The 256030-nt window shown below is 43.5% G+C and overlaps 2 protein-coding genes across 3 annotated transcripts; one reads left to right on the forward strand and one right to left on the reverse strand.

Annotated features, from left to right (window-relative positions):
* Positions 1-42090: 42090 nt before the first annotated feature.
* Positions 42091-44829, reverse strand: C2cd4a (C2 calcium-dependent domain containing 4A). 2 transcript variants are annotated; one of them, NM_001399017.1, is given in 2 exon segments: positions 42091-44219; positions 44744-44829. In NM_001399017.1, a coding segment is annotated over 1 exon segment (1023 nt). In that variant the 5' UTR covers positions 44175-44219; positions 44744-44829; the 3' UTR covers positions 42091-43151.
* An 8847-nt stretch (positions 44830-53676) lies between these two features.
* Vps13c (vacuolar protein sorting 13 homolog C) lies at positions 53677-218912 on the forward strand. Its single transcript, XM_087564087.1, is given in 86 exon segments — positions 53677-53849; positions 68067-68110; positions 70135-70177; positions 75063-75158; positions 76244-76345; positions 81418-81477; positions 86378-86443; positions 86704-86813; positions 89068-89127; positions 91427-91486; positions 93362-93442; positions 94222-94279; positions 96327-96454; positions 98243-98349; positions 99458-99629; positions 108036-108098; positions 111791-111917; positions 112517-112611; positions 115916-116058; positions 116767-116959; positions 118068-118182; positions 118760-118896; positions 120001-120124; positions 121562-121679; positions 124758-124887; positions 126172-126250; positions 126880-127019; positions 129158-129311; positions 131863-131942; positions 133417-133476; positions 133957-134116; positions 135403-135519; positions 136825-136928; positions 137113-137280; positions 137741-138045; positions 139945-140092; positions 140632-140740; positions 144856-144989; positions 146180-146336; positions 147034-147113; positions 148012-148071; positions 148835-148997; positions 150372-150485; positions 152212-152315; positions 152639-152806; positions 154614-154918; positions 155906-156053; positions 157643-157793; positions 159730-159839; positions 162230-162399; positions 163598-163845; positions 164854-165083; positions 166401-166493; positions 169313-169678; positions 169963-170049; positions 170605-170754; positions 170948-171212; positions 173185-173345; positions 174409-174530; positions 175223-175517; positions 176605-176994; positions 178361-178465; positions 179121-179285; positions 180022-180150; positions 186604-186737; positions 187361-187487; positions 189030-189265; positions 192640-192781; positions 194066-194206; positions 195063-195144; positions 195271-195340; positions 196020-196131; positions 196232-196345; positions 197579-197718; positions 199814-199895; positions 201609-201722; positions 202454-202529; positions 202865-203028; positions 203304-203349; positions 205415-205538; positions 205915-206029; positions 211510-211598; positions 216232-216355; positions 218217-218300; positions 218544-218612; positions 218615-218912. Coding segments are annotated over 86 exon segments (11250 nt in total). The 5' UTR covers positions 53677-53749; the 3' UTR covers positions 218654-218912.
* Positions 218913-256030: the final 37118 nt, after the last annotated feature.

Here is a 256030-nt window from a genome sequence, read left to right on the forward strand (position 1 = left end):
GGAGCAGGGGGTGGAGCCCAGGGGGCGGAGCAGAGGGCGGAGCACAGGAGGCCCCAATCAGACAAGAAGAACCCCAGCAGCAAGCACTTTCCCCTCACTGAGCTGGGACTTATATCTACTCTCTTTACTGAAAGAACCCCAGGCCCTGAGTCTAAGGCTCAGGGTGGACTGTGTGTAGTATTTACAGGTGAGGACAGGAAAGCACAGCCTTTGAAATTCTGCCGTTCCTTCAAGGTTAATAATCTGCAGAATGAGAAACAAGGATGAGGGAATTGGAGCCTAAGCCAGAGGAAGAGAATGGGAGGGAAACACCTGTGTGCCTCAGGTTCCTTTCCAGTTCTTATGATGAAATATCCAGACAAAAGCTACTTCCGGAGGACGGGACCTAGTTAACCTATTTTCCAAGCAACAGCCCATGCCACAAGGGAGCCGCTGCAACCGCAGGAGCTCACAGTGCCTTCACAGACAGACAGACAGACAGACACAGAGGCAGGTGAATGCACATATGCTAGTGTTTGGCATGGCGTGACCTCTCAACTGACACAGCCCAGGTCCTGCCCAAAATTAAGATGGGCTTTCCCACATCAATTAATGTAATGCAGATACGTCCTCTCCAGGCATGCTCAGAGGCCTATCTCCCAGGAAATTCAAGATTTTGTCAAGTTGACATCACTAACCACCACACTTTCCCTGACTGTCAAAAAAGAAAAAAGGTAGAGTCTGGAGGCTCTGTGTTTGTTAAATGAAGGTCCTGTGAAGCTGCCACTGACACATTCAATCATGCCCAACTTCCTTTTATCTACTTTTAAAAATGAGTGTGGGGGCTAGAGAGCCGGCTCAGGGGTTAAGAGCACTGACTGCTCTTCCAGAGGTCCTGAGTTCAATTCCCAGCAACCACATGGTGGCTCACAATCACCTGTAATGGGACCCAATTCCCTCTTCTGGTGTGTGTGAAGACACAGTGGCAGTGTACTCATATGTAATAAATAAATAAATCTTTTAAAAATGAGTGTGGGTGTTTGCCTGCATGTGTGTCTATGCACTATGCCTGTGCCTGGTACCTACAGAAGCTAGAAGATGGCGTCTGAACCCCCAAACTGAAGTTACACATGATTGCAAGCCACCATGTGAATGCTGGGAATCGAATTCAGATCCTCTGAGAACCATCGCTCTTAGTTGCTGAACTGTCTCTCCAGCCCCTGTTCAATATCTGTAGCATCATTAGGGGGCGATTAAGAGTGCTTGCTGCTGGGGTTGGGGATTTAGCTCAGTGGTAGAGCACTTACCTAGCAAGCACAAGGTCCTGGGTTTGGTCCCCAGCTCCGAAAAAAAGAATATATATATATATATACATACATATATATATATACATATATACATATATATATATACATATATATACATATATATATATATATATATATATATATATATATAAAGAGTGCTTGCTGCTCATGCAAAGTACTCAAGTTCAATTCCCTGGGTTGTGTTGAGCTGTCCACAACCTCCTGCAACTCCAGCTCCAGGGGATCTCTGACCTCCTTTTGCATCTGCACATAGATGGTGTACATTCATATAGACACCAAATATTAATAAACGGTGCTATTGGAAGCTAAAGTCAGGAGAAGTCTTCTATATGACTCATGGATCTGGGGCTTCTACTTAAGGCTTCCAATAGTCTTTCCTGGTAATCTGGGGAAAAGCTGGGGGCATGGGACATTTGGTTTAATATGGAACTTTTGGAAAGACAGAAGAACCTAACCATAAATGGGGGGAAAAACTAGAAGATCCCTAAAGACACATTGTAGAGCTTTGATCTTGAATGGTCATGTTCAGTGTTTGTATCAATGACTCAGAAACACACTACGGGTATTTGTGTGTGTGTGTGTGTGTGTGTGTGTGTGTGTACTCTTGCACATTTGTGTGAAAAAACCAAAGTTGATGTCAAAAGTCTTTCTTAATCTCTCAATTTATTTCCTGGGGCATAGTCTCTCACTGAACCCTGAACTCACCAGAATCTGGCAAAGCCATCTTATCCCCAGACTCCCCTGTCTCTGCTCCCCAAGTGTGGAGATTACAGATGGGTTGCCACAGCACCCTAACTCTTATGTGGGTTCTGGGGGGTTGCCATAGCACCCTAACTTTTACTCAGGTTCTGGGGATCTGAACTTGCCTCCTCAACACTTTATGGCAAGCTCTCTCTCCACTGAGCCATCTCCTCAGCCCCTTCTAGGTGTACAAAAGTTGATACTTATGTGAAGATGTGCAATAGCGAGTTTGATGGTAGAATTTCAGCACAGATAGATTGTGCTGGTGTGTTTGAGGGTAGACTTTGTGCATGAAATAATTTCAACATGGTGGGATGGGCCTCTCGTAGTGGTTAATATCAACTAGGAGATAACCCTCTGAGCAGACCTGTGAGAGCTAGTCTACACTGGATTAATTGAAGCGGGAAGCCCCTCCATAAATGTGGACACAGCCATTCCATGGGCTGAGACCCTGACCTGAATATAAAGGGGAAAGTGAACTGAGAACCAGCATTCACCACTCTGCTTCCTGACTGCAGATGAGAGGTGACAGCTGCCTAAGGCTCCCATGGCCACCACTCTGCCACCACACTCAGCAGTGACCTCCAACGGTGAGCCAAAACAAACCCTTCCTTCCTCATTTCATCATAGCAATGGGAAGGGTAACAAACAGGGCCCTGATCCCAGCCAGGTCACGGATAAGCGAAGTGTAAAGGTCTGTTTAGGCTTTAAACACAAACTGTGTAGTGGAGAAGAGAGAGATGAGCCCTGCAAGTGATTCGGGTTCCTGAGACCTAGAGTCTGACTGACAAGCAGCTCTGTGAGAGCCAACAGTGTGTGCTGACCACCGGAAACCTGAGTCCTTTCTCAGAAATGATTCGTATTCATATTCGTATTCGTATCCACCAATCTGTAAAGAGGTAATGGCATGAACCAATAGGAGTGCAGTGTCTTGGGAAGTAGGACTCTCCCCTTAGCTTTTGAGAAAGAAAGTGCTAGGGCATGGGGCCCTGTTTGGAACGATGTAAGTTATAAGAAACTGACATATGGGAGGGATTTATAACGCAGGCATTAGGATGAGTCAGGGTCTGGGCATCTTGAGAGGACTAATTGAAGGTCTTGGGAGAATTCGGCCCTCTAGTCAAATGAGAGACATTCTCACAGGCCTAAGGAAGGGTAGAGAAAGGTACTCTTTCAGTTGTGGGGCAGTGGACCATGCCAGGCAACTTGGTAAGGTGGAGTAGGTTCAGATACCCTGGCACCCACCTGAGGACAGTAGGAGATAACCATGACCTGATTCCTGGCCTGGAACATGTGACCACAGCTTCCCACACAAAGAATGTGACTAGTGGTCATATAGCACAGACCAGAGTTCTCCATGCCAATGAGGTATCTAGATGGGCCCTGAGGGTTTAGCTAATAGCTTCCCTTCCCAGACATTCCTTCCTGCAAAAGGAATTTAATCTCTGGTCCACCTTGAAGAAGAGGACCCTAAATGGACCCATTATCCACGATGAGCAATCAATAAACAGTATGGAGAAGCATGGACTGCCTCTCTCATCGAGAACCACCATGGGGAGCCCCGAGGAAGCCCTTGTCTCCAGAGCACAGTCACCTAAGTCTCCTGCAAAACATTTACCCACTGAGCTAAGCCAGAGTTCCCCCTCCCCCAGCTCCTGACCTCATCACAGGGCTGCAGGCCCCCTCCACTCCAGAATCCTTGAGATTTCTAGCAGCGTCTGGATGTCCGGTAGTTTGGGAACCCCTGACTTTCGGCCTCAGCCTACCTCATTTTCATCCAGGTTGAGGTTCACATCCTAGGCTGAATTCTTGAACAGTGCACCGGCACTTCCTGCCAGCCCATCACCTGACAGTGGCAGTGGCATAGGGCAAAACGTAGTCTAACATCTCACATTTTGTCTGCCCAGAGTCCTTTTACCCCGGCGGCGAAGTGGAACGAAGTACACACACTCAGTTATACAAAGAAGGTCTTTGTAGACTTCGTAGATGCCCAGAGCTCTCTGAGATGGGCAGAGTCTGCACGCAGTAGTACCGGAAGTGTCTGGTGAACAGACGGTGTATGGGTTTTCGCCCACATCTTCCACTTGATTTTCATGGATTGCTGGACACTGTTCCCTCGTTTTTCTCTTCCTTGGTAGAGCCCTCTAGTCTCTGACACCCCCCTGCTTTAGTTTCTGTCCTCTAGTCTCTAGCCCAACCGCCCCCACCCCAGCTTTTGTTCTGATTTTAGTCTATTCTGTTACCCCTGAGCCCAAGAAACAACAGGGGGAGCAGGGAGACAAAGCAAGAGTTCCGACTCAAGTATTGGCAGTCCTTATCTGAGCATCTTCATTTCCTATGGGTGGTGTAGGCCAGGCATCCAGCACATGGTCTGATTCTATGGCACTCGGACTGGAGGTTCAAGCACAGGCGCCCACCCCCAAGTTCCGAGAAGGGACAAAACCCACACTCCAGAGAGATTACTATAAACACCAACCCTGCAGGGGTCAGAAGAGGTCACGTGTGGTATGAACCATGGAGCCAACAGTGGGGGATACAGTAGGTATAGGAACGGAGTTAAGGTGGGTGGGAATGGAAGGTCATGGGAGCAGACTGGGTCAGCTTCATGGCCCAAATGCATGGAAGGCAGGGTGCAATGGGACTACAGGGCCAGAATTGGGTAGCCATCTGCAGCCATGGTCCCTGTTGACCAAACGACGGCAGGGCCTTGATCTGTCTGGGGGCGTAGGGATGACAGTGATGGAAAAGGTGAGGTGTGAGGGAGTCGGCTGTTAATTACTGTTTGCTGCTCAGGTAATCTCTGGCAATGGAAACAGTGACAAGTCACGGGAGCCCTGTCTCCTGGCCCTGACATTGGCACACTCTGTCCTGAGGCAGGCCATTTAGTGGGTGAGCAGTGAGCTCGTGTCTTCTCTATTCTGAACCAGACCATAATAGTGATTCATGCTGTAGGAAGGGTCTGTGGGAAGCTGCTGACCACCATGGTGTGTGTCCTCAGAGAATTATGGAATTATGGGGTTTCTCCCTTGCTTTCCTGTTTTCTTCTCTCTCTGTCTTCTTCTTTTTTTCTTCTTTCCTTTACTGTTATTGGCTAGCAAGGGCAGATAAAGTATCTTCTTTCCTCTCCTTTTTGATACAGGTCCTGATATGCATCCTTGGCTGTCATGGAATCACTGTATGGTCTAGGCTTGATTCAAACCCCAAGAGATCCATCTGCCTCTGCCTCTGCCCCTCTGCCCCTCTGCCCCTCTGCCCCTCTGCCCCTCTGCCCCTCTGCCCCTCTGCCCCTCTGCCCCTCTGCCCCTCTGCCCCTCTGCCCCTCTGCCCCTCTGCCCCTCTGCCCCTCTGCCCCTCTGCCCCTCTGCCCCTCTGCCCCTCTCTGCCCCTCTGCCCCTCTGCCCCTCTGTCTCTGCCTCCAGGGTGCTGGGCTAGTTTTAAGGGTGTCCCACAACATCTGGCCAATAGTATCCCGTTTTTAAACAGAACCAGAGACAAGCAGTCCTGTAGCAAGACTTGACAGGACAGAGGTTGACATGGTCACCAGTTCTACCCCTGGCAGTCAGGTTGTGCTCACTAGAGCTGTCTTGCCAGGGTCACTATTTCAAATGCCTCCTAGTTCAAGAGACAGAATAATCACTAGGAATGTGGTCACTCAATCTAATACTTCCCGTCCCTGAAGAAAGTAACCTGAGTTCTGGAGAATTCAAGTTTAAGTGTGATTCTTTTGTCTTTGCTGTTCACATACAAACATCTCTTCAAACTCTAGCCAAAATTCCTGTCACCCCCATGCATCTTCCTCGCACCCATCGCTCTGCAGGCCATCTGTAACCTGCCATGACTTCGTCCACTCACAAGCATCTTACTTGTGTGTTTAGGAATGCTTGGTAAACACCCACATCCCTTTCCAAAGAAACAGTCCTTTCAAAAGATAAACAAAGATCTGAGGTTGAGATGTACCCTTAGGGGTCTCCCACCCCAGGGGTGCTGCCAGGACCACAGAGGCTCCCTTCCAATCTTTTGCAAGCTTTAAGTTATTCTTTCATGGGGTAGCATAGAGTGAAGACTCAGCTCATTCAGACATAAAATTACCCTTCTGGATATACAGAACTCAGAGAGTTGATCACAACGAAACTGGAAGATCAGGAGAGAAGCTGATGGCTTGGCGGCAGCTTCCGGGGACCTGGAGTGCGGAGCACAGTTATAGGCTCCCTTGAGGAGCACCAACAACGCTTAGTATCACATGGAAAACTGAGGGTTGCATTGAAGCAAGGACATAAATTATTAGTTAGTGCTATTGCTAGACTGCCTTTGCCCACAATTGTGACCATTAATGTCAATCATTGTTACATAGTAGGCTTCCAGATGACACTTGTCCCTCTCACTCACTGTGTGACTCAGGTTAAATGCTCTCACCCCCCCCCCCTTCACTTGCTGACAACTCTCTAGAGAGGGAGCCTGAGGGAGCAAAGAGGTTGGAGGTGGGGGACACAGCTGCTTCCTGGGGCAGGGAGGAAGCCTTTTGAGTGACAGGGATGGAATTTGTCCATTAAAAATTTGATAGTCTCCCTTCTGGACCATAGACCACTGGGCTCCTCTGGGGTTTGCCTTCCCTATGCTATCCGCAACCAGCATCCCCTGCTGCTCCCCACCCTGTAGGTCTCCCGACTCTACATCTGGTTTCCCCGAGTTCTCGTGCCCCAACTCATGGTTGTTCAGAGCTGACTCAAGGCAGCACATACAGATAGAGAGCCACATTGGAAGGGAGCATCGGAGAGGACGTCAGGGCGAGCTATCACTTAGCTGGCTAAGCCTTACCTGCGTACTGCTTAGCTGCCCACCGCTTAGCTGCCCTACCGGCAGGTTGACTAGGGATAGAACCTCCAGCTTTCAGTACCAGTCCCACAGAGGAGAAGAGCTTCTCAGCCCTCTTACAGCTCAGGCTTCTCCCAAACAACGGTACCTACCTCCACTGACATGGGAAAGAAGGTGATTTTCACAAAGTAACGTGAACAAGGACAGCACACTCTCCTATTATTAGTCCTATAATAATAAGCCCTGAAGGCAATGACCGGGGAGAACTTCCAGACAAAGAATTTTGGAAAATGATTATAATGACAGTAAAACAACTCAGTCTCAATGATTCTTCTTTTGTTTCCTGGTTAGAAACTGTAGGCTCACCCTTTAAAGGGGCTTTGCCCAACACTGAAGACGTCTTCCATTTTATTCTTCTGTTTACCTCGTCTCTGGGCAGTAGGGTACAAGCACAGCCCAACGGTGACATTCATATGAACGTGGGCAGAGGGAAGTGTGAATGGCGCCTGGCGCTCACAGGCACAAACACACGACATTGATGAGAGAAATGTGAGCAAATCATTCTGCCCGTGACTCAGAAATTCTGCTGCCCCAAATGAATCATCTGCCAGGGCCAAACAAGCCTTAATGCAGAAGACATCATTCCAAACAGGGACACGTCTAATATTCTGTGATAGCTCTTTCTTTTCTGTCATTTATAACCCCAAACAGATGAGCTTTGGAACATGTAATTGTATTGCTGAAATCAATAGACGCTGGCTTCAGGCCAGTGCTTAGAATAGCTATGGCAACTGTCTGGCAGGTGGAGAGGTTCCTTCTGTTGGCTCAGATTCAGATCAGCCCCAGAGTCCACCGCCTTTCACTTTGGTTTGTGCAGGTGTCTTTTCTCCCCATGGTTTGTTGATAGGTTTCACTAATACCTCTGTCTCTACATCATCCATTACCTCAGCTCCAGGTTTTCTTAAACAACCAAATCCAACAAACCACTGTTTGTTTGTTTTTTTTTTCCCCAAGCTCTCTAGCACCGGTTGGCTCAAAGGTCACTGCTCACACTGCTCTATGTGTAAAGCCTGAACATGTGTGTCTGCTGCTCTCCTGCCTGTGAGGCTCCTGGCCTCCGGCTGCTTAGGGAAGCAACATCTGAGCCCTGAGCAGGGGCCTGAGGAGTGAAGTTCCCATTGTGATTGTGTTACTAATGGATCAAGAGCCTGTGTTAGGAGCTGGAGGGATCACTCAGTGAATGAATGCTTGCCGTGCAAGCATGCGGACCCAAGTTCAGATGCCCAGAATACATGTAAAATCGAGATGTGGTAAGAAATGTCTGTGATCCCAGTGCTGAGGGGATGGAGACAGGAGCTCTGGGTTCAGTAAGAGACCTTGTCTCAGTAATCCATGTGGAGAGCAGTAGAGGAAGGATACCTGATAATAGTCTCTGGTGGTCTCCACACATACACATACACGTACATACATAGCAGTTAAAACACTCACATACAAGTGCATGACATGTATACAACCCATACATGTATATCTACACACACACACACACACACACACACACACACACACATCCCTTGTATTTGTGTGTCCTGCTTCCCCTGTATGCTAGGCTAGGATTCCAGAGGACCAGAGGCTATCAAAAACTTCTACAAAGATGTTTCAAAGCATATACAAAATCTTAAGTCAAATTTCATAAAAATACATTTTAATTAAAAATTAAAAGTATCTGGGTCGAGGGCATGGCTTTCAGTAAACTGCTCACCTTGGGAGCCCTAGGACGTACAATAGATCCCGGAACTCACATGGGAAGGTTAGGTATGGTGGCTCATACTTGTAATCCCAACTCTGGGGAAGCTGGCCCGATCCCTGGGTTGGCTAGGCAGCCAGCCTAGCCTACTTGGCCAGCTCCAGCTCAGTGTTTTGGAGAGTAGTACCTGGAGTTGTCCTCCTGTCTTCACACATATGCATAGGCCTAATAAGGCAAGAGTAGCTAGTTTGTGTTCTAATTTTAACTCTTAAGATGTTGGACCACCCCCAGCTCCGAAAAAAAAAGAAAAAAGAAAAAAAAAAGATGTTGGACCACATCCCCTTGACTTCCTTGTGAATACCTTCTGTGGTCTTGTGATAGTCTTGATGGACAGATCCAGGAATGCATTTCTTAGAAGGAAACAGAAATGAGTTCCTAGTTGAATGATATGTTTGGATAACCTATGCCTGACACATCGGTGATTCTGGTTATCTCTAGCCTCTTTGTGAGACATCTGGCCACGAGCTAGGAAAGATGTCTTCTCTTTACTACTGCCTGGGACTAATGCTATATCCAAGCTCCTGACATGAGTGGGTTGCTTTTTATGAGCTGCCAGAGAGCTCTTAGCTTAATAGCAGAAGTCGTAGCACATCTGCCCAGGACAGCAAGTCCCCCACAGGCTGGCACCACCTGAGCAGGGAAGCTGGCTGCCTCTTCATCCACTTGGCTTACACAGAATTCACAGCCCTCCCTGGCAGCTGGCTGAATTCTGCTTCCGTTTGCACTGGAGCTTGAGTGTGGGGCTAGAGACATCAGGCTTAGCCTGAGTGCAAGCATTCACTCCATCTCTGCCTCTTCTAGATCCTTTGTCTGTCGAGAGCTGTGTTGTTAATATGGTGCAAACTTTTGGTTGTTGGTGAGGGAGAAGTAGGCATCCTTTACCCTCCATACCTCAGAGGATTAGGAAGTCAGCTGGATCTGACTCATAAGATAAGAATATTTTTTTAAAAGATAAGAATATTTCATAATCTGAGGCTTCAAAGAGGTCTTGGGACTCAGGAGTTTTCTTATGAGACAGCAAAAATTTGTAGGGGTTGGGGATTTAGCTCAGTGGTAGAGCGTTTGCCTAGCAAGCACAAGGCCCTGGGTTCGGTCCTCAGCTCCGAAAAAAAAAAAAAAAAGAAAGAATTTAAAAATTTGTAGGCAGTGATGGGGCAATGTGTGCTTCCCAACAGAAGAATAGCAGCCATTGTAACAAAAGTTATTAGAAATGGGGCTGGAGATGCTGGCGAGGATATGGAGAAAGAGGAACACTCCTCCATTGTTGGTGGGATTGCAGACTGGTACAACCATTCTGGAAATCAGTCTGGAGGTTCCGTAGAAAATTGGACATTGAACTACCTGAGGTCCCAGCTATACCTCTCTTGGGCATATACCCAAAAGATGCCCCAACGTATAAAAAAGACACGTGCTCCACTATGTTCATCACAGCCTTATTTATAATAGCCAGAAGCTGGAAAGAACCCAGATGCCCTTCAACAGAGGAATGGATACAGAAAAATGTGGTACATCTACACAATGGAATATTACTCAGCTATCAAAAACAATGACTTTATGAAATCCATAGGCAAATGGATGGAACTGGAAAATATCATTCTGAGTGAGGTAACCCAATCACAGAAAAACACACATGGTATGCACTCATTGATAAGTGGATAATAGCCCAAATGCTCGAATTACCCTAGATGCACAGAACACATGAAACTCAAGACAGATGACCAAAATGCGAAGGCTTCACTTCTTCTTTAAAAGGGGAACAAGAATACCCTTGGCAGGGAATAGGGAGGCAAAGTTTAGAACAGAGACAGAAGGAACACCCATTCAGAGCCTGCCCCACATGTGGCCCATACATATACAGCCATCCAATTAGACAAGATGGATGAAGCAAAGAAGTGCAGACTGACAGGAGCCGGATGTAGATCTCTCCTGAGAGACACAGCCAGAATACAGCAAACACAGAGGCGAATGCCAGCAGCAAACCACTGAACTGAGAATAGAACCCCCGTTGAAGGAATCAGAGAAAGAACTGGAAGAGCTTGAAGGGACTCGAGACCCCAAAAGTACAACAATGCCAAGCAACCAGAGCTTCCAGGGACTAAGCCACTACCTAAGGACTATACATGGACTGACCCTGGACTCTGACCTCATAGGTAGCAATGAATATCCTAGTAAGAGCACCAGTGGAAGGGGAAGCCCTGGGTCCTGCTAAGACTGAACCCCCAGTGAACTAGACTGTTGGGGGGAGGGCGGCAATGGGGGGAGGATGGGGAGGGGAACAACAATAGTGAAGGGGAGGGGGAGGGGTTAGGAGGATGTTGACCTGGAAACCAGGAAAGGGAATAACAATTGAAATAAGAAATACCCAAGTTAATAAAGATGGAATTAAAAAAAAAAAGAAAGAAAGAAAGAAAGAAATGGGGCTGGGAGCTGGAATTGTTGCTCACACCTTTAATCCTAGCACTTGAAGGCTGTGGAAGAGGTGGGTAGATGGAATCTCTGTGAGCCTGTTGTATGTAGAAATTTCCAGACCAGCCAGGGCTACACAATGAGACCCCGTCTCAAACAAAAGCAAACCAAAACCAAAACCAAACAAAACAACAAACAAGAAGGAGGGGGGGCTATGTAGTTCATGTGATGATGTCCTCCTCTATTGTACGAGGTTCTAGGTTCAAAGTCTGCATCTCACTTACCGTGCATGCTAATGCACGCGTGTAATTCCTGCATTGCAGAAGTAGAGGCAGAAGTACTGTAAGTCCAAGATCATTCTCAATCATGTAGTGAGTTCAAGGCCTGCCTAGGCTGCATAAAATCCCATATCAAAAAAAGAAACAAAACAAAACAAAACTGTGAAGCAGACAGTGAGCCTGCAGGCTGACATTGGCCAATTCCATTTCCACATACAGGCACATATTACTTCTAAACATTAATTTACTACTTCTCTTGCTGCTTGGTTTTTGTGCCCTCTGAAACTCTGCATCTAAAACAAGTGCCTTTCTTGATCCCCATTTGGTCTCAGCTCCGAGATGCTTCTTTTTTTTTTTTTTTAACATTTATTTATTATGTATACATCATACAGCTTTCTGCCTGCATGTATGCCTGCAGGCCAGAAGAGGGCACCAGACCTGATTATAGATGGTTGTGAGCCACAATGTGGTTGCTGGGAATTGAACTCAGGACCTCTGGAAGAGCAGACAGTGCTCTTAACCTCTGAGTCATCTCTCCAGCCCGAGATGCTTCTTTTAAAATATGTTTTAAATCTATTCTTTGAGAATTTCTTTCCCTCCCTTCCACTCCTCCCATATTTTACCCATAAAGAAGTGGCGCTCCACCCTTATGACTCCCTTCCCCCTCCTTTTTCTCCTTTTCTCCTTTTGCTGACCTATGGAGTCCGTGTAGTGTAGTCCATGTGTACCTGGGGAGTGGCCTACTCACTAAATCATGAGCAACCAATCAGGGGCCGCAGCCCAGAAGAAAACTGATTCTCCCTTACCCCAGCTCCCCTCGACTGCCAGTAACTCTCCACTGAGGGTGTGTGGATGGTTCTATGTATGGAAACCAGAGGACGACTTTGCACGTTGGTCCTCTCCTTCCACTGTGGATTCCCAGGATGCAACTCAGGTCATCAGGCTTGAATGTCAGCCAGAGAGTTGTTTTAATCTTTATGAAAGCTTTTAACACAGTTTGGTGTAGAGTGCCTGCTCTTGCCTCATTGTCAATGAAAGTGAGGAAGAGTCAGTCCCTGAATCCCAGCAAGCTGTTAGGGACAGGCATGACAAGGGTCCTCAGGGCTGATCCTTCTACCCTGAGGGACCTGTTTCTGGAAATGTCTCCCAAATCCAGCCTTCTTAATTCAGCGGGAGCTCTGTAATCCGTAGCCTCTCCCAGCCGTGTGGCTAGGAGAAGGAACTGTGCAGCTGGATTCACCACACAGCTGATCAAATATTTGACCGACTCATTTTGTAATGTGACTTCACTAAGTGCCTGCCTACGGATCGCACCAAAGCCGCTGGTGATTAGATGGCTCAGAAATGGCCCCAGAAGGCAAAGACACATCCTTCTTAGCTCAATAGAAAACTCAGCCACACTCCCCTGAGGGCTGGAAATAGAGCTGTCAGATGCGTAATGACTCAGCCAGAAGCAAGGCCATGTTAGAGGGACTCCTCCGCGGCTGCTCAAATGTTCCCATTGACACTCGGCCATAAAGACTCAGTTCAAAGGTGTGTCTTGGTGGTAAACTAAAAGGTTGGGCTTCACATACGTTGAGCTCTTAGAGAGCCATCACTTCCTTTTGAGTTCCATGTGGCTGCCAAACTTCCTCTGACGACAGTGACTGAGGCTGACTTCCATCTAAATACATAAAAAAAAAAAAACCCACCAAAAACTATACAAAAAACCCTAATGGGTTGGAATTTTCCACTCATATAGGATTTATTCAGTTACAATTACTTAAAAAATAATACCTAGCTGGGAACATGCTTGGCACTTAAGATCACCTCGAAGGTCTGATTTTTCCACCTTCACCTCCCCAGCGCTGACGTCACAGGTGTACGCTGCTCCCCTCAGTTGTATGTGATTCTGGGGGGGTCAGACCCAGGTTTTCACGTATGTTGGGTGAGCGCTCTGGCAAATGAATACTGGAGTGGAGCCATGTAACATAGGAAATACCAGGGTTCTTTGTATGTTAAGGATCAAGAATAGTGTTGGCAACTTTTGGCTTAGCTTCTGTTTCTTTTGTGTGCGTGCACGTCCTGGCATAACTATGTGGGTGCTCATGCTTGTATGTGTGGGGGCATATGTGTGTAGAGGTCAGAGGTCAACATCAGGTGTCTTCCTCAATTCTGTAATTTTTCAGTGTCTCTCACTAATTGGCTGGCCTGACTGGTTAGGAAGCCCCTAGGATCTATCTCGTTCCGTCTGTGTTGTGTCCCTTACCCCCACCGCCCTGCTGCCCAGGAAGCACTTTACCAACTGTGCCTGTCCTCACCCCTGCTTTACTTGCATGCATGAAATGAATTATGGTACAAATGCATCCTTTATTGTGGGACACTGTAAAGCCCCCAGGCTTGAGGACACTTGTGTTTTAGGGCAGCTTTACTGTTTCTAGCGAAGATTAAATGTTGCCATGGCTCATTTTGGAAAACGGTCTTGATGTTTTGGACACCAGCTCATTCTGACAGTGTAGACATGTTTGTACTCCATATAACCTGTCTCAAGGTGAGCTGTACTTTCCCTGCATTAGCATCTAAAATTGTCAGTTGGTCTATCTGTTCACTCCACTGGAATTTACTTCACTCTATAGACCCATTTCCTTTTCCACCATTATTGGAAAAGTGACAGAGGCAAGGGAGTAGATGCATAGTTCCCTGGGCTTCCCAGCTGTGGAAGGCAGATAACAAGAGAAGGCCCGCCTGGCTCTGAAATGAGAACCAACCATGTCCTCCAGGGCAGGGCTTCCTCAGCATTTTCATCCGCCCTTCCTTCTCTCTGAGAAGTTTTGATAAGACCCTGGCAGTAGGACTCTACAAAGTAAGTAAGCTATTTGTTTACTGATAAGAAATAATAATGAGTTTATTTCAAACATTCCCTTGGCATAGATGCAATTTCAGTGTTTATTAATGATGAAGGAAAGTTGCATATTAATGAGTTGATGTGTTTATTTATGTTTATATGAAGAACTAAATCCTGACTTTGGTGCTGCGGGACATAGAACATCTTCAATGTTTTTTAAGAGTTGGCTATTTTGGGGCTGGAGAGATGGCTCAGCGGTTAAGAGCACCCGACTGCTCTTCCAGAGGTCATGAGTTCAATTCCCAGCAACCACATGGTGGCTCATAACCATCTGTAAAGAGATCTGATGCCCTCTTCTGGTGTATCTGAAGACAGCTACAGTGTACTTATATATAATAAATAAATAAATCTTTAAAAAAAAAAGAGTTGACTATTTTGATTATATTTTTTCTTTCTGCTTTTCTCACATGCATGTATGGCATATGCATGTGCATCTCTGCATATGTTGTATGTGTGTGGGTACAGGTGTCTGGATGTGTATGCTCATGCATGTGGAGACCCAAGGTTGATGCTAGCAATCATCCTCCATCACTCTTCTGCCTATCCATTGAAGCAGTGTGGGTCCCAATCGAATGTGGGTCCTCTGTGAGGCAGTGCACGCTCTGAACAGCTGAGCTATCTCTCATCACCGTAACCGTGTTTTATGAAACTCAAATCAACCCAAGCCATATTTTCAATAATACAATATCCTAACACATTACAACATAGAATAATTTGATGCTTGCCTTCAAGAAATGAAGGTATTTTGTTATTGAGTGTCTTTTTTTTTCCTATAATTAAGCTGTCGTGTGTCCGTGAGAGCAGAAAACTTTGTGTTTGCAGTAAAAACACTGTAATGGTCTCCAATCAGAACCAAGGGGATGTAGACAGTGTTTGCTGACACTATGTCTAGGGACAGACTGTATAGTGCAAGGGCCCTCGTGGTGTGTTCCAAACGAGGGCTGCAACGAAGTGAGTGGGCAGGGCAGCTTGGGATAGAGCTAATGTCTTGGCTTTGTTAGTCATTTAACTTTGAATGTTTGCCCATTGAGCGTTTGGAAATCTTCTACTATTGTTAATCTTTTATGACCCCCACATTTACTTATATGTGACAACCCATCATTTAAGAAGCTGGGGACATGGCTCCATAGTTAGGAGCACCTATTGCTGTCTTCCAGAGGACTCGAATTCAGATCTCTTGATGGGCAGATCACACGATGGGCAGGCAGCCCACAACCACCTGTAACTCCAGCTTAAGGGGATCTGGCGCCATCTTCTGGACTCTATGAGTACTGCATGAATGTGTACATACAGTCGAGAGACATATTTTTAAGGAAGCTGTACTCTATATTGTAGAGCTGGTTCTATTACACATACTCCTCAGAAACCAAAATCCAATTCTATTCTCTTAGAAAGTAGCTCTACTTCTTGGGAAATCCTAGCCGGACCCTTCCACGTCTCACGCCTTTCTCAGTTTATAGGGCTAATAAACTTCCAGCTTCTGTCTTCTGCTTTGTCCCAAAACTCCCTCCTCAGGGCTCCACAGCACATGCAGGGAGGTTCCCTGTGTGGACTGGCTTGCTCTCAGATCTCTTGCTTTTCTTCCTTTTGTACTCTTGGGGAAGAGTGTTACAGAAGGCAGACGAGAGGCCAAGTGAAACTGACCCCAACATGTCTCTCCAGCTTGTGTCCACTGGCTGCTTCCAGTGAGAGGAGTTGGTGGAAAGGGGCTGGCGAGTGGGAGGACCCATGCTCCTGTCCCCAAGCCATGTCTCACTTTGGATTGGCAGCATGGTTTTACCTATGTGTGATAGATGAACCGGCCTTTAAGCAAGCACAGCAGATAAGAATTTGCTCGATACACAAGATGTGTGGGACAGTGAGGGGTCCCCATTGCCCAGGAGGACTCGGAGCCTGAGGATGTGGGCTGTCTGGCTGCAGGCCAGGCTTATTTGTCTGTGATAAGATAAAGTGGGAAGCCATCTTAATTAAAGGAGGCTAACAGACCAAGGTAAACAACAGAGGGACACAGTGGAGAGGGTGAGGGGCTGGGATCTATTTATAGGCGCGGTATCCATGGCCACCTCTATGACATCAACTGAGGAATGATGCTGTTTCGTGGAAAGCATGACTGCTATTTGCAAAGCTGTCCCTCATCAATCACTGCTTTGTCTAGCTTTGCTGTCTAATTGCTAATCCTGAAAAAAGGCTTGGGGGACCAGAAACGTGCTATACTTCAGGAGGGAGAATTAAAATCTTTGTTCTAGAAAGCATCAATGGTTCAGGAGGCCATGGGAGCACACACCCCACATCATTAAGAGAACAAGGCGGGAAGATGATAGGCAGCCCCACAATAAGGGAGCAGCTTCATTGTTAGATCCCTTACTGTTCTATCAGGGGTTTGTTTGTGTATACAGATGTCGTTTGTGGGTTCGTGTGGGCACAGATTCCTGAACGTGGAGACGAGAGTCAAACTCAGATGCTAGGTATCATCCTTTGAGGCTATCTACCTTGCTTTTTGAGGCAGAATCTTGAAGGGGAGATTTCTGGTTTCTTTAGAGACTCAGTTGTGTCAGGTGATGTTTTCCTGGAAGCTGTCTTATGGGGATGTTTTGCTGAGCAGACAAATGAGAGGTTGCGTGATATTTGGAAAGTGTGCAAGTAGAACCCAACAGACGGTGAATGACGTTTTGCACTGGTTCACCTTACAATGCTTTTCTGGTCCTCACTGATCTTCAGCTGTCGTCGTAGAGAGAAAAGCTTCAAAGAACGCACCTCACAGTATTCTGGCTGCTTCCTGCCGCTTTCTGCAGTCTTGTGTTGACTCGGCAGAGCCTCATGGTTTCTTCTGGATCGAGCTGCTGTTACTGCCGTGTTTGGCATTGCCCCCTAAGAACTACTTCCGAGCAGGTTCATAACCCCACTGGGATAGAAGGGAGGGTGAAGCATTTAAGAACCCTCATTAAAGTAGGTTTTGGAAAATTTAAGCTTACAGGATGTTTTGTTAGTCTGGATCGTGCCGAGTAGGCTAGCCTGGCTGGTGAGCAAGGCCCGGGGATCTGCCTGCCTCCTGCTGCCAGGATTGCTAACACATTGCCACATGCAGCTTTCTGTTTGCACGGGTTCTGGGGGGCGGGCTCAGGTCCCTGTGCTTGAATGGCAGCCACCTCACTTCGTTACTACCCCATCTCCTCATTGGCTTAAAATTCAGAAATCAGTGATGACAGAACTTTAAATATTAGAAAAATACAGTGAAATGCAGCACCGTTCTTATATTTAATGCACATCCTCATTTTAATAGTGTTTAGATTTACATGTGCCCAAAGTGTCTGATTTGCTCAGCAGAGTCTCAAGTCTTTGTTGTATTTTTATGTGGGCCAATTCCAAATGTCAGCTAACATGGTTGTGTGTCGCCCAGGGTCCATGGCCTGACTTTTCACCATATTAAACACTTGGCATAAACAAGGAAAAATGCTTTTTCCCCAATTCATAGATGCTATTGTTGCAGGAAAAGAAAGTTGAGATGAAACTACCATTCAGATGAACTTTATTAGCAAACAAAAAGAAAAAAAAACCCATCATGGTTGTACATTGGACCACAGACAGCTGTGATATGGCTTTCAATTCCAGAGGACAACGTAGGTTTCCGACTCTTATAAGGCTTTTGCAGGGGAGTTAGGCAAGCTCTGTAGCACATAGCCCAGCCTGGCCTGGCGTATGTGTCATGAGTCACAAGATAAAAGTCACAAGATGAAAGCAGAGGAGTATTAGATAAAAGTCATGTTCTAATTCAGTGTTGTCTTGAGGTTGCCTGCAGCTGTGGCTGGTGCTGGTGCTGGTGCTGGTGGTTTTGGTGTTGGTGTTGGTGGTGCTGGTGTTGGTGCTGGTGCTGGTGCTGGTGGTTCTGGTGCTGGTGGTTCTGGTGTTGGTGGTTCTGGTGTTGGTGCTGGTGCTGGTGCTGGTGGTGCTGGTTCTGGTGTTGGTGCTGGTGCTGGTGCTGGTGGTGCTGGTTCTGGTGTTGGTGCTGGTGCTGGTGCTGGTGCTTTTGCTGGTGGTTCTGGTGTTGGTGGTTCTGGTGTTGATGCTGGTGCTTGTGCTAGTGGTTCTGGTATTGGTGGTTCTGGTGTTGGTGCTGGTGCTGGTGCTGGTGCTAGTGGTTCTGGTATTGGTGGTGCTGGTGCTGGTGCTGGTGCTGGTGCTTGTGCTGGTGCTTGTGCTAGTGGTTCTGGTGTTGGTGGTTCTGGTGTTAGTGCTGGTGCTGGTGCTGGTGCTGGTATTGGTGCTGGTGCTGGTATTGCAAGGTGTAGTCAGCAAGCTTTAATTTCCCTCAGTCTTTATTTACTCTCAGAACCACAGGGAGAAGCCTGGTTTCTGGGAGGTGGGGGAGGAGGGAAACAGGGCAAGAGAGCAGCTTGAGTTTTGCCACGAACAGTCATAATCTTGGAAAATTGGCATGTATGAAAACATATTCTAGGTTCACAAAATCATAAAGAGGGCTTCTTTTTGATATCCCAATTCTAATCAAGATTTGAGCAAATGGCTGGTTGGATGAAAATATCTTGCCTATGGCAGACTGTTCAGCACCCCTAGTCTACCCAGCAGACGTGCATCATGTTCCCAACCTCACTGTGCTTGCTAGAACGCCCCTCCCAAGTTACGGATGTGCCCCTCGAGTTGTGCTCTTGGCTCATTGAGGGCCATTACTGTAAGCCATGGGCTTATCTAATCTGCCCGTTGCCCAGTTGCTGCAGGGCAAGCCCCCTCCCGCTACTGTTCCATGATTGCAGAAACTCTAGTGACCAAGCTGGTGTCTGTTGCCTTGCACCTGGCACATGTGGCTTGCCTGGGATGTGACTTAGCTACTGTGATTCTGCACATCATTGACAGCTCACTCTTTCCCCCGCTCAGCAAGTGGCCTGAAGTCTCATGGGGATAGGGAGAACGAGGGGCAGAGACTGTGAGTGTTGTTGTAGTTGTTGTTGTTGTTAATTATTCCTCTTGAAATGATGCAACACATTGGCTCCTGTAACTTTTCCTACAAGTACAGAGTAAAAAAAAAGCAACCGTTCACACTGCAGAACCCCTCTGGCTGTCCTGTCCCTCCTCCAGTGACAGCAGGGCTCTTAGGTTGAGTGCCTATCCAGCAGTTTCTCTGTCCAGGTATTACCCTCATTGCTGCTAGCCCATATGGCGGGGACAGTACTGTCATTAGATTCATCCAAAGCAACCATCCTAAACGTTTTTGTAGAAAAATCCCCAAATGTACTGTCACTGTCATGGTCAATCCACATGTGTGTGAACGTCCCTCCCCAAACTCTGGTCCCGGTGCAGCATCTGCTGATACACATGCAGCCTGGGCCGTGTCTGTGTGCGTGATACACTTCAGACCACTGCCGTCTCTAGGCTCTGCTGCCTCTAATCGTTTTAACTCTGGATTAAATTAACAAGCACTCATTAATCAACCTGTAGATGCCACGCTCTGCACTCAGCCCTGAGAGGGTAATGTAAAAGGAATCAAGAATGGCCCCTGACAAGTTTATCACGTAGGTGTGTGATAAGCATATGGCCCTGGCTATTTTGGGGTTGGGAGAAATTAAGGTGGGATGGGCTGTTTAACCTTGCTGTGGCTTGCAGGAGGGATTCGATGTTTTACCATCACAGCAAGTATGTGAGATAGAAAGATCTGAAGACAGAGATACGGAAGCTAGATGGTGTGTGTGTGTGTGTGTGTGTGTGTGTGTGTGTGTGAGAGAGAGAGAGAGACAGACAGACAGACAGACAGAGAGAAAAAGAGAGTATGTATGTGTGTATGTGTGTGAGAGTGTGTGTGTGAGTGTGTGTGAGAGTGTGTATGTGTGAGTGTGTGTGAGTGTGTGTGAGTGTGTGTGTGTGAGAGAGTGTGTATAAGTGAGAGTGTGTGTGAGAGAGTATGTGTGCTTGTGAGTGTGTGTGAGAGTGTGTGTGAGAGAGAGTGTGTGTGTGTGAGAGAGAGAGTGTGTGTGTGTGAGAGAGAGAGTGTGTGTGTGTGTGAGAGAGAGTGTGTGGGTGTGTGAGAGAATGTGTGTGTGAGAGAGTGTGTGTGTGTATGTGTGAGAGTGTGTGTGTAAGTGTGTGTGTATGAGAGAGTGTGTGTGAGAGAGAGTTTGTGTGTGTGTGAGTGTGTGTGTGTGAGAGTGTGTGTGTGTGAGAGAGTGTGTGTGTGTGTGTGAGAGAGAGAGTGTGTGTGTGTGTGTTAGAAGTGTGTTGTATGTAATGTGTGTGCACCTTGTAACGTGATAATGTATAATATGCACACATGGAAGTCAGAGTTCAGTGTTAGGTTGCCTCTCTTCATTATTCTTGGCCCTATTGTCTGTCTGTCTGTCTGTCTGTCTGTCTGTCTGTCTGTCTATCTATCTATCTATCTATCTATCTATCTATCCATCCATCTATCTAGTCATTCATTCATCCATTTAATTTGGGTTTTTTTTTTTTTTTTTGAGATAGGGTTTTTCTGTGTAGCCCTGGCCATTCTGGACTTCTTCAGTAGACCAGGCTGGCCTCAAACTCGGAGATCTGCCTGCTTCTGCCTCCCGAGGGTTGAGATTAAAGGTGTGCACCACCACTGTATGGCCTTCTGCCTTATTTTTTGAGACAGGGTCTTCCATTGAACCTGGAGCTTGACAATTGGTTAAAATGACTGACCCATGAGCCACAGGGACCCTGCATCTCCAGCTCCCCAGAGCTGAGCTGAGTATGTGTGGCCAATCCTGTGTTTTATGTGGATGCTAGGGATCTGAACTTAGATCCTCACACGTTTGCAGCAAGCACTTTACCTCCTGAGCCATCTCCTCAGCCCCATCAACTTAGACATTTCAAAAAGATAGGCTTACATGGGATAAGCGGCTTGCCTTCTATGCAAACTAACCGTTTTAGAGTCTGAATGTTGTTGGGTTTTACTGTAACTTCTTGCCTTCAAGTTTTATCCCAAGACCAGGTAGGAAACATACCATGTTTGAGAACATCTACTGAGCATGTTTTTTTTTCCCCCACTGACTTCCTGGATAGTGGTTCTCATTTTCCAACTGACAATGCATACAAGATTCATCCTTTTCGGGGAAGGCTGCAAACTCATAATAAGATATAATTAATGACTTTAATTAGTCCTTTGATATAAATGCAACCATCTGACTTCCCCTGAAGAGCTCTTCCACACTTCCCTCATGATTACACTGAGCTAATAAAGTTGTCCCCGCCAGAAAGGGACGCACGTGACACAGACAGCCCTAGGAAGATTGATGGGCTAAGTCACTGTGTTAGTCAAGAGTCTTGAGTGCAAGAAATAGAAATGGATTCTAGTCATTTAAGAAGAAGATGGATTTATTGTCTCATGGGATCTCAAGAAAGCTGAAGGATTGAGCTTCAAAAATAGAAGAGACAAAGTGACTCTATATAGCCAGAACAAGTGACAACAAAGTGCCACCAATAAGGGTACTGCCCAGTCTATAAAGATCCAGCAACCATAAGTGCTGACATGATGCTGTATGAACCTGGCCTGCTCTTGGAGGCCATATCTGAGGGTATTTGACTGGCCATGCCCAAGCGCCTGTCATAGTGACAGAGAAAGACAGAGAAACGACTGTGGTCTTTGCTATTTCTCCAATAACTTACACTTGGACATAATGAAAACATCTTTTTTATTTGCTCCAGAAGCTGACGGTGCACACAGCACAGGATTTCTTATGGTTATCCTGCGTTTCTATTACTTGATTGTCCTGACCCAGAATTTAAATGGGTCCTCGCTCCTTCCTCGGCTCAATCATCCCTCACAGGTCACGCTACCCCGTGATTAATGGACACTTCCCTGTGTGCCTGCCTTACCTAAGGAAGAGCCGACTCTTTCACATAATTCCCGGCAGCTTTCCTCTGCAAAGCTCCAACAGGAAGCCCTCCGCAGAAGGGGCGGGCAGTGTGGGCATCAGCAGGTGGACTGAGGAAGGTTAATGTGATCTGTGTGTGTGTGTGTGTGTGTGTGTGTGTGTGTGTGTGTGTGAATCATAAGCATTTAAACTAGCATTTAAAAATGGTTGACTATGGTGTTAATGTTAGTCTTGAAGTGAGCTTGTACTAAAGTCTACGCCAACTTTAGCTATACTCTCTCTCCTTTTAGAGATTTATTTTTATTTTTTTAAAGATTTATTCATTTATTATATATAAGTACACTGTAGCTGTCTTCACACACACACACACACAGATCTCTTTACAGATGGTTGTGAGCCACCATGTGGTTGCTGGGAATTGAACTCAGGACCTCTGGAAGAGCAGTTGGGGCTCTTAACCACTGAGCCATCTCTCCAGCCCGATTTATTTTTATTTCATGTGTGTGTGCATTTGTTCACCTATATGCATTGCCTTATTACATGCCTGGTACCCACAGAGGTCAGAGGAGGGCATCAGATCTACGGGGACTGGAGTTAAGGATGGTTGTGAGTCACCACGTGAGTGCTGGGAATCAAACCTGGGTCCTCTGGGGGAGCAGTGCTCTCAATGGCTAAGCTGTCTCTCCAGCCCCCAGGGAGCCTTGTCTCCACCTCCTATCTTATAAGAGTGCTGACACCATCCTACAACACATGTGTTCGTGTGTGTTACCATGCCTGGCTTTACATGAGTTCCAGAGATCTGAACTCCGGTCTTAAATTTTTTTTTAGCAAGTTCTTTCCCACTGAGCCATCTCCTTAGTTCTAGATTTAAACAAAGCAAAGCAAAGCAAAACAAAACAAAACAAAACAAAACAAAACAAAACAAAACATCTGCCTGTGGCATTATGGTCCTGTGCTGCAAAAATGGATGGGCTTTATCCTTTCATTACGAATAAAGGGAAAAATATCAGACAGACACCAAAGCATGTCAGTGGTCTGTTCAATCTGTGCCTGTGGGGCCACATACAGCTGTGTAATCCTAACATACATAAAATCATAACAAATTGCATAATTATGAGATTTGCGGGAGCATTTGGGGGATGGTAATTAGATTGTGCACTTCCTGAGTGTAAACTTTTTATTGGCTCTGCCTACGTCTATTTTAAAGGGTAGAAGCAATAAAATACCCTGTTAGACACCTGGCATTCTAAGGTGTTCCTTCCTAATTCCTCATTGGCGAAGTGTTTTTGGATTAAATAGACAGCACGAATTAAAAATGAATGTGGACACAGATCCCTGGGTTAGCTATACAGTTCAGAGTCCCTCTACTCTGACAGATGCTGCTGCTGGCAACCAGCTGTGCTCTGAGACCTGGGGGCAGTGCAGAGCTCCCATGGGCTATTGGAACACTCGGAGGCCTACATCAGTTTCCCCAGCAGTCTCGAGACTTTCTAGGAGCAACTTTGATCTCGGCCAGTCTCTTAGGCAGAGGCATTAGGATTTTTTTTGTCATAGTCAACAAAGACAAAGACTCGTGACAGTGAATTATAGTCAAAAGGATGTGGAGATTTCCCCAGACTGGACATTGCATCCCCACATACAATCTGTGCATAATCCCCACATACGTCTGTGCACCTAATTCATGTAGTGCCCACAGAGGCCAGAAGAGGGCGTGGGTTTCCTCTTCTGGAGTTACAGACGGTTGTGAGCTGCCTGGTGGCCACTGGGAATGGAAACTGATCCCCTGCAAGAGCAGCCCAGACTCTTCATCACGGAGCCATGTCTCTAACGATTTTCTTCACAAGCTTTATTTCTGATAAGTTCTGTTACTGCATTCACCCCAGAACATTGCTCTCGTGCCCAAACTACACAACAAGTGCTGTTGAAGGACCCCTTTCCGAGGTGATTTGTTTTGTTTTTCCAGACAAAGTTTCTCTGTGTAACCCTGACAAAATGTATTCATTTAGTAACTTAAGCAGATGAAAGGGGCAAATTTCAACGCCAACAATGAGATTTATTTTGACAGGTTGTTTTGTTCCTTTGTTTTTAAATTTCTGCCGTGGTTCACATACTAATTTTTTTTAATCACGAAGACTACGGTTTGGTTATGAATACAGTCATGTTCTCATGTGTGGCAAAGTCAGCTTGGTTTTATGAAACATAAGTGGGTGTTGCAGGAACATCTGTTGTTTTTTTGCCTTGCTACTGTCCCTGGCCTGACTTCTAGGACAGTGTTCTCCTCTGCCTGAGGTTTAATTGGACATCCAGCAAAATTTTTCCTTTTTCTTCACCACTCTGGGCTTGGCCTGGGAAGGTCACACAGTTAAGCTAGGCCAGTCAGAGGTTCTGTTGGGGACTTATGCTTTCCTCCGAGGGCGTTAGTTTGATTTAAAAAAAAGCTATAAATGAGGGACTAGAGAGATGACTTAAGTTCAGAATACTGGCACCCACATTTTAAAAAGCTGGATGTAGGGATGTGCATCACAGCACTGGGGTGGTAGTGACAGATAGGCCCCTGAAGCTGGCAGGCCAACCATTCTAACACCAATAAAAGCTACAGGTCCATGAGACACCCAGTAGCAAAATAATAATAAAAGTAATAATAATAATAATAATAATAGCCACTATGGAAGACAACTGATGCTGGCCTCTAGTCTCATGCACAAGTACATACATATGCATATATGCCTATACACACACACATAAGAATATAGAAAACAGACAAACACAAGCCTGTAAATGTTGTCAGCTTGGCCCCACTCCTGATTTCCTCCACTCCACAGGAGAAGCTTAATGATAGCAGATCCAGGGGCTGATCCAGGACCTTGTCCATACTGGGCAAAAGTCTACCACTGAGAGATATCCCTGTTCTGTGCTTTAACCTTTTACTTTGAGATAGGGTCTTGCTAGTCTGTCCAAGCTGACCTGGAACTTGCAATTCTCTTGCTTCAGCCTCTCTTGTAGGCACAGCCAAACATCTTTTAAAGATCCACATACCACCCTGAGGGACAATTTCCTTCTCGGTACACCCTGATGCCACCTAGTCACCCCTGTGCCTGTTTGTAACCAATATCTGTGCTAGCAAGGGACACTCATAGAGCTTGCACATGTGTTCAGCTATTCTGAGACTTAAGTTAGCTGTAAGGTCATACTTTATTCTCATGACCACTCTAGATGTTTTCTGTAGGCCCAATTTAAATCGCCAGCATGCAGTGTAGGAAACTGAGAAACAGCAGGGCCAAGAAATGTGTTCAAAGTCACCGTCAGTGAGAGGCAGAGAATTGCCCAGAACTTTAGTCAGGTTTTTCTTTAAAAAAAAAATATATATATATATATATATATATATACATATATATATGGTGTTTTAAATTTCATGTATGTGTATGTCTGTGGAAGTAACTGGTATGTGCATGTGTGTGCATGTGTGTGCATGTGTGTGCAGATGCCAGAAGAGGGCGTCAGATCCCCAGGAGCTGGAGTTATAGGTTCTTATGAACCCCTTGATACGGATGCTGGAAACAGAGCTAAAGACTCAACGATCAGTGTGAGCTCCTAGCTGTGGCATCATCCCTATCTGGAGGCTCCTGACACATACATGCAGCATGTATGTCCCCAGGAAAAGTTTTGCACAGGACACTCAGGGATCCATGCATCCTTTGTGCAGTCCTTGTAGCAGAGACTTCTACAGGGGCATCCGCTGCCATTACCCTGATGTCTGCCTGCTGCTTTGGTAACTTCCTTTTTGAATGCAGAAGGCAAAGAGCCCTGACTGGAAACGTTGCTTCTTAGCACCCTCAATGCAAAACCACAAGTGTCAGTAGAAGCCTGCAGTTCAAAGCTTCTGGTCTCTATGGAGCAGTTACTTTCACTTCTGGGGGAAGTTCCCTCCCTCAGGCATTTGGAAACTTGACACTCAGCTGGCCTTTCCCAGCAACAGCTTTGGCAGAAGGCTGCTGCGGGAGGAGCAGCAGGATGTAGGAGGCCAAGGGAAATGTGAGCTCTGAGAAAACACTCGCCTCTTTCAAAATATCACTGGCAGAGAGGCAACGTCACATCCAGATGACATTTCCATTTTATGGAGGAGATGCAAACAAACGTCTGCGTGAGGGCTCTAGGCCGTATTGAATCATGTTAATAACCTTTGGGATTTTACTTGGTGAAGTCACAAACCTCACCACACTGGCCAGTCCCTTGGTGACTTCATGGCTAAATCCTCTCTGCAAGAGGTGATGGCAGGAGCACACATGGCTGGCTCCAAATTCTGTGTGCTCATATGTGCCTGTTCATGTGTGCGCGTGTGTGTGCAGATGTGTGTGCAGATGTGTATGCATGTGCCTGTATCTGCTTCTTCCTCAGGTGCTCTTCACTTTGCTATTGTTTTGAGATAGGGTCTCCCTGGTCTGGAACTCCACCATTAGACTGGGCTGGCTGACCAGCAAGCCCCAGAGATCTACCTTCCTCCACCTCCCAGTGTGAGGATGGTAAAAAAACAAAACAAAACATGAGTTTGGGGGTTTCAATCCAGCTTTTTATACTTTTACAGCAAGCATTTTACCAACGGAGCTCTTTCCAGTTCCCAACTTTTTAAAAATTTGACTTCTGCTTATTCAGTGTGTTTGCATGTTTGTCTGGATGTATATCTGTGCACCGCCTGCATAACTGGTGCGAGTGGAGGCCAGGAGGGGGCATCAGATTGTTTGGAATTGGAGTTACAGACAACTGTAAGCTGCCATGCGAGTCCCTGTCCTCTGGAGGAGCAAGAAACCTACCTGCTGAGCCAACTCTTCAGTCCACTCTCCCAATTATTTTAAAAGCAAAAGAGAACAGGGATTTGAGGGCAGAAACAGACACAGATTCTTTGCCTATGACCTTAATCGAACACCTAGAGCCACCTCTGGAAATGGAGAGGAATCCCACCTACTCTCTTGAATTGATAGGAGAGGGTGAGGTGATACACAGAGACCACTTGGCAAAAAGCATAATCTCAAAAGTAACTTCTCTCAGACTAAGGAGCCAAAGACAGTGGACAGGCAACTTGAGTCTAACACTTTAAAGAGACAATGTTTCAACTTTACTGTGATCACATGATCGGCCATCTAGAAACAGTAACAGGGGCTGTACTCTGAATCTCGGGCCCCACTACAGCCAGTTAAGGGCTCAGAGTCACGCTTCATTAATGGAAAATGTCCCTCAACGCACACATGCATTGGGATGGATAGGCATAGCCTCAGTATTGGTGCCTGTGTTTTAACTGGTGCCCTCTGAATAGAGGAGAAAATGAGAAGTGAAAGATGTAGTACAAATAAATAAAACAAGGCTCCAGTAAGGACGGGAGGTGGGACAGTGATTTCTCGTGTGGTGCCTGGGGTAGACATTACTAACTGATCACAGTTCTTCTGTAGTTGACGTCGATCCTGGGTGTGGCTCCTCCACCCTCCAGCACGGCTGAGCGGCCGTCGCTAATTGACCATTTCAGCGATGGAAGATCAATTTTGCTTGTCATACTGGATTAAGCTGTGATAATTCCAGAAATAGAGACTATGGAGATGGGTAAGTCAGGTAGATGGACACTCTGTACCTGTCTGTGCCAGAAACATCCATTTCTCTTGCAACAGTATCAAGGTGAATGCAAAATCAATCCAACCTATTTTCTTGGTCCTGAATCAGATAGTGCATACAGCACAGGGGCCATGTGTAGAGGGATCTGTGTGTGTGTGTGTGTGTGTGTGTGTGTGTGTGTGTGTGTGTGTGTGAACACATGCATTTGAGTGCAGTGGCCAGAGATGGATGTTCTGTATCTTGTGCAATCATTTTCCATTTTATTTTTGGAGACAGTGTTTTCTCCGCTTCCTCCCCCCCCCCCCCCGTGCTTTTGGGAACTCCTCTTCTCCAGACTCTCTTTTTTTCTCTGGTACAGTTATTATACCAGAGAAACTGTATAACTGTTAACTGTAGTGGCATTGTTTATTATTATTATTATTGTTGTTGTTGTTGTTGTTGTTACTGTTATTATTATTATTATTACGGAGGTTTGGTATATCCCCATGTTTCATTTAAATATCTAAAAGGGGTTTCTACCCCACTTCCCACCATTTAGGTTCCAAATAAAAGACACAGAGACCTTTAGATTTATAACAAGCTTTAAAGCACCATAGCTGGGCAGACACCAACCCTCTAAGCTGTCTCGTCTGCTTCCCCTGCCAAAACCCCCATAAATACTTGCACCTGTTCCATTTGTGTTTCTCCTGCTTCATTGGGCCAGTCCGCATGGTCACATACTCACAATCCCCACTAGCCCATGGTGACTTCCTTCTTCTCTTTCCTGCCTTGCCCCCCCCCACCTTTCTGCTTTGTGGTTCCTGCCTATGACCCCAGGTCTGGGAAATGAAGCTCCATCCACTTCTCTTCTGCCCAGCCACAGGCTGTCCAGACTTTTAGTTGACCAATCGGAGGTTATAGGGGAGCCAGCTGCATACAACATCATTTGGTGTGTGAGACTGTGCTACTTGAGGGGCAACCAGATCTTGAGGTTCGGAAGTTAGCATTTGTATACATAGCAGCACCAGACCAGCCCCCAGCTGTTAGCACATCGTCCACTTTGTTGACTGACTATGTTTGCTTACCCTTCCTCCCCTTGTCAGATGATAAACCCTATGAGAGTTGAGACATGTGTCTGTTTGGCTCACTTCCTTAGGGTCACTGAGAACACAGCCTGGCACAAAACAGAAACAAGACCAGGTAGGGCTCAGAGATCAAGCTCAGCCCATAGAGGGATTGCTGTCACTCATGAGGACCCAGGTTTGAACTCCAGTACCAATGTAAAAAAATGGCACCAGGACTCATACCTGGGACCCCAGTGCTGAGAGTCGGAGACAATCATCCCTGTTGGCCGGCTCCTGATCAAAAGGAGAGACTCTTGTCTTAAAAGAAAGCAAAGGCTTTTTACACATATATACTATGTATACATGTATGCAAATGCTTGAGAATGGCACAGCAGTTAAAAATATTGGCTGCTCTTCCAGAGGACCTGGGTTTGGCTCCAGGCCACCATATGGTGGTTTACAACCAATTGTAACTCCATTGCTAGAGGATCCAATGCCCTCTTCTGGCTCCAGAGGCACCAAGCACACATGTGGTACACATGCATGCATGTAGACAAACACTGTATGCACATGAAAATTAAAAAAAAACTTGAAAGAAGCAAAATAAAGTAGATGGATAACTCTTGAGGAGTGGCAGTTAAGACTGACCTCTGGCTAATACACACATGGACGTATACCTCATATGTAATTGCACCCGCAAGTATGCATGCAAAAAGGAAATGAACAAAATACATATTTCAAAAACAAATCCTGGAATTGAGAAATGAGTGAACGGAGGGGCATCCAGGCCCACTGCCCCTTTCTTCACCAGGGACAGTTACCTTTGACACTGAGCTCTGTATAAGACTCCATTTGCAGAGAGGACTCCATTCTGAGAAAGTGCGTTGGGAAACTACGGCTGTGGGCAGATCCTTCATTTCCACAGAGAGGGAGCCCACACCTAGAGGAGACCCTAGGCAGAGTAGAACCTCAGGACAGCCCATCTCTCCTGACTCAAGCTGCCAGACTCCTTCAGAATGCTTCATACTTACCATTATTCCCCAGAAGGCCCTGCCTCCATCTTCACACCCGCCTTAGAGAGTCTCAGTTTTACAGTTACTCATTTCCATGCAGAGAAGTGCTGACAGGAACTGGACTCTCCAAAGAGAGCCCTCCCTATCTCTTCTAGGCTCAGATTACCGTCTATGACAGGCTTTGAAGGGTGTGATAAGCTTACTTTTCTATTTCTAGCTCAGGTATGATTAGGCACATTGATGCTGTTGGTACTAGTAATTAACTTTCATACAGTCTTTTTTTTTTTTTTAATCTGCTGCTTGGTTCCTAGAAATTTCGCAAGCATTCCTCACATATGCAAAGGTGAAGGGGGTGATAAACACTGCCATCTGGTCCCTGTTTTCCTCCCTGGCAGGTGCTTTACCCCTCTTCTCTTCCCTTTATTGTGTCTTAGGTGAAGAAACATCTGGACAGCCATAGACCCGCTGACAGATCTGTGTCCTGTTCCACCATACCCACTTTAAATAAAAAGACAACAAGTGTCCACACGGTGCAGCTGTTACCGATCTCATGAAGGTTTTGGAGTTTAGGGATGAGTAATTTTACACATAGGTGGAGCACAAACCCTCCTTCCAGGGTGAGTAGTTAGAGCAGAGAGGATCACTGTCAGACGCTGTGGTCCCTATCCAGGGTACTATATCCCCAGGCCTGGCAGGGTTGGCCTGACCTGCCTCAGATGATCTGTCTGCCAAGACAGGCCTCCCTTGGCTGTTAGCTTCTGTCCTTTCACTCTGCTGAATTATCTGTCCGTTGCTGATTGTATCTGGGTTTACCTTGTGATCTGTCTTTAAGTTCATTACTGTTTGTATCCAATTGCATCTTGCTCCCCAGGCTGCTTTCCAGTGCCTGGGAGAAGGCTGCTCATGAGTTAGGCACACCCTTCATTCAAGCACTGGTTTATAAACTGGGCCCATCTGGATGAATTCATCTCTGAGTTCCTTCATCCCCACTCACCTTCATAGCTCTTCCAAACCTGGGTGCATTGTAATAGCATATCCTCTGCCTTCGTGGATGGATCTTGCTAAACAGGGATGAGAACAGGACCTAGCATTAGATTTCAAAACAGAGAAAACCAAAGCTGAGGTCACCATTACAGTAGGAAGGAAAGGTGCTGACAGGGCATATGGTCCCTGGGCAGAAGAGACGTGATGGTGTTAGAAAAGGCTGCTAGGAAACGTGGAGCTCAGAGACTGGAGAGAAGTTTGAGACACAGATAAACAGGCAGAAACAAGGCTATTCTCTGAGCCAGCCATTGATTGGTTGATACTCGGAAGTATGTGTTTGAGGAAAGCCCGTCTTGATTTGCAGAGTTTTAGACGTGAGGGTCCATACTGGTTGAATGGTTTACGTGCCCCTGCAGGAAGGGGTTGATTCAGTGGAACGATTTAAGAGCAGGTGCTTCTTATCCAGACCACGGGAACATCATTTCTTGTGGAAATGTGTTTGACTCTGAGCTCTTTCTCCAAGTACTCACCCAGACGGAGGCACAAGAGAGACCATTAATGGATGTTTTAGATCTTCACCATGGTAGGTAACCCAGACGAAAAAGGGCACGCGTGACAGGAACCTAGCATAGCTGTCTTCTGAGAGTCTGGTTTATTTCGCTTAACCTCTCCCATTTCTATTCATTTTGTTGCAAATGATGATTCCCTTCTTCTCATGACTAAATCATGTTCTGTGGGGCATGTACACTACACTTTAAAACTCTGTTTATCAGTCTGTGGTTCCATTTCCTGGTAGTCATGAATAGTGTTCGCATGAATGTGGGGGTGCAAGAACTCTTTGAAATACTGATGTCCCTTAAATGCCTGGTAGTGGGATTTCCGCATTATAGACTGGGCCTGTTGTTAATTTCTCGAGGTGCCTTCCTCCCACTTTCCTTCCTAACTTGTATTCCCAGTGTCAGGGTTAAATCTCCCTGTCTTCACCAGCAGTGTTACCTGTCCTCACTTTAGTAGCAATCATTCCTTTTGATTAACATGTTTTATTTATTTAATTTGTTTCTTTTTAATTTTATGTGTGTTGTCTGTATGTACGTCAAGTATGCCTGGTGCCTGCAGAGGCCAGAAGGGGGAGTGGATCTTCTGGAACTGGAGTTATGAAATGGTGGGCACTGGGAACCGAACCCGGCTCTTCTGGTGCTCTTGGTCCCTGAGCATCTCTCCAGTCCCAAATTCTTATTTGTATATAATGAAATTCATACACGATATCTGAAATCTTCCCATTACAGACCCGCACTCCTCCCTTCATGTTTGCCGTAGTCTAAGTCAATTGTACACATGGAGTTCTAAGTGCACAACGCTTGCCTTGTATGTTAATTAACGTACATCGCTCATGTTCATGATGAAGCTTTAATTTTGAAAGCACAAGTCTGCAGAAGTATATGCACGATAATCAGTTTATTCTCTCAGGAAATCAAGACTGACTTTGATGCAATGAGCTCATTACTCCTAGCTTCTTTCCCAGGCACTTCATGTAGGCAGTTAACATAACAGGAAATACAGTGGTTCCTTCCTTTCTCTCTTTCTTTCTTTCTTTCTTTCTTTCTTTCTTTCTTTCTTTCTTTCTTCCTTTCCTTCTTTCTTTTTTTCTTATTTTTAATAGTTCCAATGGAAATAACATTTTTGCTGTTGAAACTTGTTGTGATCTAGGTGTGGAAATGAGACTGGAGATGAAAGGGCTTCCTTCTCTCTGGGTCCCAGACCATTAGATCCTCTCAGAAGGAGACCCTCGTAGCCATCAGTAGATGGCAATGGTGGACGTCAGCCTGTCAACCACACCATCCTCATTCCTTTCTTCTGTGTCTTAACTGCAGCAACACAATAAGTACAGTGCTTTCCACAAAGAGGCTCAATTCCTTAGTGACATGTTTATTAAATTTAGGATTTCCCTCCTCCTTGGCAAGGCTGTCTTTCTATATTCACTATGTCAAAGAAAATACAGCCAACCTGGAAGAGTGTTTATGAATGCTTGCTATTGGGCCAACACAAGGCTTTGTTGATAGACTCTAAGAATTTTTTTAGAGAAAATAATAAAGAAGGAAGAGTGAAAAAGTTCAACAATAGAGAAATATTAAATTAATTATTATATATCAACTTCAAAGACTATGCTAATGAGGACCTAATGACAACAGGATCGATTCTTAAATTACAATCATTGTCCCCGCCAGCGGGGACCCAGTTATTCAGGGTCCCGAAGAGGCTTTCTACCTGTGGGCCAAATGGGGGTGAAGAGAAGAAGGAGACCAAGCAAAAGTTCTGTTGTCAAGGTCTTGTTTATTGGGATGAACGTTACAGCTTTTAAGGCTTTCAGGTAGGGGGAGTGACCTTTGTGAAACACGAAGGAGGGGAAGATGGATGAGGTTATAGGCAGTGATAGCTGGAGGCAAAGAGGTCAGGCGATGAGGTCAGGCAGTGGAGACACCGGGTGTTGACTGAGGAGATAACTGATTTTTGTTTAGGCTGAAGCATCCCGGGAATGTTATCTTCCTGTGCCCTAAATTCATGGGAGAGGCTCTTAGAGGAGTATGTGTGGCCAAGAGTCACGTAGCCACTTTGAGCTATACAGTCACAAAACGGCCAGGCCCAAATCCAATACGGCTCCCTACAAATCATAACAGTGTGCATTCTTACCAGACCCATATAAACACACACTTGTATTCTCACTTAGGGCAAAGGCTGGGACGTGGTGGCAAAGAAGTACTTTCGGTCCTAATTGAAAGCAGAGTGATTATATTTGGGCGATGGTCAGTTTTCAAATATCCTGTAATGTACACATCTCTATTTATTTATTTATATTACTTTAAAATGTGTGTGACATAAACATACGTGATGTGTGCAGTTGTATGCACGTGTGGCAGCCATGGATCGCCTTCTTCTGTGGCTTCTTTACCTTATTAGACAAAGTCAGCTGCTGACGCTGCAGCTCACAGACTGGCTAGACTAGAGGGCCGGTCGGCCTCCAGATCCTCCTGTCTCTGCCTCCCATCGATCATGCAGTCAGTTATTTTCCGAAGATGGAGGAACGGGGGTGTCCAACAGTGATAACTATGAGTGAGACCTGGGAGTTCGACTGCTGTCTTCTAATTGTTAAAAGACAACCGATATTCTAATTATGTGCGTTGAGAAGGCAGGAGATTAAATTCCCAGCAACAGTGTGATTACTGAGGGAATCTTCTGCAGAAGAGCTCCCCTGGACTTTTGGGATGTTTCTGCAACACAGTTTATTTGGGCTCTCAAACTGAGTTCCTCTTGTAAGGCGCCTTTTAATCCCCTTCCTCCGTGGACAAGTGTGCACCCCACCCTGGCTTCCTGAGGTCTAGAGGAGGACGTGTGGTCACATGGGCATAGGTCACTGCCTTCACTGGGCATCAGGGTCTCCCCATGACTTCCTTCCTCCTGTGACTGTGGTGTAAAGGAATCCAAATCTCTGTAATTATTTAGTGACTGGGATCTATGTGGTCAAACCTTGTTCAGTTTCCAGACTTTAACAATTGTTGGAGACCGGCAATGACAGCAGCCCATAATCACTTGTGATGGAGTAAGAAGATCAGAAGTTCAAGGCACACCTCAACTAGGTATCAAGTAGGGACAGGATCATCCTCCCACTTCTGGGCTTCATGAGACCTCGTCTCAAACAGGAAAAAAATCTTTACCTTCATCTCCTCTCCCAAACAACTTTCCTAAGTCCAACTTTCCTACCAGCTCTTTCAGCCCTAGGAGATAACATCGGCCTAAAGTCTTATCAAACACTCTAAAAGTTTGATAAGAAAGTCTAGGTTCTCTCGAAAAAGGAAACAAATGCAGAATATTTTTCAAGTGGCTCTGGGAGCCAGCTACTAACTCAGAACTTGAAATAAGGTCATTTCTTTTCAACCTTTATCACATGTGGGGCCGGGCATAGTGGTGCACACCTTTCATTTCAGCACTCAGGAGGCAGAAGCAGGCAGATCTCTTGAGAGTTTCAAGACTAGCCTGGTCCATGTAGCAAGTTCCAGGCCAGCTGTGGCTTTCTTGTGAGAAAGGAAAAAAACGGAAGGAAGGAAAGGAAGGAAGGAAGGAAGGAAGGAAGGAAGGAAGAGAAAGGAAGGAAGGGAAGAAAGGAAGGGAAAGGAAGGGAAGGAAAGGAAGGGAAGGAAGGAAGGAAGAAAGAGAAAGGAAGGAAGGGAAGAAAGGAAGGAAGGAAGGAAGAAAGAAAGAAAGAAAGAAAGAAAGAAAGAAAGAAAGAAAGAAAGGAAGAATCTCATGTGGCTGGTAATATTTCTCTTGATTCATGAAGAAATGGCATTTAGAAAGGCTAGCTGGTCAAAAGACACAGACACCAAATGATAGCTGAGAGCTGGACTTTATGGACTTCAAATTTAAGTTCTTCTTGGGAAAATGTTTTGCTGTCACCTTGGATTCCAGAGATTAAGAAACAAAGTGTTATTAACAGCCAACACTTCACAGAGTGGCTTCAGAGAGGTCAGGCCCAACCTCCAGTGTGGGTTTGTGGATGGAGCGGTGCCTCTGACCGGTGGCTGTTGGAAGCTGGCTCCTCCCGGGTGCTGCGGCTCTGATGTCAATAGACTGCTCATATTTCTGCTCCTCCAGCTGCTGGTGATACAGGAAGAGAGGGCAGGATTGTCGGCTTCCTGACAGAGTGATCTCCATAAACCCACCTGGGTGCTGCTGCCTTTTGCGTGAATCCAGGGGTTGGACTCATGATGCCAGGCCTGTTTTCCCCACTGAGCCATCCTGCTGTCCCTAAAAGACCGAGAGCTGACTGTAGACTGTGTGCAGCTTCCCCTTTGGACCATTGCATCAGCAGGCTCCAGCGTAGCAGTGGAAAGCTGAAAGAGCTGCAAGGTAGCAGCTCTCAGAAGATGCTCTCAGGGCAAACCAAAGACAGCAAAGGATTATAAACAAGGGCACGAGGTGAATGGAAGCCCCCAGCCCTACAGCCACCACAAACAGTAAGCACACTGTCACTCCTCGTATACACACAAAAGGCCTAGTGGCCCAGTTCCTATGTCTCCAGTACACTATGTTCATCTCTCAATAAAAATTACAAGGTACAGTAAAGATGGGGGAAATAGTCTAAAGAGACAAAGAAAACAGAAGACCCAGATTGGGAGATGTAAGATTTTCATGACTGGATCCGGAGTTTTAAATAACTCTGTTTTAGGTGTTCAGGTTTGTAATGGGAAAAGGGAACAACACTCGAGGAGGAGAAAGGCAATAGAAACGTGTAAACTGCTACAACATCTAAAGGAAACGTTAGGAATTTAAAACACTGCGACAGAAGTGGCTTCCCTGGCAAACAGCACGGCTGAGGAATGATCAGAAGTCTTATGCTGAGATGCGAAAGAAAGAAAGAAAATGATGAAGGAGAAACCCATGGCAGAAGACCCCAGATCTGCAGCTCTGGAAGGTGTTGTGTGAGTGAGTGACACGCTAGGAGGTGGTGTGAGTGAGATATCCAGGGGGAAATAGGTAAATGTTTGATAAAAGGAATGGCAGAAACCAAAGGTCAGACATGTGGAAGGGCTGAAGACAAGGGTCTAAAGGCTAAGAGAGAAACATCAGGGCTTCACTTTTCCTCCTGCAATGGTCCATTGCCAAGGTCATCAGAAGTGATACAGACAGATTTGTGAAGTTCTAAATGTGATGGTATAAAGGAAAGAAAGGAGAAAGGAAGCAGGAAGGCTGTGAAGGAGGAAACGTGTGCAGATCTCACTGATAATAACAATAATAAACTCACAGAAGACTGACAGGGCCATGCATGACCTTATAGGAGGGTCACCAGACCTTCTGTGAAGACACAACAATAATGAATTCACAGAAGACTAAGGACCGCGATCTTACATGTGGGTCACCAGACTTTCTGGGAAGACATTTCCCAGAAACTATCTGTTTCAGCTTGGACGACGGCCACACTTGCTATTGATCCTTGTAGCCAAGGGTTATTGTTTTGAAACACCTCATGTGATATTTCCCACTTCACCTTTAAAAACTTCCTCTTGCTTCAGCCTCTTTGGATTTGCCCAGGGTTTACTATGGCACGTGTGTTGCTCTGCTATCCCCAAGTAAATGTTATCCTTTTGTGACCATGTCCTCTGTTGTTCTAGGTTGACAGAATGGAGCAGTGTAAGGTTACTAGAAAGTGGATTGAGTCAGCTGTCGTGACACATGACAGTATCCTAGCACATGGGAGACAGAGGTGGGAGAATTAAGGAGTTCAAGGTCATCTTTGTCTGTCTAGTAAGTTAGAAGCCAGCCTGGGCTACATGATAATGAGTTAGAAGCCAGCCTGGGCTACATGAGATCATGAGACTCTGTTTCAGGAAAGAAGAGGGCTTATATTTAATTACAATCCATACTACATACACACAAAGGCTAGGTTGACTCCTAGAGAAATTATAAGAAGAAATATAGTTGCTGTGCTAAGAGAGAAGAGAAAAAAATAGTCATATGAAGTTCTCAACTAAAACTGGAGACTGGAGGAAGAGAGAGGGGGGAGGGAGGGGGAGGAGGAGGAGGAAGAGGAGGAGGAGAAGAGGAGGAGGAGGAGGAATGGGGAGGAGGAGAAGAGGAGGAGGAGGAGGAGGAGGAGGAGGAGGAGGAGGAGGAGGAGGGGAAAGAAAGGGCAAACATAAGGAACAGAAAACACTTCAAGAGGTGCGGGCATGAAGAATCTCACGCTTCCTCTCAGTGGTCATCTTCAGCGATATAAAGGAATAGACCATTGATGTGGGAAATGGTGTGGCTACATCTCATAGAGTAAACCATGAAAGTGGAGCCACACCCACCAAAAAAACCACTCTGCTTTTCTATTCACATAAAGGCCCACACATGCTGTCATTTACAGCAGCAGGAAGATAACAACGAGCGGTTTCTTGCGGTGGGGGATAGGCAGTAAGCAGAGGAGGAAGTCAAGGATCATTACGCAGCATCAAGAAGTTGTTAGGAGCAACGGGTTCATCATCCTGCAGAGGACCCAGGTTCGGTTCCCAGCACTCAAGTCCAGCAGCTCACAACCACCTGTAACTCCAGCTTCAGGGGCTCTGGCGCCCTCTTCTGCCCTCTGTGGGCAACTGCAAACATGAGGTGCACATACAGACATGCGTGAACACTTATCTACAAGTAGATTGGTGGAAAATTAGAGAATGGGATGGAAAAAGAGTTCTCATTTCTCGCTGGGCTCTAGGGGCCTCTCATTGTGTATGAGAGATGCAATCTTGCCTCTGTGGTTTAAATGCCTTCACATACTCAATGAAAACCTTCCAGGCAATAAAGTCACATGTCACTTTGAGTGGGCTTTATTTTTTTTTTCTGAGTTAAAAATTTAACTTTGTTATTTTATTTTACAAAGATGGTGTGTTCTACTCCCCAGACACAAGCTTCAGTGTGACTTGAACCTGCCTAATGATGATGCGTATCCGGGTTTCCTTTTACGGGCGCCCCAGCAACTCCCAGTGATCCCTGGGGCTTAGATGAGAACACTAGATTTGGGGAACAGCCACTTGAAAAACAAGAAAGGAACTGGTCTCTAGGGGGTCTCTATGCTATTAAAGCAAGTAAAAGGGATCCAAAGCCTGTTCAGGCGTATGTGACTCGGAGTCCGGGGATCTACGCAGCCACAATCTACCAAGGATGGCAACGAACAGAGCCAAAAGCGAGAGAGTAAACTTACTAAAAACTTGATTGTTTTGGAGAACCTGATTACGCACCTCTTGAGTATGAATGATGTCGAAGATAATGCCATTTGGCAATGTCTGCACATCTGCTAGGCCATCCATTTCAGGGAACCACTCTCCCAAGGAGTCTGCTAATGCCTTGTCACTATTGGAAGTATTCCCAGGTGAATCCTGGTCTAGAAAGGAGATCTTCTGCCCCCCAGACTTGTAAAGTCAACATTAAATAAACAAAATTAATCTGAGGTATCGTACTGTGCTTATAAACCCATCTTTTATTATTTTTTGGCATGGATATAGCAAATCTCATTAGCTATAAATTTTATTATGAGCCTCTAACAGCTATGACATCAGTTTGAAAGAAGGCCACACACTGCTCAAACTGGCTTTTGGGGACATTAGTGGGTGTGTTAGTTATTTCCCTCATTGTTGGTACTGAATGCCTCACCAAAATAACCAAAGGAAAGGAGGACCGGTTTGGGCTTCATTTGTCACGTACCTTCCATCATGGTGGGGAGTCACGCTCACGGAGGCAGGGGGTTGAAGCAGGTGGCTCACCGTGTCTTTAGTCAGGAAGTAAAGGGAGATGAAGCTGTGTTAAGCTCGTTTGCTTCTTTTCATTCTGACCTCAGGCACAGTTCAGGTGGGCCTCACCACCTTGACGAGCCTAATCTAGACACCCCCTCAGAGACACGGCTGCAGCGCAGTGCTGTAGGTGAGACTTGCTCGTGTCACCTTGACAATCAATATGAATTATCAAGGTGGGTAAATGACATGAAGATTTTTCTTTCCTTTCCTGTTTTCATTTTACGTTTTTTTTTCTCTAATGGCAAATAAATTCTTTATGAGCTTCACAGTCACTGGGTGAGTCATTCTTGTAGCTTGTCTGTGTTTGTGTCTGCATGTCTGTATGGGCACCACATGTATGATGATGCCCAGAGAGCTCAGAAGAGGGCATTGGACCCACAAGAGTTGGAGTTACAGGAGGTTATGAGCCACTTGGTGTGGGTGCTGGGAACTGAACCTGGGTCCTCTGAAAGAGCGGCAACTCTCCATCCTCAGAGCATGGTTACCGAAGGTTTCCAAAACCAACAAGCCATTGTCAACACACACCACACACACACACACACACACACACACACACACACACCACACACACACACACACACACACACACACACCTTTATTCTAATACTTGGCTAATACACGTCACCAACTATTGATTGAAACATTGTTTTAATTGCTTCTGTAGTAGTACATGCAGATCTTTTTCTTCTCACAATTCCATATACAACAGATATAAAAGCTACTTAACATGGCATTCATACTGTTGTTAGGTGTAATTGTCAACCTACAAATTATTTAGAGGATGAGCATAGGCTGTATGTAAATAAATGAAATAATACATTTCATATAAGGAACTTTGAGCATCTGAAGATTTCATCATCTGTTTGTATCCAGAAACTAATCTCTCAAGTTCCATTTTCCAATGCAAACACCTATAGTACTAGAAAAAAAAATCCGTTGTGATCTCTGTCTCTGTCTCTCTCTGTCTCTCTCTGTCTCTCTCTGTCGCTCTGTCTCTGTCTCTGTCTCTCTCTGTCTGTATCTCTCTCTCTGTCTCTGTCTCTCTGTCTCTGTCTCTCTCTCTGTCTCTCTCTGTCTGTCTCTGTCTCTCTCTCTGTCTCTCTCTGTGTCTCTCTGTCTCTCTCTCTCTGTCGCTCTCTGTCTCTCTCTGTCGCTCTCTCTGTCTCTCTCTCTGTCTGTCTCTCTCTCTCCCGCCATCCCTCTCCTTTGATGCAGGACCTTGCAGGACAGCTCAGCCCTCACTTGCCCTTGCGTGGATCTTCCAAATCTCCCATCTGAGGGATGAGATTGCAAAGGCGCCCACCGAGCCCCCCCTTCTTATTATAAAGATGTTTTCACACCTTCTTTATCATTTATATTTGGTTATTTTATCTGGGATTTCCACTGCAATCTAATATTAACAAAAAACTCTAACAATGTCTGTTTTTGAGCCAGATGTGGTGACAAGCGCCCATAATTCCAGCAGTTGGGAGGTGGAGCGAGGAGAATCCGGAGTTCGAAGTCATCTTTGGCTATATAGCTAGTTTGAGAGGGCTAGACTGGGCTATAAGAGAAACCTTTTCTTTCTTTTTAATTTTGAAAAAGAAAGAAAGAAAGAAAAAGAAAACAGAACTTTGATTACCTGAGATGGCCTACCAAGGTGAAATCCATGAACAAACCCTGGATCAATCCACTAGAGGGCAGCAAGCACTACCAAATTCTACTTTGCTCCCAGAAAAGACGGCTGGTATGGCAAATATCTATTACGAATATGATTTGTATGGCAAATATCTATTACAAATATGATTTATTAAATGTAATTCAAATTAGTTCAGTGATGTGAAATAAATCTATGCAAGTGTTTCTCTTTTTGTAACCAGTGGTGGTGTTCACTAGGCTAAAAGACAAAAGAATTAGTTCTGGTTTCAGCTCTTGCAAATTATATGTGTGATTTGAAGCAATCTAAAGTATTTACCATTCTGGACCACTCTTTTTTTTATCTTGATTTTCTGGACCACTCTTAAGACATTACATAGTTGCACAAAATGATAAAGTTCTTTATAAGATGGATAATTCCATGGTTCAGTTGTTTACTTTTTCATTGTATTTTGGTCTTTTAGGAATGAATCCCCACTACAGTCTTAGGCTTCCGGTCAACTGTAACTTTTACTGATGGGGATTCTGGTTAGAAGTACCCACCATGATTTCATGGAGAATCTAGGACTTTAAAATATATTAATTTACCATCTTGGGGAAGTGTACCTAATAACTGACATGCTTATAATCTAGTGGGGATAGATGACAGCTTTCCAGAATAAGAACTTCCAGTGCAAAGGAAACAGAAAGCCAACAGTAACATGTCACACAGCTAAGTTGCTTCCACTCCCTCTTTTCACTTTAGGAGACCTGTGGAACCATGAAAGGTTTATACACAGAAAAAACAATTGGCTTGAAGGGCAAGGAGAGAGTGAATATGGAAAAGGGCAGGAGTCAGACGATCTATTGTTAAGCCATCACCCAGGTGGCCAGCAACAGTAAGCCTCTGGAAGGGGGGATTTAGACAGTGGTGATATTTTCCAATGGTCGCCGTTGTAAATCCTCACCACAATCTTCAGTTTGAGATGTATGAGAAACGGAAACTCTTTTCTTAACAGCATTCTTCAGGAGCGCCTGTGGTTGGCACTGCCAAATAAGAGTGGCAACAGAAACCATTTCTGAGTCCAGTCTGGTGTCTTGAACAATATAATGTCGTTTGCCCTTGCTTAAAATATGTTTTCTACTTGCTTGCCAAAGAAAGGAAGGTGTAAGCCAGTTTGGTACTGAAAACGAGGGATGAAGGAAAATCATCCTCAAGACACAGGAAAGCCAGAGGTAGAACACCATTCAGTGTGCTTTCCAGATGAATGCCAGGGCAGATGAGCTCAGCATGAGTCAGACCCCCTATGGGTCTGAGGTGGGCCAGCATTTTCCTCAGTCTTAGATTGATGGCCTTAGTGTTTGTCCACATGTCACTATTTCCACCAGTCTGCTTTCCCTGATGAAAATGAGGAATATGATTTCAAACTCATTTTTTCAGACACTTTCAGAGGGTGTATATTTATTATTTATTTATTTATTTATTTATTTATTTATTTATTTATTTATTTATTTATTTCAGGCGTGGGCTCTCATATAGCATATGCTGCCTTTTAACTCCCTGTATAGCTGACAATGGCCTTGAACTTCTGACACATCTGCTGCCGCCTCCCAGTGTTGTGACTACAGGTACATGTTAAAAGGACCTAAGATTCATACAGTTCTGGGGATGGAACTCAGGACTTCGTATGTGCTAGGCAAGCACTGTACCAACTGAGCTATACCCCAATCCGCAGGCAAGCATTTTAATACTGATGTCCTACATTCAAACCCCAAATTTTCTTTATTTTTGTGCCTCAGTATTCTCATCTGCAAGATGGGAATAGCCGTGCCTACTACTGGGGTTGGGGTGAGTCACACCAGAGGAAAGCTTGCAGGAACTTTTCCTCTTCTTCCATCACGAAGGTCCCACAATCCTCACTCGATCCCAGTTATGGCGATGAGACTTGGTGGCAAGCACCTTTACCCATTCATCCTAAGACCCTTGGCCTTTCTTATGTAACATCTTAACGCAATCTAAGTAACTGACACTATCAGTCTCAAAGGATGCCATGGAATGAACTAACTTTTAAAACGAGGCTGGTCTAACACTGGACGACATTAACTATATTTTCCAGTTGGAATGTGTGAACACATTAAGTTCAATTGCTGTCTATAGTGGGGAACACTGCTCAACCACACTACCCCATTGCTCAACAAAAATTTTTAAGGTGCCCACACAAAAAGAAGCTACATATGTTACTGTGATAGTCCAGGATCATCTCTGCCAGAATTGGCCCGAAACAAAGCCCTGATTAGAAAAATGAACACATGTTTATTTTGTACAAATGGCTGTCAGTCACTGTCCAAGAGCCAAGAGGCTGAAAGTGTGCCAGGACCTAAGAGTGTCTCAGGGCCAAGAAGCTGCAAGTGTTCCAGGACCAAAAGGCTGCAAGTGTCCCTGGGCCAAGAGTCTCTGTGCATCTCATGACTAAGCGACCTTAGGTGTCCAGGACGCCAGGGAAGCCGCGCTCAGAGCAGTAGCAGAGAGCCCAGCAGCAGCTCGCCCTGGCCCAGTGGTCGTCTGCGCTCCAGCCCGCGGCCCTTGCTCTCGGCCTTGATGCGCACCGCCAGGCGGCGCAGTTGCTCCTCCGGGAGCCCGTCGAAGCAGCAGTCCTGGTCCAGGGCGGCCTTGCGGCTGCGGCGGACCACACTGGCGCGCTGCTGGCCGGACGGCCGCAGCACCAGGCTGAGGCGACAGCCCAGGGCGCGGGGCTCGAGCACCGCGGCCGGGCCCTCAGCGCGCAGCAGGCGGAGGCGGAGGCAGGCGCTGCGCGGACAGTACTCGGCCGCCAGGCGCAGCGTGCAACCCCCGCGGCCCAGAGCCACGTTGGCCTCGGCCTGCAGGCGCTGGGGATCCGGGCGGGTGGGGGCCGGGGGCGCGCAGGAGGCGGCGCGCTCGTGCTCGTCGCCGCGGGACCCCGGGCGCGCTCTGGCCGGACCGCGGGGGACCCGCAGCGCGCGGCTCAGCAGCCTACCGGGGGAGTGTAGGAGGCGGCGTCTGCTAGGAGCGGGAGTGGGCGTCGGAACCCGGGCGGCGTCTGGGTCACCCGGCGCAGGGCGCGGAGCGTCCGAGACTCGGTGCGGGCTCGCATAGGTGTGTGTGCGGTGGCGAAGCCCGGGCCGGCGGACCGGGGCACCTAGGTGGCCGAGGAAGAGCGACTCCTTCCGGCGCGTGTGCGGGCTCTCGAGCAGCGCACAGAAGCCGTAAACGGTACGCGCGCGGGGCAGGTGCGGCAGCGAGAGCGCAGCCTGAGAGCGCGGGTCCCAGTCCGTGAGGCCCGCGCCATCGTCGGACTCCACGTCCGCAGCCCAGGCATCGCGCAGCGCAGCCGAAGCCGTGCTAGGCTCCAACCTCGGCGGGATGCAAAACTCTGGGATGCGGTCTGGAGTGAGCACGTTTGCGCACGCCGCGGACGAACGAGCCTTGGAGCGGCGGGCACGCCCCGGGAGAAACCCATCTCGGTCCCGCAAGAGCCGCTCCAGACACCACATCTGGCCGCTAGTGTCAGAACCGGGTGATCCTCTGTTCGAAGCTGCCTGCAACACATAAACGCGTAATTATAACTGTCAGAGGCAGTCTGGAGGAAAGCAGGAATGTCTGTCTCCTTTTCTTCGACTTCGTCCAGTCCTGAATCTTACAAGACAAAATGCACCCCTCTCCCCAATTACAAACTGTTTTTACAGATTGACAAACAATCGTATATCACCCACTCTGACTGTAGTCAGATGTCAGGTAGATTTGCAGCTTGCTGCAGTCTTTCCCGTCTTACCTCTTTACCTTTGTCTTTTAACCTTTCGCCTCTGTCCCTAGTGCCAAGAGGCGCGTTGCTTTGAACATTTGTGCATCCATTTCCTGAAACCTTAAATGTCTAGTACACTCCAGTTATCCGCGAGAACACACACACACACACACACACACACACAGAGAGAGAGAGAGAGAGAGAGAGAGAGAGAGAGAGAGAGAGAGAGAGAGAGAGAGAGACTGAGACTCCTTCCAGAGAGCTTCAGGCCACCCTGGTCTTTTCACATCCAGGAGGGAACTGGGTTCCCCATTCATTTACCTGGTGTTCAGAGTCAGATGGTTTTCCAACTGGAGAGACACAGAGAAATTCAAAGAGCGCGCGGCAGAGTTGATCCCTGGTGTTCCAGGATAGCTGGTCGGAGCTTTTATACTGGCTGTCACGATGCTGCTTAGTAACCTGACGCCAGGCCCTCCCAGGTCCCTCTGCCACGTGGATGGATTTGCTGAGCTGATCCTGCAGCCAGTCCTGCAGCAGTTGGAGCTGTTCTCCAAAACTCTGAGTTTGTTTCCTCACATGGAAAACAGGATTAAGTGTGGACCACGTCACAGTCCTTATGAGGACGGATGGACAAAATGACCGTGGGTGCACAGAAACACTCTGCACGCACCATTGGAAAGAAGCCAGACGTCAGCTTTGTCTTACCTAAATGACCTTTCCCATCTCCCACCTTCTTGCTGCCAGCATTGAAAGTTCTTTTACTTTCTGCATTCTGTTCTGATTTTAGCGGTCATTTCTCTGTTGATTTAAAATCACTCTGGAGTGATGGTGGGGGTTATGGGGTTCCGGAAACGGTACATATTTGTCTTGGGTGGGGTTCCAGGGGTGTATTCCTATGCAAAGAAATCATTTAGTGTACACTTAAGATATATATATTTAAGAACCAGAGCCTTCTTAAGCAGGATGCTAATTTTTAATTAGGGATTACATACATCCAGCCGTTGGCACCATCCTTTTGGAGACACACACTAACCATATCTGACCTTTGCAAACTGTGCCTGGCTCAGACCTCCATCCTTTTTTTTTTTTTTTTTTTTGGAAAACTGGTGTTTATCCTTTAAGAGCTGCTTGCAGCTTGAGTTGAAAGAGATGCCGAGATGTTTGAATTAGAGTATGAACAATGGGTATTTTTCAGTTGCTGCCTTGAAAAGGAACGGCCTCTCCAATCAGTGTTGAGTGAGTTAAGTCACTTTTAGGCAAAGGGGACTTCTGTTTGGGGCATGTCCTGTGCGTGTTTTGCATACAGGACGTACAGACAACGTGCTAGAAGGCTTAATCTCTAAAGTTGTCACAGGAACCTGAGGAAATTTGGATTATCCATGTCTTATAAAACAAACACCCCCAGCACTTCAGATGTTAAATAACTTACCCATTGTTATTAAGGAAAGGAAAGGAAAGGAATGCCCATTAATGAATAGTAAATGAGCTATTAGGGGATTAATATGTATCACTATGCAATGTGTATGGAGCATAGCAAATGCTAAAGACACAGTGAGTATCGGTATTGTTGCAATGACAGGGAACGGTGACAGAAGTTAAGAAAAGTGGCTTTGAATTCATGACCGGGTAGTAGTATTTTACTATGAGCAGGTTACTGAGTGTTTCTGAGTCTTGGTATCCAGTGTAAAGACCACAATAATACACTGTGTAGGTTTGCCCTCAGGTAAAATAGGTGGTGCAAATGAACAGTGTGGCACAGGACCAGATGTGCATAATATTAGCTGTTATATCCATTGTCACTACACTAAAACCTCCTTGGATCATTCATGTGTTTAAAGCAGAATTTACAGAAAGCTTCCTGGGTTTTAACTGTCATGATAGATATATGAATTCAGGCTGTCCCAGACTCGATCATCTTAAGTTCAACTCTTAGAAGAAGACGGAAATGGTAAAGTTGAAATATTGAATTTCATCTAGCCATGTAGGTAGTGAAAAAAATGTAAAACTATTTTATTTTTAATATGCGTATGCACACAAGAGCATACACACACGTTCATGAACCTGCATGCAGATGCACCCAATGACCAGAAGAGGGCGACGAATTCCGTGGAGCTGAGTCACAGTTGTGAGCTGCCCCACGTGGGTGCTGGGAACCAAACTTTGGTCCTTCACAAGAGCCATCAAGTGCCATGAAACCATCTCTCCAGCTTCCAGGGGCTTTGGACTCTTTCAATATTTAGTCTGATAGCAAGGATCGGAAAAGGGTCCCTGGGTCTATGACTAGCTTCTCCTTCATCTTGTAACTTCTCTGTTCCTGCTGCAAATTCTTGGACCAAGGTTCAGTCTGTGATAGAGTAATTGTTAAGCGATACCTAAAGGGCATCGACATATGTTCAAATTCATTTTCTTTCCTGAAGAAAAGTGCTGCTGATTCCACGTGATCCTGGATGTTGGTTAAAGGGACAAGGACTGTGAGAACTCAGTCTGAGAAATTGTGACTCAATGTCACTCTTCCGCTGAACCCAGCTTGTAGACGGAAGTGGTCATATATATCACATAGGCTCTTGTCAGAGTAATGACCTTCTTGTGAGTTCTCTGGGCAGACAGCAAGTGCTGGCTAACAGCCGTTGTTATTGTTACAATGTGTGTTTGTTTAGCCAGGAATTAGCTGATTCACACTGAAAGTCTTGAAAAACACCTCTCTGCTCAGCCAAGCAAAGTGGGCTTGTTTTATTTTTATTAACAGTGCACCGTCTTTAGTAATACCTTGGAGACATTTCCTGTATAAGGTTTCTTGAAAACAACAGAGCAGCGCCCTCGTGGCCCAAGTCTCTGTGACCATGGAAGTCTCATGTTTTTCAGAACACGGAAGCATGAGCCATCCAGTACTTGGGACATCGCTGTGATCTGGTCCGGCCAGGTGTCTAGGACATACAAATCTACTCAGAAGAAGGCGGTGATCATTTTGAGCTCGTGCCTGTAGCCATGGGGATATCTTGAGGTGGATCTGTGAAAACAACATCCACTCTGACTGGATGTGTCCTCAGAGTAAATGGGAGAGGAACATTTAAAAACAGATTTAGTGAGGATGGTATGGGAGAGGTTGAGGTTAAGGAGGAGACATATGTTCTAGTGTTCTGTGGCATAGCTGGGTGGAGATAGTTAACAATACTGCATTATCTATAACTGAAAATAGCTAGGGAAGATTTTGAATGCATTCACCATCCAGGCAGATGCAGGTTTAAAGGGACGGCTACGTTAATTATCCTCATCAGAAAATTCCTTGATATTTAGATAAACCCTGAATCACATTGTGTTATAGCTTGTAAAATGAACACATTTTTTGGTGTGTGTCAATAAAATGAAAGTAATAAAGAAAAACAGATTCACGGCACACAGGAGGTTGAGCATCTAGGAAGCAAGAGAGGTTACCTGCTGATGCTCACACATCTCCTTAGCCCCAGAGAGTGTGGAGTGCAGGATTTTGCTCTCTGGTTATTATTATTTTTTTTATTGGATACATTTCTTTATTTACCTTTCAAATGTTACTCCCTTTCCTAGTTTCCTGTCCATAAGCCTGCTATCCCCTCCCCCTTCCTCTATAAGAGTGTTCCCCTCCCCACCTCCCCACCCCTTACCACGTCCCCCCTGACATTCCCTTGCACTGGGGGGGGGTATCCAACCTTGGCAGGACCAAGGGCTTCTCCTTCCGCTGGTGCCCACCAAGGCCATCCTCTGCTGCATATTTGGCTATTAGCGTGTGGAACACTGGTGAACCCCTCATTTCTCTTACTGTGCTCAGGTCAGCAGTTCTCAACATGGGGGCCACAACGCCTTGGGCCTCGAATGTCAGGATAGCCTGCCTATCAGGTATTCACATTACAGTTTGAAAGCAGTAGCAAAACTACAGTTAGGAAGTAGCAATGAAATGATGTTATGGCTGGCGGTCACCACAACACGAGGAACTGTATTAAAGGCTGGAAGCACTGGCAAGCGTGAGACCTGCTGCCTTTTGGGTGAGCCGGGTGTTGTGTCAAACTTCCTTGCTGTGCTGTCTCCTGCCTTTGATCTGCTTAGACCTCCCCCTGATCTGTGAACTCTGTGTGTGTGTGTGTGTGTGTGTGTGTGTGTGTGTGTCCCGCACACACATTCTTTGGTGCATGAGTGAAAGGCAGAGACAAACTAAGGTGTTCTTACCCTCATTAATTCTGGCTTACAAAGCCATAATAACTGTGACCACTGTGGTGTTCACTTTCTCTAGCTAGTCCACGCTTTCAATTTATTTCCCCCACAGGGCTGCACTTTGGGTGCTGATAGCGTTTTAATTTTTTAAATTATTATTTTATGCACAGGCGTCTGCATGCATGTATGCCAGTGCATCATGTGTGTGCAGTGCCCACAGAGGTCAGAAGAGATCATTGGATCCCCGGAACTGGAATTACAGGCAGCCGTGAGCAGCTGTGTGGGCACTGGACATTGAATTTTGGGCCTGTGGAAGAGCAGCCATTTCTCTTAGTCACCGAGTCTAGGCCCTGAAGGTGTTTTGACATTAGTTATGGGATGGGGAGGGGAGGGAGGGATACAAATGGTGTCGATGCGGTACTCATGCATGAGGTTCTCAAACTTCTCCTTTTACTTATTTATTTTTGGGATTATAATATAATGGCGACATTTCCCCCTCCCCTTCCTCTTTCCAGACCCTCCTATGTACTCTCCATTCTCCTTCAAACTCATGGCCGCTTTTTCATCAATTGTTGCATGCACTTAGGTATTTTTATGTGATTTTTGTCTGTCTACCTGTCTGTCTGCCCGTCTGTTCCTAACTATAACCTGTTCACTCTTTATAACATTATGCGTATGTATGTTTTCAGGACTGGTTGGCACTGGATAATCAATGGTGTGCTCTTCCTAAGGAAGGGTCAGTTCTCCTACTGTCAGCTTTTTCCAGTTGCCTGTAGTTCTTTGTGTAGTGTTGAAGCCTTATGGAATTTCCCCTGTCTGGTTTGGTATCAGAAATCCACCCTCACCCCCCAGGGTTTCTCTGTGTAGCCCTGGCTGTCCCCGCAACTCATTCTGTAGACCCAGCTAGCTTCGAATTCACAGAGGTCCGCCCGCCTCTGCCTCCTCAGTGCTGGGACTAAAGCTGTGCACCACCACTGCCTGGCTCAGGAATTCTTTAAAACATACAATGGAATGTACATTTTTGATTTTTTAAAGAAATGTGGACAGGTTGGCATATTACTGTAGGTTCACAGCCAGTCATCAGCACCTCCGAACAGGCTCGGGGTGGAAAATGGTAACATTTCAAGGCTCTCACTAGTAGAGAATACTATTATCTGCCCTAAAATGTTTGGATTTTCCACTTTCAGGTTCTTATTCTGTTAGTAGCCTTTGAAGGAAACCTAAGAACGGCTGAGAGTCCAGTGGTGATTACCTTGTATAATGATTGACAGAGGAAAGGGTGTCAGCATTTAAAGAAGGAAATTAGCCACTGTGATTTGGAGGGAGTCATTTAGCCTTCCTGAGGTTAAAGTTTCACTACATTTTCCTCATACATTTCTATTAAAGTTAACTACCTTGCAAATTGTTAGTGAGGTGTACAGCGAGATGACAACTAGTGCTAGAATTCCTGATATACCGGTTAAAGTAAGAAAACCAACCCATAGAACAGAACTAATCACAGGAGAGCATGCTTGTCCACTATTCTTTCAAAACTGTAAAGTGCTGGTGAAATCTAGGGCATGGCTACTGGAGGGTCAGTGGGGCTCACAACCCACTAGGCTGTACTTCCTCCTTTACTGGCTTGACCTTCTGTGTCCAAGTCTCACTGTCCTCCAAATGCCATCCATCCTTTCATTGTGTTTTTATTGCTTACCTTAAATCAACAGCAGCATACATGATTTCCTTTTTTGGGGAGGGTTTATTATTGTGCATTATATGGATTGGGGGAGGGACTACTACCTTCCTGTGGATTCTGGAGATAAAACTGAGGTCATCGGGCTTAAGACCTTACCCACTGAGCTATCTCGCTAGCCAAGAAGAATGTAGCTTTTTAAATGCCAGTGAACCACATTTTCCACAAGCATTAAGACTTTAATGTCTCAGAATAACAGCTTTTTAAAATTTATTTATTATTTATTTACTTTTGGTTTTTCAAGGCAGGGTTTGTGTAGCCCTGGCTGTACTGGAACTCACTCTGTAGATCAGGCTGGCCTTGAACTCAGATATCCACCTGCCTCTGCCTCCCGAGGGCTGGGATTAGAGGTGTGCACTGCCACTGCCTCTAATTTAAGAATTTGTTTTTTAGTTGTCAGTGAACAAAGAACATATATCTACTGATTCACCAGGAACCCAGGAAGGAAGGCCTTCTTTAAAGCAAACTAGAAAGCTGCCATTGTTGGTGGGACAAACATGTATGAGCAGAGCTGTGGCCTGCCCACGTCTGAACCAGGGGTTACAGATTTCTCAGGGACTTGCTGGAAGAACAGGCTCCCTGGCTCCATCTGAAAGGCACTTGTGTACGTTTTCAATTCTTTAAACTCCCTCGGGAATAGTCAGTAGGAGCATAGGCAGGGAGAGGGAGAGGGAGGTGTTTTAGTTAACTTTCTCTATTGCTGTGGTAAAATACCCGAAAAAGGCAACTTTCGGAGGGAAGGCTTATTTTGCCTCAGGGTTCTAGATCCAGTAATTTACCAGCTGTGGAACTCAAGGCTTTAGGAGCTTGAAGCAGCTAGTCACATGGCACCTGTGATAAAGAAGCGGGTGTGGTAGGGGTGTGTGTGTGTGTGTGTGTGTGTGTGTGTGTGTGTGTGTGTGTGAGAGAGAGAGAGAGAGAGAGAGAGAGAGAGAGAGAGAGAGAGAGAAAGAGAGAGGAGGGACAGAGGGGAGAGGGAGAGGGAGAGGGAGAAGGAGAGGGAGAGAGAGAGAGAGAGAGAGAGAGAGAGAGAGAGAGAGAAAGAGAGAGGAGGGACAGAGGGGAGAGGGAGAGGGAGAGGGAGAAGGAGAGGAGAGAGAGAGAGAGAGAGAGAGAGAGAGAGAGAGAGAGAAAGAGAGAGGAGGGACAGAGGGGAGAGGGAGAGGGAGAGGGAGAAGGAGAGGGAGAGAGAGAGAGAGAGAGAGAGAGAGAGAGAAAGAGAGAGAGAGGAGGGACAGAGGGGAGAGGGAGAGGGAGAGGGCGAGGGCGAGGGAGAGGGAGAGAGAGAGAGAGAGAGAGAGAGAGAGAGAGAGAGAGAGAAAGAGAGAGGAGGGACAGAGGGGAGAGGGAGAGGGAGAGGGCGAGGGCGAGGGCGAGGGAGAGAGAGAGAGAGAGAGAGAGAGAGAGAGAGAGAGAGAGAGAGAAAGAGAGAGGAGGGACAGAGGGGAGAGGGAGAGGGAGAGGGAGAGGGAGTTAGTTCAGGATCCCACTCTCAGGAACCGTTCTACTCATAGTGGGCAGGCCTTCCTACCTCATTTAGCCAAACTAAGCTAATCCTCTGCTGGCCTGCCCAGGGGCCTATCTCCCAGGCGGTTCCATATCTTATCAAACTGACAATTGAGATTAAGCATCCTAAGGGGTATGATTGGAAAGAACTGGGGACAGATTGAGGAGAATGTTTTACATGATGGAAGTTGTTGGTTAAGATTGAAGAGTAAATATTAGGTTACTACTTTTTAGTATGTTGGGAGCAAACAAAAGAAATTTATTCTAAGTCCTTCCATTTCATTTTCAGACACCATTTAATCATAGAGAGAAACTAAATTCAAGGTCCCAGGCTCTAGGGGAGCTTAGGACTCCCCAATAGCTGAACAGCTTCTGTTGTGAGGAAACAGTTTTCTGAGGCCAGACATCTCAGGGACAACTCCATCTTTCTGGCAGGATCAAACTAAATTCATGTTCCCAGGCCCAAGAACCAACTCCTATCCTAATTTGTGGAAATTCCCTTGCTCAACCCCTTATGTCAAAATGTAATAGGACAATGCTACAGCCCACCCCGCTCCCCGCCTCTTATGGTTTCATCATTTAAACAGGCTGTACAACATCTCTTCAGGGTTGCAATTCAACTCCTGAGTCTGTTCCACAGCCCTGATGGATTAGTAGTGGTTTGATTTCAGTAAATTTTTGACATCCGCATTGACCTGGTATTTGAGTTATGTTGGGTTTATGTTAGATTTAAGTGGACCTCACAATGGTAGGTGGCCAACAAATTTATCTGTGCTCGGAAAAGTGAGCTCTGGTGTCAGTCTGAAGGATAGATCAAAGGGAAAAAAAGGCTGGGGCTAGTAGGGCAATTAGTAAGTACCGGCGAGCTGGTGCAAGGGAGACAGAAGAATTAAGGAAACACAATCAATATAGAACGCGCAGATTTGCTGTTCATTGGTTATACACAGGGAAGGGGAGAGGCTCTAGGTTAAGTCCAAAAGAACAAGGAAAAACAAATGGTTAAGGGTTTATGTGGCAAGAATGGAAGACTGTCAGTTACTGGTTAGCACTGTTCTATCTATCTATCTATCTATCTATCTATCTATCTATCTATCTATCTATCTATCTATCTATCTATCTATCTATCTGAGACAGCCTTACACCATGTAGCTCTGGCTGGTCTGGAATTCGTTATGTAGACTAGGCTGGCCTTGAACTCACAGAGATCTGCGTGGGACTAATGACCTGTGTCACCAGGCCCAGCCTTTATTTTCAAGTTGCATTTGTTTGTTTGTTTATTTATTTTTGAGACAGGGTCTTACTATGTATGTATCCTTGGCTTTTACTGTGTGTTTGTATGATGGAAGGTATAATGAGTGTGGCGGGCAGAACTTGAAGGTGTCTGTTCTCTCCTTCACCATTGAGTTTCAGTAATTAACTCAAATCATCAGACCTGATGCTTTACGGACAGAGCCATCTCACCTGGGTCTGAGTCATCTCACCTTGTATTACTTAACAAAAATTCTAAAATTTTTAGAATTTCTAGCCTAGTCTGGCCTTGAATTGACTATGTAGTGTGGCCTTGAACTGGCTGTGTAGCCAAGGATGACCTTAAAATTCTGACTTTCCGTCCTCTGCCTTCCTAGTGCTGGGGTTAAGAGAAGTGCATTACTATGCTGGGATTATGAGATGCTCAGGACTTGAACACTGCTTTGTGCAGGAGAGCCACAGCGCTTTGCCCCAAGCCTCACTCTCTTTCGTCGGTCCCCTGTAATCCTGTAAGTGGGGGCGATGAGGTCACGCCTGCGCACTGGCGGCGTCGCGCAAGCGCGGCGCGGGGCGGGCCTCAGCTGTCAGTCTGCGCCGGCCACGGCCCTCCCCTGCGCGCTGCGTTCCGGCTCCTCCCTCTCCCGCCTCCCGGTCCCGCCATGGTGTTGGAGTCGGTGGTCGCTGACTTGCTGAATCGCTTCCTAGGGGACTACGTGGAGAACCTGAACAAGTCCCAGCTAAAGCTGGGGATCTGGGGTGGTAAGCGCGATGTCATGGCCTACCGGCATGGGAGAGGGGGCTGTGCGTGTGTGAGCCTGGGGACCCTGGGGACCCCGCCGGGCATACCCCTGCTGGCGACGCAGCCACACAGGGGCAACACGCTGCTCAGCTGTCCCCTCTAACGCCTCAGAATAAAACAAGGGAAAAAATGTAATTATTTACCTCAGCAGCGGACGTCAGAGCGCGGCTCATGCTCCCTACAGTGCCAGCTTGTCTCCCCTTGCATCTCAGGGCCCCAGGACCAGGCTTCCCAGCCCAGGAAGGTGGGATGGGCAGGGGTGACAGTGAGAAGAAAGGCGTGCCTTATCCCCAAGGACTCCTAACTCAGGGATTCCTACCATTGGCCACTTCCTAGTTAGGTAGAGGGCTCTGCAGTTTTTGTTTTTGTTTTGAAATAGACATTCGAGCCGTTGGCTAGAGGCATCATTAATTAGTGTTGTCTGCTAGGGTGCAAGTGCGGGAAGACCTGCCAGGGTTATTATTCTGGAGATTAGGAGTCGAAAAGTCTTGTGATAAGTAGCCTACTTCTGCATTCTTCAATAAACTTGGATTTGGGCGTGTAGCTCAGTGGCAGAACGCCTGCTTCAAGCTTCCTCAGCATGGTAGAATACCAGCACAGATCGGGTGTTTAGGGATACGAGAGTACTTCTTTTAATTACTAAGTTACTATAAGGCTTGTGAATTTTGTCAGTTTTGGGTAGAAATTAAAAAACAGCATCCAACTTAAATGGACGGAGCTATTTTTAATTGTCAGCGATTCAAGTGTAGGCTTGCTCAGTCTGGTTGGCATTTGCCAATGGGGAAGCTAGCTGTTTGGTGCTTGAGATGTGGTTACACGCTCCAAGTATAAAACACACTGGGTTTTGAAGATGAGCATTTCTCCCAATGGAGGACAAGAAGACAAAACCAAAACCAAAACCAAAACCAAATCAACCAAAAGCAGCATCTCAATAAATTTTATGTTGGCTACGTGTTGAAATGGTTATTTGACTAGATTGAGTTAAATACATTATTGAAATGCAGAACCGTCATCAGCTACAAGGTCAATTTGTGACGAGGTTACAAGCCACATAATCTCGAAGCTAAAATGCATAGGCTGTATCCGCTCTGCTGGGCTTGTTTATCACTATAACCTACCATTAGCAATTGCAAAGGAGTTCCACCTTATGTCTGTCACAAACCTGGGCTCCTAAAATTAATGATTAGGGAGAGGCACCCTATTTTTATTGGACAATGCTGTGTCTCCTGAATTATGTTGGAACAATGTGTTTTATTTGTTGCCCCCCCTTTTGTGTTTTTTTTTCCCATAAATACACACTTCTCATACCCATCCCTGCTACATAATGCAAAAGGAAAAGTTTCTACAAGGAGTTCAGTGTCTGGATCCTTTCTGCAGAAAGAGAGAGGGCGAGTGTTTCTTTAGAATTCTTGCAGTAACGTCCGTTTGTAAAATGTCTGAAGTGTGAACTCTGAGCTAGAAGGCCTATAGTTCTGGGCCTGCTAGTGTGTCGGGATGGCCATTTACCGTAAGGACCTTTGTGTTTTCATCTCAGCTTCCACAGAGAAAGTGTTTGTGTGGTCTGAGGAGTTTGAATCAGACCTGACAAGACGATAGTCCCATTAACCGCTCCTTGGGTCTTACTGGTTCCCTTGTCCTGAGTTTAAGTTGTTTTAAAAAAAAAAAACGTGTAGGTGCGGTTGAAGATTCCTTCACTACCAAATCTCACTATTCACTTTTAACGTGGGAGTAACATATAGACACTTAGGCCCCTTCCAGTGTCAGTATTGTGTGGTTCAGTTTGTAAACCGTTTGGCAGTGCATATAGTCTGAAGACTTCCAGCTTATTCACACTGAATTTAAGTGCTACAGTGTGTCACACCTCCCTCCTTGCTGTCTCTAGTGAAATTTAGGAATGAGATTTTTCCTTTACCCCGTTTTCTGCTTTAATTTACTTTGTGGTGCTGGGGCTCCAACCCCAGGCCTTGATGGTGCCCAGTGACGACATTCTGCCATGAGCTAGATATGCCCTCAAGCTCCATTTTATTTTGTTGTTTTCTTTTTTTACAATGACATATTCTGCCAGTAGTATGCCTTAACTGGGCTGTGTGCCTGAGTGGCAGATACATCATCGGTTTCTTTCACCAGCTGTCCCGGGAACAGTCAGCCACTGTGCTTTGTCAGCCCAGAGCTCAGCCCTTTAAAGTTTAACTAATGGTTTCTGGATGTCACGTGCTTTGTACTTATTGCACAACCTGCTGTCTTCCATCCGATTCTCCTTAAAATAGAAAGACGGTCTGAGTTGACTGTTACTCAAGACAATAGTGCTGGAGAAACTGGTCTTAACCTTTACGGAGTTGGAAAACAAATGGGGTATTAATGAAATGCTTGGATAAGACCTCTATGGTGCTGACAAAATTTTTCAAGAAAATTTGAAAGTGATATGTGATCCTATTTGTGTCCTTCATGTGTGTTAGCAGGCAAAATTTATGCCAGTGCTTTTTTGTTTAAACCTTTGCATGTTCAAAACTTTAGAATAGGGGGATTCTTCCTGTAGAAGTTTTACATACGTAGGTCCCTCCCCCCCACCCCCCGTTCTTTGGAGAGTAAGTTAACTTACTCTTAACTAGGGTATTAGATTAGCCCAAAGCAGCTGATTTCGGTGTCAGGAGACTGTTCGCCAGTGCTTAAAATGCTGTTGACTGAGGAGGTGTGCTGCTGGCATGTGTTAGCCTTGGGATACTGCTGAAAACACTGGCAGTGGAGAGATGGACAGTCAGAAATGAAGTGCTTTCCGGCCTTGCACAGTAGTGGAAGAACTGGCCTAGGAAGAAAATGGAGATTGTCTCCTGCATACAATGAGACCCAGTGGGCTAACAGATTTTACTAAGGAGTAGAAGGATTTAGAGAGAGTACATTACTCTTAAGAGATGTCTAACAAGATGAATAGGCATCTCAAATCACCTACATGTAGCATGACCACAAAGGTGCATGAATCTTTGATGTTCCCCAGACAATTTTGAGCGTCAAAATATAATGTTGCTATACTCTGAAAAACATTGTGTTGGGCCTGTGAGACATCCACACAAGGAAACAATGAAAGCCACAATAAATAAGAAAATTGTAGTATGAAAAAGGAGTTATAAGAAAGTCTAGAATCAGGTTTTATATTCTGGAAGTTGTTTTTAAGTTGAGGAAAAGCGAGGCCAGCAAGATGGCTTGCTCAGTGGGTAAGCTTGCTTACTGCCGAGCCTGATTGTCAGAGTTCAGTCCCTGGGATGCACATAGTACGAGAGAAATGACTCCTACAACTCGTCCTCTGACCTCCACATGCAGGCAGAATGCCACGGCCTCCTCCCCCCACATAAAAATGTAATAATTTTTCAAACTTTTTAAACTGAAGAAGCAAAGGCAATAATAATAATAATAATAATGATAATAATAATAATAATAATAATAATAATAATAATAATAATGTTCAGAGAGGACATAAAGGACTCTTAAACTTTGTGACTATCTTTGGGAATTTATTCTTTTTTTTTGGTTATTGAGACAGGATAGCCCTGTGTAGCCCTGGCTGTCTATCCTGGAGCTCTAGACCAGGCTGGCCTCACACTCATGGAGATCCTCCTGCCTTTGCCTCTGCCATCTGAGTGCTGGGATAAAAAGGCACCTGGGAGAAAATTAGCACCTCCTGGTTTGGAATTTCTTCTTAAAAGGTTATTTAATGACAAACAGTTTGTAGGTACTTTTGAAAATGGTTTAGGCAAAATACATTTTAAAAACTTGCTGCTGTAGAAACAGGTCCCAGTTGACTACTTACAGGATCCTGGGGAAAGACATTTTAATTCTCTGAGCCTCAGTTTCCTAATCTGTAAAGAGAACGTACAACACGAAGTGTTGGAAGTCCAAGGAAAGTCCTTTGTGATTGTTAGTGATGGATGGTAATGATGGGCGGGACAGCCTGCTGTGGCATTTTCTGAAGCATGTTTCCTCTAACATCATGTATCTGTTTGCATCATTCATGCATGTGAAGATATTTTACCCCTCCCTCTAACTTCTTAAAAGCAAGGAAACCTTTTGCAATTAATTTATACTTGACAGCGCTCACGTTTTCTGTAACAGTGTGCAGTGCGCCAGCCTTCAAAGGCTCAGACATGTGCCTGGTGGGCGGGTCCTGCCGGATGAAATGTTTATTTAGGCTTTTGATCCAAACTGGTACCAGCAGATGAATTACACAGCCCTTAGCTGTTTGAGAGGTATCCAGGATTTAATTGTTTTAAGGATACCATGTCTCGAAAACAATGTGTCGAAATGTCAGATCTTTTGCAATTTGGGTTGAGTGGTGTTGCAATGTAGAAGCTGCCAATTTGATTTTTCAAAGCTTTTTACTGTGGAGGAACAGGAGCAGCTTCCACTCAGGACTCTGTGGCTCTCACTTCCCTTAATCCAGTGCACTGAACCTTAGACATGGTGTGCAGGACGACAGGGGTGGCTGTCATACCAGGAATAGGAACATGGGTGTGGTGCACACAGAGTTCATAACCCCTTAGGCTAGCCTCTGGGGTGCAGTTTCAGGTCCTGTCCTTCACCCTAGATGCCCTTCTGTGTCAGCCCGCAGTTATGGGTGGAGTTCCTATTCCAAATGCTGAGGACTAGAACTGCTATAGATTCTGGACTTTGATTTTCAGAATTTAGAATATTTATGAGTGTGTGACATGATTTCTTGGGGATGACAACCAAGTTATCACAAAATTCAGTTTTAGTTCATATACCTATAGTGCGCCTAGCCTTGCAGTTATTTTCAGCATGCCGCATTTCAGAGCAGTGGTCCGTGCAGGATTGGGTGTGTAGAGATTTTCTGTCTGGCATCATGTCAGCACCCAAAAGTTTCGGATTTTGAAGAATTTTAGGTTTTAGAGTTATGATGCTCAGCTTGTCTTGCTGGCAGAAAGCAGCCCGAGGAAGGAGAGAGGATGAGGAAACTGGACAGGAGGTCTTCCCCCAGGTGCGGGGCTTTTGGCAGGTCACTGATGGGAAGCCATCTGTTTCTTCTCTGAAGTGAATGAGGTGACTGTGTCTTCTTGGGCTTTAAGCACCTGTGGTTTGAACGAGGCTGGAGCAGCTTGAGCCCTTCCTTAGGGAGGCTGTGCTGCACCGCCTGCAGCCAGAGTGAGGCATGCTGGCCCAGGCACAGCTCTGTCCTTCCTCCTTCCTTCTGTACTGGTGGCGAAGAGCCAGTCACAGAATGCAAGGTAAAGAAGCCACATCTGTGTGATGCCCAGCAGGCGGGGCAGACTGGGATGACAGAAAAAAACACTTGTGTGATTGTTAGCTTCCTTAGCCACATTACATCAAACCCTGTAGGTCTAAGTAGTACTTCTAAACTCATCGAGGGAGTGCTTTTTTAAAAAGAATTTTATTTCATGTGTAAGTGTTTTACCTGCAGGGTATGTGTGTGTGCACCATGTTCTTGCAGTGCCTGTGGAGGCCAGAAGAGGGTATCTGAGTTTTTTGGAGATAGGAATGGTTATGAGCCACCATGTGGGTGCTGGGAACTGAACTTGGGTCCTCCGTGAGAACACAAGTGCTCTTAACTACTGAGCCATCAAGTCCCCTTCCCCAAGGTTTTTTTTTTTTTTTTTTTTTTAAAGCTCCCTCCTGGCAGGTGATTAAGCCCCTAGCCACCCGCTCTCGGGATTCCAGAATAAAAGACCTATACACTCCAGCTTATTTCGATATACCTAATTTGCTCAATGGCTGGGCACTTCTAAATCTCTCCACAGCTAGGGCACACTCCCCTGTGGTATTCCTGAGTTAACATCTTTTTCATCTCTGCTACCCCAAGTGGGGCTTTTGGGCCACTTTCCTGGAATCGTACATGTGGACAGGCCTTTAAGTCTGCTCTCTTTGTTTCCCCATCATGACAAGTTTCCTCTTCTCCCCCTCAGTGGGTCCCTTTCCCTCTGCGATCTCCCCCCTTTCCCACCCCCCAGCTGAGGACAGAACCCAGGGCCTTGCTCTACCACTGAGCTAAATCCCCAACCCCTACCCCTGCAATCTAAAAGTCCTAAAAGTCCTTCCTCCTATCTCCTTGCCCAGCCATTGGCTGTTCAGCAATTCTTTAATACAAATCAAAGCCAGCTGGGGGCAGGGACCCTCAGGGTCTGGAAGCACGGCTTTTGGGGAGCTGAAGTAAGGCAAAGCACTAGAACTATTTCCCCACAGGGTGGAACAATGGGTCAAAGCAGAGCTTGAAAAGCTAAAGTGGATACACCTTTCCATGCATGTACATAGCATCATCATTAATTAAAAATCTACCCCTTTTCTGGAAATAGAGCCCCAAGTTGGTGCCTTGAAACCGTTTGTGAGCGTCTTGGATTTTAGGCCCTGCGTGGCATTTGAAAGGAGAAAGTCTTGGTGATTTCCGAGCAGCTTTCTGCTTTTCTCTGCCAAGACTTCTTGTTTCAACAGGACACTGGAAAGTAAGAGTCAGTTACTTCCTTTCTGCTTCGCAGCAAACTTCCAACTGAAGCAATCTGGATTGGTTTGGTTTGGAGTCAGATAGTTCAGTTCATTTGGAAGGAATCGGTACAATATTTTCTTTGGTGTCTGTGAAAACATGAGTCATTAAAATAAATCGATTCATGCTTTTGCTAATGGCTTAGTGGCTGAGCTCATTTCCTTGGGAGATGAGCTTAGAAACATTTGATACAAGTGAAGCAGATGCTGGACTCTTTTGCTATGGCTAGATTGAGAAACCTTGAGTCACAGCACTACATAGGCGTTTGTCATCGTTTTAGGCTATGCGGCTTGATAAGGGTCTGGTGTTTTTATTTGTTGGCCATTTGTTGTTGTCGTTGTATCATAGTTTGGATTAATCTTTATGTTTCGTATTAAGAACTGACCGGGGAGTCAGGAGGTGCAGTGGCACAGTAATTGTATAACCTTGGAGGAACCACCCATTCTGCTTAACTGCCAGCTTTTTCATGTGATGACGACACAGAGAGGGGTAGGAGTAAGCTCTGTGTGCTCCTGGAGTAGTTCTGAGATGCAGCTTAGGAGCTGTTTTTGAAGAAAAGGTCCAGCATGGCATGGTCATCTGCAGTGCCACCTACTGTGTCACCGAGGAACTGTCCCTTCTGTTGCTCCTGATGTAATCCTCTGACACTACCCTTTCCACTCATTTTTGGATTTTTATATAACCTTAAAAACAAGGCCTCTTGGTGCAGAGTCTGGCTATTGCGTGGCAGAGGAAGGAGATTGATTTGGTAGGATTGAACCTTCTACCTGTTCTGCTCCACTAGAAGAGAGCATGGTGGGCAGAACATGGCATTGAGTGTCAGAAGACTGAGTGGCAGCTCCTCCATCTGTAGGTTGCCATGGTCTTCACAGGCCATTTATTTAACCTCCAGCTACCTTCAGTTTCTCTTTCTTGATAGGTATATGCTACCTGCCTCTTGCTGTGAGGCTGTGAGGATCCAATAATGTAACACATTTGAACATAGTTTTTGAAATATTAATTGATGGCCTCATAGTAGTTGTTTCTGCCCCGTAGTTATGTGCATCCTAAGGCAATTAAGAAAGTGTTTAGTGAGTACAGTGATGAGAGACATTGGTAAGGCGATCATATGTGTGCTGAGGATTTATGTAAACTTAAAATACTGTAGGGGAGATACAGGTTAAGCCCCTTAATCATGGAAAGATTATTTCCAGTTGAAATTATTTAATATCAACACTTTCTCCTCCCTTTCTTCCTCCCTTTCTTCCTTCCTTCCTTCCTTCCTTCCTCCCTCTCTTTCTTTCTTTCTTTCTTTCTTTCTTTCTTTCTTTCTTTCTTTCTTTTTTTCTTTCTTTCTCTCTCTCTCTCTCTCTCTCCCTTCTTTCTTCCTTCCTTCCTTCCTTCCTTCCTTCCTTCCTTCCTTCCTTCCTTCCTTTCTCTTTTTGAGACAGTATTTAAACTCTCTGTGTAGCTGAGGATGCCCCTGCCTTTGTTCAGTCTTGGGATTATAGCTGTGCCACTGCACTAGATCTGTGCTTGCTAGAGGTGGCAGCAGAACTTCATGCATGCTGGGCAAGCACTCTGTTTATTAATTGTGCTACATTCTTAGCCCTTTCTATTTCATAGTCATATAGTCCAGCTGCCCTTGGGCTCCCGGTGTAGCACAGGCTAGCTTAGGTATTCTGATCCTCCAGGCTCCACTTCCTGAGTGAGTGCTGGGAGAACAGGCCTGCACCACCAAACCCAGAGCAACGGAGTTTCTTGAGTTTATTCTGTAGATGAATACATGTATACAAGCTATTCTTGGATTTAGAACTTAGGCAAGCCTGTTCTGTGTGATGACAGTTCCAATTGATTAAAAAACAAACAAAACCAAATTGAGCGTTTGCATGTGTATATGCACACTGTGTACCTGATACCTGCAGAGGCCAGGAGGCCAGAAGAATGCATTGTATCCCATTGGGGCTGGAATTATAGGTGCCTGTGAGCTGCTCCGAGTGGGTTCTGGGAACTGAACTTGGGTCTTCTGCAAGAGTAGCAAGTGTTCTTAACCACTGAGCCATCTCTCCAGCCTCTCTACTTTTTATTCATTACATTAATTTGGTTGTTTCTTCTAATTTAACAACTGTTTCCTTTTTTAAAGATGGTGTTACTTGTTAATTTAATGGGCTTGATTTCATTTCTATCTTTAATTCATTAGCAAAGATTATTTCATGCATTCTGATTCAGGTTTAACATGTTGAGATACCCTTTGGCGTTGGTTCCGGAGCTCCCTGTGTAACTCTTCCCACCATGAGCTCAGAGTAAAATGCCTGTAGCTTCCTCATGAACAGCAAGTGAGGTCTCCTTCAAAGCTGGATTCTTATACCCCACTTCTCACCCAGATCCTTCAGTCCTGCTAGTGTGCACCAGAGGTCATTTCACAGAGCTCCTTACCTGCCTCTCTCCTACATTGCGTGTCTGTGGACTTGAGGTGAAGTGCCACCTGATGGCATGTCTGGCCTTCCTGTTTTCCTTGCTGGCACAGTGTAGCGTGTCTACCTCCCATCATTCACCCTCCTGACCTGGTTTCTTTTCTTTATTTTTATGATAAGACATGAATATTGATTCTTCATTTTTCCCCCCTGTGGCCTCTGAGTGTTCTTATCTCTGGTAAGCTGGCTAAATAGGAAGGTTACTTCTGTGTGTTCGGAGTGACTTTATTTTTCCAGTACTCAGTTCAGTATGAAATAGTTGATTTTTAGGTCGATATGTCTCAATCTTACAAATGATTTAAATGGAAGTTTCTACATTCTTGGCCATGGAATGGGACGGACGCCCCTGTGCCTGGCAGAGCAGTGCGCCTTGCTGTTACTGAGTTGGCTGGTGCCTCACCTCGCAAGGGCACTGGTGACTGAGGGACAAATGCACTTTCCCCCATTCCCCGGGCCTCTGCTAATCTGCAAGCTGCTGATTTCCCTCCCTTTCTTTTTACTGGACTAGTGGCTCCTCCCTTAGTGCAAACAGCCACAGAGCTATGGCTACCTTTTATGTCATTTATCCAGGAAGTATGAGCAGGCCTAGCTATTCTTTGTTAGTTTTATGTGTCTGACAGTGAAGTGAGTATTAGATATGGGAAGAAGTCATATCCAAATGCTGAGCCAAACCGACTTCAGAACTTACCATTGTTTTATTTTTTATTTCTTCATTTCCCCTTCTTTTGTGTCATGATTTTAATTAGAAGTAATACATGAAAATTATAAAAACTAGAAAATACTAAAATGGTTAATTGAAAGCCATGTTTGTCCCACCAACAGTAATCATCAATATTCTGTCAGGTTGTAAAATACTTTTTAAAACTTCGTTCTTAGACTGAGAAAGAAATCTATCTGGCTGGTACAGAGACAGGCAGATAGACCCATATCTAATACCCACTTCACTGTCAGACACATAAAACTAACAAAGAATAGCTAGGCCTGCTCATACTTCATAATAGTCCCAAATAATATAAAATACCTTGGTGTGACTCTAACCAAACAAGTGAAAGATCTGTATGATAAGAACTTCAAGTCTCTGAAGAAAGAAATTGAGGAAGATCCCAGAAGATGGAAAGATCTCCCATGCTCATGGATTGGCAGGATTAGTATAGTAAAGATGACCACTTTGCCAAAAGCAATCTACAGATTCAATGCAGTCCCCATCAAAATTCCAATCCAATTCTTAAGAGAGTTAGAAAGAACAATTTGCAAATTCATTTGGAGTAGCAAAAAACCCAGGATAGCTAAAACTATCCCCAACAATAAAAGGACTTCTGGGGAAGTCACCATCCCTGACCTCAAGCAGTATTACAGAGCAATAGTGATAAAAACTGTATGGTATTGGTACAGAGACAGGCAGATAGACCCATGGAGTAGGGTTGAAGACCCAGAAATGAACCCACACACCCATGGTCACTTGAGTTTTGACAAAGGAGCCAAAACCATCCAATGGAAAAAAGATAGCATTTTCAACAAATGGTGCTGGTTCAACTGGAGGTCAGCATGTAGAAGAATGAAAATCGATCCATTCTTATCACCATGTACAAAGCTTAAGTCCAAGTGGATCAAGGACCTCCACATCAAACCGGATACACTCAAACTAATAGAAGAAAAAGTGGGGAAGAGTCTCGAACATATGTGCACTAGAGAAAATTTCCTGAACAGAACACCAATGCCTAATGCTCTAAGATCAAGAATCGACAAATGGGATCTCATAAAGTTGCAAAGCTTCTGTAAGGCAAAGGACACTGTGGTTAGGACAAAACGGCAACCAACAGATTGGGAAAAGATCTTTACCAATCTTACAACTGATAGAGGGCTCATATCCAAAATATACAAAGAACTCATGAAGTTTGACTCCAGAGAGCCAAATAACCTTATTAAAAAATGGGGTACAGAGCTAAACAAAGAATTCACAGCTGAGGAATATTGAATGGCTGAGAAGCACCTAAAATGATCAACATCCTTAGTCATCAGGGAAATGCAAATTAAAACAACCCTGAGATTCCACTTCACACCAGTCAGAATGAGTAAGATCAAAAACTCAGGTGACAGCAGATGCTGGCGAGGATGTGGAGAAAGAGGAACAGTCCTCCATTGCTGGTGGGATTGCAAACTGGTACAACCTCTCTCGAATTCAGTCTGGAGGGTCCTCAGAAAATTGGACATTGCACTACCTGAGGACCCAATTATACCTCTCTTGGGCATATACCCAAAAGATGCTCCAATATAAAACAAAGACACATACTCCACTATGTTCATAGCAACCTTATTTATAATAGCCAGAAGCTGGAAAGATCCCAGATGCCCTTCAACAGAGGAATGGATACAGAAAATGTGGTACATCTACACAATGGAGTACTATGCAGCTATCAAAAACAATGACTTTATGAAATTCATAGGCAAATGGATGGAACTAGAAAATATCATCCAGAGTGAGGTAACCCAATCACAGAAAAACACACATGGTATGCACTCATTGATAAGAGGATATTAGCCCAAACGCTCAAATTACCCAAGATGCATAGACCACATGAAACTCAAGAAGGAGGACCGAAATGTGGATGCTTCACTCCTTTGAAAGGGAAAAAAAAATATCCATAGGAGGAAATAGGGAGGCAAAGTTTAGAGCAGAGACTGAAGGAACACCCATTCAGAGCCTGCCTCACATGTGGCCCATACATATACAGCCACCAAAACTAGATAAGATGGATGAAGCTAAGAAGTGCAGGCTGACAGGGACCGGATGTAGATCTCTCCTGAGAGACACAGCCAGAATATGTCAAATACAGAGATGAATGCCAGCAGCAAACCACTGAACTGAGAATGGGACCCCCGTTGAAGGAATCAGAGAAAGGACTGAAAGAGCTGAAGGGGCTTGGGACCCCATAAGAAAAACAGTGTCAACCAACTAGAGCTTCCAGGGACTAAGCTCTATACATGGACTGACCCTGGACTCCAACCTCATAGGTAGCAGTGAATAGCCTAGTAAGAGCACCAGTGGAAGGGGATGCCCTTGGTCCTGCCAAGGTTTGATTCCCAGTGTAGGGGATTGTTGGGGGGGGTGTAAATGGGGGTTGGATAGGGAGGGGAACACCGATATAGAAGGGGAGGGGGAGGACTGATGACAGGAAACTGGGAAAGGGAATAACATTTGAAATGTAAATAAGAAATACCCAGTTTAATAAAAATGGAAGAAAAAAGAAAAGAACAAGTAAGAGTCAACTGCCTAAGCAGTGAAACTTTGGAATGTCTTTGTTGTTCTGTGACTAAGCTAGCACAATGTTGGGGCCTTTTAAACTTTTTGATTGAGTTCTGCATTGGACACGGGAATAAAGTGGTAGAGCTTAAAAGACTCTAATCACATTAATTAAAGTAATGAATTTAGGTTCAGGGACTTAAACATGTGAAATTTCTTTTTCTCCTAAAGTTTTAGCCTCAATTAACTGGAAGTATAGCCACTGTGAAGTTAATTATACTCTTCCCTTCTATTTTTTTATAACATTGCTTTATCTTATGAAAATAAAGATCTGATTCCAAGGTGGGGGGGGGGGGACTTTGTTCTCCACGCTGGCAGGTTATTGATCAATCAATCCCTGTTCCTTCCTTGTAGACCACAGCTTACTTCAGTAGAAGCAGCCCTGTGTCTATCAACATGTACAAGTTCATATCTGATCACATCTGTGTGCTACACACAGTACTGTCACTCTCAGTGTGGATGATCTGAGTACTTCTGGTGACAGTGAGAGTCTCTGGGTGGAACAGTCAGAGCTCATGAGCAGGTTTGGGCTCTGTGTTGACCGTGGAGCTTGTTATAAAGTGCTCTGAAGGACTAAAAAGGGGTGTTCTGTGCAGATTCCTTCTGATGACTCCAGTAAGGCCTCGGTTGTAGTGTGTGTAAGACATCAGCATATGGTTAAACGCAGAGCTGTCTCCACTTCTGTAACTTTAGAGATTGTGCGTCATAAGAATGATTCAGTGGGCTAGAGGTCAATAGCACTGTGGCTGCTCTTAGAAAAGTTCAATACCCGGCATCCACATGACAGCTGTCTGTAACTCCAGATTTAGGGAATTTGGTGCCCTCTTATGGCCGCCATAGACACTGTGTGTGGTGCATAGACATGCATGCAGACACCTCTACACACACACACACACACACACACACACACACACACACACACACACACACACACACACACTGTTCTTCCACATACTGAATACATGTCCATCTTGTAGGATTACCTGATGATTTTTGTGTTTGGTAGTGGTACCATTCTTTCTATTCTGGCTCCAAAATTTGCCTTTACTGTGATGGCCTCTGCCTTTACTGTGATGGCCCCTGTGCCTTTACTGTGATGGCCTCTGCCTTCACTGTGATGGCCTCTGCCTTTACTGTGATGGCCCCTGTGCCTTTACTGTGATGGCCTCTGTGCCTTTACTGTGTTTGGCATGGAAGTTACTACTTATTTTAGGTAGATATGTATGTATGTTTGTATGATTTTTGGGAGAGGGTATTTCTGTATAGACCAGGCTGGCTTGGAATTCACTGTTTAGCTCATCCTGGCCTCAAATTAATGTCTCAGACGTAACCTCCTGTTAAGTGTAAATCACAGACATGTACTGCCATATCTGGTATTTCAGAGTTTAGGTCCTTTCCAGCTGCCCCGCGGAGGCTGCCTAACAGTCTCGTTCTTTCCTCTTTCTAAGTACAAAGCTGGGGTACTTTCTGTCCATTCCCGGGGCGTTCTTATCGCTTCTCTGTTTTTCAACAATGTGCTTTAGAAAAAAAATGCTTATACACACGAAACACGTACTGTTTGTACGAGAGACATTGTGCTGTCATTTGTGTTTAGTGTTTATTTGGTTTCTGTTTGTCGGTGTTAGGCATATACACGTGCGTAGATAGTTTTTAAAGTTATTTTAAAAGTCGGGACGGTGTGCAGCGTTTTAGAAAACACTCCACCACAGACATTCTCCCATGTCCCTCGTTGTTTTGTTCTGTAATGCAGGTGTGCTCTGGCCTGTGCTCCCTGCTGGACCTTGAGTCCCCACAGTCTTCTATCTGTGTTCTTAGCTCTAGCACTGCGGTCTTGGTTTTGGATCGATGTAACACGTTATACTAATGGTTGTATTAATGTCATGTTTCTTGTCACCCCCCCCCCCCCCTTTTTTTCTTTCAGGTAATGTGGCTTTAGATAATCTGCAGATAAAAGAAAATGCTCTGGTAAGGGTTATTATTTTTTAAATTATGCTTAATAACTCGGCGAATTTGGCAAGCTCTTAGAAACGTTTGGTTACTAGGTATCTGTACCAGGTACCAGATAAAGTGACTGAGTCACTCCAAGCAGGGTTCTTTATTTAACTATTTGTCATTGGAAATCATGAGATTAAAGATTTACAGTTTCCCCTGCAATGATCAATTTTTTTTCCCCAAAATGGAATTCATTTGATTGTATAGCTTTGCTGTCTCTGTTTCTCTTACGGAAATATTTTTCTTCAGAATTATCTGTATGTATTTTCCAGGCACTTGGTGCTAAGCAGTGATCGAGGGGTGTGGAGCAGTGTAGGGACACGCTAGCCATAGAGTATTGAGGGAACGGTAAGGTGTAAGGAGGGACTTACACTTAGCTTTAGTGTGGAATTTGCATCATTTGCTGTTGAGCTAAAAGCAAAGCAGCACTCACCCTCCCGACCAATGAGGTTACGTTTAACCTGGAATGCAAACTGCCATCTACAATGTCACTTAAGGTTTATTCACCACACTTTAGATTTCCCACATGTGCTTGTGTGTGTGCGTGTGCGTATATGGATATATGCTTCTTTTTCCCCCCATTTAGACAGTCTCATGTAGACAACTTTAGCTCAGATTCACTACATAGCTGAGGCTCACCTTGAATTCCCGATCCTCCTCCTTCCATTTCCCGAATGCTGAGATTACCAGCTCGTGCTAGACTTTCTTATTTCTCTGTTTCAGTTTCTTACTATGCACAGTGGCTCAGTAGCAGAGCCCACCTTGGCCTGGCCAAGATGGGAAAAAGATCCTGGTACATTAGAAATACTCACATCCTAACCATCCTTCCCTGTGTTTATGTGGCATGCTAGAGGTTAGAGTCAGTATGAGAAGATTTTATAAGAAAATAAGTATAAATACAACAATGAGAACGGTTTTCATGACCATCCCCAAGAGACAGGATGAACTATCAGCATAATCTGAGTTCTATTAAAATTAAGTGTAATCAGTTACTTCATAATTTATAGACTTCATTAGTGAGAACTAGCCCTCTCTCACAGTTTAACCAAATTAGTGAGGTTTTATTGATTGGTTGATTGGTAGTTCTGTAGATGAAACCTTGTGTCTCTGTGTGTTGGGCTGATGCTATTACACTGTACTGTGTCCCTAGCCTGAAGTTTTACTTGGAAATGGGAACTATAGTCCTCATTAAATTATTCCAAGAGAACAGAAAGTGAGCCTGGGACAGCACTTACTAAGTGGCTTATGTTGAATATACTTTTCCTGACCCCTGGGGAACAGAGTCCTTACTTCTGCCAATTCTTTTGTCAAAGGTATTGTGTCCTGTTCCTCTGCACCTAGAGTGTTTGTAGAGTTGTATGATCATGAGAATGGATTCTTAGCCAATCATAACCTACAGTATTGTAGTTCAGTGTTGAAATATTCCCAGTATTCCTGTATGTTATACAATATTAGGCAGAAAGTGTATGTGTTAAATAACACCTAATAGAAAGTCCCTGCTGACCATTAAAGTGTAGCAATCATTATGAAGGAGAGTTATGGTTTAGTACCCAGGAGTCCAGATAAGGCAAAATTTATTATTATTTTGTTGGTGTGTATAATTTGTTAAGAAAAATGCTAGTTTGGTAAATAGTATGTTAGAGCCTTCCTTTTCAGGGGTTTTGTTTGCTCATTTGCTAAAAATTATCTGAGAGAATTATTCAGTGATTGTTTTTAGCCGACTTACGTGCATGGACTCTGTTCTTCTTGTATTTCAGGTAAACAGTGTCCATCTGTTTCATTTATTAAAATAAAATACCCAGTTTATGTAATTACTTTCCTTATAAACCATCTTCTGTTTTTCCTGTTTATAATGTTGCTTCTCTGAAACTTCTTTATGCAAAACTACCATTTAGTGAAGCAGTCATAGCCATGAGTTAATCAGTTCTATCATTGATGTGCATGGGGATTTGGGGGCTGCATAAAGATGTCCTTTAATTTTTGTCTTCCTTCCGAAGAGTGAATTGGATGTTCCTTTCAAAGTCAAGGCTGGCCAGATTGGTGAGTACGTCACTCTCCATTGAGTTGCTTAGTTCTCTGTAGAGTTCATTTTGCCTGTACTGTTTAACCCGAGAAGTCTTCTAGGCTTCACCAGAAATGTGGGAAGTTTTTGGTTTATCTTAGTTTCCGAGCTCTAAGCCTGAACATCAAATACATATCTACTTTATAAAAACCAAGGAGATAGAGAATAGTCGTTACCTCCAGGCTTTGGGTTTACTACGTAAAACACCTCCATTTCCAAAGTTTCCTTACAGTCTCTATATCTGTGAAAGCCATACGGTTTTAAAACACTGTGATGTAGACTTAAATGAAGTCCTCCTGTTCGCTCACTCATCTTCACTTGATGTATTATGCAGCAGTGTGGTATGGATCGTGTGCGTGGGTAAGTACGAAGTCTCCTTCTTTGCAGCCAAACTTACCCATTTTCCATAACTCAGCATACACGTTTGCTGGAGAAATTATCAATAGGAAATTTTACCTGCAGAACTCTCCTAAATAGTTCATGGGACCTGATCTATCAGTTATCTGCCATTTATTATCTGTCTGTCTGTCTGTCTATCTATCTATCTATCTATCTATCTATCTATCTATCTATCTATCTATCTATCATCTATCTATCTATCTATCTATCATCTATCTATCATCTATCATCTATCTATCCATCCATCACCCATCCACCCACTCAGTCATCTGTCTAAAGTGCAGCTCCAGATGGGTTACTGTTACTCTAGAATTTGACTTAATGATGTATGCACTCCTCTTCTACAGTTTACTGCTAGATTTTTCAGTCACTCCTCTGCCAATTTTAGGGCTTTATCTTTTAGCACTTTAGCATCTCCCCACCACCTCCTTTTATTGAAAATAGTTTTTTCTCACATAGTAGATCCTTATTACCATTTCCTCTTCCTCTAAACCACCAGTTCCCATCTCCCCTTCCGTGCCAATCTGCTCTCTCTGTCTCTCGTTAGAAAGTGAACAAGCTTCTGAAGAGTAATAATATATTACTATACTGATCTAATATAACACATAAATAACGTAACATGTCTGAATTGGACAAAACAAGGAAAAGAACCCAAGAGAAAGCACCACAAGAATCAGAGACCCACTCATTTGCATGTTCAGGAATCCCATGAAAACACTAAAGTGCAATCTATAATATGTATGCAGAGGACCTGGTGCAGACCCTTGCAGGCCCTGCGTGTGCCTCCTCAGTCTCTGTGAGTCCACATGAACCTTTTTGATTGGAAGGCTTTGCTTCCTTGATGCCTTCCCTCCTTTCTGGCTCTTACACTGGCCACCTCTTCCTCAGGGTCACTTGAGTCCTGAGGGAAGGGATGTGATGGCGGCATCCCATTTAGGGCTGAGCATTCCAGGGTCTCTTGCTCTCTGCATGATGTCTGGCTGCGGGTCTCTGTGTTTGCTCCCATCTGCTGCAGGAGGAAGCTTTCCTGAGGGCTGGGCAAGGCACTGGTCTACGAGTGTAGCAGACTGTCACGAAGACTTACTTTATTGCTACATTTATCGTCATCATTACCATCTAGAGCAGTAGTATTTGGTTTTCCCCTAGGACCCTGGGCTATCTAGTCTCAGGTGCTTGCTCCTCCAAACGTTGGGTATGGTTTCCATCTTGTGGAGTGTGCCCTAAGTCAAATAAAATGTTGGCTGCTCACTCCCACAGCGCTGTGCCACTATCGCCCTAGCTTATCTTGCAGACAGGATAGCATTATGGATAAAAGGGTTTGTGGGTGGGTTTGTATTCATGTTTCTCCTTTGGGAGAATGCAGAGTATTCCTTTACCAAAGACTTAAATATAGGGGTGAGGGCTCTAATAGGGATCAACTCGACTTCTCTATACTTAGCGAGTTGTGTAGGTGTTATCTTTAGTAATGGGGACTTGCCATCAGTTTGTGGAGAATAACTGGTAGTTTTGGTAATAGCCTGGGTTGTTTGGGGATTCCCCTGGGACCTCTTTGGCCAACAACTCAATTAGATGTAACCCAATCTCGGTACTGGAAGCTTCATTTGGTAACAAGTGATGACCAGTTGAGGTTTGTCTCCTCCATTATTTGACCATTTCATTTTGAGATCTCTCTCTCTCTCTCTCTCTCTCTCTCTCTCTCTCTCTATCTATATATGTATATGTATATGTATATGTATATGTATATGTATATGTATATGTATATGTATATGTATATGTATATGTGTGTGTGTGTGTAAGCTGCTACTGTGTTAGTTCCCATAATGCCTATTTAGTGGCCCTTTATTTTGGCTGTCTCTCCTTGTATTCCCTCCCTCAACTCCCCCTCCCCTACCCCTCCTTACTTGATCTTCTCAGACCAGTCTTCTGCATCCATCCATAACTATCTATTCTATTTCCCTCTCCTAATGAGATCTATTTGTTCCCTCTAGTCTCTTAGTACCTAACCTATCCCTAACCTATGTGGTTCTACAGATTGAAGCTTGGTTATCAATGACTTAACAGCTAATGTCTGCATATAAATCTATGCATGTCATATTTGTCTTTCTGTGTTTGAGATACCTTACCCAGCATGATTTTTTTCCAGTTTCATTGAATTACCTGGGATTTTCTTTCTTTCTTTCCTTTTTTTAGTGGCTCAGTAACACTCTTATTTTGCAGTGTACCACTTTTCCTTATTCATTCTTCTGTTGAAGGATATTTAGGTTGTTTCCAGGTTCTGACTACTGTGAGTAGATCAGAAATGAACATGGTTGAGCAAGTGTCCTTGTGGTAGGATGAAGAATTATATGCCCAAGAGTGGTATAGCTGGATTTTGAGGTAAATCAGTTCCCATTTTCCTGTGGAACAGCCACACTAACTTCCATAGTGACTATATGAGTTTGCAGTGCTACCAGCAATGGCTGAGTGCTCTCCCAGTGCTGCTCAGTGCTCCTGTTAAAGGGGAATTGCCTGTGGTTTTGACCTTATACTCACTAAGAAGGGAATTGCCTTGTTAGGAGGTCATCAAGTTCCATGTATGCATTATCCGTTGTAAATATAGGCAGTACTCACTATAAAACCACAAGAATTAGAAGTGATCCAAAAGTATACTGATGATATTAATAGGCAACTCTGACATGGAAGCCATATAAGAAACCCAACAGCTTTGAAAACTGAAGAGAAATTGAAATTTAAAAAGTGTTATTAGTTTAAATTGTATTGGTGTGCATCAGGCCAGGGGTGCCTGGGAGCTCAGATGGCCTTGGGGTTGGAGTTACAGGCATTCGCCATCCACCTGACGTGGGTGCTGGGAACTGAGCTCGGACCCCATGAAAGAGCATTAAGTGTGCTTAGCCTAACCACTGACCATCTCTCTCGCCCCTGAGAAATGAAAATTTTATTGCAGAAATAATTTGATATTTTATACCTGGACTATATATCCACACAAAACTGACATAGTTATATAGCTATTCAGTTCTCCAGAATATTCTCTCTTGTAGAACATTATTTTATTTCCTTTCAGTTTGTTGTATCAAATTGTTTGAATGTTGAGCACCGTTCTTTAAATACACCCATGATGCTGGTCACATGACTTAGTTGTTCATATCCATGAGTGAGTCACAGATTCTTTTCTAATAAGTCTTGCTAGCAGCACTGACCTAATGTCATTATTTATCAAAATTATGGTGAAGGGGACTAGAGAGAAGGTTCCTCAGTGAAGGGCACTGACTGCTCTTGCAGAAGACTGACACTCACATGGCAGCTCGTATCTCAACTCCAGTTACAGGGGATCCAGCACCCTCCGGCTTCCGCAGACATACATGCTACCCAAACAACCACACACACAAACAATATATATAGTAAAAATTCTAGTGGAGGAAGATATTTTATTTTTGGAACATGGGAAACTTCAGGTGTAGGAAGGCTAGGACAGATGTGTAGCAGTCCTGACAGCTGACTGGCACATTAGCTCTTGTAGCCTTGGAAGGAGGGGCTCTGGAGACTGGAAAAAGATAAGAAATGGCCCTGAAATGGTTTTGTCTGTTTCAGAATTCATATCTCCCTTCTCTTCTGCCATTGTAGCCTCTCCTGTGTAACACCAAGTGAGTTAGGAATATTAGGCCCACAGTTCTTGAAGGTGGGTATTTTTATGGGCTTGTTTCTGGCTGTCATTAGGCCGACCTGGAACTTGCTGTGTAGTGAGTCTGGCTTTGAACTCTGGATCCTCCTGCCTCCTACTCCCAACTGCTGGGATGACAGGTGTGCACCACCATGCTCAGCCTAATACCATTGTTTCTAAGAGAGAAAGTCTGTCCTGCTTCTAAGGGACTTTTAAGTACACATTTGGAAGTTAGATTTGAGTTTTATAGCATCAGCAACATGAAAGGCGATGATAGTGATTGTAAAACAGCACACCTTGCCTTCAGGTCCTGCCTCTTCCACTGATGGCTGTTTGACCTGCTGCCCCATTCATAAAGAAGAGAAGGGACCTCTCTGCTGCTTTGGTTCCTATTTGCACAGACAGTATTTACAGTGCCTGTGCTGATTCAGTTGTTGGTGCGGCTGGAAAGCGTGTGCAGTCTTCGGGCGTGTGCAGCGCTGAGCTCTGGCTCCAGCATCCTCACTGATGACCTCGCTGGGCCTCGGTGACTAATGACACCGAGCTGCCTTTTCCTCTTCCAAATCGCGGTGTGTGACTTACCTTAGGGTCTTGAGATATCAAATCAGGTAACTATCATTAAGTTTGGAAAGTATAAAATATACATTTTGAATATTGAATTCCCCCCTCCGCTTTTTTCCTGAGTGGCAAACATACTAAATGCCTGGTGAGTTTTGTACTTTTCATGGGAAAAAAAATTGAGAAATTTATTTGTATCTTCTTTAGCAGTCAAGTAAGGATTTAAGATGGAAATTATGTTTCTTTAGATAAATTAACTTTGAAGATTCCTTGGAAAAACCTTTATGGAGAAGCAGTGGTTGCTACCCTAGAAGGATTGTACCTGCTTGTGGTCCCTGGAGCAAGTATGTTGTTTTACATTCTAATCATAGAGTGACATTGCAGTGACGTGAAACTGTTCCCCATGAAGTAGTCTAAAATTAACTGTTTTTTTTTTTTTGCTATTGTAAGATATTGTGATTATTTCCCTTTTTGTCTCTTAAAATTAGTTTTTTAGTTCATCATAAAAATATTGCCTTTCATCATGGCAGCTTCATATATCTACTACTATATTTCCTTCAAAATCTCCCTATTTAACTTTTTCTATTTTCCTAGTATATATTATCGGATATAGGATTACAGATAACAATGATGTTATGATTATTAATTATTCCCAGAACACTTTGTGAAGACATTTTTATCAATCTACATCGACTCCAGATGATGTCAATATAGAGGCCCAGATGAGGCCTGCTTGCCTGCCCTTTCTTCTTTTCTTCTTTTCTTTCTTGTTTTTTGAGGCAGGGTTTCTCTGTATAGCCCTGGCTGCCCTGGAACTCACTTTGTAGACTAGGCTGGCCTTGAATTTGGAGATCCACCTGCCCCTCAAAGGCATGCACCACCACACCCAGCTTTTAGTTATTTTAAAGATTTATTTATGTGTATTTGTGTGTGCCTGTGTGAGTTTATGCTCACCACATGTGTACAGGTTCCCTTCAAGGCAGGAAGGGTTGTTAGATCTGGAGCTGGATCTGAGTTGCCTGATGTGGGCGCTGGGAACCGAACTTGGGTCCTGTGCAAGAGCAGCAAATGCTCTAAAGCACTGTGCCATATCTTCAGCTCCCTTAAGTCTTCTTTATAGATACTAAAACTTTTACCACTCAGGCAGTATTCTGACATATTTTCTGTCGTCTGATTTCTCTTTTAGCCACCTTTTCCATCTGTCCTGTGTTTAGCTACCTTCCTTCTTCTGATTTCTTTCTTTTTTCCTTTGTGAGGTTTGTAAACGAATAGGAATAATTTATGTGTAAAGTTTTTGTAGGTTTATTTTTACAGAAGTGTTTTTTCGTCTTATAAAAATAATGTTAACATATGACTGTAATAAGGTTAAAGCTTTCCATTTGTTTGATGATTTCATTTCTTTCTGTGAGAATTAACTATATGCCTTTAGGTATTAAGTATGATGCTGAGAAAGAAGAAAAGTCCTTGCAGGATATTAAACAGAAAGAACTTTGCCGAATTGAAGAAGCCCTTCAAAAGGCAGCAGAAAAAGGTAAGTTTATTTTATTAATTAAGCTTGTTATAATACCTAGGCATACCTATATTTTAGGCATATCTAATGTCATTTCATAGGTTGATTATGTATTTGTTTGTTTGTTAGTTTATTGAGTCAGAGTTTCTGTATGTAGCCCTGGCTGGCCTGGAATTCACTCTGTAGACAAGGCTGGCTAGGAATTCAAAGAAACCTACCTGCCTCTGCCTCCTGAGTGCTGGAATTAAAGTCATGTGTCACCACCACTCAGCTTTCATAGGCTTCCTGAAGCCCAGTTCCAAAGAATGAACCTTCTTTTCAGACCATAAAACACTGTTCATGAGTATTTCAGTGGCCAACATTGAGGACTGATTGGTTTTGTCTGGTGACCATTTTATTCTAAGTTCCCAAGGGCAGCTGTATTTTGAATGACATTGAGGTATATGTATTTTGTGTGTGTTCATTTACACATTTTGTATGTGTTCAGTACAAACGCCTGTGTGTTTGTCAAATGACAGGGTTAAGGTGTCACAGTAGGAGGTGTACTGCTATGTGCAAGGCTCGGCTGCTGTGACTGTTTCCCCATCTTTTCATGAGAAAAAGGATTTTCAGAATGAGATTTTTCTTTAGCTTTCAACATTTCAACACCCTCACTAATTTCTATCTTTTTGTCAGATAAATTTGATAATTACGTTACATTTTGATTTTGACTTTGATTTCTAGAGTCAGGACGGAATGAAATGAAAAGCGTTATTGGTCTGATTGAAGGACTCGTCGGATTGCAGTTAGTTTGTCTCTCTCTTTTTTTTTTTTTTTTTTTTGGTTCTTTTTTTCCGAGCTGGGGACCGAACCCAGGGCCTTATGCTTTCTAGGCAAGCGCTCTACCACTGAGCTAAGTCCCCGACCCCCCAGTTTGTCTCTTTAGAATCAAGCCATATCCTGCTCTGACCGAGATACCGTTTATCAGTATTTTGCATCATTTTTGAGTCTTTGGTGGTGTATATGAATTTCAGTGGTGATGAAGGCAGATAGCTCCTTATTACATAAGGTGAATATTTTTGAGTTTTTATTCTTTCGTGCTGTGTACAAAACGTCTTTTTCCTACAAGGAAAATAGAACAGGACAAAGCAGATATTAACTTAGAAATGAGTTGAAGTACAGTTACACAGGAGGCAGGGAGGCTCTCTCTGTGGCCCTGGAAGCATGAACCAGTGAGAAGTCTATTTTAGAATGACTTCTTGAGCTCTGTGTGGTTGTTTAGGTCTGGCCACTCTGGAGGTTGATGTGGGAGACCCTGTGACCCAGTAGTGTGGGCCGCATCGGAGACCCTTCTCAAATGCCAGTCACAGAAGCAGTATCAGCTCTTGGGGTTTCCAGGTCACTGACCGCAATTCCTCTTTGTCCCAAGTTATGTTTTTCTTATGTAGAAATGTTTTTTTTTTTTTACTAGAAGTTACTAATGCCAGTCATAATACAGAGGCTATCATAATAGAAGAAAACATGTGAAAGCCTTAATAGTTTTTCCCTTTTCTCTTTTACTTTCATAAAGCATGGTGAAGTTTTCTGGCAGTTCACTAGTGTTTCTGGTTTTTAAAAACATCCATTTTGCTTCATTAGTATGTAGAAATAGTTCAATAAAAATGAGGCATGTCACTTGGACACTAGTGGAACTTCATTTCTTTCTATATAATTCTAAGTAAGTTTATTTTTTGAATTTACACACCCATATATGCACACATGTGCACACAGGTATACACACATGCACATGTGCATATACACATAAACACATATATATTCATCCAGGCACAATGGCATATTTAGGTATAGAGCTACACAATTGCACATTTATAGTACATATATAATTAATATTTTATCTTTGAGAGATCTTCAACTCCCCCTTTTCTAGGACTATTGTAATAGCTTAAAAAATAATTTAGTATTTTCAGTGCTCTGTAAGAAAGGCGTGATCTGGCCCGGTTTAGTGGTTGGTGGTTTAATAGCCATAGTGATAATAGTTTAGCTCCATGCTGACGTGCTTGGGTCTGGTGGAGATTCGTGTTTTCTCTATGGAGGGTGTACACTTGTGGGTCTAGTCCTGTGTTAGGTCTGTGCATTATGTAAGGCAAACATGGCAGCCTCTTGGGTGATAAATTTTAGGGTTTGTCAACCTGTACTTAAAATTCAGAAGGCAAAATTCAGTTTCACATACTGGGTTCTGAATGTAACGCAGATTAATTTAGGAATTGTGGTGTATGCTGAGAGATCATGTTCCTGTACTGAAGAGATCTGTTGTTAGCATTTTGACCACATTATAAATATTCTTTCCTAGTTTCTGTGGCTATGCATCATCTTCTTGTGAGCTTTTGCTGTGATCTTATGTTGTAGCGACCTCTAACAATAGAATTATTTCATTGCTACTTCATAACTGTAATTTTGCTACGGTTATGAACTGCGATGTAAGTATCTGATATATTGGATATTTGTTATATGATATCTGAGGGGGTCACAGCCCACAGGTTGAGAACCATTGTTTAACTGCTTCTCATCTTACCATATTAATCAGTAGTTATTACATAATTATCACGCTTTTTCAGACTTGCTTTCCCAGTCTTTCTTGATTTTAAAGTCTGGGGTACCATTGCCTGTGTGGAGACTCAGGGAGATAAGGAGAGGGGATGTTCCGGCCTGCACAGGCAGATAAGTACGAGTGAGGATGGAACCTCTTGTTGATTTACTCTAAAACACGTAGCTTCCTTAAAATGCTGTTACTGTTGTTTGGAACAAAGCCTGAAGTCTTTTATTTCAATTTTATAGAATTTGCTTAGCTATAATAAACTTTTCCTTTCTATTTCTTTGGAGTGGCTTTCTGTACTTGGGAAGGCCATCATATACAGTTTCTCCACGTTTAAAATGTTAATTTTGCAAGGTAATATATACATACACTTAACAATAAAATGGTTCCCCACAGCAGTTAGGGTGATAGATGGCAGTCCCCTGTGCACATTTTGTTGTCCTTCATACTCTGTTCTTATAAGCCAGTTTATGTTTTAGGAGTCTCAATGCTGTTGTTTTCTGGTTCACTAATGTCCACCATTGTGGTTTTTTTTTTTTTTTTTTTTTTTATGTCTGCCATTGCTGTTTTTTTTTTTTTTTTCTTCACCCTAATCCCCTGTCTTTTGTTGACACGAGCCCAAAGACCACAGAGAGATGCCCTTTGCACTTTCAAAAAGTCTGTGTGGGTGGTAATTTTAGGCCAGTTATGTACTATGACAAGGTGATTGCTCAGTATAAAGGCCTAATGATAGCCTATGGTTATATTTCTTTCTAGAGGTCCTGATTTTCTTGACTTGCAAATACTCCCCTCATTCTTTGTTTAATCTGCTATGAAATGCACTAAGTTTTCCACAGACGAATTGGTGGTTTTTCAGGTATTTTCCAACTCTTTTAATTCCTGCTCCAGTCTTCCCTACATATGTCTTATTATTATTTTTTTTTCTTGGAGTTTTCCTTCTGAATTGCTTTTTTCCCTCCTGGTTTATTTAGTGCTGCATAAATGAGCTCCCTTCCTCACTAGGCAGGAGCTCTACTGCTGAGCTTCACCTTCAGTGCCTGCGTAGTTTAAAATTTACTTAGGTTTTGGGTCTGCAAACATAGTCTTGTCGGGCCTGTCCTATTATTCCTCTGTTGAATTAGCTCCTCCATGGCTTCCTTACCTGTTCTTTTGTTTCCGCCTGTGTTTGCTGGACACATCTAATAGCTACCAGTGTGACTGAAAGTTCTCCTAAGACCGAATGCTAGATTTTTTTTTCCCCTGGGTTTAGAATATCACATTCAAGATTCTGTAAGTAGTAGTTCATACCCGTAATTCTCGTACACAGGAGGATGGCACAGGTGAGGTCACTATAGAACTGTTTGAAAAAACTAAACATACACACACACACACACACACACACACACACACACACACACACACACACACCACAAACTTTCCTCAGGAAATTCCCATCCTCACAGACCTGCCAACAAATAGCAATAAAAACTCCAAACTCAGTATTAAGGAGGTTCAAAAGTAGGATGTCGCATGCTGTGTGTGCTAGCTTCTGGGGAATTTTGAGGCACTATGGTCTTATATGTTGTTGAAAATGGAACTCTCATGTCAAGCAATTTGAATTGGGCAAGTAAGGCATTTTTTTTAGTGACAAACAGGAGAAAGTGTTATGTCCCATCAAAAAGGTCCAGGTAGAGTGTCAGGAGATCAGAATGGGGTGACACGGTTAAGTTGTGCAGCTCAGTGGGTTCTGTGAACATGGAAGAGAGAAAGAGGTCTTCAGGTCAGGGAGGCAGGGTAGGCAGGGTAGAAAAGGCCAGGCACATGTGGGGAGAGCTGGACGTTAAGGGTTTGAGACAGAGTATTTGCATGTACGGTTGGGAAACTAGCTGAGATCACTTTAAAGAGACCTGAATGACAGGGCAATGAGGTCAGTAATCACATTACCTGGTGCAAAGGTGAACTTTAGCCTCCAGCTGGCCGAGGAGTGGGAGTTCACAAGCCTTTCTTTAAAAGTCTGAAGTTGCTGTGCTCCCTTTGGGAGGGAAGTGGGAGAGGGAGCTGTCTAGCCAGTATTAACTCCAGTGAGCAAAGCCTGCAGGCTCCTTGTCTGCAAGGAACAAGTCACACAGTGAAGTAAGCGGAGACTTTCTCATCTGATTTTAAAGCTAGTGGCAGATATCATAGGAACTTAACGAAAACGGGCCACATGACAGGCAGGAGGAGAACCCAGATGACACATTTGTGTTGTGTTTGAAAATGCGAGATGACAATGAGACCCAAGCCGTCAGTGCTGTTTATCTGCCTTGCCCAATGTGATTCAACTTTCATGGTGGAGAATTTTTGTTTGATGTGGAAGGAAGGTTTTATGTTGAGAGAATGGACGTGCCGTCGCTGGGAATGTTTCCGTAGGGGTGGATGGTTTTATGTCCCTGGCTCTTCACATGTCCTGCAGTGTGGTTTCTGTGGTTCTGAAGCTAAGTCTGCAAAACTAAAGGTGTCTTATAACGCTTTGCATTTCGCTTCCTGCTGCCCTGGGATGCAGGTGCACATGGGGAGTTCATGTATGGCTTGGAAAGCTTGCTTTACAAGGACGTCAAGCCTGGTGGGTATGCATGGTTAATTACACTTAACTTCACGATACTGATGTTCTTATTTATGCTTGAGCTTTTAGTGGAGTCCACTGGACAGTGCGTGTCCTTTGGGAAATATGGAAATGTAATTCATGTTCATACCCTTGCCATCTCTTCCTCTTCCCTCCCTCCACAGCCATTCACTCATTCACCGAGTCTTTGAGCGTCTTCTGGAAAACTCTGTGCTGGAAGCTTGTTGTTTGTGAGTGAGCAAGCACAGCTCACTGCCCCTGTAGAATTCTCAGATCTGCAAACGACCGTGAAATTTGTGCTGCCCTCCCTTTGGCTTAGTTTTTAGTACAGTCATAGTGTTTCCCAACAGAGTGCTTTCTTTTGCTTACAGCAGATACTTTCAGATTTGCAAGAAGCAGTAAGATGGAATATATGTGTTATATATATATTTATTTTAATGCTTCATCCAGAGCCTCAAGGAGGACCCCTGCATTTTTTTCCCGTCCTCCAGTTTGTGTAATCTTCTCTTCTGTTGTCCTGTAGAGTGTGTTGAAACCTGAAGCTTCACAAAAGCAAACTGAAGGCTGTTTGCTGTAGGATTTAGAATATGAATCTTATGTACACTAGGCTGTGTACCAGATAGTAGCAGTTTCAATATTTAAATGAAATGTTATGTCTTTATAACTCTTCAGGAATTTATGTTAATTTCAGCACAATTTAGATTTGCTTTGACTAAATGGTAAGTGCGTGTGCATCTCAAATTTCAAATACTGAGTGCTATGGTAGAATCCCTCTGCAGATAAACTTCTTTAATATGTATTTTTATTTTGACAGTGGGAAAATTTGCATGGCAGTTTCGAAGCATTAAGTGGAGTTATCTTAACAATTTTTTATTTTATAAATCTATGTAAGGTAGTAACCGTGATTGACTGCTAATTTGTTACTTTACAAATCTACCATGGTAGTGACCATGGCTTACTGCTAATTTGTTACTTTACAAGTCTACCACTGAGGTAGCCGTGGCTGACTGCTAATTTGTTAGTTTGTTCAGTACGAGGATAGCATGGAGAATCTCAGGGTCATTGGGCAGTTTTATAGGCTGCAATGAACTGGCTCTCTGTTGTCACTGCTACCAGTGTTTTCCGGTCTTTCTAGGAAGAATCTGCCTGGAAGTTATAATGAGTGCTGGTGACCTATCCTTATACCTTCCACAATCACCGGTCTTGTAAAAGCCAGGAAAAGGCACAGCGAAGGAAGCCTTAGCTGACTCATTACCTTTCTTCTTTTAGATTTTAAAGTAATCATAGTGAAGTGAGACTCATGGTGCAGTGAGAAGATTTGTTTGATGACGGCCTTCCCTTCGCTCCCTGGTCTTAGCTGGGGTCTCAGGTGTACTTCATGACAGTTTCCCCATTCAGTTTCTGACTACGTTCTTCCCCTACTGCATCTCACTTTTTCTTTAACATTAGAGCATCAATTCCTAGGTAGAGCTATTTTCATGGTGATATTAAAGCATTTAACTTTTTTTTTTTTTAAGATTTATTTATTGTATGTATGTGAGTACACTGTAGCTGTCTTCAGGCACACCAGAAGAGGGCATCAGGGGGCTGGGGATTTAGCTCAGTGGTAGAGCGCTTATCTAGGAAGCGCAAGGCCCTGGGTTTGGTCCCCAGCTCCGAAAAAAAGAACCAAAAAAAAAAAAAAAAAAAAAAAAAAGAGGGCATCAGATCCCATTACAGATGGTTGTGAGCCACCATGTGGTTGCTGGGAATTGAACTCAGGACCTCTGGAAGAGCAGTCAGTGCTCTTAACCTCTGAGCCATCTCTCCAGCCCAGCATTTAACTTTTCACTGAGTTGAAATTTGTATCTGGTGTAAGCAATGGCTTGTAACTCAGTGGCTGTCATGGCCTGATTCAAGGTGGGACAGCTCACTGGACTACTTACTGGTACTACTTTGCTACTGTGCACTCATTACAAAAGCAAAAGAAAATGAAATATGCCAGTATTTCTTAAAGTTTTTTCTTGACAAAGTAGAATTTTAACTTAAACGGACACTAACCTTTGAGCAGGTCTCTAAAATTTTGTGGGACACAGGAGAAGGTGCATGTGAAGCATTTCTGAATGCTGAGTCAGCTGATTCTCAAGGGTGTTTGTTCGTGCAGATGTGTGAATCGTGTGAAGTTGCTTCTTGTGGACAAAGGCCATTTGTACTCCAAAGATTGACAGACTGTCCTCATTCAAGGCTCAGTGTGTAGCTACTACAGAAAACAAAGTGACAGAACCGCCATGTTTCAGTAGTGACACTTGGTGCTTTTGATGAAACATTGGAGTTCTAAGAACCCCTTACTTGCCACCTCGAGCTTGACAACACTTAGTATGGCCAGATTGTCCCGTGAGTCTGAGGTAATTGCAGCAAATTTGCCTCTTGTGTTAAACGTCGACAGGACTGAATGTGAGGGGGCTCTGCCTCACTCAGTGCAGCATGATTTCCGTATGCCCAGCGATTGGAAAGTCGTGGCTGTCTGAAAGGCCCATGTCACGTGTGCGATGGCCAACTGACTTTAATTGACTGACTATAATTAGATGATATATCTTATATATAATCTAAAACCCTAGTGAAGAAACTCTACTTTCTTTTTTTTTTGGTTCTTTTTTTCGGAGCTGGGGACCGAACCCAGGGCCTTGCGCTTCCCAGGCAAGCACTCTACCACTGAGCTAAATCCCCAGCCCCGAAACTCTACTTTCTAAACTTGACTGCATTCCTCATAATTACACGTGACCATGCACACACTCGCCCCCTTTCCAGTGGCATATCTGCTTTGGAATCATGTTTTCATCATGGACTTCAATCAGACAACATATCTCAGCAGATTGAAGGCAGAAGCAGACATATGAATCTTGCCATCTTCCACTAAGCTAAGCCACACTAAAGCCAGATATTACATTTGTACAAATGTAAAATCGTGTGATTCTTCTCACTGGGGATGTGTGTGTGTGTGTGTGTGTGTGTGTGTGTGTGTGTAGTGCATTACTATAAGTAATCAAGTGATGGTTATTATTTTGAATGAATTGAAAATAGTTTCTGTTTTTTATTTCTAGCATCATAAATTATATTACTTGAAATCTCTTCAAATTGCTCATGCTTTAAATGTGAATTTAAAAAGTCCCAAGATCAAAGTTTTGAGAACTGTCCTAGAGTATTTGAGAATCAGAAGAAATTTATTCTTTATTAGATTAAATAGGGATTTTCTCTCAAAACTCTTTTGTAGCACTTTTGTAGACTTAAGATGGTATTAGGAGGACTGATGTGGTGCCTTCCACATCTACATGAATGCTAGAACAGGGGCTAGAGCGCTTGTGAAGCTAGAGCTAATGGTCAGGCCTGGAGACTCCAGACAGTGCTGCCTCTCTTACCTTCCTCCGGTAGTGTTTCTTTGAGAATTGTCTTTCGTACGCTTGATTTATGGAGTGGAATCAGGAACTCTCACTGTGTTAAGAAATGCTAGTGGCTGTGCTAGTCAGCTTCTGTTATCTATGTAACGGACTTAGTCTGAAATACCAGTTTATTCTTGTAATTCTAGTTCTTGTCTTAATTTTATGGTAGGACAATTTATAAATATCGACAAAATAAAATAGAACTTATGGCTGTATACAAATATATTCTGATCACATTTTATATTTTGTTATGATGTTTGTGTGATGTCTTAGTTCATTTGAACAGGCATATGCTGTGTGCCTTTGCTTAGACAGGGATCTCTGTTCTTGGAAGCCTCTTGCTGGATAGGAGCCTCTTGCCCACTGGCAAAAAAATCAGGCAGACATTTCAGTACAGCACCTTGTTGTTTATTAGAATTTTGGGTAAGGTATAGGCCCTGAGGCTACGCAAGCAATGGAAAGATTCATACGGGTGGTGAGTCATACGGCAGGAGTGTTGGACACGAGACAGCAATACCTAAAAGTTTGCTTGGTAAAGAATTTGCGGACGGTAGCCTGATTGCAGAGTGGTGTGTAGGGAGGCAATAGCATTGGCATTAGTGTGTTTTGGAAGTTACCAGTAACAGTTCTGCAATTTCCCATACGTAGGTGGCTAGCAGGCGTGGCAAAGACCAGGCCTGTGCCATGCATACACATTTGATTTTATTTGTCAGGCTGCAGAGAACCTTTAAATGATTTGGCATGGGTGATTGACAGGCTCAACTAGTATATTAGATGCAGTGGCAGAGCAGAAGGTCTTTTCTGGGGAGCAGAGTCAGGAGACCATGCAGGACTTCCTCTGGAGGTCAGGTCATGGCTGGTGCCTGGCTGTTGGTTGAGTAGAACACTAGAGGGTGTTGGCTAATGTGAAAATGCCAGATAAGAAGGATACACTTTAGAGGAACCAGTGCTAGCCGAATGTACTGTTTGGTATACATTTTATACCCTTCTACTTTCATGAGCTTTACCTCATGCTTAAGCAGTTCTGTTTGCAAAGATCATCATCTAGAGAGGCCATAGCCCTCAACCCAGCCATCCCATTTGCCCTGCCGCACATCGCCTAGAACTTTCCCTGAGGCTTTATGTCATGTCATCATCGTTACATTTCCAATATTTTGGTAACATTTAACTTAAAGTGGCACTGTAATATGTAACTATAAATATTGAAACACCATTGGGAATGGATATGTTTTATCCATGTTTTATGTAATTGTATCTGCCTAGTTATTCTCTAGATTAGAAGTTGTTCTTCACTGCAGAATGTTAATATAGTAAAGAAAGCTTGTGAGTTTGTGTTCATGTTGAAATAGTGGGTCAGTCAGTGTAGAGGGAGGTAAGTCTCGCTGAACTTGGATTCAGGAAGAATTCTCGTATTTCCTTTTCTGTCCTCTTGTCTGCTAACTTGACTTTTATCCTTTTCTCACTAAAATGCTTCCACTGAGAAGGACGTAAGCGTAAAAAGCACAAAAAACATTTTAAGAAACGTTTTAAAGGTCTTGATCGCTCCAAAGGTAGGTACAAGCAGTTCTCTACCTGTGCTGTTTATACACCTTGATTTCTGTCCTGGAAGGTAAAATGAACATTAGTGTGCAGTTTAAACATAAAACTGAACTTTAAGCTGGAACTGTTTATCAGATTCTAAAGTAAGTCTAAGAAAGGACCCTAGAATACAATGTAATTTCCATTGCGTAGTGCGTTTAGCGCTCTTCGGCCATCAGTCGTGAGGTGTGTGAGAATTGCAAGTCTTGAGCTGTTTTTCTCTTTTTCACAGATAAGCCCAAAGAAGCAAAAAAGGATACATTTCTGGAAAAATTGGCAACTCAAGTAATAAAAAATGTCCAAGTGAAAATAACAGACATTCATATTAAATATGAAGATGATGTGAGTAATTTCAGTATTTCGTTGGTCATTTGATATGATTTATGATATTCTATATCTTCTGGTATTCCATCTGTAGATTAACTGAACCTAAATTTAAATTTGATAGCCACCCCTGTAAATGTGCTGGTGCTTCACCCTTTGCACAGCAGCGCTGGCCAGGCTGTGCATCCGTAAATAGTGTAAACCTCCGCCTGGGCTGAATGTTCCTGTGCGTTGTTCGGATTTTGTTGTATATGCGATGTATAACTTTAAGAGACTGATTTCAGTTATATCGTCAAAACAATTAGAGTAACTGCTGGCAATAGCAGTCAGGGGACAGGGCCTCTGGTCAGTGTAATACAGACTCTGACTAGTCCTGCAGTGGGCCTGAGCGTCTCGGGAGCACCCACAGTGGGTTAGAAGCCAGGCTCGAGGCAACCCAGCTTAGAGTCTCATGTTAATTTGCCTTAGATTTGACTAGATTAGAAGATAGACAGGGTTTCATTTCCCTTCCTGGGTTCTCTGTGTGACAGTGTTCAATGCCATGTATTTGCAGTTTGCTCATTCTATCTCTTGGCTTTCTGGAGGTATTAAAGTAAATTTTGCTAACTCAGATACGCCTGCATGCAGCAAGTCAGGAAAAATGTACCCAGTGTATCATGGAAATGAGTTATTGTTAAAGCCGTGTGGAGAAATGGGACGTTTCTATACTGTGGCTGCCAATGCAAATGATTATAACTGCTTTGAAAGCTGGAGTGCTTTCCCTAAAGACCTAAGATTAAGACTAGAAGATCCAACAACTGATTTTCTGTCATTCACAGCAATATGGCTGGTGATTGTTGTAAATCAAAATACACTAGTTATTCAGAGACAGTATATATATATATATATATATGTATACCTGTATATATATCTGAGTATGGGGATTATAAGTGTGCACCACCGTGGCTGACTCCATTATACATTTATGTGAATAAAATATTTATATGCATTAATTACAAATAAAGTATATGAAGCTGTTTGTGCTTCTCAGCTACCCCAGAGCATACACACATATTTCCCGTTTGATAGGGGTCTGTGCGACAATGCCATGGAGTTTCATTGGATGACATAGTACAACATTTACAAGTTCTTTTCTCGCAATTCATGCTTCTATCACAAGCAAACAGTTGTCTATGGCTTTCAAACATCTTTCAGTGGTCACAACAGCAGCATCATGCACATTGTGACATAGGCTAAACACCATTTATAAATATCTCATATAGAAGTTCAGAAACAGAAAAGCAGTTCATCTTTGGTAGATTTGGGGTAAATAGACTTGGTCAATTAAATATTAAGATTCTAAAGCGTGGCTGCAAAAGTAGGATTGAAAGTTCAAGACCAGGCTGAATTACAAAGTGAGATCCTGTTTAAAAAAAAAAACCCAAAATAATCTCAGCAAAACAGGTACTTTTGAGGTGTCAAGGGAAGTAAAATTATAGAGTGCTCACGCTTGCGACCATGGGAATCCTAAGTGCTGAAGTCATTGTCTGCGGAGAACACTGTGGTATACATAAAGGACCATCTCTTTCTAGCTATCTAAGAAGAGTCTGCCAGCCATACTTGTGGAGCTTCTTAGGTGTAGGAAAACAGTTCTGGGAACACACCGCAGTAGTGGTATCTGTCATGGTGTTTCTATGGACACACAACCGTATCAGGGGCCCACTCCTGTCTTTGCAGGTCCCTGGGCTGTGTGACTCCCTCTTGGACATGTGCTTACCTGCTGACCATTTATTATTTTATTATTAAGTTTACATTCTATTTTAAATTTACATTTTTTATTCTTTTGAGATTTGAATATACAAATCCTGTATTTATATAATTTGCAACCCTCCCTACCACCCCCTCCAGCTCTTTCTGTGTTCCCCCCACTTTGTCTCAATTCATGACCTCTTCTTTTTACATTATTATTTTTAGTTACACAAAAACAAAACAGCCTCTGAATCCATTTGGTGTTATTCGTATGCACACATATTTTGGACTGACCACTTATGTTTTAAAGGCTTCACCATCGTTTTTTCCCATTAATTTCTTTTACATCCAGATCTTAGTCTACCTCCTCTCCCCATACCCTCCTCCCCTTCTCCTGTGAGAAGGGGAGGAGGCTACCCACTGGGTACCAACCTACCCTGGCATGTCAAGTCACTGTGGGACTAGGCACATGCTTTCCCACTGAGGCCAGACAAGGCAAGTCTCTACCATCTTGTATTTTAATGTTCCCTTTCTTCTTTGGTAGGTCACTGATCCAGAAAGGCCGCTTTCATTCGGTGTCACCCTGAGAGAATTTAGTCTGTTGGTAATGTTGGTTTATCTAAAACTTCTGTGGAATCTGTATAAAGTATTAATATTCTGAAATAACTGAATTGCCTAAGGCACAATGCTGCTTTAAATAGCTTTTATGTTTCTGAAGAATTCTCTTGCTGCACATTTTCTCCAAGTTCACCATTTTCAGTAATATTTTTATATTTAGTAATTATTTTGATTTTTAAAATGTTTCCACATAACAAATGTTAAAGCATTTGGAAGAAATAAATGCTGTATCTTGTACATGTGGGGAAGGAACAGATGACTGTGTAGAGTTCTGAGCTTGTACTTGGTAATATTTTGTAGGATTTCCAGAGAGGAGACAGAGTGTGAGCATCACGAGGAGGGAGGGAGGGAGGGGGGAGGGAGGGAGGGACTGGGATGAGATGTTATTCATGTTGATTAGATATTCCATAATGCAGATTATTTTGTCTGTAATCCCTTAAGCAATATAGGGTATGTATAGGTAGAGTTTTTTTTTTTTTTTCTTTTTTTAACTTTTCTGAGTAACTAAGTGGTAAGGAACATGTCTGGGGACATGCAGTAGCTTCTGACAGAGCAGAATATTCAGGAGCAATACTATCTGAAAGACCAGTCTGAGTTCTTATGGGTAGAGGGATCACTGATCCAGACAACTGAGCCTCATAACAGACTTCATAAACAGCATCATACTTAACTTTGAGCATCTAACAAGTAAAAAAAAGAGAGAGAGAAATAGCAGACCACAGTCCACCTGGTCTGTAAGGCGTTCTAGTGCAAGTGGTCTTACTGTGTGCTGTTGTGATTCCCCAGTCTTTGCTCAGAGCCCCTACTGTTTCATTTGCCACCATAGCAATTCCCTTTGACAGTCTGGTCTTAGAACTCATGTGAGGGAGGTCTTGCCTTTGTTGTTTGTTTACTTTCTTCTTAGCATTTATTAGTGCCCTCCCTCATTCTCCCTGTTTTATTTCATCAAGATCTGCAACATGTTGTTCTCAAGGGTGGGTACTGAGCTAGGCTTCTAGCTAAGCCACACTTACTGCTGATTTAGGAGTCCGAGGGCCCCTTTTGTGTTTTGTAAGATTGAGTCTATCTAAAGCAGGTGGCTCTTTGTCTGCTTCAGCTGCTGGGCCTCACTGATGAGAGGCTGTCAGAAAGCCTGCTGCGTCTTTTGTATACACACCGTTCTTCCTTTCACCTTCTCAGAGATAGCCTTACTTCCACATTAGATCCTCTGTGTCTACATTGTCCCCACATTCCTGCTTCTCTCATCCTCTCTTCCAGAGCAGCTTGCTTTTCTCTTTCCCTCATCTTCCTATACGCAGTGAAACACTTTTTTTTTTCCTTTTTTGAGACAGAGTATTATTATGTAGCTCTGGTTGGCCTGGAATTCATTAAGTAGACTAGGCTGGCCTTGAACTCATGGGTAGCCTCCTGCCTCTCTCTGCCTCTTGAGGGCTGGTATTAAAAGCGTGTCCTATCATGCCAGTCTTAAACACCTTTGTCTCTTCCTCACAACAAAACTTAAAAAGGCTCTGCTTAACTTTCCATCCCCAGCCTGACTCTAACTATCTCTTCTTCCCCACCCACTCCTTAAGTCAGACATGTTGAGAACTGTCTGCTTTCCATGTCTGACTCCCACTCAGTTCCTTCTGACTCCTCAGCTTGGGAAATCATTTAGGCAATCTGTCAGCAATGTCCCCTAGTGGGTGTTAGTACTTGGCCTTGTCAGCCACACTGCACACATGTGCTGACTTCCACACTCACTGTGTTTCCATCCTACCTTACAGCAATGTTTATTTTTCAAAAATGTGTATCTTCTTCATGTGTACATGCCAGCTCTTTGTTTTCATGCACGTCTATGACTTCAGATGCCATAGTAACCCAACAATAATTTTCTAAACGGAGGAACGTGGTTGAAAGAGTCCCTTCAATTTTAAATTTCACTGCTTCTTTTTGTTATATAAACATATAAAGTATCAGTTAACCTTATCTGACTTAACCTATGTAAGTTCTGAACTTTTATAAATATATTTATTTGGTAAATGTTTGTGTGTGTGTTTGAGAGAGGACATTTCTGCACCATAGCACACATGTGACAGTCAGAGAAATTTGTAAGAGTATATTTCGCCTCCTACCATGTGGGCCTTGCGGTTGAATTCGAATGTTAGTGGTCAGGTGGCAAATGATTTTACCCATTGAGCTGTCTGGCCGGCCCCTTTTCTTTCTACATTATTTGATGATTACGTACAGATACCAGAGTGTGTATGACACATACTACTTTGTAATAGTTGACTTTCATTTCATTTTAGACGACCAATGAACACTGGACTCCATGCATTTTAAATGAAGCAGAAAAAATCATATATAAGGTACTATACTCTTCGTATACAAGGTTCTAGAATTCCTGGTGGGGATCAATTTTTGTGCTCATGTGGATAAGATCCTTAAGAACTGACGTATCTGTTCAGCCAGATGGTAGGAGAGAGCAGCAATGTCAGAATCCAGCTTGGAGAGATGTCTCCCTTCAGGTTGCCCCCAGAGTGTGATTATTTAGTCATTTTAATGCAGACTCTGCAAAGGTGTTAAGTACATCTTAAGGATAGAGCAAAAGTAACACATCTAAGCCCTCAGGAGTTTTGGGAAGGCGTGGGAGTAGGATCTGACTTATAGTAAATGATCCAACTCTTTTTTTTTTTTTTTTTTTTTTTTGTCTTTTTTTTTCGGAGCTGGGGACCGAACCCAGGGCCTTGCGCTTGCTAGGCAAGTGCTCTACCGCTGAGCTAAATCCCCAACCCATGATCCAACTCTTAGTAACTACTTCTGGCCATATAAAATATTTAGAGGAAACTGAAAATATTTGCATTTATGATAAAACTAGCAAGTGTCATTCCAGGGAATATTGTGTACACAATTGTGGGCATCCTCTTCGTGTGGTAATCTATTTATTTTTGACATTTTAAGTTTAGAAATTAAGATGTCTTTAGATATTTAATGTATTTATGGAATTGGTTTTGATTCCAAATTTTAGCCAATCAGGATTCTGAGTGATTTACATACGGCCACTTGAGTTTAAAAGAGTCTATATTTTAAATTGGCTGTCTAAATAACCTATTTCTGAATTTTAAACTAACCCTTGTTCCCTTTGACAGACTTGGGTATTTCATACTGATTGAGAGTTTAACACCATCCCTCATAAAGGAGAAACAAATAAAACGTGTTGGGTGTCAGAGGTATTTTAATAGGGTTGATGTGTTCCTTGGCAAAGTTAGCTCATTAGGGAACATGTGTTTAATTTGGGTGACTAAGGGAGCCTAAGATGCCTTGGATTTTAAGGACTGATGTTGTCTTTGTAGTTTGTTGATAAAGATGAGTCAGGGGTGGAAAAGCCCAAGATCCGGTTTGGATTCAGCTTTTCCCATGAGTCTTTGTGACCTCTTTTCTGCGCTGAAGTTTAGGCTCATCCATCAAGCGAAGAGTCTGGATACAAGAAGCCTCCCAAATGGTATTTCATGTAAGACTTGGAAACTGAGGCCTTAGATGTAGAAAGAATAATTTGTGATCAGGCAGGAGATGTGGTTAGGTGCACACTAGGCATAACAGAGCAGCACTGGTCAGTGCTTGCCATGGTTCATAGGCACGGGCGCCCCAGCCACCGCACCATCCAGTCTGCAGCTTTCCCTGCATTATTACCCATAAGGCCCTCCCCCACAGCCCTCCTCCACAGCCACTGGCAACTGCTGGAGGGAGCTTGTGTTTCCTTATCTGGCAAACAGTCCGTTAGATGCTAAATTTTTACTGTCTGATAATTGAATGAGTGGGAATCTCCTAAAAATGTGTTCCCAGAAACACATTTAAAAAAATGTTTCTCACATGAGTACATTCAGTTGCTATGAAATACCTAAGTCTGTCAAAGGCAACAAGTGTTATTTTAAAATTCAGAAATAGGCTATTAAACAAATTGATTAAGATAGCCAATTTAAAATAGCATTTGCTCTTTTAAATTCAAGAGTAGTCATGTGTAGATCACCCAGAATCCTGATTTGCTGAAATTTAAGATCAAACAACATTAAGGAAAATTAACAAATGCTGGGCTTAAAAAGTCCTGTGTGTATACTGTCCTTCCATTTTTGCCTATTTTTATTTCTTTAAAAGTTCAGGATTTCAGTGAACACCAGGGCAGTTGTTGAGTGCTGCTGTGTAATTTTCGGGTGCTTTGCTTGACGACTTCGGTTTCTCTTGCATAGCTGGTGAAGCTTGACAGTCTCAGCGCCTACTGGAATGTTGGCTGCTGCGTGTCGTACCGTGGATCAAGGGAGCACATCTTGGTAATTTCAGTTTTTACGTTGACATGCTAACTGCACATCCTAAATGTGTTTAAGAGGGAAGGTCCTTAATGAGGACAGGCTGTCAATCATTTTTTAACTGGCATATCGCTAAATCAAAAGTCTGAAAAACCTTTTGAACTTCGTTCCGTCTCTTCGGAAGAGCCCTCCGATTCTGAAGATCTTTTTGAAACCATTCACTTGACGATGACAAGGGGGGGCTGGAACCCCGCCCTCCGTGGTTGTTCATACACATTTTGGTGGTGTTCTTATTACACTGTTTCCTATAAGAAGGATTGCTCGTATTGTGAAGATGCCACCTGTCAGACCCGGAGCACACGTGTCCTACAAGTCTTCAGATAGCTCTGATGATCTGTCTCCTGCTGGTCGACCGCAGTCGGTCCGGTGATTCCGAGTGCTGGGCCAGTGTCATTTCGTCAGTTAGAAGGGAGGCAGGACAGCCACACTTTCTAGATTAGAAACTTTAAGATTGCAGGAACGCTCTGACAGAAAGTCAGCCTTTGAGTGGGATGTCATAGACATTCATCTGTCTCTGGGTGGTTTTCATAGAGAGGAGTGTAATATTATGCTCTTAGAGATGTAGGTCGTTGTGTTTGTTATAAAGAAAAATACCTGTACATTCGCACTGTGTATTTTCCCCCTGGTAGTTATCAGCAAGAGAACAATGGAGGTATAGACATGAGAACCATTTTTTTTTCTTTAATTTTTGGTATGTGTGGCTAACTGTCTTTCTCTTTCATTCTCAACTTAAATCTCTTTAGGATCAACTGAAGTGTGAAATTCTTACAAGTACAAACATCCCCCCAGACCATCAGTACAGTGAGTACCAGGGAGAGTTCATTTATGGAAGAGACATGGAGGTTAATGTTTCCACAAACCTTTCTAAATGAAGTTGCTTTAACAGACACAATGTGTTAGTTTTATGGCATTCGGCCATCCCTGTATATTTGGATGGTAACTCCTTAGGGCTAGACCATGGCCACACAGTACTGGAGAGGGATGGAGGAGGCCAGAGTATCTGGACCTCTGCTTTCTTTTGTCTTCTTACAGTGTCCCTTGTCTTATGGTTTGGCTCCTTCCTCCCTTCGCTCCCGTCACACCCTCCCCCTTCCTTTTTTTTCTTTCCCTCTCCGTATTTTGGAATCCGTGGGACTGTGGTATTTCATGTCACCTCTGGCAGTGTAAGCCAATCATGTGGATATTTTTAAAGTGAACTTTGTATTCTTTTGGTGGCCTCTCCTTTATTGCTCTGACAGAGTTACCCGCTTATCCCTTTCCTATATCTGCTTTCCCTGTTCAGTTTCCTCCTGAGAAACTGTTAGTTTGTTTTTATTCAGTGAACGTCTTTGTAATCGTCCTTGACTTCCGTGTCCGTTTCTTTCCATATTCCAGTTGTCTGGATCTCTAAGGTCCTCCTCTGTCTTTCATAGCTCGTTGCTGTAGATGATGGTGCTTTCTGTTATGCTCACCCACTTGAGTAATGACAGAAATTTGAAGTGTTCCCAGTTTGTAAAAAGTTTTAGTTTCATTGATAAAAATAGTTCCTAAAATATACATCTTATTCTCAGGCATTTATGAATCACATAAACAGGTCAAAATATTACATAATTTAGTGCAAAATATACTTATCATAAGGTAATAAATACACCTATATGGACTTGATACTACTCATAGTTAGATCGTATCACTATCATCATCCCTAGTAGACTTTTAGTTTTTGCTGTCATGCAACCTTAAAGTATTTATAGTTTTTCTCATAGTTGTCTGCATATGATGAACTGGAAAACAGTATATTGGTAATTTTTTCCTAGGATGATTTTATGTTTCTAAATTTTGTCAATTATTAAGAAAAATTAGATTTTTATTTTTCCTCTTGTTTTAATATTTTAAATGAATAATAAATTATTAAATCATAGAGAAACCCAGCTGTAGACAGGAACTGTCTGTGTTCCATTCTCCTTGTCTGGGAGCGCATGACTCCAGATAACCATGGAGATTGGGTTTAACTAGCAAGCTGCTTAACTTATTTCACAGATAAGTGGATCCTTATACCTCTCTCTGTCTTTCTGTCTCTCTGTCTCTCTCAGTGTCTCTCTCTCTGTCTTTGTCTCTCTGTCTCTCTGTCTGTTTCTCTGTCTGTCTCTCTGCCCATTTCTCTTTTTACATTGAAAATAGATGTTTTATGTAATATATTCTGATCGCCTCTTCACCCCCTCCCCCATTCCCTCCCTGTATCACTGTCCATTCACCTCCATGCTTCTTTCTCTCTCTTTAGAAAACAGGCAAATAGAAAACCAAAAGAATAGAACAAAACAGAAAAACAGACAAAAGCCAAAGAAGCAGAACGAGAAGCACATACACACGGAGACACAGCACACACAAGAGGGCCATAAAACATTTAACTGGGGACCATAATATATAATCAAAAGACCAGTCAATAGAAATGCCCAGACAAAGCCTAATGAGACAAAAATAAACTTCTGAGAGTGCTGTAGAGATAGTGTTGTGTGGCCGCCTGTTACGGGCATGGGGCCTGCCTTAAGTGTCGTTTGTGTACCTAGTGAGACTCCCTTGGAGAGACAGTTTTCCTTTGTGAGCCATTGCCAGTTGGAAAAAGCTTCTTGGTTAGGGGTGGGAGCTCACGTCCACTTCCCCATCTTAGTGCTGGGACCTGTGCAGGTCCTGTGCATGCTGTCATCATTTCTGTGAGGTCATAAGCCTTGCATATTTCTTGATAGTGATTTTATTATGCGTTCATAGCATCATTTTCCTTTTTACTTTCAAAGTGTGACATTCTCCTCATTGTTATAGTTGTTTGTCGTTAAGGGCATGCAAACCTATCTCACATGTTCCCACTTGACACCAGTTTTCCAGCCGATATCAGCCTCTGCAAAACTCTACATGAATCCTGGTGCAGAATCAGAGTTCAAAACACCGAAACTCGATGGGAATGTAGAAGTACAGAACATTGCCATCGAGCTGACGAAGCCCCAGGTAATGCTCCACTGGGCAGCTCTGGCATAATCAGCCCTGAGTCCTGATTGCTCTTGTGCCTGTCCTTAGTCATTCTCGATGGCATGCTGGTACCCTTGCTTTATTCTCTTGACATTCGATGAAAAAGATAGAAAGATTAAAAAAGAGAAAGATTTCAGACAAGTAGTTTCCATTAATCTGATCTTTTCCCCAAACTATACTTGATCTTATTAAACTGTACTGAATGATGTTATTCCCTTTGAAAATGTAATTGTAGGAGAGTTTCAGCATGCTTTCCTTCTCTCATTATTTTTTCTTCTCATTTTTAGCAGTGTGTGTGTGTGTGTGTGTGTGTGTGTGTGTGTGTGTGTGTACATATATGTGTGCATGTGTGTGTGGGTCAGAGGACAACTTGAAGGAGTCAGTTATTTCCCTCCACCTTGTAGGCTTTGGGGATTTATCTCAGACTCTCGAGCTTGGTGCGAGGCTCTAACCCCTGAGCCATCTTGCCAGCTACCTTTTCAGTTTTTAACAATTTTGTTTATTTGTACTTACATGTAGTATGTGAGCCTACATGGGCACTCATGCTTGCAGGAGCCTAAGGTGAGGGTATGAGATCCCAGGAACTGAAGTGATTGGGGGTTGCATCAGCCTCCCCTGCTCCTAACCACTGAGCTATCTCTCTAGCCCCATTACCTCAGTTTTTAAGAGCAGACACTCAAGTACCATCCCTTTAATTTTTAGAGCAACTGCTTTTCCTCTATTTGTTTTCCAAATGTGACAGTATGCCCAGAGGCTGTGTATAGCAGAGCTGGAGACCTGAATTGAGAGGATGAAAAGTCAGATTTTAGTTTAGTGTTATCTGATAAATAGAGTGTAAAAGGCCTTTGTCATTTAAGAATTTCTAGTACTACACTACCAAAGGGGACAGTAAGCACTCTTCTGTTTCGTTTTGCCTGGTCTGGATGGAACTCACTATAGTGTCAGGATAGGTTTGAACTTGCCTGTCTCAGCTTTTGAGAGCTAGCTATATATGTGACCCACCATTCCTAGCTTAAAACAAACCTTAATAATCTATATTCCTTAACATGCTTCTGCAATTTTTTTTAACATGAACATAAAGTGTAACTAGTATTTTGTATCCTTTCTCCCTTATGTCTTTGAAATCTGTGATGGAGTTTATTGTTGAAGTTTAGGCTAGACACATTGGTCATGTAACCTTTAGGTAGAATCGCATTAAGGAAGATTCAAAGGAAACTAGTTAACCCTTTGTCTAGCTGAGCCTGCGACTATTCCCCCGTCTCCTTGTGTGTTTCTCTTTATTTGAACTGTTTGCCAGGCCTACACAACACAAAGTTGTGTTAGTAAAGCGAGTGCTTAAATAGCTTCAGGTTGCTTAGTTAGGTATCAGTTTTCTGGAGCAGTTTGGGGATTAGTACTGTAGCCCTGGCACAAATGAGGGTCCAGACGAAAAGCAGGCAGACTCAGAAACACAGATGCAATCAACACTGGGAGACACACATTTTATTACTTCTAAGATTCATATTTTTATCCATTTTAGAATATCTGAAAAAAGAATGCCTATTACTAGTTATGTGACAGCTTAAATAACAGTATAGTTTTCTTTTATAAGAGAGCTTAAAATGTCATGCTGTAATTTCTAGTTGGTAATGTCATGTTTAATCAGGTATCGTTACTTTATTATTGAATTATCAGAGACTTTTGGCGTCCTCTAGAAAAAGAGAATCAAATCTAATTTTTATTTATGTGTTCACTGTAACAAACCTAATTTTGTTCTTGTTTCAATAGTATTTAAGCATGATTGACTTTCTGGAGTCACTGGATTATATGGTTAGAAATGCACCATACAGGAAGTACAGGCCCTGCTTACCACTTCACACCGACTGTCGGCAATGGTAAGTCAGAACCCCTGCCCCGCACTTGTGTGGTGTATGAAGATGTGCTCGCCTGCCTGAGTGTGTGTGGACAGTGGAGACCGTTGTTGGATGCCTTCTCTGATTGCTTCTCTCACTCCTGCTGTCTGAGACAAAGTGTCTAATTGAACCCGGCATCTCTCATCGCCCCAGTCCTGGGGCTGCAGCTGTGCATGCATTCTGGAGAGGTGACCTCGGTTCTTATGCTTGTTCACCAAGCGCTTGAACATGGGGTCTTCACCTTACCCTTGTTCTTTGGTTTCCATGAGATGAATGATCATATAGTCAGGGCCTTCAGAGTTAAATGTTTAAGGTCTTATCGTCCAGGCACTTCAAAAACAATAAGAAAAGAGAGATCTTTTCTGTCTGTGCAGGTTCCCCGCACCCTCACTAATACCTCATTTTATATTCTTTTTTTTCCTTCTTTTTCTTTTTTCTTTTTTTTTTTTTTTTTTGGAGCTGGGGACTGAACCCAGGGCCTTGTGCTTGCTAGGCAAGCGCTCTACCACTGAGCTAAATCCCCAACCCTCATTTTATATTCTGCTCTGGACTCCTGAAGTTTTTTATCTTAGCATTCAAGACTTTGAACATGTTTTTAAAAGTCTTGTCAGTTTTCCACATGGACTCAAGGTTATAAGAACACAGTCTGTAGCCATGTTTTACTTAGCACTGGAGGTGTGTGTGTGTGTGTGTGTGTGTGTGTGTGAGAAATGCATTTTGTGATCGTGTGGGTATCATGCAGTGGGAACTAAGATAGCTATGCCGTCACGGGATAATATAACTCTATGAAGTCATTGTGCTGGATGTGGTCTGCCATTTAACAAGAAGCTGCTGTTAAGCACGTGACTGTACTGTTTTCCACATGTATCATTCTGTGCTGTTGTGGTTTTGCTTCGACATGTCCTCCTCCTGGAGTGTTCCTCTGCTTACTCTGTGTAGGCCAGAGAGTTGTACTGGGGGCTTTCGTGTCACTGTTGGGCTTACTGGAAGATGGCAGAGAACCACATCCGCAATGTGGAATGTCCGAGAAGTCTAAGCTGTTTTCTGGCATCTTTATATTCACATGTACATTAACAAACTCTGATTTCAGGTGGAAATATGCTATTGATTCTGTTCTCGAAGTTCATATAAGAAGATATACTCGGCCGTGGTCGTGGAATAACATAAAAAACCACAGGCAGTTACTCAAGAGTTACAAAATGGCCTACAAAAACAAGTTAACACAAACCAAAGTCTCAGAAGAAATACAGAAACAAATTCAGGTATATTTTGCATATTTAGCACTGCTAACTTCTTTTTTTTTTTTTTTTTGCTTTCTTTTTTTTTAATTTTTTTTTATTTATTTATTTTTTTTATTAACTTGAGTATTTCTTATATACATTTCAAGTGTTATTCCCTTTCCCAGTTTCCGGGCAAACATCCCCCTCCCCCCTCCCCTTCTTTATGGGTGTCCCCCTCCCAACCCTCCCCCCATTGCCGCCCTCCCCCCATAGTCTAGTTCACTGGGGGTTCATTCTTAGCAGGACCCAGGGCTTCCCCTTCCACTGGTGCTCTTACTAGGATATTCATTGCTACCTATGGGGTCAGAGTCCAGGGTCAGTCCATGTATTTAGGTAGTGGCTTAGTCCCTGGAAGCTCTGGTTGCTTGACATTGTTGTACTTTTGGGGTCTCGAGCCCCTTTAAGCTCTTCCAGTTCTTTCTCTGATTCCTTCAATAGGGGACCTATTCTCAGTTCAGTGGTTTGCTGCTGGCATTCGCCTCTGTATTTGCTGTATTCTGGCTGTGTCTCTCAGGAGCGATCTACATCCGGCTCCTGTCGGTCTGCACTTCTTTGCTTCATCCATCTTGTCCAATTGGGTGGCTGTATATGTATGGGCCACCTGTGGGGCAGGCTCTGAATGGGTGTTCCTTCAGTCTCTGTTTTAATCTTTGCCTCTCCCTTCCCAGCCAAGGGTATTCTTTTTCCTCATTTAAAGAAGGAGTGAAGCATTCACATTTTGATCATCCGTCTTGAGTTTCGTTTGTTCTAGGGATCTAGGGTAATTCAAGCATTTGGGCTAATAGCCACTTATCAATGAGTGCATACCATGTATGTCTTTCTGTGATTGGGTTAGCTCACTCAGGATGATATTTTCCAGTTCCAACCATTTGCCTACGAATTTCATAAACTCGTTGTTTTTGATAGCTGAGTAATATTCCATTGTGTAGATGTACCACATTTTCTGTATCCATTCCTCTGTTGAAGGGCATCTGGGTTCTTTCCATTTTCTGGCTATTATAAATAAGGCTGCGATGAACATAGTGGAGCACGTGTCTCTTTTATATGTTGAGGCATCTTTTGGGTATATGCCCAAGAGAGGTATAGCTGGATCCTCAGGCAGTTCAATGTCCAATTTTCTGAGGAACCTCCAGACTGATTTCCAGAATGGTTTTACCAGTCTGCAATCCCACCAACAATGAAGGACTGTTCCTCTTTCTCCACATCCTCGCCAGCATCTGCTGTCACCTGAGTTTTTGATCTTAGCCATTCTCACTGGTGTGAGGTGAAATCTCAGGGTTGTTTTGATTTGCATTTCCCTTATGACTAAAGATGTTGAACATTTCTTTAGGTGTTTCTCAGCCATTCGGCATTCCTCAGCTGTGAATTCTTTGTTTAGCTCTGAACCCCATTTTTTAATAGGGTTATTTCTCTCCCTTCGGTCTAACTTCTTGAGTTCTTTGTATATTTTGGATATAAGGCCTCTATCTGTTGTAGGATTGGTAAAGATCTTTTCCCAATCTGTTGGTTGCCGATTTGTCCTAACCACAGTGTCCTTTGCCTTACAGAAGCTTTGCAGTTTTATGAGATCCCATTTGTCGATTCTTGATCTTAGAGCATAAGCCATTGGTGTTTTGTTCAGGAAATTTTTTCCAGTGCCCATGTGTTCCAGATGCTTCCCTAGTTTTTCTTCTATTAGTTTGAGTGTGTCTGGTTTGATGTGGAGGTCCTTGATCCACTTGGACTTAAGCTTTGTACAGGGTGATAAGCATGGATCGATCTGCATTCTTCTACATGTTGCCCTCCAGTTGAACCAGCACCATTTGCTGAAAATGCTATCTTTTTTCCATTGGATGGTTTTGGCTCCTTTGTCAAAAATCAAGTGACCATAGGTGTGTGGGTTCATTTCTGGGTCTTCAATTCTATTCCATTGGTCTATCTGTCTGTCTCTGTACCAATACCATGCAGTTTTTATCACTATTGCTCTGTAATACTGCTTGAGTTCAGGGATAGTCATTCCCCCTGAAGTCCTTTTATTGTTGAGGATAGCTTTAGCTATCCTGGGTTTTTTGTTATTCCAGATGAATTTGCAAATTGTTCTGTCTAACTCTTTGAAGAATTGGATTGGTATTTTGATGGGGATTGCATTGAATCTGTAGATTGCTTTTGGTAAAATGGCCATTTTTACTATATTAATCCTGCCAATCCATGAGCATGGGAGATCTTTCCATCTTCTGAGGTCTTCTTCAATTTCTTTCCTCAGTGTCTTGAAGTTCTTATTGTACAGATCTTTTACTTGCTTGGTTAAAGTCACACCGAGGTACTTTATATTATTTGGGTCTATTATGAAGGGTGTCGTTTCCCTAATTTCTTTCTCGGCTTGTTTCTCTTTTGTATAGAGGAAGGCAACTGATTTATTTGAGTTAATTTTATACCCAGCCACTTTGCTGAAGTTGTTTATCAGCTTTAGTAGTTCTCTGGTGGAACTTTTGGGATCACTTAAATATACTATCATGTCATCTGCAAATAGTGATATTTTGACCTCTTCTTTTCCGATCTATATCCCCTTGATTTCCTTTTGTTGTCTGATTGCTCTGGCTAGAACTTCAAGAACTATATTGAATAAGTAGGGAGAGAGTGGGCAGCCTTGTCTAGTCCCTGATTTTAGTGGGATTGCTTCAAGTTTCTCTCCATTTAGTTTAATGTTAGCAACTGGTTTGCTGTATATGGCTTTTACTATGTTTAGGTATGGGCCTTGAATTCCTATTCTTTCCAGGACTTTTATCATGAAGGGGTGTTGAATTTTGTCAAATGCTTTCTCAGCATCTAATGAAATGATCATGTGGTTCTGTTCTTTCAGTTTGTTTATATAATGGATCACGTTGATGGTTTTCCGTATATTAAACCATCCCTGCATGCCTGGGATGAAGCCTACTTGATCATGGTGGATGATTGTTTTGATGTGCTCTTGAATTCGGTTTGCCAGAATTTTATTGAGTATTTTTGCATCGATATTCATAAGGGAAATTGGTCTGAAGTTCTCTTTCTTTGTTGTTTTTTTGTGTGGTTTAGGTATAAGAGTAATTGTGGCTTCGTAGAAGGAATTCGGTAGGGCTCCATCTGTTTCAATTTTGTGGAATAGTTTGGATAATATTTGTATGAGGTCTTCTATGAAGGTTTGATAGAATTCTGCACTAAACCCGTCTGGACCTGGGCTCTTTTTGGTTGGGAGACCTTTAGTGACTGCTTCTATTTCCTTAGGAGTTATGGGGTTGTTTAACTGGTTTATCTGTTCCTGATTTAACTTCGATACCTGGTATCTGTCTAGGAAATTGTCCATTTCCTGAAGATTTTCAAGTTTTGTTGAATATAGGTTTTTATAGTAAGATCTGATGATTTTTTGAATTTCCTCTGAATCTGTAGTTATGTCTCCCTTTTCATTTCTGATTTTGTTAATTTGGACGCACTCTCTGTGTCCTCTCGTTAGTCTGGCTAAGGGTTTATCTATCTTGTTGATTTTCTCAAAGAACCAACTTTTGGTTCTGTTGATTCTTTCTATGGTCCTTTTTGTTTCTACTTGGTTGATTTCAGCTCTGAGTTTGATTATTTCCTGCCTTCTACTCCTCCTGGGTGTATTTGCTTCTTTTTGTTCTAGAGCTTTTAAGTGTGCTGTCAAGCTGCTGACATATGCTCTTTCCTGTTTCTTTCTGCAGGCACTCAGCGCTATGAGTTTTCCTCTTAGCACAGCTTTCATTGTGTCCCATAAGTTTGGGTATGTTGTATCTTCATTTTCATTAAATTCTAAAAAGTTTTTAATTTCTTTCTTTATTTCTTCCTTGACCAGGTTATCATTGAGTAGAGCATTGTTCAATTTCCACGTATATGTGGGCATTCTTCCCTTATTGTTATTGAAGACCAGCTTTAGCCCGTGGTGGTCCGATAGCACGCATGGGATTATTTCTATCTTTCTGTACCTGTTGAGGCCCGTTTTTTGACCAATTATATGGTCAATTTTGGAGAAAGTACCATGAGGAGCTGAGAAGAAGGTATATCCTTTTGCTTTAGGATAGAATGTTCTATAAATATCCGTTAAGTCCATTTGGCTCATGACTTCTCTTAGTCTGTCGACATCACTGTTTAATTTCTGTTTCCATGATCTGTCCATTGATGAGAGTGGTGTGTTGAAATCTCCCACTATTATTGTGTGAGGTGCAATGTGTGCTTTGAGCTTTAGTAAGGTTTCTTTTACATATGTAGGTGCCCTTGTATTTGGGGCATAGATATTTAGGATTGAGAGTTCATCTTGGTGGATTTTTCCTTTGATGAATATGAAGTGTCCTTCCTTATCTTTTTTGATGACTTTTAGTTGGAAATTGATTTTATTTGATATTAGAATGGCTACTCCAGCTTGCTTCTTCTGACCATTTGCTTGGAAAGTTGTTTTCCAGCCTTTCACTCTGAGGTAGTGTCTGTCTTTGTCTCTGAGGTGTGTTTCCTGTAGGCTTCAGAATGCAGGGCCCTCGTTGTGTATCCAGTTTGTTAATCTATGTCTTTTTATTGGGGAGTTGAGGCCATTGATATTGAGAGATATTAAGGAATAGTGATTATTGCTTCCCGTTATATTCATATTTGGATGTGAGGTTATGTTTGTGTGCTTTCATTCTCTTTGTTTTGTTGCCAAGACGATTAGTTTCTTGCTTCTTCTAGGGTATAGCTTGCCTCCTTATGTTGGGCTTTACCATTTATTATCCTTTGTAGTGCTGGATTTGTGGAAAGATATTGTGTAAATTTGGTTTTGTCATGGAATATCTTGGTTTCTCCATCAATGTTAATTCAGAGTTTTGCTGGATACAGTAACCTGGGCTGGCATTTGTGTTCTCTTAGGGTCTGTATAACATCAGTCCAGGATCTTCTGGCCTTCATAGTTTCTGGCGAGAAGTCTGGTGTGATTCTGATAGGTCTCCCTTTATATGTTACTTGACCTTTTTCCCTTACTGCTTTTAATATTCTTTCTTTATTTTGTGCGTTTGGTGTTTTGACAATTATGTGACGGGAGGTGTTTCTTTTCTGGTCCAATCTATTTGGAGTTCTGTAGGCTTCTTGTATGTCTATGGGTATCTCTTTTTTAGGTTAGGGAAGTTTTCTTCTATGATTTTGTTGAAGATATTTACTGGTCCTTTGAGCTGGGAGTCTTCACTCTCTTCTATACCTATTATCCTTAGGTTTGATCTTCTCATTGAGTCCTGGATTTCCTGTATGTTTTGGACCAGTAGCTTTTTCCGCTTTACATTATCTTTGACAGTTGAGTCAATGATTTCTATGGAATCTTCTGCTCCTGAGATTCTCTCTTCCATCTCTTGTATTCTGTTGGTGAAGCTTGTATCTACAGCTCCTTGTCTCTTCTTTTGGTTTTCTATATCCAGGGTTGTTTCCCTGTGTTCTTTCTTGATTGCTTCTATTTCCATTTTTAATTCCTTCAACTGTTTGATTGTGTTTTCCTGGAATTCTTTCAGGGATTTTTGTGTCTCCTCTCTATGGGCTTCTACTTGTTTATTTATGTTTTCCTGGAATTCTTTCAGGGATTTTTGTGTCTCCTCTCTATGGGCTTCTACTTGTTTATTTATGTTTTCCTGGAATTCTTTCAGGGATTTTTGCGATTCTTTCAGGCATTTTTGCGATTCCTCTCTGTAGGCTTCTACTTGTTCTCTAAGGGAGTTCTTCACGTCTTTCTTGAAGTCCTCTAGCATCATGATCAAAAATGATTTTGGAACTAGATCTTGCTTTTCTGGTGTGTTTGGATATTCCATGTTTGTTTTGATGGTGCCATGTAGTCTTGGTTTCTGTTGCTTGGGTTCCTGCGCTTGCCTCTCGCCATCAGATTATCTCTAGTGTTACTTTGTTCTGCTATTTCTGACAGTGGCTAGACTGTCCTATAAGCCTGTGTGTCAGGAGTGCTGTAGACCTGTTTTCCTGTTTTCTTTCAGTCAGTTATGGGGACAGAGTGTTCTGCTTTCCGGCGTGTGGTTTTTCCTCTCTACAGGTCTTCAGCTGTTCCTGTGGGCCTGTGTCTTGAGTTCACCAGGCAGCTTTCTTGCAGCAGAAAAGTTGGTCTTACCTGTGGTCCCGAGGCTCAAGTTCGCTCGTGGGGTGCTACCCACGGGCTCTCTGCAGCGGCAGCAACCAGGAAGACCTGTGCCGCCGTTTCCGGGAGCTTCAGTGCACCAGGGTTCCAGATGGTCTTTGGCTTTTTCCTCTGGCGTCCGAGATGTGTGTGCAGAGAGCAGTCTCTTCTGGTTTCCCAGGCTTGTTTGCCTCTCTGAAGGTTCAGCTCTCCCTCCCACGGGATTTGGGTGCAGAGAACTGTTTATCCGGTCTGTTTCCTTCTGGTTCTGGTGGTGTCTCAGGCACAGGGGTCCTGCCGCTCCTGGGCCCTCCCCCACGGGAGCCCAGAGGCCTTATACAGTTTCCTCTTGGGCCAGGGATGTGGGCAGGGGTGAGCAGTGTTGGTGGTCTCTTCCGCTCTGCAGCCTCAGGAGTGCCCACCTGACCAGGCGGTTGGGTCTCTCTCTCACAGAGTCTCGCACTGCTAACTTCTAATCACCCTTTAATATGCTGTCTCTCACTCTTTAGCTCTGGTTGTCCTGGCACTCATTATGCTACCCAGGCTGGCCTCGAGCTTACAGAACTTATTGCCTCTTGTCTCTGCTTTCCAAGTGCTGGGATTAAAGGTGTGCACTACTACACACATTTCCTTTAACGTTCTTATGCTTCTGGTTTGAATTGGAATATAATTTGACAAAGAACAGACTCGTACATGAGAAAATAGATTGTCCTTCCTTTTTCATTTTTTTTTTTTTTATTAACTAAAAATTCCTTTTTTCCTGGCCGAATGTCACACATAGCAAATCTACTATAGGCCATTTGGGAAAATGTGTCTAGTTTACCTAATACTGTTTAGAAAGTGGACATTAGTTCATTTGTTAGATCTTGTTTGCTCATAGATTCCCATACTTTTACACTTCTGTTCTCTCCATTTTAGAGCTTAAACTATTCTCTATAAGCAAAACAAAAAAAAAAACCTGTTTTTTCCCTGAGAAAGCCTGGGGGTCTTACTTGTGCCCTGAATACAGAATTTGTTTAATAATATCTGGCGGCTGTGGCTGCCATTCAGTCACCATGTCCAGGATGTAAGACCGGCTGAACTCCTGTGGTTTGGAACCATGATAGTGGCCAGTGTGATACAGGAAGGGCATAGGTGTGGGGGACAAAGATCAGGACTCAAGGTGCTTGGTGTTAACAGGTGTTCTGTCAGAGATACACATACATGGGTTTCACTGCTGCTCAAATTTCTTCTCAAGAATAAAGTGAAGACGGTGTCTGTCTTACAGTCCTGACGGCTGTATGAACAAATTCATGAGGGTTCAGGTCATCTAATTAATGTCTCAGTTTCTCCTTTAGTCTACTTGGTGACTGGAGTAATTTGCATTCTTTTTGTTTTTATAAGGAAATGATTTAATGTCTATAAAATAATATAGAATAGGGAAGAGTAAGAAGTAAGGATCATAAGAAAATACCTAAAACTGTTCTCTAGCTTTTATTTTTTAAATTTTATGCCTTTAAAATTATGTATGCATGCATGTTTCTATGTGTGTTTGCACACATAGGTACAGAGGAGGTCAGAAGGGACATCAGATGCCCTGGGGCTGGACTCACAGGTACCTGGCTGGGAGCTGCCAGATGTAGTGCTGGGACCTGAACCCCAGTCTTTGCAGGGAATGCAGTGCCATTTTTCAGCACTTCTTTAACTCTATACATCCCCTCTTTTAATAAAAATAAACTTTTTTTTCTTTTTTTCCGGAGCTGAGGACTGAACCCAGGGCCTTGAGCTTGCTAGGCAAGCGCTCTACCACTGAGCTAAATCCCCAACTCCTAAATAAACTTTTTAAAAGATGTATTTACTTTATTTTATGTGTGTGAGTGTCCTCCCTGCATGTATGCCTGAGCACTGTGTGTGTGCCCGGTGTCTGTGGAGGTCAGAAAGGACATCCGATCTCCTGTTACAGATGACTGGGTGCTGGGACCTGAACTCGGGTCCTCCGTTAAAGCAGCCAGTGGTCTCGATGTCTGAGCTACCTCTTCAGCCCCAGCATAGCTCCTGTCGAAAGCATTCTTATTTTTATGTGCAGTTACCTATAATATCTCACAGAAAAGGCTTTATTTTTACACTGTTGAATAAGGATTTAACTTTTTATAAGACTTGCTTTCCTTCTTATAAAAATTAAAATAATAAAAGCCTAGTGCACATGTTGGCTCAGGCTTCATTAGCATGGTGCAGTGTGGGTACTGCTTGGATGAGTGTGTCAGTCATAGGCTCGTTTTACATAATCCTCTTTCCCTCTTGTTTTGCAGGACTTGGAGAAGAGTCTAGATGTTTTCAACATAATTTTAGTGAGACAACAAGCTCAAGTCGAGGTAATCATTTTATCTAACTGACGTATTCTTCATTCACCAAGTTAATACCACTTCTTTAAACCGGGGATGAAGAAATCTGAGTCTTATGGGAAGTTGCTAAGATTTACCCAAATGAGAATAGAGATGAGTCCTTATTGCTTAATTCTGTTTCTAGGGAAAACTAACTGGAGAAAAGCTGATAACATGTGTATCAAAACTCTGTGGCATAGTAGATCTCGGTCCCCGTCACTCTAGCAGTCCGAAATGTCAGTTAACATTAGGCATCAGGTGCATGCTAGTTCTTAGGACCTAGTATACTCACTGCAGCTTGCTAGTTGCTCATTACTTAAATATTTTTCCCTTTTCTCTTCCCTCCTGCTGTCTTCCTCTTTCTTATTTTCCAAAATCAGGACCAGTTTGTTCCTTTGTGTACCTTGTCATAGTCATTCCATCTCAGTGATTAAAAATGAATTGCAAACTAAATAGAGCTTCTAGAAAATGTAGATCAGGCGAAGCAAGGAAAAGCTCCTATTATCTCGCACGCTGTCTCAGATGCTTAGCTGCTGCCTGTAGCTGTCTGCATTTCTTTTTAAACCCTTTCTAGAGATCTCATAGGCACACCACACCCTGTTCTCTGGTGCTAGGGTTTGAGCCCATTGCTGTATCACTCAGCCATCTTTCCAGTCCATATTCATTCTAAAATGAGACCAAAGCACGTGTACTTAGTCATGTATCTAGCAAAAACTTGATGAATTTCAATCATTCTAGATTATGGTTAAGTGTGTGGACTTGAGGGTACCAGTTTTGCAGGCATTTGGTTTTATAACTCCACACTTTGTGCTTTGGTTTTCTCATTTATACAATGTAGCCTGCATCTTGTGTTCATTGTGGAGGAATATGTGATAATTCATTTAAAGCACTTTTTTTATGGGCCTGGCCCTTAGGAATAACTGTGATTTTTTTCATCTTTCTCTTTATCATTTGTATTAGCATATGGAAGTGAGCAGAATAAAGAAATTCCTTCCAAAGGGAGAGAAGGATAATAAATACACAGTTAACCATAAATAGCAGGGATGTAGAGAGTGCTGCGGCTGGGCAGTGGTGATCACTGGGATTGCAGTTTTAACCAGGAGGGCAAAGAAAGCTTCACTCAGAGAGGATTGGTCTGATGACCCAGGAAGGTTGAGAGAGATACCAGAGAGATGTCCAAGGGCAGAACTGACCTGGGAGGAAAGAATAGACTGTAGCAGTTGAAGGCTTTTGACCTGGAAGATCCTCTGACTCATTCAGACATATGAGAGGGGAGGGTGGCAGCCACTGTGATTTACAGGAAGTGGCAGGGTGCTGCTGGGAACGGGAGGTCATCAGGCTGTGTAGGATCTTATTAGCAACAGTAGATTTTGGCTTGAATCGGCAAATTGTTAGTACTGAATTTGAGAAACAGGATGTTATAACTGGGGGTGCTTTAGAACTCATTCTCACTGCTCTACAAACAGCTCTAGGTGAGAGCAGTAGGATACTAATAGGGAGGCCAGTTGCTACTGAGCTAGCAGGAGAGGGGTGGCAGGGGAATGTAGTAGGTATTTAATCTCTCTGGGGAGGGGGCGTTCAACTGTGCCTTTGATCATTCAGTTCCCAGATAAAAGATACACAACCTTTATATTTATAAGAAACCTTAATCAGCACTAGAGCTGGGCAGATACCTACCCTCTGTGCTTTAATGTCTACATTCCTGCCAATAACCCTGAACGAGATATGACTTGCCATGTTCTGCCTGGGCCACTCTTACTCCAATTGGCTAGCCCCCTTACAATCCCTTACCCCATGGAGTCTTCTATCTGTCATCTACTTCCCCTTCTTCATGGTTCTATCTCAGACACCAAGCCTGGGAACCAAAACCCCACCTACCTCTCTTCTGCCAAGCTATAGGCTGTCACCGTCTTTATTCAACTAATAGTTTTAAATTAAGGAGCAAGGTATGCATGAAAGCCAGGCCTTGGGGGAAGGGAGAGCAGTATTTAGCATTATAATACAGAGCAGAAGACCAAAGCTCAACCTTGGAGGAGCTGGGTTTTAGTGGAAAGGATGGAATGTCTGGAGTCTAGCTGTTTTGAGGGCAGCACCACATTACCTCATACAGCCTAGAGATAAAGAGTCAAAAGGCCATCCGTTATTTTGGTGTCAACAGTTGATAGTATGGATCTGTCATCAACAAGATGGGAAGGACTCGGTGGAGCAACCTGGGTACAGTGTGGTAGATCTGGAGTTCACATTAGATACAGCAGTCTTCTCAGAAGAGGGTGTGTCTGCATGTGTCAATTCAGGATGGGTTAGATGTGTGAGACTGGATAAAGAGTTAGGGAAGGGGGCTGGGGATTTAGCTCAGTGGTAGAGCGCTTACCTAGGAAGCGCAAGGCCCTGGGTTCGGTCCCCAGCTCCGAAAAAAAGAACCAAAAAAAAAAAAAAAAAAAAAAAGAGTTAGGGAAGGGACGATAATCCTGCTGCTGCCCCGCTGAGAGAGATGGTGACCATGGCTGTTGCTGAGTTGAAGGAGGGAAGCTTTGTTAACACAGCTCCAAATTCAGGCAGAAAAGGGCTGCTGAGCAGCGAGCACCCCAGCCCCTATGGCTATCTGTGATAGACACGCCTGAGTGGCAGCTGAGCTGACTCAGAGATGCACACTTACATGTGTGGAAAGCTTTTCGATAACATCTCTTGCTTTTCTTTTTGGATGACTGATGTCTGTCTTTTGTTTTCACTCACTCTGTATACACAAATACATACATGTAAACATCTATATAAAATGCATGTAATTTAAACACTCAGAGTGTATATATGTACATATATGTTAATGTTAGAATGGAAATACCTGTTTAGTATATCTTCATATCTGTTCCTGTCTTTCATATCTCTTCACTCTTGTATCCTTGTACTCACAGGTGACTTAGGACAAACACTGGACATTGTCTCTATGCTTAGCCTTATATTTGGTCATCAAACATCCTCTGTCATTTTAGAACTTACTTTTTCCCTTTAACTTCTTTTTTGGAATGTTTTACTTTTTATTATGGGATACTTAAATATGTTAATGATTTACTGTCCATTGAAAATTCTCTTAAAAGTGAATTTGAAGATTGCTGAAGGTCAGAGAATGATGGCAGAGTCTAAATCATTTACTCTTCTCTTCCTACACTTGTTTTCTGGTTTCTGAAAAAGCAGGTTAGGAGGAGTCAGTCGGAAGCTTCGTAGTCATAGGCTATATCTGAACAAGAGATGAGATGGGGTTGGAGGGCCGTTTCTGTCTCCATCCCAGCAGGAGCATCTTAAACAAACCAGGATTGTGTGTACATTCTGAAATGTGCTTTAGAACAATACATTTCAGATGGAGAAGCATCTTCATTTTAAGAATTGTTTTCATTTTACAAACCTATGATTCCAGTGTCCCCTTAAACACCCGCACATTACAGTACACAGAGAAATTCACTCGCCGTCTGTTATAGCTAGACACGTGCCTTCTTTAAATTCTATCAGTAGGAGTAGGAAGTGGGCTGACCACACTATCCAGGCCTTCCTATGAGGCTCATTTTGGAGAGAGATGATTGGCTTCTTCTCCTGCCTTACTCCATTGAGGCCTTAAACAAGACCGACTGTAAGTCTACTTAACAGTGAGCAGAGAATTTCTTCTGCAGTAATCTTCAGTTTCCATTTTTCAGGTCATTCATTCTGGGCAAAAATTAAGGAAAAAGTCTTCGGAAGCAGGAGAGAAACGTGGCTGGTTTAGTGGGTTTTGGGGAAAGAAAGAATGTAAGAAGAGAGATGAAGAATCGTCAGTCCCAGAGAGTAAGTCTCAAGGCGAGAGTCCTTGACCTGAATAGGAAAAGCCATGGGAATTCTGTCCCACACAGCCAGCAGAGGCACACCCGGACCGGACCATACGGCAGGCTACACAATGCTTTGTGTATCTACCTGGAGGAAGACTTCAAAGTTATTGAAAAATGGCTTGTGAGAAATTTAACGTGTTTATGCTTAGAGGTCGACTCAGCATTCAGTATTTCTTATTGTTAAGCTTTAGATGGATTTTAATGACAAGTTTATTTTTGAAAATTTTAGGAATTTAAAAATACGTGTATCAGGGGTTGGGGATTTAGTTCAGCGGTAGAACGCTTGCCTAGCGAGCGCAAGGCCCTGGGTTCGGTCCCCAGCCCCGGAAAAAAAAGAAAAAAAAAAAAAAAAACGTATATCTGAGAACTGAATTTCCTTAACAGCAAGTGCCTTCTTGCAGTTTCTTAACACAAACAGGCAAATAAAGAGTGTTTGTTTTAATTAAGCTGAAGTGGGGTGTTAGAGGGAATTAGGTGGCTGATTTTGCTTTAGCATTTCTGTCTGTAGACTTTAAAGCCAAAGCCACTCATTTCCCAAATGACTGCCTTGTCTCATAGCCATTGATGACCTCATGACTCCAGAGGAGAAAGACAAGCTCTTCACTGCCATTGGGTACAGTGAGAACGCCTACAACTTAGCTTTGCCCAAGCAGGTAGGTGTCAGACGCCTTCACAAGTGTTTTTACTCACTTGCTGGATTATCGTGAGCTGGGTTAAATTAGTGATGATCTAAGTAGCTACTGGAAATATGCTGCCCTCAATTTCACTGCCATATGGTGGTGTTCTGGGGTCTGACCAGTCAAAATTCCTCAACTGTAGGACTGCCTGATTGACTGAGTGAAAGAGAACCTGGTATAGGTTCTTGCTAGAGTGTTGTTAGTGTTAGTTCAGTCTTCAGAACACTTTTATTGTGACATTCAACTCATAGCAAGAGTGAACAAGTAAAGACGGCCTGCTTATTCGATAGGCTGAAAAGTCACTGTCTGGAGTGACTACTACCAGTGTCAAGGTGTAGAATATTGTGACCATTCCAGGCTCTCCTACACTTCCCCTCCTTTCTATCCAGAGCTAACCCGTGTCCTGATTATTTCCACAAGCACTTGTTTGTTTCCTGTGCTGTAGACACCGTGTTTTTGCTCTGCATAGGTTTTGTCTTCTGTAAATGGAGCACAAAGCATGGCTTTTGCTTGCCTGGCTTGCTTTTGCTGTCATCTCTACTGCTACCTAATACATTCTGCTTGTAGTCACTGCTGTATAGAATTCCATCATTTGAAAACACCGAACTTACTTACTTTTGCTTTTTCTAAAAACATTTGGGTTGTCTGTCTTTCTTTTTCACTTTTTCTCTTTCTTGTGTTTTCATCTCCACTGAGTCAGTACCGGGGAGTGAGAGTGTTGGGTGACAGGGCAGATGTCCCCTAAACATCACTTGCTGTGATGGCCGTTCTTTATGTCTGTTTGTAGCCATTCTCAGAGGATGCTGTGCTACCCCACTGTATTTTTAATCTGTATTCTCCGGGAATAATATTGAACGTGTTTCCATGGCTCGTGGGCCATCCTGGCTTATTTGTAAGTGTCCATTTGAAGTGGGGTAAGGTTTGTCCTTCCACTGCAGTCTGTGGATTGACTCACAGCTCACGTCCTGGTTTTTGCATCTGTGCAGCTTTTAGAGCCAGCTGGTGCTCTCAGGAATGCTTGTTGCTGTAGTGCTGTTGGAGATGGTCTGGGGGAGATGGGGAGTGTCAGCCAGGCCAGTCTTGTGTGTGCTCATTGCTCTCTCTCTGACCTTCATCCATGCTTCTCTCCTCTCCAGTGGTGTCTGTTGTTTTCTTCTCTCCAATGAAGAGCTGTTTGTAATATTTTCCTGCATATCTTTTTTCTTTAATTTTCCATTTTATTAGATTTTTTTTAAATTTACATTTTCAAATATTATTCCCTTTCCAAGTTTCTTGGACATAAGCCCCCTATCCGAACTCTCTCCCCTTCTTCTATAAGGGTGTTCCCCTCCCCATCCACCCTCCCTTCCTCCTCCCCCCAACAATCCCCTACACTGGGGGTCCAACCCTGGCAGGACCAAGGGCTTCCCCTTCCACTGGTGCTCTTACTAGGCTATTCATTGCTACCTATGAGGTTGGAGTCCAGGGTCAGTCCGTGTATAGTCTTTAGGTAGTGGCTTAGTCCCTGGAAGCTCTGGTTGCTTGGCACTGTTGTTCATATAGGGTTACAAACTCCTCCAGCTCCTTCAATCCTTTCTCTAATTCCTCCAATGGGGGTCCCGTTCTCAGGTCAGTGGTTTGCTGCTAGCATTTGCCTCTGTATTTGACATGCTCTGGCTGTGTCTCTTAGGAGACATCTATATCTGGTTCCTGTCAGTTTGCCCTTCTTAGCTTCATCAATCTTATCTAGTTTTGGTGGCAGTATATATATATGGGGCACATGTGGGGCAGGCTCTGAATGGCCATTCTTTTTTTTTTTTTTTTTGCCTCCATATCCCTTCCTATGAATATTTTTGTTCCCCCATTTATGAAGGAGTGAAGTATCCACACTTTGGTCAGTCATCCTTCTTCTTGAGCTTCATGTGGTCTGTGTATTTGAATTCTAGGTTGTTGAATTCTTTTTTTTTTTTTTAAGAGTTTTGAGTCCGTAATTCTATTGCCGTTTGACTTTCGCTGTTGTGAGCCGTACTCTATCACACTGCATGTCCACTTGGCTCCTGTGTAGGCTGTTTTAATCAAGGAAGGGCATTTTTAGTTACTTACATTTTTGTAGTATGATTTTTCTAATTTTCCTTTATTTTTGAGAAATTCATGCATGAATACAATGAAATATAATCAAATCTGCCTCTGTTTCCCCTTCCACGTTCTCCATATCCCCCAACTTGTTCCCCTCCCAACTATTATTTATTATTTTCTTCCTCCATTCTCTGTCCTTCCCAACTCGGATAGAGTGCACTAAGTCCAGTTGGTGTTGCTCATGTAAGATATGGGCCATCCAGTGGAGAAGGTTTTTAACTCTTTACTTTAGGTGTTCAGTGTTTACTGTGGTCTAAATTTATGCTTGCCTTGGTTTACATAGTTTGAATGTTATAAGTCTCATCAGTGTGAATGGTTTCTGCTCCACTGCTCTTGAGATCCTCCTTTGGGATGTGAGCTGTGCCATTTGACCTCTTCTGTCCCCCTTTCAGCTCCCTGCAAGTTGATCTCCCCACTCTTCATCTGGAGAGCATCCTTTAGTTCTCTTGAGCTATTTGTTCCTGGGTCTCAACCAGACTAGAGCACGCTTCTTGGAAGCGTCATTTCACAGGCTGCCTTCACACTCTTAAAAGTTCACATGTTTTGAGGGGAAATACACCCCCAAATTCTGTATCATCTCCCTAGTGGTTGTCTGTTCCAACTATATTTTCAGTTTGGAGTATTCTCACATGGGCACTCACTTTTGTGTGCAATAAATGTGTGTGTGTGTGTGTGTGTGTGTGTATGTGTGTGTGCACGCGCGTGTGTGTGCGTGTGTGTGTGCATGTGTGTGTGCATGTGTGTTTCTGTCACTTTCTGTTACTGTTTCTTTAAAACTAAGCAGACGAACCCCGATGATTCGTAAGTGTGCTGTCTGTTTGATAGGCTTTCTGTAGTGAGTAGTTTTTGGCTTTTCCTACCTTTACTCCGGGAAGTGACGGTGTTACCAGCCCCCTCCCAGCTTCTCTTGAATCCTCTGATAAAAGACAGACACACAGTCATTCCTTTTCATCGTGCCTTAGGACCAATTGGAGAATAGGGCCTTAGCATCAAAACTGCCCCTACAGCTTTCATTGTGTTTTCTGGTCTTGTTCATTCATGGAGAGTACGTAGGTGCTGGAACCCTCGAGCTTGTTGTTTGATAAGCCACCTTATTTAATTAAGGAGAAACCATTAGAACTAGCAGTCATTTGCATTCTAACTGTTTTTATTTATTCCTGTTTAGTATGTGGCTCATATATTGACTCTGAAGTTGCTGAGCACCTCTATTGTGGTAAGAGAGAACAGGAATGTTCCAGAGATCTTGAGAATCCAGATAATTGGCTTGGGTACCCAAGTATCCCAGCGACCAGGAGCACAAGCATTGAAGTAACTTTTTTTTTAAGAACTTATTTTCATTTATGGTTTTAGGCCCTGAATATATAATATTTGCAGCATGAAAGAATACTGAAGAGAAATAGCTTTTCTTTCATTTCTTTTGTTTTATTGTGAATTGTGATTCACTTTTCTATCCTCTCTCCTTTCTGAAGTGATTGTCAGGCAGTGTTTTATTTAGCGTAGCTGTGTGGCAGTGCCTCAGGGTGCAGCACATTCCTGTTTTCAGGACATTTATGCTGTATCTGATAGGAGGATATGCAAGAGAACGAACTGAAGACTGTCACACATTAGACAGTTCATGTAGAGCTTGGCTCTGAAACACTGCATGGCTCAGTAGTGGGGGAGGGTGACAGAAACAGTAGAGGGGTAGACAGGTGGATGGGAAGGGTGTCAAGAGAAGCAGGAGGCGGCTAGAGAATGCAGGAGTGGTGTAGAAACACATTGACTGCATTGTCTATGCTTAAACACTGTGATCAGTACCTACGCCATGTCCTGCGGTTGACTGATACAGGCTTTTCCTGTGAGTGATAAATACCTAAAGACACTGACTCACAGCAACGAAAGCAGGCTTTGTAGGTAAATGAAGGCCAGCCTAGGAGGACGAATTGTAACTTGGGGCATAGGGCTGGTTGTCAGGGGAATTTTCAAAGGGATAGCTATAATTTTATATTACATGCTTGCTTTTTCCTTATTGGATAGGATAGAAGCAAAATTAGAACACTGGTACGTCACAGGCTTGCGACAACAAGACATTGTGCCATCACTGGTGGCTTCCATTGGTGACACTACATCATCCTTGCTCAAAATTGAGTTTGAAACCAACCCTGAGAACAGTCCTGCTGACCAGACTCTGATCGTTCAGTCACAGCCTGTGGAGGTCATCTATGATGCTGTAAGTGTAGGCAGAAAACCACTTTTAAAGCTGTCTCTAGGGTGGAGGGATGGTTTACTATGAGTGCATGAGGACACTCAGTACTGTGCAAACCCAAGGCTCTGGATCTGCATCCTCGGCATCCAAGTCAAAGACGGGTGTGGTTTTGTGTCCCTAACCTGGCATTGTGGAGGTGGGTAGGAGGGTTGGTGGGACTTGTTTGCTTCTAGCCTAGCTCCATGTTCACAAGAAGCCCTGTTTGAAGGAAATGAGGTGGAGAGAGTGACAGAACAGGACAGCATATTCTCCTGTGTCCCCTGCACACGAACATGGGTGCATTCAGCCACATACGCACATGATGATATGCTACACATGCATATTATAAATATACATAAAAAATAAATTAAAAAAGATTGTTTTAGGGCTGAAAGGATGGCCCAGGGTAAAGGCACTTACCATGCAAGCCTGATGATCTTAGTTCAATTGTTGGGACCCAGGCATAGGAGAGCACTGACACCACAGAGCTACCCTCTGGCCCCCATACACGCGCTGTGACATGTGTATTCACATGTGCACAAGCACTCACACAAAATGATATAGTGATGTTGAAAGCTTTTACACTGTGGTGCAGCACTCAGACAAGGTTTGCCGTCTCACACCGTTTAGAAGTGTGGTTCGGTTTGTTTAGCACGGTCACGTCTGTACTAAGTTCCTGTACAACTGACCTCCAGAACTTCCTTTGTCATATAAAATCGTCATATCTTTATAATCAAGTTTAGATGTAGGTAACAGCTTCCCTCCGTTCTTTTCTAAATGTCAAAGTATGACATAACCCAAGTTCAGTGTCGAGGGCTGGGCTTTCCTCTCTAGCTGGAGGTTGACGCTGGAGGTCACGCCAGTTGCTGCTTCCACAAGACACAGACCTCTTGCCTCTGCTGTGATGTATGTACAGGTTCTCCTCTCTCCAGTAAGCTCACTGGGCTGCTCCTTGCGCCTGGTTGTCTCTCACCCCGAGGGGAAGTTGGATTCCATGCTTCAAGGCCATAGCTGTTTATAGATGGGGTAAATTCTTTGTATTTGTAACATAGAATTAACATATAACCTATTGTGTTTTAAAATTCTTTTACAGAAAACTATCAATGCCGTTGTTGAATTCTTTCAGTCAAATAAGGGGTTGGATCTTGAGCAAATTACATCGGCTACATTGATGAAGCTGGAAGAGATTAAAGCGAGAACAGCTACAGGTGACATCCTTAGTGTCTGTCAGCACCAACTAAACTGGAAACATGGCCTTCGTAATGGAGCCATTGTGTTTAGTTTATGTTTTTTATTTCTTCTTTTTAAAATTGCACTGTGTTACATTGGACATGGCTAACTCAGTAGAATAGACTCCGTAGAGAGGAAGAGAGTAATGGAGGGTGGGGCTGCTTTTCCTGCATTCCATAAGAACCTGAGCCTTAGAATGCCTTGAGGTGGGACACGACCTCCCATCCCCACTCTTCAAAGCCTCTCGCCATGCTACGCGTGCCTACTTTTAAAGAACCCAGCAGACTATTTCATGAGGTTGCTTAGCAGTCAGGCTGCAAATCTATCTATGCCTAGACCTAATACCAGTTACAGAGGATTTACTGTTATACATATGGTGTCAGATATTAGTTCTCATCAACTTAATGTACTTTTTACTTTACACGCTGAGTTGAGAATGCAGCTTTTGCCAGGACTCGCATTACTTGATATCTCAAGTGAAATTCTTAGTCTTTCTGTTAATAGTGTTACCATGTACAGCCTGACCATATCACTGTGTTCCTGGCCTTCTTCTAGGACTTACTCATATTATTGAGACTCGGAAAGTTCTCGACTTAAGGATAAATCTGAAGCCTTCTTACCTAATAATTCCACAGACAGGTTTTCACCATGAAAAGTCAAATCTCCTCATTTTAGACTTTGGTACTTTTCAGGTAGGTATATTGCACTTTTTTCTTTCTTTGATAAGCGTGGTAACTGGCACATCTGATAGTGTCCTGTTTTTCTTCCGTTTGCTTAAACGAACCCTAGACTTATTGCATATGTAGTACATGGCTGCCCAGACAGAGACATCTCTTTAGAAATTCCTGTAAAGGCAATAATTTGGCAATGAGAACTGGATAGATCATTTTTCTGTTTTTCTAATAGGATGGAAACCATCTTAGTTTTCATGGTTTATACAGTTTAATTTTACAGTGTCATTTTCTGGGCTATAGATTTTGACAAATATATATGTTTATATATATACACACACACATACACATATACACATACACACATACATATAAATGTGTATATAAAAGGAATGTGTGTATGCATATATGTATATATTAGTATGCATGTATATTTGATTGCTCTAAGTAACCAGAGTAGGATTTTAGACTTTCATCTCGTCGAGTATAGGCATTTGACAAAAGGTAGGAGATAAACTGAATGGAGCCTTTATTCCATCTGGGAAATGCTGTAGAGGGTGGAGCTGAGTCCTGATGGCCTCTTTCATGGTAGTGTGGAGAAGGCAGAGCTCACGGTGGGCCTAGGAGAGCTGAGCCGTAGTTGGCAGGACTTCTAAGGAGTCAGGCAGAGGAAGGAGCTTTCCGTCTGGACAGGCATATGAGGCAGACAGAGGAAGGAGCTTTCCGTCTGGACAGTCATATGAGGCAGACAGAGGAAGGAGCTTTCCGTCTGGACAGGCATATGAGGCACACAGCGGTGTAGCTGGCTCAGTGACTGCAGGTGCATCCATTGCTCAGGTGCAGTGCATTTGTGGTGAGGTAACCACTCCTAACGGACTGCTTACAGATCACCAGGAAGTTAGGTGGGCTCCTGTCTTTAGTTAGACGTTTTGAAATGTGACTAAAATATGTTGATATATATGTATGCTTTACTGTGACATAAAAAAATTCAGGGGGCTGGGGATTTAGCTCAGTGGTAGAGCGCTTATCTAGGAAGCGCAAAGCCCTGGGTTCGGTCCCCAGCTCCGAAAAAAAGAACAAAAAAAAAAAAAAAAAATTCAGCTTTTTTCCTTCACTCCATTTTAGCTCAACAGTAAAGACCAAGGTGCACAGAAGACGACTAATTCATCCCTTGAAGAAATCATAGACAAGGCGTATGACAAGTTTGATGTGGAAATAAAGAGTGTGCAGTTGCTCTTTGCAAAAGCGGGTGAGCCCCTGCTCAGCTCTCAGGGCGGGCAGATTAGCTCCAGTGCTTTGCCTGAGGATGTGCAGGCATTGCTAACCTTGGCCGTCCGCATGCATGGGTCTGTTTGCTCGTGGGCATCAGTCCCAGACACTGCCTTGTGCACTTGTCCTGATGATCACTTTAGAAAGCCCAGTAGGAGTGGCCCAGTGCAGAATGCCACAGTTATAACAGAGGTCAACAGTGGACTATTGATCCTAGGGTACGCAGCCCGGTTTGAACCTGAGCTCGTGTGGCCGCTGTGTATAGCATGACTGTGAACTGTCAGAACCCAGTAGAAGTTGCAGTTGGTTCTGACCCTTCAGTCCTAATGCTTCGGGATGTTTGCAGGTTTTCTGTGCTATCTTTATTTGAAAATATTTAGTTTTAGTCCAGTCTTTATATTTGTTTTATTATATCTACTTTTATAGATGTCTGAGAAACTTATATTTAAAGAATACTCCATCTAAAATCACTACAATAAACTTCTTTGATTCAAAAATTCTAAATGTGATATGTTCCCAAATCTGAAACATTTTAACTGCTGGTATGATGCCACAAGTGAATAATGTCACACATGATCTCAGATGATGGGTTGCCGTCGAAGCCCACATGCAGGTGTCAAGTTACACAGCTGGATTTGTGGGTAGAGTTGGGTCCCCTCCCCAGGACATCTGGCTGTATTCGTACACATTCTTAGATGTGAGAAAGATCTCTTCTCTGCTCTACCCTGTTCTCATTGCAGATGCTCATCCTGTAGATGCGCTCTTAACACTGAACAGTTTATGTCCTCGAAGCTTTGGTGCTTTCTGTTGCTGATGTATAGCTTTTCGGTCTTCCACATTCCTTTAGTTACTATAAGAAGCAAGTGTTGATTAGATATCTCTGAGTGTGTCATTTTGTGGACAGTCACCTGAGGACAGGATCTCTGCTCACGGAGACCCCGTGCTCTCCTCTGCACAGTGAGATCTGTTAACATTAACATGATATGTCTGCTGCTGTCTGTAAAGAGCCAGAGGCTCTTAAAGGAGAGGGTTTACACAGGCTGTAAAAACCGCCCTTTCTTTTGCATGCCCTATCAATAATTATTTGAACAATGAGCCCTTCAGCCCCTGTCATGGATGAAGATCTGCATTTGACTGTGTTAACCATGGTAAAAAATTCATTTTTGGAATTTTCCTCTTGGAACCATAGTGGTTATTACACACAAGTGTTTATTATCATCATCATCATCATCATCATCATCATCATCATCATCATCTTCTACCAATCTGTATTAAAATACAGATTACTTAACTTGTATGCTAAAGGAAGTAAAAATTTTTCATTGAATTTTTAAGTATTTTCTAGCAATGTAGAGTGGTTTTGTAAAGAATTGATTATTTTTGAAGTTAATTAATATCTAAATTTTTATTTTTAAAGGGGAAAATTGGAAAAAGTGTAGATTCCAGCACCCATCAACTATGCACATACTGCAGCCCATGGATATTCATGTTGAGTTGGCCAAGGCAATGGTGGAAAAGGATGTGAGAATGGCCAGGTAAGTGTGATTGTCTCTTGTTTTAGAAATGAATAAGGACTTTGCACCTGTATCACCTACTGAAGTTTAAGGAAACAGAGGTAGATGTATGTGGGAGAGGGAAAAACAGTGACAATGCTGTCTAATAACACAAACAGATTGTAAAGAAAATGCTTGTAGAGTCTGTAGTGCTGGCTGGTTTTATGTCAGGTTGACACAAGCTATAGTCATCTGAGAGGAGACAACCTCAAGTGAGAGAATGACTCCTAAGATTGTGCTGTAGGTAAGCCTTTAGAGTATTTTCTTAATCAGTGGTTGATGTGGGATAGCCCAGCCCACCTGGGCTGCTGGTCCTGGATTCTATAAGACAGTAGGCTGAGCAACCATGATGAGGAAGCCAGTAAGCAGCCTCCTCCATGGCCTCTGCATCAGCTCCTGACTCCAGGCTCCTGCCCTGCTTGAGGCTCTGTCCTAACTTCAGTGATGAACCATGATGTAGAAGTGTAAGCCAAATAAACCCTTTTTCCACCAAGTTACTTTTGGTCATTGTGTTCATTATAGCAATAGACTAAGACATGCTGACTCTCTTATTTCAGAATTCATATTTAGATTTTTTTACATTGTATAGCTATTGGCTATCTGAGATTCTGAGTGTATGAACATCAAGACTTAGTATCAGTGAAATAAAAATTTCAAAGGAAGTTAGCTTTTTTTTTTTGGTCATGAAACCACTTCCAATCTTGAGAAATGTCTTAAAGGAATAAAGAAATAGAAGCTAGATTGTGAGGTTAGTATAGTCTCATGAAATTGTTACACTGTCTTCCGAAAGGCAGCTTCACTGAGGTTTAACTGACACTCGGTGGATGTCATTTAATACGTTGTCCGTGTCTCCATGAGCTCATCACTGCAGTTGACATAACATGTCCGGCACCTGCAGAAGCTTCCTTGACTCTACATTCTCTCTTTCCTGTTCCGACTTCTTTCCTTGGTCTGTTCTTTGATCCAGAAGAGTTGGTAGAATTTTCTAGAATTTTCAATGAATGAAATCATTAAGGTATAGCTTTTTTTTTTTTTTTTTTTTTGTTGTTGTTGTTGTTTGGCTTCTTTTAGTATGATTCAGATTTACCATGTGGTTGCTTGAATGTTGTGTCTGTAGATCCTTCATGGTTTTAACGTGTTCTAGGCCTGTAGTTTTCTTTTAGAGAGTATTTCAAGATTCTTGATGTTTTTGTAAATGACCGTGAGCTATGTTGAAAGTGTTCTAGGTGAGCATTGTGTGTTTGAATTTGACCAGCATGGAAGTCGAGTTGTAAAAAGTGCCCATCTTCTCTACCTACATCAAGGACAGCTTGTAGATGCTGGCTTTCTCATTCTGGATAGGCAGTAGTGCCTTTGCATCCCTTTCCTGATAGGCCAGCTTTTGGGTTCAGTTACTTCTCATTTGTTTTAATTCTTTATCGTCATGTTTTCCACTCTGGGTTTATTATAATTTTTCTGCATACTCTGAGTTTTTCTGCATTTCATCATAGCTTTGTAGAAGGTCATGAATTACATACTTTTTTAAAAATGAAAGTATTTTTATTGGTTATTTTATTTATTTACATTTCCGATGTCATCCCCCTTCCCAGTTTCCCCTCTACAAGCCCTCTATCACTTCCTCCCAACCCCCTGCCCTTATGATGGTGCTCCCCCAACTCCTACTTCTGCCTCAGTGCCCTAGCATTCTCCTATCCTGGGTCATCAAGCCTCCACAGGACCAAAGGGCTCCCCTCCCAGTGATGGCAGATAAGTCAGTCCTCTGCTACTTTTCTTTTTTCTAGTAGAGACAGTACTAAGAGTTTGACTTAAATAAATTGTATTGAATGCCAGGAGCCTATTTAAGAATTAGGTGTCTGCCAGCTTGAGCTGGTCACAGTTTAGCCAGGTAGCCAGAGAGTAAGCTGAACGAGCTTGTGAGAGTTGTGGTCAAGACAGCAATGAGAAAGACAGGAGGTGGCCATGTTGTATAAGACAGACAATTAAGCAGTGGCCAGAAGGCAGATGAGCCAGAAGGCACAGGGTGGTAGAAGCAGATTGGACCCTCAGAGCAGAACGTGACCTCAGGGAGCTTGCATTGCAATCTGAAGGGACAGGAAATAAGTGCACACGTCACATGTCAGGCGCTGCCCAGTGCTCTGGATAAGCAGAGCAGGGCAAGGCAAGGCGGTAAAGAACGATGACGCAGACACTTGATATTAATAGAAAGAAATCTTTGATGCTAAGAAGTAAAATATATATTGTGGTTTTGACTTTTAATAGTAAAAAATTGTGTTCAATAGAACTTTCATAATTCATTAATGAACTTCAGGCTGTCTGTGGTGCCCTCCCCAAATCACAACCTCTGGGAGGCAGAAAGTCTGAGAGGAGAGGCCAGCCTGATTTCATAGCAAGTTCCAGGCCACATGGGACTACATAGTGAGACCTTGTTTTTAAAAAAGTTAATTTCAAAAACATTTGCTGCAGTGGCTCTCAGCCTTCCTAATGCTGTGACTCTTTAATACAGTCCCTTAGGTAGTGCTGACTCCCAGACATACATTTATTTTTCTTGCTACTTTGTAACTTCAGCTTTGCTACCATTATGAATTGTAATGCAAATATCTGTACTTACTGATTGGCTTAGGCAAACCCTGTGAAAGGATCCCTAGATCCCCAAAAGGGGTCATGATCCACAGGTTGACAACCACTGGTTTGTTTAAGAAAGTTAGATTTTGGGGCTGGGGAGATGGCTCAGCGGTTAAGAGCACTGACTCCTCTTCCAGAGGTGCTGAGTTTTCCCAGCAACCACATGATGGCTACAACCATCTGTAATGGAATCTGCTGCCCTCTTCTGGTGTGTCTGAAAACAGGTACAGCGTACTCGCATACATAAAATAAATGAATAAATCTTAAAAAAAAACCGTTATGTTTTAGAAGGTCTGGAAAATTGGTTCACAGAGAACTTTCCCTTCTTAAGAGTGCTGTCCAAGTGTAATGAGATGGAAACATGGATGGCTAATCGCTGACTTCACCCTGTCATTCCCTTCCCCTCCCTGAGACCTCACTGTCAAATTGTGTTCTTAGATTTAAAGTGTCAGGAGGGCTGCCTCTGATGCATGTGAGGATTTCCGACCAGAAGATAAGAGATGCGCTGTGTTTGATTAACAGTATACCCTTGCCACAAAAGTCATCCACGCAATCTCCAGAGAGACAGGTGAGTGTGTGACTGTGGAGGAAATGCCAAGTCGATATCTAGAAAACAACACTTTCTGAGTAGTGGTGATTGTTTGAGGACAGGCTTTCTAACCACAAGGATGGGGCCTGGTTTCATGGTGCAGAGACAGTCTGATTTCAAGGCCAGCCTGCTCTCTCTACACAGCAAGTTGCAGCCCAGGTAGGGCCACATAGTGAGATGCTGTCTCTATAAACAAACAAAACTAGAAAGCAACAGACATGAAAGGAATATGTCCACGTTTGTGTTGGGGTTCAAGTCACCCACAAACCACACAAATACTGATCTTAGTCAGACAGAGATGGTTTATTGAATGCACACCCTAAGACTGAACAGTCGATCGGGGCCATAGCTCAGAATTTGGGGGCTGAGGCTACAACCTTGAACATCTTTCTCTACAGCTTATAAAACTAAAGCTGCTAAAACCACAGTTAGCTCATACGCAAGTGCAGGAAGTGCTGCCCAGTGGTCAGCTCTGACTCAAGTCATTTTAGACCTAGTAGTTCATATTGACCTTTAATTTGATGGGCCCTACATAAAGCTTTGTAGAATCTAAGATTAGCAAACCCCAGATAGGATATAACAGGGTGTGTGCCAGCATGACCTTGCTCAGAGTCAAGTTGTTCTTCTGTTGTCAATGACTGGCGGGCATATTACAGCAACAAAAGGAAAGAGCTGGCAAGCGTGGGACAAAATGACTACAGCTATGCAGGGGCAGGTGTGGGTGGGCCCAACAATTTGTAAACTGTACCTTATATAGAACTAGAAATACAAAGCTTTAAAATAAGTGTGAAAATAAACTTTCAAGTTGAGATTGTCCTTTTTTAGTGAGTCTTAAATGTTCTAGATCACTTTACTAATCTTTATAGCTTATTTAATCCAAAATAAATATTGGATTTCTACTTGCTTAGAAAAGAAGTTCGAGAAAGCTAATGATGCCATTTTCAAGGGTCCTATGATAAATGTGTATTTTTATATTGTTACCCACAATAACTAAATGATACAGGAGGATACAGACCTATTCCTTGATTTGTGCATAATTGTATCTTTATAAATGTGGGGAGTAATTTTGATAATTGCAGGTTCCAGCCGACCGTTACGTGGTTGTTTGAGTTTTTTGAAGATTTGGCTGTGATGTTTGTAGAGATACTTTTCTTTAGATCTTCCTTTATCTAACCTTGTATGTTTTCAGTATACACAGGTGTCACCTGTGTTGTTTAATCCTTCTTATCAGCATGTATTAAAAATATTTGCATTCTTTGCTAGGTAGCCTCGATTCCTGTTCTTTCAGGTGGGACGAAAGTTCTTCTTGGGACTTCACTGTTGCTAGATGGAGTGGAATCAGGTGAAGATGGGAACGTGCTGTTTCTCTGTGACACTAAGCCTACAGGTTGTTACGTAGCGAGGTAGTGAGGGTGTTTACGGAGAGTAAGGAGGCTCAAGAACGCCGCTCTAGCTGTGCTGCCAACAAACACTGACCTCAGGGCGTTTTATTCGCTGATGCTCACATCTCACAGTTGGATAAATGAAGAGTTGTTCATTGTTGTTGTTGTTTTTTGTTTGTTTTTTCAAAGGGCAGTAGTGGGACTCGACTGTGTTTTCCAAAGATTCATTTAAGTTATTATATTTCTCTGTACTACTTCTCTCTAACCAGGGCTAAGTGATGCCTTACAATTTCAGATCAGAATATAGAATGTCAACGTGGTAGACACAAGATGAATCTAACAAGTTAAGGCCTGGCCAGTCTGGTGTCCATTGTGGTGGTCACACCTTGATAATGATAGATGATGCCCAGTAAATATTTTACTGGACATTGAGCGAATAAACTAAAGTGAAAAATAAGTTTGGCTTAAGTTTAGTGTCTGAATGTGGAAGTTCTAGGCATGGACGGAGTTTACTGTTAGATCTAGGCTCAGTGTCTGTGTGGGTTCTCAGTGGTGGCTGTCTGGGTTAACATGTGTCTCTGTCCCTTAGAGTCTGATGATGAGTACTTTGATGCTGAGGACGGAGACTCGCAGGCCGCTAGACCTGTCAAAGCCTCAGAACTGAGAAAAGCTGCTGAGGTTCCCAATGAGGAGCTGGTTACTCTCTTGCTCAAGTTTGAGATTAAAGAGGTATGTGTCTCTGTTCATGGGCATGGTTTTTGTCTGTCTTCTGTACTGGGAGCTGACCTCAGCTTCAAGTACATTAAAAACGTGTGTTCTAGTTTCTACTAGCTGATACATGTGAGTTACACAAATGTACACATAGTTTCAAATCCATGGAAATCATTTTTAAAAATGGTTTAAGGGGGAATCAGTGTGTGTAATCTATTCTGGAAAAACTCAGGTCTTAATTAGGATTTCTGCATAAGATTTCTGTTTTTATGTATGGATGTATATATTGCCCCCCTCCCCCAGCTCTTTTCATTTTTTTAAAGCTAGACTTGGGCTGTGGATTCCAGGCTGGCCTTGAACTCACTATCTCACTCTGTAGCCTTGGCACTCTTTGAATGTGGGGCATTTCTCCTACTTTACCCTCCTGAGTTCTGAGGTTGTATTATAGGTCTGTGTGTCACATGCAGGGTAACTTCCCCTTTAGCTGAATAGTATTGGTCATCGTCATGCATGTCTACTGTAAACTTCTAAACTTTTTCTTCTTCTTCTTTTTTTTTTTTTTTTGCTTTAAAAAATATAGATGGCTTAGTCAGGGCTCCTGTATAAGAGAAGGGTTAGTTTTAATTGATAGTTGAAAGCATTTTGTTGATTTTGACATCAGAGCTTCTAAATTCCAATGTGAAGAAAGAAGTCATGTAGAAAGCCAAGCATGATAGTGTAGGCCTGTATTTCTAGTTATCAAGAAAGCTGAGACAAGAGGATTACAACTTTAGTTTCTGCGGGAGATACAGGGAATCCTGGTCAACATAACAAGACCCTGTTTCAAAATAGCAAACAAAGCAAAAGAAAACAAACCCCAAAAAGGGGGCGGGATTGACTGGAGACAGAGCTGGGGACATCTTGCTTACAACTTGTGAGGCTCGAACTTCAGTCCTGAGGACTTTCTAAGGAGTAGACACACAGGAAAAGAAAACCGGATGAGAAGGTCACAGCATATTTGGGGTATTAGGAGATCTCTGTGCCAGGCATATGATTCCTTTTAGCTGCCAGTGTACATTTGCTCTGTAAATGACAGCTCTCATCTCCACGGTGGTGGGATTGCACCTTTCTGTCTCCACTTTGCCTTTCTATGTTCTAAATTCCTATAATAATTTTCATTACCTTGACGATAAAGTACAAAACAATACAGAGGTGTTCATGGTTGACTTTGATATTCTAGAATGACAGCCTTTCCTAAATCATCATGTCAGATCTGATAAATCGTAGTCTTACTGGTATTTTCTTGGTCTGTTTCCTACCCTTGACTTTTGGCTTGTTTTTTTTTTCACACTTTGACTGGCAATACCAGGAGAGCTCTCGAGCCCTGTCTTCAAAGCTTCAGGGTGGTTGCTCTTCTCTTCAGCTGCAGTTGTGCTACCTCAGCCGTCATTATTTGTAGAAGTTAGGCCCTTCTTCCTCCCATCCCCATGCTCCCAGAAATAAGACTCAGACTCAAAATATATTTACAAATACCTTGGCCACATCGCTAGGCTCTACTCTGACTAGATCGTAATTAAGACAATCCCATGATTTTAACCTGTCTCTAAGTGGCTGGCTAATTGTGTTCAGGTACCATGCATTCGTCCCTTCACATCCTCCTAGACAAGCCTTCTGCTGGTCTCCATCCCAGAGTTCTCGTCTGCCTCCTGGATGTCTCACCTTTACCTCATGCCTAAGCCATAGGCTTTACAATGGACAGGCAATGCATTCATATAGTACACAGGATATTCTCCTGACATCATTCTTATATGTCTTTTAAAAATTGCCACACATATTTTAATCTTTTTATTGGCTGATTATTTTTGGCTATCATTTCCAAATTCAATTTAAATACTGTGGGAATGAACACTCTTACTTTTTGCTAGTATCAGAAGAATCTATCAGGTTTTTTTTTTTTTAATTAAAAATATGGTAAGAATCCAATCCTTATTTGCATGTGCTTTAAGTCTTGATCCTAGAGTTTGAGGGTAACCCTAGTCTTTGCGTCTGGTGTGAGGATGGGATTAGAGTCTTCCCTCTTGCAGTGCCCTGCATGTGGGAAAGGACTTTGCTTCTGTCATTTTAAGAATGACTTTGACTTACCAACAACCTTCCCCTGCCCTGTGGATTACTTTTAGGTGGTTTTGGAACTCACTAAACAACAGAAAGAAGAGGAGACAATTCTAGTATTTAATGTCACTCAGTTAGGAACAGAAGCAACAATGAGGACATTTGACCTGACTGCGGTGTCCTATTTGAGGAAAATCAGCTTGGATTACCATGAAATTAAAGGTAACGGCCATGAAAATAGAAACAACGGTTAGCAAAAATTGTGCCCTTGTGTGTCTAGAGTGGTCTCATTTACAATGAAATATTTGCATTTCATTATGATGGGTACAGTAAACACAGTGCAGTAAATACTCTATGAAGACTAAACTCTAGAACACTGGCCATTAGGCATCCATGTTACTGTCTTCAGTTCGCATGTAGCTAATCTACACATGGCTGTGAGGCGTCTGTCTTGCCATCTTCAGTTCACATGTCACTAATATGCAGATTGATCGTTCATCCAGGTTCAAACAACTCTATGGGACAGAGTCCTGCCTGAGACATTGAAGCCTGGTTCTGGGGTCTGGCAGCCTCAGCCACTATGGTTCATGTCCTCGGAAAGTCCACTGACATTGGGGAACATCATTTCCATTTCACAGGCAGAGAATGACTAAGGAACCCAAAACATGCTCTCACCTCTGTCTTGTTCATGATGGGTTTTAGAGTTCAAACCTGGTCTTAGGATACTGAAGGGTTTTCTGTTAGAGCCTTCCTAATGCTGCACTCCTTTAATAGAGTTCCTTATGTTGTCATGACCCCCAATCATAAAATGCTTTTGTTGCTACTTCGTAACTGTAGTTTTGCTATGGTTATGCATTGCATGTAATATCTGTGTTTTTTGATGGTTTGGGGTGACCGCTGCGAAGAGAGTTGTAGCCCACAGGCTGAGAACCACTGTGGTAGAGTCTTTGCACAGCAGGGAAACAGTGTGATAGAAATCGGAAGATGCAAAGGCCATGCTCTTGTTAATTCTATAGTTCATCATTTTACTGTATTTCTTATGAGCGCAGATATTTGAGGCATGAATGAGTGAATTAGTCTGCAGCATTAAAATTCCTCCAAAGATTGCCTAATGCTTTAGTCAAATATTAAGACATTTTATGATTTTTAGAAAAAGTTGAAACCAAAATAAACGCCAATTACGTGTTGGTAATTTTTTTAGGTAATAGATTATGATAGAATTTACATTATAGACATTAGTAATGAGTATAAACAATAAACTATCTAGACTGTTTATTTCTTTGTGTCAGCTAAGACTGGAGAGGGGCCTGGTGAGATAGCTCAGCCATTGAGAGTGCCTGGGTTTGATTCTCAGCGTCCACATGGCAGCTTACAACTGTCTGTGACTCCTGGTCCAGGAGATCTAATTCTTCTTCTGAATTCCTAGGGCACCAGGCACACACACACAGTGTTTTATATACATGAAAATAAAACACTCACACATATAAATCTAAAAAAAAAATTATACAAGGCAAAGATTAGGGGTGGAGTGGCTTTCTAGCTGTCAGTATTTACAGACTATGAAGAGAGAGGCATGGGCGTGATTCAGTGGTCGATGAGCCAGCTCTCCCTACACAGATTTGGGAGCCATTTCCTCTGTGTGTCTACACAGGATGTAGTTTTGAGCTCAAAGGAGATGTTTGTTTAGTCTTTGAAACCAAGTCTTACTCTGTTGTCCACGCTGGCCTCAAACTCACCATAGACCCCAGGTGGGTCTATACTACAAGGATCCTCTTCTGTCTCCCAAGGGCTGGGATTACAGCTGTAAATCTCCAAAGCCTATTCAAAAGAAACTGAATTGTCGTCCTCTCTTTCCAAAAAAAAAAAAAAAAAAAAAAAAAAAAAGGTTTCTATATTCTTCCCCACAACCCCAGGTCTAAGCAAAGGCATTGTTTTAAATTATTTGAGTTTATTAAGTGGCTTAGGGTTTGTATTCCAGCATAAAACATCATGACCAAGAAGCAAGTTGGGGAGGAAAGGGTTTATTCAGCTTACACTTCCACATTGCTGTTCATCACCAAAAGAAGTCAGGGCAGAATTCACACAGGGCAGGAGGCAGGAGCTAATGCAGAGGCCATAGAGGGATGTTTCTTATGGCTTGCTTCCCCTGGCTTGTTCAACTTGCTTTCTTATAGAACCCAGGACTACCAGCCCAGGGATGGCTCCACCCACAATGGGCTGGGCCCTCCCCCCTTGATCACTAATTGAGAAAATGCCTTACAGCTGTATCTCATGGAGGAGGCATTTCCTCAAGGGAGGCACATTTCTCTGTGATAACTCTAGCGTGTGTCAAGTTACACACAAAACCAGCCAGTACAGTAAGTATAAATAAAATATTTTAAAATGGTTTAAGAATCTACTAGAGATTATCCCAGTCTTGTCTCCATTTTGTAGTTGAGAAAGTTAAATAGCTGTGGGTTAAGGTCAGAGATGATTTAGAATTCACATTTCCAGATTCATTCTGCTGCCTATAAATACACAGGCATCCTTAAGAATATTTTAAGTTTTGACTTTGATTATGGTATGAAAGCAAGTGAAAGGTGAAGGGTTCTAAGTAATCTGGGAATCTAAGGTCAGCGTTTCAGCTGCCGTATGTCCTCACCAGTAATGTCATTACTTCATAGCCATGACAATGTACACAGATTTTTTTTTTAAAGCACCACTAGACAAAGACATGTAGAGCCCTCTAAAATTTCATAAAAGCCACTTATTTGCATTTCTCTCTCTCTTTTAGGATCCAGAAAGAAGCCAATTCACTTGGTCAGCTCTTCAGACAGACCTGGATTAGATCTTTTAAAAGTGGAGTACATTAAGGTGAGGGCCACAGGAAGATGACATAGCTGTCTGAACCCCACACTGTACCCCTGGAGAGAGAATGACTGTGTAAGGAGTAGATCTCTGCAGAGTTACTTGCTCCTAGCCTTCTGCTTTCATTGAGAGCAGGGATATTACAAAGCTATGGACTGCTAACCCAGAGGCAGAGCCCAGTGCTCTTCTGTTTCTGGGTCATACTCGTACACTACACTCCTGGTAAAAGCAGGTGGCAGTTAGTTGAGTTACTACATTAAAAAAGGAAAGTGGAATTAGATTGAGTTGAGAGAGATCTGCCAGGACTGGGGAGGAACTGACAGTGAACGGGACAGAAGGAATTGGTGCTGTTCACCTTTGTTCTAGTGATCCCTGACTCTTTGTTCTGTCTGCAAGGGTTATGGAATGTCTCTGCTGATGGACACTTGGATTGAAGTAGAAGTTGCTTTTCCCAGTGATTTTAAGTTAGAAGAGAGAGATGTCCAAACAAACATCTAAGGAAAAGCACAGAGCAGAATGGTTGTAGAGAGGTTGGCAAAGTGGCCAGGGCAGAAAGCTGCTCATGGGAGGCAGTCTTCAGAGTTCGCCTTTTCTCTTTGTTCCCAAAGGACAGAACTTAGTCCAGGGAGTGGTTATGATGAGAGATAAGTTTTTTGACTTAGAACAAAGACCCCACACAGCGGAGCTTGGATTTGTGAAAGACTGGTGCTTTTCTCACCATAGATTGAGCTGAGCTTTGTAGAGTGGTACTAGCATCAGATGGTGGGCGGGTGAGGGGACCCTTACATGTTCTCTCCTCATCTTTATCTTTTTAATTCCCTGAGGGAATTCATGTTCCTCCATGCTTAATAAGAACACTTGGCACTGTTATGAAAAATAGAGCATGTGTAATTTTAAAATAAGACATGATATAAGGTTGTCTTTGTGACCTATGCTGTGATCAGACACCACAGCTCAGGCAACTTAGAAAGAAAACACTTAATTTGGGGCTCACAATTCTCAAGGCTTGAATGCATGACCATCATGGCTGAGAGCTGGGCAGTAGGAAGGCAGGCATGGTGCAGGAGCGTTAGCTAGGAGCTGATATCCTCATCTGTAAATAGGAAGCACAGAGCTAACTGAGAATGGTGTGGTATTTGAAACCTCAAAGCCTGCTCTCAGTGACACATTTCCTTCACAGGGCCACACCTTCTAATTCTTTCCCAAAACTTCCACCAACTGGGGATGAAGCATTCAAATATGTGAGCCTTTGGGGCAGTTGTCATTCAAACCACCACAGTGTGTGTTCTCTCTCCCCCGCCTTCTCCCTCCCTTCCCACTTCCCCCCTTCTCTTTCTCCATCTCTCTCCACATAAGCATGCCCATGTATGCGTACACACACACACACACACACACAGAGACAGAGACAGAGACAAAGAGACAGAAATTATAAAAATGTACTTTGCTCTTAATTCCTTCTTTGGAACTTTTACTTTTTCAGGTTGATAGGAATGGGCCTAGTTTTCAAACAACTTTCGAAAAAACTGAACAAACTGTTAAGGTAAGAAGTTTTACTAAAGCAATGTATCTTACTTGAAAATAACCCGCTCACTTCATACTTGAGCCTGTGTTCATATTTCTGCTCCTTCAGCTTAGATGCCATGAATACCACGTTTGGAATCACATCTGGATGTGGTAGCCCACTGTGATTCAGGAGCTTCATACTAAAATTTGGCATATTCTATAATCACAATTGCCTATTGAAGATCCAGGAAGCCAGTTACATGTTGACTGTGCAGATGGACGGGAGGCAGTTATTGGCTCTGTGACCATTTTGTTTGGGAATGGAGTAGTTAGTTACTCTGATGCACTCCTGTGTCCTTGAGTGTGTAGGTGTCATTTGCTGTCTCTATATTCCTACATCAGGGTGTCATGGGCTTTTCTCTTTCTCTCTTTCCCTTTCCTGTCTTGGAGGCAGCCTTTGCTGAGACCACAGATGGCAACTGGAAAAGAACTAATTTTCTTTGTAAAACACTTTCAGGTGGCCTTTTCATCTTTGAATCTGTTGCTACAAACACAAGCTCTTCTGTCTTCTCTTAACTACCTGACAACTGTCATCCCATCAGACAGTCAGAATGCGGGTGTGGCCAAGGAGGTGCAGACCATAACTGAGAAACAAAAGAACTCTCCCCTGCAGAAAGGTATGAGGGTAATCAGTGTTCTCCATGGCAGACACCCAAGAAGATGATATTGAAGGAGCAAAGATTGGTTTTGCTTTTAGTTGCAGAGATGTCAGTCCATGGACACTTGGTTCTGTTTCTTCTGAGCCTGTGTGTTGCCAGGCAGAGCACGATGAAGCTTAGGGTAGCGATTGAGGTGTATAGGAGGCAGACAGACAGAGGTGGTCTAAAGATAAGCCACGCCCTGCAAAGACACACCCAGTGCATTACTCCCCTAATAATGCCGGTAGATTATGAAACTGTTATTGGATTTATCTGTTGGTGAAAGTCAGAACCATACTATTCCATTCTAGTTCAAAGCAGTTTCAGTAAGCAAACAGACAAATCTCTGGTCACCAGGGTTTTCCTCAATTGAATCACCTGGTGCATAAAGCAGGGGTAGTGGATTCGCAGTAAAATATACTCACAGTTCAGTTCTTGGGAGGCGGAGGCAGGAGGATCATGATTTCCAGGACAGTTTGGGTAGGTGGCATAGAAAGTCCTTGATTCAAAAAAATAAAGCATCACACACACACACACACACACACACACACACACACACACACACACACACAGAGAGAGAGAGAGAGAGAGAGAGAGAGAGAGAGAGAGAGAGAGAGAGAGAAATATAATCAATACTACTGTTTTAAGAAACTTTTTCTTCTTATGGCTGGGGATTGCTTTTGGAGTGTTACTAGAGGAAAACCCATGTGTGTGCTGAGTCCTTCTTCCCATCCTCGTGACTCTGAAAGGACTCTCAGGACAGCCTTTGAGGAAAGAGACCAGAGATGAAGGCAGGGACTATTAGTGTTTTTAAAAAATTCTTATTTTATATGTGTTGAGTGTTCTGTCTACATGTATGTATATATACTACATGTGTGCAGTGCTTATGTAGTTCAGAAGAGGGCGTTGGATCTTTTGGAACTAAGTGATGGATGGTTGTGAGTCACCATATGGGTGCTGGGATCCCAGTTCTTTGATCCATTTCTCTAGCACCCCAAAGACAGCATGTCATTGTTGAGAATCTCTAGAATTTGAATCCAAAAGAACTTAGTTCATGTTCTGATCATATTACTTAAAGCTGTGTGACTTTAGGCACATTACTTTTTTGAATTTTATGTTCTATGTACTTTAGACTTTTTGTTTTTGTATGTATGTGGTTTGTATAACACGTAGTTTATATTTTATAAATATTTTATACTCATATAAAGTATATGAGGAAACTTCTGTAGGGTTTAGCTTACTAGAATCCATTGCTTTATTTTTAGTGATGGTGCCCTCTAGAGATAGTGACGTGATTGGCTTCAGGCTGTTCGCCAAACTGAATGCTTTCTGTGTCACGGTCTGTGATGAGAAGAGCAATATTGCTGAAATCAAGATACAAGGTAAAGTGTCACAGTGTTTAGCAGTTGTTTAACGCTAAGCATCCCCCCCCCTCTTCCCTTCTTCTCTTTGTCTTTCTGCAGTGTTACATCAAGAGGGCTCTGAACTGAAACAGTTGCAGGGTGTAGCTGAACTGGAAGCTCAGGATCAGATGATGCCTGAATTCTGGCTAGTGTAGTTGTTTCCTTCTTTCCTTTCCAAATTGGGAACACCCCTACTACCTATATAAACTTTGTTCACAAAACTTTAGTGGCCTTCCTCTCAGGCAGGGCATTTTCTGCTGTGGTGAACACCAGGACCAACCAAAGCCTGGGAGGGGAGGGTGGATTTCAGTCTATACTTCCACATCAGTCCGTCATCTCAGAAATGCAGGACAGGAACTGCGAAGAAGAATACTGTGTACTGTGGCCCTCATGGCTCGCCCAGCCTACTTTCTTTTGCAACCCAGGAGCACTGCTCTAGGCACCACACACTGTGGGCTATACACACCAATCTCTAATTAAGGCAGTGCACCACAGACGTACCTACAAGCTAGTCTTACGGACACGCTTTCTGACTTGAGAGTCCCTCTCCTCAAGTGGTGCTAGCTCATGTCAAACTGACATAAAACGAGCCAACACAGTCTTCACATAGATGACTTAATGTCTGTCAGGTATAAAAATGTATTTTATGCTTACTTATCCTGAAATGGTTTCTTGGTACTGCATTTCTTCCCAGGGAACTGAAATTTATGTAATTATATTATATTTTATTGTTTTTTATATTTTGCCACTTTATTAAATAAATAATAGGATATCAAGATAATAAGAATCTTTTCAGTATCATAGGAAAATGATATTTCATGTATTTTTCTGTTTCTTCTATTTTTTGAGGATTTCATACACGCATCCTAGGAGCGACGGTCATACCTACCACCATTTTCCCACTGGAGCTCCGCTCAGGTCCTCCCCACATGACCTCTCCCCACTTCATGGCTCTACATTATTCTTAGTTACCCACTAAGTCCCAGTAGTGCTGCCTGAGTGTGCGTGGATGTGAGGCTGCCCTTGGGAGCATGGGTGACCTGCCAGCGGTCACACTCCCAAAGAACAATGATTCTTTCTCACCAATCTGCTGCCAGCTGTTCCTTAGTAAGGGTAGGGCTTATATAATTCAATCTTAACCAAGATATAAGCTTGTTATTTAGAAAACTAAAAGTACTTAACAGGAATTTTACTAATGTGAGTTTAGACATTCTGTATATCCACAAATCATAGTGAAATATTTATGTTATATTTGTAAAAATTATAATAATTCATTTTTTTCAGGTCTCGATTCTTCCCTTTCTCTTCAGTCAAAGAAGCAGTCACTTTTTGCCAGACTGGAAAACATTATTGTCACAGATGTTGACCCAAAAACAGTTCATAAGAAAGTACGTGACACGGGATGCATAGTTACTAGTTTTTACTATTACATAGAAACTTTATTTTAAAATATGTTATTTTAAAAAATTAAATGCATTTCTATGAAGATTATAATTTCAGGCCTTTTCTGACTAGGGCTTTGTTTTGTGATTATTTTTTGGGCAGAGTACATTCACATTTCTGGTTTTTCAGGCTGTATCCATAGTTGGAAATGAAGTTTTTCGCTTTAACCTGGATTTGTATCCGGATGCTACTGAAGGGGATTCCTACACTGACATGTCCACTGTGGATGGCGTGGTGGCACTGCATGTTGGCTGTATTCAAATTGTCTACCTTCATAAATTCCTTATGTCACTGCTGGTAAAGTCACTGTTTATATGTCTACATTTCCCTGAGAAGCCAAGGGCTGTGATTGTATCTGTTGTAAACTCTGGGTTTTAGGTGGTGGATGTTTTGATTGCGCCTGGTGTTTATGTAGGAAAGTTGTAGCCAAAAGCCCTCTCTTAACTCTTGAAATGCAAATCATTGAATGGTTTTTGTCTGTGGTTGAAATTAGTTTTCTAGAACACACAGAAGCTAACTGTCTGAGTGCCAGAGTGTTGACAATGTGCTCACCCCTACACTGCTTAGTGAGGGATCACTACTGAAAGCTGGGCAGTGTGTGTGACTGAGGATGGCCTTCCTCAGCTCCTTCTGTTCACTAGGAGAATAGGGATCAACTCTAAGGACCCTAGGAGGAAATTGCATGTGTGTTAGCAGAAGGTAGGCTGATTCACAGATGTCCCTGCTTCTGAACGTCCTTTCTACATATCATCCACAGAGCTTCCTGAACAATTTCCAGGTGGCCAAAGAGGCCCTGAGTGCTGCCACGGCCCAGGCTGCGGAAAAGGCGGCCACAAGCGTGAAGGATCTTGCCCAGAGGAGCTTCCGCGTTTCTGTCGATATTGATTTGAAAGCACCAGTCATTGTCATTCCACAGTCCTCTCTCTCCACCAATGCTGTTGTGGTAGATCTTGGGCTCATTAGAGTTCACAATCAGTTCAGTCTGGTGTCTGGAGAAGATGCTGTTAATCCTCCAGTGATTGACAAAATGAAAGTGCAGCTCACAAAACTGAAACTCTGTAGGTATGTATGTTCAGAGCTGTGCTAAGAAGCATGTACTAATTTCTCATGGTATTTTTATAACAGTTTCTTTAATAAAGAACCATTTTCTGATGTAAAAAGTTACAAAGAACTCTAATTTCTGATCAGCTGGAGTGCATGTGTGTTTACACATCCTTCATGTAGAGCTACCAATTTGTTTAATTTTTTTTCCTTACATGTTTTAAAATATGTATATATTACTGTCCGAAACAGTGGTTGCTAACCATTGAGAATAGAAATCTTAGCCAGGTATAGGGATGTATACCTTTAGTTTCGGCACTTGGGAGATAGGAATAGGCAGATGTCTGGGAGTTTGATCTATTCCCTCTCTCCACTCCTGGAATCACACATGGCGTTTATTTGGGCCCTCTGCTCTTGAGGTGGTTTCTACAGTAGTAGATCTTTACTTGTAATAGCAGTTCGGCCATGCTGAAGGAGAACCTGGTGACTTCTGACTTTAGTGAGCTTACAGATTTTGGTAGCTGTGTAATACTGTGTCCTCAGTACTCATGTGAGGACACAAAAAGATTTAAAAATGATTTTCATCTCACCAAAGGCAATTTAATTATTCAAAATAAAAAAAGTTATAGAGAACCCCATAGGAGCTTTCTGAAATGCCTCAGTGACAGACATGCTTTCTGATTTCCTCATTTCCTGTGCTGTGCTCCTTCCCTGTGGTGTCTTTAAGTCTCAGTACCAGCAGATACACTGCTGCCCTCTGCTTAACCACAAGCACGCACTTGGAGGAAGGCCCTGTCAGTGACGGGGTCATTTTGAGGCTGCCACTGTGATTGTCATCAGCCTAGGTCAGTCCTTCTGCATGGCTCAATGCAGCCAAGACATACATGTGACATGGATGAGTTGGCTGCGAGCATAAGATGCCACTTTTTTTTTTTTTTTTTTTGGTTCTTTTTTTTGGAGCTGGGGACTGAACCCAGGGCCTTGCGCTTCCTAGGTAAGCCCTCTACCACTGAGCTAAATCCCCAACCCCCACTTTTTTTTTATGGTGAATTTTTCTTACAAGTAGGAAGAGGAGAGTCTAAAATTGTAGATAGTATAGTCAATGGGGAAACAGCCAATGGAGTCATTTATCATCTTGTGAAACATAATTCACTCTACATAACGGCCTGAACACTATACGCTCGATGAGTAGACTTGTCTGGGTGTTGTGTGTCTGCTGGGTAATCTGGGAGGTGTGGCTATACCACTTTCTCCACAAACAGGGGAGTAAATGTACTGCAGAATGACTTTGTGACAGGTGCTTGGTCTCCAAGCAGTAGGACCTTTTCTGCTTCATCATTTTAGCAGAACACTCAGGTAGATGTGGCCCATTGTTGACTGAAGGATTGTAATGTGACACAAACTATGCTATTCCTAGAATGATGAATTTGACAATTTCTTGTCTATCTGCAGCATTATGAATTTAAAGCAAACACAAAATCGAAACAACCTTTAGGTCAGTTCTTCTCCTTTCTACAGTTTTAAGAAAAAAGTCTTTTAAAAAAAATTTTTTTTTAAAGCCAGGCATGGTGGTATATGCCTTTAAATCCAGCACTCAGGAGGCAGAGGCAGGCAAATCTCTGAGTTTGAGGCCAGCCTGGTCTGTAAAGGGAGTTCCAGTATAGCCAGGGCTACACAAAGAAACTCTTATCTTGAAATAAAACAAAACAAAACATTTTCTTAATTGTTCAGTCACACATTGTAATCTGTCTCTGCTCATGGATTTATAGGTTAATTATTATCTCAACTTTGTAACCCCTTGAGCTACACTGTTATAAATTAATATCTAGAGCATCAGGTGACACTTGATACTCTACTTGATACTTGATGATATAGTTCATGGCCCTCTGTGACAGCCTTATACTTTCTCCTCTTTACTAGGACAGCAATCCAGTCGGGCGTCTCACATCCTGATATTCAGCTGTTGCACCCAATTAACTTGGAGTTTTGTGTTAATCGGAATCTAGCTGCAAATTGGTACCATAAGGTGCCTGTTGTAGAAATTAAAGGGCGTCTTGATTCGATGAATGTAAGTACATGCATGGAAAGAACTTTCACATTTTGTCCCTGAAAGCTTTCTCATATACACAAGGAAAGTGCAGATTATTTACTGAATAGAAAAAGAAATGTTTCCAGTATTTAATCTTCAGTTAAGTATTATTAATTTTAAATCTGTTATGCACCCAATGCAGAAATCTGTGTACAAATTACTTATTGTTACAGTGTCTCTCATAATGTGTATTATTTACACGTTTGCTTTTAAGGAGATGGAAGTGTGCCTCAGGCAACTATTGTATTCTTTAAAGAGTGATAGTTGTTACTTAAAAAACGGTTTAGATTTCTTTAAGTACAATTAACTTTAAGAAAAACCAGCCAATAGGACAAACATTGATTTATAAATATTATTTGTAAGTTTTAACATTTTATTTAAAATTGCAGAAGTAAACGTGAAGAAGTAGTAAAATCCTCAGGTGCTGATGTTAAGATTATTCTGTTTTATTACTGAGAATCTGTTTTCTATATTGCAGTTCTTTCATTTTAAGATGAATTTTTTTGTTTATTTCACAGGTTAGTCTAAATCAAGAGGATCTCAATCTTTTGTTTAGAATACTGGCAGAAAATCTTGGTGAGGCCACTGAAGACATTGATAAAGGGAAACCTAGAATACAAGAGATAGGTGAGAGACCAATGTGGTGACGTATGCACACGTGTCACTCTATAGTTCGAATCTTGACGTATGTGTCTTTCTGTAGTTCAGTACACACCAAATCTTGACATATATGTCTTTATCTTGACATATGTGTCTTTCTGAAGTTCAGTACACACTGAATCTTGTTTTCAGGTTTAAAAATGGCTCTGTTTTTGTTTTGTTTTGTTTGTTTTGCCACAGTAGGGATTGAACCAGGGTCTTGGCCAGTGCTGTGGTGCACACCGTAATATTGAGCTACATCTCCAGCCTGAGACACAATAAACATGTAGTGAACAAATACATATTTACAAATTGCGATTTGTTTTACCAAGAAAAATAATAAGATGTTGTTGAATGCAAGCATGACGGAAGCTTATTGTCTCTGTGTAGCTAAGCAGATAGTTAACATTCAGCCTGTTTCCAAGACGCTTACACTGGGAGGTCATTAGGAAGTTGTGGCCACTAGCCAGTGCTGAATCTCTGTAAAAAGTCTTAATTTGTATATTAAAAAAAAAAGAAGAATGCTAGGCTGTGGCATCATAATCAATGTGATATTTAAATGAGACTTAGGTGTAAAGTATAAGAATTTAAATTATTAATATTTATCACTCTCCAAAGATAGTAAATATAGTACATTAAAATAAAAACAGCAGACAGTTTAAGTTATTAGTTATGGGCTTTTTACTTAAAAGTTATTACTATTTAAAGCCACCATATGTATATATTATGCATGAATAACGTACATATGTGTATACTCACATAACAAATACATTATGCACACAGGATGCACCCTTGTTCTTTTCAATCAAGTGGTGGCACCTGTGTGTGTGCCTGCTGCCCTTTGCTGGTGTTTTCCTGGAGTTGTATATATTTCATGTCCATTTTTGTGCTGGCTGTGTCCTGACCCCCTTCAGTGCTTTTAATGAAGTATCATCATTTTTAGCAAGCTTCTGTAGACAGATATTCAGGTTAAGTTCTTCACTCTTACCCATGTTGCACTGAAGTGTCCCTTGTTGGCTACTTTGCATGTTCATCTGTCATGTCTCAATATAATCTTTATTAATGTATCTAATGAAGAGTTAAGTAAATACAGATTGCAATAAATTAACTTGAAATTTAAAACTTAATTGAGAATTTCATACATGGATATAATATGTTCTGGTTAATTTAAAATTTTATAGTTTTAGAGGAACTTGTACTTTGTACCCTGTCATGCTGTTTTCTGTATCTTTCTAACAGTTTTATCAATTTTCTGAAACTTTTGCCCATTGGCTGAGTGGGCAAATTTACTATACTGAAATGAAAATTACTCTATTTTCACTTTTTTCTTGTGTACAAGTCTAACCTCCAACTGTTCCTCCAACATGTACCTCCAACTGTTCACAGAATCCCCGCATCCTCACTATGAGCTCGTTCCTCAGCCCTGCTCTCCCTGTCTCCTGCTGCTAGGACCGACCTTGCCCGCCCCAGTTCCTGCCCCACTCAGAGCCCACTCTGACCTGGGGATACTTAGTGCTTAGTCTTACTTTTCTTTCTTTCTTTTTATTGGATATTTTTTACTTACATTTCTTTTTTTTTTTTTTTTTGGTTCTTTTTTTCGGAGCTGGGGACCGAACCCAGGGCCTTGCGCTTCCTAGGTAAGCGCTCTACCACTGAGCTAAATCCCCAGCCCCATTACTTACATTTCTAAGTTTCCTGTCCATAAACCCCCTAACCCATCCCCCCTCCCGCTTCTATGAGCCCACCCACCCACACACCCCTTCCCGCCTCCCCGCCCTGACATCCCCCTACACTGGGGCACCGAGCCTTGGCGGGACCAAGGGCTTCTCCTCCCACTGATGCCCATACTTTTTCATGAATTTTATGAGTGGAACCATGACAAAGCTTGCTCTTCAATGTTTGGTTTCTTTTCTGTGATTCATGAGATCATTCTGGTGGCTTCTGTGGTGGTCTTTTCTCCGGGGATGCCTGTCTCTGCCTGTGAGGCTGGAATCTGAGAACCAGCACCGCACTCAGCTCTTGGGTCTCAGAAATCCAAACTTTTGTCGCCTTGCTGGCATGACAAGTGCTTTAGCCACTGAGCCATCTCCACAGCCCCGTGGTTTCCACTGGGTCCTCATTACTAACGAAGTAAACTATTTTATATATGCCATTTGCCTACTTGGATATCCTCTTTGTGACTGTCCAAACTTGTTAACCATTATTTTAATTTGGTGCAGTTCTGAGTAAGATGATAGATGTCTTGCCTTCCTAAGGGTATTAGTGAGCAGTGTGGATTTCCATGTGGGTTTCTGGTATATGCTACACTGCAGGCTCTGCTGTGTCGAATTGGAGGTCAGGATGATGTTAACTGCAATACCGTAGTGATGGTTGTACGGTTGATAGTAAAGGCTGTCAAGTCAGACTGATTTACTTTGATTGGCCCTTGCATATAACACTAGGCAAGGCTCCAAATTTGTCTAAAAATTTAATGTGCTCATCTGTGAGTTGGGGACAATGAAGTTCTTTCCCCAGAGGGACAGTTTAAGACTTCAGCAAGACAGTCCATGCATACCTTATCGTGTCTGGAACATGTTACAAATATAACAAATGCTAGCTTTATTATTTGTATGTTATAGGTTAGAAAACACTTTTTTTTTCTTCTTTTTCTTTTATTGGATGTTTTTTTCTTTTTTTTTTTTATTGGGTATTTTTTAATTTACATTTCAAATGTTATTCCCTTTCCTGGTTTCCTGTCCATAAGCCCCCTATCCAATCCCCTCTCCCCCTTCTTCTATGAGGGTGTCCCCTACCCACCCACCCACCCCTTCCCACCTCCCTGCCCTGACATTTTCCTACACTGGGTATTGAGCCTTGACAGGACCAAGGACCTCTTCTCCCATTGATACCCAACAAGGCCATCCTCTGCTACCTATGCGGATGGAGCCATAGGTCATTCCTGTGTTCTCTTGGGATGGTGATTTAGTCCCTGGGAGCTCTGGGGGGTTTGGTTGGTTCATTTTGTTGTTCTTGTTATGGGGCTGCAATCCCCTTCAGCTCCTTCAATCCTTCTCTAACTCCTCCACTGGGGGCCCTGTACTCAGTTCAATGGTTGACTGTGAGCGTCCGTGAGCTCTGGTTGGTTGGTATTATTGTTCTTATGGGGTTGCAAACCACTTCACCTCCTTTAATCCTTTCTCTAACTCCTCCATTGGGGACCCTGTTCTCAGGTCAGTGGTTGGTTGTGAGCATTTATTTGCCTCTGTATTTGTGATGCTTTGGTAGAGCCTCTCAGGAGACAGCTATATCAGGCTCCTGTCAGCATGCACTTTTTTGGCATCTGCAAGATTGTCTTATTTGGTGTCTATATTTGGGATGGATACCCCAGGTGGGATAGTCTCTGGCCTTTCCTTCAGTCTCTGCTCCATACTTTGTCTCCATATTTCCTCCTGTGAGTATTTTTGTTTCCCCTTCTAAGAAGGACTGAAGCATCCATACTTTGATCTTTCTTCTTGAGCTTCATGTGGTTTGTGAATTTTATCTTGGGTATTCTGAGCTTTTGGGCTAATATCCACTTATCAGTGAGTGCATACCATGTGTGTAGAAAACACCTTTATTGCTTGCCATGGCATGTGTTTCAGAACAGCATCAACCATGGAGCTTTTCTTTCCCTTCTTAGACTGGCGTTCATGGCCCCTTTTTCTTTCTTAGCCTTATCTCTGGTTACAAGAGATGCCTTAGCCATTCTACAGTCTGCTCTGTTTGCAGCCCCTGCTATGTGCTATCTCTTTGGCCGGTATGGTTTTCATTCTTACTTTTAAAAAGCTGGGCCATCTTTCCTGTGGACGACTCCTGCTCCGGGTGGGTCATTTACTGTGTTAATGTGTCTGCACCTCCTTGTCTTCTCTCTGTACATTTTATGTTCAGCCCTAACCTTTGTCTGCTTCTTGTGAGTAAGTTCAGCTTGATTCTTCTATCTGACTTTCCCTTTTACTAAACCTCGAGCTTTCTAAGGCTGAGAGCTGAGGGATTTGTGGATCTTCACATGCGCATACATGTTTGCTGCAAGTATCTGTGAAAGACACGAAAGAATAGAAGGACATGTTTCTGTTTAACACCTTCAGGTAAAACTAAAGCATGCCAAGATGTCTCTACACCGCAGGATGTGCACACCACACAAGGTGTGCCAGCAGCCAGAGTGGAAGAGACCAGACCCGTAGACATCATCAATGTACTGTTGAACTTTGAAATTAAAGAGGTGTGTAATTTTATCACATTTTATAAAGTGAAGTAAACAGACGATGGGTATTTCTATTAAGCTAAATTTGTAGGTAATTGATATGTATGAAAAAATCTTAGATTGTTAATGTGCTTTAAAATTGGAGAATTTATTCAAGAACAGTTACATTTTAGGGGTGCAGTTTCTTTTCAGAGGGAAATGGAAGCAGCACTTCATATACCTTGTTGTATAGTCACCATCGGATGGTAGAGTGTGGCCTGCTTTGGATTTTTCATGTAAGAAGGGCAGGGGAGGGGAACAGAGGAATCTTTTGTAAAATGTTGGAAACTCTTCATAGAATAAAGCACAGATCACGGACATTTAAAAATGCCATCTCACTTCAGTATGGATATTTTTCTTTATCTATTCAACAGTTATGCAGTGTGCATGCCAGAGCCAAGGATACAGTGGTGTATTTCTCTTAAAAATATGCTCAGGATAGGTTACTCTCAGAGCCCGTGGTACAGATGGTAGTGACGGTGCATCTGGGCAGGCAGAGAGGGTTAGAAAAGGTTTCTGGGAGGAAGTAACATTTGAGTGGAGTTGGTAAAGTAAATAAATAGTTTAGAGAGAATGGAATGAAGAAAGGGGCCGGTTAGAGCGAATGGTTATAGATAGATAGGGGTGGGCATAGAAATCCATATGTTCTAGCGTTTATTATATAAACTGTGACAGTTTGATCCCTGCCGGCTTGGTTGAGCTGGAGGGGAGGAGTTTGTGTTTGCTGGGTGGGTATTTGGTGTATACTATTACTGTGTGCAGGAAGCTGCCGGCTGGTGGGTCGTGCAGGAGTGCTCACATGACCCATTGTGCTCAGGATAGCACCCAAGGTTAAGAAGCCTTGCCTAGAGATTAGTGTAAAAACTAGCAGCAGATTTCAGCAGAAGTTCAGGTAGAAGCTGCTCTCCAGTTAGGACTTCTAGGATTGCCTCCCTTGCTCTAACATTGCCAACCCCCCTCCCCCCGTTGTTTTTGGTACTTCACCTTTGAAAGTCAGTAGAAAATGGTGGCATCTCAAATGTGTGTGATGTGAATAACTGACATTCTTCAGACTCATCATATCTTATTCTTGTGAGAATTTCTTTATTTCGCTTCATGCCGTTGCTGAGCGCTTATTGACACTGTACAGCAGTGAAGCAGTTCGTGCCAATCCACGCTCATTCTTTTAGGTTGTGGTTACCTTGATGAAAAAAGCAGAAAAGAAAGGAAACCCCTTACACGAACTAAAGATCCTGCATCTTGGGATGGAAGCTAAAGTAAAAGCCCATGACATGACTGCTAAGGCTTACCTAAGAAAAATCACTATGCGGTGTTTCGATTTCCCTGGTAAGTGTGCAGGTCCATCTGTGCAAAGACAGTGCAGGTCTTAAAACCAGCATAACCACAGGGCTCATTTTCTGCATTCCTCAATAAATCTCGCCTAAATGATTGTAGTGACATCAAATCCCAGGTACAGAGCCCAAAGACCCCTTTAGAAAACTCAATTCATTAAGAAGCCTAACTTTACATTGATGTGGTTGCAAATCACATGAATGTTAAAGTCTGTTTTAAATTACATTACTGTGTGCTTGTAAAAAGTAATGTTAAACAATACATAAATATATAAAAGGATTTTTAAAATTTTCTGTCTACATCTGAGGCTATCTGAATTTTATAGTTCTTGTTTACTTAAGTTTTTAAAGGACAATGTGAAGCATTTTTGAGAGGATAAACTTGTGTTGAGAACAATTTTGTAGCTGCTATTCCTTCTGTTAATGTTGGTTCACATGAGGATAATCCCTGTATTGTTATATATGAGAGATGTTATGGACTAGAGATGTTTAGATTTGTTAATTTTTGTGGTCTTCAATTTTTCTTTCCAGTTTTTAAGTTTGGCATGATTTTGTAGATGGTATAATACATGTGTCTGTTTTATGTATAGTTCTCTGGTGAGCATTTCTCGGTGTAACTGGCTGGGTCTGTTTTATAAGATGTTTAGGTGCTGAAGGGACGATACAGATCAGACTTGTCTTTTCCCTTCCAGATTCTAAAGGCGAGCCTCTCCACATTGTCAACTCCTCTGATGTGTCTGACGGAACCCTCCTGACAATGCTGTTCATCAAGGTGTCTGTTCCAGTTCTGTTGCTATGATAAATATCCTGACAGAAAGTCAGTTTAGTGGAGAAAGGGATTTATCACCTATTATTCAGGCAGCAGTCTGTCATTGTGGGTAAATCAGGACAGAACTTCAAACACCCAGTGACATCACACATCCACAGTCAATTGCAGAGAGACGAACACATACGTGTTTCCTGCCTGTTTGTGCCCAGCTCTCTTTCTCTACTATTATACTGTGAAAGACCCCTTGCCTAGGGAATGGTGTGGCCCACAGTGGGCTGGGTCTTCCCATATCGGTTAACTGAAGAAAACTTTATATAGACGTGTCCACAGGCTGGCTCGATGTAGACAACCCACATTGAGACTTGCTTTCCAGATGACTCTAGGTTTTATGAATTTGACAATTACAGATTCTCATTTCATTTCTGGGATTAATATTTAAATATATGAAATCATTGATTTTCCTTTCATACTTAATATTTGAGTTCTTCCTTAAGTTTTTCAGTCCAAGTTGAATTATAGAAGCATTTCAAAATCCTTTATACCCCATTAACCTAATGACCTTCCCCGGGGAGTTGAATAAATAGGAGTGAACAGTTAAAGCTGAGCCACGCCCTGAAGCAATCTGTGCTATGAATTAGGTAGCAGCAGTTCCCATGTTTGGATGGCCTACCTAATTAGATGCACTGACATCTCCTCTAGAGTTGAATAGGAACCTGAGATTTGTATCTACAGTATGTCGGGCATATTTATGTGGTCAGTTTTGGGGGCATATTCTTATTTGCCTATAAGGAACATCCTTGTTGGTTCTTAATAGCATACTTCAATTGCAAAATATGTGTGTTTTCAACGTGTGAAATTTTAGTGTTTTTAACTCAGTGGTTTAATTATCAATTGCTTATAGGCAGACAGTGATGGCCCAGACTTTCAGACAATTCATGATAACACCAAACAGAAGCTGAAGGTAAGTCCGCTGTAATTCATCTTAAGTCTAGGTTTGAGATTCAGTGGAGCTCATTGCCGCTTCCACTTGTAAGATGTACGATATAAAATTAGAATTGGGGACAGTAGTAATAGATGTAAAATTAGTGCACATAGAGTTGAAGTAAGGTCTTGTCAAAACTTGTTTCTGAAAAGATTATTTTAAAATGTGAGTTAGTAATTGTATCTGGAATATATAAATACTTTCTATTTGTAGGGAATTTTGTTTAATGTAGCATAGTTATTTGGCCTGATGTTGCTGGCCGTACTGAGCATTTGAATTCTATGTTGGCTCTAGGATTAGAGTAAGACTAAGGACGAGGATAGTGCAGACTAGAATAGACACACACAGTCCATTCGGGCATATGTAGTCAGTGTAGGATACTCCTGTGTATTCATTTAAGACCTTCAAGCTTGGTTGAGGTTAGAATTAATGTCTGCACTGGGAGTAGGCAGAGCATTGGTTTATTGCCTGGTAAGGATTGACAGTATAATAGTAATGAAAAAGGTTAAAATGATACTAGCAATTCATTCTTAATTGTTTAGAAAGGATTGAACTATTCTTGTGTTAGTTACAGGTGCTCAAACTCAACCCAGTGGTGTGACTTTGACCCTGTTGACATGCCGACTGTCCCCTCAGTGGTGTACTGACCCTCAGTGGCATGAGCATATCCCCAATGGTGTGTCAGATCCCACAATGGTGTGAACATCCCTGAAGTCCGTGCCTCTGGTGTTCGTTGTCCTAGGTTTCATTTTCGTCCTTGGACTTGGTGCTTCATCTGGAAGCTTTGCTTTCCCTCATGGATTTTTTGTCGTGTGCCGTTCCATCCCCTGACTCTTCCTCCTCTGAGACAGAATCTGAGCTGAAGCCACTCGTGGGGGGATCCAGAAGTCTTGCCGTCAAAGCTGGTATCAGTCTCTCCTATGTATTCTCGTAGAGTAACTCGTATTTGCTGCTAGGATAAATGTCAAGACCTTGATGAACGTCAGTGGCTTCACTCTCTGGCTCTTACGTGAGATAGATTGTAGGTTCTTAGCATCGACGTGTCTTTCAGCCTTCTGCCTAGTAACAGTGAGAAGGTAAGAAGTTAAAAATATGGTGACTGCCATGTTCAGCCACAAGGCCTCTGCAGTCAGTGCTGCTGGGTACAGCAGTTGAGAGGCCTTTGTGGGCACCAGCCCGAGCTCCGATCTCTTCTCTGTTTCAGTCGCACAGAGAACTTGGTCTATGTTACTTGTGTTCTGAAATGTTGGATATAAAATACTGAATGAATGAAGAACATGTGCTTGATTTTTGATTCAAACATTTGATTATTTTTTAAATTGTATTAATTTCTGATTGTGCCCAACTTGAATTATATCTATATTATTGATATCTTAAGTATAAAACTTTTAGTGCTCTTCAATCTGATACAAGGATCTGAACTTTTAAAACCATAAAAAAATGTTGTTAAAAGAAAAATTTTAGCATCTTTGTTATTTTGACAGCATCTTGCTGTGTACCCCAAGCTGGCCTCAAACTCTTGATCTTCCAGCCTCAGCCACCTGAATGGGAAAGCTTCTTAACTATTTTTCATAATGTGCTTAACAAGCTAAGATCTTTAAGAGAAAGTTTTCTTAGAAATGTCATCTCTTTGTAACATGCACACACCATTCATAGCTCATCTGAGTGAATACAAGGCCAGTGTTCAAGCAGCATTCAATGTCCAAGCAACATTAGCTCAGCTGAGTGGCTCTTTGGTTTTACACAACTTGACTTTATGGCTTCTTTATCCTGCATCAGATATTGAGATAGCAAACAGCCTGTAATATTAGGATTAAAAATTGAGAGACCCCCATGCTTTTTGTTTATAGGAAAGTTCTGTTTCCTGCATGTAAGACAGAGTCATGGGGAAGCATATTCTAAATAAATGAGTAAGGACCTACATAGAAAACTAAACCCATTCAGTTGTGATTTTTTTTTTAAATTTATTTGGTTGTTTGGAAATAACATCTTGCTAAATAGCCCAGACTGAGGTTTCATATGAGTGGCAAAATCCACATTTATGTTGCCTTAGCAGGGACCTCAGTGGTTCTACTTGTACATTCTGTGATTTTTATTGGTAAGCTATACTGTGTTTTCTTTCTTTTTTTTTTTTTCCTTCGGAGCTGGGGACTGAACCTAGGGCCTTGCGCTTCCTAGGCAAGCGCTCTACCACTGAGCTAAATCCCCAACCCCTATACTGTGTTTTCTCATCTTTGTGCATCGTGCCACACTGACCTCTGGTTTCCATTGTTCTTTAGTGCCCAGCTCTTCTGAGGGTGACGTGTTTGATTTGAAGGTCACAGCTGAACTAAATGCCTTTAACATCTTCATTTGTGATCAGAAGAGTAACATAGCAGAAATTAAAATACATGGTTAGTATTTATTTTAACATAGTACTTTGGAAAGATGGCCGGATTAATTTTTATTGAAAATATATATATGCAAGCTTTGAACAAATGTACTTTGAAACTTGTTATGATTTATTCCTCACTTGAGATATTCACTATCCATTTAAAAATTTTCGGAATACACCCGAGGCTTAAGGTTTTTATTGTGGTTCCCTTTTCAGAATAAGAGAACTTTAAACTTAGGCGAGTATCATAGGAACTTTCACAGGGTAAAAATAAGTCATTATTCTTGTTTTCCCTCGCATTTTGAGCATATATAACTTAGCAAAATTAATTTATAGAAGACATTTTAAACTTCTTTTGAGTTGAGACTTCATCCTCAGGTCAGACAGTAAGTTCTGGGAAGCTAACCATAGGCAACTCTTGAGCAGTTTAACTTAACTTTCTCTTCCCAGTTAAGGACATTTGAACATTTATTTGTGAATGAACAAATGCATCAGATGTCGTAAGCAGTTTCAGAGGATTGAAACGTCAACAGTATTCAGCAAACACTACCAAGTCTTAGCTATAGGCAGTTTCCTGTGAGGAGGAGTGGTTTTCAAATCTTCATGTCTTTGATATAATGAGCATAGCAAACTTCTGACTTTAGAAGATTAGATCATAGTTATGAATTATTGTAGAAATAATTCTTTTTTATTAATTTTTATTTTATACCATATTTCTAAGTCACTTTATAATTACTAATAATTACTTTGACTTTTATACTGTATCTTTTGAAAAAAATTATTTATTTTTATTCTTTAACCCTTTTTTATAGTCTAGATTTTACCTCTTCCTGATCTGCCCTTCCCCCAGGCCTCCCCCATCTAATACCTCCTCCTCCACCCCTACCCCCTCTTTCTCAAAGAGGATGTCTCCACCTCCCACGCCCACCCCACCCAGCCTCCCTACTCCCTGTGGTTCCAAGTTTCTCGAGGGTTAGGTGCATCTTCCCTCACTGAGACTAGACCAGGTAGTCCTATGCTGTATATGTGTCGGGGGCCTCATATCAGATGGTGTATGCTGCCTGATTAATGGCTCAGTGTCTGAGAGATCTCAGGCATCCAGGTCAATTGAGACTGCTGGTCTTCCCATGGGGCTGCCCTCCTCAGCTTTTCCCCAATTCAGCGACAGGGGTCCCCAGCTTCCACCCATTGGTTGGGTGCTAGTATCTGCATCTGACTCTTTTAGCTGCTTGTTGGGCCTCTCAGAGGGCAGCCATGCTAGGCTCCTGTGTGTCCGCACACAACATCAGTAACAGTCCCCTTGAGCTGGATCCCAATTTGGGCTTGTCATTGGACCTCCTCTCTCTCATCTTCATCTCCATTTTTGTCCCTGCAGTTGAATTCTTAGCCACAAGGCAATACTCATTTATTTCAGCTTTAAAAGTACATGTTTATGAAGTACATTAGAAAATATTAAGTCTCCTCGAGTGAGTGTGGTTGAACCAACATATAGCATAGTGTTTTCAGAGAATACGTCACTAATTTATTTAAAACCTTTTGGTTTTATTTTTAAATTTCTTCAGCTATTATGTGTGAGGAGTATGCTGACTTAAAAGTGCTTCAACCTTTTTTAGATACTATGTACATGGGAGGTGGTTGTGTTAACGTATTCAATAGTAATTTCATCTTGTATTTCAGTTGTATGTTAGTGCATTTAAGCTTACTTACGAAAAAGGATGTATCTGTAAACAGTGTCTCTTCCTTAGGAATGGATGCCTCTGTTTCTATGAAGGCGAAGCAGACTGATGTGTTTGCCAGACTTAAGAATATCATAGTTATGAATGTTGATTCACTGTCCATTCACAAAAAGGTAATCACAAAACTGATTTCTCCATTGAAGTGTGGCTTTCAGGGACCAGATGCCACTATATATTTGTTATTTGTCTGACATGTTGGTGGGTATATTAGGCTGCGGCTAAACATGGGAGGTCATGTGTCACGCTTTGGATTCTGTGGTGGGGCAGTACTGTGGTAATGAGGTGACAGAAATGGAGAGCATTGGCGGATGTTGAAGGTTGAATTTCCATGTGGCTTTTTCACCTGTTAGGCTACTGTGGTCAGGAAGTGTCCTGAGGTTCTGGAGAGCAGGGTTCTGTAGCTCTGACATAATAACTGATTGCCTTGTAATGTCAGGCCGTCTCAATTTTGGGAGATGAAGTCTTCCGGTTCCAGATGAGTCTGTATCCAGACGCCACAGAAGGAGAGAATTATGGAGATATGTCTAAAGTGGATGGCAGACTTGGTCTCAAAGTGGGCTGTATCCAGATTGTCTATGTTCATAAATTCTTCATGTCTCTCTTGGTAAGTTCGTTTCTACTTGTTTTTATTTCTCACTGAAGTAAAAATTTTATGGCTATGTACCTGAACCTAGATAGTTAAATTTTCACTACTAGGACGTGTTTGTTAGCCGCCCATGACTGTGACAAGAAGGCCTGAGATAAAATAGCTCAAAACAGGAAAAGACTTATTTGGACTTAAAGATTAAGAGGTTTTTCTCCATTGCTCGGCTCCCTTGTTTTGGGGTTTGTGACGAGGGAGATCATTCTGAAGGAGGGTGTGTGCTGGACAGGGCTGGCCACCTTGGCTGCTGGGGATCAGAGAGGAGAGATGAGGCCAGATCCCAGTGTCCCCATATACAGCACGCTCCCAGTGGTTACGCTTCCTCCTATCAGGCCCTCCTATCTAATGGGCACGGTGCAGGTGTTGTCAGTGGTGCATAGCCTGGAAGCTCAGTCCTCAGCACAGGTTCCTTGACGAGCATTTAAGATTCAGACCACAGTGAAGGGCTGTGCAAACACCTGAACACTGACAGAAAGTTCTAATTAAGTAAATCTTTTAAATGCTGGTAAGGCAAACGGACGTTAATTCTTAAAATTACTTATGAGTATGTGTACACATGTAAGATGTGTGTGGGCATGCATGCCACAGCATACCGTTTGCCAGCCAGAGGACAACGTTGTGGAGTTGGTGTTCTCCTTTTATCTTTCATGGGTTCCAGGGATCAAATCCACATTACCAGGCTTGGGCAGTGAACACCTTTTCCAGTTGAGTCATGTTGCTGGCCCCAAAATAGAAGCTTTGATCATTGTTTTGAACATAAAATCTACTATTCTCTAACATTTTCATAGTGCTTTTAAAGTACTTTTTGGTATTTTATTTTTATTTATGTCTGTACACATACACATGTATGTATTGTTTGTTTTTTAGTACTTGTTTTTCAGTACCCAGGATCTCATGAAGCCCAGACTGGCTTCAAGTTCACTGTGTAGCCTATGATGATTTGAATTCCTAATCCTCCTGCCTCTACCTCCCAGGTGCTGAGAACTTAAGGTGTGATACTCAGCTATTATTTTTATATATCTTATTGTTTATATGATTTAATATTGTAATTTAGGGCTTTTCAATATTATTCTTTGATAGAATGCCCAAAAGTCATCATCATGTAGTTGAAAAACAAATATTGAAACCTAGAGTTTTGACTATATTTGTGATAAACAAGGCACAGAATTCTTCTTTTTACTGAGTCATTACAAATCTTGGTCTGAAGAGTTTAAACCCAGTTCATGAGCTTACTGGTCAACCATTTATACTTAAACCATCACTTTGTGTTTTTAAAATGTGTTTTTCTTGGGGTAGTGAGAGAGATAAAGTCACTCTGTATGATTAATGGATACATGCAAGGACATTGTTTTTAGACTCTTTACTTGAAAAATACTTTATTTTCAGTTGAAATGGAGTGTATCTTAACCACAGATAACTTTTGATTCTAGTTAATGATTGCAAGATGATAAGCAACCATATCTGCATATCACTAGTACATTACAAAAATATTCATGAGTAAGCTGTTAAGGCCTTTGTTGCCGTGAATAAGTTCTGTTCTTGCAACCTGAAAGTACAGAGTGGAGTCTGCATTAGGATAGAGTGCTGTCCAACATCCTTTTCATGTAATTCCAGTTTAAGGTGCCTGGTTATGAGGAAAGTGGTGTTTAAGTCATAAACCACATTTCTCTCTTGTGCCCTCTTGGTTGAGTTTCCCTTTCATTTCCTTGGGGGACTGTGTCTACCTGCCATTCTCTCCTAACATCCACCTGTCATTTTCTTCTAACAGAGCTTCCTCAACAATTTCCAAGCTGCCAAGGAAGCCTTGAGCACAGCCACAGTCCAGGCTGCAGAGAGAGCTGCATCCAGTGTGAAGGACCTGGCCCAGAAGAGCTTCCGGCTGCTGATGGACATCGATTTGAAAGCACCCGTCATCACTATTCCCCAGTCTTCCGTGTCACCTAATGTCGTTATAGCCGATCTGGGATTGATCAGGGTTGAGAACAAGTTTAGCTTGGTTTCTGTAGAGCAGCTCTCTCTTCCCCCGGTAGCTGACAAGATGAGCGTCCAGCTTACTCAGCTGAAGCTGTCCAGGTACATGCGTGTCGTTGAGCTGTTTGTCCATTTCTGTGCATTGTCATACATTCTTTCTCACCTGCAGTAATTACTGGGATGACTTATAACTCTCACTCTTCGTTTATTCCAATCAGGAGACTTTGACTGCTGCTTTCTGGACAGTGGTTAATAGCAGTGTGCTTTGTAGGGCCTGTGTTTTGTCTTAATTTTATAGTACGGTTATTCTTTTCATTCTTAAAATTTCCTAATGAGGAGTGGGATTGCTCCACATGCCTCTGTTCCCACCTATTCAGAATGCTGAGGTGAGCAGGGCATGAGCTCACAGGTTTGAGATGAGCTTAGTCAGCATAATGAGAGCCCATGTCAAGATGGTGAACTCTAGTGTGCTCAGCAACATTCATTTTTGTTTTCCTGAGTTCCACACAGCTGTTTCTTTTGCTTAGTGGGAGAGACCCTCCTGACTGCAGTACAGTTTGAGATGCTCACCCTAAGCCTTTTGGATTTAGTTCTCAGTGATGCTTTCCAGAGTCCATGGTCACAGCGGGAAGGCCTCGGTGCCATCGAGGGACAGTCCCTACCCGGTCACGTGAAGGGTTATGGTAGACAGACTAGAGATGGCTCTTGTAATTCGGTCAGTAACTTGTAGAGTTGATTTCTTTTTCTCCTTGAGTTGGGAGAAATAACAATGCCACGTCAAGGCTTTGAATGCACAGTGAGTTTCTTAGGCTTCAGTTTTGGTAAGATATGGCCTTTGCTTACATAGCATTGTCTTGGTGACAGTAGACACTCTTCAGACCTGATTCAAAGTTTATCTGAGTTTATTGTTGCTAATAGCTCTGCATATAAATGTGATCTAGACACATGTTCTAAATTAATTCTGATCATAGCTTTTAAGTGTTTAGGAAAGTGTTATAAAAGCATTTGGAACATGGCCGTCCTTGCTTTAAGTAAATTTAAAAGTGCATAGATATTTATAAAAAAAAAAAATCCTCGTTTTTCTTTCAGAACGGTTTTACAGGCTGACTCACCGCAGCACGACATTGAGATCTTAAAGCCAGTGAACATGCTGTTGTCCATTCAGCGGAATTTGTCAGCAGCGTGGTACACACAGATTCCAGGCATGGAGATAACAGGAAAACTTAAGCCTATGCAGGTGAGTGTGTAAACTGTGGGAAGTGCTGGGGAGGCTTGCCTTGCTCACAGCACAATTCCTGGTATGTCTGAAAACCAGCAGTGCGGTCGTCCTTGTCCCACACTGTCCTTTATTCCACTTTCATTAGGCATTTGCTAAAACCAGGATCTGGCAGGGGATCTACTGAATATATCTTTCTTGATTTAGAAAATCTGTTTAATTTCTCATGTAGTGAAATTGTCAGAGAATTAAAAGTGAGGCTCAGGGACTATATTCAAAAGAAAAGTATTCTTCTAGGTTAGGGATGTGTTATTGGGGCACGACTTGCATGTCTGGAGGCAAACAGCTCGGCTAGTATTACAGCGTACACTGGCCATTACTCATTACTGCTCGTTACTTGAGCCGGCATGTGCATCTACTTGGAAGCAGCAGTATTTTCAGAGCTGTAGTTTGGGTCTGCTTGGGTTTCTGAAGCGTTAAGCTAGGAAGGATATCAGTAGATGACCCCAGCAGTGTGTTTCCAGGAGGTCACTTGGACAGTTCTTAGAAACCCTGGGGTCACCTCTCAGTGTTGTCCTCCAGATGTATGGAAGGGCCACCCAATAGGTGATGCAGTTTCTCAGGTTGGCTAGTCCGCAGGCAGATCTGTCATCTTGGGTGACATGACAAGGAAGTTTTAAAGTGGATACCACACTTGTTATCAGAAGACTGGGCTTGGGATAAGCAAAAGGTTCTTGGCTATTACCTGGTGCTTCCTGTTCCCCCATCGGTGATCTTATAGGCAGCAAGCGAGACAGTGCTTGGACAGTGTGCACGCATGTGTTCTATACGGACTGCTGTGTGTGCTGTGGGGAGGGAGGGCTGCCCAAGGAGAAGGATGAGAAGCTTCAACAAAGCTTGAATTAATGGATCATAACGGCCTTTGGCTGTCTCATTCAGTCTGGCTGCTTCATGCAGTTCAGCTCTGCCCAAGAAAGGTGCTATGATTCATGTCCCAAAGATAAAAAAGACTTGCATTAGAGAAGCTGAGAAACTCGGCTCACACAGACTTAAAGGCATAGAGCTGGTACAGATCTGTCTTGAGTTTTTGTTCTTTCTTTTTGTCTCACCTTTTTGTAGCAGTAAAAGGGAGATGCTGCCTTCCGGTGCTTTAGAAAGTACTCAGTGGTTGGATTAGATGTGATTATAAGAGTTGTTAAGATAAACAGATACTTTGTGTCTACCCAGTTGTGTTTGTGCTGGGAACAGAGCTACAGAGCAAGAGAACATCTCAGTTCTGGCAGACATCAGAAACGGAATACCTCTCTGAATTGAGCTTGGAGGGAAGCAAACCAGGGAAGGCACTGGTGCTGGGTGAAATGAGGGAGGGGCAGGATGGGAACTGGAGTAAGGCCCAGGAAAGGATGGTGTGGTCCCAGGTCAGGGAGGAAGGGCATTGGCTTCCAGAGAATCTGGCTACACTGGAGGCACATGTCTCTACTGATGCTGTAGTCTCCACACGGGGCTTCTCTCTCTCTCAAAAAAAGATGAATTATTCATTTATGAAACCATGAAGGCATAATACTATATTTTTTCTTGCATTACATAAACAAATTATTGATGGTTTTCAGGTTGCTCTCAGTCAAGATGACTTGACAGTTTTAATGAAAATTTTGCTAGAAAACCTTGGGGAAGCTTCTTCACAACCAAGCCCTACACAGTTTGCACAGGAGGCTGCAAGAGTGAAGAGAGATACTCGGAGTGGGCCTGACTGTCTTAAAGGTAAAAGCTGATGCGGATTTTTCTGTTAGCTCCCTAGCACAGTGTGCGTAAAAGGATCGACTCTTCCTAGTGTTTACTGCGGAAGGCCTGCTAGAGTTGGGGCTGCCTACTGAAGTGCCCAGGGGAGGTTGTATGTGCTGTCTATGGTGAGGGGAGGTTCAGTTGTTATTGCCTGCAGAGTGAGTATGGAAGCTAAATTTACCAGGGCACTGAGGTGGTCTACACTGAGGGAAAACTCAAAGCAGGCAGGCAGTGGATAAGATGTCAGAATATTTTAGAGAGAAAGGGTCTTGGTATGCTGACTGGATCTTGAGGAAGGAAGGTATTCTCTTACAGTAGCAGCTTTATGCCTGGCCTTAGTGGAGAATCATGCTGTGAGTGTGCAGGACAGTTTTGGATTATTAAAATTAAATGTCCTAAGAGCTCTGTGGCCTCTAAATCCAGCCATTTAAAGTGGTATAGGGAATATAATTTCAGTACTTTTTCTTTTCTAATTGTTTTTGAGGAAGGCTCTCATTGTATAGCCAAGATGGCCTCAAGCCTGTGATGGTTCTGCTGATTGAGTCCCTGGGGGCTAGAATTACAGGTGTACTCTACACTTTCCATTATTTAAAGCCATTGGCATGGCTAGGATGTTTTTATGAGAGAGTGAATGGGTGATGTTTCCACAACTAAAGCAGGATAAAAGGCCCTTTGTGTCCATGAACACCTCTAGACTGCTCTGTGTGCTTTCTGAGACTCAGGGCATCGAGGTAACTGCTGAAGCTGCTATCAGTGATTACTTTTATGACATCAGCATTGCGTCTGTAATTTAGGCTAGGCCTGCTTTGGGATTCTAAGAGTGTGTGAAAGAAGTTTTTGGTTTAAACAGATGGGACCAGACTCATCGAGTCTGGGTTGTATTGGGTGTGGACAGATGCTAGATAAGTAGACTGTCATTAAGTTAGACAGGACACTGGAGATGAGCAAACTTTGGCAAGTAATGGTCTTATTGGATTTAGCTGTGATCAGATTTGTGATTCTGGTTCTCACTTTCTGGTTAATGGAACACCTGGGAAAATACAGATGTGTTCAGATGCAAACTGCAAATACAATGAAGGTTGGAACAGAAATTCTTTTCTGCAACCATGGAGCCCAAGCCCCAGGTTTTTTCCGTCCTGCCATCCTGCAAAGCCTTTATTTTCCAGTAACTTGAGGTGACTTTCCTAAAGAATGGCCCCAAGACTCTGGAAGGACTGTAGAGCTGCTATATCAGAGCACTGAAGCAGGACCTTTTCTGTGTAGCCTGCCTGTCTAAAGATAGGAAGGAAATGAAGTTACTTCTGGAGTCCTTCATGTCAGCATTCCAGCGGGTCCCATTGTGATGTGCCCCAGCGCTGCTAGTGTGCTATATTCTGTTCTAAGATGCAGGAAAGATCGTGGAGTGTCCCCTTGGCCCACAGAAGACCTTGGCCAGCCTCTCAGTCTGGGCAGCATTTGACTTCACTGTATACTCAGTTTCTTTTCTTTTCTTTTCTTTTTTTTTTTTTTTTTCTTTTCTTTTTTTCAGAGCTGGGGACCGAACCCAGGGCCTTGAGCTTGCTAGGCAAGCGCTCTACCACTGAGCTAAATCCCCAACCCCTACTCAGTTTCATAATGTCGTGAGCATGACTGAACCAGTTAGGACGAATGTATGGATGTGCCGTGGTTATTTGGTTATTGCAGACTGCAGGCACTAGTGTTATTTTGAAGGGGTGTTTCAAAAAGTTGTCTTGATATTTATAAGATCATTATTTTTTCTGTAGTCTACCTCTGACACTTTGCCCTTTACTAAATATATAGTGATCAGTCATTGCCATTTTTATTGTCTGGAGAGTTACTTAAATATGGTGTAAATTTAGAATAATAATTTATCCTCTCAGCTCTGTGATTTTCTTACTCATGTTTGAACCATCAGAACAAGATCTGGCAGAGCCGAAGCCCCCCGGGGACCAGACTGTCACTCTTCAGTTTGATTTCCACTTTGACTCTCTTTCCATCGTCCTCTACAACAGTGATGGCTGCCAGGTAAGGAGGGCATTGCTGCTGCCACAGGTACATCCTTTGCTCCTGAGAGCATTCAGCTTTTGAATGTTGGCAATTTTCGTTCTAAGTATTAATAAAACTCAGGGCATCTACAAACCACTGTTTGACCTAAAAATGTGCCTGTGTCTGTAGGCTGCTGTGTTTCTAATCCTGCCGGGCTAAGGGTTTTTCTCTTTCAGGAACACAGCCACAAATGCATTCTCTCCATCACTAACAGAGAAGTTTTACATTTGACCGACAGGCCATGTGTTTAATTTAATGCATCAGTAGTCATCACTGTTATGATGAATAATTTAACACTGTCTTTGGAGCCTCTCATGATTATGTCTCAGTCAGTGATAGATAAACATTCATATATTAGACCCAAGTACTTTAGAAAGCCGCTTTGCATTGCACAATATCTTAAATATTTTTTATTTTATAAATTAGTTATGTCAATTCCTATACGTATCATATAAATACCCATCATCTATATTTATTATAGGTTTCATAACCATGTTCATGTGCATTTTTTTTTATTAAGAATATTGATTTTGTTTGTTTGTTTTGTTTTGTTTATTTTCTGAGTCAGGTTTTCTCTGTATAGCCTTGGCTGTCCTGGAACTTTCTCTGTCAACCATGCTAGCCTTGAACTCACAGATATCTACCTGCCTCTGTCTCCCAAGTGCTGGATTTAAAGGCATGTGTCACCACTACCTGGCATGAATTTGTATTGAAGTTTAACAACATATTCAGATTACAGTTTTCCTTCTCTCATCTCCTCACAAATCCTCCCCACCTCCCACCTCTTCAATGCTATAACTTCTTCCTCTCTCTCTTTGGAAAACAATCAGGCAAATATAAAATTACATACATGTACATGTACACACACACACACACACACACACACACACAGATACACACACACACACACCCTTGATACATGCACACACAGAAACCACACCCCCCAAAAACCCACAAAACCAGAAACCTTCATATATAATCAAAAGACTTATAAGGTTAGAGACAAAGCCTCCCAAAATACCACTGAGTTCATTTTGAGATGGCTGTCTACTTTTAAGTGGGGAGGGGCTCCCTTAAGTGTGGTTTGCTTACTCAGTAAGACTCCATTGGAGAAAACGAATTTTTCCTTTATGAGTAGTTCTCAATTGGAACTAGTTTCTTTTTTGATTTTTTTATCTTTATTAACTTGAGTATTTCTTATTTACATTTTGATTGTTATTCCCCTTCCCAGTTTCTGGGCCAACATCTCCCTAACCCCTCCCCCTCCCCTTCTACATGGGTGTTCCCCTCCCCATCCTCCCCCCATTACTGCCCTCCCCCCATTACTGCCCTCCCCCCAATAATCACGTTCACTGGGGGTTCAGTCTTGGCAGGACCAAGGGCTTCCCCTTCCACTGGTGCTCTTACTAGGCTATTCATTGCTGCCTATGAGGTTGGAGCCCAGGGTCAGTCCAGTTCATGTGCATCTTATATGCTAATTTGCACTTTATTTTCTAGAAGTCATACAATGTTTATATATTTCTACAGTTGAGCTTTATGATAATATCTGTCACTTATGCATTGAACTGCCTAAGTCTCTAGCCCATGGTGTTCATGCAAGCCTCAGCAAATGCCTTTACTGGCAGACAGTGAAGGTTACACACACTCTTTCGCTTAAGGACAGTTGTCTGTTGATCTAGCCTTAAGATGCTGCTGCTGTTTTCGGCTTCTTTCTTTAACCTTACTCATTCAGACCCTGCACACTGTCACTTTTCTTTTGGTGAGTATCCCCACTTTCCTGTCATTCTCACTCCTTTATTTCAGACTTTGTATTTTAGCTCACACGTGTAGTGCAGTGGCTTCTTTATCTGTACTAGGCAATGCACAGTTTGTGTCCTTGGTGATTCTCATGGAGCTACTTAGAGTGTCTCATTTTGCTTAGAAACATTGAATGTTATACTACATGATCCTCACTTTATCTAGAAAACACTTGTGCCAGATCATCTGTATCAGGGATTGATTGGAAATGTCTGCATTACAGGCATCAGCTGTGTAACAGACCATTTCTGTCAGTAGTTACACAAGTTTGTGTGTCAGTGTTTATAAGTTAAAAGCATTCTGTCAGTAATACTACCATCCACAGTGCCTCACATTCACTGTACTGTCTGGGATCAGTACACATGTTGAGTAGTGCCCAGTGTGCCCAGGGTGCAGACAGATGCCTTAGCACATACATGTATTCACCTATGTTTGTGTACTCAGTTTCATTTAAGTGGTTCTGCACTTAGAAACTTTGTTAACTTTCAAGCTTTGAGTTAAGGAATGTGCTTAAATGAATTTATGTATTATTTAAAGGTTTTGTATTCCTTTGCTTGACAAATATATTGCAGGAGTCCAGACTTTCATTTCATAATGACAGTTTCCGTCTGGGTGAGCTCACACTACACCTGATGGCTTCTGCTGGGAAGATGTTCAAGGATGGGTCTATGAATGTCAGCCTTAAACTTAAGACATGCACTCTTGATGATCTCCGAGAAGGAATCGAGAGAGCGACATCCAGGTTTGTCAGATCAGAGTTTGCCGTGCAGAGTTACAGGTGGATGCCAGCCTGCCTGCCATTGTGAGGAGTGGGATACTCAGGAGAGTCTAGCCTTTGCTTGTAGTCTCAGAAGTCAGTTGCAGGAAGACAAAGGGCCCTCTCTGATTCCTCTGCCTCAAACTTTAAATGAAAGGAGAATTAATAAAACAAAATGCCAGCTTAGCAATGAGAACCAAAGGAGTTTGTGTGGTTAAATCCATATGGGTTGGTAACATATTTTTCCAGATTATTACCAGTAGGCAGAATTATCATTATTGTTTTAGAATCCTTAAATTCATGCATCCCTTTGTTTTCTTGTTCACTTTGTCATTTAAAACAATTCTACAGAATTTCTTTAATTTTTCAGCAGGAATATGCTCTGTAGTATCACCATATTATCAACCCTTTTTGGAAAAATGAACTTGTATCAGTCTGGTATGAAATTTAATTTCTCAAGTTATGTGTCATATTTTGTACTTTTTTTGTGTAGGAAAGACTATGTTGCTATTTAAACTTGGGGACAATTGACTATTTTCTGGATTCTGCTGAATGTTGTGTTTTTCAGAGAATTGAACACATAAGGAAAGTGTGCTGTCTCATGACCAGGTTTTCTGGTTATAAATTTCGTGTCCAGGGTATCTGTTCACAGTTCTTTACACAATTGTGACTGATTGATGAAATTATCTCGTTTGGTAGCCTAATCTCTCTAGCACTTGTGAGGATGTGTAGGAGCCATCGTAGGTCCTGATCAACACTTGTTGGTTTGGGTTGCATTGAGCACTAGGGGAATACACTTTATAGGGCAATTATTTTATATAGATTCCTTCAGGGAAGGCTTATTTAGTAGAATAAAGAGGTCATGTTACACACTGACGGACTGCATTCATGCATTGCTAATTGCTCAAGATCATTTTCAGAAGTCCTTGCTTTTCCTGGAACTGCATTATAATTACAGAATATCCCATAATGCTTAATCACATGAGTCTTTCTTTGAAGATTAGGCAGCCATGTCTTGGTTGCTAATTGGGTGATTAGGTTCCAATTAACACTGTTGTATTTCTATTCAGCCTAGCAGCAGAAAGGTGAAAGGAAGATGATTAAGATGCAAGGAAACATTTTGATTCCTTTATTGTTTTACTCAGAGGAGGGCCAGATAATAAATGACATGCTTGTTTTTCAGGATGATTGACAAAAAGAATGACCAAGACGGCAACAGTTCTATGATTGATGTGAGTTATAGCCAAGATAAAAATGGAAGCCAGATCGATGCTGTCCTTGACAAGCTGTATGTGTGCGCCAGTGTGGAGTTTCTGATGACAGTGGCTGATTTCTTCATCAAAGCTATGCCTGAGAGTCCAGAAAACATTGCAAAAGATATACAGATTCCATCAAGAAAGACTGCCCCAGGGAGAGTTAAGATGGAGAAAGGTTAGGAGAACTTGAGAACTTACCTGTCTGTCCTGAAGATGTCTGTATCTTAACAAACATTAGAAATAGGAGAACGAAGAGGTGGAGAATTTGAGGAAGTAAAATTAGGCTTTTAGATTTAAGCATATTCTTTGTAAAACTCCAGCAAGCAAATGTTTTTAGTGAGGTGTGACCTCATGTTCTGTGATGGGGCAGAAGCTGCTCTGATTCCATTCAGTTTTCTTCATCCAGAAACAGAGGCAGTTAACCAAATCAGGGGCAGAGTACTGTTTTATAAAGAATCATTTGTCCAAACAAGATTATTTGAAGAATTCTAGTGCATTGATGGTAGACAAACTAGAAGGAGGAGGCTGGGACAGAAGAGGACAAAGGATGGCTGATGTTTGACTCTGAGGAAGCCTGTGAATGCCTCTAGTAGGAGAATGGTGGAAGCCATTTTCAACTTGGTAGTTTTTATATTCCAGCTTTATCAAATAGATTGGCAATTTTCTATGTTAAGTTTTAAATTGCTTTGAGATTGGGTATTTGTTTTGTTTAGTGTAAAGCCTGGCAAACTTACAAACTGAGCACATATTAGCAAGATTGGAGTTTTATTTTACCATTTGCTGTGATGTTTTGAATAGTGGTCATACCTGATAATGTCATGTTGACTTCTATAAGTCTGTACTGTGGATCATGTGGCACAGAGAGTAGTCTGTTGGGTGAAACTGAAGTAAACTGGTGACAGGTTCCTTTCCTTCACCAGAGGCTCTTCCTGGCAGCTCTTGTATTCTTTTCCTTGTCCCAATAGCATTACTTAATTACTGACGTGGGTTTATTTATATGTGCACACACCTGGATTGCATCCCAAGAACCTTCCCAAACCATGTCATTTCTATATCCCAAGTAGGAGTGACTGACTTTGGCTTGGTTTCTAATTGGATTTTTTTTTTTAATGGAATCAGCAATGGATATATGACCCATTGTGAAAATTTATATTAAAACTTTTCTGTCCTGCTGTTTTTTCAGATGACTCTGTGAAACCAAATATGACTCTGAAGGCCATGATAACAGACCCAGAGGTGGTGTTTGTTGCTAACCTGACTAAGGCTGATGCTCCTGCTCTCACGGCCTCATTCCAGTGCAACCTCTCCCTCTCAACGTCCAAGCTCGAGCAGATGATGGAAGCTTCTGTGAGAGACCTGAAAGTGCTTGCCTGCCCTTTCCTCAGAGAAAGGAGAGGGAAGAGTGTCACCACGGTGAGAAAGACTGTGGATGCTGGCAGTGTAACTAGTGTGAGGGTGGGGTCCTCGCAGGCTCTGCCTGCCGGAAGCCACAGACAGGCTTTCAGGATCCTGCTTTGAGGTTCCATGATGTTAAGAGGCTCAGTCATGGCCTCTCGTGACAGAGTGGGGCCTCTCCAGATGAACTCTTTCAGCTTTTCATTTCTTCTTTGTAGTAAAACCAGTAAGTGAATGAAAAGCAAATTTGCTATGAAAAAAATTTTTTAACTGGAGTCATGTGACCAAAAGAGGTGGTTGTATTTGTTGCTAAAAGTTAATTAAACTTATGCTTTGCATTATTATTGACATTCATGATTTTAGTTAATTACTTCAGTTATACCAATTATTTTTAGTGCCATATCTGTGAGTTTATGATAAGAGAGTCTTACATTGCTTGACTCACTTGCAGCATTGTTTTAAATTTGGAGAATTTTCAAACTATGTTCCTTGCAAAAAGAAGTGAAGCCTAGGCTTCTGTGCTCGATACTGAAGCTGACAGTAATCACCTCATTGAAGGCCACCATAGCCATGCCATTGCCATGGCCTCGTTTATTAAGAAGCAAAGTTACTTTTTTTTTCATCTTTAATGAACTCTAACTCTTTAGTCATAATATTCCTAGCAAAGTTACTTTATTTCTTCAATGACGTATGTGAGAGTCCAGGTTTCATAGCTCACTGCTCATCAAGACTGAAGAGGACGTTTGTCCTCAGAAGGACCATCTGTGTACGGTATTCACAACCCTGTTAGTCTTCATGAAACGTTATGTACGAGGTACACCTAGGTGTTAGCTCCTGTTTGTAGCTACCCCAAAGGTAGATTTCATGCAGGGCATCATTTAGAACAATTGTTCTCGACCTGTGGGTCACAGTCCCTTTAGAGGTCACATATCAAATATCGTGGATATCAGATATTTACATTATGTCTCATAACGGTAGCAAAATTGCAGTCATAAAGTAGCAGTGAGAATAGTTTTATGGCTGGGGCCACTGCAGCATGAGGGTCACAGCATTCGGGGGGTTTAGAGCACTGAGATGGGTGTTCTAGCAAGAAGGAAAGGCTTCGGGGTGGTAAGCCTGCACCCCTATTCCTGCTTTAGGATTTGGAGTGAAGACTTTTCCCAGGTCTACTTGAAGTCCTTGAATTGCCCGAGTGGTGCAGAGTGGGGGTAGACGAGCTTCACTAGGAGCCTCCGCTGATGTGTCTCTGCTTGTAGTAAAGCTAGAGTGGTTCTGATAAGTGTGGTAGCTAAGGGATCTGTTCCTGGAGATGTGACTTCCTCTTTCTCTTTCTAGGTGCTACAGCCCTGCTCCTTATTTATGGAAAAGTGCACATGGGCTTCAGGGAAGCAAAACATAAATGTTATGGTTAAAGAATTCGTAATTAAGGTTGGTGCCTCTCATACACATTCTCTGGCTGAAGGTTCATTTTTACTTTGATGCAGTATTGTATATTTTCAGTGCTATACAACAGCTGCCTTTATGTGTCTCTCGCACCCCTTGTATTAGTGCTGCACACTTTCTTAGAAATCAGGAGAGCTTGGTCACTTAAGCATCTTTTCTTTAATATGCATGCTTATTAGTGTTGTTTTATAAAGGGCCATTTTTGAAATAATTTTATAAACCTTTTTTATTTATTACTCTGTGTGTGTGTGTGTGTCTGTGTGTGTGTGTGTGTGTGTGTGTGTGTGTGTGTGTGTGTGTGTGTGAGAATATGCGTAGCATGGCACCATGTAGAGTTCATAGGACAACTTTCTGGAGTCAGTTCTTTCCCCTACTGTGTCTTTCAGGGATTGAGCTAAGGTTGACAGGCTTGCATGGCAAGATTCTATCCACTGAGCTATCCTATCTGCCTATAATAATACTGTTTATTGGTACAAATTATGAGAGTTTCTCTTTTCTATTGCATGTGTGTGTTGGGGGTTGTGTAGGAGGGGAGAACAGAGATGGCTGGGAAAAGAAAGGGTAGTGAGATGAAGTTGAAATTATTTGTAGTTATTTGTTTGACTTTTATTTGCTATTTAATTTGATTCAGTTCAATAACTTTGGTCAGATATTCTCCCTGGCTTGCAGATATGCAAATGGCAGGTATATATGTGAGATGAATGATAAGAATTTATTGTGTTTTAAACCATTATATATTGACAAAACCTCCAGTTTTTCTAGTAGCATTCAGATTCTGTTTGTCCATTTTCTTATGCACCACTCTGTGTGTGGCGGGTGCATGGCAAGGCAGGAGTTGGTCTTTGGTTTCTTTCTCTCGGCCTTATTTTCTTGAGATAAGGTCTCTTATTTATCCCGTAGCTCATTGGTAGGCTGTGTTACCTGTTCAGCTGGCTTACAGATCCTGTCACTCCTGGCCTTTCACGTGGCTGCTTGAGATCTGAGCTCAGGTCCTCATGGCTTTCACAGAGAGTGCTTGACACAGCCTGCATCTCCTAGCCTGGCCTTGAAATTCTTTAAGCTTGACTTTGTGTCCATTTATGAGTGGAAAATATAGGAGCATTTTGTTTTTCTTTCTTCCCACAGTACGAAAACCATGCAGGGCTTTGTGCCAGTTATGATAGGGGCTTCACTTTATAGGTCAGAGACAGAGAAGGATTGACTTGAGGCTTAAATGGAGTTCATCTCTAGTATTGTATAAATAACAGTGCATCTTCTCAACTTTAAAAAATGTTGTATTTTATTAAATTGCCTTAAATCATATTTTGCTAATTAGTAAATTTTCTAGTTTAAATAAATGGGATGCTAAGTGGAGCAAAGCCTCTTTGACTTTATCTGCATTTTCTCTAAGACACTAGGTTAACTGCTGGGACAACAGTTCTTATCTGTATCTATATTTTTATGTATTAAATAAACATTTTAACCTTTTAGTTAGGAGGCAGAGTCTTAGTTCCTAGCTCCAGCTGGCCTTTTAACTCACAGAGATCCTCTGCCTCTGCCTCCCTAGTACTGGAATTAGAGCTGTGTGCTACTACACTCTGCCAGACATTTTCCTTTATGCAGTGTGTACAACTGTCCTGTGGAGGGCATTGGGTATCCCCAGTTCTATCACAGGAGAGAGTTAATGACACACAGAGGAGAAAGACCAGTGGACATAGCTTTCATGCAGGTAGTACACAAGGCCTGGCATACAAGTGAGTGCACAGGGAAAGCTGTCTGCAAGCAGGGCTTCTTGAATTAAGTTTCCAGACTTGATAGAAGTTGGATGGTTGGTGAAGAGGAGGAAAAGGCTATCCAGATATAACTGAGGCAAAGTCTGAAGAAGTTGAACTCAAGAAGAACTTTGAGAGTGAATCCCGGTGGCTGGACAGATGGTGTGATAGCGTGTAAGACAGCATTTGCTAACTAACAGTAGGTGATATTCATAAGGCAAGGGAAAATAAAGGCCTTGGGTGATGTTAGGTCAGCAAGCAGTGTATGCCAGAGGCTTGGTTTGGTAATGTGTTAATTCTGTTTAGCATATTAGAAAGTAGATGATATGACAAATGGATAGTAAAGGAATCCTTCTATTTACCCTGCTGTGTCTCAAACTCTGGCTACCCAGTTGAACAGACCTCACAAGCAGCTTTTTGCATTGCCAAAGAGAATTTGAATTTATATGGAGAATGCTGGAAAGTTACCAGGGATTTTAACTCAGAAATGACTTGCCTAGGTTTGGCTTTAAAGTAGTTGTTCTGGTGGCATTTTGGAGGATGTGATGAGGGTATTAGGTGGATTAAAGGTTATTATTTTTATATCGCTGTGGCAGAGATCATAAGAGTAAGCCAGGGCATTCTCCAGAGATAAGCAGGTATAATTTCCTAGGACTTGGGGTATAATAAATTGTCCTCCATCTCAGCCTCCTGCTTCTGACCTTGATTAGTAAAATTAACTAGGAATACAGTGAAAAGTTCGGTGTGTGTGTGTGTGTGTGTGTGTGTGTGTGTGTGTGTGTGTGTTTGTGAGATGACATGATCTGATTCTGAATTATTAGTTTCTCCATTGGGTTTTGACTGTTGACACAACATGAATTACTTAATTCCAGACCACTGGAGCAGAAATCCTTGTGTAGTTAGTTGAATTCCTGTTCTCTTATTTTTTCTTTGCTCAGAAATATTTATGATATTTAAATTTAAGTTACTTAATTGCTAACTTTTAAATCATATATTTATTTCTCATTTGGAAAGGAATCTATTCTAAATATTTTTCTGCTCTCTTTTTTAAAGATCTCACCTATAATCCTTAATACTGTGATGACAATCATGGCTGCTTTGTCTCCAAAGACCAAGGAGGAGGATCAGGAAGACACTGCTGAGGAGAAGGACAGTCTCTGGGCCATCAAACCTATTACTGACTATAACTCTTGGTTTCTCGGTGTTGACATGGCAACAGAAGCAACAGAAAGTTTCAGAGACTTTGAGCATACACAGATAGAGGAAAATTGTGTGGTCGCTGTGGAGTCAGTTCAAGTCACCTTAGAGTGTGGCCTTGGCCATCGAACTGTGCCCTTGTTACTGGCCGAGTCCAGGTTCTCTGGAAATATTAAAAACTGGACTTCTCTAATGGCGGCTGCTGCTGACATGACACTAGAGGTATGGCCACATTGGAAAGTACCATTGCAGGAGGATGCACGACTGTAGGAAGTGCATAGTCTTACATTTAATGTGATACTGTAGAATATCCGTGATTGTTATTCTTAAAGTCTCCTGCTTAGTAATTCATGACAGTCGAGCAGTGGGAGGGGGAACTATGTTGTGTTTTATATGTGTTTCTTTAGGTGGGGTTTTCAAACGTCTTTTGATATAAAGCAGTAGCTGATTGTATAATTATGTGATTGATGTTGAACAACCAAGTAATCCGTCTTTTGCCGTCCCAGGTTCACTATTATAATGAGACCCATGCCGTATGGGAGCCACTGATCGAAAGAGTGGAGGGGAAAACACCATGGAGCCTAAAGCTTAATGTAAGGAAGCCAGTGCTTATGCCCAGCCTGATGCCCGGAGCCGTCCTGCTAGAGGAGATTTAAGTTCAGGGATTTTCAAAATTTGGTCTAGGGTCCGGGAAACGCCTTAAAGTTCTCGAGGCTGTAACTCCCTCACAGTAACAGTGAGACATCACACTGGTCCTGTCTCCTCATGAGTGTACAGTTGACTTCTGGAGAGACTGAATACAGAGTTCAGCAGGTGGGATGTGTAGCAGAAGTGAGCATCACCTGCTCCCTGCAGGCCCTAAACACTTGTCCAGACCGATATTCATATTTACGTTTTCAGGATTGTCTCCCATTAAAACGCCAGGGCTGCCTCGGTTGGTTGAGCATTTCCTTCCTGTGGCCATGTGCAGAGAGAAGCTACCATTCTTTGCTCAATCACAGAGCTGCTCATATGGTTGCAGATGAGCTCCTTGAGGATCTGTATTGTAAGATACCCAGTTCAGCCACATCCCTCCTTCCGTGTCCAGCCTTTAACAGCTGCCCTTGGTTAGTTGGCTGGTAAATTCTGTGTGCTGTTTATCTCCCTAGGTAAAGAAGAACCCTCTCCAGGATAAAAGTTTGATGCCAGGAGATGACTTTATCCCTGAGCCACACACAGCAGTTCATATTTCTTCGGGATCCACGATGAACATCACAATATCCAAAAGTTGTCTTAATGTTTTCAACAATTTAGCAAAAGTATGTGTGATTCTAGTCTGGAACATTTCACGTGGGCTTTAGGAAAGAAACTTGTATGGATTGGGTTTTCGTTTTTTTTTTTTTTTTTTTTTTTTTGTCATCAAAATAAATTTTGGAAAACATGTAGCCATGCTAAAGAGCTCCTAGAAGTAAGTACATTGCTGAGGTTTCACTGGGCTGCGTTCCTTTGCAGGGTTTCTCTGAGGGAGCGGCTTCTACTTTTGACTACTCTCTGAAAGACAGGGCTCCTTTTACAGTCAGAAACGCCCTGGGTGTTCCCATGAAGGTGCAGCCCAATCGGAACCTCAGGGTGATGGGCTCCCCTGAGAAGAGTGACGTTTATGATGTGGGCGCAGGTCAGCATTTGGAGCTGGAGTACGCCAGCCTGGAACCTTCGCGGCAAGGAAAGCTGTCGCTCCTGAGCCGACAGGAGAGCACTTTCTTCACCCTGACCTTTGGTATGTATGCCTCGCTCTGTGTTTTCAGAGCTTTGCAGGGATAGGGCAGCGCGTTCTTGATAAAGCATCCAGTGCCATTTTGCCAAAGATATCCCAGGAGACATTCGTCAGGGTTTCCAATAAATAGTTATAATTCATCTGGATTTCTTCTAAACGTAAGATAGACTTTAATAAGAGCCTTATAAAGCTTGATTATGCCAGAAATAATAAGTATTATGTTTCCAAAAGGATGACCATTCAGTTAGGAGAGAAAAGCGGCCATACTCAGAAGTAAAGTATTCACGGTGATGTTACCATTGCGAAGACAGGGAAATTGTTATCTAGTTGAAAGAATAAAAAAAAAAAAGTTTAATTTTATTTTACTTTATTTTAATTTGTTTGCTCCATGTTTTTGTTAGTTATTTACTTTACATCTCGATCGCAGCTTCCCCTCCCTCCTTTGCTCCTAGTCCCTCCCTCTCACCTCATCTCTCCCCCCCCCCCCCCCCATCTACCCTTCCTTCCCTTCTCAGAAAAGGAGAGGCTTCCCATGGGTATCAGCCAGCCCTGGCATATCAAGTTGCAGTAAGACTATACACATCTTCTTCTCTTGAGGCTAGGGCAGCCATGTTAGGGATCCCAATCGGATCCTCAGGGTGATGGGCTCCCCTGAGAAGAGTGTGTCAGACAGAGCCTCTGCTCCCACCTTAGGAGTCCCATATGAAGTCCAAGCTGCACAGCTCTTGCATATATGCAGAGGGCCCAGGTCCGTCCTATGCATGCGCTCTGGTTGGCACTTCAGTCTCTATGAGCCCCTATTTTGAAGATGTTAGTTGATTCTGTAGGTTTTCTTCTTGTGTCCTTGACCCCTCTAGCTCCCACAATCCTTCCTCCCCCTCTTCCTTAGGAATCCCCAAGCTCTGCCTAATGTTTGGCTGTGGGTCTAGGCTCCTGGCTGCAACTGTAGCAGAATGTTGTTAGTAGTGTCAGTAGTGGCCTCCTCTCATGGCATGGGTCTTAAGCTGGGCCACTCATTGATTTGCCCTTCCCTCAAGTTCTGCTCCATCTTTTACCCCTTCACATCTTGTAGGCAGGACAAATTGTGGGTCTAAGGTTTTGTGGCTGGGTTGGTGTCCTAATCTCTCCATTGGAAGTCTTGCCTGGTTACAGGAGATGGCTGCACATCCCCCATTGCTAGGAGTCTTAGCTAGGGCCACTCTCATAGATTCCCTGGGAGTTTCCATTGTCCTAAGTTTCTAGCTCATTCTGGAGATGCTTCCCACCATCTCTGCCCCTACCAGTCTGTTGTCTCTCCCAGTATTCACTCCCTTACTGCCCCACCCACCTTATCCCTCCTGTTCCCATTCCCACCCCTCCCCCATCCATATCCAGGGTCTGTTCTATTTCCCCTTCTCAGGGAGATTCAAGCATCCCCACTTGGGCCCTCCTTGTTACTGAGCTTTTGTGGATCTGTGGTTTATGGCAAGGTTATCCTGTACTTTATGACTAATATCCGCTTACATTTGCGTACACACCATGTTTGACTTTTTGGGTCTGTGTTACCTCTCTCAGGATGATCTTTTCTATTTGTTTTAGCACACTTACCTCCTCATTGCTTGTAGCAAAAGTTTTATATTAGTAATTGTTTTTCTTTTTTTTATCTCAGAATCTTAGAAAAACATATTTCTAGTAATGAGAAAACATACCCTTGTTATTACTGTGAGGAGTAACTATTTTAAGTTATTTATTTTATGATGTTTTTCATGCATGTATGTCTGTGAACCATGCATACCTAGTATCCTTGGAGACCAGAAGAGGACCTTGGATCCTCTATCACTGGTATTACAGATGGTTGTGAGCTACCATATGGGTGCTGGGAATCAAACCCAGGTCCTCAACAAGAACACATGTACCTTTAACTGCTGAGCCATTTCTCCAGGTCAGGATTGGTTATTATTAAAACATAGATATATCTAATTCTCTTCCTCTTCAGTACCACATGGCTATACAGAAGTGGCTAGTGTTCCTGTTGCCAGGCCTGGTCGGAGATTGTATAATGTACGGAATCCCAGTGCCAGCCGTTCAGATTCTGTGTTGGTACAAATTGACGCTACAGAAGGCAATAAGGTGGTCACTCTCCGCTCTCCTCTGCAGGTAATGCTATAAGGTAATGTGTCCCCTTGGGAATGCCAGGCAGAATTCAGTCATTTAGCTGAGACTGGGATGTGCAGTAAGCAACTCATTATTCAGAAATAAATGCCAAAGTGAAGCAGAGTCTGCTGCTACCCCATTCTGTTAGTGTGGTTTATCTTACATGGCTTGAAAAGCAGGTGTGTGTGTATGTATGTATGTATGTATGTATGTATGTATGTATGTATGTATGTACTTACCTATGTAAGACCAGTTTTTCTGGCCACAAACCCATAAGCATTTAGTATTTTTCTTCAGAGATTTGAAACATTTAAACATCTAAACATTATTATGTTTCTTTGGAAATTTCAAACTTAGACGCTATGATAATGGATGATTGTCAAGTAGGATAGCCACACGCTCTTAGTATACCATCACTTGAGGCCATATTTTTTTCTGATGTATGTAAGATGTTTAGAATGACCTCATGTAAAAAAAGAAAGAGAAAGGCAGTTTAATCTATATAAACGTTTTTCTTTCTGCTCTTCTGGTTATACTAAACCTTTTAGTGTTTCCAGCATTAACTCCAGGCTTCAGTATGTGTTGGTGTAAGGAACACTTCTCCCCACCTAACTCGTGCATACAGATTGGGACTCATCTACGATTTGGAACCCTTTTTAAGTTGTTTTTAGCTGCAGCACAGAGCCCAGCGCAGACAGGGAAAGATTTCCATGGCTTTTCTGGTTTCTTTGTCACACGGTGTGTTAAAGGGAGGTTGTAATGGAGAAAACATGGCTGAAATCTTCATGAGTGGTACATCTTCAGTGGTGGCATATACTAACTGTATACACATGTCATATGTAGATGATGTGGCAATGCCGATTTGGAACTGTCACTTAAACATTGAACGACACTTAATCATAGTGTTTATAGGTAATGCTTAGATACCTAAATATTGTTGGTAGCCAATGAGAATAACTTCCAATATTAAGTTGAAACTTCTCAGATCTAAAATAAATGTGTGTGCTACTAATGCTTTCTATTCAGCTAATGTATAATTTTAAAAGTTATATATCTATGCCAACAGATTAAAAACCACTTCTCAATAGCATTCATCATCTACAAATTTGTCAAGAATGTTAAGCTGCTGGAGCGCATTGGGATAGTGAAACCCGAGGAAGAGTTCCATGTGCCTTTGGATTCCTACAGGTGCGCATGCCTGTGTGTGTGCACGCCTGTGCATGTGTGCACGCCTGTGCATGTGTGCACGCCTGTGCATGTGTGCACGCCTGTGCATGTGCTTAGCTTCCAAATGGGCTGCAGGTCGGCAGAGCTGGTATGGATGGGCGGCGCTGCTAAGGAGCTTAAGGATTTTTAGGGTCTTAGAGGGTGCTGGGGTCGAGTCCAGAGTGTGAGTGCACACGTCAGCATGCTGTGTGTGGAGACACTATAGTGAGTCCTGTGAATCTGTACAATGAATGTGGGTTGTTAGTTACAGAAAGGAAACAAACTCGTGTATTCTTAGTTTTATGAATTGTATCTCTAGTTTAGGGAGAGTAGCCTTGCATTTTTATTGTTCTAATCATACCACAGCCATTTTTAGGACATATAAAATTTATTCTTTTGATCAGAAATACATGTTATCATTGAATTTACAATATAATTTCTTCATCTGGTATTTGATACTTTGTAATTTTCTAAGAGTATATATTTTATTAGCTTGCCTTTATAGTTAAAATGAAACTATTTCAAGTTGTCCTTCCTCTGTCAGTAGCTTTGTTGCTTGGTGCATATTCTAAACTTTCTTATCAGTGGTTTCTATGTTTGTAAGAATATCGGAACCCACCTTATAGAGAGATCGTGAAGAGTCTGAGGTTCTCTTCCATGCCTTCTGCCTGTAGATGCCAGTTGTATGTTCAGCCGGCTGGCAGCTTAGAGCAGCAGTACACACAGTCCACCACGTACATTTCCTGGAAAGAGGAGCTTCACCGTAGCAGGGAGGTCAGGTGCATGTTGCAGTGCCCTGCAGTAGAAGTCAACTTCTTACCGCTCATCGTGAACACGGTTGCCCTGCCCGATGAGCTGAGCTACATCGGTGCCCACGGGGAAGACTGGGATCCAGCCTACATTATTCATCTTTACCCTCCTCTCACCTTGCGGAACCTTCTCCCGTATTCGATAAGATACTTACTTGAGGTATGTGTCCTGCATTTGGTATTATTATTGCTATTATTACGCAGTGTAAATTCGCATTGTTCCATGGTGTTAGTGTAAGTTGGTGTTTCATGTTTCTAAGATGTGTTCATTATAGCTAACCTGGCGCAGCATCAGTGGTTAGGCCTCATACTGTGTGTTTTCTGTATTAGCATGCTTCAGTCCTCACAGAGGCTTTGGTAGTGGGTTCAGTCCTTTGGCCCTTGCTACCGAGTCATAAACGGATCAAGGGTCTGATCCAGGTCTGATAGACAGTGGTAAAGCTGGGATTTACGCCTTAGCAGTTCAGCTTCCCCTTTTCTTTGTTGTGCCTATCACCAATTAAAAGCCCAAGCCATCTTTTTATTATGTTGTCTTGTTACCTAAAGGAGGGAAGGATGTAAACAGGGAAATATCTCATCCTGATGTTTGCCTTAAAGTTTGTGCTGAAAATAAAATTCACTATTTGCCATGTGAGCACATGGTGTATTATAAATATAATCAAATGTTTACATTATAAATATAATTAAATTTACGCACTCTATGATGCTTTAAAATGCAACAACCTTAGGAGTGTTTGGGACCTAAATGATTCATTTTCTTTAGCAAACACTGATCCATTCCTGAGTTATAGAGACAGAAGTTAAATAAATTACCCAAATATCATCCGTATAAAGAAATTCTCAGTAAGGGAACCCGGTTCCTATTGTTAGCATTCATAGTTTTAAAAGACTTTTTTTAAGTGTGTATGTGTTCATGACTGAGGGCAGTGTCCAAGCAGTCAGAAGAAGGCTCATTTTATAATCCAGCTCTGATGGGAATAGCTGGATTCCAAGATTCAGTCTTTGATTCTTGACATAGACACAGATTTTTCTCAAAACTTAGGATGGTTTGCCTACAGGATAGCAAGAAGACACTCCCACTGTGGCTGTGAAAGAGGGTTTCCTTCAGAATTCTAGGAATCACTGAGAATTTCTAACATATAAGCATGGTTAGACTTGGCAGTCAGGCTTCCTTGAACTGTTGAAGATACAGATTTTGTTAGTAAAGGGTGTACTCAATAAACTTGGTTTTGTGTGGTTGTTTTTAGGGAACTGCAGAAGCCCATGAACTGGCAGAAGGCAGCTCTGCGGACGTTCTGCACTCGCGGATCAGTGGAGAGATCATAGAGTTAGTCCTGGTGAAATACCTGGGCAAGAACTGGAACGGACACTTCCGCATTTGCGACACACTTCCCGAGTTCTTCCTCGTGTGCTTTTCCTCAGACACCGCAGAAGTGTTGACTGTTGACCTGTCAGTTCACGTCAGGCGAATTGGCTGCCGGATGGAGCTGTCTGTCTTTAGCCCCTACTGGCTAATTAACAAAACCTCTCGGGTTCTCCAGTATCGCTCTGAGGAGATACATGTCAAACACCCAGCTGATTTCAGGGACATCATTTTATTCTCTTTCAAGAAGAAGAACATTTTTAGTAAAAACAAGGTATGCTCTAGCAAGTTAAAATAGGAAAGCTACTAAATCTAGAGAGACTTGGGAATTTAAAAGCATGCTTGGCTGTGCGTGCATCGCTCTTGGTATAAATTAAGTCCAAGAAGACTCTGAAGACTGCAGATTCTAGATGGACATTAGGAACTTGCCGCAGCAGTCAGCTGAAGCAGGGCTCCTCAGATAACTGCTGTCCCTGAAGTTCTGCCGCCTGGAACAGCTTTGTTTTATTTTATTTCCTGCTCCTGTGCTGCTATGGCATGAGCAACACTCAGCAGTTGAATTGGGCCTCCTGTGCTTCCTAAGCCAGCTTTTAGAGAAGAAGCCCCGTGTCCAAGCATGGTCGGTGCTCACTCTTCCACTTTACGTGTGCTGTGCCCTCCACCCCAATTGCTAGTCCCCCAACACTACCTCTCTTCCCTGTCCTGCCTTCCCTGTCGTTCACTCTTAGACACTGCTCATCACTAATGCACTGTTTACAGTTCTGTTTACAGTGACTCTATATGTCCCAGTTCTGTTGCTTAGAGTCACGGGGCTCAAATCTCAGTGTCCATTATTGTCACCTAGATGGCTTTGCAATCATTTGAGGAATCCTGTCCTTGGGTTCACTTTCGTGGTTCTGGACAGAGCCTGAGAACGTCTGTCTGGAACAGTCTCAGGTGCTGCTTTGGTGTGGGAGCAACTCTTTAGAGTGCAGATCAACTCATGGCATTCATGCCTCTGTGTGGGAGCTTGAGTTATCCTCATGTTTTTAATGACCTTGGCGGATGGGTAGGGGTGAGCTGACTAGAGGGGCACAGGTCAGTCTCTTCTGAAGACTCCACCTAAATCCCAGAGCTGGAACACCACTGTCCTCTCCCTATTGTGCTTTGCACCTCTTGTGTGGTGTCATAATTATTAGAACCTGCTTCCTTTTATGTTGAGTTCCGTGCTCACTGAAGTGGCTGCTGTGTTCTGTGCTCTAGCCTTCCACAGTGTCTGTCCTTTAGCACCTGCTGAATGATGTGAAAGTTGTCTTTTATTTGATGAAAACTTTGAGAGCTTTTTTATCTGTCATAAACCTGGCATTGGAAAAATTTAGTATTCTGAATCCTTTAAAGTCGACATGAAAGTCATGTCTAAATTCATTTATTTTAATTAAATAATTAAAGATGAATTTTCATTTATTGCCAAGGTAGATGGGATGATCATGACTATACTTCTCTTCTTTGGTGCCCTACACCCATTCAATATGGTTGTGACTGCATTTTTCTGTGTCTAGAGATACTGGAGAATTTTCCAGAAGTGTAGCAATTTTTCTGTGAAGTAAAATTAGTTTCATCTTTTAGGTTTCTTACATGATATTATGTATTCTCTGGTGTAGGTACAGTTAAAAATTTCAACTAGTGCCTGGTCCAATGGTTTCTCACTGGACACCGTGGGAAGTTATGGGTGTGTGAAGTGTCCTGCCACCACTATGGAGTACCTGGTAAGAGCGTCTGCTTCTGACCTTTGGTTTTATTTGCTTTTCCACACTTCAGTGAGCAAGCCGGCTCCTAGAGTGCACAGAAGCCTAAAATCAAAGTAGTCTTTGGAAAACTGTCTGTAGATTTCTATGAATACTGTATCAAAGCAGAACTTGAATTTGTCAGAATTTAAACATGTTGAATTCACTGGATTGGGCAACTTTAGTAATATTCAGGATATACTAAAATCTTCATTCCCTATACCCTGTCAGTTATGTCTTAGATCTTAAGCTTGACTATATTGAAAATTTGAATAATCTGATGCCACATGACCCTTTTACTGCTACTTCAGTATTCTTATTGGTAACAGACAAAGCAATAAAATTTAAGCCTCCTAACTATGAAGCAGTTAACATTTAGATTAAATAAAAAAACTAAACAGTATATCTGTAGTTACCAGTTGTCATCGAAAGTGTGATCTGTGTTCCGTAGTTAATTTCTGATAACGCTGATGTGAGAAATCAGATCTTTCTCTGAGAGACAGTAGTAGAACGCAGCTCTTATTAGTTACTTTAGTTAAGAATTCCTACTTTATAGATCTTGAGGTTCCTGTGTGAGACCTGTCTTTATTTTTGACTCTGAATAATGAGGAGAATGATCTTTGTTTCCTTCCCTCAGGTCGGGGTTAGCATCAAAATGAGCAGTTTTAATCTCTCACGAATAGTCACTCTGACTCCCTTCTGTACTGTTGCAAACAAGTCCTCTTTAGAACTAGAAGTTGGAGAGATTGCTTCAGATGGTTCCATACCAACCAACAAATGGCACTACATTGCTTCTTCAGAGGTAAATTTCCCTAAGATCTGGCTGATTCATATCTATATCTATATCTATATCTATATCTATATCTATATCTATATCTATATCTATATCTATCTATCTATCTATCTATCTATCTATCTATCTATCTGCAACAGCAGCTCTGAAAGATCTGTATTTCACCCGATCAGAAAATATGTGGTAATATTTACTGTTGGCTCAGTCTAGATGGCTAGTAGTCATTTTCTAGTTATTACCAAATGACTAACATTGATGCACGAACTTGGCGAGACAAAGAAGCAAATGCCGTGAAGAGTGGAGATTTCAGGTACACAGGATATAGAGGCATCTTCATCGATAAACTCTTGAGTTTCTTATAACGTAATTGCTTCAAGTACATATTGATTAATAGATTTTTATTCCGATGAATGCACTTTGGTTTCATGGTTATGTCAGTAGTGGATTTTTTTTGTTTGTTTCTTTTTGTTTTTTGTTTGTTTGTTTGTTTGTTTTTTTAATGGGTTCTTGCTGTGTAACCCGGGCTGGCCTTAAACTTAGGAACCTCCTGCTTCAGCTTCTGGGTGTGCCACCCACCCACCCTGTCAGTGTTTTTACTATGAAGTGTAGAGGACATTTAAGTAATTTTAATGATATTTTACTTAAATAAGATTTAACCTTGAAAATTTGATTACCCAGTGTGCTTAAGGAGCCAGTGTCTTATGTGATAGCACAGTTTTAAAACCGGTATATACTTGTTTTTCAGTGCATTCCATTTTGGCCTGAAAATTTGTCTGGCAAACTTTGTGTGAGAGTGGTGGGCTATGAAGGCTCTTCTAAGCCATTCTTTTACAACAGACAAGACAATGGCACTTTACTGAGCTTAGAAGATCTGGTGAGTCTTCATATTGTGTAACACAGTGTCTCTGACTTTTAAAAGTTGACTAAATGTATTTCTGTGAGCCATGCTGTAGAGATCTGGAGATTCCTTGTAGGGCTTCTGTGGGCATTTTAATGCCAACATATGTTTGCAAGGACCGGAGCCAGTGAGAACTTGAGAGAGTAAGGGACCGGAGCCAGTGAGAACTTCAGAGAGTAAGGGACCGGAGCCAGTGAGAACTTCAGAGAGTAAGGGACCGGAGCCAGTGAGAACTTCAGAGAGTAAGGGACCGGAGCCAGTGAGAACTTGAGAGAGTAAGGGACCGGAGCCAGTGAGAACTTCAGAGAGTAAGGGACCGGAGCCAGTGAGAACTTGAGAGAGTAAGGGACCGGAGCCAGTGAGAACTTCAGAGAGTAAGGGACCGGAGCCAGTGAGAACTTGAGAGAGTAAGGGACCGGAGCCAGTGAGAACTTGAGAGAGTAAGGGACCGGAGCCAGTGAGAACTTCAGAGAGTAAGGGACCGGAGCCAGTGAGAACTTCAGAGAGTAAGGGACCGGAGCCAGTGAGAACTTGAGAGAGTAAGGGACCGGAGCCAGTGAGAACTTCAGAGAGTAAGGGACCGGAGCCAGTGAGAACTTCAGAGAGTAAGGGACCGGAGCCAGTGAGAACTTCAGAGAGTAAGGGACCGGAGCCAGTGAGAACTTGAGAGAGTAAGGGACCGGAGCCAGTGAGAACTTCAGAGAGTAAGGGACTGGAGCCAGTGAGAACTTCAGAGAGTAAGGGACCGGAGCCAGTGAGAACTTCAGAGAGTAAGGGACCGGAGCCAGTGAGAACTTCAGAGAGTAAGGGACCGGAGCCAGTGAGAACTTTTCAGAGAGTAAGGGACCGGAGCCAGTGAGAACTTGAGAGAGTAAGGGACCGGAGCCAGTGAGAACTTGAGAGAGTAAGGGACCGGAGCCAGTGAGAACTTCAGAGAGTAAGGGACCGGAGCCAGTGAGAACTTCAGAGAGTAAGGGACCGGAGCCAGTGAGAACTTGAGAGAGTAAGGGACCGGAGCCAGTGAGAACTTCAGAGAGTAAGGGACCGGAGCCAGTGAGAACTTCAGAGAGTAAGGGACCGGAGCCAGTGAGAACTTCAGAGAGTAAGGGACCGGAGCCAGTGAGAACTTGAGAGAGTAAGGGACCGGAGCCAGTGAGAACTTCAGAGAGTAAGGGACTGGAGCCAGTGAGAACTTCAGAGAGTAAGGGACCGGAGCCAGTGAGAACTTCAGAGAGTAAGGGACCGGAGCCAGTGAGAACTTCAGAGAGTAAGGGACCGGAGCCAGTGAGAACTTTTCAGAGAGTAAGGGACCGGAGCCAGTGAGAACTTGAGAGAGTAAGGGACCGGAGCCAGTGAGAACTTCAGAGAGTAAGGGACCGGAGCCAGTGAGAACTTCAGAGAGTAAGGGACCGGAGCCAGTGAGAGAGAACTTCAGAGAGTAAGGGACCGGAGCCAGTGAGAACTTCAGAGAGTAAGGGACCGGAGCCAGTGAGAACTTCAGAGAGTAAGGGACCGGAGCCAGTGAGAACTTGAGAGAGTAAGGGACCGGAGCCAGTGAGAACTTCAGAGAGTAAGGGACCGGAGCCAGTGAGAACTTCAGAGAGTAAGGGACCGGAGCCAGTGAGAACTTCAGAGAGTAAGGGACCGGAGCCAGTGAGAACTTCAGAGAGTAAGGGACCGGAGCCAGTGAGAACTTCAGAGAGTAAGGGACCGGAGCCAGTGAGAACTTCAGAGAGTAAGGGACCGGAGCCAGTGAGAACTTCAGAGAGTAAGGGACCGGAGCCAGTGAGAACTTGAGAGAGTAAGGGACCGGAGCCAGTGAGAACTTCAGAGAGTAAGGGACTGGAGCCAGTGAGAACTTCAGAGAGTAAGGGACCGGAGCCAGTGAGAACTTCAGAGAGTAAGGGACCGGAGCCAGTGAGAACTTCAGAGAGTAAGGGACCGGAGCCAGTGAGAACTTTTCAGAGAGTAAGGGACCGGAGCCAGTGAGAACTTGAGAGAGTAAGGGACCGGAGCCAGTGAGAACTTCAGAGAGTAAGGGACCGGAGCCAGTGAGAACTTCAGAGAGTAAGGGACCGGAGCCAGTGAGAGAGAACTTCAGAGAGTAAGGGACCGGAGCCAGTGAGAACTTCAGAGAGTAAGGGACCGGAGCCAGTGAGAACTTCAGAGAGTAAGGGACCGGAGCCAGTGAGAACTTGAGAGAGTAAGGGACCGGAGCCAGTGAGAACTTCAGAGAGTAAGGGACCGGAGCCAGTGAGAACTTCAGAGAGTAAGGGACCGGAGCCAGTGAGAACTTCAGAGAGTAAGGGACCGGAGCCAGTGAGAACTTCAGAGAGTAAGGGACCGGAGCCAGTGAGAACTTCAGAGAGTAAGGGACCGGAGCCAGTGAGAACTTCAGAGAGTAAGGGACCGGAGCCAGTGAGAACTTCAGAGAGTAAGGGACCGGAGCCAGTGAGAACTTCAGAGAGTAAGGGACCGGAGCCAGTGAGAACTTGAGAGAGTAAGGGACCGGAGCCAGTGAGAACTTGAGAGAGTAAGGGACCGGAGCCAGTGAGAGAGAACTTCAGAGAGTAAGGGACCGGAGCCAGTGAGAGAGAACTTCAGAGAGTAAGGGACCGGAGCCAGTGAGAGAGAACTTCAGAGAGTAAGGGACCGGAGCCAGTGAGAACTTCAGAGAGTAAGGGACCGGAGCCAGTGAGAACTTGAGAGAGTAAGGGACCGGAGCCAGTGAGAACTTGAGAGAGTAAGGGACCGGAGCCAGTGAGAACTTCAGAGAGTAAGGGACCGGAGCCAGTGAGAACTTGAGAGAGTAAGGGACCGGAGCCAGTGAGAACTTGAGAGAGTAAGGGACCGGAGCCAGTGAGAACTTGAGAGAGTAAGGGACCGGAGCCAGTGAGAACTTCAGAGAGTAAGGGACCGGAGCCAGTGAGAACTTCAGAGAGTAAGGGACCGGAGCCAGTGAGAGAGAACTTCAGAGAGTAAGGGACCGGAGCCAGTGAGAACTTCAGAGAGTAAGGGACCGGAGCCAGTGAGAACTTGAGAGAGTAAGGGACCGGAGCCAGTGAGAACTTGAGAGAGTAAGGGACCGGAGCCAGTGAGAACTTCAGAGAGTAAGGGACCGGAGCCAGTGAGAGAGAACTTCAGAGAGTAAGGGACCGGAGCCAGTGAGAACTTCAGAGAGTAAGGGACCGGAGCCAGTGAGAACTTCAGAGAGTAAGGGACCGGAGCCAGTGAGAACTTGAGAGAGTAAGGGACCGGAGCCAGTGAGAGAGAACTTCAGAGAGTAAGGGACCGGAGCCAGTGAGAACTTCAGAGAGTAAGGGACCGGAGCCAGTGAGAACTTGAGAGAGTAAGGGACCGGAGCCAGTGAGAACTTGAGAGAGTAAGGGACCGGAGCCAGTGAGAACTTCAGAGAGTAAGGGACCGGAGCCAGTGAGAGAGAACTTCAGAGAGTAAGGGACCGGAGCCAGTGAGAACTTCAGAGAGTAAGGGACCGGAGCCAGTGAGAACTTCAGAGAGTAAGGGACCGGAGCCAGTGAGAACTTGAGAGAGTAAGGGACCGGAGCCAGTGAGAACTTCAGAGAGTAAGGGACCGGAGCCAGTGAGAACTTCAGAGAGTAAGGGACCGGAGCCAGTGAGAGAGAACTTCAGAGAGTAAGGGACCGGAGCCAGTGAGAACTTCAGAGAGTAAGGGACCGGAGCCAGTGAGAACTTCAGAGAGTAAGGGACCGGAGCCAGTGAGAACTTGAGAGAGTAAGGGACCGGAGCCAGTGAGAACTTCAGAGAGTAAGGGACCGGAGCCAGTGAGAGAGAACTTCAGAGAGTAAGGGACCGGAGCCAGTGAGAACTTCAGAGAGTAAGGGACCGGAGCCAGTGAGAACTTCAGAGAGTAAGGGACCGGAGCCAGTGAGAACTTGAGAGAGTAAGGGACCGGAGCCAGTGAGAACTTGAGAGAGTAAGGGACCGGAGCCAGTGAGAACTTCAGAGAGTAAGGGACCGGAGCCAGTGAGAGAGAACTTCAGAGAGTAAGGGACCGGAGCCAGTGAGAACTTCAGAGAGTAAGGGACCGGAGCCAGTGAGAACTTCAGAGAGTAAGGGACCGGAGCCAGTGAGAACTTGAGAGAGTAAGGGACCGGAGCCAGTGAGAACTTGAGAGAGTAAGGGACCGGAGCCAGTGAGAACTTGAGAGAGTAAGGGACCGGAGCCAGTGAGAACTTCAGAGAGTAAGGGACCGGAGCCAGTGAGAACTTCAGAGAGTAAGGGACCGGAGCCAGTGAGAACTTGAGAGAGTAAGGGACCGGAGCCAGTGAGAACTTGAGAGAGTAAGGGACCGGAGCCAGTGAGAACTTGAGAGAGTAAGGGACCGGAGCCAGTGAGAACTTGAGAGAGTAAGGGACCGGAGCCAGTGAGAACTTGAGAGAGTAAGGGACCGGAGCCAGTGAGAACTTGAGAGAGTAAGGGACCGGAGCCAGTGAGAACTTGAGAGAGTAAGGGACCGGAGCCAGTGAGAACTTGAGAGAGTAAGGGACCGGAGCCAGTGAGAACTTGAGAGAGTAAGGGACCGGAGCCAGTGAGAACTTCAGAGAGTAAGGGACCGGAGCCAGTGAGAACTTCAGAGAGTAAGGGACCGGAGCCAGTGAGAACTTCAGAGAGTAAGGGACCGGAGCCAGTGAGAACTTCAGAGAGTAAGGGACCGGAGCCAGTGAGAACTTCAGAGAGTAAGGGACCGGAGCCAGTGAGAACTTCAGAGAGTAAGGGACCGGAGCCAGTGAGAACTTCAGAGAGTAAGGGACCGGAGCCAGTGAGAGAGAACTTCAGAGAGTAAGGGACCGGAGCCAGTGAGAACTTCAGAGAGTAAGGGACCGGAGCCAGTGAGAACTTGAGAGAGTAAGGGACCGGAGCCAGTGAGAACTTCAGAGAGTAAGGGACCGGAGCCAGTGAGAACTTCAGAGAGTAAGGGACCGGAGCCAGTGAGAACTTGAGAGAGTAAGGGACCGGAGCCAGTGAGAACTTCAGAGAGTAAGGGACCGGAGCCAGTGAGAACTTGAGAGAGTAAGGGACCGGAGCCAGTGAGAACTTGAGAGAGTAAGGGACCGGAGCCAGTGAGAACTTCAGAGAGTAAGGGACCGGAGCCAGTGAGAACTTCAGAGAGTAAGGGACCGGAGCCAGTGAGAACTTCAGAGAGTAAGGGACCGGAGCCAGTGAGAACTTCAGAGAGTAAGGGACCGGAGCCAGTGAGAACTTCAGAGAGTAAGGGACCGGAGCCAGTGAGAACTTCAGAGAGTAAGGGACCGGAGCCAGTGAGAACTTCAGAGAGTAAGGGACCGGAGCCAGTGAGAACTTCAGAGAGTAAGGGACCGGAGCCAGTGAGAGAGAACTTCAGAGAGTAAGGGACCGGAGCCAGTGAGAACTTCAGAGAGTAAGGGACCGGAGCCAGTGAGAGAGAACTTCAGAGAGTAAGGGACCGGAGCCAGTGAGAACTTCAGAGAGTAAGGGACCGGAGCCAGTGAGAACTTCAGAGAGTAAGGGACCGGAGCCAGTGAGAACTTCAGAGAGTAAGGGACCGGAGCCAGTGAGAACTTCAGAGAGTAAGGGACCGGAGCCAGTGAGAACTTCAGAGAGTAAGGGACCGGAGCCAGTGAGAGAGAACTTGAGAGAGTAAGGGACCGGAGCCAGTGAGAACTTCAGAGAGTAAGGGACCGGAGCCAGTGAGAACTTGAGAGAGTAAGGGACCGGAGCCAGTGAGAACTTCAGAGAGTAAGGGACCGGAGCCAGTGAGAACTTCAGAGAGTAAGGGACCGGAGCCAGTGAGAACTTCAGAGAGTAAGGGACCGGAGCCAGTGAGAACTTCAGAGAGTAAGGGACCGGAGCCAGTGAGAACTTCAGAGAGTAAGGGACCGGAGCCAGTGAGAACTTGAGAGGGTAAGGGACCGGAGCCAGTGAGAACTTCAGAGAGTAAGGGACCGGAGCCGGTGAGAACTTCAGAGAGTAAGGGACCGGAGCCAGTGAGAGAGAACTTCAGAGAGTAAGGGACCGGAGCCAGTGAGAACTTCAGAGAGTAAGGGACTGGAGCCAGTGAGAACTTCAGAGAGTAAGGGACCGGAGCCAGTGAGAACTTGAGAGGGTAAGGGACCGGAGCCAGTGAGAACTTCAGAGAGTAAGGGACCGGAGCCGGTGAGAACTTCAGAGAGTAAGGGACCGGAGCCAGTGAGAGAGAACTTCAGAGAGTAAGGGACCGGAGCCAGTGAGAACTTCAGAGAGTAAGGGACCGGAGCCAGTGAGAGAGAACTTGAGAGAGTAAGGGACCGGAGCCAGTGAGAACTTGAGAGAGTAAGGGACGTGTCTGTACAGCTGATTGAATGTGGCCTGGCTCCGTGTAATCGAGAGACTCAGCCAGGAAGCTGAACCACTTCTCTTTTTCTGGAACAGAATGGAGGTATCTTGGTGGATATAAACACTGCTGAGCACTCAACGGTCATAACCTTCTCTGACTATCACGAGGGATCTGCGCCTGCTCTGATCATGAACCACACGCAGTGGAATGTCCTCACGTATAAACAGAGGTAGGAGACAGGTGGCATTAGAGCTCCACTTTGCTTCCCTTGATCCATGGTCCCTTCTGGGAAATGCTGCAGTTTCACACCCCAGATGTCTTCAGACTTTACAACAGTGCTAAGGGGCATGTGGTGTTTATTCCTAATACGCTGTCAAGTTTTGACACAGTATTCCCCAAGCACATTTATATTTCTATAGCAAGACTTACATGTGCCATATGAACTGGGACAAATAGATGGTGTTAAAGATCCCAGTCAGTCCAAATTTTTTTTTTTTTTTTTTTTGCCAAATACTTGACAGCAAACCTAAGAAAAAAATCTTTGGGCTTGGGTGTCTTTATAAACTTCAGAATGCATACCAAGGACTGTGAAATTATGTATCAAATATTATCCCGCCCTTAGTAGCATGGTACTGGCAGGTGAACCTATTCTTGTGGTTTTGTGACCGCATCTCTGAGCAGTACTGCACTGCCACATTCTGTCTGCCCAGGCTTCAGAACTGCTGGCTACACAAAATGTTAGTGTACTTGGTTTGGGGCTGGGCTGTGTGTTATTAACATAGCAAGTTCATAAAACCTTTGTGGTGTCTCAAGGCCAAGACATGCTGATCTTCCCTCTGTCAACTGTTTCAGTGGGTCCCAGGAGGCACTGGTGTTGCTGCCAGGAGAAACTCGACTCTTTGCCTGGGCAGATCCCACCGGTACCAGGAAACTCACTTGGAGCTATGCAGCCAACTTTGGGGAGCATGATCTCTTGAAGGTACCATCTGATACAGAAGTGCTGTTTTCATGGAACCCAAGTGGATTGAGATGTTTTAAGAAAGTTACTTTTGTGCTTTATATTGCAAACACTTTGTATTAGTTGTTTCTCTGGTTGCTATGATAAAGTACAATGCAAGACATCTGTAAGGAGGAAAGTGTGTGGGCCTCTGTAGTTCATGGTCTGTGGAGGCAGAGAAGGTGGAGCAGCTGTCACATTGCATCTGAAGTGACGGGAATGCGGGTGGGTGCTCAGCCTGCTTTCTCCTTTGGATTCAGGCCAGGACTGCAGCTCCTGGAAGGGTGCTGTCCACATTGAGGTTTACTATCGACTTCTATTCGTTTATTTAGAAATTCCCTCATAGACATGTCCAGAGATTTGTCTCCAAGGTGATTCTAGATCCTATCAAGTTGACAATCAATATAAACAATTACAGGCTCATCCCTGGTCAACCACAGAGTCGACCATTTACTTTTATATACCAGCCTTCCATCCCTTGAACTGTCTTGTGACCATTTAATAAGGCAAAGTGCGTTTAGTCAACCTTCACTCCCAGCACTGTTTAGAACTGTGAGCCCTGGACAATCATGAGGAAGTTACATGTTTCCAACATACTATGGCATAGAATAAACATTTATAGTCCAAAAAAGCAGATGAGGGCAAAGCATGGAATGATCATACGCAAACAAGAGAACCCAGCAGGGAGAAATGAAATCCTGCAGCTCCATGTCCAGCATTGAGGGCTTGAGGAGGAATCATCTGAGATCTAGAGGGCTGGGTAGCCCTGCACTGGCAGCTCTGCTGCCTGGAGCAGACACAGCCCCTCTCTCTGAGATTTCCACTGCCACTTAGGGTGCCCCCCGCCCCACACGCACACACGTACACATGCACACAGCTTCTTATGATGACTTCTTAGTGACCTCTCAGCAGGAACTGCTCTCCAGTTTGGAGACAGGTAATCATCTTGCCACACTGGTGCCAGTCATTCATGCTCAGGATCCTGCTCACTGCCAGTCAGCACTAGCCAGGAACTCAATCTAGGGCGCTACTCTGTCGATGATAGGGACAAAAAGGATGTGTGCTTGTTGGCACATATATGAGTATGTGAGTGCATGTACTTATGGATGTAGTAACCCAAAATTGATTACTGATGGTCTTCCTCAGTCATTTCCTACTTCACCAAGAAAGGGTCTCTAATGTGGCTAGCCTAAGTAGCCAGTTTGCCCCAGAATCCTCTGCTTCAGCCTCCAAAGTGCTGGGATTATAGGCAACCGCACACTATGCAACAAAACCCTCCTAGCTTTTAAACGGGTTCTAGAGCTCCAAAATTTAGAGCCTGCCTGCAGGGTCGGCTTTATCCATTGTGCCATATTCCCAGACTTGGTGAGTTTTACTGTTATTTTTATGTAAGTCAGTTTGATGACTTGAATTCTCTATCTTATAGTCATTTTTTTAAGCTTTTCTGATTTTCCCCAGTTACTATATTCAGTTTTAAGTATGAAAATTCCATACATATTTAACTGAAAGTCCTTTTTCCCCCAGGATGAGTGTGGCCAGTTTCCATATGATGCGAACATCCAGATCCACTGGGTGTCCTTCCTTGATGGACGTCAGAGGGTTCTGCTTTTCACAGACGATGTTGCTTTGGTTTCCAAAGCACTCCAAGCCGAAGAAATGGAGCAGGCTGATCTTGAGGTAGCCTTGTCGCTCCACAGCCTCGGCCTCTCCCTGGTTAACAATGAAAACAAGCAGGAAGTCTCATATGTTGGAGTCACCAGGTATATACAGAGGGAGATAAGATGCATGAGTCTTTAAAAGGCCCAGGTTCATAATGCCCATTCAGTGAGAGTATATGCAGACCCATGTTCTCAATTTGACATCTTTACTAAGTGACTGGACTGCCAGGTGATAGGTCCAGACTCACGGACGACTCAGGGACCTTCTGTGCCTTCACGCTATTCATGTCAGTTGGCAGGGAAGAAAGTCAGCCTGTCTGTCAGCCCTTCCCTCCCTCCATGCCTCCCTCCCTCCCTCCCTGCTTTCTTCCTTCCCTCCTTCCTTTCCTCCTCCTTCCTTTTTTGTTTTAAAAAGTGACTTACAAAAAGACATTGAGAAAACTGAGAATAGTATCTGCATCTGCAGTAGAAATTCTTCATTTATGCAGTGGAATTTGGGGAAACTAGTGTGCCTTGGGAGAAGCCACTAGAAATAAATTAGAAAAAAATGTTCATAAGGAAAGCAAGGTACACACACACACACGCACGCACACACGCACACACGCACACGCACACACACACACACACACACACACACACACACACACTGTATTTTGTATTTGAAAGGTTTGGGATATGGGGTTCAAGAATGCCGAGATGATTCACTGAAAGTTAAACGTTTACAGACATTAGTATGTTGGGGAGCACCTCCTAGGAGAGTTCATGTTTCAGCATCAAAGACAACATTGCAAGGACAACATTGGGTGGAGTCAGGCCCATGTGGCAGCATCTGGCTTCCTTGTTACAGATCTCTGAGGAAAGCGGCAGGTTTTTGAAGTGAAGAGCAGCTAAGTTCTCCGATGCCCCAGCAGGCAGCCTGGAGAGTGTGGGGAAGGGAATGTGCGGGCCCCAGTAACTACAGGTACCGTGGAATGTCAGAGCCCTGTAAGCTCACTTCCCTAAGTGAGACGTCTAACTGGAAGTTTGTTAGTGAGAGATTCACTGCCTGCCAGCGTGTGAGAAGGGAGAGGCCAGCCAATCCCTCCATACCTGAGCTGCAGTTTGCTCTGAATTCTATGTTTTTTATGGTTAGTTATGATATTATTTATTATTAGCTAGTTATTATGTCATTTATTATAGTTATTTAGAATGTTTGCAACTATTTACTTCCTCTGGTTCTTTTTCTACTGAGAAAACACTCATATGGTTATCTTATCTCCTAATCACAGTGAGTTTGGTAAAAGACTTATTTTGAGGACAGTTTCCCACAATGGAACTATCTGTTTAGATGCCCCTAAACATAAGGATGTTCCCCATGTTTCTTATTTTTTTATGAGTAAGAGCTTTCTCCTTTAGTGCATAGCAGAGTAAGTATTATTTTTGACAAAGCATTAATTTATTGCATAATGCCAATATCGCTGTGCCAGAAGAATATGGAAGACACACCTCCAGACTGAGCATGAACAGAGGCTGGAAAAGTTAGAAAGCCGCAAGACGGAACATCTCCCCACAACACAAGTTTTCACAAAGATCAACATGAGTGAGACTATAGCCAAAGTCAGCTTCTGAGGGACTCATTTGTTAAGTCTAGCAAGGAAAGCCTTTTATAGTCAGTCATGGGCTAGTTGAGCTTGTCTGACTGCAGCAGCTAAAGAAATGTAGGCAGAGATGGTAAATTATTTAAGCCCATTAGTGTTTCTGTGAGGACAGTTGTACATGAAGTTGAGGACATTCAGAACAACATCAGTCAGCTACAAAAGGCTGGTGACACAGATGGCTCTCAGGCTCTGAGGAGTCAACTGGTGCCCCTCACACTCAATCACCGTGCATGTGCGAAGGCACAGCAGAGGTTAAAATGGGTGGTGAGAATATTTTCAAATGGGAAAGATGTTTCTGCATGACTGAGTTGAAGGCTCAAATACATTATGACTGGAAACAGAGTCTTAGTTGGGTAAACTTTCATAAAACATTGAAAGTATGAAGCACTTAACACCTTCTTTGTATTATGTATCAACAGATGCTTGGTGGAAAACACTTGGCTCTGTTGTGTGTTGTCAAACTCAGTCTATGGTTTAACCACACCAGTTCTGTGACTTGATGGCAGTAGAAGTCCATTGTCCTGTGTCTTACCACACAGGAGCTGAATGATGTAGCAATGGAAGCCTCTCACTGAACTCTCTAAATTCTGAGCCCAGAGTCAAATCTTTCTGAAGGAAATAGTTACCCTCATGCACTGCTCTCACACGCTTACCTGGAACTGGAAACCATCCTTTGCTCAAGGAATTGACAGTGTTCCTATATATACTTTAATTGAAAATTAGAAAGCCAGATGGCAGTGCTTATATACAAAATTTATGTTGCCACAATCTCAGGTTTAAGATGGGGAATGCTTAAATCATAAGCTGTGTCAGATCGTTGGTGTGCATTTCCCAAGCTGTCTTAAGTTAAAAGGTCTCCAATGCCCATATGTTTGGAGAGAACATATTTTATATCATAAACCTTCAGTTGAAACAACATTTTTTTCTGATCTGGATGTGTGTGTGTGTGTGTGTGCATGAAGGAAATGTTTATGTTTCAAAATCTGTCCAATTGAGGAACTTTCTTATAATCTGATTATTTGCAGTGCAATGATGGGTTAAAAGGCAACTTATCAATACAAGAATCTATTAGAATTTTATAAACCCCTCACAGGTAATAAATAAAATAGAGTGTCTCATAGATTGATGTCAGTACTTGGTAGTAACTGCCAGTAATGATGTTATAAAACACTTGTTAGAAATCAGCACAAATGTAGGGCTGGAGAGATGGAGCAGAGGTTAAGAATATGTACTACTCTTGTAGAAAATCCGTGTTGGGTGACTCAGGAAAACATCTAACTCCTGCTTCTGATGGCCTCCTTTCGCTTCCTGGAGCATACATACATGGGTGCAATGTGCCCACACACACACACACACACACACACACACACACACACACACACACACACGTCGCATAAATACAAATCTTCACTTTTAAGAATCCACTTGAACAGTTTGCACCTGATTTTGATAATCAGAAATTATGTAAAGTGTTGGCTTATTCACAAGAATTTTTAAATAGACTTTTTAAAGTTGTGTTTTTTTTATATTTTAAATTTTATTAGTTAAAAGTTTTATGGAAGGTTTTTTTTTCCCCTTGACATCGTCAGTGTACAATCTCTGTGGTCCTGTACACAAACAGCCATTTGCTGGATAGATGCCAGTGTGTTTCCATGAAAAATATTTCCTCCGGCTTTATCCTTCATACCTTTGAAGGCAGGTGAAGTTTGCTGTTTTAAAAGAATCTCTTGCATCAATGTAATCGTCACAGGATGTTGATATCCAGATAAATACAAAATTCAGCAAGCGTCCCATGAAAATACATACTTATAGCTTAATTTCCTTTGTGAATTATTTCAGCTCAGGTGTTGTTTGGGAGATGAAGCCAAAACAGAAATGGAAGCCGTTTAGTCAGAAGCAGATAATGTTGCTGGAACAGTCCTATCAGAAGCACCTTACGTCACAAGACCGTGGCTGGATTAAGCTGGACAGTAATTTTGAGGTATGGTTTTTGGTTTTACAGTCTTATAGGCACTTTGGTCTAGATAGTGGTACTATGTACGGATGAGTAAAGTTTCAATGTCCTGTGTACAGAAACTAACTTAACAGTGATCAGACTGTATTTATTGGAGAGATCGTCAATATACTTAATTAAATATAGTTATAAATGATTTACCTTAATTAAAATATAGTTATAAACAATTTACCTTCGTTCTCTGTCTTTATTGATTGTTCTTCCTGCTGACCAGTTCCATGGAACTTGTCTGCAGGAAGCTTATGAAGACATTGTGACTGTTGAAACCTTTCCTCACATTTTAGTAACACCTTCTCGTTGGTAACTATAGATCACGAGATTGCGTGTTTCGTGGGTGGAAGACGCAGATTAACTCTGTTATTCCCTCCGGTGTGAGTGACTGTTGGATGTAAGCACCTACAAATAAAGGTGCCCCCCATGGCCACACAGAGTTGTCTTTGCTTCAGGAGGACTCCAAAAGCTTCGCTGCATTTCTGGACTGTTCTGCCATGGGCCTGACCTTTGGCTGCTCTTGTTTACTGTCTGAGGGCAGGGTTTGCACAAACCCCTAGTCATGTGCCCTTCCTACCCCCATCAGTGTTTGAGGCTGGGTGATAGTGTTTATGCCACTAAGTTATACAAAAACAAGCCTAGCTTCATTAGTAAGTCATTTTGCCTAAGGATTCCCTGGAATTTGGCTGGAGAGATGGCTCAGTAGTTCCGATCACTGGCTGGCTCTTCCAATGGAAGCTAACAATGTCCGTTAACTCCAGTTTCGGGGATTCAGTGCCCTCCTCTGGCCGTCACAGGCACTTCATGCAGTAGCCTACATGCAAATGTAGGCAAAACACTCATAATGTAAAAATAAAATAAATAACTATAAAATGAATGGCCTGGAATTCTGTATTACTATTAATTTTTCTATAAGGCATTTAAAGTACAATTTCAGAATCCCAGTGCTTCTGCCACACAGGCGGTAGGTGCATGTGACCCAAAGAGCCCTTCTGCTTGGTGTAATGGCTTGTTCATGTAGTGTCCAAACTTCGAAGGTTAAGGCAGGAGGATTGCTATGAGTTCGAAGACAGCCTAGACTATAGAGTGAGACCCGGCCTGAAAGGAAAACAGAAAACAGAATAAAATAAGTTACCTTGGTGAGACGGGGGATTACCAAGTTGTACTCACTTGACACAAGGTCATGAATGCGGTGTTTTAAGTGCCATTAAATAGCTGCTGGTGGAAGAAGCTCATCACAGAAGTGCTCTTGTCTTACAGGTCAATTTCGACAAGGTTCCAATGGAAATGCGCCTTCCTCTCCGCTGCCCTATTAAACGGGACTTCTTATCAGGGATTCAGGTTGAGTTTAAGCAGTCTCCTCACCAGAGAAGCCTAAGGGCTCGGTTGTACTGGCTCCAGGTAACTAAGTAGATATCTGTGACCTCTTAGGGAAGCATGAAAGTGAGACCTAATTTACTCATAGGAAGCTGTCCTTTGTGTTAAATTATTATCTTCTGGTATGCAGCTTGAGAAGAGCAGGTGTATAGTAGGTGTAGTGTGCATAAGGCCCTTAGTCCAGTCCTCAAAAATAAAGTTGTATATATGTATATGTGTGTGTTAGATTAGCATATATATGTATATATAAATCTCTCTCCCCCCTCTGTGTGTGTGTGTGTGTGTGTGTGTGTGTGTGTTTTCCCCTTTTCTCACCCTGTGGATTCAGCTGCTCGCTGCCCCAGACCAAGCACCACATGCTATTAAGAGTGTCAGTCTGACCACTGGCCTGCCAAGGGTCTTTTCTTACACTATTACTTTGTTCATAAATGTTCCTTCAGTTTGCCATGGCAAAGAGCAGGGCTTTATGGGGCCATGTTTGGGGTAATTACTTGCTAGTCCTCTCTCCTCAGCCCTCCCCCCCTTTTCTCCCCCACCTCCCTTCATTCTCCTTCCACCTCTACCATGTTTTATTTAGAATACTCTCTGCTCTTTCTACTTTTTCTTACTTTATGTTCACTCTCTACTTTCATTTTATTTGAGCCCACAGAATCAGGCTGTCATATTCCAGAGTGCAGACGAAGTCTGCTGCACAAAGTCAGTGCAGCTCCGAGGGTTTTCTATTCTTAAGGAGGAAGTGCCTCACTGGGGCCCACAACATCTTTCATAAAGTGGAGCTGCTAATGCATGCAGAGCTGCATGCAGAGGCTGAGTTCTTGTCTCTGCAGCGAGCATTTATGTCGGACTTGTTCTAACCTGTCGCAATGGTGTGTGCTTCCAGGTCGATAATCAGCTACCAGGCACAATGTTCCCAGTCGTATTTCATCCCGTGGCTCCTCCTAAATCCATCGCTTTGGATTCAGGTAAAAAAAAAAAAAAAAAAGGAAAAGAAAAGGGAGAAATATCGTCACACTCTTCGTTAAAACTTTAGAAGGTGTCCGTCCAACAGTGCAGAGGTCGACCTTGCTCTTCTGTATCGTTTCTTTCAGAACCCAAACCTTTCATCGATGTGAGCGTAATTACGAGGTTCAACGAGTACAGTAAAGTCTTACAGTTCAAGTGAGTAGAGGTCTACTGTTTGGCTCCAGCAATCGAAACAAGGGTCAATTTTGAAAGTTAATTTGTTGTTTGTTTGGGAGTGGCTTCTGTACAAAATCTCTTCCCAACGAGTGTATCAATCTATACTATTGGGCTGGTGAACTTTTAAATATTAAACATTTTAAAGTAGTCTGTATATACTTTACAATTCAGAATTATTTTAACTGTGTCTAGTGCCTATTAGAATATAAAGTTTACAGATCCACGAGCTGTGTTCTTTAAAGCAGGCATCTTGACCTTTAAGGATCAGATGGTATGTCTTCTAATTTATCATCTCCTGTGACATGACAAATGTGTGCATTTGGGACTCTCGGTGGAATAAGTGCTAATACAGCAGTATTAACTTAGTTGTGGTTTTCTCCGCAGTAAATAAGTCTCAGCTGAAGGAGACTCTGATCTTATTAGCATAATGTTAAGACACAAAGATGTGAAGACTGTAGCTTTGGGTGGAAACAATCAGTTATGACCTTTTTTTTTTTTTTTTTTTTTTTTTTTGAGCAAGGCCTCACTATGTTACCCTGGCTGTCCTCAAACCAGCAGAGATACGTCTGTCCTTGCCTCCTGAGTAATGAACTCAGTAAATATGCGCACCACTACTCCTAGCTTAAAACATACGTAATGTATGTTTATTCTCCCACAGGTATTTTATGGTTCTCATCCAGGAAATGGCCTTAAAGGTTGATCAGGGCTTCCTTGGGGCAGTTATTGCCCTGTTTACCCCCACAAGTGATCCTGAGGCTGAAAGAAAACGGGTAACAACTTTTATTTCTTGAACCAAACATAAAGAAAAAATTAGCCATTTTTGAACTAATTCTTGGAGTGAGAAAAAATTAACCATTTAATTTTTTTCAGACAAAGTTAATCCAACAAGATATTGATGCTCTCAACACAGAGCTGCTGGAGTCCTCAATGAGTGATATGTCAATCCTGAGTTTCTTTGAGCATTTCCACATTTCCCCTGTTAAGGTTTGTTATTGGGAGGTAGCGTGCGATTGCCTCTGAGCTTTCGAAGGTCTGTGAACCAGTGTAGCTGCATCTGTCACATCAGGGATTTGGTGGGGTTCCATTTGACTAATGGTGACAATTAAGACAGTCCTCTGTGACACATGTACAGCCATAATTCCCGCAGAGGATCCAGAGCATGTTCTCCAGTGTTGAGTTAATAACCCCCGTGCTCAGGAAGAAGCTGACAGTGGTGTTTCTTAATTAAGCACAGAGTGCTCACCAGTGTTTAACGTTTGGGCTGCACTTTGTAGCAGCCACTGCTGTCTAAACAGAGCTTCGATGGGCGCCCTCCCCAGCACGGGAAAGCACTGAAGCGGGCATATGCTGTTGACGTGGTGCTTTTGTTGCTTCTCGAGTGCGATCATAACTAAGGGGGCGGAAAATTGAATACCTTTCACTTCCCTGACTTCGTACTTTGTGAACCCATTCCCTTTCCCCCCTTTGTTGTTCTTTTCAGCTCTTACAGGGAAGAACGGCTTCTTAGTAAATACACAAATGCAGTCAGCTAGAGTGCACTGTACTTGCGTAATTATCCAGATTGACAATTACAACATTGATGCTCCTTTGCATTCTCAGGAGCCAGCCACAGCAGCATAGGCTTGGTTATATACACCAGTCTGTTCAGCTAACAGGGTGTATAAAACAGAATTGCTATCCAAAACCGTCCTATTAGTTTGAAGATATTTGGCATTTCTAGAGCACTAAGTTTAAAGTTGATTTATGAAATAGATTATGTACAATTTCATTCTACAAGTAAAGATGAGTTGTTATGGAATTAATGTTTTCAACACAAGTTTTCAGAGTTTGTTATTGTTAATTGTTTTTATAAATGCTTCACCTGAATTAGATAGAAGTAGAGGCTTAGCCATTGTTTTGCCTGGTGGGGTGTTTGTGTGCCCATTGTTGTGTTTTGCTCTGAGATGGTGAGTCCATTTTGCATAGGATAAGAGTCTTTTCCATCTGGACACGGAGACACTTATTCACTTTGGGAGTGGAACTTTAATCCTAGATCAGTCTAATTAGTATTTTATGGAAAGATGAGCAGAAATCAAGTGTACATGCACTGACTCTGTTCTGTGGTATGTGAGCAGGCCTCAGGAAGCTTCCCCAGGGCACCTTTGGTGGTACTGGAAGACCTGGTCTTACACAGAGTTGTTCAGGTCTTTCCAGTATTGAATGCTATTTTTCTTTCAGTTGCATCTGAGTTTGTCTTTGGGATCTGGAGGTGAGGAGTCAGACAAGGAGAAGCAGGAAATGATTGCAATTCATTCTGTGAACCTGCTATTGAAAAGCATAGGAGCTACTCTGACGGATGTGGATGACCTCATATTCAAGTAAGGGCCTTGTAAAAGTGCATCCTGGGAGCCACTCCTCACAGTGCTTCTGGGCTTTGATCCTGTTTGTTCCTTCAGCCTTAGCTTGGAGTCTTCCTGCCCGTGACTTGAAGAGTGTGCTGCTCTGTGTCTAGTTAGACTCAGGGCTTTAGGACAAGTTATAACTTTGGTTACTTGTGAATATTTCATAAAAGCCTAATTATTTTGATGTGTGTATCATGAATTGACTGTGTTTTACTACTGAGTTCTAGTTAGAAATGTGTAGCAGGGGAGTGAGATTCCAACGTGATCTGTAGCCAGGTGTAGAGAGGAGAACCCCGTGCTGCAGTCTAGAGGAGCCGGTGTGTGCCTGCCAGCTGCGCCTGCACTGTAGCTGTCTATTGAACTGAATAGTACACAGAGCTATTGCAATAAGTGGTTACCTGAAGGAAAAACTCCTTTTAGATTATTACCATCTCACATGTGTGCTACGTTTCAGAGAAATCGAGGGGGAAATATAAAATCTAAAGTGAAAGATTTGAACAAGTTAAGGGCTGGGGAGAAAGCTCAGCTGGAGAAGTGCTTGAGGCCTAAGCTCAGGTCTCAGAACCCACATGCAATCCCGACGTGGTGGTATGCACTTGCAGTCTCAGTGCTGGAGAGCTGGAGGCAGTGGGCCCCTGGGTCTCACTGTGCAGCCAGTCTAGTCTACTTGGCCATTTCCAGACCAATATGAGAGCCCCTCTCCGAAAGAATGGCAGAAAACACCTTGGGGTAGCCTACAAGGGTGACCTCTGGCCTATACATTCATGTGTGTCCAAACGCTTAGGAGTGTCATGCCACAAGCATTCCCACACACAAAAGCAAACACATAAGTAGACGTTGTTATAGAACAAATCTCTGAGTAGTGTTCTTTCTCCTTTAAAAGCAGGGACAAAATTCCAGTGGGAAATACTAGATAGGATCGACTACATAAAAGTTAAATACTCGGCTAAAGATTTAACTCAGTGGGAGAGAGAGGGAGAGGGAGAGAGAGAGAGAAGGAGGGAAGGAAGGAAGAAGGGAGGGAGGGAGGGGTCAAGACCTTCAGTTTAATCTCTCCAAGTGAAAAGAAAACAGCAACCCCAGATACTTTTCTCAAAAGGAACCTGTGGAATAGGGTGGCAGGTAAGACAGGGAAATGGTTCTTAATGTCAGTGTTAAACACAGAGTGAGAATCAGGGACGGAGCAGCCACAGACTGTGTGGAGGCTTCACAGAAAGACCTGCAAGTGCCAGGCAGGTATTAGAGATGTCTACTGTTATTAGAAATACATGCAAATGAAGTGCAGAGTTCAGAGCACGATAATTAACACTAGAGATGGGCAACCTTAAGGAATGGGTACCTTAAAAATGCTAGTGTGTAAATGGAGACGTCTCTGTGTATGCATACATACCATACACCCATCTGCAGACATACACACAAAGATGCCCTGAGTATTTTGTTGTTGATTCCTTAGTGAAGGGACTCAGTTGTAAAATGACCCTGAAATGCAACCAAAGAGGTACGCCTACTCAGCACCTGGCAGTGCCCTTTATTATAACAGCCTTGGGCATGCCAGAGAGCAGGAATTACTCTGACTCTGCTGTGTAACGGAGTGCTATATATGCATTCAAATGCTTACAGGGATGCTTAGTAAAATACGAGTACGTAATCCATAGTGTTGAGTTTTAAAGTGACATATACAATATTTTAGGTTTTGTGGATGCATAGAAAAGAATCAGAAGTGGGAAGCAATAAGAAAAAACTTAGAATTTTTACCATATCACTTTTGTCATGATATTTACTTGTGTGTGTGTGAGCGGGTGTGCATACATGCATGTGTGTGCGCTGCAGAGTATAGAACCAGCGAGTCGTACAGTGCTCTAGCGCCATGCTACCCCTCCAGCTCTGTAGCTGACTTTGAAAAGCATTTTCTTCTTTATTTATTCATAAGAATCTTACATGAGAATTATCACTTTTAGAACAATTTCATTACCATAATATTTAGATGCTAACTATAAATGAAATGTTAGTGGTTTCTTTGTGCTCAGAACATCGTTGTAGTAGCCTCAACTCTTTCCCTTGTCTCTGCCAGACTTGCTTACTATGAGATTCGCTACCAGTTTTACAAGAGAGATCAGCTCATGTGGAGTGTTGTCAGACACTACAGTGAACAGGTAACTTCCTCCTAGCCTGGGAACACACTTTATAAAGCACCATAAGTTGGGAACATGAGAGCGTAGCATGGGTGGAAATGGTATGTGACTGACTTCAGTCTTATTACTCTATGGCTTTATTGCTGCTGTTGGCTACTTAAGGCATGCTTTCCTGTAGCCAGGCTGGCCTTAAACATTATCGTGACACTGTCCTTGAACTCCCAGTCTTCCTTTCTCAGTCTCCCCAGCCACACTACAGTATCCACCACACTCAGCATTGCTTAGTGGTTTCTTTTCTTTTTTAAAGATTTATTTATGTATTATATATAAGTACACTGTAGCTGTCTTCGGACACACAGAAGAGGGCATTGGATTCCATTACAGATGGTTGTGAGCCACCATAGGGTTGCTGGGATTTGAACTCAGGACCTTTGAAAGAGCAGTCAGTGCTCTCAACCACTGAGCCATCTCTCCAGTCTGCTTAGTAGTTTCTTAAGTGTCTAATTTCAGTTCCTTTTTAAAAATGAGTTTTGTTTTAGATCATCTTTCTTTTATTTCATTATGATATGAAGGCTCAAACATAATTTTAGACTAGTCTTATGATGAACTGATTTCCTTCAGTGCAGCCTAGATATTCATATCAAAAAGGGATAGCAAGACATTCTTAGTAATTCTAACTTTTTCCTCTCGAACATTTCCTATGTGCATATAATGTTTAATTAAATCCGCATCCCCATTTTCTTCCTTCCAAGTCCTCCCCATCCCCTTTCCCTCATATGTGCATCTTGTTCTCTCTCTCTCTCTCTCTCTCTCTCTCTCTCTCTCTCTCTCTCTCTCTCTCTCTCCTTCCTGTCTTTCAGCCCATTTAGTTCATTTAGTGCTGACTGTTGTGCACTGGAGCATGGGTAACCTCTCACAGAGCCCTGATGAAAACTGACTCCTTCCCCTCCCCAGTAGCCATTAGTTGCTAAAGCTTTGAGAGATGTGTGGGACTTCATGGTCCCTTGCCTGTCCCTGCTGGGTTTAGCTGGGTGGATGTGCAAGTCTTGTATGTGGATGTGATTTCTATTTCTTTAGCTTGTCTTCCATTACACCATTGAACGTGTTCTCCTCCAGGCCCCTTTCCTTTTCAGTGAGACCTTTGCCACTCCAGGAAATGTAAGATGCAGACTAGGGGATTGCAAGAGGGGTTCTAAGCTAGCTTCTCCCCATGCAGTAGGTACTGTGCAAATTGAGTAATAGACAAGGAGGGTGCAGCGTCTCAGGCCACTCAGGTACAGTTGCCAGGGGGACCTGCAGGGCTGCCTTTGTCTTTCCATCTTCTGCTGGGAGATATGTGAACAATAGGTTCAAACAAATACACATTTTCTTATTTTGCCATAATTACTAATGATTCCCTATATAATTCAATAATGTAAAATAATAAAAAATATTAATGAGCATTGAATTTTATATTTATTACTGTGTGTACTCTTCATGCAAGAGCAGTGTAATCTTCTATTTTGTATCAGGGAAGGCCAACACTAAAGACCAGGTGACTTGTCTGAGGTTCCGTGACTGCTGCATGGCAGATGTTGGTTTAAGACACAGCTTGGGATATCAGGCTGTGGAGGTGCTGGCGGTCATTGCACACACTGTCCCTTAACTGTTTTCCCTGCCATCGTCTCTTCCCATTGCTTCCTAAACATTCTTCAGCGTTCAGAAAGGACTTACCTCTGCTCTTTCCTTCTTTAGTTCTTGAAGCAGATGTACGTGCTTGTATTGGGCTTAGATGTGCTTGGAAACCCATTTGGACTGATCAGGGGCCTGTCAGAAGGAGTCGAAGCACTGTTCTACGAGCCCTTCCAGGTATTGGCTCTTTAGTCCTGTGCATGTATGCTGAAACAAATGTCCTGCTTTCCTCTGACAAGTATTCGTTTCTTAATTGTATACGGCAATGGAATAATAATAATAATAATAATAATAATAATAATAATAATCAGTTTTAGGTTTTTACTTAAAGTACTTTAGGTGACATTGAAAGATGGTCTTACATTCAAATGAACACTCTAATGTTTATCTTGGGCAGTAAAGTGTGCCTGAGTTTTCTGGTATTGCCTGTGGTTATGAGTATCTGAATGCTGGGTAAATTACAGTTTCTGCTGCTGTGGAAAGGACTGGTAGGGCTCTTAGGAGCCAACTGTCCTCCTTGGCACTTGTATCTCACATGTGCATAAGGGTTTTGGAAGGACCGTGTGGAGAGAATACGGAGAGGAGAGCTGCATGGTGTAGACCCCGTCCTGTAGCACAGCGGCTTTGCTCTGCCAGTAGAGCGTCCGGGGAAGCCAACTGCATGTTGTGACCACAGCCAGTGGTTGACACCTGTGCTGTGTTCATTGTAGAATCTGCTGAGGTCATGTGGTTTGAAACTGCTTTTAACCACAGCCAGTACAACTCTACGAGTATTTATGAGATAGTTGACAATCGGTCTCAGTCTTTATGCATTTTTATACTTTCTTTGTCTTCATGGAGTTTTCAAAATACTGGATTACAAGTCTTACACTTATTAGAAGTTTAATACTGAATTTCTTTTGCATCAGGGTGCTGTCCAAGGCCCTGAAGAATTTGCTGAAGGATTAGTGATTGGGGTGAGAAGTCTCTTTGGACACACAGTAGGTACGTATGACCAATGTGTGTCTGTGTATGTAATGACTGCTCTAAAGTACATTGTTTATGGAAAGCAATATGCAGTAAGAGAGAGTTCACCTTCCTAATAAGCTCTTAAAGCATATTTTCTTCATTTCACCTGGGTGTGACTTAACAGTGACCTCCTGGGCTCTTAATGTTCACAGGCTGGAGGAGTGTGCTTTAAAAATGGTGTCACTTCTCTTTAAAGCAAGAACTCATAGTAATTTTTCATCACGTTTGAGAAGAGAGGGTGGGTACGTGTCTAGAGCAGGTGCGTGCTGTACTGTGCGTGGTGGCGACTGACTTCTTGGTATGCTCCGTAGGCGGTGCCGCAGGGGTTGTGTCTCGAATCACGGGCTCTGTTGGGAAAGGCCTGGCAGCAATTACAATGGACAAAGAATATCAGCAGAAGAGAAGAGAGGAGATGGGGCGGCAGCCTAAAGATTTTGGAGACAGTCTTGCCAGAGGAGGGAAAGGCTTCCTGCGTGTGAGTCTCCTGATGAGCCTTCAGGGATCTGTGACAGATGCACTGGATCTATTAGACTAATGACACGCTTTGTGGCTCTTTGTGCTGTTAATTTCCTATGATTAATGTTTATAATGCGTGCACTTACATGTGCATGTTGTTCACTGTTAAGTCCTTAATCTTATAAAACATCAAAACCGAAAAGGAATTAGCGTGTCTATGGAGACCTCTAGTGGTTGGTTTCGTGTTAAGCACCTTTGGTTTGCTGGAGACTTGATGATGGATTTCTCTTGCAGGGAGTTGTTGGTGGGGTGACTGGAATAATCACAAAGCCCGTGGAAGGTAGGTGGAAAACACGTCTCCCCTGTCTGGAGGGGAAGGGTACGTGTATGTCAGATGCTATTGATAGTCCATGTTTGATTGAGAGGCTTACCAACTACATTTTATATTACAGTTGTGATTACCAATGTGTTGTCTTCAGAAAGCAGAGAGGTTAAGTAGTGACTGACTCAGACTTTGAATGATGTTCTCATCAATGCCAACAGAAATCTAGATTCTCTGAGACCCTCAGTAACAACTGACATGTATGAGGCGCGCGCACACACACACACACACACACACGCACACACACACGTTGGAGGACTTACATGTCCCAGTAGTGTTGGCATATGTTGCATGTCTCATTGCAGTGTAGAGCTACAGTAAGCATGTGTAATGTGATACTGGCTGAAGGGAGGCGTGTAGGTCCCTGAACCCTTGCAAGTACCGGATCTCTGAGATGGCGGCAAGCTGAATCTAGCAATGGCTTTAGCAGATGGGACGGACATGTTCATGTGGAATCCAGCCCTTACCTATGCTGTCTGTAAAATTAAACCCAGGATGAATGAGTGCCAAAGGGTGAAAGCAGAAGTCAGGGTTCATACGCAGACACAGCAGCTAGTGCTATGGTTTGGCGGAGCCCTTTCAGCCAGGACACCAAGGCATGGTGATAAAGGCAAGACAGATCAGCTGGACTCAACAAGATCTAAGTCTTTATGTGTTGGAGGATCCCATGGGGAAATGAAAAGGACAGTTTGCCAAAATTAAAACAAAGCTCATGCCTTGGAAATTATTATCATAAAAAGAAAAAATAAAATGGATAAAATTTTGTACTATATTTGATAAGAGATTTATTGCTTGACTATGGAAGGATCTGGTACAAGCTAGCAATAAGAAGATAACTAATGCAGCTTAAACAGACAAAGGATCTGAATAGACTGTTCCTCAAGGAAGATACAGGAGTGGATGCTTAGTCATCTGGGAAGTGTGGGTGGAAATCAAAACTAGAGTTCACTTGACATCAGTTAGGATCACTACTGATCAGTGAGAGTGGGGCAGTTGGAATCGCCATGGCTGCTGGGAGGAGCATGCAGTAGTACAGCCACTCCTAGGAGAACATTTCGCCTGTCCCTCTGCAGCTGAACATGGAAACGCCACGAGTCAGCAAGGTTCCCCAAAGTGTTGAAAACAGACTTAGTCCTACATGCAAATGTTCACAGCTTCATTATTCATCATAGCAAAAACATGAAGACTGTCTGTCCCCAGTGCATAAATAAGTAGAATTTGGCATATCTGCTCAATAGAATATTATTCAGCCATGGACAGAAAGCAAGCAGTGATACATGCCACAGTGTAAATGAGTTTAGAATGCACGATTCTGAGTAAACAGAGCCCAGTCTCGATAGAGCATTAGGTGAAAGCTACTCGGGTGTGGTGTCCAGAGGAGCAGCTCCAAAGAAAGTATGCTGGGTGATGGCTGGGTGATGGCTGGGTGATGGCTGGGTGATGGCTGGGTGGCTGGGTGTGAAGAGGCAGGGGAGGGAGGAGAAGGGGTGAGTCGCATGGGTTCAGATGCGGATTGGGGAAATAGAGTGACAGACTGTAGGCTGTCTTTCTGAGACGACAGGGATTTTCTAAAATCGATTGTGATGATGTTGTTTAGTTCTTAATAGACCAAAAGTGTTTAATTTCCATAGTGGAATATTTTATAGTGTGTGAGTTTTAATAGAGTTGTTTTTAATATACTACTTGGATATCCTATTGTTTGTGATGGTATGAGTGAGTGCTCTCTGGTAAGTTTTCCGATCCCCCTAGCATATACACTGACTAAGCTGTCAGTCCTCTCAACCCTGTGTGGACCTCGGTATCCAGAGGTCTCTGCCCATCCTTGGCATAAGCATCTACTGAAGCAGTCTGGCTTTGGCCCAGGAATCTGTGCTTTGAGAACAACCATAGTATCATAAGATGAAATATATCGTCCCTAGGAACCTAAGTACTTGTGGTTTCTGAGTTGGCTTGGGTTTTTGTTGAGTTCAGACTTGCCTATGTTAAAGTATCATTGTGTATCTGTTGTCTTTGGTTTATAAAGGTGCTAAGAAGGAGGGCGCTGCCGGCTTCTTTAAAGGAATTGGAAAAGGGCTTGTGGGTGCCGTGGCTCGTCCAACTGGCGGGATCATAGATATGGCCAGCAGCACCTTCCAAGGCATTCAGAGGTGAGGATGTCCATCCACTTGGGCGCCGTGCTGTGTTAGCCTGCTCTTAAGGCTCTTGGATCTAATGGGAAGTCATGGAAGCTTTATAAGGCCAAGTACTATGGAGAGGGGTACAGCCCAGTTTTCCTTTCATTTCATTTCATAGTCAGGTGCTGACAGACAGCAAGGCTACAGAGTGTCCGTGACCTTTCAGAATCTGACGCTTTCTTTCTTCAAGGAAAGGGTGGATGTTTAGGCATGGCTTTAATAATTTTTCTTCACTTTGAATGAGTTTTAAAAATGACTAATAGTTTTCACCTATTTATCTTTGAGTTTGAGCATCATAAATTTGTCCGATTTTGAAAGATGCTCACGTATTTTCCGTTACACCATTCAGGGTAGCAGAATCAACCGAGGAGGTGTCCAGCCTCCGTCCACCTCGCCTGATCCACGAAGACGGCATCATCCGTCCGTATGACAGGCAGGAATCTGAGGGCTCCGACTTACTAGAGGTAAGTGCTGTTCTTCATGGTTGCGAAATGGAAAGATTCTAGGACAGTGATGTCATGGGTGAGTTTTAGAGTACCCGATCATGAATCTCTGAAGGAGTCTCCATGGATTGTAGAGTAGAATTTGTTACTGTGTATGGTGGCCTGGCATGTTGAGGGGAGCTAACTGGTAACTCATTTTCTACACAGGACAGGAGCAAGGCAAAAGCCCTTTCAGTGCAGAAAAGACTGTCTTGGAAGCAGCTATAGGCTGTTTCACAGTCCCGGTGGCAGCTTGCTTAGTCACTGTGCTTTGATTGGCTTCTCGCTTTGTGCTAATGTTGGAATTCCACTGCTGCCCTTTGCTCTCAGCCACGTCACCTGTGAGAATCTAAACTTTTTCTGCTAAACAGAACTATAGGAGAGAAAAAGATTTAAAAGGATTAATGTAGTTTGACATTTTATCTTGGCTTTAGTTTCACTATACTTAAACAATATGTATATGCTTAAATTGCTATTCTCCTATGACTGGCTTTCCCTCAACAGAGACTTAGTAATATTTTCTTTATGATAAAGATGACTTAGTTATTCTTAGCCTTTGGTTTTCATTACATGTGATTACATTTTATCTTTTTGCATGCTTCTAACTTTTTTTTCTTTCTTTTTCTGCCTACACAGCAAGAACTGGGAACACAGGAGTAAATGCTTCCTGTACTGCCTGATTCCATCCTTAAAACTCAAATCAAACCACTATTGTTTAACCGTGTGTGAATCAGACTGAGGGTCAATTTTAATGAAATTTCTTTATAACTCTCTCTTCCGTCTGAGCTTTTCAAAATGGTGGCCCATAGTTGAAAATTGTGGCTTCATGTAATTCTACATGGGGCTAAGAGATTGGTGTAAAAGATTCTGTGGTGCAGGAAATAACATTGCTAGTTTGGAGTTGGGAGGTCAAAGTATGTTGAGCCCAGAGCGCTTTTGCTGCCATTTTGGGAATTGTATCCCTTATGTATTAGGTCGTTGTGTGTGTACCCTTCAGAGGATGTTGGGAAGGGTGGCTCTGTGCAGTGGATGTCTGTTCCTGAATCTCAATGGTGGAACTATGTAGAGTTCTGCTCCCAAACTTACTCAAGTTATGGGACTATTAACCTGGGACATAGTGTTTCAATAACTAATAGGTCGTTTCTCTGAGCTTGTCCTTAGACCTGAAATGAGCCTTGGCATAGGAATTGTAGGAAAATGTTCCTTCAGTATATTTTTTTCTTTCTTAAATCAGTTATGGATAAATAAATGATGTAATTTTATGTGGTCTGCACCCCTTTATCAGGGATGCTTTTGGAAAACTGAACCCCATTGTTGGTTAAGCTTACTTCATAATTACTAGTTTTGATTATTGTAATTAGAGTTAGTAACAGAACATGTAATTAAGCAAATCACCTCTGTGGCAGCTTAATGTATAGATATCTCTCCTTTTCTAAACAAACTCTCAGAGGTCTAGGAGATGGCACAGTTGGGAAAGTCTTCCTGGCAAGCACAAAGACCTGAGTTCAGATCTCTAGCACCCACAGAAAAGCCACACATGGTGGATGGTATGTGTCTGTGTTCCAGTACTGGATGGAGTAGGGGTCATGACGGGCAGAACCTGGCGTTTGTTGGCAGCCAGCTCACTTATTTAGTGAGCATCAGATTTAGTGAGAGACCTTGCTCAAAATCAGAGCAAAACAAAAGATAGAAAGTAATGGGGGAAGACACCGGATAAGGAGCTCAGTCTTCTACACACCTTCACAGACACGTGTACAAACATGCACATGCATATACCACACATCCGTGTGTGCACCCCTTCACAGACACATGCACAACATACATGTGTATATGCTACACATCCATGTGTGCATCCCTTCACAGACACATGCACAACATACATGTGCATATAGCACTGACACTTCATAAATTTAATCCCCAGAGATTTCTCTTGATGCAAGCAAAATAACTATAAATTATCATTTATACCCCAGCTAATTCCCAAAGTAAATGATATTTTAATTTCTATTTAAAATAATAATGGGAATGTTTAATTTTGTGATTTAATAGTGTCTTATCTGTAAACTAATATTGACGCCAAAGTCAGAACTTGATCTCTAGTATATATTTGAAGATAATGAAGATGTTAAGGTGCAAGCATTCAGTTGGATTATATATTCTCTCTTTTTTTTTTTTGGTCAAGGTCTACTGTGTGGCCCTGGTTGGCCTGGAACTCTCGGTATAGACCAGGCTGACCTTAAGTTCACAGATATCCTCCTGCTTTTGCCTCTCATGCGCTGGGATTAAAGGCATGCATTTATGTTTTTAAATGAATAGTTATAAAAACAATTAGTTGGACTCTTTACATCTAAAACAAACACTGTCACTTTACATCTAAAACAAACACTGTAAAGAGAAAATAACTGATGTCCAAGACCAGACAGCACTGGTTGGACAAAAGAAATGTGTTGCATCCTTGGCGGGGCACAGCTCAGGTAAAGCAGAATGCACGAGGCTTGAGTTTGAACCCTGGCATCGCCATGTTCCCCTCAAATCCAGACTTCTGTGTCCAAGGGACCAAGTATAGAAAAATATGTAAATATTTATAGTACCCGAAACATAAAAAACAAAATATAAAAAACAAAAAGCTTCCAGTGCCTGGATAATTGGGGACAAGCACAGTGTCCCCGTGTGTGCAGCTTCTGTGAGAATCAAGCACAATCTGTTACTTAGGATGCTGCAGCTCTTTGTGTGAGTCACAAGTTTTAGTTTTCCTAAATATATTGGTAATTTTACTGAGACTTTTGTGATCCTCTGAAATCTGGGGTCTTTTTTCTTTATTTATTGTTTTATTTTACTTTTTAGCTCCTTAGTGATTCTTGTGGTTTCTCTTTTTATAAATGTATATCTTAAGCAAAACAGTTATTTCAGCTAAGGCTGTAGTCATCTGGTATGGCTTTAGAGTTTTTGTTACAATGTCAGACAACCCTTTAAATTGTAACATTGTGATAATTTTTGGAAGGAATGGAAGGTAAATCGCGGTAGGATTTGCTAGCGCCTTCCTGGGTGACTGAGTTCGGCTCATGCAGCTCTTCCCCACCTTGCTGTGGTCAAGAGTTAAAGAAGCAGTTTCTGATCATTTAGACTGCTGGGTTGATTCCTTAAGGGAGCAAGTGTAACTAGACTTGCAAATGTCACAGAGTCCAAAGTATTAGATTATATCTTCCTCACTCGTACTGTAATATTGACTTATTCTAAATAATTTATTTGGGGGTCTTTTGAGCCCTCTTTATCTTCTTTTTTAACCTACCAAACATTCCTCTGTGAAAATCCTCACTTACATGCTATGTGTTTATAGTATAGTCCACTCTAGTATTCCTTTAGGATAATGCTGCTTATACGGTACATGTATTTATGTATATGTATGTATAGGTAGACAGGCTTTATTTATTATTTATTTTGCTGATCATTCTTAATGGTCATACAAGATTTAACATTGTTTTCTCTGCTTTTCTACCTAAGTATGTTTTTCCGTGTATGGAAATGTTTTACTAACACGTTAACTCTTGCCTGTCCGCTTACTCACTGAGGTAATCTTGCATTGTGTATCTGTTCTTCCCTCTGACATTGGTTCCTGTACTATACTTGGTGATATTATTAACTGTGATAAATACCATTGTACATTGCATTTTGCTTTTCCATGCCTTGTGCTGTTTTCCTGTAATTAATTTGAAAGGGATGAAAAGAATGTGTAAAGGATCCTTCCTTTACCAAAATGTTACTAAATTCTTCATGTGGAGTTGTTGAAACCAAGTATTGCATCGGTCAGCCTGGTCTCCTGTTACCCTCAGCTTTTAAAGCAAGACTATATCTTGCTTTAAATTTCAGAGTCTAGTGGATCTTTAATTGCACTGGAAAGATGTTTTACAGTGTATCCTGATGATAAATTGCATATGAGGGCTCTTGGCAGTTGAAGTACACCTTAATAAAGAATGGAAATTTGAGGAGAGGTACAGGCGTCTCCGCTCCCCCCAGCTTCTCTGGCTTAAACCTGTGTTTCCCTAAATCCCGCTAAAGGCACTAACTACATTGTAATTGCGTGCTGTCCTGTTTTCCTGTTCTCTCTGAAGAAACTGAGGCACTGATGGCAAACTGTGAACCGAGTGCCCATCTCCTCTTTGAGATGCTTTCTGAAGATGCTGCTTCAGCTCTGTGGGCGTTCTCTTCCTCACTCATGGCTTTTGCAATCCTTGTCTGTGGCTTTTTGTGATTGGCAAGGAATGACTAGGGGCCAACATATTTTTAAAATGTGGGTTCCATTGCCAGCACCACAGATGAAACTGTACTTAAGCTTTGCAGTCACAACACCAAGCGTGCTTTCCTGGCTCCGTTTGCTGACTGTACAGTCCTGATGCTGTCAGGGTGTGTTCTCAGTCACACAGTGGGACAGCCTTGCTCACTCAGTGTGTCTATCTTCTGTATTTTATGCCCATGTATTATTAGATCTTTAGTCACTCATTATAGGTGATATCAATGATATTTATTAGTATTTGTTATAAAATATATTTGTTTTTAATGTGTATTGACTAATTTAAGTCAATAGTTTTAAGATACTTGAAAAAGAAAATAAATATTTTATTGGCTACAATTTATACTTGGGTTATTTGTGCGTTAGGAATAAACCGTGCAAATATTTTGAAATGCTGGAAATCCTTCATATCCTTAATTGTCTATTTTAGTCAGAAATATAACTTCAAAAATGTTTCTTTCCAACTTGTGCTTAATTTATGTGACCAAACAGATAGAGACAGCAAAACCCTTGCTTTTTATAGCCCTGTCCAAATAAACGGTTGGGTCTTAGCTTTTTAAAACTTATTTTGTGTGTGTATGTGTGTGTGCCTGGGTGTATGTTTGTGGACCGTGTGCATGACTGAACCTTTGGAAGCCAGAAGAGGAGGACATCAGATTCCTTGGAACTGAAGTTACAGGAGATTTTGAGCTGTAGTGTGGATGCTGGGAATGGAACCTGGGTCCTCTGAAAGAGAAATTTAAGTGCTCTTATCCACTGAGCCATCTCTCCAGCCTCTGGGCCTTAGCTTTTAAGAATGGTCACATACTTCTCTCAAAGCAACCTAAAGAAAAATGTGAACCATCCTATAAAAAGAATTTCACAACCACTATTTCTGAATTTTATATCTGTGCCACCCCAAGTCCTTGCCAGGGAGGGACCCTATAAGGACCACTAAGACATTAATGTGGTAGCTTTATGTTACCATATTTATATATTCTTAATTAAGATGTGTGATTGTTTCTGGTTGATAGCTTTGGGTTTCTTCAGTTACCAAGAACAAAGTATTTTTCATCAGATGCTCACTTGGTAAACATTCCATACGTCTGTGCCTAGCATTAGTTATCATCGGCTGCCATACAGATCACAGTTAAATCCATGTAGTTCCTAAGTCTTAGCTCTTGCTTCTTTTCAGAACCAGATCAAGAAGTTGGAGGGAGAGGCCTACCAGTTTCACTGCACTGTTCCTGGGAACAAGAGGGCTGTCCTTATGATTACAAACAGGTATGGGCTTCCAGATGCACACAGCTGTGCTCATACTCATGGGAGGACTTTCAGAGGCCATGGTGACAGAGGAGTTGGAAAAGTATACCTCAGGGGCAAGATGGCCATTTCCATATAGTCAGAGACACACAGCTCTGGGTAGCTCTCTGACCGCATGTGCCTCGTTCTGGAGGTGCGGAAGCTTGGCCCCGCTTGGCTTAGGGCTTATCCGGATGCATCAGCTGCTGAGGACACGGTGAGCATGGCCTTCCTCTTGCTGTGATGTCACTGTAAGGGGTCACTTCCAATAGAAGAGGGCCATGCCACTTTCCCTTGTAAGGTTTTGTATGGGAGATTGACAAAGCCCTTTTCTGTATGCCCATCCAAGTTCCTTCTGAGTGTTTTAGGAATAGCAAGCACACCCAGAAAAAAGGGAATTGTGCTAAAATATCAGACTTAATGTCCTGGGATTTACCCTAGAAATAAACTTATCTGCAGATAACTACTATGGATCAATAACTTTCAAAGTGCTGTGTCTTTTAGGATTAAAACAGACTATGTAGAGTAGGCACACTCTGCCCAGTGTTTTTCTCCCACTCTTTTACACCCTCCCTTCCTCCCTCTCTCTATCTCTTTCTCTCTCCCTCTCTCCCTCCTTCCCTTTCCCTGTAATGTATCCACTCATCTGTCTGAATTTTGGAAGCCAAACTCAAGGGGGTAATGGTTGCTAAGTGAGTGCTCTCCTGCCGAGCTGCAACCCCAGCTCCTCTACTGGATCTGAGTATACCTAGGTGAGAAGGAAAAATAAGAAAAGGTGAATGAAGCACAGAATCCTGACTTTGAAATGAGCGTTGTAAAGAGGTAGCCAGTCACATAAGGAAGGCTATTTACTCACCTTAAGGTCCATTAGTTGGGGAGCGAACACAGGGGCTGGAGAGATAGCTTGACAGATAAGAGCACTTACTGCTCCTGTAGGGGGCCCTGTTCAGTTCTTAGCACCCACCTCGGGCTGATGCCTCTGACATCTACGGGCACCTGCACTTAAGTGTACACACCCACCCTTCACACACACTTCAAAATGAAAATAAACCTTCGAAAAATCTGGAGTAGAGATCTTGGAGACTCCATACCAGAGTGTCACCTAGGAGATGACAAGATTTGAACTGTGATACTTTGGAACAGGAGAGAGAATAGAGACTTCATGTGGTAGAACATGTTACTGGAGAGCTGAGGAGAAGAGAGAGCTTTAAAATGCACAAAACAGTAAGTTGCCTTTGGCACAAGACTTGGATATCTGATACGGCAGTGGGTTTGGTCAGGGGTGTGGGAGTGCTCATCAGAGACTGGCTAGAACCGTGTGTGGTTATTGAAAGTGTCAAAAGAAGGGAGACACTGCTGGCTCGTGCTCTGCAAGCATCAGGGGTACTGTAGCTATCAGTCCCAAACAATTAAAAAGTTCTCACAGAACCCCCTGAGAAACATTAAACCCCGTGCGTTAACACCCAGGGCTAGCCCATTCTTCTCTTGCCTTACAGCCACTGTCATAATGAGGTTGTTAATGTTTCCTCCTCGGGCTTTGCAGCAACTGCTGGTCTTAATGTTCTATTCTAGGCCGGGAGCCCCAGCTCTCTGCTTGTCACCAGATGCATGTCTAAAATAAAGAACCTTCATATTGTTTCTGATTACCTATAAGTTAAGCTGTAATTTAAAGAGGACACTCGTATCATTCTAAAAGTAGACATTAAGGTGATTTTTCTCACCAAGGTATGCATTTGGTATTCCAGTCACAGACTCCTCCAACACTGCTGGAGTTGATGGCACAGGCTGTTATCCCTGCTGTTAGGGAAAGCAAGTCAAGAAGACTGCAAGGTTAAGACTTGACTAGGGTACAGATTGAGCTGAGCACCAGCCTGGGCAAACTGTGAGACCTGCCTCAAGATGCATGGGGGCATAGCTCAGTGAGGGAGTGCTTGTCTAGCATTTGCAAGGCCCTGAGTTCATTCTGAGTACCACAAAATCACTTTGCACACATAGTCTGTCAGAGTGTCTGTATTGTCTAAACAGTCACTGCCTCTTTTCATGATCAACCCGAACTCTTCCTCCCCATCATTAGTGAAGCCTGCCCAGCTTCCAGTGCTGAGTTCATGGTGGCATTCGTTGTCTGTGTGCTTGTTTTCCCTTCTGTGCACTGGGGGCCTCTCCAGCAGAGTCCTCACCATTATTCTTTCCCTTGGCACCTACATGTTTGAAATCACGAATCTACATTAGTAATTTTGCTGTCTTTGCTGGAGACTTAAAATCAAGTATAGTTATATCAATTATTAATCCGACTCAGCGACTGGGAAATCAGTCTTGGTGTCCTTTAAGGATTACGCTATTTTTTTTATCACTATTCAGTAAAACGAGACATTTCTCCTGTGATATACATTAGCATTAAAATGTTCAAGTCTGGTATTTATTAGTAAGTCCAAAGTGAGTCTTTGCTGACATTTGGGCTTGTGACATTTCCTGTGTGATCTGCCTTGGCTAGAAGTGACTGACAGGAAAGAGCAATTAGGAAGATTCCCAGTAATGGGCTCCCCTTCAGGGGCTTCTGCTACTTGCCTCCCCATGAGGGTGCATCCTGTACCTCTTGTGTTTCAAATGTGATTTCCCTCTCAGTTGTTTTGCTGGTTCAAAAACAAAAACAGCATTCCTAAATTCTGCTAGATTGACAGAAGGGGCATTTTTAGAGTCCATTTTGTTCGGTAGAGAGTTACGAGGCATTTCATTTAACATTTACATAGACTTTTTTTTCTTAAACAAAGCATACTTTTCTGTCAGTGAATTTTAAAATTTTTTTATTATTTTAATTTTTTACAGTGCAGCCACTGCCCTCCTCCTGCCCCCCCCACAGCTCCTCATCTCATTCCTCCCTCCCCAAATCTCTAAGAGGATGCGCTCTCTCTCTCTCTCTCTCTCTCTCTCTCTCTCTCTCTCTCTCTCACACACACACACACACACACACACACACACACACACACACACACACACACACACGCACCAGGCCCCTCCACTCTCTGAGACCACTCCCTTTGAGTCTGAGAGTCTCTCACTTCCCAAGTCTCTGATAAAGAGTGCTCCCCTCCCAGGTTGCATATTTTCATTTATTCTGCTGGCCCTCAGCCCCCATACCTGATCACGTTCCCCTTTCCCCCTCCTCCTTCCCACTTAGGTCCCTCCCTCCCTTTGCCTCCCATGATCCTTTTCTTCTCCCTCCCAAGTGGGATTGAAGCATCCTTACTCGGGCCCTTTGGCTTGTTGACCTTTTTGAGTTCTATGGACTGTATTCTAGGTATTCTGTACTTTTTTGGCTAATATCCACTCATTACTGAGTACATACCATACATGTCCTTTTGTCACTGAATTACCTCACTCAGGATGATATTTTCTAGTTTCACTAATTTGCCTGCAAAACTCAGGATGTCCTCGTTCTTAATAACTGAGTGATACTCCATTGTGTAAATGGACCACATTTTCTGTATCCATTCTTCTGTTGTGGGACATCTGGGTTGTTTCCAGCTTTTGGCTATCACGGATAAGGCCACCATGAACATAGTGGAGCATGTGCCCCTGTGGTATGATGGGGGCATCTTTAGGGTATATGCCCGAGTGATATAGCTGTGTCTTCAGATTTATTTCCAATTTTCCGAGGAACCTCCAGATTGATTTCCAGAGTGGTTGTACCAGTTTGCAATCCTACCAGCAATGGAGGAGTGTTCCTCTTTCTCCACATCCTTGCCAACATGTGCTGTCATCTGAGTTTTTTTTATTTTTGTCATTCTAATTGGTGTAAGGTGGACTCTCAGGGTTGTTTTGATTTGCATTTCTCTGATGACTGAGGACTTTTAACATCTCTTTAAGTGCTTCGCTGCCATTTGAGATTCCTCTGTTGAGAATTCTCTGTTTAGTTCTATATCCCATTTTTTGTTTGGGTTGTTTGGGGTTTTTTGGAGGTTAGCTTCTTGAGTTCTTTATATATTTTGGATATTAGCCTCTATTGGATGTGGGGTTAATGAAGATTTTTTTCCCCAATTTATATGATCACATATGCCCTCCATTTCTCCCTTTCAACTGCCCTTGTCTCTTCTCCCAACATGCCTCTTTCCTAACTTCATGTCCCCATCTTCCTTTCTGTTTTAATAACCTTCTAAGTCTAATATTTGCTGATAATACGCACATGAATATCTGCTATCCACTGGAGCACAGGAAACCTACCAGCAGCCACACTCAAAACAGAAAGATTCTGCCTCCCCAAGGAACTATCCAATGCCAGGAGTGCCTCAGTAATGGGGCCTGGAGATGGTTTCCCGTCTATGCTGGGGTTGGGCTAGCTTGATCTTGTGCATATCTTGTAATGGTAGCCACAGTGGCCTTGAGTTCCTAAGTGCAGTAGCCATGTCATGTCCAGCATTTCTCAGCATCCTCCCACCCTCCAGCTGCTACATTCTTTCTGCTGCTCCTCCCTGATAAACATTTCCTGTCCCTCTTCTAGCCTAGCACTCAGCCTGTGTCCTTCAGCTCCCACTGGGGCCAGCTTTTATTATCCACTGAACGCACACAGAGTAAAGAAAGAACTGATCTGTGGCTGTGTTTGTTTTCTTTTCCAAAACAGGCGAGTACTGTTTATAAAGGAAGTTGAAATCCTAGGCCATATGTCTGTGGACTGGCAGTGTCTGTTTGAAGATTTCCTGTGTCCTCCTGGAGTCAGTGAAAATCTGCTGAAGATTTCAGTTAAGGTGAGGAAATATGAGTCAGACCTTCAGAGGCAGAGAGACCCAGTCAGTGCTTTCTGACTGCCCACAGTTACAGAGGCAGACGGTGTGGGGGAGCAGGGCCATCACTGTGCTAGCTCCTTCTAGGCTGTAAGCAAACAACTCACTTTGTATAACGCTTATTCTGTGAAATATCAATTGATCCACTGGAATTGCTTCTGCCTCTTGGAAAAAATAGGCTTTAGTGAGCTTTTGTGTCTTCTTATGCACACCAGATTTGTTATAACCTTAGATGTTTCTACAAATGTTCTCTTTGCTAAGCTACCAGTAGACTAAGAGCTTCAGTGAAAGTAAATGTTAGGTCTAAGGTCAGTGGGACGCTGAACAGGCTGAAATGCTTGCTGTGCAAGCATGGCCAGCTGAGTTTGATCCCCAGAACCCTGTGGAGAGAAATGCCCCAGCAGAGTTGTCTTGATCTCGGCACATGCACTCACACCTACCTGTCAACACATCGCACACACAGACTGTTAAAAATAGATTAGGTCTAAATAGCTCTGTTTATAATCTGGTGCACACAAAATGTGAATACAACGTACGCGTGTGCGTCCTTTTCATTACACATTATGGAGTGAGCAGAAGTTGTACCTCATCTTTGCTGGATTCTCACGCTTACCCCCTCCCCCAACACACACATCCTACTCTAGATGTATTTTTATCTCTCTTAAGAAAACACACACAATTGGCGTTCTAAATAGAGCATTGTGTATCTTTCTTTTGCTTAAACAACAATGATATTATCCTCTTTACCAAGACTCTCCAAATATTTCCCACAGCTTTTAAATAGGTTTAAAGTGAGTGTCCTTTACTCCTCTCATTATAGACTCTTATAGAGAAGAGACTCCTACGTCAGCCTGCCCAGGTGTGTTCTGGTGCAGGTCCTCACTTGGAACGTCACAGCACAGCGTGCCCTGGCAGGAAACGGTGCCCTGGCAGGAGTGGGGCACGCTGTCCTATGCATATTTACAGTTCCCTGGTTATCACCTGTCTCTCAGTTACTTTTCCCTTGTTGCACTTAAGAAAGCACCACGTGAAGGCAGTGTATAAAAGAAACAGTTTAATTGGGGGCTTATGGTTTTAGAGGGTGGGATCCATGATTCTGGAGCAAAGGCATGGTAGCTAGAATAGCTGAGCACTGACATTGTGATCTGAAAGTGGGAGACAGGGGTTGGGGATTTAGCTCAGTGGTAGAGCGCTTGCCTAGCAAGTGCAAGGCCCTGGGTTCGGTTCCCAGCTCTGAAAAAAAAGAAAAGAAAAAAAAAGTGGGAGACAGAGAGAAAGAGAGACTGGGTGTAATGTGAGTCTTTTGAATCCTCAAATCCTGCCCCCATTTACAAGGGCCACACCCAACAATCCTTCCCAAATAGTTCCACCAATGAGGAACCAAATATTCAAACATATAAGCCTATGGGAGCCAATCTCATTCAAGCTACCACAGCACCTTACCTTCACATCAGTGGTGAGAATTGATCCTTACATTGCATAAGGATTTTATCTATCAGCAGATGAAGGGGAGGGTCTTTGGTCTGCCACTGGTCTATCAGCTGCCGTGCATTGTCACAGTATGATCTCGTAGGCTATTTACTGTTGCCTGCAGAAGCCTTTATTTTATACAAATAGGTCTATAAATTATGACTGTAGTGTGCAGCCACTCTCCTTGTAGCAAGGTGATTTATTTCATAGCGTACTTAGATGTATGCATCCATTGGTGTAGTGCTTATGAAATAAGTTGACATTTAAGCATCCAATGAAAGATTATGGTATTTTTTTTCTTCTAAAGAATAATTCCTTTTTTTTTTTTTTTTGTCATTATTTCTTTTAAAAACAGGAGCAGGGTCTTTTCCATAAAAAAGACAGTGCCAATGTAGGTTATCTTCGGAAAATTTACCTGAAGGATCCCATCACAGCCAAGGTAAACTGTTTTAACGCCTCTCCCTCATGCCCCAAGGTTTTTAACCAGAAGACCTTTACAAGCCGGTAACAGCTAGTCGGCATTACCCTCACTCACTCTCTAATGCTTCAGGGTAGTTGGCGCATACCTCATGTGTGGGTGGTAGCCTGGTCCTTGTCCTCCTGCATGGAGACTGGCATCTCTGCCTTCCCTCGGGTGAGCCAGAGGTCACCTTTCAGTTGATAACCCTGCTTTGCCTTCCAGAGAGCCTTTGAAGCCATCGAGAGCGCGCAGTCAGCCAGGCAGCAGCAGAGGCTGATGAGGCAGTCGTCAGTGAAGCAGTGAAGCTCCTCAGGCCCCAGCTTCCATCTTGACCACGGATCTTACAAGGCTTCTGAGGGAGACAACCGCTTCAGAAGTCCTGCTAAAGAGAACCTTTCCAGCCAGTCTGGGCTGGCTTTTTTTTTTTTTTTTTTTTTTTTTTTTTTTTTTTTTTTTGACTCAATTTTGAGTCTTGGTTTTGCAATCCTGCATGTATTAGGAATTTACTGCTACATGTGTAGGTCAGACCTCAAAGAAATACCACTTTGCCTCAGAGAGACTTGTTCATTAATATTAAAATTGTAAAGCAAAGAGCGGTGGGCTTGTTTTTAATTAGTCTTTTCTGAAGAAAGGAGATTTTTAAAACGAGTAGTGTCCTCTGAAAGGTTTTAGCCAGATAAATAGTGGACACTCTGACATTTGCTTAAAGGTAATTTGTACAATAATTGAACTAAGAGAGCACTTTCGGTAAACCCGGCGATTGACTGAAGAAATGCACCTACAGGAGAGACGGCTCATTTTCTATGTTCTTTTTATGCAAATGTTATTTTTATCCTAATAGGATGAGTTTTACATGGTGCTTTTTCTTTCTCCTTTCCATCTAATCTCAGAACAGGGGCAGTCTGGCGCCGGCTGTCTACAGTGAGGCACCCAGTGTGTGTCTGTCAGAGTGGGTGCTTTCAGGATGAACTCATGAGCACAATTAGAGATTTCTGAGGAATGAAAACTGAGAAATTGCACTGTAAGCTCCTCGGCATTCAGGAATATATAAAATGCAACTTTTTTTTTTTAATATTTCCAGAGATTTATTTTAGAGTATAAAAGACTGCAAAGGGTGTCATAAATTAACATTTAATTCTAATGCATACCTGTAAATGTCTTTTAAATACCTGTTAGGAAGAGTGAAAACTCTCTACTTTATTATAGGATTTTTAAAGGTCTGTACAGAGTTGAGATCAGGTGTTCTCTGCGTCCATCCAGCAGCTCTGAGGCCTGTTAGGTCAGGGCTGCCTGTTGGCAGGTTAGGCAGGGGGCCAGGGGCTGCCTGTTACTCTAAGGGATTTTATTTCCTTGGGGGGCCTTTAGCTTTGTTCAGGGAGTTGAACATTTAGTTAAAGCGCACAGTCAGCTATGAGATGAGGAACGTGTGGATGTCCTTGTCTTGCTCTGCCTTAGTCGATTCAGGTCCTCCTTCCACACTCAATGCCAGTCACGCTTTTAGGACTGCAGGAAGACTTCTTAGCTCCCCACTGCTGCTTCACGTTTCTCTGAGGGAGAGTGAGAAATCTGTCTGGGGGTTGGGGATTTAGCTCAGTGGTAGAGCAGCGCTTGCCTAGCAAGCGCAAGGCCCTGAATTCCGTCCCCAGCTCCGGAAAAAAAAAAAAAAAAGAAAAACGAGAAATCTGATTTTTAGTAGCTGTTACATTTTTAATTCCTTTCCTTTCCTTTCCTTTCCTTTCCTTTCCTTTCCTTTCCTTTCCTTTCCTTTCCTTTCTTTTCCTCACCATGCCCCCCCAACTCCAGTTTCCTTCCTTCTTTCCTTCCTTCCTTCCTTCCTCCTTCCTTCCTTCCTTCCTTCCTTCCTTCCTTCCTTCTTTCCTTCCTTCCTTTTAATAGGGTTTCACAATGTAGAGCAGGCTGGCCTTGAACTCACAAAGATCTGCCTACCTCTGCCTCCCAAGTGTTGGGATCAAAGACATGCACCACTGTGCCTAGCTTAATACCTTTATTCCTGTTAAGAAAATAATTACATATAAAACTGATAGCTTTAAACCTAATTGAACTTTAGAGCTAGAAGGCAGTGAAAAGCCTTCTAGCAAACACAGTAGCTATGTCTTTAAAACTGAGTCAATCAGGAATTTGAATATCTGACTACATTTTTCATGTTAATCACAGCTGTCAATGGGATCGTAAATATTTAAGGCATTATATTGCACTGATGGTTTATTCCAGAAACAAGTGTACAGAACATTAGACTAAGAGCAGTCAAGTCTATAAACTTGTTATCTAAGTTGACAATCTTCTGTGGCGTTTTTATTTGATTCAGTGTTCTGGTATAGGAGTTACCCATTGGTTGGATGTAATTAGGTGTGTGGTCTTTTTTACAAATGCATTCAGAGACAGTGACTTGCTTATAACCTGAGAAAAATAAAACATTGTTACATTGTTTATATGTGTGGGATCTGTGTTTGCGTTAAATACTGAAGTCACATTCTCTTTTATTTCAATTTTCCTCTTTCTCCTTCTGCTCTCAGGATAGTCAGAAGATAGGTGAAACACTGCAGGGGGTTTTACAAGGAGCTGGTGAGGGAAAGCCTATTCCTGGGCTCTGAGACCCCCACCCCCACCTCCCTACTGGAGCTGTGTGGCCCAGCTGCAGCATTGCACTGAGCTCCTGCTTGTCACTGGGGAGAGCAACAAGGATGCTAAGGTTTTGGAGATCTGGAGTGCTTCTCCCAATGCTTCTCTTGAAACCCCCTTAGTCTCCCACTGGGCACCCATAGTACCAGTCTGAAGGCCCGTCAGGCACCGCGTCCTCAGGTGGGAAGAGGAGACTCACATGCGGCCTGTAGCAAGGCAGATACATCAAAATCCAAAGTGAGCAACACACGGGAAGAACACCCTTAGGCTTTCAAGAACCTGATCTGGGATAGACTTCTTACCTGAGACTCCCAGGATGGTGGTGTTCTAGTTTAAATTATGTTTGAGAGAATACTAATATCTTCGTGATACTGTGGGACTTTAAGTTCACTGATCTCTGGACATCTGGTGTTTCGTTTTATTGTTTTGTTGCTAACAAAGCTCCATGTATGCTTCTGAGGCACAGCCAGAACTAAAAGGTAATGAGCTGACAGACTCAAAGTTTGCCAGATATCAGTACCAGTCAGGCATTGCAGTTACTGCCTGAGCTACAAGAACTGTCTTCATCTTGGAGAGAAAGATCTTTTAAAAAAAACAAATGGCATTTAGCTGTTTGGCTGGGGCATGTGAAGACCCGTGTGTGGTTAGAGGGTGATGGAGGAGTCAGTTCACAGTTCTCCGCCTACCATGCTGGTCTCAAGGACAGAACCCGGCTTGCCAGTCTTCCCTGCTGAGCCATCATCTTACTGTCCCTGTCTTCAGAGTCCTGTGTCCCTGAGGAAGGAGGCCTTTTGGTTGAATGTTGTGGCCATGATTTCTGTGGCTACTACTAAGAGAGGTTCTTGGCCATGTACGTTTACTCTGGGAAGAGAGCGGAACCTACCAGGGCAGAGGAACATAGTTCACTCCTAATGGTGACTGTGCCTCTGGTGGTGACCGTGCCTCTGAATTTAAATTTCTTCCTGACTTCATTTTCAAACCCTCCTTCGGGGAAAAGCCAGAGCCATTTAAATAATCCACCTCATGGGTCGTTTTGGACTGAAAGAACCTTCAGAAAGAATTTGCACTGCTTCATTTTCATGTACTTACTTATATAGTCCCTTACTCCATACAGAAAGCTCTGAAAGCCAAAAGACTGTTGACAGGTTTAAAGCAAAGCCACCTGGCAGCAAAATTGGAACTGGCCTGACCTGAGGTTCTTGTGTTCTTACTTTGTGTAAACGCCTTTGGCTGTAACTGAACTCTTATTGACGATTATGGGTTATGGCTCCGTGGGATAGGAACCTTGTTGCCTCTCCAGCCTGAACTTCTAGATTCTGAGGTATATCTGGCCCAGGAGCCCCACAAGAGGTTGCAGAACTCTCTGTCAGTTAACCCCTCATTGCTGTGACCGGAAGGAGTAAAGGCGAATTCTGGCTCACGGTTTGTAGGGCACAGTCTCACGGCAGGGAAGACAGAGGTGGAATGTGAAGCAGCTGGTCACGTTGCGTCTGTAGTCAGGAAGCAGAGGCCAGCGCTGACACTTACCTTGCTTGCTCGTTTTTTATTAAGCTGGAGACTCCAGCTCATTGAATGCTGTCACTCAAAGATAGGGTGGTTCATCTCACCTCATTCCAACCTAGAAACTTCTCCATGACATATCCAGATGGTTGTCTCCCAGGTGATCCCGGAGCGCATGTGGTTAACAGTATTAACCACATACCCTCAAAATTATTAACTTAAGGTTATTAATTATTTTAATTATTTAATTAATATCATTGGATTATTAAACTTCTCAAAATTTAGACAAAAATCAAAACAATAACAACAACAACAACAAGACAATAGGGGAGACAGTGAAAGGCACTAGAATTCTCTCCCATTCAGACAAGTCACTACCGTGTGTTACAGTTCGACTGGCAAGGTATTTTGCTATTGAGATCGATGTCTAGTAGAACAAAGTACCCTTCTATGGCGCAACAGAAGGATCTGTGACATCCAGAAGAAACACAAGGGAAGAATAAAGCGGCTGTCTCCCTCTTGTATATTAAGTACTAGCTGCTGGAAGGCAGGGTTTTAAATAATTGACCTCTCGTAGGAAAACAATCAGGTGGTGAGAAAATAGAACATCCCGGTCCCTTAGGTCAGTTTCATTCTCCATGATAATAATGAGCCTTTACAGAGAGGACTTACTTCCTCAACAGTAATTCTCATAAACCCAAGGAAAGATCAGGTGACCTCTCCTGAGATGGACTAGGCTGCGGCTGAGTTTCTAAATGTGGCTCAATCCCATGATAAACAACTTTTATCAAAAACAGATTGCGAGTCTTGACTTTGGCTTTCGTAGATTTTTGTGGAGAATACCCTTTGACACCAGCGTCCCCCTTGGCCATCTTTCCAGGTTTCCTTCCCACACTCACTTCGTTACATTGCTGTGATTATCTCCTTCTATGATAGCAAATTATCTTTATTGACCAGTGGTTGCCAAAGAAGACTCCAGATAACAGATTCGTCTAAACAAACTTAATAGGAGCCCAGTGGTACCCATTCATTGGTTACAGCCAGCTTTACACTGGAGTGAAGAGTTAAGTAGCTGTGGGACAAGATGGCAAAGCCTTAAAGCGAATGTTCTAGTTCTTAAGACTTGTCGGGTGGAGCAGACATAGGCTCCAAATGAGGCACCTTAGATGCTACAGTGAGGGAGGAAGTGAAATCAGGGCCCAGCAGTATCAAGCCTGTCTCCACTCCCCACCCTCTGCCCTTGATAGAGAGGAACGCTAAGTGTCAATGTGTAATCAACACGAACAACATTTGTGTCTCCTCTTTCTTTTAAAACTTTGTGCCTTTATCCCCCACCCCAAGTTACTTACTTCCTCTCTGTGTTTTAAGCCTCACAGTTGCATAAGCATTTCCCATAGAAAATACTCAAGAGGCCAAGCCAGCCAGCCCTTGGTTTAAACTATTTCCCAGATCCTGGAGAATTCTAACATGTACTCTAATGTTACTGTGACAGTTAATAATATATGTAGCCTTTGAGGTGTAATGGGGAGGAAGTGAAAACTTGACCCCTCTCATGCTCTTTAGAACTAAGAGTGAGACTCTCTAGGTTCTACCACGAGCTATTAGATAGGCCTGCTATTAGAAACAATACCCAGGTCCGGGATAGTGCATTCTCACCGAGGCTGGGGACACGCCCAGGAAGAGGTGTGTTTTAGATGACAGGGCATAACATAGAGCGGTGATGTAATGGATGAGCAGGCACCGAAAGATGTGGTTTCAATGGGAGCTATAAAGGTTTCGCCTCACCAGAGGGTGCCGCAGCTTAGTTAAGCATGTAGTTATTGATGGCTTAAATTAAGCAACCATAGTTGAGGAGGGCATGGCTCCCTCCCCCGGGGAGTACTGTCAGAAGCTTAACCTACTTTGACACTTCTGATCAGATCTTCCCCACTTCACTCAATTCACAGTGGTTCACACTTTCAAAAAGTAATGGGGGGGGGGTATGAATTAGTGAATTATTATCTGAGTTCTTAGCTTTTCCAATAACGAACTCCAGTCATTTGAGTAATCTATTATGAATAGCAGGTTTTCTTTTTTCCTTAGGAAATCATCTTCCTGGGAGGTTCTTGAAGAGCAGTGAGGCCCATGGAACATTTGGAATTGTGTGTGAAATCACTGCCAGCAGGAAAGTACAGCCTGCTCATGTCAAAGATTTCTGTAGGTAACGTTTAGAGACCCAGAAGACACTTGCTCCAAGCTGACCTCAGAAGAGCAGAGAAGGTGTCTTGCACATCTGTCAGTGTGGTGCAGGGTGGGTGGGAGCCACTCGAGAACGCTGCCTTGTAAAGACTGTAAAGGTGGATTGTGTGTGACTTAGCTGAGTGGATAAGACTGTGTTCCCTGTGTCACCTGAAATCACAGCTCAGCCAGTGAACACGGAGTTAGAAACCAACTCTCTTACAATCACCAGCAACGTTTATATGTCAAATGATTTTGATTTAATAATTTTTGAAGAAAATCAACTACTTGGGGACCTGTTATAGCCTGAGTCTAAATGTCCCCCACAGGCTCACGTGTTTGAACACTCAGTCCCTAGCCAGAGGTACTGTTTGGGGAGGTTGTGGGACCTTTAGATTCTGTGGTTCAGCTAGCAGAAGTCAGTCACTGGGGTCAGGCCCTAAAGCTTATATCCACTTCTAGCGCTTGCCCAAGCTTTTTGTTTTCTTGTTCTCCAGTACGGGAGGACTTCCCACCTCATGCTCCTACCATGACACATGGAGCCAGGCCAGATGCCATGACTGCCCCCAGCAGGATAACTGTATTCCCTGAACAAACAAACAAAAAAACAAACAAAACAAAAACAAAAACAAAAAACAAAAAAACAAAAAAACAAAAACAAAAACAAAACAAAAAAACCCAAAAAAACAAAACAAAAAACCAAACAACCAAACAAAAAAAAAAACAAACAAAAAAAATCTGCTTTCTCTTTGAGATGCTTGAGCCAGTGTTGAATTACATTAATCATGGGCAGTCCTTATATTCAGCACAGGAACATCTCCTTGTGGCTTCTCATCCATTGCACTTGGCCCCAGACACAACAAGGATGTTTCTGTGTGGAAGCTTGAGGATGAAACACTCTTAAATAGAGTTGAAGGTTGGCCTCGGAGCTGCCGTTCATTCAACCACAAATGGAAGTTTCCAAGTTTTCATCATCATCTGCCTAAACCACCCATACTCGTAATGGCATCAAGTCATCTAATATTCCTGATCCACCCCATTCACCCTCTTAGGATTGGGTCATAGACCTCCATCAATGCCATCGGAACCAATGGAGATGGAGTGGGTCCCAGACAATTTTCAGTTTCCTGTTACTTCCCTAACATTGAAAGAATCTCAGCCTTAAAGTTAAAATGTCTCTATTATCATAGTTTATATTCTATACCCAGGCTGGAGAGATGGCCTAGTCGCTAACGGTTAGGCTCACAACCAAAAATATTTTCTATATGCACAGAAATACTACACTATCTTATTCATTAGACTTTTTATATGTGTGTGCCGCAATGGTTTTGTGTGCACCATGTATGTGCAGATGCTAGGAAGGGCAGAGCAGGCGATCCCCTGGAACTCTAGACACAGGCAGTTGTGAGCCGCCTGAGGAGGGTGATGGGAACCAAACCCAGGTCCCCTGCAGGAGCACCAAATGCTTTTTAACTCCTGATCTGTCTCTAGAGCATGAGTTAGCCGTGTAATGACTTTTACTAAACTGTGAATTTGTAAACTTGTACAGTTATATAAAAAGGATCCTAAAAAAAAAATCTCTTTTATTCTTTTAGCTTATTTCTTCATTTAAAAATAAGACTTTTGGACTAAATATGCCTTTATGTTAACCTTCGAGTTAAGTATGGGTAAAATGACCAATTTCAGGTTATTTTTAAAGTGTGAGGTGTGTTTCTAAAGGAAGCCTTTCTTCCCTCTTCCTCACAACTGCCCCACAGACATTAGGTGCATATTCTAAATTACCGGCGAGCTCTTTTAAAAAAGCACACAGCCTTTGGCTGAGAAGGAAGAGAAGGCGTGAGAAACAGTTGCTAGCCTTTTCATGTGGGAATAGTCTGGACTCAGAGACAGATAATGAAGACACCTGGCGGAACTGAGAGCAAGAATGGCTAAACCTGGGAGCCTGCCATGGCTGTGAGATGGATCCCGCTCTTCCTGCAGAGGCACGCCCTCAGCTTCAGGAACAGTAAGGATCACGGCTGCTCATCAAGCCACAGCTCACCTTTCAAATTTGGCAGCCATCATCTGGTGCACCACAGCAAGGTGCTTTCCCTTTCCAGACAAAGAGGCAAGCTGCCAGCAGGGGTTCACTTACGGAGAAGTAAGTGACGTCGAGTGACCAACCCACAGCACATCTCTGGTGCTTGGTACCGCCTCTTTGTATAGCATAGCAGTAGCCTAGGGCTAGACATTTAAAGCTTGAGAAAGCAGCATAGAAAAGGAGATTTCAGTGGGTGTGAATGAAGCCTTAAACATTTGTGCTCTCTTTATGGGTACATTCAGATGTATTCATCGGACCTAATTCTCTCATGATGAGACATCATGGATCCCTTGGCTTCACCATAAGGCTGTTCGATGCCCATAAGACAGCTCTCTGGGTTTCTTAATCACAGGGTCTTTTCATCGAGTAAACATAGGGTTCTCATGTTCCACTAAGCCCATCACATGGTTAATGCCTTTACATCCTACTTGAGCTGAACATGTGTTCACATGTGCTGAAGTCTTAACGTGCATGGAACGCATTTGTAGACACGAAACCACAGAAGCCAGCTAGAAAGAACAGAACAACAACTAAAAAGGGATCAATTTAGGATTGACAGCAGAATCCTTAACAGTCACACCTGGGAGACATCACAAAGTGGGACATGACTAAGAGAATATTGATCATTTAGTTGTGTTTAATCGGTTAAATTAACATTCAAGAGGAAGTTTTCCAGTCTCAGATAATTTCTTAAGAAACTACTAGGGGATAGGGAGGTAATCAGTGGACAAAGGGCTTACCATGCAAGGATGAGGCCCTCAGTCCAGGATCTCTGGAATCCATATAAGAAGCCAGATATGGGGGACTGGAGAGATGGCTCAGTGGTTAAGAGCATTGACTGCTCTTCCAGAGGTCCTGAGTTCAAATCCCAGCAACCACATGATGGCTCGCAACCATCTGTAATGAGGTCTGATGCCCTTTTCTGGTGTGTCTGAAGACAGCAACAGTGTACTTATATAATAAATAAATAAATCTTAAAAAAATGAAAAGAAGCCAGGTATTCTAGTAGAAGCCTGTGGTCTCAGTATTGAGAGACAGACAGGAGAACCCCAGGGCTCATTAGTTGGGTATTTTAACCAACCAGTGATCTCTAGGTTCAGAGAGGAACCCGGTTTCAAAACACAACATGGGGAGTAATGGGAGAAGGCATCAAGTATCAGCTTTTGGGCTCTGCGGGTGCATGTAGGCATATGCATGTACACACACACACACACACACACACACACACACACACACACAGAGGAGAGGGGAGGATGGCTAAACAATGTTCTTCAGGAAAAGAGTAATAATACCAAGAGTAGACAGGAAATATAAGATATAATGGGAATAAATTGTTAATAGAGTGTAGATGTATAAGTTGATCAAAACTATAGGATGTCTTTTGGAGAAAATGATAGCATATTGAAGCAAAGATATATTTTGTTAAATTCTAAGCTATATGGTGTTCTTGGATCCATCACGCTAGAAGGTTGTGATACTCAAATTCGAGTGTTCTAGGCAGCATCTCATTAATTCATGGTAATTCTCAGCTGGCTGTCCATAAAAGAACAAAAGGCTGAGAGTTACCAAGTCCACTTTGGGAATAGGCAAGTCAGACAAATAGAGAGGAATGGAGAGGACCAAACAGAGACCCCAGGCAGGCACACAGTGTGAATAGAAGAGTAAGCAAGTGTATCTGGCACTCGGGCAAGTGCTTTGCATATTCTGTGTTTGTCAGTCTCAGTGTCTTTCCTCGTAATAACTAAAGGACAGGGCTGCAAAGGTGGCTCAGTGGTTAAGAGCACACACCTGGCTATCAAAGGACCCAAGCTGAGTTCTCGGCAACTGTATTAGGTAACTCACAAAGTGCCCATAACTCCAGCTTCTTGAGATCTGGCACTCTCTTCTGACCTTTCACTCACATATACAGACATGCATAAATTACAATAAATATAAATCTTTAAAAAATATAACCAAGTGGCAGAAAAAGCCCTCCTGTCCTATTAGAAAAAGGCTAAATGTGTGTCCCCAAACAAAATCAAAAGATAGATCCTGAAAGAGTCAGGTAAGGAAGATGGGAATGGGGTTGAGAGGGATGGGGAAGACATAAGAGAAGGTGGAGGTGAGAATAGTCAGTGTGTTATAGACGTGTGACATTGTCAGACCATGGGCGACCTACATGGCTGGCAAAGAAAGCTGGTACCTGTGGTTAAGAATTCCCTTAACTCAATATGGAGAAAACAACATTCCAGGAAAATGAGCAAAGGCTGTGAGGAGACAACTCCTACAAAAGAAACCTGGAGATAATTCCAGGACGAGCCACTGGATGTGACCAGATGGACGCCATCGTACGTGTGTCTGTCTGTCTGACATGGATGGTTGAGCAGTCACGGTGTCGTAGGATGGGAGTGCTGCTGGGAAGTAAAACTGCGCTCAAAGAGGGATTCTCTTTGCCTCTCCAGGCACACAGTGACAACAGCTCCGTCTGTGCTCACGCAGAAATGCATACAGGCAATGGGAGAGAGGGTAAGCGCCATAATGCCTGCTGCACACTCCAGACACTCACAACAGTGTGTGCAGTCGTCTGTCTACCGGTAGTGCACTAAAAAGATACACCAGAAAGCTAGAATAGAATGTTCGTATAAACAACAGACTATAGATCTGGCTTCCCGTGTCGATACGTAAACTTTGGACCACCTCTGTATATCAGCTTCCCATAGCTAGGGGTGTGTGTGTGTGTGTGTGTGTTTGTCTGTCTGTCTAGCTATGCTGGCCTTGTGAGCAGAGGAGAACTGTGTGTCCTGTTCTGAATTATCCAACTTACTTCCTTTAGCTGGGGTCTCTGTATGGGTTCCTTTTCTGTTGTGATCAAACATCACAGCCAAACTTCATAGAGTTTATTTTGGCTTACTGTTTCAGAAGAAGTTTAATGGTCCGGGAGGCGTGGCCACCGGAGGTCAGAGAGGGATGCCGAGAGGTCATCTTCCCATCCACACAGGAAGCATACTCTAAATGGGGGTGAGGCTAGAAGCTCTCAGTGCTTATTCCCTCCAGCAAGGCTCCACCTCCTAAGGGTTCCATTACTCTCCCATCAGTGCCTCCGAGTGGGCGCCAAGTGTTCAGATGCATGGGGGTACAGGGGACAATTCCTATTCGAGCCACCACGGTCTCTCATTAAACCTTGAGATGATGACTTTGGGGCTAGCCTGGCTCACCATCATGCCCATCTATCATGCTGTCCCAGCTAGCCATCTCCAACTGCTCTCAGGCTATAGGTGTGTGAGCTATCCCCAGCTTTTTATATGAGGTCCTCATGCTCGCACAGCACCCTGACCCACTGAGTCCAGTCCAGTACTCAGGGTCTCTCTCTCTATGGATCTGACCAATTGCGATTGTTTCATATGACAGTTATTTACATACTGTTTATCTTAGGGATAATAGTCTGGAGAGGAGCTTGAAGTATGAGAGAGGATTTTGCAGAAACAGACCATCTAAAAATTTTCTTTAGAGAGAAGTCTTAGTTGCCAATATAGTTCACGCTTAAATATAGTTCATGCAAATGTAAGGCACACAGTCCGTGAGGCGCGCATGAAAATCGTCTATGCCAACTTTAGGGAAGTGATTATTTCCGAGAAAGGAAAGAGGGCGGGAATGGAGCAGGGAGGGATGGGTTTTGGTTATATCTGCAAAGATTCGTTCATTAAATCAAAAGAGCAAGATCGTTAACAAAAATGGCAAAGTGTTCATAGCTGCTGCTTAGAGGAGTGGTTCTCAACCTGTGGGTCGCGACCCTTCTATAAGCATTGCCTAAGACCATCAGAAAGCACACATTTACATTATGATTCATAACAGTAGTAAAATTACACTTAGGGAATAGCAACAAAAATGATGTTATGGTTGAGGGGTCACACACATGAGGAACTGTATTCAAGGGCCGCAGAGTTAGTTAGGAAGGTTGTGAACCACTGTCCTAGAGTGTGTGTTTTTTAAGATTACATGTCATACTTTGTGTTCATGAAACATATAATATTTAAATGGAGGGAGAGGGACAGAGGAAGGTAGGAGAGACAGGGCAGGGGATGAGTGGACTTTTTCTTTGTGGTCAAGTTGGGCATGAACAGTTAAAAGACAGGAAGAGGCCTTTGGAAGCACCCCTCCTTCTTCATGGATGGACCAGAAAGGCGCCAGGCTTCTCTCCTCAGCCAGATCAATGTTGGAGACAGAGGGCTGAAGTGGGAAAGGTTACTGAGGGAGTGGGGGTGAAGAGAAGACAGCAGTTGTTTGAGTGAGTCTGCCTGGGAGGGAGTCGAAGGGGAGGACCAGAGGCTGGGGGTAAGCAGGAGGCTTCACCGTGCCTGTGTCTATAGGCCAGGGGAGGACTGAGAGGGCAGCCTCTGAGGTAAGGCAGTGTTCTGGCTGGTTTTCTGTCAATTTGACACTAGCTAGAGCCATTTGAAAGGGGGGAACCCCAACTAAGAAAATGCCTTCATAAAATCAGGCTATAGGCAAGCCTGTAGGGCATTTTCTTATTTAGTGATTAAGGGCCAGGCTCATCCTGGGTGGCTCTGTCCTTAGTTCCTGGGTTCTATAAGAAAGCAGGCTGAGCAAGCCATGAGGAGGAAGCCAGTAAGCAGCGCCCTCCAGGGCCCCTGCATCAGCTCCTGCCTCCAGGTTCCTGCTTGGCTTTCCAAGTTGAACTGTTAAATGGAAGTGAAAGTGAATTAAACAAGCCCTCTCCTCACTGTTGGGTTTGGACATGGTGTTTCACCTCAGCAATAGAAACTCTGAGACTGACAGAGAGGGAGGAGTGGTGCCAGCTTAGCAAGAAAAAGGGAGAAGCAACAGGTACAGTGTGGAAGATGTCAGCCAGCAGAAAGCTACTCCAAGGCCAAGAGAATAGCATTCGGGGTGGAGCTTGGTGGAGTCAGCGATGTTCTGTAAATGAGCGGTTTGAAGGCATCCACCACCCATCTACTAACACTTTCCCTGACTTGGTGTGGAAGGAAGGGCATCCGGCATTGTGGGGGCAGTACAAGGGGGCCTTCTGCTCCTTGGAGAAGCCAGCCTTGCTGCACTCAGGGCATTGGGTGACTCCAAGTCTATATGAATTTCCTGGAACTAGTTTACCGTAACGGGGGACATACTAAGCAAAGAAAAACAGTTGATTCAGGAGGACCTTCCCCTGCAGCCTCTGTCACCTCTTCAATCAGCCTGACTGTCCCACTCAGAGAACAAGACAAAAACATGGCTTTTCTTCTTTTTTTTCCTTCAGAAGAAACTGATTTTTCCAAGAAATTGTTCACATTTTTGAGATTTCTTTGACATTAGTAACTTCTGACAATTCAAGGTCCCCCAATGAAATGTCAGGGTTTAATCTTGACATCTGATAGCTTTTGTGGTGATAGGGGACCTCGGGCAGGCTCTGAGAGACAGAGGGCTTCAGAGATGAGGTCTCTTGTGTCAGAGAAGGGTGAGCAAAGCCCCCTTCCCACAGAGGCTTGGGGGGAGTGGGGAGGGTGAGGAGCTGCCCAAGAGGTACTCAAGGAGGATGAGGCCACAATCCAGACATTTTCTTTTGTAAAGTAACTTAAAATACAGAAAGTTGGTCTATGGCAATGCCACTGGGAATGTGTTCACTCTTGTCAAATTGCACAAAATATGTAAAAGTCTAACTGTGTAGAAGGAAATGCGTGTGTGTATGTGTTTGTACATGTGTGTAGTGTGTGTATATGTGTGCATATCAAGGTCAGAGATCAAGGCCAGAGGTTGGTGTTCTCAATCACTCTCCACTTTATTTATCTATTTATTGATTGATTGATTGATTAATTAATTGATTGAGACAGGGTCTCACTAAACCTGAAGCTTGCTGATAAGCCAGTGCTGTCTTGCCAGCAACCTCTAAAACGCCCCCGTCTCTGCTTCCAAGTACCATGATTACTGGCTTTTAAAATGTACATCCCACATCCCGGGGACATAACAACTCCTCAAGCCTGCAGAGCAAGCACTTTCCTGACTGAGGCATCCCCTGCTGCCCTGGGAGGGGGATGTCTAAGACAACTTGGTTCTTCCTCTTTCAGGTACAGATATTTTCAGTCACTTGAGCTAGTCTATTCAAACATGGTTGGCCAGGGCTCTGGGGGACCCGCCTTAATGAATTAGATAAAGTTGATTCATATCTCACACACCAAAATGATTGTCAATTGCTCCTTCTCAGGTAATTGAGAATGCTTGAAAGGTAATTTAAGTGGTACTTGATACTATTAATTAGCTCTCCCTAAGTTGTACATTTCATTAATGGAGCAGAAGCCTGGCTGACTCATGCTGGCAATTGGTGCTGATGAGGTATTCTGGGCAAGAACATTTTTTTTTTTTTCTGGATGGAGTCCTGACAGGAATCTAGTTTGGGCTTTGGAAGCTTTGCCCTCTCTGAAATCTCTCATTTAGCATCTACACAAGGCAGCTTGCACTATTTAGCCTCTAATGAAATGGTTCGATTGGAAATATCCCTCTTCTAAGGTGGGACCAAAGAGCTGAAGCCACTGTGACTGAGGGCTGATCTGATTAATTAAGACAGCGTGTTTGGGGCATGGGAGATGCTGGCTCCTTCCAGAAACATTTTCTCTTCCCTCGATATCTTCCTGAAAACAAAGATAAACAGAGACGATAAGCCCTGCAGGAGGAAAACGAGCCCCCACGCTTTTGTTCTTGGGGAGCTCGCCTTGACTTTGTCCTTCTGCAGAGACTTGTGTGGAACATCTCTCTCCACAGAGGTAGGAACCCTATGATGTCCTAGCAAGAGCTTCTTGTCTTCATGGAGCTAAGAGGCAGAGCAAGAGTGACAAGCTGAGATAAATGTTCCCCTCCTAAGCTTGGTCCCACTTGTGATTATCCCTTCTGTTCCTGTGTGGAGAATTGTTTCACAGTCTCATCTACAGTCACATCACCCATATATGCCCAGTACTGTCTGGTCTTGGAAGCTAAACAGGGTCAAGTCAGCTTCTGAATTACATGGGAAAGTTCTTACAATTTTGTGCTCTGAACGGGGCTGTTTCACCCTGGACACAATCTCTGGCTCAATCCCACTCCAAACCCGCTCCTCCATGGATCCCATGCTGAGGTCTAACATAAACTGATATCTCATTGCTTATGTTTCTGCAGCCAGCCACATGCAGCCTGCTGAACCCCAGGAACCTCACAGGCTCTACAGATAACTCTTCTCTACCACACTGAGGGCTCTCAGAATGTGTCCCTGTCTGCTTGCCTAAAGCCCACCAGACAGAATTACCAGGGAACCACGTTTTTTTTAAAATTAACTTGAGTGTTTCTTATTTACATTTTGAGTGTTATTCCCTTTCCGGTTTCCGGGCAAACATCCCCCTAGCCCCTCCCCCTCCCCTTCTTTATGGGTGTTCCCCTCCCCATCCTCCCCCCATTGCCGCCCTCCCCCCAACAATCGAGTTCACTGGAGGTTCAGTCTTAGCAGGACCAAGGGCTTCCCCTTCCACTGGTGCTCTTACTAGGCTATTCATTGCTACCTATGAGGTCAGAGTCCAGGGTCAGTCCATGTATAGTCTTTAGGTAGTGGCTTAGTCCCTGGAAGCTCTGGTTGGTTGGCATTGTTGTACATATGGGGTCTCGAGCCCCTTCAAGCTCTTCCAGTTCTTTCTCTGATTCCTTCAACGGGGGTCCCGTTCTCAGTTCAGTGGTTTGCTGCTGGCATTCGCCTATGTATTTGCTGTATTCTGGCTGTGTTCCTCAGGAGTGATCTACATCTGGCTCCTGTCGGCCTGCACTTCTTTGCTTCATCCATCTTGTCTAATTGGATGGCTGTATATGTATGGGCCACATGTGGGGTAGGCTCTGAATGGGTGTTCCTTCTGCCTCTGTTTTAATCTTTGCCTCTCTATTCCCTGCCAAGGGTATTCTTGTTCCCCTTTTAAAGAAGGAGTGAAGCATTCACATTTTGATCATCCGTCTTGAGTTTCATTTGTTCTAGGCATCTAGGGTAATTCAAGCATTTGGGCTAATATCCACTTATCAATGAGTGCATACCATGTGTGTTTTTCTGTGATTGGGTTACCTCACTCAGGATGATATTTTCCAGTTCCAACCATTTGCCTACGAATTTCATAAAGTCATTGTTTTTGATAGCTGAGTAATATTCCATTGTGTAGATGTACCACATTTTCTGTATCCATTCCTCTGTTGAAGGGCATCTGGGTTCTTTCCAGCTTCTGGCTATTATAAATAAGGCTGTGATGAACATAGTGGAGCACGTGTCTTTTTTATATGTTGGGGCATCTTTTGGGTATATGCCCAAGAGAGGTATAACTGGATCCTCAGGCAGTTCAATGTCCAATTTTCTGAGGAACCTCCAGACTGATTTCCAGAATGGTTGTACCAGTCTTCAATCCCACCAACAATGGAGGAGTGTTCCTCTTTCTCCACAAGGGAACCACTTTTAATCTATTGGGGTCTCTGGGCTTTTCTTCCTTTTCTCTAACTTGCACATGTGTGGCCCCCAGGACCTGTCAGCAATACAATTTTTCTTTCTATCTGCATCTCCCTAATTCTTTTTTTTTTCTTTTTTTCGGAGCTGGGGACCGAACCCAGGGCCTTGCGCATGCTAGGCAAGCGCTCTACCACTGAGCTAAATCCCCAACCCCAACATCTCCCTAATTCTTAATGGGACACCACTCATCTTACTCACTCCCAAATCAAAGCATCCAAGATCCCTTTCTGATCTGCTTCCTTTCCTTGCCTTGGCCACTGAAGGGGAAGGGCTCAGCGTTGACCACTGACAGTCTGGGCTGTGGTGGGCTGGGTGGGCAGTTACCATTACTACTCGGGTTGTCTGAAGGATGAGGCAGTTGGCTTGTCTCTGGGGTTAGAGAAGAGTCACTGTTACTCTATCAGGTGGGTGCCCTGTGGAGCCTGCTCTGTGAAGACAGACCTGGGTAGGGGGTCTCAGGCCTGTCCTTGCCTCTCATCTCATAGTCCACAGACTTCCTGAAAATTCTCACCGCCCTTCTGGGCATTCACTCATCGAATCCATGTCAAAACGCTCCATGTTGTGTTGCTCCTAGAGATTGGTGCCCTCGTTAGGGCCAGCATTACTGTAAGGAAACACTATGACAAAAGCAACCTGGGAAGGAAAGGGTTTATCTGGCTTATGTTTCCAGATCACTGTTCATCACTGAAGAAAGTCAGGACAGGAACTCAAACGGGGCAGGAACCCAGAGGCAGGAACTGATGCAGAGGCCATGGAGGGTGCTTACTGGCTTGCTCCCCAGGGCTTGCCCAATTCAGGCTCCCTCTTCTCCAATGATGCAAGCGTGTGTCAAGTTGACATAAAACTAAACAGTCCCTTTGGCAAATCCTTTTTAGTGATCAAGTCTGCAACCAGAAGCGGCTGGCCACTGTTCAGCTGGGACAGTTGGTATAGGGAGATGATCACAGGCAGGGTTCTCACATGTGACTGTGATTGTTCTTGGAACCTGGGGGATAACTTGCTCTTTATTTAGACTTCTTGCAGCAAAATTATACACTGATTCACGCATACCCTATTGATATGTGCATAATTATGAATCTACACACTTGGATTGCACACTTTACGGTTAAACCAGGAGGTGCAGTCTTACTAATGCAGAGAGAAACGGACAGGTGTGCTGATGGGCTCAGTTGCCTTTTATAAATGCTGAATTGGCTTCTCGAGTTAAAATAATCTTGTGCTTCTTGAAAATTATCCTCACTGACAGTTTATAAATGCTAACTAAATTCTCTCTTCGACCCAGCACCAGGCCCTGGCACTGAAGGCATTTCGTCTTAGGAAAAGGCGAGGTGTGGGATTAATTAATCATTTCAGGTTATTTTTTTTTACATCATTTACTGTGTCTTGGTAAGTGCCGATGAGTTGCTGAAGAGGAGCCAGAGCAGTTTGTTTCTTATAAAGAGTTATTATTTCATGAGTGTGGTGTGTGCACGTACGTCTGTGCACACACGTGTACCTGATGTCTGTATGTCTGTGCACACACGTGTACCTGATGTCTGTATGTCTGTGCACATACATGTACCTGGTGTCTGTATGTCTGTGCACACACGTGTACCTGATGTCTGTATGTCTGTGCACACACGTGTATCTGATGTCTGTATGTCTGTGCACACACGTGTACCTGATGTCTGTATGTCTGTGCACACACGTGTACCTGATGTCTGTATGTCTGTGCACACACGTGTACCTGGTGTCTGCAGAGACCAGAGGAAGACATTGGATCTCCTGGGCCCACAGCTGTACATAGTTGTGAGCTGCCACATGGGTGCTGAGAGCTGAACCTGGGTCCTCTGCCAGAGCAGCTCATGCTCTTAACCACTGAGCCATCTCTCCAGCTACTATCCCCCCAAGCCATCTTTTGTTTTCTTCTTAGAAACCATCTGTTTATTTATTTGTATTCTCTAGTCTGTGCTTCGAACACTGTGCTTTTGGTGGAGCTGGGATGTGTCTTCTTGGGATTGCTTGCCACTCTTTTATTCACAGTTGGATTTTGATATTCAGGATTTCATATGTAGGTTTACGGGACATGGCTTAGTGGATAAAGCACTTGCTGCAGAAGCATGAGGACCCGTGTTCAAATCCCCAGACCTTGTGTAAACAGTCAGGTGTGGCAACTGGAGTTTGGAGGGGCAGAGACAAGTGGCCCCTGGGGGCTCACTGGCTGATTGTGGAGAACAGATGAGCTGCAGATCCAGTGAGAGACCTTGTCTTAAAAATAAGGTGAGTGCAACAGGGGAAGATACCCAACTTACCTACCTACCTACCTACCTACCTACACACACACACACACACACACACACACACACACACACACACACACAGAGGCTTACGTGCACATTCATTCAGACTCATGTTTCTTTCCCAAAGGTGTCTTCGTGTGACCCCCTTTGCTCAGTGCCTGCACCATATCCTTTGCTTTTAAGTATTTGCTTTAAATTGATCTTTCAGATCAGGAATTTTACTTGTTATGACAATTTGCCTTATTTGGCCGGCATCATTGCGTGTGGGGTACTTTATAAATGAACGGGTTATTCCTGTCAGCATGTCCCACACATGGACGGAAGGCAATAGAGCAGTGTGGAGAGACTACAGCCCTTCTTGACCACCATACCCCAATGAATCCCCACTCAGCCAATCTGTGCCTATTCAGCCTTAATAGTAAAGATAAAATAATAATAATAATAATAATAATAATAATAATAATAATACCTGATTTGTCCTTAGAGGTAAATGATACTATGTGTACAGTATTGGGGGGGGGTAATGAACCAAGTAGAGGGTAGCTAGTAACTAAGTTATAGTAACTAAGTGCTAGTACTCTTTGTGTTTGTAAATATTTGACCCAGCATTCATGTTAAAGAGCTACGTTTAAATATTGTAATTACAGTTACTATGTTGTATTGGTATCCAAAAGGCCAAATAAACTACTTGCAACAGGCATGTTAAAAACAAATGATAAGAACCCTCACATGCTGCTTCAAACGATTCCACCCGCTCCCGTGTATGTGTGTGTATTTGTTTGTGTGTGTGCCCATGTGTGGTGCATGTAGAGACCAGAGATCAATGTTGGTGTCTTCCTTTAGTCTCTGGTCCCTCCTTTTAGAGACAGGGCCTCTTAGTGAACCCAGAGCTCACAGGTTGAGCTACACTGACTGACCAGATGGGTTTAGAGCGCCTTCTGCCAGAGCTGGGATTACAGGTGAGCAACGGATGTGCCTGGCCTTTTAATGGGTGCTGAGTCCAAACTCAGATCCTTACCAATCTCTTTGATTCCGATAATTCTGTTTTAACCGGCACCTTCTACATGCAAGTGTAGGCCCCTTCCTGATCACACACATCTTCTTGAGGGATTTCTGGAATCCACTGTATGTATTACAGAATGGATTTTTAAAAAGGAACTAATAAAAAAAGGATTTTATATTTTGAAGGGACCAAGCATTTTGCAAATGAAACGAGACACTTAAAAAAAGACACTATTTGTTTTGGGTTTTAGACATCCTTTTGGGGAAGTTCTGCCTGACTTTGCTGCCCAGCCTCGGAAATTCCAGGATCTAGGAGAACCACGTGTGGAACACATCAAGGGAGAAAGACTTCCCAAAGCATCAAACTATATTGTTTTTCTTGGAGGTTGGAACGAGCTGCTGCTCGGAAAATTTTCCAAGGTTTCTGCAACTTGTTACACATCCAAGGTCATTTCCTGGCCCGGACTGTCCAAGGCCCCCGCAGCCTGCGCCACCAGCCAACGTGGAAGCAGCCTTGTGCAGGGGCCCTGCAGTCCGGGGTTGGGGGGTGGGGATGGCGGGGGCGCAGGGAGGGGAAGAAACCTGGAAGGAAACCCCACAGGGCCTGAGTTGTTTTGGTGCTTTTCTTTGTCCACTCCGAACTGTCTTTCCCTGATACTCCACTAGAGGGCACACGCCACCAACTGTGCGTGCTCTCTGAAGAAGATCTGATACCCAGACCTACAGGACAGGTCCTGGCATCTCAGGGGGATTTGGGTGGCATCCTGGGGTGCAGGCTTCCTCGGAAGTAGCTCTCAAGATTTCCTGGAAAGAATCAGGACTGTGGCATCCCTACTTTGCCGGGATCTGAGGTCAGGACATTGGCGTTTTTAATTTATTTGTAAATGTAGGGTACAAAGTAACATACAGTTTGCATTGTCTCTTCCATCTCTGGTCCCCACCCTCCCTCAGCTCCACTCCTGCTTATACTAGTCCTCCCCTACTAGTCCTCCATCCACTTCCGGCCTTTAGAACCGGCCTTCCTGCTACAGTCTCATTTCCTTTTGAAATGGTGCTTTGGGGATGAATTATGATGAACACTGGGATTTGGGGACATTTCCTGAAGGGGAAGTATCCACCCTGCCCAGAACATACATCTTTATGGTCGAAATAGTGGGTTTATTTGAAGGTAGAGCTTTAGTAAGCTCAGAGCTGATGATGCCTAAGTCCCTGTTGAATTGTAACTGGCTGGCCATTGGCTGGGATAGTCACACTGTACCAGGCTCTCCTACTCCAACCTGAAGGTGGTTGTGAGGTGTCCTGCTCCCCCTAACTCAGGCGTGCCCCTTCTGCTTTCTCCTGCTCTGGTTTTCAGGGCCCTGACTTTGAACGACTGCCGGACGTGAATCATGTCTGACACTGAAACATTTGACAGGCACCATGGGGTGTCCTGTCCCATTCCCGCTGACTCTAAAGACCCCACTGTGCTCCTGCACATGTTAGACCCTTTGCTTCTGCTGCCTTTGAAGCACAGGCAGGGATCATGACTCCTGGCTCTCCCACTTCACAGAGAGGATGATGAGACCCAGAGCGAGGGTGTGCTGAAGTTTAAGACTTGATCTCAGGTCACCTGATCAAGAGGCACGGCTCATGACTGTTTCCTACAGTCCTTTACTGAAGTAGGAACTTGGGTTTGACTTTAGAGAAAACCTGACCCTATGACCTTCAAGCTCCAGCATGGGGCTCTCAGGAAACCTCGCCCCTCCTTCCTAATGCTCTTCATAAAATGGAACACGGCTTGTTTGGGTGGGTTGGAGTGCCCTTCGAGGAGGCATGTGCTGGGCATACTCGAGGACGGCTTCTAATCACACAGTTTTACAAAACAAAAGCACCCAGAAATCCAGGATGTTCGTGTCCCATGTATAAATCTGGGGCATTCCAAGTCCAATTGACACCTAGACAGCCTTTGAGGAGGTGCCCATGTCTCTTAGGGACTTTAACTGTCTGGTTGGATGTCTCATTGTCTCCCCTCTTTAGCTCTGTACCGAGCATGCTGTCCTTTCATTAGCCACACGATGGCACAGCAACTTAAGTTTCTGGCTGACACTTTGTCTCAGGACTGGGAGGGCCTGCAGCTCAGTTCAAAGGGAGCAGAATGGGGCAAGGGAGACTCGGCCCTGGACTTTGTGAACACTCTTAGTTTTGGTGTGAGGAGGTAGGGCGGCGAAGGACTGCTGGATTCTGAAGAAGTAGGAGGGGTTGTACTGAGGATGCTTGACAGGTGAAAATCAAACGTACCACATAGCCCATTAGCAGGTGCAGGGCAGGCTCTGTCCTGTTAAGTATAAAAGTACTGTCTCTTCCCACCTCTAGCTGACTTTTTCTCCCTTCCTCCCTCCTTTTCTTTTCAAAATAGTTATTTGAAATTGTGTGTGTGTGTGTGTGTGTGTGTGTGTGTGTGTGTATGTGTGTGTGTGTGTGTGTGTGTGTGTGTTGGGGCATATGTGGATGTGAGTGTGCGTGTATGTGAGTGTGTGTGTGTGAGAGTATGTGTTGGGAGGTATGTGGATGTGAGTGTGTGTGTGTGTGAGTGTGTGTGTGTGTGAGTGTGTGTGGGTGTGTGTGGGTGTGTTGGGGGTATGTGGATGTGAGTGTGTGTGTGTGTGAGTGTGTGTGTGGATGTGAGTGTGTGTGTGAGTGTGTGTGTGTGTGTGTGAGTGTGTGTTGCGGGTATGTGGATATGAGTGTGGGTACCGTTGCAGGCCACAGAAGGTGTTAGAAATGAACACCTACAAATGTCATTTATTTGTCAAATAAGGGAAGTTTTTGAGGGTTCTATTCTTATAAATCTCTTTGGTACACTATTGACCAGGTACTATTGGGAATGATGGTGACCTAGACACAGTCCTTCCTGTCTGGAGGATTGGGAAGATATGCTATCACAGCTCCATGGTGCTGAGCCTGAGGAGAAACCCTTGCTCTGGTAAGTGAGTGTGGGACAAAAATGGAGGAGGGCATGGCCTCTGGCTCGGAAAGGTTACCTGGCTGGGGCTGTGTATCCTCCGATGTGTGTGTGTTTTCACACACGGGAAACACTGAGGGAATGTGAGCTACAGAGGCACACACAGCCTTTCCCACCTCAGATGGGAGCTAAGGCACCAGCTATCTAAACTCTGGTGTGGAATTGTTCCTGGAATCTTGTACGCTGTCTGGGTCTAGTGATGAAGACACAGGGCGGGTCCGTGCTTGTGTTTGGAGGAAGGAACACCAGCCCAGGTCCTGTCTATGGGCATTAGCATGGGCCAGGCCTTCTCCGAACCCTGCTTCATCCTAGCTTTCCCCCACTTGGTTGGTGAAGGTATGTGTAGAGGAGTTCTGTGTTTAGTTCCCCCAGCCTGCATCTCTCAGGCTTTCAGTAGCAAGAAAGGACACCCAACCCAGCAGAGGCCCTCTAGGCTGAGAGCTGAGACCCACCAGGGATTGGTACCATCTCTACAGCATGGTGGATGGCGGCCTGCAGGCAGACTGACTGAGGCACACACTGTGTTCATGTTCGCTAGAGGAACAGAACTGATCGAATGGATATCTGTGCAAAGGAGCGTAACTAGATCGCCTTACGTAAACAAGCGGATGGTCCAACAACGGCCTTTGCATACTAGAGACGCTGAGACCCTCTGGTTCTTCCATGCATGAAGCCGAGTACCTCAGCAGTTCCAATCTGACTGATGGATGCAACAGACTGGATGGATCCTGGGAAGTGCTAGTCTTTAGACCATGTTGGAGGGACAAAGAAATTGGGTTCTGATGTCAGCAAAGGATGGCACTCCTATCACAACCATGGTCATTGTTGTCATCATCGTCATTGTCATCATCATCATCATCATCATCATTACCATCATCATCACCATCATCACCACCACCATCATCACCACCACCATCATCATCACCACCATCATCACCATCATCACCACCACCATCATCACCACCACCATCATCACCATCAGCAGCAGCAGCAGCAGCAGCAGCAGCAGCAGCAGCAGCAGCAGCAGCAGCAACATCATCATCGGCAGTGGCGGCAGCAGCAGCAGATGGTGGACACACTCATTATTTAGAAGTGAAGGCAGGCAGGTAAGAAATACTGCCTTTTCCTTGAACCTCTTTGTATCCAGGCTGCCACTGGAAATTGCTATGCCCTATGGGGAAGAGTCTTCTCCCCTCAGCCCGTCCTTTTCTAGAAATGACCCCACAGTCATTCACAGTAGTGTGTCTCTCAGCTGATTCAAGATCCAGTCAGACTGAGAAGATTAATGTCGTGCACAAAGGGAGCCTCCATGATGATCTGCTTGGGGCACCTGGTAAGCACTCAGCAGCCCTACCCCAGAGAGAGGTGCCCTCCAGTGGGTGAGTCCACTTCTCAGGGTCTTCCTCCGTCTCATAGTCTGCAAAGTTTGAAGACAATGATGGCTGCCTCCCTAGATGAATTCTGTCAGTGGCTCCAGCTGGGGTGTCCAACATAAATCCATGGTGAAGACAGGTTGTCCACAGGACCCAGTCTGCCCTACGGTACCTGCTCAGGAGTCCCCAGGGACGTCTGGCTTCAATCTTCTCTCAGATGAGAAGTTGTCTGTGTTTAGACACATCTATCCTCTTCATGGACAGGATAATTCCTTTGCAGGGTCGGGCTGATATAGAGGCTGTGGAGTCCTAGCTCTGCAGACGTCTTCCCTGGTCATCCCTGGCTCGGCCACAGTAGGCTCTGCACAGCATCCCTAAGTCTTCCTGACTACCGCCAGGTTCCTCAATCTCCACGAGGTGGCTGTGGAGCTGAACAGACAAGGCAGCTGTCAGGGTAGATAGACCTTGCATGAAATCCCTGTCTCTTAAGCCACAGAATGTTTTTACAGAGCTTGTAGGTTTGGATAAAGAAATTTCTGGGTACTGGAGCAGAGCCAGGAAGCCTAAAACCCCTGCCTTCTTCTGTACCATTTCTTTGGGAGGGTCTAGGATGTCTGTGGACCATTCTCTGGGTTCTCTGTGGGAGCTCCTGTTAGGGACATCCCTCCTAGTCTTCTCTCTGCAGCCACGGTCAGCAAGAGGCCTCCTGCTTCTACATGTCTAAAGCATTTGGGCAGGACAGCAGTAGCGGAATATGGCTGAATCTTTAAGAAGCTTACAGGACAGTGGGGGAAACTGACCAGAGATGAGGCTTCATCCTGCATCTAAAAACCAGTATTTTCTGGGTCTCTAAGTTGCACAAAAACCTAGCATCCTCATTAGGTCCAACCAAACCTCACCTCTTCAACAAGGCTTTATTGAGTACGTCCTACATTCTGAGAGCTGAGCTGAGTCAATAGAGAAAGTGTAGTCAAGCAAGGTCGTTTGTCCCATAGAGCTTTGAACATCCCGGAGAAGAGAGGGTAGGTGACACTTCACCAATGTCCAAATGGCAATCCTTCCATGCCTACAGTCCCTGTGTGCAGGGCATGCTGGGAGCCTGGGTTTGGAATTGCACCTGTCAGTCCTTGTGTGCAGGGCATGCTGGGAGCCTGGGTTTGGATGTGCACCTGTCTTCCTGCTATTCACATCCTTTCCCCACAGTGACACTGCTCTACTGGAACAAAGTTCTCTGTCCTTACTTTCAAATGCTTTTACTGTTTGTTTTTAAAATAGTAATGTAGCGAAATTGTGTACACTGAGCCTTGCCAGGCACAGCATGACCTGGTAGGAAGGTCACCTCCACAGGGCCTCCAGAGAGCTTGCCTTTATCCAAGGAAGTTACCCATTGTTTGCTTTCTGTCGTGTTTTGTTAGAGTCTCACAGTGTTGCCTATGCTGACCTGGAACTACTGAACTCCAATAATCCTCCTGCCTCAGCCTCCCAAGGAGCTGGGATTATGAGTGTGTGCTGCTATGTCTAGCAAGGAATTATATGCTATTTTCCTTTTCACATTTGTGATGTTGGAAATGGAAGCCAGGGCCTTTGTCTGCTAAGCAGATACGCTACCACTGAATTGAGCCTACCCCTCAGGCTTTCTCCCGTGTGTGTGTGTGTGTGTGTGTGTGTGTGTGTGTGTGTGTGTACATTGGTGGCTGTATACATGTTTGTATGTGTATGGGCACATATGTGTACATGCATGTGGAGGCCAGAATTTTTGTCAGCAATCCTCCTCAATAGCTCTTCTGCCTTAATCATTGAGGCAGGGCTCTCAAGCCGTCCCAGAGCTCACCGAATTGTCAAGTCTCATTGGCCAGCATCTCATTAGGACTCCTCTGTCTCCCCCCTCCAAGGCTGGAATTACAAGTGGTCTTCCCTGCCCACCTGACATTTATGTGGGCTCTGAGGATCTGAGCTCCATCCTCACACTTGAATGGCAACTGCTTCAACCACTGAGCCATCTTTTTGCCGTCCCTCAGTGTTTCTTGATGCACTTCTCCAGGTCAGAATCATCAATAGATCATAATAGATATGGAAGATGAATCCTGAATGGTGGGGAAGCCCAGTGAGAACGGTGGCAAGGCAGGGGTCACTGGGCTGGGGTGTGCTTGGACTGACTGTGGGCAAAGGGACGAGCCATGTGTACTGAAAGCCCAGGGCTACTTCAGTGTCTGCTGCTTCCTCCCTGAGTTCTGCTTCTGCAGGCCCACGGAGCCCAGAGAGTGTGAGTTCATATTCATTGCAGCCCACGGCCTCTCCATTCCTAGGTGAGGTTCCAGGAGGCCAAGGACAAGGAGATGGGCTATGTTTTCTTCCCAAATCATCTAGGCGGCTCTGGCTGGTACCCAGAGGAGGCCCTGCAGGGTGAAGAACATGATTTGTTTCACTATTGTTTAATATTTGTCAATGCTCATAGCTCTGTTGGATGACACTGAGGAAGATTTGTGGCTGGTAAAATTAAACTGATCTCAGAACTGGCCTGGTGCCTCCAGGTCCCTCCAGGCCAACTTCTGGTTTCCTCTGTTTGTCTATGCCAGTTACCTCACAAACCAAGAATGAGGAGCCCCCGCCCACAGAGACCAGCCAATAATGCTTCTTAGGAAAGGCCTTGTTCAACCCTGGTTAAAGAGGGCATAGGAGCACCATTGTCTTCAAAACTGAGAGAATCAGAGAGCCAAAGGTGACCCAACAGGTGATACACAATTCATTGCCAGCATCCTCTGGGCCAGACTTATGACATCAGCAAAGCTGGGCTTTGTCCTTCCTTCCTTTCCCATGGCTTGTCTGCTCCCTCCCTAAAACCCTCAGACGTTACCTTCTTCCTCCATTTTAAAAACCACCTGCCAGGCAACCATATCCACTGTTTTATACTAAATAGTAAGTGGCTAGTAGGTAACGTGGTGCTTGCTGGTCTTGTGGTAGGGGATTTTATCTTTGTCTCTATTAATTCTTCTCGATTATGCAGTAAATGCTCTAATCAACCCTATTTCATAAATGAGGGGACATAATGTGTAAAGTGCTTATCTAGGTGACAGAGGAACGAAGGGGCTGGGCCATTCGCCGTTCGTACTTCCACAGTGAGGTGGAGAACATGTCAGTCCATGTCAGTCTGGGCTGAACATGGGTATCACCTATGAGACTTTGAAAAAATACCCATGATGCAGTGCTCACCTTCTTGTGAGATTTAGTCTTGATTGACGTGTGGGAGAGGAAGCCTATATGGTTGAGGCTGAAGGTTGCCATGGGTGACCAGAGTGAAGATAGGGTAGAGACTCACTCCTGAGTAAGAGGCACAGCATGAACATACAGGAAAGGAGGTAAGGCATATGTCTGCAGAGCCGAGACTCGGAGTGGGCAAGAGAAGACTAGCTTAGGGTGGGCGTGTGGCCTAGCTGGTAGGGTGCTGGCCTATCATGCAGGAAGCTCTGAGTTTAAGCTCTAGCACCACAGAAACTGGTCTAGGCAGTGCACACCTGGAATCCCTGTATTTGGAAGGTGGAAGAAAGAAGATTAGGATTCTAAGGCCATCTTCATTAGAGTTCAAGGCTAGCCTGGGCTATATGATACCTTGACCCCTCTCTACCAAAAATAGCTGATTTTGATCTCAGGAAGTGGTATAAGAAATAAACTGTGCTTCCAAGAGGGAGGTAGGACATGACCAGGCCAGCTGAGGTTCTAGAACCCAAGGACCCAATTAGCCACAGCAGTGTCCTCTGAGACGGTGGTCCTCTGAGACGGTGGTCCTCTGAGACGGTGGTCCTCTGAAAGGTTCTGCTGCCGGCAGAGAACAGTTCGGCCACTGCTCTGGTACTTTTAGCTTTCTGAACTTTGTCCTTGTTCAAGTCAGCTGGAGGCTGCCTCAGCCCTCAAAGAGCTTCCAGGTGTCAGAGACGTATGAGCCAGACCCCGATGGTCATGCTGAGAGGGAAAGAGAGGAGGGAGGGCTAGAGTTTGCAGCTAGAGAGCCTCCCAGAGTATGGACAGCCTCTGCGGTTTCTTCCCGAATGTGGGACTTGTGGCACTGCCCTGTGAATACATCTCGCATGGTGGGCTATTTGCAGCCACCTGTCCTTATACTTGAGGTAAGGGGACCTGGGGCTCTGAGTATTCATTGTGTTCTTCCGTCCTGCCCCCCACCTCCCACCATGCTTAGCAAGAACCAGACACCAAGCAGCTGTCCAAAGAGAGCTTCCAAACGACTGTCATGGTTTGCATAAAGCCAAGAGGATTCTCAAGATAGGGAACGTTTGTTCCTAACATGGGGACAATCTTGGGCAACTGGCCCTTAGTGCTTGGGAGTAACCTCAGGAGTGAGAGTCCAGAGTGGAGGGAGGCTAGCCTCATGTAAAAAGAAGCTATGCTTGGTGGTAGGTCAAAATCTGAGCTTCAGTGCCCGTTACATTTTTATGGCTGTGCAGCTGTGTTGATCTGTTTACTGCACTTTGACTGTCGCTCTTAGGCTAGAGCCAGAAAGTAGTTACATCAGAGACATCCTGGTGTTCAAGTTTTGCAAGTTTGAGGCTGGGGTGTGGCTCAGTGGTAGAGAGTTTGCCCAGTATGCACAAGGCTCTGGCTTTGACTCCCTGCCCCCAACACACATTCATATATTAGAACTTGGTAACCAAAGTATATGGGAAACACTTTCCTCTTGATGGAGCTTGAATGAGGTGACTTTGTGGAAGGGAAATGGAGACTGGTCAAGGCAGGAAGACGAAAGACCCTGGAGTTTAACTGAATTCCATTCAACCTTATAGATGGCAAGTCCGGCTTTCTATGGGTGCATCTGTGGAATCTCGTCTGATTGCCTGAAGGTCTAATGGAGAAACTATGGACCTGTACCCGCTGGGTATGTTTAATGAATCGTGGCAGAGCTGAGGTGTCTAAGCTACAGTGAGCCTTGGAACACATTGACCATTCGGGCGAAGACATCAAGAGTGTAAGTATTTAGTCTGTAGAAGACTCAAACATCATGAACATTCCCAGCTGAAATAAGGAGGCCTGGACACTTCATATTAAGAAGGGATTCTAATCTGAGAGGTGATCTGATGGAGAAGTGTGGCCACACTAAGAAGTGAGCATTGTGGTCTGATCAAGAGAAATGATGGCACTGAAATATCTTGGATAGAGGGGCTGACAGCACTGGACCAAGCCTCAGGCTTTTGTATTAGGAGAGCCCTTTTCGAGGCTGATCCTGCACTAGCTTGGCCCGGGTAGTCACATGTCTGGGACCATCACATTAGGGATGAGAGAAGGGATGAGGACTGCTTGGCCTGGGGGAGAGGGCATAAGTGGAACATCTCTCAGTAGGTTCTCGAGGCACAACCTGATCCAAGGGTTGGGTATGTGTATTTTGATTGGAAATTCCAGACAACACTGGAAGGGGTCCCGGTGACGGAGATAAAATGGGGAAGGTGCAACCTTGAGTAACTGAAGATTTGATGCAGTGGGATGCAAAATATATTTTAGTTATCCCATCCTTCCAGAGGGGTGGGGCATGACCTTATGGCAACACCCATCTATCTTTGGGGCTGTGCCCAGGGGTTTTCCCAAGGACACAAAGACAGAGGTACCAGGTAATGGAGGCCTTGGTGAGCAGGCTCCCCACACATGTGTCAAGGGCTATAGTCCTTAGGAATTTGACCATGACATTAAGGGAACTTGGAATGATAGGAAAGTGTGTTTTTATTTTTTCATTTTCAAATGTGCATGTGTACGTGTGTGCATGTTTGCAGGTGTGCAGACATATGTGTGTATGTGTGTGTGTATGTGTGTGTGTGTGTGTGTGTGTGTGTGTTTGCATGAGGTCATGGTTTGTATTATGAATCATCTCAACACTCTTCCTCCTTATTCATTTAGGCAGGGTCCCTCAGTCAAACTCAGAGCTCTCTGAAATGGCTTGCCTCACTCGTCAGCTCGGTCTGAGGATCCCCTGTCTCTGCCTGCAGAGGCTGAAATTACAAGTGGGCCACCATACCCACCCGATGTTCACGTGAGTCCTGAAGATCCAAATTCCATCCCTCATGTTTAGGGGGCTTTGCAAAGCAACATCTCCTTCAGCCACAGAGGCTGGAGGGCCAGAGCTTGGGGATGCTGTGGAGGGATGCTGACTTGGCAGGAGCTGTTGAAAAGAAAGGCTCATTGCCCTTTTCTAGGTCTAAGGAGCTCTATTTTCTATATGGGAGCCCAGGGACTAGGGCTTGCTAACTGCTGCTTAGTGGTGATGTTGAAGGGCTGGCACTGTCACTTCTCAGAACATGAGGTCATACTATGTGTCTTGTTCTACCTGTGCCTAGAAACACCTGCAGTGACTTTGGGGTCCAGGCTGCCATCCCCTTCACTCTGAACCTTAGCCCTGCTGAGTACTTCAAATAATGACTGAGTTCTACAACAGTTCCCTGGGGCAAATGACTCCATGCAAGATTCGGTGGGGTCCTGTAGACTGAAGTCCCTCCCATGCCTTCCTCCTCCTCCCTCCCGTTGCACCATCACCCTACTACCCCCATATTGGAGCTTGGCAGCTCAGGACGGAAGCAGCTCATTATTTTGCTGTAGTTGACTTGAAATCTGAAATCAATCCCGTATCAAATATTCAGCCTACCGTTCGGTAAGGCGTTTCAAAGGTGCCTTAGCGTTCAGAAATGACACTGCGTTTCCTAATTATGAAATCCTGTCGTCGCTGCTCAGGCTAGAATGACTTGGCTGCAGGGTTTTCCTTTTGTCTCCTTCCCAAGGTTTAGCATACAGTGCGATTATTTTAAAATTGCTTTGGAAGTGTGTATTCCACCAATGAACTATGATGGTGCTTATTTCTGAAGTGTGGAGGCAATTTGAGAGGAAGGATAATTTAGCAGAGACTCTGGAGCCTTGGGAAACCGTGGACCACTACCTCCTTCACACTAGAGCTGATGAAACCACTGACTGTGGAGCCTGTAGCTCTGCCCATCTTGCTTGAATCTAACTGGTCAAAATCATGCACAATGTGGAGACTGTAAGGGACTTCTGGAGGAGAACTTCTGGGAGGAAAGATGACAACAGGGACAGGAAGTTAACACAAGGGTTAACCCAAGTGCTTCCTGGAAGTTAGGAACCTTCCAGTCAGATCCCTGTAAACCCCAAAACCAACAAGATGGGATTTGCCCATGGGAAGTCCAAGGCTTTGCTTATTCAGGGACTGGTAGGTGGATGCTTTTCGAGCAGTGGGATTACTGAGTTGAGGATCTTTCATTTGACTGCTAATCCTGGGCTCTGTCCAGGGTGAGACAATTATATTCTGTAGGCTAGGTAGCCTATAGGTAGAAGTGATTTGGTGTCTAATGAGGGCTTGCCTCTTGTTGGGTCCTCTTGTAGAAGGGACGAATGACATCTGTGTGTGCATGTGCATGTGTATGTGCTTGTATGTTTGTGCCAGTGTGTTTATGTGTGCTTGTGTATGTGTTTATGTGTGTGTACATGTATATGTGTGTATTTGTGTGTGTGATTATGTTTATGTATATGCATGTGTGTTTATGTATGTATGTACGTATTGAAGGTACTACTAATCCCTTTCATGGCATAGCTGCCACCATGACCTAATTACCTTAGAGGCCCACAATCACATATCATTTTATTGGGAATCAGGTTTTAGTCAGGGATTCTGGAGGCAGGGCGAACAGGGATATTTGGCCTAGAGTAGCAGCGAGCTATGAATACACCCTAAGGCATAATGAATTACAGAAAGATGACATAGTGCAAAAGAAATCAGAGACCTACTCTCTGGTCCTACTGTGAGATCAGACAATGCTACTTTGACATAGATAGCAGAAGAATTGCCACCTCCAAGGAGGTCATGGAATAGAACATGCTAGAACATTCTATGGTGATGCAAAGTGTTCCCTATTCTAATTAGGGGTGCTGTTCCCAAAGCATATAAATTTATCACCACAAATTGACTGTGGCATTAACAGAAAGCATTGTGGTGACTTCCTATTTCCACAGGTGAATGCCAATGGCAACTCACAGCCCATGGGAGCAGATGAGGGGCCAGCGGGTGACATGGCTCCCATAGGAGGCACTGCTCAAGACTGTGTGCCCTTCATTTCTGTTAATGAATTCATCACATCTGCTGCCCATTCCTAAGTCATACTAGCGATGAGCTAAACACTCCCTTCTCAGGAGGCAGCCTTGACGGGCGAGCGCAGTGAAATCTATCTGCAGCCTGCCCCATTCATACCTGGGCAAAGAAGTGCCTGACAGAGAGAGCAGAAAGTCAAGCCCTTGGGGACAGACACTGAAGGCAGACAAGGGCCTGTGGGGGCTGCTGTGACGGTCTTCTCGTCTTGTTTAAGATCATATGTCCCAAGGAAACTTTCTATATTTTTCCTCTTCCTGCCGTCTTTTCTTTTTCTGTTGGGTAGCAAGGACCTCTTCACATTGAGAAATTATGAATATGCAGAAGAGATGGTATGAGACCACTCACTGTCTCTGAACTGAGGCCAGTTGAATTCCTGGGACTCGAGTCTCTGGTACATTTCCTGCATTTTCAGTGGTACCTGAAATAGAATGTGCTTCATCTGAAATGTAAAACATAGTAGAAAGTTCACCCTGGTCTCCATGCAGACGAGGGATCCCAAGTCTGATGTGTGTGTGGTGTGTGTGTGTGTGTGTGTGTAATGCTTTTACCCTCTCCATCCCTTCTAAATACTACTTTGCTAAGCCACAGATGGGATAATGTGATAAGAAGATGCATTAATATCTTACCCATAATATTCTACCTTGACTTCCCTCACAGGTCAGGAGGACATACTCATGGCATCATTTAGGCACACACCTCCATTCTTGAGAAAGTCTTTCCCATAATTAAGATTATGTCAGCAGGTCTCTTGCAGACCCCTAGATACTCCCTGAAGCACAGTTCGGTGAGACAACACCTGGTCTTGGAACAAAGCTTCCTTCTCTAACAATACTTCCTCCCCACCCCATCCCTAGAGAAAGGTGGGCTACTGGCTAGGGAACTGTACGAACTTGTGCTTCACAGTCTCCTGGGGTCTCCTGGATGGTGGATGGGTGCAGTAGGAGATGTCTCTGAGTCTAAAACTAATGCTTCCTATGTTCATAATTTCTGGGGAAAGATCATCTTGAGTGCAAGACTGAGTCCAGTGTCTTCTCTCCTGTGCTCCTGAGTGATCAGAGATCGTACAGTGTGGCACCTGTACTGTTGTACCTGTCACTGTGGTCCCCGAGCGACTCCTCTGTCTGGGTTCCGTGAAGTCACTCTGGTTTAGGCATAACTATTTTGTTGCTGGTGGCCTTAGCCAAGTGTCTCCTCCTCTGTCTTGTTGAACTCAGTTATAGAAATAATAGCAGGGGCTGGAGAGATGGATCACTTGTCACTAAGGCTGATAACCTGAGTTCAGTCCCTGGAAACCACATGGTACAAGGAGAAAACTGATTCTCACAAGTTGCACACACACACACACACACACACACACACACACACACACACCACACACACCACACACACACACACACACACACACACACACACACACACACACACCTCAATCCGTGAATCAATCAATGGATGTAATAAAAAATTAACAATGGGACTGGAGAGATGGCTCAGTGACTAAGATCACTTGCTGCTCGTGTAGAGTAATCAGGCTCTGTTTCCAGTGCCCACCTAGTGGCTCACAACCATCTGTAACTGTACTTCCAGGGAACCTGACATCATATTCTCATCTTTATGGGCTCTTGCCCACATGTGGTGCCTATAAACTCACACAGGCACACACAAATACACCTAAATTTAAAAAAAAATTAAACCTTCCAAAATAAGACAACAGCTGATGTTTGATGTTGAGTGCTGACCCTGGATCAAACACATTTTAAGAGAGTTTCCAGGATGAACTCATCCAATTCACAGAGGAGCCCTTAGGAGCTTGGCACAACCATTATCTCCCCAGAAGGGTTAAGTTGCCCAAATAACAGCTGGTGGAGCTGCCGAGTGGGCTGTGCTGCCTCTGGGGGGTGATTCTGATCTTTCTCATCCTGGCTTGTGGGCGTGAATGACGTCAAGGATGTGTGGAAGATGTGTAACTGCCCTGTGGTTGGTGTGTGTGTGATTCTGTGGTATTTTTATCTCAGGTTCTGTGAACCTGAAGCCCATATCTTTCTGGCCAGCTCCTGAATTCAGCCTTCTCCACCCTCTGTCTCCTTCGTTTTCACTGCTCCTGTCTTAGACTGCCTCAGATCTTTGATTTGTGAACAGCCAATTTCACTGGCTAATTTACACACGAGCATTAAAGATTGATGCTGGCTTAATGCAATTGTCTCCGTCTGCCAACATTAGGCAGCGTCTTCTCCGGTTCCCACTGGCCTTGTGCTCAGTGAGATGTCTCGGTGAGGACAAACTTCAGGAGCTGGGGAGATGGCTTAACTGGTAGTGTTTGCCCCATAAATGTAAGGATCCAAGGCCAGACCCTCAGCACCTATGGAAAAAAGGCAGGTGTGGTTCTGTGTACTTGTCAACCTGGTGCTGGGAGCAGGATGGGGGCTCTGTAATCTAGCTGAATTGTCGAGCTCTAGGCTCACTGTGAGATTCCGTCTCAAAAACCCAGGTGGAGAGTGTCTAAGGATGACACCAGACATTGAACTTTAGCTTCTACAAGCATGCAGACGCATGTATGTGTTTTCCACATATGGACCGACACATGCACGCATGCACACACGCACACACACACACACACACACACACACACACTCTCTCACGCACTCGCACGCATGTAGACAAACACACACGCACACACTTCATCTCCTAGCTATTTCTTTTGTACATTTCTATTCTTCACATGTGGAAGCTAATCCACAGGGATTGTTTGTTTTTTTGTATTTTTTTTTAATCTTGTCAGTTTCAGAAGAAATTCTCTTTATAATCATCCTAGTAGGTCTCCATGTATCTGAAGGTCCTTGAAGAAAGCATTGTCTCTCCTCAAGGGGGAACAGAGCAGAGTGTGTCAGAGTGGTGGGGCAAGGGGGTATGATTCTGCAATGGTTCATGTCCTCTTCTGGGTTTTGAGTCTGGCCTGTTCTTCCCTGGGGACCGTTGAAGAGACAAGCATGGGTGACCTCAGAGTCTGAAGACGAGGCATTGTGAGTGGCCAGCTTGACATGGAGAAGTGCCTGGCTGGGGCTGCTAGGGAAGGGAATCACGTTGCCCACGAGCCTTGACTGTTGTCATGTCAGATGTGTTCTGGGCCCTGTCTTGTTGTGGGTGTATTCCTGTAGTCAGACCCCAGCCAGGCCTGGGTAAGTATGGCACTGAGTCTGTGGCTTATAGAGAACTCCTCCTGCTGCTCTTGGCAGCTAGGAAGGGAGGGAGAGAGGGAGAGGATGGAGAGAGAGAGAGAGAGAGAGAGAGAGAGAGAGAGAGAGAGAGAGAGAGAGAGCAACTGTGAATGCCTGGGCTATCTACCTCTCCCCTTTTCCTTCTTCTTTATTCCATCTGGGGCCCCAGCGGATGGGCCATCCCTCTTCAGTCCTCTCTGGAAACACTTCACGGACACGGCGGAAAGGTGCTTCACTGATCTCTGTGGCAATAGTAGCCATTATAGGTAGGGAACATGAGATGTAAGTCTTTTTTTTAAAACTTTATATATTACGGATTAGTCCAAAGGCCTAGGACTGAGCCTGCCTCACACTAGATACGAAATAGTGAATGAGTCATGAATAAACACCTCATCGTTTCTATGCAGACTGTACTATGGAAGGGGAAATTCTGATAAGTATAAGCTATAGTTCCTGCCTCTGAAGAAGTCCTAGCCTAGAAGAAGAGACGATAAGGGATCAAGAATTCCTCACATGTCTCCCTTTATTATGTGGGGCCTCACCCCACCCTTCTTACTGCCTGTCTTGAGTTCAACACCTTCGTATGCCAATTTTGTGTCTCCAGCTCCAGCTCAGATCTTGTCTAGGTCTAGCCTACCTGTACCACTGCCACCCAGCATCCCCCTCACACTGGCCACATCCAGGCAGACATACCACCAAGTGCTCCCATCATGCACCACTTCCCATCTTCTCTGTTTCATTGTTGACATCATTTAATGCCCAACTATGAGGTTGCCTCCATTCTATACCAACAACGGACAAGCTCTCCTCCTGCCTCCTGTCCTGGCAGTGCACCCTGATGGACTCCCAGCTGTCCTTTGTCTGTGGAAGGCCTCCATGGAGCAAGCCTAGGGTTGCATCCGAGAGGAAGATAGCCAAGATCCCTGATCTCATATGCCAACAGGATGCACATTACTACATGTTACCCTGGCCTTACTAGCTTTCAACCTTCCAACATGTTTCATTGCCTGTCCTACTTATCTTTAACCTGTTTGGGTCATAACTCTCTTTCAGAATTTGATGGAGGCTGAATTCATTCATACATTGTCCTTACAATTTGAAGGGACAGGACACTAAAGTCTGAAGGTAGTAGATATAAAATTCCAGAACCGTGGTTAAGTTTCAAGTGTGTGTGAGTGTGTGTGTGTGTGTGTGTGTGTGTGTGTGTGTGACACAAGGCTGTTTGTTGTTAGACCTGTCACCTTTTGTCCCACCTTAGCTCTAGTCATGTCTGCTGGTCTCACTCTGAACTCTTTGGGGTTTCCTGTAAAGGTCATCTATTTGATCAGTGACGAAGGGCCTAGTCCTTTAAATTGTACATCACCAGAGTGAAAAGGACAGGGTCAGTCCTCAGCTGGACTTTGCCTTCCAATCCCAGGCCATTCTGTTTTTAGAATGCACTGTCCTAGTACCAATGCTCACTTCAAAGTTCAACTCAGGCATCCTTCCTGGGAAACTTCTGGAACCAGCCTGTCTCTCCACATTGGCTTTCTGCAAGATCTCCTGGGTTACCATTATCTCCCTGAAAACATTATAGGATATCAATTTGTTTGTAGAGCTGTTCCTCCTACTGAAGGATAGGCTTTTTGGTGTAATTTGGTTTCACTATGTGTTTGGTGTATGCATAGGCCCATATGTGTCCACCAGAGTGCAAGCAACTGCATGTGTGTGAGTGTACATGCATCTGTGTATATGTTTATGTGTATGTTTATGCATATATGTGGTG

This window comes from Rattus norvegicus, chromosome 8 (assembly GCF_021556685.1).
Source record: "Rattus norvegicus strain SHRSP/BbbUtx chromosome 8, alternate assembly SHRSP_T2T, whole genome shotgun sequence".
In the NCBI taxonomy this organism is placed as follows: domain Eukaryota; kingdom Metazoa; phylum Chordata; class Mammalia; order Rodentia; family Muridae; genus Rattus; species Rattus norvegicus.

Bases quoted from the DNA above. Each gene is read 5' to 3' on its own strand.
- C2cd4a (XM_087563884.1), bottom strand. From the start codon at position 44,174: ATGTGGTGTCTGGAGCGGCTCTTGCGGGACCGAGATGGGTTTCTCCCG.